This window comes from Caretta caretta, chromosome 17, assembly GCF_965140235.1.
Source record: "Caretta caretta isolate rCarCar2 chromosome 17, rCarCar1.hap1, whole genome shotgun sequence".
Classification (NCBI taxonomy): domain Eukaryota; kingdom Metazoa; phylum Chordata; order Testudines; family Cheloniidae; genus Caretta; species Caretta caretta.
In genome coordinates this window covers 3,913,488-4,201,845 of record NC_134222.1, presented here as the reverse complement: position 1 = coordinate 4,201,845, position 288,358 = coordinate 3,913,488, and the positions used below count along the sequence as shown (strand labels likewise).

The following is a 288,358-nucleotide window of genomic DNA, read 5'->3' as shown; positions in this document are numbered from 1 at the left end:
TCAAGGAGAGGACTGGCAGCGCCTGGAGCGCAAGGCAGTGGAAATGCTGCTCATCCCTCTCTGCAGGAGTGGAGTGAGGAGCCTGGCTGGCTGGAGACACAGATCCTGAGTTCTCCAGAGCACAGGCAGGATCCTCCACCTCCTCCCCATCCCCGCTCCTCCTTTTATAACCAGTTTTCGTTAATCCAGTTAAATGTTTCCAAATCGCTGGGATTTCCTACTCGGGAATTCAATTTGCAGGGCTCTGCTCCATGGGGGCTATTTTTAATTTTTATAACCTCTTCCAGCTTCCCCCACCTCCCCCCCCCGCCTCTCTCTGAGGTGGAGCTTTATCAGATGGAGGGAATAAAGAGCTTGTGTGGTTCATCAGCCTGCAGAAGAAATAAACCAGATGGCGGAGGTGGCTGGGGATGCAGGGGGCATGGGCAGAGCAGTCAGCATGGGCAGGGTGCATGAGGCCCAGACACCATGCGGACTGCAGCTTTCCCCCTTCGAACTCCTGCTGAGGGGTGCTGGGGAAGAGCACATCTGGCTGCTTGTTACACTCCAGGGAACCAACAAAGGGAGATGCTCGCAGCCTTAGCCATCCCCAGCCACTTTTCCCTAGGGGCCGCTTTCACTGGAGGAATCTGTGTGGGAGAACGGGTGGGCTAGTGATTGGCACACAGGACAGGGAGCCAGGAACACCTGGGTGCTAATCCCAGCTCTAACTACAACTGTCTGTGCAGCTCTGGGTAAGCCACTCCCAGCTCCCCGCGCTCTCCCCCGTGGGAGATGGAGGTAGCACAGCCTCGCCTCCCAGGAACGAGGCTGGGGTAACATTTGCACAGTGCTTTGAAAACGTAAAGCAAAGGCGACTGAAACTTACCCAAGCCTTTTATCCATCGCTCTCAAAGCTCTTCAGAAAGGAGAGCTAGCATCACTATCCCCATTATACAGCAGGGGAAACAGAGACATGAGAGCGCCGTGTAGAGCCCAAGGTCCCATCACAGGTTGGTGGCAGAACTGGGACTAGAACTTGGGTCTCCTGGCTCCCAGCCTGGTGCCCAATTCACTGGCTGCTTTTCAGCCTCACTCTGTACACACTTACTCTGCCATCACCAAGGCAAGGGGCAGGCCTCTCCCCACGGGCAAAGCAAGGAGGCTGGCCAGCCAGAAGGTCACTTACATGTGGAGTGGTTCCCAACACAGCCATGTGATCCATTTGGAGTGTCCGGCGAGCACCCTGCCAATCTGATTCCCTGTGTCTGGGTCCCAGAGAAATATCTGTGCAACAGAGCAAGCAAGGCAGCTAGATCACAGATACCACCCAACGTGCATCCCAGGGAGAGTCAAGCTCGATTTGGAAATGGCAGGTTTGCCCTTCCAGTCCGGATACTCCAGGCCAAGAATGGACCTCGGCACAGGCAGAGGGATGAAGAGTGGATTCCTTTCCTAACCTCTGCAGCCACCAGGTGACGCCCTGAGGCAGGAGATTTTGTTCACCCCCATCTTAGCCCACACTGCTGCAAAACCATCAGCCATCAAATTATCCAGCTCTTTTCGTAAACCCGCTCCAGCTGTCGACACCCGGTGCCAGCGGGTTACTGAACGCTTGCTGAGTGCTGGGAGAGCCAGAACATGCTAAATGGTGGTTATTATCGGACTCTGTGGGTGGGACACATGCTGGCTTTTTGTTGGGTTTTTCTTGCCCTCTGAATAATGCTCCTCCAAGGAGCTGAGGCATTAATCATGTGCTCAGTGAGAACCCAGGGGAGGCCAGGAACTGGAGCAGAACAGCTAACAGGGTTAGTTTAAACCCGAACTGCCTCCCGAGTGGCACTTTACTGCAGATGCTTGTCAACTAGTTAACAAAGAGTTAACAGTATAAATGGGCCATCTCCAGGCTGCCAGCAGGCCAGGCAGCTCTCAGGCTCCTCTGGTCTCATGCCTCTAAACAGATCCCAGGGGAAGTCCATCCCCCTCTTCTTAGCGTGGTTCAATCCCAGCTGACTCAGAACAGAGGCAAACGAAGGAGGCTGTTGTTTTGGTGACTGGGTTAGGAGTCATTGTTAGCAGCGCTCCAGCAGTGCCTACAGGTCCCTGCTGAGTCGGGAGCCTCATTGCGCTAGGTGCTGTATAAACACACAGCAAGAGACCTGAGAGGGAAAGGAAAGATTATCATCCTCATTTTACAGAAGGGAAACTGAGGCCTGGCGAGATGAAAGGACTTGCCCAAGATCACACAGGGAGGCTGCAGGAGAGCTGGGAACAGAACTCTCAGTCCCAGGCCCACTTCTCAACCACACCACCATCCCGCACGGCCGCTCAGAAAGGCTACCCACAGTCAGGCCCAGCTTGCTACACTGAGGAGAGAAGCCCCTCTGGGAGGGTGCCCGGCAGGCCCTGTGCCCTGAAGGAGCAGTTTCCAGCAGGGACAGCTCAGCCTGGGGTTCTGAAATAACAAAACCTCTCAGTGGTGGCAACATCATCTAGACCCAAATTCAAAAGGCACAAGCATGTCCCAGTGCCGCTCCCCAAGCGAAGAGCTACCTCCCTGAGGCCCGTTCCCAGCAAGCAAGCAGCCTCCCAAACGAGGAGCCAACCCTTTAAGGTACAGCACAGGCTGCCCTGTGCTTCTGCCGGGATACAAGCCCCAGATCTAGCCACGGGGTCACCAACGCAGCAAGAGCGGCACGGGACTACGTCAGGTCCGTGGGGAGTGGCCTTGCTTCAATGCCGCTCACCCAGCTCCCGGGCTCGGAGACAGGAAGAAGCTGAGCCAGTGACAGACACAGAAAACAAGCCCTGGGGAGCGTTAAGCAGGGAGTTGGCTCTGACACCCTGGCGGGTGCAGGAGAGAATTCAATGCCACTGCTGCTTGCAGGTTTAAACACACGCCCCCACCTTGGAGACCGATGGCATTAGCCTGCAGCAGAGCCCGGCTCAGCATGGCCTAGTGCGTAGGGCACCAGCCTGGGATTCTGGAGACCTGGGTTCTACCCCCAGCTCTGCCGGTGACCTCGAGCAAACCACCAGTCTCTGGGCCTGTTTCCCTTCCCCTTCCTTTGTCCTGCCTACTTTGGGGCAGGTCTGTCTGGGTCTCTCCAGCCTCTAGGGCAGTGAGGCCCTGATCGCAGCCGGGGCCTTTAGGCACTGCTGTCGTTCATAACAAAACCACCACCAGAATCCACAGCAGGACCTAGGTTGAATCAGCAGCTGCACTGGCGAGGGGGTGATACCAGCAAGGCACCCGCCATCAGGCTCCAGAGACATTCACTGCTCTGCAGGTGCCAGCCAAAGGCACGGTGTCTGCAGCCGGTACTCCCCCCCAACTAGACCAAGGGAATGTCCAGGAGCTGGTTTCCCAACCATGCAGCATTGAGAGCTGCCTGCAGGGGGCAGCACAGGACACAATGTACCAGCCAACCCAGCCTGCTCAAAGGATCTTTGGTGTCAATGAACCCAGCAGCCTGCAGATCTCCTGGCCGGGGATGTGCCTCCGAGCCCCGTGGGAATGCCTGGGAGAGTAGCTAAAGTGCAGGTGTGTTCCATAGGCCTAGACGCGACGACTATCCCAGGAGCAACCCCGCATCAATCATAACCCAGCCATGCCCAATTTCCCTCGAGGCTGCAGGGATTCTTGCTCTCCACTTCAATGCCCGGGTTTGAACAAAGCCCCAACCGCGTTACTCCTTCCACGGCTGTCAGAGGAGGAGCAGACCCATCGCCTGGGAGGCCAGTGCTGGCCCAGTCTGGTTTCAGTCCATCGATGGGGGGCGAGGGCTCCCCCAGAGAGGAAGAGGGCTCTCCACGAGATGTCACCAAGGCAGATTTCCCCCACACCCCAGGTCTGGCCCAACACAGAGGAATCCGGCCCCTCGCTGAGCCGAAGCCGACAAGTACCTGACTGTTTTTGCACCCTGAGGCGAGCTTCCTGCCATCGGGAGACCAGGCGATGCTGAGGACCCAGTGCCTGTGACCTGCCGACGGGAGAGAGTGCAGGGGTGAGGAGAGCCCCCCATCCTGGAGCTGTCCCTGTCCTCAAGGGGCAGCTGTGGTCCAGAGGAAGGGGGGGGGAGAAGGACCAGGACTCCCCTGCACTTGTCCCAGCCAGTCTGACTCCCTGCGCTTTGCTGGCCCACAGTGAGCAGATGCTCTTCTTGTTGAGCCGTGGCCCGGGCACTCGCAGAGCACCTCCAGGGAGGCCTTTCCAAAGGGCAGGGAACAGCCAGGCCCAGGAATCGAGGCCCGGAGACACTCGAGGCAGCTTGCACGCATCCATGGTGCTCACTCTGCGATGTGCTCCTCACACCGAGCTGGCACCAGGCCCCAAGCTTTGGAACGCGATCACACGGCACACATGGGGGAACCGAGAGGGGGAGGCAAGTCACTGCAATGAGCCCAGCTCAGTGGCTTTCCCCCAAAGGGGGTGGGAGGCAGTGGCTGGGGCGACCCGGTGAACTCATCAGCGTTACAACAGAGCCATCAATAGTCTCTGGTGCAGGAGCGACTCAGGGAACCCAGGGGCCACACTCTGCAGACCAGAGAGGCTATTGGGAGGGGTGGGCACAGACTCAGAACACCCCATGCATTCCCCCCTCACCCGCTGCACCCACCTTTGGCAGTGAAGTGTGGCGTCTCCGTGCTGAGGTCCCAGAAGCGCACAGTGGTATCACCGGAGCCGCTTGCCAGGTACCTGAGATGGTGAGGAACAGGCTGTCTGGGCTCAGGGCGGCAGGCGGTGCCGATGCTCCTTCCCGGTCCGTTCTCCCCACCCCACTACCTAGCCTGTCTCCCCATTACCAGGGCGTTATAAACTTCGGCAGCCCTGGTCCCCAGCCAGCCCAGCCATTCGGCGCTGCCCTGCCTCCCCACCCAGAATCCCCAGCACTCCTGCTGCCCCCCCTTACTTTCCGGTGGGGCTGAAGGCTACGGAGATGACAGCCTCAGTGTGCCCCTCCAAAGAGCTGGTGCATCGCGTCACCGCCCGCACTTTGAACACGGCCTGGGGCTGGTAGATGATGTCAAGGACTCTCTCCGTCTCCACCACCTGCCCCGCCAGGGTATTCTCCAGCGACGTGACGATTTCAGCATCGTGGACGTAGAAGGCCAAGGGCAGCGGCTCCTCCTGTATGAAAAGAGGCAGAAGCACTAACTTGGGGCAGATTTAGGCAGGACTGGCTCATACAGCCCTCCTGTTCCCTGTCCCCCCCACCCCGCCATAGGAAAACAGTTTGGGATCCCGTGTGCTTCCCGTTACCCCTTCCCAGGGCAGCAGCAAGCTGGGGAAGATGTACTTGCTCAGAATTGAGGCAGTGGTTGACAGATCTGCCCTGGGGCAGATGGGAAAGACCCCGCCTCAGTCCCTCTCTGTGCCAATCCCTGAGCATCCAGGGAGTCCTGGGGTCAGAGTCCCGGGCAGAGCAGGCGCAGGCAGTGCTATGAATGGCGTCTATACAGGAGGACCAGAGCCGTGGGCGTGGCAGCAGAAATCCCATTGCTCATCTCTCACTTTCCCACAACTGTCTGATGCGGCAGTCCTGGCCACCCGGTCTGGATTCCTGCTGGGTTAGCACCCCTGGAGCCTTGCCGGTCTGGATCCTGCTGGGTTAGCACCCCTGGAGCCTTGGCCCAACAGGAGTGGTTCCCAACACACTCAGCATCCCAACACACTCAGCACTGCCAAGAGAAGCCCCATCCCTCCGTGCAGTCCCACTCCCCAGATGGGGCTGGGACGAAGCCTGTGGATACCCGCAGTTTGCTGCCCCCCCCTTATAGCAGTGGGGGGGGCACAGGCTCCTTGGGAAGTACCTTCTGGAGCAGCGCGTTGCAGACCAGCTGCAGCTTCTCGGGCGTGATATCGATGGGCACGTCAAAGGGGGACCCCAGGATCTCGCCAGCCTCATCTTTGAACAGGATCAGCAGCCTCTCCACGTCCCCTTGCATCGTGGCAACCTGCAAGCACATTCCTGCATCGGGGGTGAGCCCCACACCAGGCGCAGCGCGACTATAAATCAAACCCACCGCTGCCAAAGGGAGCTTTGATAGAGATTGGCACCAGCAAAACCCACACACTGCTGAGTATACCACAGCCAGAGAGCTCCCTATGACCAGACGCTCTGCATCTCTACAGGGACTGTCATCAGAGGATCTCTAGATGCTTTCCTGCCATTAGCCCTCACACCTCCCCCCCCTCCACCCCGCCCATTGTCCCCATTTTACAGGTTGGGAAATAGACACAAAAGGCCTGGCGGAGACAGGTACAGAACCCGGGAAGCCTGACACCCAGCCCCACCATCTACCTGTTAACCCGAGATACACTGTTAGCCTGCCCAATTCCACTCAGTGCAGTGCTCCAGAGTCCAGACCTTTCCTCCAAGGGCACCATGTCAGCACCCGCAACCATCCCCATGCATTACTGGGACACGCTGGCTTGGGCTCCTTTGCCCGAGTAACCCCAAAGCTCAGATCATTCGGCCAACGCTTCCCATCTGCAGCACAACCCCCTCCCGCCACAAACTCTTTCCCTGGGGCTGGGGAGGGAGGTTCCAAAAAGCTCAGGGCCTGATTCACTCCCGCAGCTCCTTGCTACCTGCCCAGGTAAATCTCCCAGCCCAGACTGGACACCACCTGCTGCAGCGGGGTCTCTCCTACGCTCAGCCGCCCCTTCCTGGCAGCTGGGGGGAGGGGGGTTTAAACACCACCCCACGGTCCGGCTTTACAGTGGGAGGGACGCCCTCCTTCAATCCCAGAAGCAGCTAGGACTCCCCCAAGTAAGGAAGGGATGGGGCAGGGCTCCCCCTTTGGGCTGCTCTGGGTTCGTTTGCAGCCACAGGGCTCTCCCGGGGGGCCAGCAAGCAGCTCTTGCTGGAAGGGTTTTGGTTAGGGACACCTCCTCTGCCCCCTCCCCAAGCCCCAGCAAATCCCCACTCACCTGGGCAGCCCCAGCCATGTGTTTACTGCAGCCCTGCCCACGTGGAGAGGAAATGGTGAGCTCATCTCTGTGCGCCGGGGCTGCCGCTCGGCCGGGAAGCTCTGCTTCCACCTGCTGGAGAAGAGAGGCTATAGCAACCGATCCTTGGACAAAGGGAATTGCAGCTGTGATGTAGACACACATCTGGGTCAAGCTGACATAGGACAAAAAAAAATTCCCGGGGCAGATTTCTGCACAAACAACGTGCGGGTGAGGGAGAGAGAAAATAACCAGCCTTAAAAACCGAGCATCTGGTGGCAAGGTGTCAGGAAAAAGAGAGAATAGAGAAAAGAATGGGAGTATTTTAGTTATTCCACTCGACTGTAAAAGAAAGACACACCAAATGAGGGCACAGGAATCTATCTGGGTTCTGGCAGTGGGGAAACATCAAATGTTTTTCAGCTTCATGAGTAGTAACTAGTGTGTTTAAAAGGATCCAGTCATGTTAACAGGCATTAAACCACTCCACAAATGGCCTCACCTATGTTCCCAAGATCACCTTAGCTTATTCACATGTGTTTGGGTAAAAATGCAATGTACTTTTCTACAGTGACCCTGCTTCTTTGTATTTTGCACCTCTTAGCTGGACAGGGAAAAAGAGGTGACTCAGTTTCACTTCATTCTACAGCTGTCATGTTTAGACCATCTGCAATGGCTGGGTTACAAACCTTGTCAAAGACTAGGTCACCGTAAACATACAGACCAAAACCTATTTCTTTTGGTAATTTAATGGAAACCTCTCTCTCTCAGACTCTGCCTCCTAGGGTTTGTAGATCTTAGCCGTGGCTTTTATGAAACCTATTCTGGGGCCTAGCTCAATTTGGCAGCATCCCTCTGAAAGAGCAGGAGCCTTTAGGTCTCAAATCAGAGATTTATTGTAGTCATGTAGTCTGACCTCCTGCAGAACGCAGGCCAGAGAGCCTGCCCCGAAATTTCTGCATCAAGTCCATAATTTCTGAGAGAGCTAAAGCATCTTTTAGAAAGACCTGCAGTCATGACCCCAGAACGTCCCTCATCCTTCAACAAGTTCCATGCAGGCAGAACCTGATTCCCATGGAGCTCGTTACAGGATCAGGGCCTTAGACGGTACATACCACCCTCTTCCATTACGCACCATACTGATGGTAATCACTTGTTACTCCTCAGCAAAGACTCAGCAGAGAGCTGCAGAAAATATTGGTACAATCTGATATTCTAGTTCCAGAGCATTTTGACAGATTAAAAAAAGAGGAACCATCTAAATAGTTTGGGAGGAAGCAAAGAGTCTGCTTTGATAAATTAATACCTAGTGCTTCTGTAGCATTTTTCATGTTGATCTCAAAGCACTTCACAAAGGAGATCAGTATCATTCCCTCCTGGCTCACAACAAAGATCAGATCCTTTGTCAAACTCAGAAAAATCCAAATTATTGTCAGACCTTCCCACAGCTATTTCCATCCTCATCCCTGGCCTTTCTTTTCATTGACTTTGTCACTAAGATACTGGTAACATTTTCAAAAGCACTTAAGTGACTTAGGAACCTAAGGCTCATTTTCAAATGTGACATAGCACTTTAAGGCAATGGGATTTAGGCTCCTAAGTGCCCAAATCGCAGGCAAGTTTGCAAATTGTAACCACTCAAGATTTCACACTTAATTTCCTCCCCCCTATTTCAGAATTGTAGGACTTCCGACAGTGAAGGGACCGGGCATAATATGAGGGTGCTGGGAGGGCTTCCCCTACACATCTCACCAGTGCCCCTCAAGCCTGACCTGTGGCACCTTGCTATTCCAATCCCGGGCTCCCCACTATACACAGTCCTGCAGCCCCCACCCCCTTGTTATTTCCAGATCTGGCTCCTTCCCTGCTTAATCATTTCCAAGTTTTGCAAAGCAGAGACCAGACCACCACCTGACTTATTTTCACTTCTGAAGGAACAGAACTTAAAGAGGCAAAAGCCAAATACATGAACACATTCTACTAACCACCTAAGGATGCTAATTACTGTTATTTAGGCACCACAGCTACCCTCAGAAGAACGGGTTAGAACTTGCTTGGATTTCCATCCCTCTTTCCCGACATCTTCCAATTAGCCCACGTGTTGCATGATACACCACTTTCGGCTGCGTCATGGTCCCTTTTTGATTCTTCTACGTGGCAAGGAGGTGGATTTCCCTAGTGTTTCATATTGTGAGGGCACCTGCTTGCAAGAAGTTGCCAGGTGTGTAAAACTGTTCAGTGATAGCTATCTAGATACTTAAATGGCCCCTACTATCACAGTATTGGAGCACCTCACAATTTTTACTGTACCTATCCTCATCCTACCTCTGTGAGGTAGGGAAATGCTATTATTCCCATTATACAGACAGGACCTGAGAGACTAAGTGACTTTCCCAAGGTCAAACAAGATGTCTGTGGCAGAGCAGGAACTGAAGACAGATCTCCCACAGGCCAGTCTCGTGCTCTAACCAGTAGGCCATCCTTCTCCTACGCGTCCCCTTGAGAACATGGGTTCAATAATGCCTTGATGTAAAGCTTGATTTTAGGCTGTGTTTATCCCCAACTATTAGGCTTGTGTCAAAAGCATCAGCATTTATGGAAAAGGCAAACAGCATTCCAGCTGGAAAGAAGTCATTGGCTCCCACCATGCACCACCCAGACTGCTGCTGTCTCTGCATAGCTAGCTTTGCAACTCTCTGCTTATATGATAGGATCTGAAGAAGCGTCCTCCTGGAGTGTCTCCCCACCCAGACAACACTAGAGCAAGGTACCTGGCTGATACACCTTTCTTCAGTGTAGGCTACAAGTTCTGCGGCAGCTTCATTTAATTTTTTTTTAATTGAGGTTCTAAAAAGAATTAAATATGACAACGAACAATGCAATCTGAACCAGAGCCCTGCCATTATTTATTCTGATTTAAACATCCCATTAATTTTGTATCATGCCCACAGTACCAGTTTTCAATAGGCAGCAGATTTGTGCCTACATAACAGTGGGGAAGGGGAACCTAGGGCTTCCAGCAGCCAGGGAGGCAGTTTGAGATTGTAGGATAAGCTGGTGCTAAAATGGACAGAGAAATAGTTTTCAGAGTAGCAACCACGTTAGTCTGTATCCACAAAAAGAAAAGGAGGACTTGTGGCACCTTAGAGACTAACAAATGTATCTGAGCATAAGCTTTCGTGAGCTACAGCTCACTTCATCGGATTTAGATAAAGTGAGCTTTTTAGAGAAATAGTTGACAGCTAAACTAGCATTGTTCCATTTGAGAAACACCCCATTATAACAGAGAGGAGTTCACAGTTCTCAGACACTGCAGCAGTTTACAATTTCTCCACAGTGATAAGCATTTCTGCACAGCACAGGTGCTGACGCACATTTCTACAGCAAGGAACAGACAGGGCTCTGGCATCTATAGTGCCCGGTCCACTGAGGGCTCCAAAGCAGCAGCAGGGTTCAATTTAACAATGTAGGATCCACTTTACAGCGGAAAGGTAGTGCTTTCAAAGATGCCTCTCTACCACAGGCATACTTGCTATGAATGAATGCATGCTAGTTAGGTAGATGCCCACCCAACAGGAGAGAGAGAGAGAGAACGAACAGAAGGGGAATAACAGAGTGAGCTTTGCCATTAAATCCCATTGAGAAAAGGGGCCTCCTTATCACCCCTGAAATTCAGGTGCAGAGGAAGGCAACATTTCAAGAGTTTAGGACACGTGCCTGCGTTCTGCATTTTGTCTCCTTTGGTTTTGCGTTATGCCACAAGAAGGCAGTAGCCATCTCCCACGTCCAACACGTGGCGGAGGAGTGCACAGTTAGAAGACTGGAGGGTGAACTGCAACACCTTGCTACTCTCCATGATGTAACAGTTTGATGGCTGGAAAAAAACCCCAAGAAACTAGATATTGACTTGTGATGCAAACAAAAGAAGATTTTGGGGAGCATTAGTCAGAGTAAGAGGCTACACAAGCCAGCACCCAGGAAGAAAAATTACTCAGTTTAATTTGTTTCATCATAGTTTAGAGGTGGCATTTTCTAAAAGTGCGTAACAAAGACAAGGTTCAATATCATATTTTCTAGAGCATCTCCTCGTATCTTATCTTCATTACAGACCCTGATTAAATGAGCAGCCAAACTGATCCGTAGGGAGATTTAATGGACCTGCAGTTCATTGACATTCACCATAAAGAACGAAACGGGCTGGGTGCCGATAACTTTCCCTTCCAGCACAGCCCAAGTGGAATACACCCACAGGAATAGAGGCTCATATTGCAACTTTAGAAGTCAGTGGATAACAGAAGTTCTGAGTGCTTTATGGAGAGAAAAGAAAGGATTAATATATGTACACCCTGAATGAGGCAACAGCCACTATTGCTTCCCTAGTAGCTGAGAACAGCCTAATTCTTGAACAGTGCTTAATGTTTGCCAACTGCTGGAGCTAAGTAGCTTAGACAGGAACAGTCATATTACCTATAAGCATTAATTTGACAGACAGTCTAGACAATAGCACTGGACTAAGGGTTAACAGCCCACAGAGCTTTAGCTTTGCTCCTGAAGGCTGGTAGATAAGACTTGATGCCATTTCTGTGTGTAGGTCGGGGCCTTTGCTTCCACGCTATCCTTCCTTGATGTATTTACCTGAACCTGGTGAGTTTACATTTCCTCTGAAGCCGGTAAATGGCTAATACTGGGAGACAGCAGTTTGGATTCAGTGATAAGTCTTGGCTTTCCCAGCAGGAAGAGATTGGATTCTGAGGCAGTCAGACACAAAATACTGTGTTAGTGTCTGTCTTCCAATGCCCCACTGTGACTTTGAGGAAGCTTTTTCTCCTTCCCTGCCAACTTCCGTGATCCTGCAGTGGAGTCAAAATCCTGTGCTTGTGACAAGTTGCTATGATTTAAGTGCAGAAACCCTCAGAAGCTGGGCTGGGAAGGAAAACTTGTTTAAACAAATAACTCCAATGATAAAAACACAAGGCTCCTCACCACTAGTCTTCTACCATCTTAGAACTTGAGCAGAGTAAACTGGTCTTTATTCTGATATACTCTTGTAGACAGCCTAGATAGTCGTAAGTTTCTGAAAACTCAGCAACTAATTACTGCTGTGTGCCAAGTAAATATTCTTTGGCATGTTCCATTCACTTGCTGTAACAGTACATAGCTTCTGCAACCTCAGTTTAACTACAAATGTCACGTCATCAGGGACTTCCACTGAAACGTATCAGTAGGATGTGACATGCATTTACCACTAGATGCTTTACCACTAGAACGGTAAAGCTGTAACTGAGAGTCTGTGAAGTCATACATATGCGAAATCACAACAGACATGGGCATAAGGTGATCACAGACTTGCAGACAAATCTCAAATCACAAAAGCACAAAGGATCAATCGCCTGAGTTTTCTAAGTTGATGCATATGCATGTAGTACGGATTTGTCAGTGTTTGATAGTAGCTGTATTTTTTCTAGCAGTCATGGTTCTACAGAAGCCTTCTTGCTTCAGTCAGAAGCACTACATTACAAGAAGGTAAGAAGACACAGACACTTCATAAGCCTGAATTGTTAGGAGCTGTGCTCAATTTTCATATCGTATCCAGGACATTGCAAAGGTTGTTGGCTCCCCACCCTGTACCACTGCATGGATAGTGTGATGTTGAGTGCTATTCCGGGGCAGCTCTAGGGTGTCAGTTCCCCCAGAAAAATCTCACTGTTACAACTTAAGTTTTTCTACTCTTTCAAAAGCTTGTTTTCCAAACCAGTGATTCCCTCAGGAGCATCACAGGTACTTATTCTATGCTTTTCTAAATTGATACTTCATTTTCTTTTAAGAGACCAAGTTTATCATATTTAAAAACTTCATTTTGCTAAACTTCTATGCATAATTTCCACCAGGAAAAAATTTAAACTAGCCAATATATGGGCATTTCCATTAAGGACACTAAGTCTGGCCCACCATAACTAACCAGCCAAAGAGGCATTTCAGGATTTTTTCCCCCCCCATAAAAGCAAAGAGGAGACCCATGCATAAAAGATATGTAGGAAAAAATCAAATGCCATCAAAACAGAAAATTGACACAATTTTTAATATTTATATATTTTAAATCAAAACAATTAAATATAATATGTTTTAAGTCCATGAATACTTGGGCATGAGAGAAATAAGAGGTGGTACATAGTACCAAAAACCTTATACACAGCCTTTTTGCTTCTTCTTAGACAATACAGTGTGCCGCTATACAGTCAAATATTGCAACAGAATAATATTTGCTAGTCAATCAAGACTTTCTGAACATTGGAGATGATTGAGAATTTTTATAAAGTGATTTTTTGCACAGTCTTGAGAAAACAAAAGCAATCATAATAAAATAAACCCAAACCAGAAATGCTTCACAATAAAAAATACAGCGATAATATAACGGAGTGACAACTTGAGTGCTTCAGATGCTCTGCAGAATCCCCTCACTGGTCTGGTGACCAAGAGAGAAGTATGGTAGATGCTGTGGCTTTTTGTTTAAAACAAAGGCTATATAAGTTGCAAATGCTGAAAATAATGAAGGGGAAATAAAGGCAAAATGTCCTAAAACTGAACGATCTTTTTCCTTAAAAACAAACATCTGGGAATAGATATTGTCTCGGTCTGACGACAGCACATAATGGAAAATGGAAGCAACGCACAATGGCAGTTATTTTACACCTGCATGATAGAGAAGTAAGAAAATGGAACAGAGTCCACTGGGCACAGTCCGCTCAGCACAGTGCGCTGGACTCAGAGCCATGAATCAGAAATGGAGGGCTGCACAGGCGAGAGATTGGTTTGTAAATTTTCTGCATACTAGAAGCAAGGAATGCGTGTATGCAAGTGTTAACAGCTTGACTAAGGGCAGAAAGAGATACATTGTCCAGTCTTCACTCCTGGCCATTTTATGCTTCTTTCAAAATGAATGCTGTTATGATGGAAGTAAAATGTATTTATTTATCTTACAGTTGAATACTCATCTAGTTCAAGTAAGGAAAAATGTAACTGTTATAGCTCACTGCCAACGTATTCCTCATCTCAGGCTGACCTCTCCAATGGGTAAGGTCAGGGAAGTTGCCCTGTGGCCTTTATAGTTGCCTGATTAAAAATTGCAAGTACTAGTTGAACTAGAAACTACAACAAAGCCTTTCCCCTCCCCAGTGTGGCCCATGTCCCATTGCAGATATTGTGATTAACAGTCCTTCCGAGACGTGGTAAAGTATTTGTAAAGCAGATCACAGTTTTCCAATGACATGTTCATGAATCGCTTCTTCATCTCTTTAAAACCTTCATTATTGTGAATGCCACGTGCAGTAGAAAAAACACATTACTTTGTACTTTGTGGAGGAGATATAGGATTGCTCCTTTTCCTCCTCCCTGGTGGATGAGGGAGTATCAGCTGTCTGAAGTAACAGTGCTTTGTTTTCATTGGCTGTGTTAAAGAAGACTCCACCAAAAGGGAAAAAGTTCACTTATCTTCAAAAGCAGAAAACCAGATTTCTTGCTCTGGCATTTCTAAAATCATAGCTGGGAAAGGAAACACAGAATTAAAGTTCATTCTAGACAAGGTGGCTGAAAACTGTACAGATCAACCATCTAGTACAGGGACAGACAGTTGTGGTGTTGGCAAATGTTTGCACAAAGTTGGCTGGAAAGAGTTTTTGATGAGGGAGAAACTTCCAATACTGTAACTGTACTTGCTTAATTTGAGTTCCAACCGTCTGTAGCCACTGATTTTTAAAGGCTCTTGTTTTTAAAATGTTAGTGTGTTCCAGGTAACCTTTTCATCTACTCAGACTGGAATTAGATTGTTTACAGACAAATTTAAGTAGAGGGACTGTTGAATAAGTCACTCATATCACTGCCTCCAGAAACAAGAAGACAATCACAAATTAGAGGTATAAACCTATGTTTTGAGTAGATATTTAACTCCTTGGTGATGATGGTACAGAGATGCAGGTAGATTTTATAGGTTACCCTTGGCCTTCAGAAATTTTGACAACCAATACTAAGAGATTAGTGAAGAGGAATACAGCAAGCAATTATATTGTTTCATAATGAAACTGTTGCATTAAAGGTTGTTTCAGAACCTGGAATCTTGTGGGACTGCAGAAAACCAGAAATGCTATTTAAAAAATAATTAAACACTTAAACATAATTCTATATCAAAGCCAAATCTACCAGGCTTCCCTATTTCTTCATACCATAAATGTAGCACAGTGATAAAGTTGGTGTGACTAATAAGCAACAGCTTTCAAGCTTTTACATGTTTTATTGGTACATTAGGCAAGTATTTTAGCACTCATCAATTTGAAACAGCAAGTGTGAACTTAACTAAGGCATTCCAGTATCAATCACCCATCGTAACAAGACAACTTCTTTAATTAAGATTGTTTACCAAAGATCCCAAAGGAACAACAATGAACACGAGAGGACTTGTGTAATTGTGCAACTATGGACAGATGCTTTCTATCAAAGGTATCTATAAAGCACCTAATATCTTGGTGTCTCAGCCATGAAACTCTTCCACAAGCAAGCCAGTCATATAGTCTGAAAAGCTGATTTCATGTTCATGAACACTCTCAAGAAATCTTGCATAGCATACAGACACACATTCTAGTTATCAAATTCACTAGGAAAAGTGTGCAAAAGCTCCATTCTTCCCAAAGTTTGGCCTAGGTCAGACTGGAAAAGAATAAGATGGTTGAGGCTCCTGTATTTACCTTTGTAACTTTTTCCAAAGGCTGGTCATTTTGTGCCTGCTGCATAACATCATTGACTATCATCTTTGCTATCCTCCAAGCCATCTCTTCTTGGGCCTAAAACAAAGGAAACTGGTTTCTGAGTGTAAGTCGTTTGAAATTGTTAATTCTTAGAGTCACAGGTCCAAAAGCGCTCTTACTACAGTCACATTTTAAACCTTGTAAAACAGGAGTACTTCTAAACAGTGCTAATCTACCCATCTCAGTGACAGGCAGATTCTTAGATTTACTTTATGGGGAGCTGATCAGTCCTGAAGAGGGGACACTAGTCCTCAAGCTAGATGCAGTGGTCACTTTACAGCCTCACTATAGAACAATTATCACCACCTGTGCAAAAATGGAGGTTACCTACCTGTAGTTGGAGGCTCTTCAAGATGTGTGATTCCTATCTGTATTCCACACCTGGGTAGACATATGCCCCATGTGACCGAGTCTGGATTTTTTAAAAATATATTAATTTTTTTTTTAAACAAGCAGTATCCATTGGCCTGCACGTGCGCTGTAGCTCCCTGTGCTCTGAACCAATAGCGTAAAGGGTGGTGTGAGCTGGCACATCTCCAGTTCCTATTCTCACAGTCCAAACAATTGGCAGCAGAGGGGATGGAAAGTGGGTAGTGGAATACAGATCGGGACCACACATCTTGAAGAACCTCCAGGTACAGGTAAGGAACCTCCATTTCTTCCTCAAGTGATGGACCTTATGTTTATTCCACACATGGAAGATTAACAAGCAGCAGTCAGAGAGGAGGTGGGTGAGAGGACACCATAGAGATAGCTGACTGTAATACTGCAGTCCCCACAGTTGTATCCATAGTGGAAGAGTCAACCAGAGCGTAATGTCTTGTAAAGGTATGCAAAGAGATCCAAGTAGCTGCCCTACATCTCTCTATCAGGGTAGGTCTCTCAGAGATGCCGCAGAGGCTGCTTGCCCTCTGGTGGAAGAAGCCCTCACCCCCTCCAGAGGGGGAATGTGAGCTAGTTGGTAACAGAGTACTACAACCAGAGATCCATTTTGAAAGTCTCTGCACCAATATAGTTTGACCCCTTGATCTCTCTGCTATGGAAACAAATAGGCAAGTCTAATGTCCATTGTTTTTTGTAGACAAAAGGGCCTTAGATGTCTAGAGAATGCAGCCACCTTTATTCATCCAAGGCATGTGATTTAGGAAAAAATACTGGTAAGTTGATTACCTGACTCACATGAAACTTGGAAACTACTTTAGGGATGACTCTGGGGTGGGGCAGTAACAAGACCTCTTCTTTGTAAAAGGTAGCACATGGTGGGTCTGCCATGAGTGCACCCAGTTCATGGACTCTTTTGGCTGATGTTTTAGCTGTCAGAAAGGCCACCTTCATAGACAGATGGACCATAGAGCATGTAGCTACAGGCTCAACGGGATGTTTAGCGAGACGACAGAATAAAATTGAAGTCCCACTGTTGTGTGAACTTCACGAGTGGTGGAAAGGATTTGAGAAGTCCCTTCAGAAATCGAGTTGTGACAGGATGAGTGACGGTTATCCACTGGAAAATGGAAAGCACTGACTGCTGCTAAATGCACTCAAAGAGAACTGAGCACGAGACCCAAAGACTTAAGAGTAAGTAGATATTCAAGGATAGCAGGGATCCCGGCTGATTCTGGGGACAAGTGGTTTTGCTGAGCCCAAACAGAGAAATGCTTCCATTTTGCTGAATAATAGCTCCTCATAGAGTCATTTTTGCGGTGGTTAAAGATGGATTGCACCCTTCTGGAACATGAGCACTTTACTTCCAATGCCCATCCAAATACCAGGCTCTGAGTTGAAGACGCTGCACTTAGCAGAGATGTGAACCTCACACAGGCAATAGAGAGAGCAGTGAACACAGAAAAGGAGCGAGGGCAGAACAGTTTTTGAGCACCGGGACCCTGAGCTTAATCCCAGACTTCCCCACGAGGGTGGTGGGGGGAGACACATTATATAACTATACTATGCTAGACTACACTATAAATATTAAACACTTCTAAAAAACCTAACTATATACAATATATTTACAGCAATGACATAGTAGAAAGGAGCTGAGGACACTGAAGATTCTGACTCAGATCACGTAGCAGTAAGAAAGAACTGGAGAGGCGTTGACCTGCACCACCCTTTATGCCCTGAGTGTGGAGCATGAAAAGGGCTACGGCTTATGTGCAGGCCAACGGACACCACTTGGACAAAAAAAAATTCCAGACTCAAGTGAGTGATGTGCACAGAATACACCTGGGGACCATCACTTGAAAAATGAATGAATGCTGCTTGGTTATCTGGAAATCCCAACCCCTTTCTTTTGCAGTTTGTTCCCTTCAGAGACAATAAAAAATCCCTGACTACAAACCTGTAGTTACCAATTACATTAGTTAAGCCAACCAGCTGGCAATGCCAAAAATCGAACTGTTCTCTCAACTGCATGGAGGTCATTTATGTTTTCTGAACATTTTGGTACAGGACAGTTAATGAGCTAGACCGCTGGAGGAATGTCAGACAAAGAAAGTGGTCAGGACTGAGAACCAGAGAATATTCTTCATCCGTAATTGGAATGGTAAATCCAGATTTTTACACTCATAAAAAACGTTGCTTGAAAACAGGGCATACCTCGTCCGTGTTTCCTTGCACCCATTTCTTCATAGCTTGTGAAAACATGGACCCTTATTGTTGAGAAAAAAAGGAAAAAGCATTCAAGGCAAGTATTAGTAAACTCAGCCAAGTATCCTCGTTGCCCTACTCTGGAAAAGCCTATCTGCACATCCAGGCCAGGGACTGGGAGACACTGCTGCTAGTGCTGGGGAGAGCAGTGCAGATGCCATGGGGCACATGTGGAAGACAGATACTTAGGGGGAGGCCTGGCACAGAGTCAGGCCCATTCCTCTGCTACAGCTCTCTGGAAGCACACCGAGGAACAGGATGAGTGCAGATACAGTGGGGTGGGAAGCTGGCCGAGAGCTGAGAAAGCGAAGCCCTTTTTTTAAGTTCAAATGCATAAGAGGTTTTATCAGCTCAGCTCTTAGCTGCTTCCCACCCCCTGCCAGGCTCTGTCGATAGTTCAAATCCCAGAGCTTGCCCACAACACTCCTCCTGCTGCGAAGTCCTGCTGGAGCAGGAAAGCAGGGTCTGGCTGGGGAATGAGTGTGGGCTGAATGTACAGGACGGTCCCTCAAGCACCTCCCTCTGCTTGACAAACATATATGGAATGGCTCTGGAGACTGCAGAATCCTGCTCATCTTGGCTGTTGCAAGCAAGGAAGAGGGCAGCTGCTACTAAACGTTTACAGATGCAAAGGAGGAAGGAGAAAGCAAACCTTTTGATTTCTTTACGTCAGGTTCTGGTTCAGACTCTCTGATAAACTGTCCCAGGTCACTGACTCTTCCAAATGTCATCTTCCTGCAGCAAGAGGCAGTAGACAAAGCTATGCACGTTAACCAGGGACGCAATGTGAAAAACTGTCCAGTAGAAGCAGAGCAAAGGCTCTCTACAATGACTGAGAAGTGCTTGGGCCCAACAGTCAGGGCTACATTTTACCATTCCGATATTTCCCCTCTTTCATCTAAATCCCAAGTTTATTTTACGGAATCCATTTCTAGAAACTCAATAGAGGTACAAACCTCAAAATGATTAGATTGTACCACATTAAAGTCTGTGTCAGTAAGTGCCCCAATTGCTGCCATCAAAATGAATTATTAGGGAACAACTGATTTAAGTTAAAGGTGACCTGAAAATGAAAGAAAGTTGGCTTGTGCTTTTTATGATTAAGTTGCCCCATCTCCCAAAAGTATTTACTTCTTTACATTAGAAATTTAGATCCTGTCTAGCCTGTAAGACACAGACAACACAAAAAGGAACCAGGACAGTGAAAGTTAAGCAGTTGAGATTGGAAGGGGGTTTTAGTCAGATGTTTTAAACTTTCTCCTGACACATACATAATTTCCATGGCTAGTTAACATTTTGGAAAAAAGAAACCTTTGTAAAATATTTGACATTTCTGTCCCTTCAATTAACACAAGATCTAATGACATGCATTCCCTGAGATCTCCTAGAATCAGAGAGTCCTCTGGGAACACTCGGGATGACCAGAGTTTACATTCCTGATATTTCTAAGGTGGGGGGGGGCGGAAGGAGCAGAAAAAACTACGTTTCCAGGACACCTTCTTTCATGACCTCCTTATACCTCATAAAGTAGCAAAAAAGGGGCAAGTCCAATTTAAAAAGTGCTATCATTTTTTGTTATATCTGCAACGAGCAACTTCCTTACACTTGACCCCTTATTTTAAGGAATCCACATTTTTATGATATAAGCCATAGAAAAAGCATCTCTGTTTGAGAGATATGGGAAAAGAGGCAGAAAACAGAAGCTTCTCCAGTACTCTGATGACTATCATAATAGGAAGTGACTTAAGAGGCAGAAGAAAAGCACAATCCATTGGGATTATGGAGAGTAACAGTTTCTTCTCTATTTGGTGAGAGGAAGGAAGACAATCAAGGGTGCACATTGCTCTATTGAGATTTTCTGGGCTTGCTTCCTTCTAATCCAATACCTATCAGTGAGAGATCAGGAAATACTAAATTTATTTCTGGGGCAGGGGAAACATCTTGGAACCAACACAGTGCAGTTTAAAATCATTTTTAAAGTAAGGGCTTTTATTATTAATGTTCAAACTATCAACTGGTGGATTTTTTTTGGTCAGAGAGTCACAAACATGAAGACATTTCTATGTGCATCATACTATTTAAATAACCATTACTTTCAAGAAATAAAACAGAATAAACACACAGAGCGAAACTATCCTGTATGATATCAAGACTGAACCTGCCCTTGGGGGAGAGGCCGGGGAAGGTGGAATGATTCCATCAAGCTGGAGAGATTCAATATTCTAACCTGCTGAAAGTGTTGAGAGGCTCCTCACAGAATTACTATTTGGTGAGATTTACTTGAAAGGAAAAAATCAGGGCCTCTAATTCAGGGGTCTCAAGCCCAGCATATATGCCAGTACTGGCATTTCAGGCATTGGGGCTGACACTCATATTTCCCTCTCCCTGGGAGATATAAATATAAACCTCTTTCTCAAGGTTGACCACTACTGTTCAACTCCAAATTCAATAGTGCTCCCATGGTTGAGAAATTAGAAGTTTGAAGCAGACCAAATTCCACTGTGAGTTACAGCTTGCTTTATTCAAAAGGGAGGCAGGCAGACACAGTTACCTGAAGAGGAAGAATACTTTTCATCTAACTAATGCTGTAATAGTCTACTGGAATGAAACAAGAGTGCTACAGCTTGCATCTATCTGCACTGTTAATACAAAGGGACACAACAAGAATGAAACAAAGGTGAAGCACAGACATGAAAGAATGATAGACACTGAATAAACCTTACCCTGCATAAGTTCGTTGATATAGAGATTCTGGATCCAGACTTGCAGCATCTACAATTATTGCTTCATCAAAATTTTTCAGGATTTTAACATTAGCCTTTTTGACACTGGACTACAACAGAAATTCTAAATATTAGTGCCAAATGCAGAGAACTAATAGCCACTTAGCACACCAGGTCAAGTGATATTCTAGTTTTCTTGTACACTATAAAATAGTTCAAAGTTTCTAAGTAGGCCCAAAAATATTCTACAGCCTCCACCCCACAAAATATGAATTTCAGAGTAAGTGACATAGTTTTTAAACAGACAGTGATAAAGTACAGTTACATGAACAGAGCATAAAAAAGCAAAATGTGTAATACCCAAGTCAGAATATATCTATTTAAAAAGAGTGGCTGACTGAGTGGATTTGTGTGCACATGCATATATTTGTTTCTGAATTTAAAACAGGGAGCTCTCTCAAAAGCTGCAGCTATTAAAAAATTCCCCTAATTCCAGCCATCTACTTGGTAAATATGTGGATTAATCCTCAATGGAAATACATGGTTCCTATGACATGTAGTATGTTTTCCCATACACAGAACAAATCATGCATTTCCTAGGCTAGTTGCTTATTTCATCTTAAGGAAAACACAGAAACATGTGAGTGAGAGTGAGTGCACATATACAGTAACTCACTAACATGCTATATATAAATGGAAACATTAATGGTAGCTGCCTCATAGCAGGCTAGTGAGGCATGCAGGGAGACCCTGATATATGTAAAGTGGAAGCACACAACAGAGAATACTCTTTCAGTTGCATAACTATCTACACCATTAAACACAGTGTTCTATTTTTTTAACATATTCTGCCATTTATATTGCAAAATTCCTCGCAGTTTGTTCTACAATACTTAGTCCGGTTTCAGAGTAACAGCCGTGTTAGTCTGTATTCGCAAAAAGAACAGGAGGACTTGTGGCACCTTAGAGACTAACCAATTTATTTGAGCATAAGCTTTCGTGAGCTACAGCTCACTTCACTGGCTGCATGCAGTGGAAAGTGTAGAAGATCTTTTCAGCGGCACAGCTTTTCAAGATCTGGCAGGCTACCCTGGTGACTTTATGCCCCAACACCCGCGTTTATCAGACAAGGTGTTCAAACCATGTCAGTATCTGCTTGCAGTGGATGTTATTGCTATTACTTTGGTTCGGCTGAGAGGAAATTGTTTTGCAGGATTTCTGGAACTGTTCTGCCGTAAAGCCAAGCTCAATATCTGAAGTAAATTAAGTCTCTGGTAACTTGGAGCCCACTGCTATACGCTGCCCCTGTTCCATATCTGAATGTAATGTGAACTAAAATTTCATTTTCACTTGTGATAGACAATTCCAGGTTAAAAATGTGTTTGCCATTCGCCAAGAGAAAAGTTCCCCGATGTGCTTTGCTCTGTTGGCCACTTCTCAGGCTGGACCCACTTATAAATGCAACACACATGGCACAAGCTTGAGAAAACTGCATTCTAAGGGGGGAGAAATGGGTGAAGAACCAGAGAAGCCATTAATGAAGCACAGAAAAACCTGGAGTTGAGATAAAACAAGACTGTACTTTCACCAAGTCACTGAACAAAAGTAAATGTAATCTAATCTCTCATTTTTCAATGAAGTTAGAAAGCAATTGAGGGTCAAAGGAAGCCAGTTGCAGTCTCACTTCCAAATGGTTTACAGAAGAGTCAAACTAGTCTTATTTAGTGTTTTGTTAAAAAGCTCTCTGCCTGCCTCAGCAACAGATCTTTTAAGTCATTATTCACAATGTAGTCATCTTCAACTGCACCATATACAAATAGGAGCCCAAACTCAGATATCACCACCATGTAGCTCAGCTAATTACAAGCAGAGTTTGGCACAAGAGTTCTTTTCTAGAAGTCCAGAGAGACTCTCAATTTCTAACCAGTTAAACTGACTGGACATTGGGTGAATAAAGCACAACATAATCTGGTGGGTCCTTTCTGCTTTCATAGAAACCTAAATACTAGATATTCACTGTTATTTCTCTCTGTGCCAGTAGTGGTCTCTATTTTGTCCTGAAAAAGAAATGTTCTGCTCCTAGGTTAAATGTCTGGCTGTCATTTACTGGAACTAGATTGTTGTAAAGTACCATGCTACTGTAAATAAAACCTAAGAGCCATAACTTGCGTTGTTTATATTTTAACTACATAGCAATTTATTCACAGTTGTCAACACTAAAAAGTCAGCATTTTCCAGCAGATAAAACACATCATAGATACTGTTTTGTTTTTTTAAGGGAAGACCTACAGTATTTCAGATACCACTGTGTACTATTGCTGTCACTTCTAATGACAACCATTGTCTAATAATGCAAATTGTAATAGGAAGTCTTTATTGCACATTAATAGTTTAATTTCTTCAATAATTATTTTTTAACAAACCAAAGATGATGTACTTTCTGTACGTCTCACAGCAGTATTTGAACAGTATTATAGTAAGAGGCGCAACTTTGGTTAGGAATAGGAGCTATACTAAATATTGCAGTGTATTTTTCTATGTAAATTACTTTTATTGATGGATTTCAGACAGACAATAAGGTGGAATAAAGATTTCCTACTATAATATAGAATTTAGAAGGAAAGCTAAATGTGACTTAAATTACATGAAAAATGTTCCCTTAACCAAAGCTTCTTTACATGTAATTCTTCAAGTTTGGTGATGTCACTGTGGAATGACCACAACTGCTATTAGGATGGAAGTAAAACAAATTTTTTTTTTTTTTACCTGGGAGACAGAACCATCAGAGCCAGTTGTATGAGGCTCAGTGTCAGGAGAGCTACTGGGGCCTTGTACAGTCAGTGCAATATTTCCCCCTGCAAATTCATCTCCTCGTACTGAATGGATGAGATCATTCAAGTATTTGTAATAAAGGTTGCTGGACAAAAAGCCAGGTAAAAAAACCTAGGAAACAGAGGAATTGGTTTTGTTGATAAAAAGGCAGAAGATACAATCGGAATGAATGACTATTACAGCGGCACACACAGGACAGGAGAAGGGGTATCTGACCATATGCGGGAACTAAAGGCTCATCTACCCTTGGAGCTATTCCTGAACAAGAATGTCCATACATGGAATTATTCAGGAACAGGTATAGTGCTTTAAATTCACACCCTACTTTAATCTAAATTAATTTTCTAGTGTAGACATGCCCTATGTATCAATATTTAAACTCGTTTCAGTCTCTGAAGGGTTTAAGCACTTGCCTTGTGCTTTTTGCTCCTACTCTTGTTTCTCCCTATCCTTGTAGTCTGAAAATGTTTTCACTAAATTGTTCAAGAGTTTTTACCAGCTACAGAATGCAACCACTATCTTCATGACTCAGATACTTCAGTTAGTGGCCTATAGTTATATGGCAGTTACAGCACCCTCAAGAGAATTGCAAAGCAACTCCTAATGATCAGCTATCAGTATTTTTAACGAGTCTTTTTCTGCATAGATGTGGGCTGGGCAGAGAGGTAATGAGGGAGGAAGTGGGTTTCCGGAAGGAATCAAACAATTAGCTGAGGTTAGCAGATGACCTCAGAAGAAAGTTTGAGATTTCTTATTAGACTGCAGAATAGTCTCCATTTCACAAAAAAAATTAACAGAAATGTCTTTGCTTGGAAGATTTAAAAACAGACTGAACAAAGCACACTAGAAATTACCTAGGCAGCAAGAGGGTGAAAGATTAAGAACCGATAGAATTTCCGCCCCCATCTCTAATTTTATTATTGATCATCTTTTCTCTCTACTAGTTTCCAAGAATGTTTTCAAAAAGCTCTCATTTACCTTCTCCATGGTGGTCCAGGCCTGCCGTAACGGAGTAGTAAAACAGTTAGGGAGTGGACCTCCTTCCCTGCAGATATTGGATTCAATTTCTAATCGCACAAAGTCATCAAATCCAAGAGGATGTGTGGCTTGAAGGGAGAAGTACCTGCAGCATATGATAGTGGAAGAAAACCATACATAAGACAAGTTTCAAAATGTTCACAGGTGGGCAAAATAACTTTATCACTAGGTGGTCACTAGCCTCAAAACGAATGTACAAATGATATCCAAAGGTTAGGAAAAAAATCCCTGAACTGAGGAAATAAACATTTTTTATAAATATCTCCTCAAATGAGAGAAGCGTAAATGGAATAAAGTACATTATGTGACTGCTTATGGGCAGTGTTACACACACAATACTATGTTGTAAAGCAAGGAGGCAGCAAGCACTAAGAACCCAAAGCAGGTTCATTTTCTTTTAACTGCACTATTAAACAACTGATTTTAGGGAATTGAGATGAGCTGGTTAGTTTGAAATAGGTCAGGGACTGTTCCCTCTCACTGACACCAGTTCCTAACACAGCAATAAATGCATTCAATACAACTTGTGGCCCTGGGTACTCAAACTTCAGTTTTAGAACAAGCTTTCTGAGAAGCAGTTTAGGAAATCATTATTGTTTGAACATGATTAAAGTCAACCTGCAAGGGTTCGGGTGGCAGTTACATTATTGGTGCCCTTTCTTGTTTCTTTATGACAGCTAAAGGGAAGTCTGAACGGTTTTTTTCCCCAAAAAGTGGTAATTAAAAAAACAAAACAAAATGAACAACTTCTTAAATATCAGAAACAACAAGTGTTTTCTAACCCTGTTTTTCCTAGAGGACTCCTAGGAAGACTAGAGAACTAAAGTGGGAAGTTTTCTCAACCTTCTGTTGAAGGCATGAGAGTGCCTGAATATTGAAGAGTGAGTTTTGCTCTCAGTTGTACATCAGGAGTTTGAATTAAAACCTATTAAATTCAAAACCCAAAGTTGTAAACAGTGACAAACAAATCCTTCCCCTACCAACTGCCCAGGTCTTATGATGACACAAAGCCATTAGTTCTCCAGCCACCCATAGAGTCCTCCAACATAAATAGGCTAGACAACATTCAATATTTCTCATGTAAGAGCATGCAAGATGACTTTCAAAGCTTTTAGACTTCTTTGTACACAAGGAACTTAAAAAAGTCAATTTTCCACCCATTTACACTGGAAGTCACCTTTAATAAACATGCTGTTCAGCATGTGCCCCTCAGTCCCATATACCAAGCACACAGAAAGCCAAGAATGTAAGATGTTTACTGAATAAGAGAATATCGCTGTATTCAATGCCACATATGCAAGTACTAGATTCTTCAACCTGGAACTGTGGAGGCAAATAATTGTTAGAACAACTTACCTATCATATAAAATCATGGCATCATTCTGTGCCTCCTGCCCATCATACTGGCCCTTTTTGGCAGCAAGCTGAGACTGGAAGTTATCTGCTGCTAACCAGAACTGTAATATATTAACTGCATCTTCCTTTTCCATGTACTATAAGGGAAATTAAGAAATATGAAACATTCTTTAAAAGAAGAGAAAACAGATTTTAGCTAAGAAGTGGAAGGGGAACATAGACAGGCCTGGTCCCTTTTCAAATACACCCCCCGCCAAAACCTGAATCACATATCAATACACAAGAATTATCTGGGCAGATACCATATAGGTCTTCTGGACGCTCAGATGTATTGTTACACAAAGCAGGGATTAACAGTCTGTCTTCACTCACAAATACAGTAAAAAAAATCACTAACAATAAAGGCCAAAATTTCAGTGTCAGATGATGCTTGGATAATTACACGTACTTGTTCTGTATGAAAACACATAGGAACACAGAAAAATAATTTTCACATTGTGTGGACTTTATCTTAATGCAACATGAAACAGTGTGGGTGTTTGGGCTTCTTAATCTGCCATTTCAAGACATACGGGCCAGTGTAGTTTGCAACACTCTTAAGCCATGAAAACAGGTTTGCCTGCTGACAAGCCCAATTCCCCAAACTTAGAGAGCACTGCTACTGTGAAGAGGTTTCAGATTCAAAACATTCATCGTGTTCTGGTCTGAAGTCATGCTGGTGAAGCCAATGGAGTTACTCTGGATTTATACCAGCATGACCCAGGTCAGAATTTTGCCCAGTACGTCTTGTCAATGCTTCTTTTGGCAAGATTATAAAATAGCTAAAAGTCAAGGCAAGATTAAACAATTCTACCTGCCACCAGCTTACTCTGCAAGAGATTAAGTTGTTGTGCCCATCACTTTGCTACAAAAATTTCTGGTACTTCTTTAGGGTTTTTCAAGATTCTCAAAAAGATTTACAGATATTAAACCTCCTAGCAGCCCTGTAGGGGTAGGTAAATGAACTGTTACAATCATGGGACTGGAAGGGACCTCAAGAGGTCATCCAGTTCAGTCCCATGCACTCATGGCAGGACTGGACTGGACTATTATGTAGACCATTCCTGACAGGTATTTGTCTAACCTGCTCTTAAAAATCTCCAGTGATGGAGTTTCCATAACCTCCCTAGGCAATTTATTCCAGTGCTTAACAATGTCCTGCTACAGAGCAAAAAGAGTGCTATGAAGGAGTTCTAAACAGGAGACGAGATGTGTGAAAGCTCAGCCTAAAAGATAACACAGAAATTAGAACATTTGCAGTGATTCTACAGAGACAGGAAAAAAATAGTTTAATGCATTTGTTCCTAGCACTAGGTATATTTAATATTTTCAAGTTATATAAAGGGCTCCTAAAATAAAGCTGTTATGGCATATGTGGTTTTATTACACTACACTGAGGGGGTGAGAGAGAAACTTACCTCAGAAAAATAGAACAGTGCTGATTCACAGAAGAGTATATCAGCCAGGTAAACAGTCCCACTGGTCAGCACCTCAATCTGGTATTTACAGAAATGGTGACTTCGCAAAAATTCACTAAAGTGCCTGCACATGGACAAAACAATATTAAATATTATTAGCTATCAAGTGCCAACAGCAAACATGGCATTTTACAAATAAAACCGTCCCTACCCCAAGATTCTTAAAAATCTAGTCAGATAAAGGCAAAACAGATAAGAAACAATAGCGTGTGGTACGTCTGTATGAACTGAAAGTGGCGTAATTATCTAGCAGTAGCATTTATAAATGACTTCAGGGAAGCAATCATGATAACAGATTTGGAGTATAAGGAGGGGCTTTGGAGCATGAAGACAGACTGTTCCAAGTATAAGAGGTGGCACAGAGTGACTTAGCACAATTACTATTCACTTAACTATATAAATATGTTTACCCTTAGATCTATGAAACTGTTTTTGAAAAATAGCATAAGAGGAAAGAACACACAACGTGATAAAGCCAAACCATGGCATCAACTTACTCTTGTTCCATTGCATTAAACACTATTGACTGTGCAGTAACGAAACAGTTAGGATCCACCTGTCCATCCTCCCCACAAATCTTTGCTGTAAAAGAGACCAGACCAATTTTAATGGGGAGTTGGGTTTATTTAGCTAAAAGAAATCATTGGTGATAAGTCTAATGAAAAAAAATCAACAGTTCAAGCCAACTGGGATTAACAAGTTCTGACTGTTCAAAGAACTTTTTAAAAGTTTTATTTCAAATGTCTATAAAATGAGAAGGATATTCTCATGGTTAAGATATTGAACTGGGACTCAGGAGATCTGGGTTCTATTCCTAACTATGCCAAATATTCCTGTATTAACATAAGCAAGGTCTGTTTCTCCTCTGTGTTTCAGGAGAAAGGGATGTTTGAGCATTGGCCTGCTAAACCCAGGGTTGTGAGTTCAATCCTTGAGGGGGCCATTTAGGGATCTGGTGCAAGAATTGGGGATTGGTCCTGCTTTGAGCAGGCGGTTGGACTAGATGACCTCCTGAGGTCCCTTCCGACCCTGATATTCTATGATTCCCATCTGCATAATGTGGATTATAAAACTTTCATACTAGAAAGATGGTAAATCACTTAATGCAGTGGCTTTCAACCTTTCCAGACTACTGTACACTTTTCAGGAGTCTGATTTGTCTTGCATACCCCCAAGTTTCACCTCACTTAAAAACTACTTGTTTACAATATCAGTGGCACAGCACACAATACAAAAATACAAAAGTGTCACAGCACACTATTACTGAAAAATTGCTTACTTTCTTATTTTTACCATATAATTATAAAATAAATCAATTGGAATATAAATATTATACTTACATTTCTGTGTATAGTCTATAGAGCAGTATAAACAAGTCATTGTCTGTATGAAATTTTAGTTTTTACTGACTTTGCTAGGCTTTTTATGTAGCCTGTTGTAAAACTAGGCAAATATCTAGATGAGTTGATGTACCCCCGGGAAGACCTCTGCGTAACCCCGAAGGGTACACATACCCCTGGTTGAGAACCACTGCCTTAATGTATGTGAGGTGCTCAGATGCTACAGAAATAAGCACCATAGAAAAATTTAATAAATAGTTGGGGATTTCTGAAGTAATTAGGTGTATATTTTACGATCTATTTACTGCTGATGTTTTAAACTCATAAAAAGTGAAAACACAATTCTGTTGTCGTGAGAAACAAAGAGGAATCCATTCTGTTGCATACCAATGCAATTGCTTTTGGGAGATGCAATGGGTCAAGTCAATTTTATTAAATACAGCATGTTCTTACCCACTATGTCATTCCTCATTGCCTCTGTAATAGGTATTGGTTTAGCAGCATCTGGAGAAATATATTTGGTAAAAGTAATAACTGCATCCCGCTCTATACCTAAAAGAAGAAAACACAAGTTGAACTTAAGATCCATTGATGTATATCTGTAAGATGAATAAATGATATGCATTTCCACTTAGGAACAGGAAGCATCTACTCAGAAATGGCTCTCCTTTTCTCCAACCTTTTAACTTCCTATTCTATTCTCTGGACAGCAATTCCTATCATGACAGCCCTGTCTCTAGGCAGATTACAGCACACCCCAGGCTACCATAAGAACACCATGCACCAGCCAATAGGACTGAATAAGAGGGGTGCAGCTCTGCAATCCCTCACGTCCACCACATGGGTGGAATGTATTATCTCCCAGGCCCACCTCAGTAAAGCAAGAATCTTAAGACAGCTCTGGCCCTCTTCATAGTTGTGCAGAAAGCTGCCACGTTACAGTGGAATTCTGGTATTTTTTAAAGTGAGGTATCAGAAGTACTACGAAGTCCCCTGCACCTATTTTCTGTTATTCATCCATGCTGTTGTCCTAACTCCTACTGGCAGACACCATCCTTAAATACAGAAAATATGTTATAAGTACAACCCCCTGAAAGAATTAGCCAATGAAAAAATAAGTTGCACTACCAGGCTGTGCAACATCAGACATCTATCTTTAGCCTGGCATTATTAATACATGAACTGCATTTGCTTTTAGCCTCAAACACAAAGCTTGCTTAACGGGTTGTTTCTCTTACCTCCACTTTCAAGTAATCAAGTCCATAAATGTAACAGATGGAAACTAGAAACTATTTGAACACTACACAACCTAAATGTCACTTCTTAGTATAAAATTCCATTTAATTATATTTCATTAAGACACATTGTTGGAAAAATAATTTGTTTATGACAAACCCTTAATCGGTGTCACTTTACTTGTGGAAATTCAGTTATACATTCAGTTTCTTCAAATCAAATGAGTTCAGTAAACATACAAAACTTAATTTATGCTCTTTTGACAAACTTGTCTTTGGTAACTGGAAATTGTTAATACAGATGAATAAGGAAAGAAAGATCATTTTATGATTACTATTCTGAGTTGATACTATGCAGAGGGCTTACATTACAACTAGAAACTATTCTTCTCTTATACACAAGAACATCCAATCAGCAACAGAATTAAACATTTTTGTTCCAATCTGAATACAAATAAAATTGCCATTAGCTAATTTTAGTTTCCATTTAGCAAAAATGTCAAGAACCCCCCAAAATTTGAATGAACTCTGTAGCAAAGTCAATGACAATGTCTAGTATTTCAGGCATCTATGTCCCAAACCCTTTAGATTGCTTAAAAAAAAAAAAAAAAAAGAATCCCAGTTCCTGCAAACACTCCCCCCACACCCTTTTTTAAAAAATTGTTATAGCAACTAGAGGCCCCAAATAGAATTGGAGTTTCACTGTGCTAGATGCTGTACATGAGAACTGGTCCCAGCCCTAAAGAACTTACAATCAAAACACACAAGATAGACAAAGGTCAGAGGAAAAGGATGCAACACTCAAGCAAACAGCGTGTTGTGAAAGGGATGTTTCATTTTTGTTTTTGTTTAGACACACACACATAATTGGGCAGGTGCAGGGTGAGGAGAAATGCAAAAGGGGATTACAGGGCATGCCACTTATTAACATACTACCATAAATAATCAAATTACTGTCTGTGCTCCTGCTCATGGTAATAAGTACTACTCCCAGCAGCATGTGAAGGATTGAGCCCCAAATTAGATCAATTATGAGATGTTTGATCAAATAAATCCGAGAGCAAAAACATTTTCCGTACACATTCTTGAGAGGATTTGTAACTATATGTTATTTTACAAGATATAATATATACAGCTTCCAGGCAGAGGCAACTATCACCCTCCTTCCCGCATTGTCATTCAAGTTTTGCGACAATTTTTTAAAATAGAAAAGCCATTACAGAGATTGCCTTGATTTCACAAGATTACTCATGTAGGTACAGGTACAATGCCAGAGTATGTAATGGTTTTGATGTCTGTTTGACAGCACAATATTTAACATAAATCTTTCAAAAGATGACACAAAGGAGTTCAGCCTTAACATTGGCCTACACAGTATCTTGACAGTTCCTGCTTTCAGAATTCAATGCTTCCCTTTTTTTAATCCCTGCTGATACTGAGAATTTATATATATAAATGTAAATATAAAAACAATCTGAGCTAGGGCATCATTCTCAGCAGCAGTATGAGTCTGACTTTTATTTATTTTAAAGAAAGTTACATGGGATAAATCTAAGGTTAGAGCTCCATCATGGCTCTGTGGTCTAAGCAGGTCTGTTTGTTAGGGTATCAATGCGGAGACTCAGTTAATAGAACACAAGGCGGTTTTCATGTTTGCTTTGTTTGTCAAAGTGATTCTTTAGCTTCGTCCCCCAACCCCTGCCCATCCACCTTTCCAACCCACAACATTTTCTTTTCTCAATGAAGCAGAATATCTGTTTTGGTACATCGGTCTAATCTCATCGACTTCAGTGGTCTGATGGCAGTACACATCCCTGAACGTTCAGCAGAGGTAGTTTCCAAAGTAACCCATCTACCTTAGTTCACAAATATTTTATGCTGCTGCAAATGCCATTATTTTCTGTGGTACAGATACAATATTGTTAAAAAGAGAAAGCATGCATCACTGCTAGTTCTCTGATAGGGCAAAGTGTTTCAAAGCAACTGCCCTTTTTACCCAGGCCCAGGAATGATTTTGCCCATAACCTTTTAGGTGTTCCACTTCAGTGTCAATTGGTATTAATGAGAGAAAGGTGAGCACACTGAGGGGAGATTCCCAAACTGGATGCCTCCTATGTGACCAGAATTAACACATTAAACCTATCCCAATTGTAATAAGCCCATACCTTTTGTTTCTCTTTAGGGGAGTGTGTCCATTAAACTATCAATAGTTAGCATATAGTCTTTAACATGGAAATTGATAAGACCTATAGCAACTGCAAGTTTGTAAGAGTTTTCCTAGGATTTCAGGATAAGGGAAGCTTCCTGAGGTAGCTATTGTCAGAATCAGACATGAATCTAGCACAATTAGTCCTCTTAACGTGATGATTGTTCATCTCTCCATTTATGCCTTTCCTTGGGAATAGGATTGCTTCTGCAGGAAAATCCACCTACATTGTAAAAAATCTGATTGAATGGGTCTACTCTGAGAATCCTAAAATTTGATTAAGGATTATGTAGCACCATAACGCTGAGCTATTATACTAGCAATAAATTAGTCATTTTCTTTGAAAAAAGGTTTCAGATACATGTTAGTCAGGTGCACCCATACATTAGGAGTAAAATGTATTTTTAAAAAGGTTTTTATTTACCCTCCCATATTCCTCCACTTGCAGACAAGAGGCAGAGGAACCAGGCATGTAACAGAACCACTGATGCACTTACTTTTCATTAGTTTTCCTGACAAGTCCTTTAGTGCAGAAGAGGGGCTGTTTCTGTTTGATACTGTAAGCTTGGAAGAGTCTTGCTGTTCAGCTGGAACAGAATGGGTCCCTGCCTCAGACTTCCCAAGATGAAGTACCCTGGCATTATTGCTATCGTGGCTTGACAGCAAGTGGTTCTGAATGTTGCCAATTCTATCATTCAGGTTTGTTGGTACTGTCTTGGTCATGAGCAGATGGACTGTGCTGGAATCCTCCAACCTCTCGTCAAGCAATCCAGTTGGAGAAGATACTGTGGTTTCATGCTGTTTTACTGAGGGAAACACTGGCTCTGCCAATGAACTCTGTTTAACTGTGTTCAGGCTGTGTGCTCTTATGCGGGACCATGTTGTGGAGTGAAAGCTTTCAGCCTCTAACCAGAATTTAACCAAATGTTCCATTCTACGCAGTGCCATAAACTGGATAAAATAAGGGAGGGCAACACTGTCCCGCAGGACTTGCTCAAGGGTCTTTGAAAGGCTTGATCTGGTCTCTTGAGCCTGATAATTCAGACACGATCGGCCTAAAGAAAAAGCATCAGAGAGTTTACACAATATTCTACATGTTGGCATCTGATATACAATTACCAAAATGCAACCGGGGGGGGGGGGGAAGGGGGCGGAGGAGAAGAGGGGGTGGGATTCTGAAGTACCCCTACAAGTTTGGTGTAAAATGCATTTCCTACCCAACAAGTATTTGGAAAGTGGAAATGCCTACCATTTAAAAAAAAATATTATTTATATTTGATCAATCCAGTAAAGTTCTCATCCTACTGTCAAATAGACAGAAAAATTTGATTATTCAACCAATGTATCAAATACTTAGGCACAAAGAGGCCTTACGCAACTAATCCTTACAGGCATTTCCTAATGCATGCCTAGATCATGTGAGGTGGGAGTGCGTGAAAACCACCCTACGCACACAGACTTTGCTTACTCCACTTCTTGCTACCTCTGCTCTGTACTTTCACATACTAAATCCATGACAGTCATTATAACTGCTATCTTAACTTTCCTCAAACTCTGAATGCATTTTAAAAAACTCTGAAGGTAAGCCATAAGAATGCACTGATAACACTTTAGCAACATTGAACACTCAAGCCTTCCTCTGCTCACAAGCTGCGCCATCATCCGTGAGTGAAATCAATCCGTAACAGTCAGCGGATGGTACAGCGAGCAGTGCCAAAAGGGCTTTTGAACAGCATGTTTATTGAGCATTCCGACGTACAATGAGGAAGTTAAACATAAAAACCTCATTTTCTAGTAGTGTTTACTATTTCACATTCAAAAATGTCTAGCCTGCAAAATATTGGTAAATTGATTTGTTGGGTCACTCTAAATGGCATTTTGCCTGCTCTGTATAAACAGCTTGTGTGGTTCAGAAGGATCAACTATAAGAACTCTGCAAGATTTACATTACTTAGCTTGGGCTTGTTGAGATTAAAATAAACAAAATAAACTTTGATAATGGATGCCTTGTACCCTTTAGCAAACCTGGTTGTCATTTCTGACCCAGAGGATGAGGCAGCTGGAATGCACAAGGCACACACCTTTCCTTCTGCACTCTTTGGCAGGGATACAGAGCAGGAGGAACACAGCCTTGGTCTCCTGTTCGGACTTCTCTCTAGCATCCTTGTAGCCTGTTACCTAATCAGTTGGTGGGGGCTTCTGTCGTCATTCCAGGCAGGAGACACACTGCCTGGGTTTTTTAGGGTTTCTTTTTTTTAAATTCTCTCTTGCAGTAGCAGTTACATGAGGCACAACAAAAATGAGGGGGTCTCCAGAAGCTGGGGGCTAGTTCCTCATCAGCCTTCCCATCAGTTCTGATTCTGTCCCTTACAGTTACAGGCTAGTGACTACCAACGTTGAGGATCTATGGCCCTAGAGAATGGCAAATTCAAGCCTCTATGTAAGATACCACAATGAGTATAATTTAAGAACCTATGTATCTAAGCTTGTGGCTACTCTGGGGTTAGTCCAATGAAGTTTTCCAGTGCCTTAATAAAAAACAAACGGACACTGTCAGAGTAGCCTTAGAGGCCTAGTACAAAGGTACTGCCTGCAGCACAAATGGCCACAACGTACAGTATGAAGCAAAAAGACTCCTCATGAACTTCTTTTTTTTAAAGTATAATCTTCATTCACCATAGCCAACCCAAAAATCCATTTATAGAGAGCCCATTGGTGATGAAAAGAGCTCTAAACAGAAAACAAAATAAAGTGAGTGATCAGGAATCTAATATTTAGAGATGTACTAAGCCTACACATAAATTGACACATACCCATGGAGGAACCTGCAATGAAGGAACACAGAAGGGGCCCACAGTGGAACAGACCCATAGCCCATCTAGTGTGCTATCCTCTTTGACAGTGCCATCAACAGTGTTTTATAGGAAGGTGCAACACTTTCATAGTATACTTTACTGTAAATAACTATAGGGCAGGGCACATTTTGTTTTGATCCCAACTGGTAACAAGTATGCTTTATACTGAATGGATAGCCCATGTTATTTTGCTCTTTGCAGTATAACTAAGATACTATTCTTGTGTCTAATTTTTTTAACCTTACTAAGCTACTTGCCTCAATGCTACCTTGTCGTAGTGGTCAGCACATATAATATTCACAGGATATGAAAAGATATGGCTCACCTATATTAGAGAACAGCAAGGTCTTACCTAGGTCTCCAAAATGTGCAGCCTCCATGTGACTTGGCTGCTTCTTAAGAGCAGCTGTCCGACTGCTAGAAAAAGAGTCCATGTTGGCGGAGATGGCATTAATTGCCACATGGCTTGGTCCTGCAGCCTCCAGCAAGGCATGATTTCTAGTGCTTCTTTGAGGGGAATGTACTGGTATTGAAGCTGGAATCAAGACAACAATGATTAAAAGAAAAAACTTGCAACCTTTTCTACACAGTATGCCATGCTAAGTACCATGAGATGAGTTACAGTGTTAGCTCAACTGCATCCTTATTACAAAAACACTATTTGTAGTGATGTATGTCAGTCTCTGCTTAATTATCTGACCAGAGCAGGGGTACTAGAAATAAGTGGGTTCTCCATGCCAATGATGATATCACTTTAGCCCATTTATAGTGTTGCCCATTCTCCTTTATCACATTTGTTCAGCAAATAACAAGGACTCTATGTTTAAGTTTACACAAAGAACGTTAACCCCAAGAGTTTACCTGCCTCATGTATGAGAACTATCATAGCAGTCTTACACTTTTTCAATAAACTACAGAACAACATCAGCAGCTTCATTCTGGACAAATAGGTCAATTTCCACTTCTCTTTTGGAAACCTTTTAATGTGGTCAGAGAAAATTATCCAATGCTATGAAACCACCTGTGAACTTTAATAGGTACATTTACTCTTTCCAAAATTATTTTATCTTTGCTTGCCATTAGAGAAAACAAGGCTAGTAGAGTAAGCACTGATGAGCAGAGAAAATAATGAAAAGCTCACTGAAGCTGAGACTAAGTGCTAATACATAAATCTGTTGCAGCAGCATTAGGATAAGAATCATACTGGCTGCTTGAATTTGAAGAGAAATGAGACAGAGGCTAGTTTCCTCAGAGGAAAACATTTCTGTCATAACAATAAGAATCTTTTCTATTTCCTAAGTGAAAGCAGAGAAAACAGGAGGCAACATTATGCCAATATTCATTTTAGAAACTTCTGGGATATTAAGTTTGACTAGGATGCCAGGCAAAGAGATCCATCCCCACCCAGCCTTATTACACTATTACATAACAATGGATTTTACTGATGTGTCAAGGAAACTTGTTTCAATGGCTTTAATTCTTCACACCTCTTTCATATTTGCAATATCTAATGACACATACAGGCTGGGAATTAACACATTTAAATGCCCAGGCAACAGGCACCCTAGAATTAATGGTATGGTGAGCTGATCTCCTAACCTAAATATGACATCCTGCTTTGTTTTTATGGCCCTTTGCTGTTCATTAGATGTGACACTGTAGGTTAGATTTGATCTTGTTCACGTAATTATCAACTACCTGTTGAGGATTTGTGGTCTGTTTTCTGTACTTTTAATCTATGGCTGTATGGTTTTGTTTTGCTAAATTAGCTAATTAGAGAATACAATCAAATCTACAGCTCTGGGTAAATATAGTCTCCCTCTCCATTTGTTGAATGTACATGACTGAATAAACATGAACACAGGCCTGATTCTGGCAAGTAGTCACTGGAAATAATTTGTAAGATATGTGGAGGTTTTCCTTGAATTGAAATATTTGGTACTGAAATTCTGCTTGCTATTCTCCAAGAAGCCTTTGGTATGTATCGCAGACAGGAATGGGAAAACACATGTTCTTCCAAGCCTGTGGGAAGCAGCCAGTTGCTTGGCTGACCACAGCAATTGAAGATTACTTGCTGGAGGACACTGTGTAGAAAAAAAAAAAAAGAGACCCATCTGATAATGGTTTAACCTTTCTGATTTAGTTTTAAGGCTCCTAGCTTTACTATATACAGAATTTAAGTTTAATAAACTCTAAGGATGAAATACCTATTCTAAAACTTCTAGATAGTGTTAAATCTCTAACCTCATACGATGCAGATCACTGAAAAGTGCTCTGCCAAACAGGGAAGCTGCTCCCATTTTGCTCAACATCTGCAGTTCTTGTTCTGTAATAAACTAAATTGTATTTGAAGTTTTATATTACTTTACACAGTGGCCATGTCATAGCCTTTCCTTAGCAATCTGCTTGAACTAATAAGTAGTCATGACTAATAATCGCAGGGCATCCTGTTAACTTGGTTAGGATGACTTTGCTTCTTGTACTGCTTCAAAGATAAATCAATGTGCTCAAAGATGCTTGTACACTTTTCTTAAAGCCCAGACAACACTTTATAAAGTACTGAAATAAAGTTATATTTGAGGCACATAAAAACAGCTTAATTATTGCAGCAATACCAAAGGGAAGCTGAACTAAAAAGTGAACATGTATAAAATTGAAAACTACAAATTATATGTGTTGTTTTCCCTTGGCTTAACATGCTATATAGAGAGTTACCAACAAATCAAGGAAAATTTTCAACATTAAGTCATGTAACGACAACAAAATTTTTATACTATATAGTGTAGTATTAGGGTAGCTGCTCCTTCTGAACAAGATTTGGATCTCCACTCCACTGGTGTAAGTCTGAAGCCACTCCAGACTTAAATTGAGCTACTCCATATTTACATTAGTAAAAGCAAAATCAGAACCTGGCTTCCTGTTCTGTAAGTTAGGCAATGCAAAGTCACATTATCAAAATTGCAAAATAAATTACATACCAGAAAAAGCTCCCAAAAACCTCAGAAAGCAATCTACTGCAGATAAGGAATAATCACTATTTGCAAGGTGATCAGATATATAATTTTATGATAATTTTGAAATAAAACCCAAGAAAGAATGAATAACTTTCCATGCTTCCGGATCTGGTAAGATGACAGTTATCAGGAAAGATCAGTTTTCAATTTACTATAGGCCACCTGGAGACGGATAAACTATTTACTTTTTTTTAGTACAAGGTGTACTCCTCTTCAGTGATAACGAAATGAACAGCTGGTTACAAAAATATGGCAGTGTTGTGGATTTTATTGTCTTTCCATAGAGTTCAGTAAATCTTGAGCTTACTTTTAATTGCTTTTACATCTGTGGTCTTCTCTTGTTCTTTGCCTTTCACTGTAAAATATAAAGGAAGGAGTAAAAAGCTATTTCAGGTTTGTGATGGCATGGACTGTTCGTTGAAGGAGAATATAAAAATCTCAGACTCAGGACTTGGTGGGTAATGAAAGTAGCAAATAAGCATTTTTTTGTTTTAAAATGTATTTGCTATTTTCCAGTCTACACATACATCCAGTAGCTGGATGGGGATGTTAAGCTTTTTATACACAACCTAGTAGTTCATTTTTAAGGATTACATTTCACAAAAATTAAAACATTTGTATTAATACAAACATCCCATGAAGCTCATGTATTATGTAATTTAAACCAATTTAGGCAACCTACAAGATTGGTTATCTGATTTCTTATTTAAAATACATTCAAAATGTAAACTGTTTTCAAAACAAAATTGAAGGTGGAACTAGTTGCATTTTAAAACAAAATATTAGCAGATGTTCTCAGTGAACCACACACAACACACAACTTTGGGAAAATTGTATCCCCACAGTATTATCTGAATACCAGTAGTGTGCCCAGTGCTGTATAGACATAAATGAAGCTTGTCCTTGCCCCTGACTTTACACAGTAGTAGATGCTATAGAAATTTACAATTCCAACACAACCAATATTGCTCAAATATAAATAATACAATGGGTGACTGAATTTGAAGCACAACAGGATTAAAGGAAAAATGTGGACTTTTTAGGAAGAATCTGAAAGAAGAGAATGTAAGGAGCAGTATACAACAAAGCATAAAGACTGAACAACAACATGAAGATGACTGAAAAAATAATAAACTTAACAGTGATAATCAAAAAAGTACACTGGCACGTGTAAAAGGAAAGCCTAATCTCATAATACAGAAGTGTGGGGGAAAATAGGTTACTATTTTAGGATAATACCAATACAACCAAATAAATTGTTCTATGTAGCATTATGATAGGCGTTTGTGGCTGCAGCTTGATTCTTTGTCAAAGTAACACACATACATGTCTACCGATTTACCAATCCATTCACAGCAAAACTAAAAACTACCAGCAAAACTAAAACCAGCAAACATTTCCATTAGCGAAGAAAGCATGCAATATGCTCAATTACTGAGGGACAATCTACACTCATTACTGTATTTTCTTTCTACAACCAACTCTCTGTATAACTTTTCATGAGTGATGTACCTGAATATTCGGATTCACCTTAATTTGGGTTATTGCTGATTATGCATTATATGTATTTTATGACTTTAAAACAAACTTTGTACTTGTGGATAATGTAAGCACTATACCTAGATGTGCAGACACTTTTCTTAACCTGTATATTATATAATTTAACATTAGCTTTAATAAAATTTTTAAATATGGATTTTTGTTTGCTTCAGCAATGAATAGGTGCAGATTACTTTGGTCAATCTACACTTACCCTAGTGACTACATGAGATCACGACTCAAGTTTTAATTCATTACTGATTTTCAAGTTTGGCCAATACTGCATTAGGATCCAGAACTTCTAATGACCCTAAAGGACTTTTATTAGATCTAGTCCCTAAACTGTATATACTTAAATTAGTGTGTGAGTGGGACCCACTTGTCTAAAACTTCAAGGTTTTGAGAATTATTCCAACTCCTGCACTCCCTAACCTCAAAAAATATAAAGTTAGAAGATGTAACTTTCAATGACAAAAAGCAGTATGTACATGACTCTCAAAAACTATCATTACATATCCTGGAGAGCAAAAGAGCTTATTTATGGATGATTTATCTTTAGATTCATACAACTGGGACACAAACAACAACAGAAGCCTCGATACTGAACATTAGACAACAGAGAAGTTAAATATATATATATTTTTAAATGTCTAAGATCATTAGTAAATAGACTAAATAGCTCACAATTTCACAAGTATATCTGCACTTTTCTTGCTGTGTCATGTTATGTATCTTGCTGAACATTTGCAAACATAGAATCTTACAAGGGACCAGAGATAAAAAGGTAATTTAGCAAGCCAAAAGTCTTACATATTAACAAAGTGCACTGTGCTTGAGCAATGGCTTGCACCACAGAAGACAGCAAAAAAAAAAGGGCAATGTATCCACAGCTTATTTGCTCCAAGATGCATTTCTGCATTACATGTGTTCTTTCAACTGGCAGCTTTAAAGATCTTTAAGGGGGTGACCAGCTAAAAGTCAGTAAAAGCAAAAAGATGCTCCCTTCAAGTAGTGAGACGTGGGTATACTGGATAAAAGTCTTTTTAAAGATCTTCTCTAATTAGGGGCTTGAGAATTATCCCTCTCTGACCACTTACCCATTCGTAACTCTGGTAGTATCTGATCAACCAAGGTATCTACTTGAAATATTAGGAACATTGACAAGTGATTTAAACAAAGGAAACTGGTATACTACGTTAAGACACTTTAAATTAATTTGAACTAGAAAGAATTACAAATAGACTGGAAAAGCAAACAATTCTGAAGGGAGAGGTTAAACACAAGTCTGTACAAGACTAAGCAAGCAAAACTTACAAAGATACTTTCACACATCCTGCTTTAACTTTTAAAAAAAACCCACCAGAAGTGGGGAAAGTGCCTGAAATTTTTCGAATTAAAAGTTTACTTGTCATTATAGCCCACAAACACACAGTATGCATTTTAAGATTCCTTCTTTTAACATTTCTAAATCAGGAACTATAAAATGTTCATTGCATATCTACACGGGGACAAGGTGGGTGAGACTTTTATTGGATCAACTTCTGCTGGTGAGAGAGAAACTTTAGAGCAGCCGGAAATGAGAAGAAGCCAGCATCATGTGACAAACCAGCTTTCCAGGAGCCACAAGCTAGGGTGACCAGCTGTCCCAATTTTACAGGGACAATCCCAATTTTGGGGGCTTTTTCTTATATATATCTTTCTATTACCCCCCATCCCCTGTCCCGATTTTTTACACTTGCTGTTTGGTCACCTTACTACAAGCACTTTGTAGACCACTGTTTTGGAACCGTAGGCTAAATGCATTCACTGCACAGAAGATTTTAGGCCTGTCCTCAAAACAGCCTCTGACCAATTTACTAGACAGAAGGTGCTATTGAGCTTTGGCATGGCAGTAGCAACTTCCAGCATTCACAAGATCAAGCATTTTGCGCAACTGCAAAAAACACAAGTACTAATCACTTATGCTTTGTGCATGCATCTCATTCACAAACGTTGCATGCTGCACATGTTGCACAGTAGGAAAATTCACAAGCTCTCACACAAAAATAATCTCAACGTTAGTTGTGGTGGTAACAGTGTAAAACAGGTGCATGCAAGAATTCCATTCTTCAGTCCTAGAGGCCCTATTCAGCAAGGGACCCCATCAATTAAGAATGGCAAACTTCAGTCTCCCTTCTCACTGTTGAGGAACAAGAAACATTCCACAGAGGAACAATACCAGGAATATGATTGTTATTAGATTTCTGAACAGCAATCTTAACAACAGAATTATTTGGTGACTAAGGCTTTTTTGATCTCTTTAGCAAAGCAAAAGAGGTCAATCTACCAGCAGAGATGGAACCACTCATGACTGAAATGAAAGCCTCTCATTGCCAAAGGCAGAAAAACCTGCATTTTACACTATTGTAAGGACCCTGTGCATTTGCTAAAATATGTTAGAGCTCTGATGATTATATTTAAGCACCCACTTGGGGGGCATATCCTGCCACTGATGTATAGACAGAGCTCACCACTGCCTTTTAATTTTTAAGCTTAACCAAGAAACAAACAAACAGAAACCGGTGACTTGAGTTTATTTAGATGGAATGAATAATTTACCCCCCTCCCCAATATGGTGATTTTAAAAAAAAACAAATACTAGAAACTTAGTGCATCTTCACTTAAGATACCATCACCAATTTTAATTTGGCCCCTGCATCCATACGTGGGACAAGGGCATTGTCCTAGGCAGGGGGATCACTATCTGCAGAATACAAAAACCCAAGATGAAGAAAAGGAACTTGTATGCTGCTTCACTTACAGCACATGAAAGGTCAGTTTTCTCATCTATTCAAGTCATTTCTTCACATATTTACTTCCTGCAGTTTTCACTACTGCCCAAAAGAGTATTCAGTTTCTAAAAACACATTACTGTTAATTGAAGTGTATGGCAAATTTGTGAGAATTCAGAGACCTCACAGAGCACCTGATGTGAAGGTCAATCATGTCTCCTCCTCCCCATGCCCTGACATAACTCACAGATAGTATTAACTAAATAATCTAACATTTGGATATTTGCACATCCATCACCTGCAGCCTTATTACATATGTGACTTATTAGCACAGTTAAGATATATATGCTTTGATTGTGGTGGATGACAGGTTTGACAGCTGCTTTCTATCAAGCTGTGAACTTTGTATAGATGATTCCTATGTAATTGGTGTGGTTAGCTAGAAAAAAAGATTGGTTTAAATCTAGGTGGTACAATTTCTAGTATATATTAGCATTCTACCAAGTAATTTAAAATATGCTTTGGTATTTATGGTGAACATTTTAGGTTGTATGCTGTTTGGGGCAGGAACTGTCTCTCTGTGTTTGCAAAGTGCCTACAAAATAACTACTGTAGGGAGATATCTTAGTCGAAAAAATCTACATCTTTGGCTATAAAAAAATTATTTTTGTCAATTACAAAAAGACCCCTAAAGATCAATTTGGCAAAAAATTATGAAGTAACCAAAATATTTACGAGAGAGTTAAAAATGAAAGTGATATTGAAAACATGCTTGTAACTTCCAGTTCCATCTAAATAAATATTTAAGCACATAAGCTACCAGTGAAATCTTCTTTGGCCTCTATAGGCTGAAAAGATTACTTACAAATAGCTCATTCATCGACCACCGGCCCTGAAAATCTTCCAAGTACAATCTATACAAATTGTAACTACTAGAATCAAGTCTTTACATTGTAAAATGTGAGCACATTTTAAAAAATCTCTTACCCCAGATTTAAATATTTTAGAGAAGCATTTCAATCTCCAGTTACATAATTGTTCTGCACAATAGTCAATGCAGCATTCAGTCTGACACCCATTAGAATGGGAAGTATAAATGATGCAGATCCATGAATTGGCAACTCAGCATTTTACATTTATCCGTGAGGTTAGCACTTTCATTTTGGAATAGACTAATTCAAACCTTGATTAAGCAACTTGGGATTCTTGTTTTCCACTTTTTTTTAATGTAGACCCTCAATTTATACATGACTGTAGACATTAAATATTTAAGATGACTAGGTTTTACATAGATTATTGAACATTATTGTCCAGATGAAAATTGTCTGGGAAAATCAGCACATATCCCCTCTAGCTCAGTAATATTTAACATACGTAGTTTGTTACACTGCATCAGAATAGCATCATTCTCTTTTTCCCTATAACACTGTCAGTACTTGATCCATCAAGTCCAGTCTCAGCTACCTCTAGTGACAGCGATTACACAGTTTCCCTTGTCTTCCATTGTCTAATTGCTTTAGCTAAAGGCTGTTAATTGTTCTTCCATGCCAACTTCTCTATAAAGGTAAGTTGTTACTCTTTAACTAGTTATTACTTTACTACCTGTAATATGATATAGTTCAAATTGTCACCTTCTACTTAAGCGGTGACATGGGATCCTTCAGTATTCTAGGATCACTGTCAGCAACAAGCTGAACAAATTTACAAAGCAATAGATATAGGAATGACAATACATGCATATAGGCTATGTTTCAAGGAGTAAAATATCACTACAAGAATTTTGCTTTCACCCTGCTGCAGCCAATCTAGGTGGTATCACATCATGTGCTTGAAGCCAATTCTGAACAACAACAATAGCCATGTACATTAGGGGTAGTATGTCTGAGAGAATTTCCACGGGCAGCCTTCATTTTCAGAGGACTAAGAGTCAGGCTGAGGTGCAGCCTGCCATACAAGGTCTAAGAATTTTAATATATTTAGTGAGAAAAATCAGAGAAGGATGAGCAAATGTAAGCTGTCTTGTATCATTTTATATGTGCATCAGTTAACCATTCTTCTTACACCATGGCAGGACTGCTTATATTATTTCTAAGATATCCCTAATAGATGGGTGTGTAATTTGGCCTTGAATATTCTCACTAATGAGAATTTCCTAACCTTCTATAAGCTCCTTTGGCTACTGGTTCAGATGCCTAACAAATCTTATAGTTACTTTTTTTTCTTCTACTATTCAACCCTAAATTTCCCTAGCCCCTTGCCTTATGGCCCATCTTCATCAACTAAAGATGTAGTTTATTATTGCCCCATTTATAAGATCTCTCGATATTTATAGACAGTTATCTCCATCCTCAGTTTTCACCAAATACACCCAGTTCTCTTCATCTTTCCCAATTTAGTCCCTTACAAAAATACTATAGCAATTTGCTCCAACTATACTGATTTTGGACAGCATACTTTTGTTTTTAAATGAGGATGTTGGGGGTATTCAAAACGTTGTTGCTTTTCTCCAACGACTCCAATTTACACCTTCCCTAAAATGCAGTATCCAAAACTGAACGCAGCTCTTTCAGGCCTAACCAGTTCTCATGGGAGCAGACCAACAACCTTCCTTGTGTTATAGGTAAGGCTACATTTTTAGTCACAGGTATTTTTTAGTAAAAGACATGGACAGGTCACGGGCAGTAAACAAAAATTCACAGCCCATGACCTGTACTATATACCCCGACTAAATCTTGGGGGGCGGTCCGGGGGTGCCGTGGGTGCTCGGGGCTGTGCTGGGGGGAGACCCATGCTGGTGCGAGGGGGGGTTGGCAGGGCTGGCAGGCTCCTCAACTGGTTCCTTGCAGCTCCCTGGAAGTGACGACAAGTCCCTCCCCCAGCTCCTAGCTCCGCGCGCGGCCCCCACCCCAAGCGCTGGCTCCACAGCTCCCATTGGCCAGGAACCACAGCCAATGGGAGCTCTGGGGGCAGTACCTGCGGGCAGAAGCAGTATGCAGAGCTAGGAGCCGAGGGAGGAACATGTCATTGCTTCTGGGGGAGTCTCCCAAAGTAAGCACCACCCAGAGCCCTCACCCCCTCCCATGCCTGAACCCCCATCCCTGAGCCCCCTCCCACACCAAAACTCCTGTTGCTGCAGGGGGAGGGAGGGCAGGGGCCCGAGCCAGCCATACCAGCTGCTGAAGTCACGGAGGTCCCAGAAAGTCATGCAATCTGTGACTTCCGTGACAAACTCACAGCCTTAGTTATATATTTCTATTAATGCAACCTAGAAGAACTGGGTTTTGTTCGCAATAATGTTGCACTATCACATTTAGTTTCAGCCACTTCTGCTACAACCAATAATCTCAGATCCCTTGAGTCATAGTACTATCAAAACCAGTATCCCTCTATTTTACATTTGACTATTCCTTCCTATAAGAATCTCTCTGCATTTGTCTTTGCTGGATTTCACTTTGTTTCCATACTAGCTTATCAAGACAGAGTACCTGTTCCACAATTACCTTTATTGTCTACTCTGGGGAAGGTTATTTCATACAAGAGCCTACATAAAAATAACTGCATACAAAAATACTTCAGTGTACAGAATTGAAGAACATTTTGTATTGACCATTAGTTCATAGCTGGATCTGTATTAGGATTTCGCGCTGCTGCCCATTACTATGGCATATGAGCACCTTCCACGTAATAATGCTGTTGTCATAAAAAGTCTGTAGTGGACTTCATGGCATCTCTGGAACTTCTCCCATGAAAAGTGGGGGTTTAAAACTGTTTTTCCAGGACTACTGCACTAATCCACACACATACGGGAATTAGTGCTGCTACTTTGGCCTTGAAATCTTATAACATGTAAAGTACTTCCAGTTGTAGGTGAAAAATATGAGCCTGGCCAATGAACACTGCTATCTAAACTTATAAAATCTTCTCACTCTCCCAGAACAAAAAATGCAGTTTGGATCCATTTCTCCGTAATAAGACACTTTACCAGAGACTCATATCAGCGACTTAATTGTTGTAGAAGCTCTTGAAGGAATCATAGTTTTACTATTTGAACTACAGTATTATCACACGTTGATAAGATTGATTTTTACACAGACTGCCAAACACACAGTAAAACACCTACATTACCCTCCAAATGTGGAAGTGATTTCCATTTTAAAAAAAAATCGCGTCTGTCAAAATTAGAGGTGTTATACAACATTAATTTTCTAATGATTCAGACCACTAATACCAACAGGATTATTTTATTTTCAAAGAACAAGTAGTAATTCTATACAAAATCAACTTGAAAAATGTCAAACATATTTGGCATTACAATCTTATATTTTAAGTTATATTGTTACCTTCCATCTATTAGCCATTTTCAGTTATTATCCTCATACCCTCATTTTCTGTGTCAGGTACTGGACACATTTACTGACTAATCAACCATAATTGAAAGAATAGTTAAACATGGAAGACTCTGCACATTGAAAAATAGCCTGTTATAGAAAGCTGTTAAACACCAGGAATTCTAGGAAGTACCTACTGAGCTCCCATAGGAGTTAAGAGTTCTTGGCAGCTTTCAGGATCAGCCTTTTGTCCCCAAACACTAATAGCATGCTGAAAATATTTTTCCCTAATCAAAATGTAAGCACCTCTGATTGTACATTTTGAACTGAAAGTAAAACAGACTTACTCCAGGTAAAAGTAAGGTTCTACTCTTTGTCTTAAAGGGATTCATCTTTTGTGAATTAAAATATTTAGAATAGCTCAAATGGTAAAACCCAGAATGCATGTCATTTATTTCAAGTAATGAAAATAATGGCTAGTTTGTCTCATTTTTCTTAGCACAGAAAGGCTTAGTTACATTTCTTGGGTGATGTAACTTCTCTAGAGACAGATTATGAACTGAGGAATTTAGCACCCATATGTAAAGCAAAAAACCAATTTACGTTTCAACTGACTGCTTTTAAACCAATTCAGAAACAAAATCTAAACCAGCAGTTTTCAAACTGTGGGTTGCGACCACAAAGTGGGTCGGGACCCTGTTTTAATGGGGTCGCCAGGGCTGGCTTAGACTTGCTGGGGCTTGGGGCCGAAGCCCAAGGGCTTCAGCGCCGGGCAGCAAGGGTTGAGGTTACACCCCGCCAGTCTTGGACTAAAGCCCTTGGCCTTCCACCTTGGCCCCCACACCCGGGGTGGTGGGGCTTGGGCTTTGGCCCTTCCACCCAGGGTGGTGGGGCTCAGGCTTGGATTCCCCCTCCTGGGGTCATGTAGTAATTTTTGTTGTCAGAAGGGGGTTACAGTGCAATGAAGTTTGAGAACCCCTGATCTAAACCATTAACTCAATGATTACCCGTACTCATTGCACGAAAAGAGGAATTAGGAAAATAGGATTCTTAAAATATTAATATCTTGAGTTATGTTACATAATTTCTGTATAATAAGTAATAAGCTCTTTGGGGTAAGGACTGTAGCATCTGTGCTTTTGTCCAGCATTTATCACAATGGGCGCTCATTGTGCTTGGGGCTGTAGGATACCATCACAATACAAGTAGCTAATACGCTATGATTTACTATACCATGCAAGTGTTATTTTAATTTGGTAAAATTTAACAAGATGGAGTGGGTTAATGCAAAATTTTATTTGTATTCGTCTACCTAACGAGGAAACAAGTATGCAACATGTAATAGTTATCTGTTTTACAGCTGTTACACCGGGCTTTCCTTAAGAAAATGCAAACTCTGACCTTGCTAGTTACAATTAATCTGAGAATCACCCCAGTGAATGAAGCGGCTAGCTGCATCACCAAAGTTTAAAACCAGGATCTATTTCAAAATATGCTTAAATTTCCTGAGGTCACATCAAGATCCTTGTTACAAAGCAAGGAGAAACTGCAGCAGACACCTCACTCTGAGATGCAGCAGCCAGGATAAAACAAAGGAGTTTAAACCCATCATAACACCCCAAACCATGCCTTTTTTTTTTTTATTTATTGTGGTGGCGTGGAAAGGGGTCAGGATTATTTACTGAAAGCAGATCTGACAGGTCCCACTCATTTGGAGCAAGATTCAGTCATTTCCGATTATTTTTTAAACTCCCTTGTTTGAGGATTGCTTGCACTGCATGCTTCTATAAAATGCTTAATAGTTTTGAAGTCTTCATCAAAGACATCATCATAGCTTGGACACCCCTAGAAACATGGAAGGGGAAGCACTTATTGACAGCAGAGAAGGGGAGAGAAAAAGGGTGTCCAGAGGGGAAAGAATATGCAGACCCCCTGGCAGGCTTGGCTCTATTGGGGGGGTGGGGGGGGAAGGGAAGTGCCTACAATCCCTTGTCCAAGGTCCTGCCTGCTCCTCTCCACCCCACATGGCAAAAAGGCCTGGGTCCCACACCTCAGCCTCTCTACGTGCCCCCAAGAAAGAGCAGTTCCCTCCCTATCACCTACAGCCGCCCACATCCCCAGGCCTCCTGCCCCCCATGTTCCCGCCCCCTCAGGCCTCCTGCCCCCCATTTCCCCTCCTCAGGCCTCCTGCCCTCCCCCCCCATGTTCCCTCCCCACCGCCATGCCAGTCCCTTCCCCTCCCCAGCCCTCCTACCCCCATGTTACGTTCCCTCCCCCTGGCCTCCCCCTTCCATATTCTCCCTCCTCGGGGCTGCGGCCCCCACACTCCCCGCGGCCCCGCCTTGCCCGCAGCCTCCAGCCCCATGGCCCGGCGGCCCCCTCACCTTTCCGCCTGAAGAAGGACATGGTGCCGGGGCGGGGCGGGGCGGGGAGAACAGCAGGCCGGGCTCCCTATGAATGAGACTCCTTCCTCCTCCTGCCGGCTCCTCTCCCTCCGCCTCTTCCTCCCACGGAGCAGCCAGCAGCCGCCATATTGTCAACAACTGCCACCGCCGAGCTCCCTCTTCCGGGGCGAACGGAGGAGAGGCGAGCGGAGCTCGTGAGGCATGACGGGAAACAGCGGCGCGGCAAGACTCGCGGCTTCTTGCCTTCCCCCAAGATGGCGGCCTCGGCGTCAGGCCGCCATGCTAAGTACGGGAAGGCCGCTGAGATAAGGGCAAAGGGACCCAGAGCCGGTAGCCATCTTGGATAATGGCAAAATGCCTGAGGCTAGGGCAGGCAGCCATTTTGGATAAGGGCAAGAAGCCCCAGACAGGGGGAAGTGGGGCTTCGTCCCCACGTTAAAGGTTGGGGGCGGGGAAGGAAAATGTCAGTTTCTCCTGTGGGGCTCACTCCGCCTTTATGATGTGGCATTTGCCTGGCTGTGGTGTGATGTCATCCGGCTTTGATGTAACAGCATCTTGCTGCATGAGGGCGCCACGATGTAATGTCCCATTGGGTCACAATGTCATCACGCTGAGATGTGATGTCATCACGCTGTATTATAACAGCATCACCTGCTCTCAAAACACCACTGACGCGGGCCATGGTGCCACGTCAACACAGCATCACGGCCACGTAGGGTTGCCAACTGTGGTTGGACACATTCCTGGAGGAATATGATATAATCTTTAATTAAAGATAAATCTTTATATCCTGGAGACTCCATGACAATCCTGGAGGGTTGGCAACTCTACTGCCATGTAACATCACACTGGATCAAATCCTTGTTCTTGCCACACACCATCACACAGAAGCAGTGTCACTGTGGCACTCCATACTGTGCTTCCATACTGTGTCAAAATGTTGTCAGAGCACAATGTGGCTTCATCGTTTTGTCTCAAAACGCCCACAGACTGGTGTTGTATAGCCAGCAAAAGTTCCCACCCTACTAGTCTTAGCCAGAACTTAGAGATACTTTGACTTGTGACATTAGGCCACACAGACTGTGTCAGTTAGTAAGTGTTCATCTGTCTCCAGATGTCTCAGTAAAGTACCCTCTTTGTATTCAGACAAGCAAATTTTATTTCTTCTCTACCACAAAGGACATTAGAGTTATGACACAACATTGCCATGATTATTTCTAAAGAGCTGTATAGGTACCATGTTGTTTACAAACAGTTAAGAAAACAGAATGAAATTCTCTGCCCTGAGACATATAGAAGCTAATTCTGACAACACAAGAGCATAAAAATCGCCATTCTGGATCAAATCAATTGCCCATCTAGCTCAACAGACTCTTTCTGACAGTGGCTTGTATCAGTTGCTTCAGAGGAAAGTGTAAAGCCCCCATAATGGGCAATTATGGAATAGCCTGCCTCTGGGTAAGATTCTGCCAAGCCCCAAATGTAAGTGTAATAGTATCTTCTGGTTTCAGTTGATGCGAATATCTGTCACCAAGATTGCTACGCCATCCTTGCAAAGCACTATCCTGCAAAGACATATGTACTTAGCTTAACACACTATGAGTAGTCCCATTTAGTCTAATGAGGCTATCTGCAGTGCAAAGAGTTAAGCACTATCTATGTGTTTGCAGGATTGGGGCCCAAGGTCTTACATCATAACAAACCTTGAGGGTCAGTAGTCACTGACTACAGTGGCTACTATTTCAGCTGGCTTATGACCTGAAGTAGAACATTTGTATTCAATGCAATATAAATATTGCAACACAAATAAAGTTTGCAGGCTCAAACGTCCATTTTGGACGTGGGAAAATCCTTAAGTAGAGGTTTGAAGGGTGAACCTTAGAAAAACACAAACATTTGTTTAATTGCATCATGCAGTCTCAGATATTATAAAAATCCTGTTTGAGATTTTTATAGTTAGTTCAAAAATCCTCAAATGAAAGGATATAATATGCTGTGGATGACAAGCACAATTAATGGGAAGTAGAATAATAATAAAATAATGATACTTTGTATTCCAAGAGTGCCCAGAAGAGTATAAGGCTCTTTACAAACATTAACAAATACAATCTCTTGTGATAGCTTGGTATTCTTATTGCAGTTCTACAGATGGGGAAACTGAGACACAGAGCAAGGAACTGGCTTCCTCAAGATCCCACAAGGTGAAAGTTTCCCCTGAATCAGACTTTATATAAAAAGCGCACTTCATAATTGTGATGCGTGCCAGAAAACCAATTCAGTGCTATGCATAACCCAGAGCAAGGAATAAACCACAGGCTCAGTCCCTTTAACGGCACACCTCATCATTAGAAACAAGCGAGGACAAGCATTAGCTATGAGCTTTCCAGTATACAGCTCTTGACCCTGATTTCCTTTTAAGGCCCTTTACAGTACAATGCACCTGTCCAGTTTTTTCCATGCTCATCCTGATTTAGTCAGGGAGAACCTGCACTTTGGAAGCCCAGCTTGTAGGACATTAAAAGCATCCAGAACTGTAAAACCATCATCATGTTGTAAAGATGCATGGGAGGAAGCTGTGATACTCTGTGATGTCATTGCATTATGATATGCCAATGCAGCATCATCACTGTGCAATGTAACTGTCCTGGTATCAAGATGATGCTGAAGTTTGTCCCATCAGAAAACTCTGTAAAAAATAAATAATAATAACAACAATAATATTAATAATATAATAAAATAATAATAAAGAATATTAATAATAAATAACCTACCCTGCTATAGAATATTTAATTGAAGAATCTCAACTTGCTTTACAAATATTAATTAGTTAAAACCTCCCAATCTGTGGATTACATAAGAGATTCATAAGCATCTCTTCACTCATCTTTGAAATGCAGCCATCTTTAGAGTACGAAGCAGCTCCTGATCAACACCCCTTAGCAACTAATTATTTCCCTTTAACATTGTAATTGTTAACGTGTTTTTTGGTGCGCTCTGATACGTTTTTGTGCTCAGAGGCTGATCCAAGAGGACCATTTTATAAATACCATATTAAATTAATTATCAATACACAATACAAGAGGCTAATAGTAGCCAAAATATGCAAATAGTGAGCAAATCCGGAAGAAAAACATGTCCCACAGTAAGAAACCCTAAAATCACAGCTCCTGGCAAACAAAGTACCTTCCATGAGCAAGTACTTGTCTTTTTAAACATGGCAATTATACAGAGAAAACTAACACAATCCTCCAGAGTGCTCCACACGGTCACAGCCCTGCGCTGTTTAACGTCCGATGGGCTTCATGTGTTTCAAAGGGTCTGCCTGTGCAGATCCAGCTACAGGATCGGGCTCTGGATTGTACTACACTTTGGGAGCAGTGACATGGGGTGAAATCTGAGCTCCACAGAAGTCAATGACAAACTCTTATTGACTTCAGTGGGGTCAGGATTTCACCCACTGTTTGTATTTTTCTATAAAGAATTATGCAGATTTATGACACTATGTGACAAATAAATACTGTCATAAAAATAATCATAATAAAGATTTAAAGCCAGCACTTTGGTCCTAATCCTGTCTCATTGTGCCTATCGGACTCCAGACAGCAAGGATTTTATTTTTTTTGTTATATACCATGAATACTTCCACACTGTGCCTATTTAAAAACAAGGGAAGTTTATGAGAGAGCATGTTCATCTCTTTGAATGTCCTTGATTTTATTTGTGTGGTTAAAGAACGGTGCTGGGAATCAAGATTCTTCGGATGAAATCTCATCCCAGTGAAGTCAATGGTAAAACTCCCATTGACTTCAGTGGAGTGAGGATTTCACCCAAGTTCTGTTGCTGACCTTGCCACAGACTCACTGACCTTTACTACACTCATGAAATGGGCCCATAATTCATCACAGGTGCAGCTCCATGGGAGGTGCCAGAAAACCAATTCAGTGCTATGCATAACCCAGAGCAAGGAATAAACCACAGGCTCAGTCCCTTTAATGGCACACCTCATCATTAGAAACAAGCGAGGACAAGCGTTAGCTATGAGCTTTCCAGTATACAGCTCTTGACCCTGATTTCCTTTTAAGGCCCTTTACAGTACAATGCACCTGTCCAGTTTTTTCCATGCTCATCCTGATTTAGTCAGGGAGAACCTGCACTTTGGAAGTTTTACCACCAGGTGGTCCAACAGGCTTAGCTATGGCTATTTACTTGGATCAAGGTGGTCCATTCCATGCAAAATGTGGATGGCTGAAATAAACAAGGTAACACTCTCAGGTATCTGCCAGGCTGCTAATGTGGTCTCTTGGGTGGATAAAGTTTGGGTATCACCCCGTGTCAGCAGGAAAGGGAACAGCAGCTCTTTCCTAAGGGACAGATCCAAAGGGATGACTCTCATTGACTTTGATGGGCTTTAGAGGAGGTCCTAAATGACTAATGAAATCCTGAGTGTATTTGGCCTGAATTGCATATCTATGATTGAAATTTCCCCTCCTCTTTTGCAAATTTGTAGAAGAGTAAAAGTTATACTCCACAGGAAATAAGTCAGCCTTGGGCCCTGAAGCTCTAACTTGGAAGCATAAAAGGTTTTGGTGCTTTTAGCAGAACATGACAGTTTAATTAACTGAGCAATCAGCTAAAATATGACTTCAGGACATACCCTGGCCAATATCACAGAGGCTGGGGGGAGATATCTCCTCATTATTCAAAGGAAAATAAAAATCTCTTTAGCTCTTAGTTGAGTGGTGAATTTGCCTCCTCTCCATATTTAGATAAATAAATAAACTTTAATTTTTAATAGGATCAAATGGGATGTAGTGTTTGGGCATAATTAATCATGTGGAACTAGAAATTATTAATCACTAGGCAGTTCATACTCAGATAATTAACCAAAGTGAGCTGCTCTGTCTAATTATTGTGTTCAGAAAAAAACAAAAATGAGTGAGTACCATTTGTAGATTTTTCTAGCATCAGTCTTGATTTCCAGGATGTTGCATAAGTCAGCCAATGAAACAGGAGCAGGTAAATTCTGATATACTGAAACACTGCATGGTACTGACTAGATCCTGCGGACCTTACTCATGAGAGTAATTTTGCTGATTTCAATAGGGTTACTCACATGAGTGAAGAGGAAGGACAATTGGGCCTAAATCAGCTCACACAGAAACACAAGGTTTTGCATGAATGATGTTGGTCTATGGGCCCCAGTCCTGCAATACGATCACCACTGAACTCATGTGGAACCCCATTCATTCAATGGGACTTCGTAAGGGTCTAACTGGATAGATCAGCTTGCAGGATCAGGGCTGTAGTATACAAAATGTATAAGGATCAAGATGGAAGGTACTTTTAAAGGGACACTATCAGTTTAAAAATCATATATTCCAAATATTTCCTTTATCTTTGTTAATAATATTGTAGACTATTAATTAAAACAGAAAGCATTAAAAAAACCCGTACATGTGTTTTGTCAGTCATGCTGCTTGCTTTATTTTTTGCATTTCACTCAGCTTGGGACAATGAAACTGGACTGAGCAGTACATTTTCTGTTTATAGTCGGTTTCATTTTCAAGCACCAGCACAATGCGTTGTATTTGCATTTCAGACACTGAAGAGAAATGTTTTTTAACACAAACTGTATTCATTGAGTTGAGAAAAACGATGCATGAAAATTTGAACAGCTAAGAATCTAGGAGTTAATGCTGAAAGAGGATACGTCAGAAAAATATAATATACTTCATTATATACAGCTGGAAAGCTGTGTGATTAACAAGAGAGACTGATACCGTTAGCATATGCGGTGTTTTCAGGTTGAAATCAAAGTGGGTTTGATTAGAATTCTTATTTACAGGAAAACAGGTGGCTACACACACACAAAATTAATTTAAAATGTCATATGTGGATGACCTCAGTCCTTTAGTATTAATGGGAGTGAGAGAGTTTCTACGGCCTGCTCAGCTATGCAGAGGTTTTCAAAGAAGGGAATTATTCCATATTCCAGCCAGGCAAAGATTAGCTGACTTGATAAAGAATGATGCCGAGCCGCAATTAAAACACTGGGACCTCTCATTGTCTTGATCCAGTGAGTGCAAGGCGCGACCAGAGGGGGAGTGATTCCAGAAGGAGGCCGGCTGGAAGGTCTGTGGTGCTGGGTTTTCCATTTCATTTGCAATGTCTGGGTGGGTGAAAAACTGCAGTACAGAGCAAAGTGGTGAAAAACACTCACCAGAGGGAGGCAGGAATCTGAGCAGCTGAATTCTGGGAACTGGGAGGTCTTGGATATAACTAGGGTGGCCAGACGTTCTGTTTTTAAAGGGACAGTCCTGTATTTAAGCCCTCCTACAGGTGTCCTGACTTTTTCTTAAAAATAGGCAAATTGTCCATATTTTCTGTCTCTCCCCCCCCACATCACTACTGCTGGGTCCTATTGCTGGCCTGATCCCTGCTCACCAGCCACCCACCCGCCAGCAGTAAGTAATGGGGTCCAGTGGCCGAGAACTGGTGTGCAAAGCTGGTGGTGAGATGAAGAAGCAGCGCACGGGGCCGGCCACTCCCCCTGCTGGTCCGTCAGCACAGCCTCCGCTGCGTGCCTGCTCTCGGTCAGCAGGGCCCCCCGTCCCATAGAATCATAGAATATCAGGGTTGGAAGGGACCCCAGAAGGTCATCTAGTCCAACCCCCTGCTCGAAGCAGGACCAATTCCCAGTTAAATCATCCCAGCCAGGGCTTTGTCAAGCCTGACCTTAAAAACCTCTAAGGAAGGAGATTCTACCACCTCCCTAGGTAACGCATTCCAGTGTTTCACCACCCTCATAGTGAAAAAGTTTTTCCTAATATCCAATCTAAACCTTCCCCACTGCAACTTGAGACCATTACTCCTCGTTCTGTCATCTGCTACCATTGAGAACAGTCTAGAGCCATCCTCTTTGGAACTCCCTTTCAGGTAGTTGAAAGCAGCTATCAAATCCCCTCTCATTCTTCTCTTCTGCAGACTAAACAATCCCAGCTCCCTCAGCCTCTCCTCATAAGTCATGTGTTCTAGACCCCTAATCATTTTTGTTGCCCTTCGCTGGACTCTCTCCAATTTATCCACATCCTTCTTGTAGTGTGGGGCCCAAAACTGGACACAGTACTCCAGATGAGGCCTCACCAATGTCGAATAGAGGGGAACGATCACGTCCCTCGATCTGCTCGCTATGCCCCTACTTATACATCCCAAAATGCCATTGGCCTTCTTGGCAACAAGGGCACACTGCTGACTCATATCCAGCTTCTCGTCCACTGTCACCCCTAAGTCCTTTTCCACAGAACTGCTGCCTAGCCATTCGGCCCTTAGTCTGTAGCGGTGCATTGGATTCTTCCGTCCTAAGTGCAGGACCCTGCACTTATCCTTATTGAACCTCATCAGATTTCTTTTGGCCCAATCCTCCAATTTGTCTAGGTCCTTCTGTATCCTATCCCTCCCCTCCAGCGTATCTACCACTCCTCCCAGTTTAGTATCATCCGCAAATTTGCTGAGAGTGCAATCCACACCATCCTCCAGATCATTTATGAAGATATTGAACAAAACCGGCCCCAGGACCGACCCTTGGGGCACTCCACTTGATACCGGCTGCCAACTAGACATGGAGCCATTGATCACTACCCGTTGAGCCCGACAATCTAGCCAGCTTTCTACCCACCTTATAGTGCATTCATCCAGCCCATACTTCCTTAACTTGCTGACAAGAATACTGTGGGAGACCCGTTTCCGGCTGGCACTGACTGTGAGCTGTGGTGGTTGGTGAGTGTGGGCAGGCGGCAGGCAGCGGCCAGTTACATGTCGCCTCTGCTGCCCACCCATCGGCCTTTCATGTCCTTCCCCTTTCGCTGTCCTCTCCCGGCTTTGCCCCTTCCCCCCCTCCAGCCCCGCTGCTCCTCCATATCCCCCGTGGTGGCCGTGTCCCCCTCCCAGCGCTGTCTGGAGAACCAGCCCCTGGTCGGAGTGCTCAGCTCACCAACAGCCTGGCCAGCAGCCTCCTTCCTTCCCCCACTGCCTCTGGCTGGGCTGGTGCCCTGGGAAAGCCCAAGACCCTCTGGCCCGGGGTGCTGGCCAGGAGGAAGCACAGCGCTCGCACGGGGAAGCCTCTCCACCCCTCAGCTATGCTCTGGAGTGGCAGGGGCAGAGGGAAGCGATTTCTAGCCTTTCCACACCCCAAACCTACAGGCTCCACAACAGCCCCCCGAGCAGGGTCTTAGCACCCTCTTCACCGCTCAGCACAGGGTTGTTCCGTCCCCTCGATACCCTCCCCTGCTGAGCCACCTCTCTGGCCGGGTTCACTGAAGCCCCTGAAGTCAGGTTCCCTGGACCGGGGTGCACAATGCATCCTTAGGGCTTAACCCCTTCCTGCCCAAGTTGTAGCCACGGGACAGGAGGCAGCTGGGTTATGTCAGTGGCCAGCAGCAGCCTGGAGGTGTTAGCTGCCTTTTGACACTGTGAGGGCAGGAAGGGACAAGCTGCTTCCAGCCACACAGGAGTGGTGGGAGAAGAAATGAGCTCTGCAGAGACACAGGCCAAGTCATCCCTTTCCGCCCCCCCCGTGACTGGAAGCAGTTCCTGTCCCTTCCCTCCCGCACAGTGCCAAAAGGCTGCTGCTGGCCACATTCTGGTGTGAACCCTGGCAGATATTGGGAGCAGGGGAGATGTGACCCTGCATTCCCGCCCCCGTCCCCCCCCCAGCCCATGTTTCTTTAGGAAGATACAGAGCCAGGTGTCAGGAGAGGTGGGTCCGTCCCAGGGGCCCAGCCAGGCATGGAGGGCAGAGAGCACTGGGCAGGGAGGGTCAGGTCAGTTGGTCACCTCCCCTGTGTTCTGTCCCACTGTAAAGACACCCCTTGGGCAGTCTACTGGTAACACGAGACACTGCTTGCCCTTGAAATCTGTATTTATAAGATATCATCCATGATCTGTACCCCTCCCAGCTTCTGAGGACCCTTGCGTCAGAACCATAGTGCTGCTTCTAGGACTGTGCATTTTGGTGCCATAGGTACCTGATTAAAACCCCAAACAGGGACATTCCGTTTAAAGCCAATATCTTGGTGTCTGTGTTTATGTTTCTTTCAAAGACTTTTATTATGATGCAGGGAGAGTGTTAGAAACAATGCAAGACATGGTGTTCCCAGGGTATTTCCCCAATCCAGCATGCCAGGAGGAGAGGAGTTGTGTTATTTTGGCCCCATCCACGGATTCGTCAGGCAGTAAAAAAGCCCAGTGAAAAATATACAGACACATGCAAGAAAATCATAAATATTCTAAACTCAAACGTGGGACCCATATGTATTTCCAGATTTTGATTCAGATGCTCTGTCAGTGAGAGGGCTAATAATTTCTCTGTCACTCCACATCATGGGAATTGAACCTTCCTGAACGCCTATTTGAAGCTACCCAGGAAACCTCACTACAAACCACCAGAGGGTGCTAGTGACCTTAATTGAGAACTACCAAAACATCTTGCATCCCATGAAGTGAGCTGTAGCTCACGAAAGCTCATGCTCAAATAAATTTGTTAGTCACTAAGGTGCCACAAGTCCTCCTTTTCTTTTTGCAAAACATCTTTGAGCACCTTTGCAGTCTGGGACAGCCTTATGAAGCAGGGCACAGTAGTGATTGTGCATATGCATAGGAAAAACCTGCACGGAGAACCTCTGAGCAATCCTTGCTCCTTCTCCAAGGGCTTAAGTTAAGCAGACACTAACCTGTGAACCCACATAATTATATCCACACGCTGAGGGGGAAGGTCTTTGGACAAGGCATCCCTGCAAACTGAAGCCTCTGGGAAGTCTTTCTCCCTGAGCCAGTGATGGAAGTGAAAGTAATTTCCAAAAGCAGCTCTGACCTGAAACCTACCCCAGGGACACTGTTGCATAACAAGACATCAGTTGCTTGCCATGCTCCAGTTTACTTGCTCTTTCTAGCCCTCCTAGCTGGTTGACACTGCCTCCTGTGCCCTGATCAGAGCAGCCTGAGATGACTATTCAGATTCAAACAACCTGTGCCACTCGGGTAGGTGGCTAGTGGCTTTTGCCTGGTATAATTCCAACGGTGAAGGCCAAGTTTCTCCTGTAGTTCATGAAAAGCAATGCAACATGTAACAGAAATGAAGGGACTGGGCAGGAGTGGCCCGACAGTTTGACAGTAAAAGCTTGATCTATCCATGGATTTCAGAAGCATCATTAGGATTTTGAACGTTCTCTACAAAATGGTATATTCAAAATGACTCTGCAGAAGAGAAACGCGGGTGTGTCTGGCTTTTATTTTCCGAAAAATCAACATCCCCTGCAACCCAACCACTTTGTGATTTCTACCCTGCTTGCATTTTCAACTTTATGTAGAAAATTATCTGACATGAAGGAGGCAATTTTCACAGGCACAAAGGGAAGGTAAGTGACTATCTCCCAGTGATGTCCAATAGAAGCTGGGAGGGTGGGTGCCAATTTTCACAAGGGCCCAAGTGATTTAGGAGCATGAATCCAATTGAAATGTGATAGCATGTGTGCTTCTAAACCACTTGGGCTTTAAAAAAGAATTCCATTCTGTGTGGCTAATTGCCCTTTAAAAAGATGCCCTTAAATCGCTATGGCCCCAATCCTATAATTGAATCTGTGCAGCTGGACCCATGTGCTCTTGATGTCAATGGGATTCAGCATGGAAATAAGGGTTTGCCTGCTTGAATCCAACTGCAGCTTGGGGGCTTAAATGAAGCTACAAGTTCGCTGACGTGATATTTGACATTGCCCATCAATTCTGAGGCCAGGTGGCACAGCCTTTCAGCTTTTCTCTCAGGTGGAACATGGAGAGAAACACAAATGTTTATTTATCACTCTTTCCAGACACACATAAGTTTAGGTTGCCATGCAGTTAAAAAAACAACACTGGTAACTGAAGGCAGGTAAGAAATGTAATCAATCCTTTATATTTAAGTCATGATGATCCAGAGTCAGCTACTGACAGAACTTTTTGCTAAACAAGGAAGTGTAAGATCCATTGTTGGTAAGAGAAAGACAGGCCCAGTGTGGAATTGATATGTTTGTGCATCTGTTGTTATCACAGAGTTTTAATATTATTGTGGTAAAAACACTGCATGGCCTGAATGCTACACCTACGTTCATTAAGTGAGTGACATTAACAGTGTTCCATAGTTGTTAGGAAAACTCACTCACTTGTTTCAGAGTAGCAGCCGTGTTAGTCTGTATTCGCAAAAAGAAAAGGAGGACTTGTGGCACCTTAGAGACTAACAAGGCCAGTGGCAGGCCGGCCCCCCGATGGCCGCAAGGATTGGAACGGGCGGAGCAGTCAGCATCAGAGCCCGTGCTTACAACCCCACCAGAGTCCGGGGAGCCAGCACCAAGGGGCGCCATGGAGCCTGAACCTGCAGCAGCAGCTAAACCGGCGCAAGGGGCTCAACCAGAGCCTGAAATACCACCTAGTGCGCCAGCGGAGAGCAGTTCACAGTCAACGGAGACATCCCCGTCACCTGCATCGCTTCCAGGGGGACCAAGCGCAAGTCCACAACCCAACGAACTAATATCTCCAGCATCAAGGGAGCAGTTCCACGCAGAGCAGGAAGTGGATGAGAGTCTCAAGGGAGCTTGGATGGCGGCCCGGAGCAACCCACCACCTCTCAGCTCTTCTAATAGGTCCGGGTTTGTTGTAGAAGGAGGACTCTTACACAAGGAGACCTTTTCTGGTGGGCACAAGGAGGACTGCCATCCTCAGAGACAGTTGGTAGTTCCAACTAAGTAGAGGAAAAAGCTCTTGAGCTTAGCCCACCATCACCCTAGTGGCCATGCTGGGGTGAACAGGACCAAAGACCATTTGGGGAAGTCATTCCACTGGGAGGGAATCGGCAAGGACGTTTCTAACTATGTCTCGTATCGTGAGGTGTGGCAGAGGGTGGGAAGCCCAAGACCAGGGCACGGCCCCTCTTCAACCATTCCCCATCATTGAGGTTCCATTTCAGCATGTAGCTGTGAATATTCTGGGTCCTTGAAGAAGACACCCGGAGGAAAGCTGTACATACTGACTTTCATGGCCACAAGGCCAGGGCCGGTGCTGACTGTGGCCGCAAGGCCAGGGTCGCCACCTGAACCATCTGAGATGAAGGAGCCTGCCACAACCTTGGTTTAAGAGGCATGTGGCTTTCAGCTCCTCCAGCCAAGGCTTGTATACTAAGATTCAAAGGTCCAGGGTTCAATCCTGCCAGCTGACAACTAGGGCCTGTCCGAGATGTCAACGGGGACATCTTTGAAGCTCAGAATGTGCTTCAGCATGTTCTCTCCCAGAAGTACACCCCTAGGTGTTTACCTCTTCCAGGGACCATGTAGTAAGTGTAGCTCAGGGGTGGCCAACCTATGGCTCCGGAGCCACAGGCGGCTCTTCAGAAGTTAATATACGGCTCCTTGTACAGGCACCGACTCCGGGGCTGGAGCTACAGGCGCCAACTTGCCAATGTGCTGGGGGGTTCTCACTGCTCTGCTACAGGCCCTGCTCCCACTCCACCCCTTTCCGTGCCATTCCCTGAGCCTACCGTGACCTCGCTCTTCCCCTGTCCCCTCCACAGCTTCCTGCATGCCACAAAACAGCTGATCAGGAGATGCGGAGAGGGAGGTGCTGATCGGCTGGACTGCCGGTGGGTGAGAGGCGCTGGGAGCGGAGTGGGGGAGCTGATGTGGGGGGCTGCTGAGTATTACTGTGGCTCTTTGGCAATGTATATTGGTAAATTCTGGCTCCTTCTCAGCCTCCGGTTGGCCACCCTGTTGTAGATTCTAACACCCAGACACTCTGCACAGGATTCTAACACACTAGTGCTATTTACTTAATCACGTAGAAAATACACAGATTGGAAGAAAAATTGTAAACCCTACACGCAATTCCCTGTCTCAGTTTCCTCAACGCACCAAGCCCTTCCATGGGCCTGGATCAGGGTCACCTGGTGTCATCCAACATCCTTCTGTTGCAGTGCATCACTTATAGGCACCCAGACAGAGCCTTCTCCCCCCAGCTCCGGTAACCTGACCTTGGCCAGTTTATCCTCTTCCCCAAATGTCCTGTGGGTCTTCCCCTAGTGAGTTCTTTTAGAACCTTTGGTTTTTGTCACCTGTCTCTTTGTCGACCTTCAGTAACGTTCCACTCCTAACCCCCATTCTCCTTAACGCCACCTTGGCCAAACTGCTTCCCTACTTAGCGTAAGGATGTTTCCCATTGTCCTCAGCCTAGTGAGTACCTGCTGTAGGTCCTGTCCAACAGGATGGATACACACAGAAAGGGGTTTCTGTGTATGTATGTGGAAATTTCATAACGACAACAACTTCATAATATCAACTAGAATTCACAAGTCTTACAGACAGACACCCCCCTCCCCACCGCCCGACATGCACACAAACAAATCAAGCCATATGAATTAGGCTCGTGTACACTCACGTCAGCAATTCTATCCCTCAGTTTTCTGGCCAACTGGTGCCACCCCTCCAGAGCCTCCAAATCAGGCCTGTGTGCTCCTTGCCACCAACCACCAGAATGTATTAAACTTTCAGAATTAACAAGAACAATGCCTAAAAATTACTATCATTTTAAATGTTGGATTTAGGTAATAAACCTGCTGGTGGCATCAGATCTAGTGAGGATCCACCTCTCTCCCAAGTTTTGTGTCGGTGGATAGTAGTTCCGAAAATATTACTTGGCACTAAAAGGACAGGGGCAGGGAATCTAATGGGACCAGAGCTGAGGCAGATGCTGCAGATCTCTGTGTCTCGAGAGAGATCTTTTTGATCAGTGCAGAAACCGTAGAATCTGCTGAGTCTGGAGATGGAATGACAGCCACTTCCATGAGGAAGTTGACAGATGAACCCGCCCCTCCTTCCTCCTGCTGTAGTCACTGCACCTCAGCTGGAATGAAATGAAATTTGGTTGAAACACAAAGGGAAAAATAAATGTTTCCATTGTATTCATGTCAATACGTTACATGAAAATATCTTTCTACACCTCATCATCTTACAAATCTTATGCTCAGTTCACATATGTTAGAAATGTCACTAGGAAACTTCTCAAGCTGTGGTATAGGATGAGGACAGAGTGAATGCATTGCATAATCCGTCAAGCGTTATGGGGTGGTAGAAGTCACTGTGGGAAGAATCAGCAGAGAGGAGGGATTCCACTGCCTCCTTCTGTTTTAACCTCTGTAGTTGCAGCATCCAGAGCTGAAATGAAATAGGAAATAGTTGAAACACAGAGGGAAAAATATAATTTTCATTGAATTTATCTCAATAAATTAAATGAAAATATCTTTTCCACACAGAAGCTCGCAAGTCACTTAGTATGTTCATATTGTTTTTAAAAGTCTCTAGGAAGCTTCTCAACCCTTGGAATACTAGAAATAGTCCTCATGAGGACGGATTAATGAATAGCAACCATGATCATAATAGAAACACACGACATATGTAGAAGTCAGAATACTTTAGGGGTGGAGGGGAAGTATCATTATTTGATGACCAAAGTACTGGTGAGGTGCCGAAGGATTCCAAATATCTGTACTTTGTTGCATGGACTGCCAGTGATGTAGTGCATAACAGCACCTGATATGTGGGAGATTATGAAGAATCGCAAACCTCAATAACAGTAGAAACACAGAAAAATAAACCCATGTAATTGCACCTTCATTTCCAGCAAAGGACGGGAAGAGCCTGAAGCTGCTGCCATGGAAATCAATTTCTATTTGGCCATTGCCCCTGTAGAAGAAGGATCAGGCCCTGTATACGCAGTGTTATAAAATATCTGCTATCTCTGTTCAGTTGTATAATTGACCAGAATATTAATTCCTTTACTCCAAGCAAAAGATTTGTACGGTACCTTAGTTACTAAGCCTTCTAGTTGAGTTTGTCAATCAGAACAAAACATCTGGGTATTTCCACGCAAATGATCTCGCAGGCACACAGGCTATATGGCTTTCCTTTTGGGAAAGCATCTATCCCCTGAAAGTATGGTTTCACTCTCCAACTGGTGAGCTGGAGGTCCTCCCTTTCTGGGTTGTTTAGTTCCTTCTCCATCTGTGCTCTCAAACATGCCTCCAGCCGCTGAATTTGCTGGTTAAGTCTGTTACCTGAAATTGGGCCAGCTAGTAAGCTTAGGGAGGACTAATGACCCACCAGAGTCTGGCAGAAAGCAGTGCGTTTAATAGACTGATAGCTAAGCTGAAAAGAAGGGGGCTTGGGTCACACTCACACTTGCATACTCACGCTCCCAGGACAGGCACGTCACTGGAGATGTCAGGATCCTTCCAGGTAAGTGTCCCACAGTGCGGCGATGGACAGGGCGATGGAGGTCAGTCTTCCCGAGGCACGATGGAATGCAATGCGGCGAACCACTGGCCAGGCGCTCCGGGCGAAGGGCGTTCACGGGAGGTCCAAGCTTGCGAGTGCACTCCTGAGCACGTGGCCCCTTCCCCTTTTAAAAACCTGCTCCTCATGGCCTGCGACTAGAGATGACTTGGCCGCGTCTGGTTGGTTGGCCAGTGTCCATGCACTGGGTATGTGATTGCTGCATAATTAGTGTCCCAGACACCTTGTCTACCTGGGAGCTCTTCTGATCTTCCAGCTGTTCAACCAGCCTATTCATCCCACAAGCATTCCAGGAGGGAGGGGGAGGGGGAAAGCCATTTCACGGTATTCAAAGAGGGAGAGGAGACAAAACGGGGGGGCGGAAGTGTAACAGACCTTTGGAGCGTACAGGTTATGCAGAGCAAAGGCATACAGATCACAGCTGCTCCAACAAGACTTCACCCCTTGATCTATGATTATTACAGTAGTAGTTGTCATTGTAGGGCACAGGTGATCTGTGGCAAACAAACCAAACAGTCATAACCAGGCGAATATAACTAAAACCATTACAATTGACTAAACACTAGATATAATATAAACACGAATGCAAATCATCACAATTATAATAATTGGGACTACAATAAAGCCATCACCCTGACAATAATTGGGTACAATGACAAACAAAATGAGGCCCAAGTTTGATGCTGCAATAGCTGTCAAAGAATAAAAGTCAACCCTAACCCTTAAGTACACACAACAAATAAGATCTGTAGGAGTACCACAGTAAAGTGGATTTAACAATACAAGAACATGTAACTCACCATACCAATGTATCAAGCGCAAAACTTAACAACAAAATGATTATTAGAGAACCTAACAAAAAATAAACCTTCCATATCCGCGGGTTCCCCGGGCCTCCATCTCCTGATGGCCTGCTGCGCGTGGACTGGGAGACCCTGAGCAATCAGCCTCCGTTCCTCCGGAGGCAGAGCTATTCGAGCTGTGGTCGGGGGCACCTGCCCTCCTGCTGTGGCAGCCACACCCCGGCCACACAAACGTGCCAGGAGAACCATTCTCTCTATGGACCGGACGGGTTCTTCCCCAGGCGCAGCAGCTGCCGAGACCAGCAACGCGCGTGGCCCCACGGCAGGCGCCATCCCCGCCAACGTATCAAAGATGCTATTGTGTGCGGCATGACCGGCTTGCTGCCGAGCCGCCCCTGCTAAATCTCCTCCCAACCCGGACGTGGCTTTTAACACCCGTCTGGTCTCAGTGAGGTTCAGAGGGTCACCATATCCCGGGCTCACCAGCTGAACCCGGAGCATGAGGGGCCATCCCGGGTTTTTATTAACTCTATTGCTTGTGCGGGAGTCAACTCGGTCTCTGCCACAGTGTCTGGTATAGGGGCTGCCCCGCCCCCTGCGGGCGCAGGCCCATAGTTTCAGACCATCCTCCGGACGGCCTCAACACGGTGTCTGGGGTCCAGCCGTCCGGGGTCTGCATCCGGGGGATCCGGATCACACCAGATATCCCCATCCCAATCATCATATGGTCCCACACCCCTCTGGGCTTTCACCCAAACGGTGGCGACCCGGGCTGAATAAGCGCCCCCGGGCCCTGTTCTCCCGGGCAGACCCCTCCAGGACCAGATCCTTCAGGCAGGTTACTGCTGGGCTCAGAGCAGCATTCTCTCCATCCACCCGCTCCCGCTCCTCCTCTCCTGCCACCACCTGCACTGCGGCTCCAGAGAGGGAAGATGCCTGGGCGCTAGCAGTCAGAGCCTGCGCCTTCCACATGTCCCGTTCCTTCTCCAACTCATCCCATCAGTCCTTGAGTGAATCTATTTCCGTGGCAATCTGACTCTTTGCCGCCTGCCATTGCCAGCCTGCTTGCCACAGCAGCCAGGCGGCTGTACGATCCAGTCCCGCCTTATTGGGACCGTATATAAGTACATATTTATCCAACATGAGCTCTAGTTCAGGAATTGTACTCCCAGGTGGAACCGCCCCTGGCATCCAGGGGTCATGGGCTATGCTCCCCATTCTCCCATGACTTTCCAGGGGTGTTGGGCATCATTATTCCACACCAGGGTGAAATCCCAGGGGAAGATGTTGCGGGGTACTGAAAGCAAATAAACAAAACTGCAAACACAGTATGTGAATGAGAGCATGCTTTTGGTCGCTCTACTTGAAGCGTCACACCCCCAGCACCCATTGTTCCAGCCTGGCGCACGCTGATAGGGACCAGAATATACAGAGAGAGAGAGAGATCAACACTCAGAGATCATCCAGAGCTCTGAGATGATAATAGAGAGCCCCGGACTAAGCCAGCCCTGATTACAGAATGGGCCCCACCTGAGAGAAATGAGGTGATTCCAGGTTTAACTACTGAGTGGGCCCAGCTGAGGAAGGGCGGAAAGAGAATGCAGGGAGTCAAAAGGTGCCTGCAGGGTCTTGAGTGAGCAGATTGGGAGACCTAGAAGGGAAAGGTGAGGAAGGAAATAGCGCAGGGAAAACTGCACTATGGGTAGAGGATTTGACTTAGCTGTGCAATACAGGGCCCTGGGTGGTAGCCCAGAATGGAGGTTGGGACTGGATTCCTCTACCAGCCTCAAGGAAGTGGTGTGCCAGGGTAGGTGAGCCCAGCGAGGGGGCTGCAGGCTGAATGTGACCGCGCTGAAAAAGAGCTGTGGAGAGGGTGGAAGCTTTTTATTTCTGCTAAGAGAGTTTTGAACTTTAGTTTGGGTAGCTGACCCTGGAAGGAACGGGCTAAAGACTGTGCCCTGGCTGGAGGGATATGAGTTCTCTGAAAGAAACCAGCCCAGCCCCAGAGTGACTGTTGACAGGGGCTGCTCCCCCATAAGCACACTGCCATGCCTGGCCACGAGGAAGTGCAGAGTGGTGAGTAAACCCTGTTACAATGCTTTTTCTTTCATTACTTTCACTGCAGCATGTCTGAAACTACATTCATTCATTCATAAAACCAGGTACCCCAATAACTGGCTAATTGAGTTTCACATTCAGTCCAGTTGCTGCTTAAATCACTGAAACTTGCACTGCTTCAACACTGTAACTTCCGTTCACTGTTTGTCATTCCTTACACTTGTCCATCTTGTAACCCAAACTCCATTTTAACTTCTCCCAAACTCCATTTTAAAACGCTCACTTCATTTTTGCAAAACCCTGCTGTAATCTGATTAGTGTAGTTTAGATGTGTGAATGAGGTATGTATGGATGATGGAATCAACCTCCAGCCCCAGCCTGCCCTGATGAAATAAAGTGTAAACACCAACGGCTGAAGATGCAGACAACAATCCTGACAAAGGAAGAGGAGTCCACCCTCAAAAGAAAAAACCAAAAGTACAACTGAAGAAACATCAAAGCCAGGTCCCAGGCTGAAGTCATGTCTGCAATTAACGGGTGATCAATCATACCGAACCCAGAGGCAGCGTGACACAGCAAGACCTATAGACTCTGGATTCAAACTAAAGCCTACAAAAAGGATGGGTGAGACAGAAGACTTCGGAGGGAAACATTCTGCTGCCAACATGGAAGGGCATTGGTGCGCGCCCAACAGAGACCCAGCCCTTCCTTGTGCCCGGCTTTCCTGGCCAGTTAGCTGCCACAAGCTACGAACCCAAGCTACATTCAGGATTGGTAAGTATCTAGCAGCTGCAGAATATTTGTGTGTGTGTATTTATATACATAAGTATTTAGATATTCGTAATTGGTCTTAAATCAAATTGTGTTATTATAATAAACGTGACGTCTTGTCCCCTGAAACAAAACTGTGTAGTCGTATCTGTATAAGACTAGCCTCAGTTGCCCAGAAGCTGGGAATGGGCGACGAGGTGGATCACGTGCCAATTGCCTGTTCTCTTCATCCCCTCCGAAGCACCTGGCGTTGGCTACTGTCGGAAGAGGGAGTACTGGGCTAGATGGATCTTTGGTCTGACGCACTATGGCCATTCTTGTGTTGAATAAGTTTCACAAAGATGTGTACAGCTTTGCCAGCAGCCAGCCAGCCCCACTGGCCCCCCATGGCCGCAGGGCTGGCCGGCCCCCTACTGTCAGTAACAAGGAACTTCATCTACCAAAATACATAAAGCCTGACAGTTCGTTGAGGCCTGATCCTGCCAGCACTTTACATGCACGTGTAACATTACTTACAGGCGTAATGCCACGTAAGCTAATGTAATGTTACTCATGTGAGTAGTTCCATGTGGGGTTATAGGATCAGACACTTCAGACTGTCAATACACTATTAATATTATTTTAAAAAGCCCAAGTGTTTAGAAAATCTATTATCTGCCACCTACAAGGCACTACTTGGATAAAATCATCAATTATAATTGTGATGTACTTATATGTATAATGCCAAAGTTGTGCAACTAAAGGTTGAAGGTCGTGGCCCCAAATGTCAGGACCCAGTCCAATGAAGCCTTATGCAGCCTGGCACTAGTTTCCTTGATTCATGGGTGTAGTCAGGCTTGCAGGACAGGGCCCTCAATGTTACCCAGACACTGGATGTGCAAGACCCCTGTGTTCAGTACCACAAGTGATATGTGGAAACTGCACAAAGGCAAATTTAACAATAGCCTTTGTTATAGAACTGACCATAGCATTGCTTAGTCCACATCACTCAGACCTGCTATCCCATTTCCCCCACTGGCCCTCCGCACCTGCTAACCGCCCATCTTGCCATGACTTTTCCTTTAGCCAACCAGAGCTAAGTGCAGCTTCCTCCAAACACCACCAGAGTTACACTGAGTGCTAGGCACAGGGTGTCACTCCAATGCATGATGCCTTCTTCTTTCTTGGGCTAAGCACAATGCCGCCCTGGCATCCCCAGCCCCTGGCATCCCCAGCCCCTGCCCACTTGAGAAGCAAGTCAGCCCGCTAGGTGCAGAGCATGGGCAAAACACCCTGCAGCCTCGGGTAGTTCTCAACTCGCCTGTTTTTTGTTTAGAAAGCACATGGACACAAGAAGAGCCCTGTGAAGTGATCCCTGGGGGTCTGGCAAACCTGAGGTTAACTTCAGATCTGCTGTTTTCCACAAATTCCAGGCTAAATAAGGAAACAACAACATGGTACCTGAAAGCATCTAAGTCGCTTAATTAATTAAACCCTCTGCAATTATTGCTAATGAAGAACAGGGCAAAGCGGCAGAAGCCAGCAAGCCTTTTCCATGTAGCAGGGAATGCCATGGGATGGAGCACCAGGTAAGAAAAGCCGGGAATCACAAGGTCAAACCACAACACGATTGACTCTGACTTTATCCTTCCGCGGAAGGGACTGTAGCGTGGACCGTGGGATGGTGTTTTGGAGGAGATCTTTCAAAGACTGAGATTCTGTGATGACATTAAAGATCCCATGGCCCTTTCAATTAGAGAAGGGCTTTGCCCTTCCGTCCCTGGCCAAAATTTCACCTGCCCTGCCTAGCAGGCACATTGGTTGATATCCTCCACCCCAGAGGTGGGGATGCCTATATATCTAAAGGGTCTGATCCTACAAGCTGATGGTAGTGAGACCCCCATCAGAGAAAGGGGGAGTTAGGTGCACGCAGCAGACTTGCTTCATAGATGCTGGAGCGCTGCTCCACCCCCTGGCTTGAAGTGTTTTCCATCCTGTACAGGGTTTACAGCTTGGTTCAATGGCTCTCAGCACCCCCACTATACACATAGTTCCAGCGCCCCTGCTTGTTTGCAAAGTGCTTTGGGCTGGCACCTGCAGAGCCGTTGCTGCTAGAGGCGGATTGGCCTGCGGGTTCTGCAGAAGGGCAGGCAGGGAAATCAGAAAATGCACTGGCCCATGCCCTCCGCCATGGGATCCTCAGCAAGGCAAAGCTGTGACTGCCTGGGGCGCGGGGCAACGCAGGGGTTGGGGCATCCCGGCCAGAAGACGGTGTGCCTTGGGCTCGGGGCACAGCTGAGCCCGATGCATTTTAAAGGGGAAGAGGGCGCTGCGGGGCTGGCTGGGCGGGTGGCGGCCCCGGGGCGGGCGGGTGGGCTGCAGATGGGGCAGCCCAAGGCAAAGCGCAGCCCTGGCTCAGACGGTGCTGGCCAGTGGCTCTGCACCTCCCCCCCGCGGGCGCTCGGGTAGGGGGGGACCCCACAGTTCAAAGGTCGGGGCCCGTCCCTGGATCTGCGGCTTTCCCGTTAAGGAGGCAGCTGCGCTGCGAGGCCGGGCAGGGCTGCTGCGTTTTGCACGGGCCCCGGGTGTCTTTTTCCTGTCCCGGCGCGCTCCTGCCTCCCCAGCCTGGCACCGCGCCCGGGCAGGCCGGAGGCAGGGAAAGCCCCGTGGCATGGGCCAGGGAGGGAGCCAGCCGCCCCGTGACTAACCCCCCTCCCTCTGCAGCCCGCCCCACCCCGCGGCGGGGAGAGCCGGCGCTGCGCCCTTGCGCACGGGCGCATCCGCTCCCGGGAGCGCTGGGGGCGGCAGCCCGGGCGCTGGGAGCCGGGGGTGGCTCCGGCCCCCGCCCCCCAGCTCCTTCTCCCGCCGCCACGTGACGGGGCTGGGCCCGAGGAGACGCCCACCGCTGTGGGGGGGAGGAAGGGGCCCGGGACTGGGCCACCTGCCCGTGGCAGCAGCCGGCAGAGCAGCCTCGCTCCCTGCCGGCCGCCCGCCCCTCCCCGGAGTCCCGCGGCGCCCGCCGGGGCTGGATGTGCCGCGGGGGCCGGGCGCGGAGGCGGCCTCGGGTGTCACGAGCGGCTCCGGCCTCAGCAGCAGCTCCACGTGGGCGGCCCCGTCGCAGTCAGGATCCGAGCTGACAGCGGCGGGGGGGGGACGGGTCTGCACCGGGGCGGCCGCCGCCTCCTCCCATGGACCTGTCCGGGTGCCAGCCCTCGCCGCCGCTCGCATGCTGACGTGAGGCTGCCCGGGGGGGTGTCCTGAGCTCCCTTGCTGCTCCCCCCCGGCCCCAGCCCCGGCCCCCCCCGATGCATTCGCTGCTGGATCGCAAGAAGAAAGCAGGCGGCGGCGTGGATGCTGGGCTGGAGCGGCCGGCTGCAGGGTCCCGTCCCCCGCCTCAGAGGATGTTCAGCTGTGTGGGCTGCTTCTGGGGCCTCCTCTCCTCCTGCCTGGCGGCCGCCTGCACCCTCAGCTTCCTCTCGCCGGCCTGGGTCGTGAAGGAGCCTCGGCTCCAAGCCCACGGCGGGGCCAGCTTCGGCCTGCTGCGGCACTGCTCGGAGGCGCTGGGGCAGAGGTACAGCTGCTCCGCCTTCGGGGGCCTGGGCAGGTTCCGCGAGATCCCCTCCAGCGCCTGGCAGGTGAGGGGCTGCGGGAGCCGGGCGGGCGGCGCGGGTGGGGGGGGGGGGGGCGGCTGCTCTGCCTGACCCCCGGCAGGCGGCTCCCTGGGCGAAAACGGTGGCTTCGCTGCACCTTCCCTCCTCTCCCACGTTGGCTGTCTGATAGGAGCAGCCCTGCACCCTGGGGAGGGGATACGGCCCGGCCGGGCAGTGCAGCCGAGGGGCTTTAGGCGCAGCCCTGCACCCAGGGGAGGGGATACGGCCCGGCCGGGCAGTGCAGCAGAGGGGGTTTAGGCGCAGCCCTGCACCCTGGGGAGGGGATACGGCCCGGCCGGGCAGTGCAGCAGAGGGGCTTTAGGCGCAGCCCTGCACCCTGGGGAGGGGATGCAGCCCGGCCGGGCAGTGCAGCAGAGGGGGTTTAGGCGCAGCCCTGCACCCTGGGGAGGGGATACGGCCCTGCTGATGCACACAGGCGACCGAGGAGCTGAAGGCTGCAAAGGGTGGGCTGGGCTGTGGATCCAAAACTGATTTCAAACTCCGGAGGCTCTGAGCTCCCCGCAGGGAAGGGAAATCAGGAATGGCCCTGTGGGAGCCATGCTGGCGTTGGACGGGTGTAGGCACGGTCAGGATCGCCTCCGAGCCCCGTCAGCCCAGGGAGCGTTCCAGGGGCAGGATGAGCTCGCGCTGATCCTCAGGACCCAACGCACTGGAGCGCGGAGCCCATGAGCCGGGCTGCCCAAACCAGCCCAATCCAATTAGGGCGGCCGGAGGTTCCGGGATTAGCACCTGCTTGCCCAGAAGCATCTATTTTAGGAGCCGCTCGGGGGCACCGGACCTACATACAGAGCCGTGTGTGAGCAGGGTGATGGCCCCTGGGAGCTGTGGGGGGCCAGGCAGATTGCCGCACGCTCCCCAGAACGCTTTAATCTGGTTTCTTCCGAAAACTCGGGCAGTTATCTGGTTCGTGCCGCTTGCCCGGAGCGGAGCGAATGGAGGTGCACATCTCTTTGCAAGAACTTTAGGATTAAACTTCTGCATTCACCGGGGTGAACCCCCTGGTACCACCCCTGTATCAGTGGGTTTCACGTATAGACACTGCAGGCAAATGTGGACCTGCTAATGAGGGAGAAAATGGGGAAAGAAAGGGAACAGGTTTTGCATATTTGAAAGTTTGGTTCTTACCACGGTACCTGTGCAGGAGAGACCAGCACAGCACCCCTTGAATCCTTCCGAGATTTTCCAACTCGGGCTGTGTAAAACTGTCTTTTGCACGCGTCAACTTCAGTGGGAGCTGTCCCCCTCGCCACAGTCCGCGCAGTGGGAAATTAATGGCTCTCTGCTCATTCTGCCCTGGCTGGTGCTACCCCTTGCTGTTGCCAGACAAAAGTTACCTGGACTGATTCTTCTTTGTGTTACTGAGAGGTCTGCTGTCTTTGTGTGACAGGAGCTTTCTGCACTCGATACACCCTTTGAAACACACCCAAAATAAAGCAGCGTTTCAGCACCAAAGCGATGATTTATTCCCCTCCCCTTCATTCTTCATCTTGTTTCCTTTTCCTTTTATTCCCTGCTTGTAAGGGTGGAGGCTCTGACTATAATTTTCCTACAGGTTTCCAAACATATGAGCTTTGAACTGCGCAGCATTGCTCTGTCGCTGGAATCCCACCCAAGGGACGGATCCGGGGAAGGTCATGCCTTGTGCTTGACACAATGGGGCATTTAGTGGTTGAATTTCTCAGGCTGTCACGGAATCAAACTGTTATCACCTGCAGGAAGCAAGTTCCATAGGCTACTGTGTGTTTAGACGGTCAGTGGTCTCTAAGATTGTCATGAATAACAAGTACCCCAGTTGCATATTACACAGAGTGGAGCAGGCTAACCATAATGCTTCCTGTTCGGGCAGTAAAGGATTTTTAAAAAAAAATAATGAATCATTCAGTTTTTAAAACTTGACTTTTATACAACTGTTTACAATTTTGTCATTCAGATAAACACCTCCAGGTAATAACCTAACTTTAAAGATAAGAATGAAGCACAATAGTGATTCATTCTAACGAGATTCCACTACCCAGAGCTTCAGGGCTGTAATATCCTTTTAAGAAATACAGAAAAGAACTGAATACAAAGGCTCAGAGCTTCTTGAATGGATCTTCACTCCGAACAAACAATATTCAGGTATGAGGGGGAGACAGTGTACACAAGGTCTTAGTCACGTTCCAGTCTCCTTTATTAACCCCTCTGAAATATTTAATTAAGAACAGCATACAAAAAATGCAGTTTGCTTCAGTGGAATGGGAAGAAAACGCCCTCCTGACTGCTTCCAGCTATGACACAGATGCCTTTTGTACTGGTTGTACAAGCAGGTAGAAGGGAATTGAAGTCCCTGGGATCTTCACTGAGAAGCAGGGTTGCTTTGGCTTCCTTTACAATCCATTGTAGGAGTGGCCCCGGGCTTTATAAACTCACAAGAACTGGGAGAAGTACAGTGCTGCCAAACCCAAACATGAGTCAGGGTTTAACAAACTCATTGTTTGGCTTGAAATCAGGAGATTTCATTTTTTAAAATAACCAATGTGGGGTTGTTTTTATTTGCCTTCTGCTTTCTGAGCTTTCAGAATTCACTCAGGTCACGTTCTCAAGTTTTTCTCTAAACCTTGAGAGCTAGAAACTTTTCTTTTTGAATGAAGGCTGAGATTCCTATTTCCAGTTGACTCCAGGAACTGCAGCTTTAAAGAAAAAACACAAAATATCTTGAGAGTCTCAATAAAATTAATGAGCATTGGGCAGCCTGGCCAATGGGGGAAGGATAGTTCAGTGATTAGAGCACTGGCTTAAGCTGTGAGAGACCTGTGTTCCATTTCCTGCTCTGCCACAGACTTTCTTTGTGACCCTGGGCAAGTCACTTAGCCTCTCCGTGCCTTATTTGCACATTGGGGATAATAATTCTTCCTACCTCACAGGGGTGTTGTGAGGAGAAGTACATTAAAGGCTGTGATTTGCTTTGGGGTCTACTGATGAAAAGTATCATGTAAGAAATAAGCTTTATTAATCTGGTAATGGTTGGCTGTGAAGCACTGTGTTTTGCAAGCAAAGGGCCCTATTGGGAGTCAGTATTGCCGGGTCAGCCTAGTGGTTTGTATGGGGAAGAAACACTCGCTCTGCTGCTTACATGAACTGTTCATCCCACTTACCCAGATAGCTGTTACCCCATTTCAAATGTTTCCCCGTTCAAATGTGCTGATTTTGCAAAGGGGCGGAGGGAGCGTTCAGCTCTGCAAATGATCGTTAATGTGAGTTGTGTGTTTGCACTTGGGGGATTATGTTAATCATCCTACAAATGATGCTTTGAATCATGTCTAGAGGTTAATTACCATGCCTTTCTTCTCTTAAGAGGGCCTTTTTGCCTGCTTGGAATTGCTGGCTTTTTTGCCTTCTCTATAATTACTTTTGCAGCTTTGCAATATCCAGGATTCCTTTAGTTTAACTCTATCACCCCTTAAGAAGTATGGCCTTCCCAGCCTGCTCAGGGTCACTTGTGCAGCTCTAAGGCGCACATGTCCTAAGCGGAAGGAACAGGATGATTTCCTGGGCATGTACAGGATAGACACATAAGAAGGGGAAAAGTCTTGTGGGTGATAGACCTGCTTGGGTATGGCATGTTCCAAGCTTGCTACAAAACTGGAACTTGGAACACACAGACCCAAAGCATGGGTTCCTCAGAAAGGTGGCTGTTGTCTCTCTCTCCATCTCTGCCTTGACACGCAGATGGTTGTTGCTGGGATGATGCAGGCTGCAGACACAGGGTTCTCTTGCACTGGCAAGTCAGGAACACGTGACCTGCTGCAAAAGGCTGGTACATCTGTGCGACCAACACGCCATCAAAACTGAGACCCAGTCCCCTCATCAAAATTCTGGTGTTCGTCAAGTAAGGAAAGACGACAGCATGTTGTTGCCCAGATTTAAGGCTCCGCAGTCAATGAACCAGTTTACGAGCGGAATCCGTATTAGAGCTATTCTTGTAAATAAGGGTCACCCGTGTCAGGGTCTTGGTCAGTCAGTTCTGTACAGTAACTTGGTGACTCAGAGCCTTAAATCTGGGCAGCACTGTCAGCCTCTCAGAGTTAAGGAGACTTTCTCCAGCTCCTCAGGGACACAGGAAGTCAGTATGAGTTCGTGCTACTTATTTCGGGCTCTGAGGAAGGCAAAAGTAGTTCTGTATTCTGAGAGAGTTTGTTTATTTATATATATATATATATTTTTTTTCCAATGGAAACATCAGGCTGGCCTGTCTCTTATGTCAAGTGCTGCAGTTTGAAAGTGAAAGTGCTCTTTGATCTCAAACATCTATCTCCCCCCCACCCCCCACAATAGTCTCCAATTATTTTCAGGCTTTGCAAAGCATGTCATTCAAAACAACAAAATACTTGATCAGCCCCTGATATTCAGCCTGGAAACACATTGACCATTTGCCTCTGAAGAATCTACAAGAGGATGAACATTCTGTCAGCACAGAGCTCAAACTAGGGAATTCAGATTAGGAATGGAGGATTTGCCTGACCCAGTGACACCACTGGGCTGATCAAGTCTGAGATCTTGTCTCTAGCAGGATTCAATGCTCAGGCTTCAGAGAAAGTCAAAGCAAACCCCATAATGCACCTAGCTAGTTGATCAGATACCACAATGATGGGCATGGAATGAAAACCAGACAGACAGACAGCAATGGAGGGGAAGGTGGGGGGCAAAATCCCTCCGTGGATCCTTTTAGGGTTGACCAGGGGCTAATCAATTCTAGTTGTGTAGCTTCTCCAAGTTGTACCTCTGCCCCTTGACTCCCATTGGGATCTTAGCAGGTCACTTTGGGGCAGGGTTTTAAAGGTATAAAGTTGTAGATGGGTGCTCTGTGGGATTTTCAAAGCACCCAACTGCCTAACTACCATTGAAAATCCCAGTAGGTGCCCATACTTGGGTTGTCAGGGACAGGGACTGTCTTCTTGTTCTGGGTTTGTACAGCGCCTGGCACAACAGGGTCCTGGCCCATGACTGGGGCCCCAAGGTGTTAACGCAACACAAATAACAATAAGAACTTGACCCCCTGCACTTATGCAGTGTCCTGTTGACTCACGAGGCGCCCACACAGAGCAGCTTGCAGGATCGGTACTTGTTTGGCATTATCAACACACGAATCAGTTGAGTCCTCAATACAAGAACCCTCCCAAGAGAGCGGGTTCTTCCGGGCTGCTGCTGTCAGTTACTTTGATTCCTAATTATGCTTGTACAGCTTTGGCAGGAGACTGGAGGGGCGTGTCAGCATTTCTGAAACCAGTGTCTTCCTCTCTAGGCATATTACTTCGCTATGGATTTTATGCTGTTTGATTAGGCATCCGGAGTTCTGTGACTTATATTCACTGAATGGAAGATATCCTTGATAATGGGAACACAGAACTGCTGTATTGGATCTAGGTCCCAACTGAGCAAAGCACTTAAGCCTGTGCTGAGCTTGGAGGACCTGAGCAGCCCCAGTGAAGGCAACAGGGGGTCACCTGTCTCCAGTAGCAGCCAGTCCCGGATGACGGAAAGGACAGCGTAAAACCACCATCGTGGACCATTCTGCAACACCAGGCCTATGGGGCAATGTTTTTTCCTACAGCTAGGTACTGAGTGGTTGGTTTGTCCTGTTTAAACTTCTATCCTGCCTAATGCAACTGCTGATGATACTCTTATTATTCACTACACCTTTTGTTAATTGTATTTGACTCTTTGCCTCAGTAATATCTTGTGGCTGTGAGTGCCACAGATGGCTTATTTCTGTTCATCCATGCGGTTAGAGCTTAAGCAACATTGAAGGGTTGGGTCAAAAGCAAGGTGTTCATCTGGGTTACCCTTCCGGTCATTTCATTAATCAGCAAACAATAACTAAGGTTCAATTTGTGTCAAAGGTTGTGAAGAAAAGTTGGAAACATTAATCCGCTGTTTACTTCGTCAGTCTGTTCCAGTTAGAGCAACTCTGGCAGGAATTAGACCATACTCTGTTCAGGTTCTTGGACAACACCCACCGTCACCAAGGTATTGGAGCTCCTCCCAGTGGTGCATCAAGTGATATGACTCTCCTGAATGATGTGCGGTTCCTTCCCCATTTCTCTCAGCAAGGAGCAAAATTGTATACGGCTGTTGCTTTTGTTTTGTGATGTGCTCTTTATTTTATCCATGATGTCAAGGTTGGAGAAGTGGGCCTTCCGTTTGGATTGGACACTGTGGCATGCTATAGAAAACTTAACGGAGATAAAACTAACTGCAGAGAGGAAGCATGGGCTTGTGACTAAGACAATGGACTGGGAGTCCAGACCACCGCTTCAATGCCCAGCTTTGCCACAGATTCTGTATGTGACCTTGGGCAAGTCACAAACTCTGGGCCTCATTTCTCCAGAGTAAAATGGGACTAATAGCACCTCCCGGGGGCATGGTGGATGAATTGTTTGTGAGCTGGTTGGATGCTCGAGGGATGAGCCACAGAAACATCTAAGTGGCTAGAAACTTCAGATTGGCCCATGTCAGAATTATTTTTGATAACTTCAGTTCAATGTGGAATGGAAACCTCTGTTTCAATGTGAAGCTGAGAGGTCGAGCTCTGGCTACATCCATTGGTGGGCGATGCTTTTACTTTGGAAAAGGTGCACAGTGAATGGAGAATGTTCAACTTTCATAACAGAAGTCATCAGGGCAAAACAAACAAATGGTGAGTCATTAAAGATGACCCTTGAGAAACAGGTATCCTGAGTAGATTGGTCAAGATTTTGCGGATTAAGTGTTGCGTCACACATTCTGTGGCAACTCAGAGGAGAGGACAGTGTGAGATTTGCTGAACATCATGGATGACATTTCAGGGGCATGCAATTCCACGGTGTATACCTCTAGGCCTGTGGACTGAAGTGAGATGCTTGCAGGAGGCAAAGAAGGCAGTTGGCTGCAGTCACCTTCCATTCTGTCCCCTCTCTGATGAGCCTTTGTTCTAAGGAGCAAGACAGGAGCGTTTCTGTGAGCTGTGGTGAGTGCTCCATGCCTAGAATGATTAGCCGAGCTCTGCCACTAATACTCGGAAAGGACTCATCTCAAGCAAAGATAATCATAGCCTGCTGGTGAAAAGGTCTGAGCTGGTACCCAGTGACAGTGCACTGCATGCTGTCTAATTAAAATTTCATTAAGTCGCTTTGCGTCTCTTGAGGGAGGTCACAGGCCCACCATTGATGTGCTAATGTCTTCGTTTTCCCCTTTCTTTCTCTTCCACCATCATCCATCATCCTCTTAGATAAAACAGCACCATTAGTAACTGCTGTCCTTTGTCCCCAGACACTATGGGCCTGGAAAAAAAGCAGCTGTAACTGATCAGCTGTATTATCTGTCTCTTACTTATTCCCTAATAAAAATGCATTTTAAAAGCTTGAATTGGCTTTTGGCATTAACCTCTCTCTCATTTGTGCTGAATAACTTGATGAGCTCGAAAACAGGGGAGTTATTCCAGTGCAGGGATTGTACAAGGTGTAACTTTGTTTAGAGAGAAGTTTAACTCACTGCGTAAGCAGGTAGTCATCAAACCCGTCCGTCGCTCTGGAGTTGCTTGGGAAATGTAGCTTTCTGAGAGGAATCCCTCTCTTGATGCGCTGACTGTGCTGGGAGACTTGAAAATGCATGTGCCATTATGAATGTGTGAAATACCCCAGGGAACAGCATGGGCGTGAGGTACGGGCTTTGTAAGAACGGTCTCTGAAAGAATAGCATGTGCTTTACTCTGAAGCTGCTGCTCACCCAAGAGCAACAGGTTCCCCTGGCTCAACAGGGAGCTGGATTATTTTTTAAAGCCAAGGCTTTCAAAAGTGTCTAGCAATTTTGGGTGTCCAGAGTGAGACCCTTTAAATAGGCCTGATTTTCAGAGGGTCAGTGCAGGGCACTTTTGGAAAAATCGGGACTCTAAGAGGTCTCAAGTTTGGGCTTCCAAAAGTCATTAGTTACTTTTGAAAATCTCAGCCCAAGTCTATTGAAACGTGGACTAAGAGCTAATGGGGAGTGAGGGTTCAGGAAAACTTTGAGAGTATCTAAAAGATCCACCCTACCTGGAGCTAACAGTATGTATCAACCATGTTCAAGCCCTCCACGTGTCTATTGCCTTGTTCTGGCACAGTCACTGAGGAACGGGTGACTTGTGATCCTGGAGCAAACCTCACCTTTAATATGGTACCCACAGAGCACACCTGCAGGGCCTGATCCTGGGAGCAAATGACTCTACTGAGAGCTGTGGGTGGTTGGCATCTCTAGATTAGGCCCTTAACCCATCATAAAAGAAATCAGGAATGGAGCAGCCTTCTGATGACATTGCTCGTTACAGTGTGTGCGTCAGCCTCCAGCAGTAGTGCATGAGCAGGCACAGGATGAAATGGGGCCCCCCCCAAAGCACTGATCTTCTGGGGAGAAATGGATTTGCTTATGCTGAAACTCATGGCCAGGATTTTGTTCTCCAAAGATAGAGGGAAGAGTCAAGTCCAGGCTCTCTCCAGGGTCTTACCAAACTCCTCTCCCCACCCCCAACTGCTGCTGTTGCAGCATGTAAATATGAATCAGTCGTGTCCCTCTCTGGGGAACACGTCCTGATGGGGATGTGTAGGATTTTCCTTCATTAAAAGGGAATGATTTGACCAGTGTAGAGCAGCTCTTGCCAGTTGCCATGATGTTTGGATAATATCGGTCGCTTCCTGAGCGCTGATTGAAGGTGACGAGCACACAGTTGCTTTTCAGTTCAGGTGTTTGGGGGGCAGGGAGGGGGAAAAATAAAACAGGAAGAAGAAGAAACCTCCCAGATGACTCCAAAGGGAAGGAAATTGCCTCGGGAGTGTCAGAGGGTTTCCAGAGGGAAGGAGGAGGAGACAGGACAGTATGAGCTTCTCTTCCTCCATGTGACGCTAATGCTGGCCAGATGGCGGATGTTTGGTGCTGAAACTGGGGGCGGGGGAGATATAAATAAGCTGTTAGGTTTATCCACCCACCGCCATACACTCAGCATCTCCCTCCGCAACAAAAACATCTGGCAGGAGAAGGAAGCGTCTGGTATTGCAATAATCCCAGTCCAGATCCTGAATCTGACTGTATCACAGTGTCTGTAGCAGCTGAGCTGTTCTCCAGTAGGCTGCACGTAGCCCTTCCAGAGCGCCTTCTGCTGGATTCAGTTCTGTTTGCCTGGGTAGTGCCTGCCCATGCGCTCTTTTTTTCTATATGTCACCCCAAAATCTTCCCCGCGTTTGCTGGAGTATTATCTGTGCGGCGAGGCCGACCAAACCATGCAAGCTACAGAGGCTTTGCCTGATCACTATGAGGACCTGCCTCTAAGGGTGAGAAGGAGCTCAGTCACCACGGGCCTTTCTGCTCTTGGCCTCTGTGCCGGAGCTGCCAACCAATGGGGGTGATCAGTGCCGATTGCAGGGGTGGTTTTAGTGATACGCCAAGCAGCTGGGGGAGTGCAGGGACTTCAGAATCCTCAGATGGATTAGAATAAGCAGGCTAGAGGGAAAGGGCTCTGTATCCCCTCTTAAAGCCCCTGGTGCCATTACAGTGCAGTGGATCAGTGTACCAGCATTTCAGCGCACAATGGAATCCATTCACCGACTAGGATTTCCAAATCCAGTGCTGTCGTTTGCACTTTTATCTCTGGGCCGTAATTCACACAAATATTTGAGGAGGAGCAGATAACTAATTTTTAAAAGGACTTCTGGCCCCCTCCCCGCCTTCACTGTGGAGCAATCATGTGCACCACTGACATAGATACATTATATGCCTGTGTCCCCCTCCCGCATGTGAGGAGGAGGAAGAGGGGTTGAGGAGGGGAGAGATTGCTTGGGGCGGGGTGGGGCGGGGGGATTCTGCGGTAGAGATGGAGATAATGTGGGATGTTGTCCACTGCTTTGCAAAGCCAACCTGGCCTCATTAGCAAACAAAACCCTCAGCCAGGATCAATCCCCCAGGGAGCCATCAGCTGAGCTGACGTTGAATAATTAAACGGAGTTTTCCTTTTTACCAAAAGGAATATGTTACGTGGCCTGTTAAGTCAGGCAGCCGGGACAGTAACAAGAGGGGTTTGTATATCTTGGTATTGACAGCTCAGACGAGGAAAATCAGTCTGACTGTGACCGGCCGGGTGGGAGGATGGGTCCAGGTGCATTAGGGTTACCCAAGGGAGGAGGGAGTGTGGTGTGACATGGGTACATCAGAATTGTCCGGGTGGAAAGGGGGGTGCCGCATTTGGGTTACTCAGGCAGGGGGAGGCAGCTACAGGTGTATCAGGGTTGCCTAGATTGGGGATAGGGCAGCGATTCTCAAACTTCATTGCGCTGCGACCCCCTTCTGACAACAAAAATTACAACAAGAGGACAGGAGGGGGACCAAAGCCTGACCCCTGGGCCGGGGAGCTGGAGCCAAAGCCAAACCCCAAGAGCTTCAGCCCTGAGGAGAGGGGGGCTGTAACCTGAGCCCTGCCACCCAGGGCTGAAGCCCTGAGCCCCAGCAAGTCTAACACCAGTCCTGGCGACCCCATTAAAACGGGGTTGTGATCCCCTCTGGGGTCCTGACCCACACTGTGAGAACTGCTGGGATAGAGGAATGCAGCAGTGTCAGGGCTGGCTGAGCTGCCCCTTGGCCTTGCAAACGTACGGATTTGTAGAGGTGATGGTTAATCTTGTACATTTAGGTGACTGTTTCAAGAGTTGGATGTTGGGAGGAAATGAGTCCTACCCATGCCTTGAATGGACCTCGATACGCCATCTAGTCCAGTCCCCTGCACGGAGGCAAGACTAAGTATTATCTAGACCATCCCTACCACACCAGCGTGCCTCTATTCCCAACCTCGGCAACCGAAAGTAATTTGTTCCAGTGCTTAACTGCCCTGAGAAGTTAGAAGCTTTTCCTAATGTCTAACCTAAATCTCCCTTGAAATTTAAGCCCATGACTTCTTGTCCTGTCCTCCGTGGTAAAGGAGGACAATTTATCACTCTCCTCTTTATAATAATTGTATATGTACTTGAAGACTGTTACCACGTCCCCCCTCAATCTTCTTTTCTCTAGACTAAACAACCCCAATTTTTTCTGGGTTTTTCATGTTTTCTAGACTTTTTATCATTTTTATTGCTCTCCTCTGGACTTTCTCCAATTTGTCCACATCTTTCCTGAAGTGTGGTGCCCAGAACTGGACACACTACGTCAGCTGAAGCCGTGTCCGTGCTGAGCAGGGTGGAAGAATTACTTCCTGTATCTTGTTGACAACACTCTGCCAGTGCATCCCAGAATGTTTGCTTTTTTTTCGCAACAGTGTGACATGGTTGACTCTCATTTAGTCTGTGATACACTGTAGCCTCCTCCAGATCGTTTTCGGCAGTACTCCTTCCTAGCTGATTAGAAGCCCAGAGAGATTAAGTGATTTGCCCAGGATCACACAGGAAGTCTGTTGAATAGCTTGGAATTGAACCCAGGTGTCCTTAATCCTATTCCGGAGCCTTAACCACAAGATCCTGCTGCTGTGAGATCATGGCCCCTTGTTACTGGGGAGGCTGGGGATTCCACCTTGGCAGATATGCGGCCAGTGACGTCCGTGGCACCAGAGTACAGGAGGAAGTGCTACCAACTTTTGAGGTTGGTCACCCCACAAAGTAAAGCCTTTTTTGGATGCTGTGACTGTTTCCTTTCTATGCAAACCACGATGACAGTCACGGGCTGTGGAAGTGCTGCTTGTTACACTGATTTCCTTGGGAAGTCAAAGTATTTCCCCCCCCCCCCCAAAAAAAAAAAAAAAAAAAAGCTCACGAGAGGCTGCTCTCTGCACCTGGCCAGAACACAGGTTCTTGTTACGGCTGCATTTACAGCCTAGCCACATACCCACGGGTGGGGCTGTCCTGCGCTGGGGCTGTGAAAAGCCCATAGCACATTGCCCTCTGTCGCCCTACCGAGATGCACTGAGCTGATCGTTTCTCACCCTCTTTGCTTACAACAGTGCGGATACTTTTGCAGCAGAGAGGATTGATTTAAATCAGGAGACTCACGGTGGGTGAGGTCATATCTTTTACTGGACCAATTTCTAATCAAGGCGATTTCAATCACCAACTTGAAAGCCTTGATGTAAACCGTCAATTCTAATCAGCTTTTCCATTTGTACTTCAAGTATTTTCTAACGGAAGGTGCATCCTCATTGGTTGATATAACCATTGTTTCCACGGTGGGTGGAGTCAGAACTGTTCATAGTTTGAGAACTGAGCCAATCACAGCCCAAGTAAGGAGACGTTATAAAATAGGAGCTTCCCCTCCGCCCCCAGGTGGACTCAGTGGATGATCCTGATGAGACGTGCTGGTGGGTGTCTTCTGCAGTCAGAGACCGGGTCCCAACACCTGTGACGACTTTGCCAATCTCTTGCCCTCAGCAGTCCAGCCCCTCGGTCCCTCACAGGATCAAGCCCTTACTACAGTACATGGCCTATTGTGCCATATTTATAAAGCCTGACCTCAAAAGTTAGATGTTTTCCCCTGATTCTCTCTTTATATAGGAAAACAGCCTTTAACTCAAAGTTTTTGATAGAGGCTGATAGATTCAGCATATCTATTTTTTATTTAAATGTTCTAAGAGATTATAATAAGCTTAGGCCTTAACATATTTTGTATTAAATTCAGATTTCATTTTAAACAGGTTTATTTAAAGTTTTTCAAAAAGAAAAACGTATTATAATTTAAATAACAAAATAAAAAAATCCGATTATTTTGATACTGTCCAAAAAATCATCCATTTTTATCCACCCTGCTATGAAGCCTTTAATTTCAACATTCAATTAGCACCCGTTCAATGCCTGGCTGCTGGGAGTGATGATTATTTTTTCTCTGTCGGGTGCCTGGCAATGAGCCCAGCATCTAAAGCCACACTAACGAGATTGGCCTCAGCAGGACCCAGATGTTAACATCTGGATTCTTTCCCTGGCATCAGTTCTTGGCCTGGCCTCTTTGGCTGCTCGGTGTTTGCAGTGGGTGAAGGCTTCTCTTAGGGTTCATTTTTTCTGCACATTCATTTTTGACAACACAGGGTCTTGGTGAGGGATGGGAGACCAGAAGGAGGTTAAACAAGAAGCTCCTTTGCTCAGATTCATTCCCAAGGCTTAATCCGCATTTTTAGGGCTCAAAAGCATAGGGGTAGTTTTCAGAACAGTTCTTTGTTGTCATGCAGTTTCTGTCCTGACTTTTCCTGTTGCACATGCCAAAGGGGAGTCCTGCTTCCTCAGTCTACTTATGCAGTTGGGACAATGTCTGGGTAACATTTGGGTGCTGCACCTCCAAAACCTTTGAGAGACCCTCCTTTCCTCCCCCTTCCCCATCACTGATTCTGTTAGGCAGTGACTCGAGGTCCCAAATGATCTTCAAAACTGGACCCCGCAGTGTGTATTTCTCACCAGCGGATGTATGGCGGCTGGATAAAGAGACAGCTGGTTGTATTTACTGCCCCAGTACCCTGGTGAAGCGGGTGTATCAATCCACAGCTGTGTGGTCTCAGAGCAGAGCTCTGCATGCCCAGTGTCTCCCCTTTCAGGCCGCCTCCCTCTCCTACCACGACCCCTAACTTGCAGAGCTAATGGCTCAGCGTTTACTCGGCTGCTGTCCACTCCCAGCAGGCTTGTTCCACATGTAGAGATGAGGCTTTGCCTGTTCTCTCTGCTCCAAACAGGAATCTCTCTTTGCCAGCCCAGGGCTGCTCAGAACGCTGCTGCAAGGACCTCAACCGAAACCCTTGGGTCCCCCGTCAGCACTTCCTCCTATGGCTGATTTATTTTTTAATAAGGTTAGCGGTAGGCAAAGCCTTAGTAACATCGATTAAAAATCAACTCTAATTGATGGCACCAAGGCATGGCAGACAGATGATTAGAGGAACGTGGCTGGAAGCTTCCTGGGTTGTGTCCGTTTCTCCTGAGTCAGGGGAAATAAAGCCTTTTGTATGAAGACTCTAGCGCACCCCATAGACTCTGTCTCTATCCCCAAGGTTTGGGAGGCAGGGAATTGGGAAATGATGCAGCAGGGCCATAATTCACAGGGGGCCCATGGCCTTTCTGCAGTGGCGGGGGCGTCCTGACCATTGAGAACTTGGGGAAGGTTCACTAACCTCACTGCTAAGCATCCTAATGAATGAACTACTTTCTGCAGGGGAGCACAGCACAGAGGAGACAACGCAGCTTCAGCAAGCACCCATAAATCTCACAGCCAGATTGGGGTATAGTCCAGGGAGCATATACTTCTTCCTGGCTGCGAAAGTTCTCAGAGAACTCTTGGGATTCAACCTGGGGAGGATTTCGGAGTAAATGGCGGTCACATCATAAGTTTGTCACCTCTGCAGTACCATGATGTCAGAGACCTTGGGTGTCAAACCCCAGTCCACAGGGCTCTTAGGAGCCAGTCAGTTCCAGCCCACCACCTGGTGACCCATTAACAGGTGTCAGAGCGCTCTGTGTCTGCCCCTTCCTGGCTCCTAGGCAGCCTGCAGACATAATGCCACAGTGCACATGGCTGCTCATTGCTGGTCTAGAGGGCTGGGCTGCCCTTTCTCATGTTCCTGAGTTGGTGCCACCTTGATTATCATACACATTGTAAAGAGAGTGGTCACTTTGGATGGGCTATTACCAGCAGGAGAGTGAGTTTGTGTGTGTGGGGGGGGGGTGAGAAAACCTGGATTTGCACTCTCCAGCACTTAGGGCCCGATTCTGAGCACCTGCAATTCCCATCGACTTGACTGGGAATCTGACTGAGTAAGGACAAATTTGACCCATTAGCTTGTGTCTCTGGTTTTGATTAGGCTCAGACTTTGCGTCACCGGAATCTGTGCTTCCACTTGGCCAGGAGTCAGATGGCCGCACCTGCCCTGTATTGTTCGTAGAGCTGGCTGACAATTTTCCAACAGAACATTTTCTCCATTGGAAATGCCATTTTGTTGTGGGGGGGAACAATGGAAAAGGTGTTTTGCTACGGCTGAAACATTCTGTTTCGATATTTTCAGAACAGAACGTTTCAGGGTTTGTTTCAGACATTCCTTTTCTAATTTTTTTTTTACAAGTGTCAAAATCGAAATGAAACATTTTGGTCCAGAATCAAATTTTTTTGTGTGGAAATTTTGTTTTGTTGGAAACCTAGACATTCTTTGTTTTCTCTCTGATTCAGAATGAAACAAGTTTTGAAATCACAGAATTTCCCGCAAAATGGAAATGCCAGTTCCTGAACAGCTCTACTCGTTACAGTTCATACACGTGAGCCTCATCTCTGTGTCTTCTTTGGTAGCTGCACGGAGATAAGGTTCTGCTACAATCAGCCAGCTCACCTGATGGCTGCAAGGGCAGGACCGCTGGGGGCTACATCCTAAAGCAGCTGTCGGTCACATTTTGGAGACACTTCAAAGCTAGTTGAATCTCAAGGAGAAAGAAGGGTCCTAGCCTGCGTATCTTTCGGGGGGGGGGGGAGGGGGTAACAGCTGTTTGACTTGGAGGTGCCTGACAAAAGGAAAAGTGTAACCCTGTCCCACTCCTGCACAAAAAATAGCAATGATTTTTTGTGAAAAATTAAACAAATTTTGAAATAATTTTTGTTCTGCTGGTTTTTAAAAGAAACAATTTTTTATGGAAAATTTCAGTTTTAAAATTGTTTTGGGTTTTTTTTCGGGGTGTGTGTGTGTGTGTGTGTGTTCTTCCCTTCTCTGGTTTTCCATGTTGACATGGGAAAGGGAGGAGAATAAAAAACAAAGAAAAAGAAGCAACCCTGAACATTTTGTTTCCAAGTTGATTTAAAAGAAAAGAAAAATTTTGCAAAAAGTGAGAATTTTTTTCACAAAAATTTTGTTTTTGTGAAATATTTTTGTCCATCTCTGCTTTGCAGTGTCCATCTGACCATCTGTCCTCAGACTAGACCTAGGCTCTGCAGATGTCTTCTGGCTCAGTAGAGGGTCAGAGAAAAGATAGCCACTCTGGAAATACTAGTATCTCTGTGACCTTCACTCTTTTTTTATTTATTACCCCCTGGCTTTATTTTGTAATGAATTAATTTTTGCGTGCTCCGATTACCCCCTGGCTTGCTGGGATTCTGATTAGTTTACTGACAGTGACACGGTGTCAACTCCAACCTCTATCAATACCAGTATCCTGTCAAGTGTGATTACATCATAGGGAAGTAGCGCATTTCTCTTACTAAAAAGAGAACACCAAACCAGTAGTGAAGGGTCTGGTTCAGCCAGTACACAGAGAGGAAATGTACTGAATGGGGGAGTGGTGAGGGGGAAGATTTGCACTGGGTGGAAACTACAAGGCCATGTTTTTAAAGGAAGCCTCTGACGTTTGTATCTGTAACCCTTCTGCCAGGCGAAGCCAGCAGCAATCAGGGCCGGGTTCAATATCTAGGGGTTTCTTTCCATCAATACAGAACCATCTCGAGGTCCCCACCCCGTAACCTGGGACAATTACACACCAGCCCTGGGCACCTCTGAGAGGCAATACTTCCCCTCTCGCAAGCACAGAATCTGAAAAGAAACTTAATAAAAGGAGGGAAGTAACTCGGCGTTAATTTGGGAAAACACCACAAACAGGGTTCATAAACGTAAACCCTAAGCCAAAGACCCACCCCTAAGTAAGTTGGGCAGTGTCCTTTTCCCCTCAGGTTCTTAAGTCCAGCAACCCAAAAGTCCCTTGAGCATGCCCATCCCTTCTGTGCACCCCATTCACAGCTGCTGTCCTTGGTCAGTGCAGACCCAGAGTTCAGAGCTGCATCTGCAGAATTCACCTCCCACCCTGGGTGGAGGGGGGGTGTCAAGAGGCACCTTGCTCGCTCCGCTGCTGGAGCACTCACTTGTCGCCCCTCTCTCTGGGGCTCTGCTCCGGCCCTCTCCCCCAGCAGCCCTGCTGGCCACACCTCTCCAGCAGCCGCCCTGCTGGCCGCATGCTGCACCTCTCCGTCTCACCAGCCACTCGTTCGCCAGCTGTCTTCTGCTACCACCGGCCTCTCTGCTGTGACCTCTGCACATCAGGCTCTTAGTAATTTCCAGCTCTTTGCAGACTGGGTAGAAACAGAGCCCCATCTCAAGTGATCTCAGCTCTCGGTGATTTTTAGCTCTTAGCAGAAACACGGTCCCACCACAACTGATTTTTATCTCTGATTGAGCATTTAAAAGAACAAAGAGGCTCCTAATGAAGCCCATTTAGCTCTTTCTTTAAACAGTGGGGAAGAACAGGTTAAACCAGTCCAGGAAGGACCCTTGGTGATGGTGTGCAGTCTCCTAGATGGGACACCTGTCCCCAGTTCTCTTACTGTCACAGGGCTTTGGCATTCGAGCTTCTGGCTTAACAAGGTCCTTTCAGCTGAAGGTGACCCCCCTCATTTGGGACAGGTTAAGCACAGTCCTGCTTCCCTGTATTCCTACAATAATTACAACAATTTGATAACAGCATTTCACTCCCTCCTATATTCAGTACTAAAGTGATTTGTACCCAACACCAGCGAAAATTGATTACTTTGGCACCATTCTATGTGCTGAATATCTAAGCAGAGCAGGAGCAAACTGTATTTACATAAACACACTCAAAGTCTCTCCCCCTCCCAGTGAGCTGTCAGGGAAGCATTCATTCAGACCCTATTTACATATCAACAGATTTTTGCTTGTATAAAACCCTGCATTTGAATGTGCAGATTGAGTACATATACACCCAGGTTCCCGACTTGCATGTGCAAATGTGGGGGTGTGGATTTGCACATGGAAAAGTTTCCACACACAAAAACTTCAGGTACAAATCTAGAGCTTGAGCTGAAGCGCCTCTGAAAACTTGGCATTACGTTTTAGCTCTGCATGGAGCACATCATATAGCCCAAGTGAGGGATATTTTAATATGAAAATCTGGCCAGAGACTATTTCAACCTTTATTTTTCTGTGGCAAGGAAACAATCAGGAAGTTTTCCCAGTTTGTTCTGGCAAGTCATCTATTGTCAGGTCCCAATCCTGTGAGCTCCTAAGCAGGTGTGTAACTGTGTGTCTTCATTGGGACTACTTGTGAGTGTAAAGTTATGCATGTGCTTAATTGTTTGCAGGATTGGGGTCATGCTCTGTGATTGGCATTGCAGGAGGTACTGTGGCCTAGTGGGCAGAGCACGGGGTGTGGCTTGTTTCCTATCCCACACAGCCATGTAATTATGCAATTGCAAAGTATTATTAATAAGAGTAAATAGGACAGTGGTAATACTAGCTGGGAGATTTGTGTGCCCTGATTCCGGTGTTCCAGAATAGCCTGAAATTGAAGCCCTTTCCACAGTGAAAATTCCAGTAAATGCCATTATAGGATGATTCCACTGGTGCCTGGCTTCTACTGGAGGATCAGTAAGCAGACCAATGGACCTGGTGCTTTGCTCCAAAATCTACTTGCCGGTTGGAATCTGAAGGAACCAATTTACAGCTATGCTTTCCAGCCAGCACCTTTGCTGCCCCCGTGAATTCAGAGGAGTTTAAATCATAATAAAGTTTTGGGTTCTTTTTATTTACCTTCTGGTTTTGGAGCCACATATTTTAGCTTTTCTGTGCTATCACAAGGTTTGGAAACTAATTAAAAAAGATACTTGAGAACCGTATATAATCACATGACTCCAGGAGCTGGAGATTTAAGGAAACACCAAATATAGCGAGAGCGTGGGTGACCTGGGGCAAGTCATTTCACTTCTCTTTGTCTCTGTTGGGCCGGTGGAGCTTGTCAGCCATGGCAGGCAGATCACCTAGGAGAAGAAAAACACTTTCAAAACAGGAACATCAGGCCCGGCCAGCCAGTTTGTAAAAGTTGTGCTGATCACACATGCTGTATGGGTCTGTACTGCTGACCGCGGCTAATGGGACAAGGCAAAGGTGAGGCAAGCAAGCAGTCCAGCTAGATATCATGATAAATTCGTGAGAGCTGGCACTGCTGACTCGGAGATTAGTGCTCTGATTATTACAGTTCTCATTTTCTCTGGAGTCCCTTCATTTCAGGCCATTGAGAGAACTGAGTTTGTTGTCAGGCTTCAGTATGGGGGGCTGGGGAATATCCTATCATGTCTGCTTCAGTCAGACCCCGAGAAAGCAACAAACAAAGCAAAAAGCCAAAGGTCTCCTGGAAGGGAAGGGCTGGGTTTGTGTCCGTCGATCGTTTCCTCCAATTAACTATGGAACAGAGAGCTGCCATGAAAATACCTTCCCCCTAGGGTAAAGTCTGGGTTAGAACTCCCGAGCTGGTACTTGCATTCTCTGGAGTTGCTGGCAAAAAATGAAGGAGGCCTGTGTTGGAGTTGTGTGTCGTGACTTAAATTCAGCATTTAAACTTCAGTGGTCCTCTACCGGATAGCCCCACCCTACCTGCTGGTTCGACTAGTTAATGCACCTGTTGATTCCTGCGTTCACTCTGCCAATGTTGTGAGCCTAGAGCATCCACTTCTCCCTCAAACACCCCCACGCTCTCCCTTGCTGTATCCCTTGACATGGGAAAACAATTCCCCATCAACGCTGGGAAAGCTGCCACCTTTCCAAGCCCTCCTTCAAACCTTCCTCTGCAGTACAAGCCACCCCGCTTGGCACTGGTTGGGCAAGCTGGTGTACCAGGACTTCTGCTAAATACTGTTCATTTTATTGTCCCATCATCCTCCCGCCCTGTTTGTCCATATTGTCCACCTAATGTGCTGTACTCGGCATTTGTGAGGCTTCCGCGTTGTTTAAGAAAAATGGGAACAACTTGGGAGAGGGTCCAGAAGACAGCATCAAAAATGATAAAAGGTTTAAAAAACCTGACTTGTGAGAAAAGGTTGAAAGAACTGGGCATGTTTAGACATGAGAAAAGAAGATTATGGGGGGACCTGATAACAGTCTTCCAATTCGGTAAAGGCTATTATACAGAGGGCAGTGATCAATTGTTCTCCAGAGGGAAGCATTTTCCTGAGTAGCTTCACAGTTTCTACAGTGGGCATTCTCTCTGCAAGATTGGGGTGTGAAAGACCAAGCATTGATTTATTTCCAAGTAGCCAGACACCTTTCCAATTGCTTGGACCTAATTTATCTGTCTTCTTTCCTTTCTCTCTCTTCTTTCCTTTCTCTCTCTCCTCTTTTGCACTTCGATAACCCAGCCGTGGGCGCTGTATGTCATTGGACAGGTTAATGGATTTCTTTTTTAAATTTAGGAATATTAAGTATTTTTCCCCTGGGATGAATATTTTATAAATAATTTTTAATTTTTGGGGGGAGTATTTTAGCTGAAGTGGAGTCTGCAGCAGATTTATTGTTTAATGACTGGAGTTGCTGCAGCCTGCATGTCAGACCCCAAAGGTAATCAAATAATTGATATAGGATTGTTGTTAATCAGAATTTATTATGCTACATAAAAGCATATTTACAGCTCCACAGAGGGACTATTAATTTGTTTGGGGATAAACAATCTCCCTGGGAGCGGGCACCGAAAATACGACCTGTTTTTATGTCTTTTAACAGTGGCAGACAAATAACTCAAATAGCTTCTGAGCGCAGGATTTCAGAGATCAATAGTGAGCTGGAGCGGGGAAGGGCTGCTCTCAGGAGCGTCTCTGCCGCTCTCACCTGCTGTGTAATAAACAAGGAGGAGGTGAAGATGGTGGCACAGCCCTCTCCCTTAGCATGGCAGAGAAAGAGACATGGTTGCGTTGGAGGATTCATGGTTCTGCTTTCGAAGGGAGTGTCTGTATAAAAACGGGATAGTGTTTGGCCTTCATCTGCAGCTGCCCTGATACTATGATGAGGGGTCCATTTAAATCTTTGCAATGACTGAACAGTGCGGCTGGGGATGGCATAGTTAAACTGCAGGAGAAAAGGCCAGTGGAGAGGTCACTGGACTGGGAATTGGGGCACCTGCTTTCTGTCCCCAACTGTACCACTGACCTGCTGTGTGACCTTGGTCTAATCATTTCTCTGTGTGCATCTGTTTTCCTGCCCATCCTTTGTCTGCCTTGTTCATTTAGGCTGTCAGCTGTTTTGGGGCAGGGAATCTCTCCAGTGATACGTACAGTGCCTTGTGCAGTGGCGGGGCACTGCCATTCCTCTGCTTCGAGGCACCATTTTAATGCAAATTTTTTTAAATAAGGAAAAATTGATAGAGAGGGGTGTCAAAAGGACCCTCAGGATTCCAGACAGGACCCATCAAAGTGATTGGTGGTGCCCTGTATTTTGTTTGTTTGTTTGTTTAGATGCCTATCTTTAGGGCACCTAGCGCTGAAGATTTTGGCCAGCATGTTCCAAAGAGCCACTCAGAGTCAGAAAGGCGACTCTGCCTGTGACCTTGTGAGGTCCCCTGTTTGTTCTTCTCTGTTGAGCCTGTTTCAAATTGTCTCCATTGATAGAAGTCTGGAGACTATTTTTCAAGCTGCCTCTCTGCCCCTGACTTCCCCTGTCCTGCAGCTGGAGCCTCGCTGACTCTCAGAATGATGCAGGAGGCAGAACAGAAGCCAGCTCAGTGCTCCTGCAGGGCTATTGAAAGCAAACAAATCTGTTTGTGTCAGTAAAATGAGCTGATGTGACAGGAATACATGCTGGGAGCAGATCTGTTGGGTCGCCAGGTGCCATTTCTACATAGTCATTTTTCTGATGGTAGCTGTACTTTATCATGTGATTAATGGCCCTTTTCCTGAAATTCACTGAGCTGGATTTTCACAAACAGCCTTGATGGATCACGTTTGTTTTTCTTTGTCTATTTTTGGTACCAGCCCTTCAACTGTATCCTGCTTCCTGAATCCTTTCCTTTGGTGCTGAGGATGATACAGCCACAAACAGAGAGAGACAGGCCAAATCTCCCCAGAACGAAGGAGATGATTTCTAGCCAATAGTATTTAATATCTTTCCTTTTTTATTTTTTCCCCTTACACTTTCTGATTTTTCTCTGAAAGCGGTTTGTTCGTCTCGTGGTGCAGTTCTGGTATAGGGCGTGAGAGGTCCTGGGTTGAAATCCTGGACTAGTCCACGCAAAGGCCGGGAATATAATGGAACTTTATCTTTACAATAAGAATGTCAGCGTTATGATAGTTAACGCTAACATATTCTGGAAGGGATATTAAACCTTGTGCTTCAGGGCTTAAGACAATCTCTAATGATCAGAGACCAGGGTGAGTTCCAGTGCGGGCGACAGATTATCTCACATCTGCTGATGTGGGGTTCTTTTCTTGCATGGCCACTGTTAGATCCAGGATACTGGACTAGATGGATTTGATCCAGTATGGCAGATCCTATGTTCCTAAACTGCCCCTTCAAATCAAAGCCATTGGTGAATCTATGCAGGGAATTAACTTCTTATTCTCCTGATCAGGTCTGTTGTACAATACACAGGGTAGTAATTTATTCATTTGTTTTATGCATGGGGCTGTTTCCCCTCCCCACCCTAGTCTAAGTTCCATCCAAGATGCTCAGTGAAAGTTTGAATACATGGAAACAAACCAGAAGAGTGGAAAATCCAGGACCCTGCATGGGGATTCTCCCACTGGGTGACTGGGACAGAAGGCTGCTTTTTGGACTCACTACCTTGCAGTCCTGTTACAACTAGTTAGTATTCATATTGCTCTTTCCATCTTCCTTGCACGTTGTGGGTAGTAGCCAGTCCTTGCAACATGCCAGTGAGGAGGGAAGAGTGATCTCCTTCACAGAGGGCAATGCTGACACCCGGAGGGAGGAAGAGACTTGCCCAAGACTGGAGAATCAGTGTTAGTACTAGAATTAGTTCCTGGGTCGCAGCCCTGCCCCTTGGTGCTGCTTCTGTCTCATGGCAAGATGACTTTTTTTCACTTTTGTTTCCATAAGCATAGAGGTATATAAAGACTTGGTGCATTCATGCAGGTCCGGCGTGTTTGTGTGCATGGCTGTGCATACAGAGTTTTGTGTGTGCATCTCCATATAGGTATCAAGGGGTTGGATTTTTTTGCCTGGGATGCTGAAGGACATTCTAGTGTCTCTGCTGATGAACTGCCTACCAGAATGTCTTTAGATGAGTAACAAGTGCATAAAGCAGCTCCTGCAAGAACTTTGGATCTCCTTCTCCTCCTCCCTTGGGCCAAGGTGCTGAGCCCAGCTCATTCATCCCCGGTCAAGGCTGCTTACAGAAGGCAAGGAGTAAAGTGTCAGCGAGGTAGCTTGTTCTTTCAGTCCCTCACAGGTTCAACTCAGCAAGGGGGCAGTGAGTGGTTTGCTATCATGTGACAGGCTGCATTCTGAAGCTCCAAGCCCAAAATTCTCCAGTTCTCTCACCAAGTCCCTAAACAGAGGAATGCAGAAAGGCACATGACACTAAATATCCAGTGCCTTGTTGCACGAACCCTTGGCTTTCTTACACGTTCAGGAGCTGCTTTGCTTGCTTCTGTCGTGATCTTTGCTCTGAGCCATCAGTCAGGCCAAGCTGGAATTCAACTGCCAGAACCAGATTTCCATGTCATGGGAACCTCCTATCCTGAGGGGAACTGGGGCTCAGCTCTGGGGCGATGCCAAGATGAAAGCACAGGGGGAAAGTGCTCACGCTTCTTCTGCTTTGCATGGCTGACACCGGGCCACAGTGTGTTGTGCAGACTGCACGCACCATTACTCCCCCCAGATGCTGAGAAGGCTAAATTGCACATTTATGCAGGTTCTAATACCTCTGGCTTCATTGGGCTGCAGCCTATTCATCTTTCTGAAATGAAGCAATATCCCCCCATTGCGGTAAAGTAGATATCTATCACCAGGCTAATACAATCATTGTGTCTAAAGCCTATACATCTTGCTGCCCCAGCCTGTCATCTCCACTCAGCATTTAATAACTACCATGTGATGAATATGTCCCTTTTGAGGGCTAACTATTATTAAGCGATGGTTGAGAACTTGATGATAGACTGCAACAGTTTGGGCTCTCTTTGGATGCAAAGCATCTCCAGGGGTTTGTGCAGCTGCAAGAAAGGTGACCTGTGCAAGCCACAAGGGTTTGTTCTCAGAGTTCTTACACATACACCAGGTGTGTGATGGGCAGTACCATGCTCATGGTGGTCTGCTCTGCCAGCTCTCTGCGTGTGGAACGCCTGTTGATTTCGGTTGTAGCTTTAGTTATAGCATCATGCTTTCAAAGAGCAGCTTGGTAACCTTGGAGAAGCTATGTATATAGAAGCAATTCAGCTTCTTTCCTGCTGGGTCTTTTCCTCTTCTCCTTTCAGGGTTTTGCATGCTAACGGGATCTGCGTTGTGAAGGCGTTCTGCTCTTATTGCTTTCTCTGCACCTGAGGCCATAACGCTCCGTCTGTGGCATCGCAATATGGCTGAAGTGGACCTGGTGATGATGTCACAAACAAGAGAATGAGGCCTTCTTGTGCAGGAAATGAACAGCAGGAGTTGATTAATTCTGAAAGAGATCCTGTTTGCATGCAAAGATCCTTCACCATGAAGGGTGAGGAATACAGGAAATGTATACTGGTCAGGCAGAGTTGTTTCCTCATAGAGGAGTAAACCTACCTATACACTGCATTGGGGGGTATCTTCAGGGAAACAAAACTCCGCAGTGTCACTGCACTGACTTTCCTGGAATTAAACCACAGGAATGGCTTTGGCCCAACACATTTGTCAAAGGTTTCTTGTTCATAAGGTGTTGGATGCTCACTGGGTCTGATCCTACCACTCTTCTTCACGTGACTCGACTGTGGTCCTGTGGAGACCTGTGTCAACAGATGCTGATCTCTAAGTGTTTTTCATTTACTGCAGTCAGAAGGGTTTTCTTGAGGCAGAATGTGTGACCCTCTGGTTGGTCTGTAGGTTTCTGCTTGCGTAGCTGTGAGTCTAGGGATGACGGTGAGGTATTAAGGTGGGCCTGCTGTTCTATCATTGAGAACAGTTGAAGATTACAAGCGTCCAGTTTTTGAAGCAACATCCCAGTCAAGAGCTCCCCAAGTCCCACCCTTGGATTCTAAAATTGGCATAAAAAAGGCACTTATGTGCTGAAGGGCGAATATAAGCACCCCAAAGGTTTTGCCATCCGATTGAAGTGTCCTTACTTCCCAGCTGGACTCCCCCATCAGCATGGTGCTGAACTAGAAGCCCACAACTAGGGGTAGTGCAGAGGCTGGGTTGGAGACCTGTGGTGCTGGAGTTGACGATGCCGATTGGGCAGGAAGGAATCTGCACGTGTCAGGGAGCGCTGCTTATCGGTGAGTCAGAGCGGGGGCTGCTGTGCGGCACGAGGAGATTATGATAAGGCTCAGATCAAAAAGAAATGCAAATGATTTTCTGTGAAGCTGCTGACTTTAATGCCAGGGAAGTGACTAGCCAATGGGTTAGCAATCTGACTGCACTTTAGAGGGTAAAGGCATTTGTGTATTTAATCTCAGACTGGAAAGGAGTCAGGTTGGAAGCAAACTTCATGGATGACCTCCACACACCCAAGAGCTGCCCTGCATACAGCTGTACCCCTTGATGGCCATCCCTTGTTCTCAGCCACGTCTCCTTGCTCCCAAACCCTGTGTCTGATCTGTGTGCTCTCAAAGATGGCCCAGAAGAGACTAATGTTTCAACAGGCAGATTCTGGCCCTCAGACAATGATGCGCCATGTTACTCCTCTATGGCTTGCTCCATGCCATTAACTAGATGGAGGCAACTCCCAGGTGAGACCACTTCAGCAAGGCTCCTACTGATTTGGCTACTTCCACCTCAGTGTAGCATTCAACCAAGGGAGGCCTCTCCCAGCTCTGCACATGCAGCTGCTGGGAATGCTCTCTTCACCCCATGGACAAGGGTCCTTCTCTGATTCCTGGCTACTGCAACATGTCGGATGCACGCAACCCCACCATTATGATCTTGCAGTCACATTTATTGTTGACAGCCTCTTTATTCCTCATTCCCTTCTGATACCTGGGAAGGTGCCTTTCCATCTATTTAATTATGCTTTCGCAATACTGCTTTCCACACAGATCAGAGTGAATTTCGTCGCCTAATTTACACCAAATAAACCCCCGAGCGAGGTGGTGGCTTACCTTCTCTTCAATACATAATTAATCAAGTGGACAGAGGTGCCGGGCAGACACGTTATTAATAGCTGGCACGCACGTGTCCCAGCATTTCCAATGATCATTTCATTTCTGATCTGCCATGTTGATGTATTATTTACTGGCAAGAAGTGAGAAAATTATTCTTTTTTCCCCAAAGCGCTACTATTCCACTGCAGCGCTCCCTGAGGGAGCCATAGTTCCATTTAATTGGGGCCCTGCCTGGCTGACTTCTCAAGCATGGCAGCGGGTGCACACTCGCAACCAGTTGTTGCTTAGCCTTTTAACTAATGAAATGAGCCAGTTTCCATGTAATGCTGCCGATACCCACCTTTCCTCTGCTTTAACAGCTTAATTGTTTGGCTGTAGCAGCGTTGGCTTGAGATCTCTTTATCCTGTATGTAACGAGCTTTCTTTAATAGCTGCCATAGAGAGGGTGTGTGGGGGGAGAGGTTCTGCAATTTTGCATGCTGTTCCCCAGTATACTGCCTGGATATTGCCTGCCACGTAGACAGCATTATGGATCTATTGTGTATTTTTTGTCATGAATATACATGACCTTTCCAGGCAAGTATTAACAAATCTTATATATAGTCTGTATTTGGTACCCTTTGAAAGACCCATTTTGGTTAGGTGATCCATTTATTTCTGTGTAGTTTGTTTTGATTCCAAAAACGGTAACTGTGCATTATAAAATCTACTTGATATGGGAAAAAGAACTTTGCCTTCCTATCACAGCAGAAACCAGGGTGGATGTCTGGCTTAATGTGAAAGATACTCCAAGTTCTTTATCCTTGCAATTCTTCCAGAACAAGATATTGTTTAAGGTACTACTGAATTCCTGCATGTTTGTTAAAGCTAGATTGGTAGCCCTCAGCGAATGTTAGAGATGCAAACAGCCACATGCCAAACTTTTACACACACTATACCTGTCAAAAATGCATGTGTTCTGGAACACCATATTCAGTGCGCTCTTAAAGATTGTAAGTGTTGCTAACTTTCCTTCTCCAAGCTTGTCTACGGTATTACCATTAAAAAATGGATTGCAGTAACTTCTTTAGTGTCCAGAAGAGTTATTCTGAGAAAATGGAAATCTTGCAATTCCTCCCTCATACGCAGACTGGCTTAGTGAGCTCTCTACTATGACAATAATGGAAAAAATGACTGTCTCATAGGAACGCTTGGAAAAAATCTGATGATGTCTGGTTACACATGAAACGATTGCACACTTCTCAGTTTAGTATATATTAGTCCCTGATACTCAGAGGTTATGTTCTCACTGATTAATCTATTTAGTCACTTTAATTATTGATGCCCTGTATGACTTCTACGCTGGGTTTTTTGTTTGTTTTTGTTGGGTTTTCCCCCCAGGTTTTTACAAATAAATAATACTGAATGTTGTTATCTATATGGTATTTCCATCTTGTGCATGTATTCATAGCGGTTGTGTTTTATTATGTGTTTATATTTTATATAAAAATTATAAAAGTAAAGTTAAAAAAATCAAATCTACGTGATCCCGATTTAAGGCTGTCTGTCACTTTTTTCCATAGAAAAGGATTTCCCCATCTTTTATTTTTCCACGCTAATAACGTTGGGAGATCCGTTCTTTTCCAGAAATGAGCTCTCCCACATCTGGTTGCTATTGGTAATGGTGTTTGCAGTGGGTCCTTGCCCAAGCCAGAATTCTCCTTTGGACTGTAATCCAACAGAATCACTGCGGGAGCTCAATGTAGTTGTCTTGAAAGTTCTATTTATTATTTCCCTCCAGAATACTATGATCTTAAGGCGTTCCCCCTGGATACAGTCCTCTCCAGCATTTGACTCCCCTTCTCATGTATTTTATTATGAGCCCAATTTGCCTCTAATGCTCTCAGTGCTGGGCCAGTTGCTGTCACGCTGTTTTATTACTGCTTGATTCCCTGCACATCTTCCAACTGGTGGGAGGAAGACTCTTGTCCCTGATGGAGAACAATGGCGCACGGACAGTTTGTGGCAGGGGTATGGCCCTTAGCAATAGTCCTGGCCAGGGAAGCAACTCATGCAGATGCAATAGGGATCAGCTCTGATATATAAACTCTTTTGCTGATAATCCACTGTCCTCCAGTTGTTAAATAGGAATGATGCTGCGGGGGGAGGTTGCCACATCTCTCTTTCCCTGTGGGATTTTTTAAGACATTGGTTTGGCCTAATAACAAACGACAATTCACCAGCGAGATGATGAGGCTCCTTCCAGGTGCAAGCTTGAAAGGCAGGCGGCATCAAACTGACCACGAGGCCTGGATGCTTTAATCCTATCATGTCGTTGCGTGTGCATTAATTATTGAAGAACTCTGCAAGCCGATCATTCGGTGGCCTCCTGTCTCCTTTGTTGTTTCCTTTACTCCGAGGGCACGAGCCACAACAGAATAGACTCTTACTTACAGACAAAAAGAAAATACCTCCCTGCTGGACCTACCATAGGTTGCTATCCCGCATCAATAGCAGTTGGGTGCACTGCTGGTGGAATACTGCAGCACTTTCAGAGAAGGAGATGCCCAAAGCTCTGTGGGAAGAACACCTGGAAATCCTCTTCGAGAAGTGACACAGCATCCTGGGAATGGGGGAATTGTTCTCCCCCGAACATGTGACTCCTGTCTCTCGGAAATGAGGAGCAGCAAATCACTGCACCTCAAGGCACTTGAGCTGTATCGTTGAGAGTCTCCACGCTCCCTCTAGACTCTTCTGCTGGCCAAGAGTGGCAGCTTGGTGAGCTGGGCTGGGCAGGAGTGTGGCCAGACTACAGAAGAGGGAGGCAGGACTCCTGGGTTCTCTACGCCTGATCTGACACTGACTTGCTAGGGGACCTGGGACAAGCCACTTATCTCTGTTCCTACACAATTATCTCCTCCCTAGGGGTGTTCTGAATGTTTCTAAAGCTCTTTTCACCCCTCAGGGAGAGCAGCTGATCGTGGGTGTGTGTGTGTATATACAGGGAAGTAGGCCAGACCTGAACCCGACCTGACTTTCCTCTGGGAGGGCTATCCTGCTGAACAGGGAGCCAACAGCAAAAGGATGCCCTTCCTCCTCCTGGAAAGCAACAAAGCTGCTTTCCCTCCTCACCAGTGTCCTAGTCTGGGCCAGTGCTGACATGCCTTTCTGTGGTGTCATCCTGCCTGAGCTGCCCGCATGGCTTCACTCCTGCCCTTGACCCTGTGGAGAGATTCAGGGGGTCCTAGGTCCATGTCTGGGAGCCATTGGGAACAGGGAGGTTCTGTTGGCCCAGGAGTGAGTGGCAGCCATTTCTCCCCCACCGCCTAGTGTGCGGCCAAGAGTCATGTCATGCAAGGACATTGTTAATTATTTGTATTGCGATAGCACCTAGGACCAGGATGCCGTTGTGCTAGGCACTGTCCAATCGCATAACAAAGGCATGTCTGAAGATATGTGCCATCTCCCCAAAGAAATGTGAAGTCCACTGGCCTCTTCTTACTCAATATAACGATTATCCTACCTAGCTCTTGCATAGCACTTAGTATAAAACCCAATCCAAAGCCATTATGTAATTATCTCTACTGGCTCATTGATAAACTGGTCCCATTTGCACTTCCCCTTCTGGAAACGTGGCCAAACCCACTGCCCCCCCAAGCCAACCTCTCACACCTCAGCCTTTTAGCTCTGAGTAAGAACTTGAGTGGCTCATGGATCATTTCCAGAAGAAACAGTGAGATTGTAGGGGATTTGTACTAACATAATTAAGAGGAAGCCTAGATCATTAAAACTAATGTGCCTGACATAAGTGAGGAGAAAGAAGTGCTTCGCAGAGACCTCTTTGTGCAGTGAAATATTCATCAGTCTAAATATTTAATTGGGGAAGCCGTAGCTGCCAGTGGTAGGCCCGATGCTAACAAATCCAGATCTTCATCCCAATTCTGAGGCAAGAAGATGAATGGGTGGGATGTGTGGGGGGGTGTTTTTACATCATTGGATGAAAACTGCAAAGCAAAATGCCCAGCAGAACCTGCTTCAAAGAAGAAATTAAAGAAGTTATTTCTGAAACAATCGCTGTGACTCCTTAGCTTCAAGTCAACCTGCTTTGATTATTGTTCGCCTTGCAGTAGTGCCTAGGGGCTGCAGCTGAAATCAGGGCCCCATTGTGCTAGGTGCTGTGCAAACTCATAGGGACCATCCCTGCTCCAGGCAGACAAAGGGTTGGAGGGGAAACTGAGGCATAGAGTAGGGATGGGATTTGCCCAATCTCACAAAACAGATCAGGAAAAGAGCTGGGACAAGACCCCAGGTCTTGTGCCTCCCCAGGCCACTGCTGTAGCCAGGTGACCACGCTGCAGCCCTGCATCAACCTCTGCTGAGCTGTGGATTTTCACCAAACCAGCAAATTTTCTGCCTGCAGCACCGACCGGCAGACAAAGGCAGATTGACTCAGTGAGAAGCAGGATTAAGCCCTTTGGAAGAGTCCAGCTTTCCCTTATACAGACCTGTGGGTGGTCATCTGCAGTGAAGTTACTGGAGACTTTGGGGAGGGGGCAATTGGCTTGAGAGGTGGAAGATCTGTGAAAAGCCATCTCCTGAGCAGAAAGAAAAAGCTCCCGGCAGCAGCCGCAGGAGCAGCCCAGAGAGCAGTTGTCGGACTGCTCCTGCTGGATTGTGATGCCTTTTTCCAGCACTTGGCTGGGGGTGTGTGGGATGCACGCATAAGCCTAGATGCATGCGGTCTGCGTTTGCCGCCCCAGTCAGTCCGATTGGGGGCAGGAAGTGTGCAGGAGCAGATAATGCCTCATCGTTAGTGGATGCTTCCTGACCTGGATTCTTTTCTGCCTTGAGGATCACTCGTCTCTTTGGATCTGAGCAGCTCAAAAGACAACAGAGCGAAGCAGCTATCCTTGCTCAAGTGATTCATATGTTTGTCTCGTGTATTTGGGTCATGGGTACCATTCCCTGGGATGCAGAAGGGACACGAGGCTGCCCAAATCACTGTCTGAACTCCCAGTGACTGAACCAGCACATCATCAGTAGTGAGTGTCATCGCGTGGGTGTGGAGTGCAATGCAGGGGGCTGGTAACCAATCCCCCCATAATTTTTTCCCTTTGAGCAGGACTACAGGTCTGAGTGACATGGTGCCACCTCTGATTAACGGCAGGGCTACCCCCAGATTCACTGCCCCCAGAGGGAAAGTCTGTGGCATTACCTTGGCTGGAATCTGGGCGGGATTTTGTGGCTAAAACTCTGATTCTGCCAACCAGCATTATTCCACGGCTTGGGTTTGACGTGTTCTTTTAATGACAGCAGCCGCCCCCACACCAGTCCCGCCCTGCTTAGCTGAGCTCTGCTGGGATTCTCCCCTTTCCTGCTTTCAAATGGTGCCCGAAGACCTTTCTTCCGTTCCATGTTAGCTGTCGGACAGCCCCTGCCAGAGACCTGCCCTGCAGGCTCTTGTCGGCTCTAGGCTTTACATAGCGTATTAATAATCTATTGCCATGGTAGCATTTGGATAGCTTGTGTGGAGCCCCCAACTATAAATACCAGCAGGATTATTACCTGGCGGGGGGTGGGGGAGGCGGGAAACGACACCCTTCCCATGCGTGCATTTAAGAAGCTGCTTTGCTGCATCTCTGCTCTCCCAGCTTGTCTCCTGCTAACATCACCCTGGGCTGCCCAAGGTCAGGCCTCCCAGATCTCAAACACAGCTTCCCTGGGGCTTGGGGCGAGCTATAAATACTGCCAGCGGCAGGGCATGTTTATGCCGAGCAGCTCACACCCAGCCGGGCACTGGGGACTGCTTGTCTGTAGACAGGCTCAGCAGGAGTGGGTGGTTGTAGCATAGTGTCTGTTGAGGCCCACAACCCTAGGCCGCAGGGGCCCAGCAGTGGCTCCTGGTAGCTCACAGACAGACAAGCTAATGTGCCCAACCGGTTGTCCGCTTGGTTGGTTCTGCAGCTGACCTTCTCAGTGGGTGTTTGAGGCTATGAGGGAAAGCAGCAGCTGGGGGAGAAATGCCCATCGGTGGGAGAAGCGAGTGAGCATTTGGCTCAAGAGTTGAGCTGCCCTCATGGAGACAGCATCGGTGAGCTAGCATCACTCAGGTTCCATTGCTCACCCAGGGCAAGTGGTGATAAATGAGCTTCTGAGGCTAAAATCAGCCCCCTGGCAGAGTGGCCTCTGCACGGATCCCTCTCTTGCACCGCTGGCTCACCCTGCCCAGGTGGGCTCACCCCCCGGGATAGAGGGATTGGCCTTAGACAGCTCTTGTTCCCCCACCGCACAAATTTTCTCACCTGCCCGGTTAACTTTCCCACATCTGACTGGCGACGCACTGGGGCCTCCAGGGCTGCACCCGCTACGTTTTAGGGATAGGGTGGAGTCCTGAAATATTAGCAATGACCCACCGGCCCAGAGAGGGGTCCAGATCTGCAGAAAGAAAAGGCCCAGCAGAGACGCTAGTCAACACTGGCTGGGTTTAGTCAGTGATGGAGCTAGAGAGAGCCTTGGTGCCTGTGTCCCCTTTACGTTCTCTGCAATCCAGTCCTGTCTCTTCTCCACCATGAAGGGCTCCAGGGCCCACAATGAGCCTAGGCCTAAGCCTGATCCTGGCCACCAGATGAGGGTGTCGGCCTGGCCCTGGACGCTGCCCATACCACTGACTGAAAGGCAAAGGGCAGTGTCCGAGGAGGGGAATGCTGGAACGCTAATCAAGGGCTATAGGAAAACAGGAGTACTTCCGCTTGGCCTAGGGACGCTCTCTGGGCTCTGTGACCTCCCTCAAAGGCCCCAGAAGGACTGCAAGAGCTGCCAAGGACCCCCCCTGCCAAAGCTCCAACACCGGTGCTGATTTCTGCAGACGGGGCTTTCCTTCCTGAGTGCCAACAGACTTTCCGAGCTGCCTGCCTGGGGTAATTTCTACTTAGAATAACCTTTGCCACTGAAGTGCTTTTAAAGGGACTCAAAGCTGCCAGCTATCGAGACGTTATTGGTGCCTCTCCGCTTGTGCCGCCTGCCTGTGGGATTATCCTGCTCTTTGTTGTACTGTTCAGGCTGGAGACGAAAGGTGCCCGGCTGCAGAGTGACGTGATGGGGATGCATGCCTCATCTTTGTCGGGCTCCATCAGGCTTCTGCGCTCATCTCAGCCACATGCGTGGCCACCCCTCTGCCACATTTGTAGCTGGGCTGCAGCCCCGACCTCAGATCCAGTCTGGGTCAGGCGGCATCTCCCACTGTAAGTCCAGGAGACAGCAGGCTCTACCTTCTTGGCATCAACCCGTGGCTTTAACTGTAACAGAGAGCGACAATGCAGTGGGAGAACTCCATGTGGCCTGCACTTACGGGAATGATGCAGGGGAAGAGTCCCTCTCCTTTCCCCTCCCTTTCCAGACACCTGTCTGTTCGTCTTGCTCCCTGTTTGCACCAGGAGGAAAAGTTTTCACTGTCCTGTCTCAGACCCTTGCGCAAATCCTCTGCTGCAGTTTAGGGCTCTCCGTTGATTTGCAAACATGACATGGGAGACTAGATTCATGAGAGGAAGGAGAAGATCTGTAGGCATCAGAGGTGGGGATGGAAATCTGGCTTCTTAGTAGGTCGGGTTTGGTTCTCTCTTCAGTTTAGCCTCTAGTTCTCAACCAGCCCCTCATCCCCAGTGCACGCTTGTTGTGACACACAGTGGTGTTTCCCTGCTTATTCGATCTCAGCTGAATGTTTGCAGCAGCAGCAGGGCTGGTGGCAACAGCAGGAAGAGGGCAGAAACAGTGAACCAGGGGCAAACGCAGAGTGTCCTAAGGAAAAGTGGGAGCTACATGGTTCTTCCCTTCTGTTCTAAAACTCTCCCCATTATTTGTGTGTTCTTCACAATCAATATTATTCCTCCCCTCCCCCCACAAGTAATTACATCAATGCCCGTGATCAACCCTACACGAACACACCGCTGTTCCAACGCAACCCTACAATAACAAACCAGTAAGTGCAGCTCAATGCCCAGGAATGAATTTATGAGAGTAACCCACTGCCTGCGGCCCAGCGTACGTGAGGAGCCCCACGTTAACAAATCAGCATTCCCAGCCCAAGGTGTATAAGCGAACCTGCCATCACAAAACAACAGCAAAGCAGTGTGCATGCGTGATCAAAGGAGGCATACTCTGGTAGGGAAACATCCCACGTGTGAGCTTCAAAAGGCTTATATTGTAAAAGCGCAGTGAGGCTACAGAATCCTTCCATGATTTCTGACAGATACCCTGACAAGTGCATGTTTTACAGCGAGCCCTGGTAAAACGATGGCACCCCAGTGGCAACATTTCAAGTGTCCCTTAAAGCAGGAGCTTATCTAGTGTTAAATTATCATGGAATGAACACCTATGGAAATATCGCTCACGTGACATGGGCATGAATAGCAAATAAATTCTTTGTGGCTGGCTGGCGGCCTTGCCATGAATCCTAAATGAATTCTGTAATAATGGAACACTTGGCCTATGCCGTCCCTGCCAAGCCGTACTGGGACGGCAAACGCAGATTATGGTTTAAGGATTTTATAATCTAATCTTTTCTTCTGTGTTGTGTCCACCTTGCTTATTTAAATGGTAAATTCTCTGGGACTGGCTTACCATGTGTACATAGAACACTCCCTCTTTCTGTACGTGAAACACTTCTCTAGTGACTGCTTCTTAAAATAAAAAAGAGAAGGGAAGAAGCCGAGTGGAAAATGGAAAGCAACAGTATAGTTTCGGTCTAGTGCAGTGTCTGTGAATGGCAATTTCCTCTTGGAAGCTGACCCCGGAGTGAAGTGAGCAAAACAGCCCTGCCAGCAGTGCAGCAGCTGTGTAATTGCAGATGGGGAAAGCACTATTATGGTGTGCAAATCATCCTATGCCACTGCATGTTTGAACAAAGCAGAGGGTATATTATGTTTTATAAATCCTTCAGGACCTAGGCTTATTATCGAGGTGGTGCTACGCCCATGAACAAAGGAACGCAAGCGATGGGGAATGAAAGGCAGCCCGCGTCAGTCACTTTCAGAAGGTGGGGGTAGAAAGGAATCCAAAGTGGATTGGAGAGAGGCAAATAGAAATGATCTGGTGCAGGGAGGTGTTAACCCATGGACTTGAACTTCAAAGGGAAAATCGGATCGCTCTCTGGCGTGGATTGCAAAGGGATGAGGAGAGCAGTGGGTTGCTGCCGTAGCTTTTTTTGCTCCTTTGCAAGAGCAGAACTTTCCCCCTGAATCTTTAGAGCAGGGGGGGCCAACCTGGGCCTCCGGAGGCTCATGCGGCTCTTCAGAAGTTACTGTGCGGCTCCTTGTACAGGCACCGACCCTGGGGCTGGAGCTACAGGCGCCAACTTTCCAGTGTGCCGGGGGGTGCTCACGGCTCAACCCCTGGCTCTGCCACAGGCCCTGCCCCCACTCCACCCCTTTCCGTGCCCTCCCCTGAGCCTGCCATGCCCTTGCTCCTCCCCCCTCCCTCCCAGAGCCTCCTGCATGCCACAAAACAGCTGATGGGGAGGGAGGGGGAGGCGCTGATCAGCAGGGCTGCCGGTGGGTGGGAGGCGCTGGGAGTGGGGCGTGGGGAGCTGAAGGGGGGCTGCTGACGTATTACTGTGGCTCTTTGGCACTGTACATTGGTAAATTCTGGCTCCTTCTCAGGCTCAGTTTGGCCACCCCTGCTTTAGAGCTTTGACTGTCTCCCCACTGCCCATTTAGCTGAACCTGACCCTAACATGTGTCCTTTGGCAGAAGAGGAGAAGGTCCATTTCTGCTCTCCTACATTTTGTTACTATCATGTTGCTGCAATTGATTGCTATCCCAGCAGGGCGGAACCTGTTCTTGGTACATTTGGCTTAAATAACAAGCGAACGTGCAATCTCAGTTGCAAATATCGTGATAGCTACAAGGCAGGGACAGACTTGTCAAGTCAGATCTGTACTGCCTGGGTCATTGTTCCTGGAGGGCAGGGGAATTTTTACTAGGCTTTTTGGACAGCACCACAAGATTTCGTGAACAAGTCCAATTGCTGTTTTCTCTGCATTTGCTTGATCGTGAGTTCTGCATCTTAACATGCACTTAACAGACTATTTAGTTCTGGATCCTGATTTATAACCTCTTTGGCGGTGGGGTTGGGGGGGGGAATAAAAGGAAGGGTTTTATTGGTTTTGTTTCTATGGTAACCATGGTTGCTCAGAAGCTGGAACAGGAAAAGAAAATTGTGCATTTTTAACCAGAAGTGTCACTGGGGCAAACGGCACACACAATGACTCAGAGTTGATGTTATACACTGGATGCACCAGCAGCCCCATCCGCACTGCCAGGGTAACAGTCTATGCCACCCAGCCCTGCCATCCTTATTTCTGGACCACCTCTCATTACGAAGACCATCGCTCACATCAGATCCTCTGCTACATCCAGGGTTGCACCTAGCTTGGAAAATTTAGGACCACCGGGATGGCCCTATCACTGGTACCGACAGGGGGAGTGCTCGAGGAGCCAAGACTTGGATGCTTTCAGCACAGCTCAGAGTAGGAGCAAAGGGACATGGTGGGGAAAAAGCCAAGTCCAGTGGACACTGCAGTCTCCATGTCTCTATCAAAGGTAGAGCTGCGATGTCAGTGAATTATTGGACCTATGTTTGCAGTCAATGTTCGTTACAGGAAAGAACCAGCCTTGGGAATGCTCCCTGGCTAGCGAGAGCTGTATACACCTCACAGAAATTAAGCCCACACTTTCTTAAGCACTGGCCTGTGCTCACAATCTCTCTCTTTGTTATTGTGGGTCTCGGTTCCTGTTTGCGTCTGTCAGTGCCCTGTGGAGGCTGAGCTGTGACAACAGCTGCCATGTTCAAGGTGTGTCAGCTTTCCCAGTATAACCCTGCTAGGGTGACCAGATGTCCCAATTTTATAGGGACAGTACCGATTTTTGGGTCTTTTCTTATATAGGCTCCTATTACCCCCCACCCCCTGTCCCGATTTTTCCCATTTGCTGTCTGGTCATCCTAAACCCTGCTGTTTGCCTGTTTTGTCTCTGTTCAAGCAGGCTCAGGACCCATGCAAAATCAGATCTTGCTTTTGGTCTTCAGTGGCATTTGCATCCCCATTTCCAGCGCCCTTGGGGCATAAAATGGCCCTGTCACTTCTCTTGTCTGCCATGCGTGGGAACAGCTGCTTCTTGTCTGGAGGGAGCACGTCACATATTTGTTTTTTGTTACATGCTGGGTTCAAACTCCTGAGCTAAAATTATTGCTCTGTTCTTACCCTGGGGTGGATTTCAGGAACTCATCTGGAATACACACACATGCCTTGGCTTCTGGTACCCAGTGGTGCTGAGCAATCACAGGCACCAACTGATGAGAGGCTTGCAGTGTGGCTCCTTGCCCATGCAGCTGTGATTTATTCCCCCCATTTCCCCCTGATGGCCACAGGATGCAGTGACATTTTCTCTTCTCAGTTTGCCTATGTTCTGGCCAAGTGAGAGCTGCATTTCTGCCTGCCACCTGTACCCTCACCTGTCCAGACTGAGCCACCCTCCAGCTTAACAACAACTCTCCGCTCTGTGGAGCTGAAAGCGCTTTACAGAGGGGAGAGAATATCACTGGTTGGGATTGTCACTAAGGGCCTAAGAGAGTTAGGCTCCTGAAATCCCCAGCCACTATTGTACAAATGAGGAAACTGAGGCACCAAGGAGGGGTGTGTCTTGCCCAGGCTGGTCAATGTCAGAGCCAGGTCTCCAGCTTGCTCCGGTCACGGGGGCACTGTTGTCACTTAGGGTATGTCTTGATTGCAATAAAAGATTTGCAGTGCAGAGTCTCAGAGCCCAGGTCAGTTGACCTGGGTTGCAGGGCTAAAAATAGCAGTATAGACATTTGCGTCCAGGGCACAGCCTGGGCTCTGAAACCTGGTTCTGGGGGAGGGTCTCAGGCTTCAGCCTGAGTAGAAATGGCTAGAGTTATTTTTAGCCCTGCAGCTCGAGCGCCACCAGCCCGAGTCAATTGACCTGGGCTCTGAAACCCAGTGCTGCAGGTTTTCCTTTGCAGTGTAGACATACCCTTAATCTTACTTGGCCACCTCTTGGAGGGCAGTTTGAGGTCACTGCTTTGATCCTCTTTGGACTGAGCGATGCCCAATGATGGTGCCTCAGGCAGTGCTGGTGATGTGGCCGGGTGAGGAGTGTCTCCCCTGGATCCCAGGAGCTCTCAGTTCTGGTCTGGTGGGATCACAGACAGGCCATAGAGGAACAAAGGAGAGATCCCCTGGCCCTGGCCCAGGCCGGCTGTCTTCTGAAGTTGTTCCTGATCCCATCCTAGATGGCTGTGTCCCAGTGCTATCTGTTTGGACCACGAATTAGCTGGGGTTTTATTTTTAGATGCTGTTCCAACTTGCACCCTCAGGGTGCAATGTTAAATGGCAAGGCTGTCATCTGGCAGAGGACAGTGCGAACCTGTGAAGATGCGAGCGGCATACCCACCTGCTCTGCCCTGAGAGCAGCTAGGAGGGTGGCGAGTTGTGATTGGCTAAGAATTGTGCACAGCCTATTATGGTTGTTATGCTATCTCCCACCCTGCCCTCTTGTTTCTCATCCACCTGCCATGTCTTGTCGTTTAGGCTGTAAGTTCTTTAGGGTGTGCTGGGTACAGCAGGAGTAGTCAATTATTTTTTGTAAGGTCCAAATTTCTTGGTCAAGTTCCAGACTCCAGAAAAAATAATAATAAAAAAAATAATAATAATAAGTAAATAAAAAGATTTTGGGGTCCGTTCAAAAGTGTCTGGCAGTCCAAGTTTGGCCTGCGGTCCACCTATTGACTACCCCGGGATACAGTATGAAAATTACAAGCTATCACTGTAAGTATGAGGGGTTTCCTGGACTTGCTTCCTGGCTGGGGGGTGTTGTAGGGAAGCATCCAATCTGGGTCTTTCAGCAAAGAGCCAGCCTAGGGTAAGTGGGGAGTTGTACCGCTCTGCCTTAGGGAGCAGCCTGCTTTGTCTCTCTGTTGTGGGTTCTCATCTGTTAAGGTTCTGGATTTTAAGAAATAAAGTCATGTTACCTTTCAAACTTCCAGCAAAAGTATTTTATGTTTTTTCTAACTTCTCTGTTTGTGTGCCATAAACATACATCATTTACTATATGTCTGGGCAGCCCCTAGTGCAATGGGTCCCTCGCCTGGCTGGCCTGCAGATGCTACCATAATCTAAATGTTTAATAATAACTGCACTGCTTGAGTTCCGATTTGATCATAATAAATAACTAGAGACACTTTCAGAACAGAGAGAGAGAGAGAGAGAGACTTATGAAAGCTGGCCAGAGGTGGGAGGGGGATGCACCACGGCCCAGGTGTCGGGGAGGGGACAGGGACGGCTGTGCTAGGGGAGGCAATGCCGCCCATGTTCCAGAGTTATAACGGACTAGCGTTTCTTTAGGTGAATGCTGCAATGGAATTAGCCTAGTAGCAGGTCCCACTTCACAGCAGTAGGGTATCTTCTGAGAAGTACGTATTAATGAGAGAGCTTTCAGGCCTGGATGCGATAACTAGATACATTTTATCTATCAGTGGAGGCGCTGAAATGCATCGGACGCATCTCATGGCACTTGTGTTCGTTACATAATCCCGTCATGCATGTAATACATTTGCTATTATCACTATAGCCTAATACTGATAACCCAGGAGACTCAGTGACAGGTGGACCATGGGCTAAAGATTTAACAGTGAACTTAAGCACCATAACATGAAAGGGAAGGGATGGGGGAAGCCTAGTATGACAGTGCTCCGTTTCTAATTTCAGGGCAGAATAAATGTTAAAAGCTCTGTTGGGAGACCAGAGACATGATGTCAGATTAAAAGAAAATCCGTTCTATTAGTCAGCACTCCGGCTACTAATTCGGTGAAAAAATATTTGGAGGGCAGTTAAGATTCCAAAGGTACAGCTGGGCATTGTGAGTCTTGCAGGGCGGGACATGAGGCCCCCCCAGGCATCAGACCCCACCACCTCTCATAGGAAAGGCAGTGTTAAGTAATGGCTTCTCCTGCAATAGTCTAGAACATGCCGTTTACCCAGGGCAGTTTATGCATGTGAAACAGTAGGACAATTGGACGGGCAGTGGTAAGTGATGCCACCACTACCCAAAATCAGCTTGATTTCTGAGCTGAGCAAGTGGGCAGGTGGATGAACAGCGCTCAGCTCAGGGGCTGCCTGTTTTCATGCTCGCTGTCCCGTTAACACCTGTGTGTGTATGTCCTTTCAGACGAGTGCAGTGCTGTGCTCTGGAGGCTGTGCCCTCTTGGCCATCAGCTGTCTGCTGGCGATCATCGCTATATTCCTGCCCAGCGGGCTCTGTGAGAGACGAGTGTGCACCCTGGCTGGCTACATGCAGACAGCAGCGGGTAAGTGACCTGGACCCCACCCTCAATGTTTTCTCTTATGCCCTCTGTGGTTAAAATGGCGTTCTTACTTTCCAGTACAATTCACCGCACAGGAACTCTGGCTAAAGCTGTCACTGTCCTCAGTGGGGCAGTGAATGCTCAGTGCCTCGGAAAATGAGGCCACTTATTTAGGTGCCTAAATACAGATTTTGATGTCTTGCTTTGGGCACCCAAATCTGTAGATTTTGGCTACGGGTCTTGCGACACCAAATTGGACCATCAGCTCTGGCATCCTCCACCTAGTAGCGGATAATGCTTCAAAGGAAGCCAACGTGCCAGTCACCTAGCATACATGGAAATGCGAATACATGTGAAAATAACATTAAGGCCCAAGCTGCAATGCAGAAGCTCTTCAGGACGGCAGGTCTTGCTTACAAAAATGTTTGTCAAGAGTCGTCTTAACCAGACCTTTTTCTAATGCTGGTTTCTTAGTAGAAATTATTTGTATCACCAGGAAATTTGCTGCTCCCTTCTGTTAATAGTTTTTATTCTGTCCAGCCAGTTAGGAACGTCTCAACTCACAGGTTTCCTTTTATTCTTATTCTTATTATTTATTCTCTACCCAACTTTTGCTGTAGCTTTCCTTAGAACAACAGAGAGATCATGCTATAATTGTGGACAGTCTGATAGCCCAGGTGAGATCCATTTCATAAAAAGGGGCCTAAACAAAGCTTGGAAAACACTTGACCACTGTGAGACATGATGAGATCTGCCAGATGTTCTGGCAAGTTGTGCTCCATATTCAACTCTAATGAAGGGATGGAGTTACATTATGGTACTGTCCCACTGAACTCAGGTATGCCTCTGCTTCTTCAGATATATTGGCATCTGAATTTGAAGCAGTTGTTGAGCTTCTTGGCTTGGTTTAGTTTGTGTGTGAATGCACCGGTGGGCCGGATTCTGCCTTCTGTGCTCGTGCAGTCACTGTAACAGAGGGCAGAATGGCCAAATTTCTGGTCGAGATAAAACTAGCTCACTGGGCTCAATTGTATTTTCCCCTGTACATGGCAGGAGCTAACTCTTCACTCTTCTTGTTAGGGCATGTCTGTTGCTTCTCCCTCACTCTGCTATAATAATAATAAGTGACGATAATTTGCACTTGCATGGCATCTTTCATCTGAGTATCTAACAGCAATTTGCAAACACTAATTAATTCCCACAGCAGCCCTGTGAGGTAAGTAAATATTAGCCAGTAGGCGACGCTTTGCTTTAGATATTGTATCTTTTATGTGAATTACCATATTGATTCTTGTAATAGGAATTACAATTTAATTAAAATAAAACATTATCCATTGGGCAGGAGAGAGGAGAACAATGTCTTTATTAGTATTATTTGTGTTGCAATAACGACTAGCAGCCCCATCACGGACCAGGACCGCATTGTGCTCGGCGTTGTACCAACAGAACAAAAAGACCCTAACCCAGTAAACTGGACAAAGCTGGATTGAACAATGATCGCCAACAGATGGGAGACTCCTGGCTCCCAGTTCTGTGTGCCATCCATTCTCTTATGTACAAATGACAGCTCTCACTGTGGCTTTGCATATTTTTGTTTGATAAAATTCCATACACAGAATTTAAGTGAACTCAAAAAAGTGTACGTATGCGCACACACACTTCATGTATGGTGTGAAGCAGGATTCTGAGCTAGTAGTTGAATGAAGAACTGCTGATTCACAAGGACCTACGCACAGTCAAACCCATCATTCTTCATGCCTGACACCCCCTTGGTGATGTAACTAACTAGCCAAAGACTCATAGCATTAATTGCTCCGCACAAAACAAGGGAACACAGGTTCACTTTGCTAACAGTGTCAGAATTGAAAAATACTGTAAGCAACTTCTGACATTTAGTAGGGCTTAAAAATATTGCCTCTTGAGACCTAAACCCTGTTTATAATGGGTGTCCAGATTTCATTCTCGTTCTTACCATCACTGCTATTAAAAGTTTTTGCATGTAACTGCATCTCTGGAGACTTGTGATGTCTCTGTTCCTTGTACCCAAGCTATCCTGAAACAGACTAGTTTTATGCCCACCCTGCCTTGTGTCGCCCCCATTCCCCACCCCACTTATACTACCCCAGCATGCCTGGGCAGAATAGCCCCACTTTATCTTCGTGGTTATTTGTGTTTAATTCTTTGTACCCCATTAACATCCTTCCAAAGGGTTTTAAAAACCTCTACAAGAAAGAAAGAAAGAGTTTAGTCTTGTAGCTCCTAATTTGTTGGTCAGAATAAAAAAATCCATTCCCCAAGAAGCTGATGACATTCCTGATGTATTTTTGTTCAGCTCCAGGGGTCTTCTCCTGGAAGCTGCCCCTAGGATGGGGCTTGAAAGAAGGTACCCCAGACAGATGCCGTCGAGGGAATGGCAGGTGATGAATTCAGAGATTTCGGGAAGGGCACTGAAAATAAATGCCACATCCTGACAGAAAACACCCAGAGCCAAACTTTAGTTACCTGCCAGGGAAACACGCACTGCCATACACCTGTCTGTGTGTGCAGAACCCCTTGAGGCTCTGCAGGGGCCGGCACAGTGGCCTCACTGTCATATTTGAACCACCTAGGCCCCTCCCTAGGAGATAAATCGCAGTTTAGCCAGTTTACTCAGTTCGGTCTCTTATGTGAAACCAAGGGGGGGGAAGTGTTGTAAGGCCTGTGTTCCTGTTGTGAGCAGAGAGGCGTGCCCTCGTTCAAACCCCGCACACCGTTGTTTAATGCATTACGGGCTGTCTCTTGCACCTTTGCAGTCAGCAGCCGAGCATCCCCTGCCCCTCAAGGACTGGGTCCAACGTGCTCCTGGGCAGAGACTGGGACCAGGAATCTCTTTCTCTAGCTATAAATCTCTCTTGCAGCCTGTGCCACTCACACCAACACCTACTGTTCTCAGGGAGTGCCTGACAGCTGTTGCCCGGCAGGGTTTATAGCTGAATGGAGAGTGCTATAGCGTACCTTTTAGAAACCCATCAGGGTGGGCGTCCTCAGGGGCGTACAGAGAAAACCTATCGCATCTCCCCAGTCATGGATGTACTGAGGTACCAGCAAGTCCCATAGAGGCAGATAGAGATTGCAAACCCCAGGCTTTGAAAGACAAGTGGCTGGCGGAGGTGGAGGTGTGTGTGTAGGGAATCGCTCCCTGAATGCTCAAGTGTTTGCCCGAAAACATCCTGATTCAAGACCATTGCTGTCAGGACTTTAGCAGAAATAGATGGTGTTGGTTCTGACCGTGATCCTGAGTTAAAGCAGGACAAACCCACTGGTGTGTCTGTGCCATAGAATAAACACACTTCCCCGAAGATCTCCTCTTGCCCCAGAAACCCATCAGAATTTCCACGTGATACGCCTCATCATCTGACCTGCAGAATTCAATCAGCTTTTTCGTGTTGCGAGGGAAAATCCTGTTACATGGTACCCTCACTGCAGTGCTAAATATGAACTACTCCTGTGGGATCTGATCTGAAAGCAGATGGACAGACCCGTTTCTCCCATCCCACTGCACTGAGGCTGTTATTAAAGATGACTCTTCATGCTCGGCCGAAGGGATAATGAAAACGAAGAAGGAAGCTGCTCGCCTGTCAGAATCTCTCTGGTTCCTGCCCCCAAATGGCTCGCTATTATATCTGTGTGTGCAGAGGCCAGGTTTCTCATGCAGCCTGCCCTTGCCCTCTGCTGCTGAACCTCCTAGTTGTTGGGGACAGCAAATAGAATCTGTATCTGCCTGTATCTGTAACTTTCACTCCATGCGTCTGAAGAAGTTGGGTTTTGTACCCATGAAAGCTTATGCCCAAATAAATCTTTAGTTTTTAAGGTGCCACTGGACTCCTCATCTCGTTGTTTTTGTAGATGAGCCCAGTGATCCATGGCAGTGCAATGTGCAGCTGAGCAGGGCGCCTGAGTTAAGGTCCTGAGCATGTTACAAGCTTCCTGGGCTCAGGGAGTGAGTGCTCAGCCCTTTAGGAAAACATCTCAGAATTGCCTGTCCCATATTTCCTCATTTGCCTCTTCTGCCGCATGACGCAGCATCGATAGAGACCAGAAGGGGCTCTGCCCAGACCTCCCTGGCGGAGGCCATGTCCCTGTGGCACACGGCCTTCACCCATAGTGGAGGTGCTGGGTAAATAAAGAAGTGAACATAGGGTCATCCCTGAAGAAGTCCTCCTGCCTTTTGGGCTGAAAACCTGCAGAGGGCCAAGTCTCACGCAGAGGGAAAGAGGAGGTTTTCTTGTTGGGCGGCTAGGCTAACTGGCCTCAGGATTAGAGCTTTGTGTACCATTTTCAGTGGCTCAGGAGATGGGAGGAGGGAGAGTCCAGACTTCTTGTTGTGCAGCCTTTTCCTGAGCCTTCATCAGAGACTATGAAGGCACCACCAGGGGCAAGTGCTCCAGGAAAAAAACAAGGGAAGCCAGTGCTCAGAACCACTGCTCCATCCTCTAGCTCTGGGGCAGTGGTAACCTTCAGATCATCACACTTCAAAACGCACGCATCCAGCTCTGCAGCCTGCTCGGCTCTCGCTCCCACCTAGCAGCTCTGGCCCAGGAACGGGTTTGGAGAAGCACATGGTTCGGGTGGTGAATTTCCCATGCCGTGTACTCCAGTCTTGGTTAGCGTTCTCTTCTCTCCAGGCCCGGCAGCACTTTCCGCAGGGGGGCAAAAGCAAAGGAATGGAATAAATGCATCGACGAGTGCTCAGAGGGAACATGCAGCAGAACCAGTTCACAGGGTCAGTAACCAACCCAAGCCTGAAATCACAAGGCCCTGGAGTCAAAGAAGATTCCAGCCCCACTGCCGCTTCATGGCTTTGCTTCGTCCCTGGTGAAAAGCCTTGACCATCTGGAGATGGTTGGGGAGGAGAGAATCACTCGCTGAAAGTGTTATGGAGCCCAACCAAACAGCTGAGTCCAGTCTGAAGTCAGGATTCAGTATGGAGCAATGGCCTGGAAAGGCCCTTTCAGTCCTAGAGGTGGTGCCGCAGCATGCTGAGCTGCCCCGGAAGGAATCATACACCTTCAGAAACAGCCATGTTGCCCATCCCACTACAGAGACCCCAGAGGGTGACACAGCAGGAAGACAGCTGAGTTTGTCTTTGCAGCATTTTCTACCAATACCTGTTCAACATAGACGTTGCAAAGGGGCCAGCCTTGCTTCGTCCTGGGTTGAGATCAGGCATATTAGTGTGACTGCAAAGGAGGGAGATTATCCTGGAGAACATGTGGTCTAGTAGGTAGCAAAGAAGGCTGAGGACACTGGGCACATCACTTCCCCCACTCGCTGCCTCAGCTTCCCCCTTCTCTGAGAGGAACGATGTTCCAGATTAAATCCCCAGCTCTGCCACGAATGTTCTGCACAACACTGGGCCAGTCACTTAGTCGCTCTGTGCCTTAGTCCCCCATTTGTAAAGTGTGCACCACAGCACTTCCCTTGCTCACCGGGGTGTTGTGGATACAGGGCTGGATTTAGGGGCAGGTGACCCAGACGGCTACCTGGGGTACCGGGCTTGGAGTTAGTGACAAAAGGGAAAATAGAATGTTTGAAGTAAAATGTTTCAGGTATTCTGTATGCGCTTTCATTTTTCACTAACCTCCTAGAATGTTCTGGATCTTTATACAATCTTGTGGAACCTTCCAGGTTGTCTGAGATCTACGTTTTCCTTGAACCCTCTAGAACGTTGTCAGCCAGGCCCTCATGGAATAAAAGGGGCCGGGCATAGCCAGTCGGTCAGTGAGATACAAGAACAAAGTGAAGTGAGAGCCCACCTGTGATATTGTTAACCTTGTTTTATTGTGTAATTGTGAAAGTGTACTTGTGACAGGGATAAATCATGTAGACAAATTGTGCATCACAGTCGTGAAATGGGCTTCAAATACAATACAAAAAATAAGGTATTCAAAAATTTAACAGTTGGAGGGAGGGGTGCCAAAGACGTTCCTCGGCTGGGGCACCATTTGGTCTAGGGCTGGCCCTGTGGGGATAAACACATTACAGATGTGAGATGAAATGCATCCTAGAATACTCAAGGACCTGACTGAGGAGATATATGAGCCATTAGCGATTATCTTTGAGAAGTCATGGAAGACGGGAGAGATGCCAGAGGACTGGAAAAAGGCAAATATAGTGCCCATCTATAAAAAGGGAAATAAGGACAATTACAGACCAGTCAGCTTAACTTCTGCACCCGGAAAGATAATGGAGCAAATAATTAAGCAATCAATTTGCAAACATCCAGAAGATAATAACGTGATAAGTAACAGTCAGCAAGGATTTGTCAAAAACAAATTGCGTCAAACCAACCTGATAGCTTTCTTTGACAGGCTAACAAGCCTTGTGGATGAGGGGAAGTGGTGACGTGGTATATCTTGATTTTAGTAAAGCTTTTAATACTGTCTTGCATGACCTCATAAACAAACTAGGGAAATGCAGCCTAGGTGGAGCTACTATATGGTGGGTGCAAAACTGGTTGGAAAACCATTCCCAGAGAGTAGTTATCAGTGGTTCACAGTAAAGCTGGGAGGGCATAACGAGTGGGGTCCTGCAGGGATTAGTTCTGGGTCCAGTTCTGTTCAATATCTTCATCAATGATTTAGATAATGGCATAGAGAGTACACTTATGAAGTATGAGGACCATACCAATCTGGGAGGGGTTGCAAGTGCTTTGGAGGATAGGATTATAATTAAAAATGATCTGGACAAACTGGAGAAATGGTGTGAAGTAAAGAGGATGAAATTCAGTAAGGACAAATGCAAAGTACTCCACTTAGGAAGGGACAATCAGTTGCACACATACAAAATGGAAACGACTGCCTAGGAAGGAGTACTGCAGAAAGGGATCTGTGGGTCTTAGTGGACCACAAGCTAAATATGAGTCAACAGTGTAACACTGTTGCAGAAAAAGCGAACATCATTCCGGGATGTATCAGCAGGAGTATTGTAAGCAAGACATGAGAAGTAATTCTTCTGCTCCACTCCATGCTGATTAGGCCTCAACTGGAGTATCGTGTTCAGTTCTGGGCTTCACATTTCAGGAAGGATGTGGACAAATTGGAGGAAGTCCAGAGAAGAGCAACAGAAATGATTAAAGGCCTAGAAAACATGACCTATGAGGCAAGATTGAAAAAATTTGGTTTGTTTAGTCTGGAGAAGAGAAGACTAAGGGGGGACATGATAACAGTTTTCAAGTACGTAAAAGGTTGTTACAAGGAGGAGGGAGAAGAATTGTTCTTCTTAACCTCTGAGGATAGGACAAGAAGCAATGGGCTTAAATTGCAGCAAGGGAGGTTTAGGACATTAGGAAAAACTTTCTAACTGTCAGGGTGGTTAAACATGAATAAATTGCCTAGGGAGGTTGTGGAATCTCCATGATGGGAGATTTTTAAGAGCAGGTTAGACAAACACCTGTCAGGGGTGGTCTAGATAATACTTAGTCCTGCCATGAGTGCAGGGGACTGGACTAGATGACCTCTTGACGTCCCTTCCTGTCCTGATTCTATGATTCTATGTTCAGACACTACAGTAATGCAGTTCTGATAGGTACTCTAGCTTGCTAGCTTTCCAAAAAGGGGACAGAGATACGTCCCCTCCTTTGTAAAGCACTTGGAAATCTGTGGGTGAAAAGTGCAATATAAGATTTTAATATTATTAATTACTTGTTGAGCAAAGAGTGCACAGTGTTGCACAGAACCTAGAAACAGACTCTCCCACAGGAATGTCCTCTTCTTTGCATTCAGGACTAAGCCAGTGAAGCTGCTTTATGGACTCATTTTAACCCTGCAGGTAATGGATTTGCTAATAAAGCATGACTTTCTCATGCTAGGTTGCTAGGGCAGCCGATGAAATTCACACCCTTCTGGGATGTTAAATCATTAATCCATAGAATGTCATTAGTTACAGGTCAGGAGGAGATATCAGCCTGCTATCATCCTGGCTCCCTCTCTATTTAAAAAATGACAGTGTGCATTGAATTTCCCCCAGCACGAAATGTGTAAGATAAAAAGAACATTAGGGCTGTTAATGAAGGAATTCTACAAGCGTCCGTTCAGCAAAAGAGAGGCTGATATATGGATGCGGGAATAGCTCGGCCGGCCAATTCATTATCACCCAGCAGCATTAATGTGCTGGGGATCTTCCAGCCTTCTGGGTATTAACTTGTACAATATATAAAATTCTAGGTGAAATTTTCTCTCTCTCTCTCTCTCACATACACCCACACAGAGCCCATTCCCCTGTGCACAGCCTGCTTACTCTGGATTTGTGTGGAGGGAAATGGGGGGGTGTGGCATCCAACATAACCCCTGCCAATTTGCAATCAGTGCATGTGCAGCTCTGGGTCTCCTCTGCAACTGCTGTGCGCTCCTCACATGGGCAATGGAATCCAGATAATCACAGACCCTGTAGCCATGTCTTCTCCTCCTCCCCAATCCCATCATGGTGGATTATGTGGACCCGGTTGCAGAGCCTAGATCCACCATGCATACGGGATGAAAAATCTCACTGCCTGCCCGCTCAACTTCACCCCCCATCCTGGGCAGCAGACTCAACTCTACTTGATAAAGACCTTTGCCTGCGGGGATTTTCACCCACTGGAGTGTAGAATCATAGACTGTAGGGCTGGAAGGTACCTCAAGAGGTCATCAAGTCCAGCCCCCCACGCTGAGGCAGAAACAAGTAAACCTAGACCATCCCTGGCAGGTGTTTGTCCAACCTGTAATTAAAAACCACCACCGACAGGGATTCCACAGCCTCCCTCAGCAGCTTGTACCAGAGCTAGACCACCCTGACAGTTAGAAAGTTTTTCCTAATGTCTAACCTAACTCTCCCTTGCTGCAGACTGAGCCTGTGACTTATTGTCCTGTCTTAAGTGGACATGGATTACAGTCAATCACCGTCCTCTCTCTCCTTTTTGTGACCCTGTTCTCCATCCACTCACACACTTTGTCTGTCTTGTCTATTTATACCTCAAGCTCTTTGAGGCAAGATCTATCTCTTACTATGTGTATGGACCGTGTCTAGCGCAATGGGCCCCGAACCAAGTACTACTGTCATACAAATAATTTCAAAAATCCACATCAGGCAATGTGGGGAGGAGGGAGCAACCAACAGATCCATGTAACTCTGGCTGCAACAGCCCCATCACTACCTCCAAATCTCCCTCTGCAATGCAGCGAGTCCCTGCAGAACACAGCTCCATAATGTCATGCAACACGTCAGTGGCAAAGCTGGGAACACAACCCAGGTTGCCTGGCTCCTCAGGCCAGTGCCCGAGCCACTAGCCCACACAGTTAACACCCCCTGCGCGCGGGGCTTTGCATTTGGTGCTGATGCAGTTTGCGTTGAGGCCAGCACAGGTGCTAGGGACAGACAAAAATGTGTGGGAATGAGGCAAAGTCCCTGGAAAGGCAAGCGGCTGGGACAGTTAAATAAAAATGAGGACCTCTGAGTGTTTTACTGATATTGAGCAGGCTGGCCATAAACCATAGCCTCTATGCAGTATTGACAAACGAAAATGTACTAGGTACATTTGGTCAAGCTAATGGGCTGCTGAAGCCCTCACTGGGCCTCAGTAAGTGCTGTATATTGTGCCTTTTAATATCATTTCCCTATGGATTAATTCTTATTCAAACTGAGGTGGCCCTGAGTCAACAGAAGTAAGTCGTGCAGTTTATTGTGATTCAGACACGATGCATCGCTCTGTTTTGTCATTTCTTTCCCCATTCCTCTCCCCTCCCTCCAAGTGGGAATCTTTGTTTGAAATTAATCTTTCCCCAGCAGGAGGGTGAGCAGCAAGGAGAGAACCTCCCTCAGAAAATAATTACGTTTGTTGCATGGCACCAGGGTGTTTCTTTAAGGTAGAATAATTGTGGCTGTACTGTGTAGAATAAATTGTATGTAGGCCATGAAACAATGATCTCTTGAGTCTCTGCCCAGGAAAGTTCTGTCCTTGCTATGGACAAGTGTAGGACTGATTCTGTCACTGGTAGAGCCAAGAGTGCTCACTATAAAACTTCATTAGAGATCCTAGGAAATACAGTGCGTACAGAGGAAGGATGGTTTTGTGGTTAGTGCACTGGGCTGACAGTCAGGAGATATGGATTCAAATTCTGGCTCTGCCCTAGACTCACTGTGTGACTTGGGTCAAGTCACTTACTCCCTTTGTGTCTCCTCAGTTCCACATCTGTAAAGTGGAGGTACTAATACTTCCTTTCTCTGTTTTGATTGTAAGCTCTTTGGGGTAGGGATGATATTTTACTCTATGTATGTACAAAACCTAGCGCCATGGGGTTCTGATCTCAGTTGGGGCCTTCAGGCGCTACCATAATATAAATAAATAATGCGGCCACATTTGTTGCTATAGCACCAGCTAACTGTTCCCAAACCTTCAACGAGCTTTCAGTTTTTTAGCCACTCACAAGTGGAAACTATGGATGAATTGAAGTCAATAGCAAAATTCTCCCTGAGTTCAAGGGGCCCGAGATTTTACCCTGTGTGTGTGGTTTCCCCTAACAGATAAATAACATTTGTAAAAAACTGTATACCCATAATGTGTGTACATGTATATTTGCATCTATATGTATATAGACATATTCTCTCATGCATCACATACCAAATACAGTTCATTCCATCTATCTATACTTTATTTGGTATATGATACATTAGTGAGAGCTCAAGCATTGTAAATGCACAAGAGTAACAAGCTGTTAAAGCCACATTTGAACTTGCCTCTGAAGTACCAGTTTAAATTGATTTGCTTCAGATACCTCACTCCAGCTTTCCCCGAGACCCAGGAGGAGCAGTACAGGGGGTGGGGACTGAGGGCTAGTGAAGTGTGAGGAGGGGAATTAATAGATTTTTTTTCTTGCGTTTCTCTGCTGTTTTATCATAGAATCATAGAATATCAGGGTTGGAAGGGACCCCAGAAGGTCATCTAGTCCAACCCCCTGCTCAAAGCAGGACCAATTCCCAGTTAAATCATCCCAGCCAGGGCTTTGTCAAGCCTGACCTTAAAAACCTCTAAGGAAGGAGATTCTACCACCTCCCAAGGTAACGCATTCCAGTGTTTCACCACCCTCTTAGTGAAAAAGTTTTTCCTAATATCCAATCTAAACCTCCCCCACTGCAACTTGAGACCATTACTCCTCGTTCTGTCATCTGCTACCATTGAGAACAGTCTAGAGCCATCCTCTTTGGAACCCCCTTTCAGGTAGTTGAAAGCAGCTATCAAATCCCCCCTCATTCTTCTCTTCTGCAGGCTAAACAATCCCAGCTCCCTCAGCCTCTCCTCATAACTCATGTGTTCCAGTCCCCTAATCATTTTTGTTGCCCTTCGCTGGACTCTCTCCAATTTATCCACATCCTTCTTGAAGTGTGGGGCCCAAAACTGGACACAGTACTCCAGATGAGGCCTCACCAATGTCGAATAGAGGGGAACGATCACGTCCCTCGATCTGCTCGCTATGCCCCTACTTATACATCCCAAAATGCCATTGGCCTTCTTGGCAACAAGGGCACACTGCTGACTCATATCCAGCTTCTCGTCCACTGTCACCCCTAGGTCCTTTTCCGCAGAACTGCTGCCTAGCCATTCGGTCCCTAGTCTGTAGCTGTGCATTGGGTTCTTCCGTCCTAAGTGCAGGACCCTGCACTTATCCTTATTGAACCTCATCAGATTTCTTTTGGCCCAATCCTCCAATTTGTCTAGGTCTTTCTGTATCCTATCCCTCCCCTCCAGTGTATCTACCACTCCTCCCAGTTTAGTATCATCCGCAAATTTGCTGAGAGTGCAATCCACACCATCCTCCAGATCATTTATGAAGATATTGAACAAAACCGGCCCCAGGACCGACCCTTGGGGTACTCCACTTGATACCGGCTGCCAACTAGATATGGAGCCATTTATCACTACCCGTTGAGCCCGACAATCTAGCCAGCTTTCTACCCACCTTGTAGTGCATTCATCCAGCCCAAACTTCCTTAACTTGCTGACAAGAATACTGTGGGAGACCGTGTCAAAAGCTTTGCTAAAGTCAAGAAACAATACATCCACTGCTTTCCCTTCATCCACAGAACCAGTAATCTCATCATAAAAGGCGATTAGATTAGTCAGGCATGACCTTCCCTTGGTGAATCCATGCTGGCTGTTCCTGATCACTTTCCTCTCATGCAAGTGCTTCAGGATTGATTCTTTGAGGACCTGCTCCATGATTTTTCCAGGGACTGAAGTGAGGCTGACTGGCCTGTAGTTCCCAGGATCCTCCTTCTTCCCTTTTTTAAAGATTGGCACTACATTAGCCTTTTTCCAGTCATCCGGGACTTCCCCGGTTTGCCACGAGTTTTCAATGTTCTTGAATAGAGGTGTGTGTTAATTCCGCTCACTTTTAGGTGGCTATGTTAGTTGGTAGTAGCTGTGGTGCTGTGCAGACCTATGTTGTTAAATAATAAATACAATAATCATAGGTTAGAATTTCATATTCATCATCTTTGTGGCTGTGATTATTACCTCTCTGGGATTCCCTGGTGGAAGGGAGCAGATCAGCAAACACATTATTTCTTCTCATCAGAATATAAACAAGAACAAATATTGAATCAGCCTTTGTCCCAACCCCACTGGCTCCCTTCTAATACAGATTTGACATGTATCCTCGTTAGTTGGGTGGCTTTCTGGGCTTTATCCTTTTCTCCTCTGTTATCAGTAGCAGCTTCTAACCCCTTGCAAAATCAGTCTGGACTTGGCTTTTTAAAGACAAGGGTGGCATGTTCCCACTTCCGCTATTTTTGTCCGTGTAAGGGGAATTGGAGAATCCTTAGCTTCCAGGTTTAGAGCTCCTGAACCCTGCTTTACAAAGGGGCTGGGCTACTTTAGTGGACACTAAGACGGGTGCCTCCCACGTGCAGTGATATTGTCTGAAAGGTGGAAATGTGATAAACATTACTGGCTCCATCAATAAATTAACTTTCTCCCCCTTGATTTGTGTTAAACTCTCCTTTCCCACTGCCTAACCTGACCTTTGTCTCTTGAAATTAAAACTCGGTTCCTATTTTCCCTCATCCCCATCCTCCTGCCCCACTTTGCAGAGCTAAGGGAATTTAGCAGAGCTCTGCAGACAGGAGCAAAACGAATACAGTGTAATAAAAAGATGGATCCAGCCCTCTAACTTCAAGATAAAGGGCCAGGCATAGACAACCAGGGGCAATGAAAGATGCTTTCACGTATCTGAGCAGGAGGGCCAGCAAAAGTAATGAGACGATATCTGTACCAAGCTCAATCGTTTCAGCCCTTTCAGCTATAGCTGATCAAATAGGCACATGGGGCTTTGAATTTCATTCACATAAATTCAGACATGGAGCCCAAATTGAACCAGGTGATGCAGGTTTGGGGCCTGTTTCTGAGAGCAGCACCACTGAGAGCTGGGAGGAGGGGAGGTGCTCAGCATCTTGCAAGGGATCAGGCCCTCGTGTTTGGCTCTTGGCTGCTATTTTTAAGCAGCTGAACCCTGCAGCCCCTCCCTCATCACGCCCCCCCCCCCATTCCATAAGGAAAGAGTATGTAAACTTTGTGCAGATAAAGCAAAATGTGAATTGCAAGGCGAGCGGGTCTGGCAAGGCTATAGTGCTCTGGGGATTGCTTCCAAGAGAGAACATGATTTAAAGCTGGGGTGAGGGGACGAGGCAGAAAGGGGTGGACGGAAGGGCAGCTATAGAATGACTGCCCTTCGCAAGCACCGCTGCTGCTAGTTACTGGAGACATGAGACGCACATTGTCTCCAGCCACCATTGTTGTCCTCAACATCAACATCAGAGGGGGAAGGGCTGCATTTGTGTAATTTTCATCCCACCAAGTCTGGGTGCTCTCTCAGAGTGCAGCTCTTGCCAGAAGCTTGGTAGCTGTTAAAATGGCACCCTGGCCTGGGACATGTTTTTGCCTCAGACTCCATCTTGAGTTTTCTCAGTTTACCCAGACAAAAAAGTTTCTGTCCCCTCCCTGTTTGCTCTGGGATCTGACCACCAAGCTGGGTTCCTTCTGGCTTGTGCATCATCACCAGCCAGAAAGATTCTGCAGGCCAGATTCTGCCCTCATTTATACTTGTGTCTTCAGTGGGTTTACACAGGTGGAACCGAGGGCAGAATTTAGCCCTGCAATTGCACCTTAGTTCACACTCTCTGTTGATGATGTGTGAGCCAGGAGAGAATGCAACTCACTTCCCATGGCATGGTGAGCTCTGCAGGGCTCATGGCAGTGCGAGGAAGTGCGAATAGATTTCTGTCACTAGAGTCAGCAGGTGTGACTGTGAATGCAGCCTGGTGCTAATCTGCTGAGTAAGGATGAGGTTACAGCCACATGGTCGTTGCCAGGGAGGAACAGCACTCTGGCTCAGGTGTCCAAACGGGGGCCAGCTTCTGATCATTGTAACAAACCTGTTCCAAAAAACTCCACTGGACAGAACAGGTTGTAAAGGGAGGGAGAGGACCCGTAATGCAGCTGTGTGTCCTGTAACCATTTCCTGCTTCTGATTTCACCCTTTCCTTGAGTTCCCAGAAGCTTGAGTCAACTGTCCTGGTCCAGTGCCCCCACATACAGCAGCTTTAGCACTGACCTCCAAGAGCAGGGAGCGAAGGAGTGATTCACTATTTGCATTCCAGATGCTGAGTATTCATGGCCACATCAGAGACTTGAAAGAGGGAGAAAGGCAGAGGGAGGGGTGGAGCCTGCCCAAACAAACCCAAACCTGACATGTTGGCAGAGGTCTCCACTGAGGGTCATTGGGAATGCAAAAGAAGCTGGGGCTTTTTGACACACTATCTCATGGGCTGATGAACACGGTGCGGTGTGACATTTAATTTCACATGGCCCCAAGGAATAGAGAAGGGCAAAGGGATCACCAAGACTGTTCAGACAGGAAACTTGCCCTGATCAAAATCACACTTGCCTTAGTAGCTGTTGATGCAGGAATACAAGAGAGACTGTTACCCTGATCCCCTGGAACTTACTGGGGCCAGAGAAAGGGGCACAGGTCTATCTTTTCCTAAAGTGATCAGCTGGAGATGCTTTAGGGGGGCGAGGATGCTTAGCACTTACTGAAAACTGGTCCCTTTTGAAAAACTAGCCCATAATATCTGCATACCCCAGAGTAAAAGGAGCAAATTCAGCTCTGGCATAAGCAGATACAATTCCCCTGGATGTCAATTCAAGTAGTTCCATGGCCAAATTTGGCTCATGCTATCTAAATCCTCCAGCAACCACAAATTGCATCAGTGGCAACAAAACGTGTTCGCCTTCTCTGAGACAGGAAAAATCATTCTGCCTGCCAAGAGGCATGATTCTTCCTCTTGCTTTGATCTTCTTTCCTCAGCCCCGTTTATGGAGATAAGAGGCCAGTATACTTCGAGCTTCTTTGATTGAGAATTTGTTTCCCCTTGTCCTTTTAAAAATGATACTTAACAAAGAACATAGATGAGGAAAAAGTCCTTTGCCATATGGCTCTATAACATTCCCAAGGAGAAATGTTGGTTAAAGGACATTAAGTCTGAACAGAGCCATGCTCAGCTGTGTATTGCCTGTGCCAGTCTCTCTGTAAGAACAGCTGCCATTCAGATTCTGTCTGTCAGGTGCTGGGCTGGAGAACAAGGGCATAATGTTTATAGACCAACATTAAAATTAATCTTTGAGAAGCTATTGCACAGCGTTTCAAGTGATTGCCGCAGGAAAGGCAGCTAAAAGGAGCACACGGGATTTATCTGTCTGGATAACAGACAACAGACTCACCGATCACCCTCTGATCCCTGAGCACTCACCCTAACCCTAACCTCACAAGAGACCCCCTTTCCCTGTTCTGAACCCCACAACCTAAATAGCATCCAGCAACTGCCATATTAGGGAACAAGACCAAAGCCAGGTATAGTTACAAATTAACAGATTTTTCAATTGACATAATTCCCCCCTCCCCTTGCAGGTAAATATAATGCTGGTGAAAGGTGCTAGCCTGACTGTGCCTAAAATGGACACAGTTTATCTCCAGGACAGGTACCGTTACTCCCCTCTGCATTGTTCCTCTCTCATGTGACTCAGCATGTAATTGCACTTGGTATTCTTGCTGATTCATGGTAGCCCAAAGTGAAAACCCAAAGCCAGGGAGAGATTGTATGCTGCCCTATGAACTCTCCTCCACCAGATGGTGTCCCCATGGCAGGTCATCTTAACCCGTCTTCGTCTAGTGTATGGTGAGGCTCCGGTATCAGAACAGGACTGGCCATACCCTGCAGAGAACATACACACCATGTTGTAAGATAGACAATCAATGCAACATTGTAATACTTTGCACGGCTATAGTGCCCTTCATCCTGGGATCTCTGCAAACTTTATAGATACTGTAAACCTGATGAATTAAACCTCACAACTCTCCTGAGAGGTAGGGAAGTATTGTTATCCCCCTTTTGTTGATGGATAAAATCAAACAGATAATCTCGAAAGAGATGCCAGGAGTCCTAACTCACAGTCTTACTCCCCTTTCCAGTTGATACTGTGTTTCAACTAGCAAAGAATAATGACATCACTCAGTAGGATTCCAAGGAAATGGCCTATTAGCATCACAAATGCTCTTGATTGGTCTGTGTGACACATTGTAACATTCGACATGTCCCGCGCTTGCATTTGTAAATACAACCTGGCTGAAAAATGCCTTTGATTATTATTTTTATAGGAATCAATGATAGTAGCAAAGTTAAACTTTGTATTGATCACACTAATTGTGTCCACTCTCCAGCTGGAGGGCATCTGAGCATGCAGTCTAGAAGTTTTCTGAGATCCGAAATGGCCTGAGCTGCATGAGAACTCAGCTAGTGGGTGGAATCTGAGACAGCATCCAGAGGCTGAACAAACACAGTGAAGAAAGGCAGCTTTCCAAGCATCTGGGACGCTCAGGACTAAGGAAAGGATTAAGGGTCTGGAATTGGATTAAACTGCTGGCAACTGCAATTTGGCCCCAAAGTAGATTTTGTATGTTGCTTAAGAAATTGCATGAAGCCTTGTAGGTAGACAAGGGGGTCCAGAATGTGCAATGGGATGGAGCGAGCGGGGGAAGCTATCTGTCCAGCAGCAGGTAAAACTGAGCCATATAGTGCATGTGAAATTGCAGAAGCGACAATTGCTTCACTGGCCCAACACAGAGTTTTTAAAATAAATTCTGTTCAATATCCTATAGAAGGCTAGGAAATAGTTTCCTGAATACACTGTTTTGTTTCTCTTACAGTTTCTCTGGCAGTGAAAGTTCTTAAAGTGATTTCGCCCATTTCATATCTGCAGATAACATTTGTAAAGTTGAGGTTTGATTTTCATTTAAGTCATGGGAGAATCCTCCACACATTCTTCTTCTAGTTACCCGTGGGCTGCTGGAGGAACTGCTGTGCATTTCTTGGCAGGGATCAAAGACCTGCACGCAGCCTCTCTTTGTGTACGTAAACTCTCATTTGATCTTCTTTTGTTTTCCCGTTTGCTGTAGATTACTTGGACACAAGCCAGGCGTGGCTTTGCACTGGCTCTTTTGCAAACCCCATAACAAGTGAGGTGAGCATTGTGAGTTCATCTGCAAACATAGCACAAAAAGAGGCATGTTTGTGTAAAATAGCTCTGCTCCAGAGCCTCAGCGGTTCCTCCTGGGGGCTGCAAGGGGCTTGCTTTCATCAGTGGGGCTCATGCGTGTGCAGGCAGGACTGGAAGAAAGAAGAACGGCTTTGGCAAATGGGAAGACTTGGAAGCGGTAGGCCACACTAAAGCAAAAAACCAGGCCAAGGATCTCAAAGAGCTAACTCTTCCTGAGACGGCTCCACAATACATGGGGGCCATCCCGGAAGCGTCTGAGTTGAGACAGACAGCTGATAAAATGTAGATCTGCCCCACACTGCCGGAGCCCCAGTGGTGTAAACAAAGAGGGGGCTGTGAAGGCTCCAGGGCTTCAGAAATTCCTCCCACTCTGTTGGTCCAAAATAACCCCTGACTCATGACACTCAGGGCATATGCAAAGACTCGTCTCTTTCCCGAGGTGTCTGGAAACAAGGGGTGGCAATTGTAAGGGTGGAGAATTATTTGAGAGGAAGGACTTCAGGGAAGTTCAGGAACCCTGTAGCCTGAAGGCAGGTAAGGAAGAGTATATGCATCCAGCATTGTCCTCTGGAGAGAGACAGAGTTTTGTTGGCTCTTTTTACCTCCATTTTGGAGGGCAATGTGCTGCAGATCGTGTGTTAGATCCAACGTCTATGGAAGCCAGTGAGAGTCAGATCAGGCCAATAAGCTGCATTTTCAAAGCACTTGAGTTATCTAAGGAAAAAAGAGCACCGGTACATCCAGCAGGAGTGGGTGGGGATGTAAGCCAGGGAATCCTTCCATGTTACTTTCGAAGGGCACAGTTATCCCTGGGACTCACCAGGTAAGGAGCCATGGAGAGAAAAGGTGTGGTGACCTACCCTGTAACGTAGCCACTCAGCACTGTGCATTTGCATTTACACTCACTCCCCTCAAAGTCGCTGTCCTAAGGTTGCCAGGGTAGGAGAGAAGACTGCACAATATGGCTGCTGCCTCCTTTGATCCAGGATGCTTCTTGAGATGCCCTGAAGCGAACAGCCCACCAAATGGCTTGTAATGGAGCTTCCTGCAGTGCCTGATGGCTCTCCACCCTCCATGGGGAGTTGATTATCCATGTCTGTGCTGCTGAGCTCAGCTCCTTTCCCTCCCAGCAAACCCACCTGCCTAGGTAAGCTAGCATAAAGCACTGAGGAGGCTGTTGCTGAATGAGAATGTTGGCTCGGGGAAAACATTTGAGGCATAGATGCTCTTTTCCCCTCTAGCAGATCTGACCCATGCTATGCAATTTGCAAGCAGATGTCTGCCAGGCATTCCTTCCATGGGCTGCCAGCCAAACCCAGACCCGCCATCCAGACCCTTGTCCCCTGCACTCTTCCTGTGGCACAGGGCTGCTGATGACACTGACCAATGCATTTTGTTGCTGAAGGCCAGGCCTGTCCCAGGAAGCAAAGCTCATTCCCTTTGACTTTGCAAGAAGGTTTCTGCCTAAGTCAGCGATGCGTTGCTTTAAGGAGGGCTCCGGGCGAGAGGCCCGGGGAAACACTCGCATTTTGTCATGGCCTGCACCTGCCCCAAGTGGCTCCATACCCACTGGGCCTCCCAATGGCAAGTCAAAGATCTTGCTGCACCCCAAGGATGGTTGGTCGCAGTCATTTATCACGCTGGAATACAAAGCCCTCCGCAGCATTGCACCCTCACCTGTGGTTAGTACATCTCCCTGCTGAGCCTCACGTCCAGGGTTGTAGTGGATGGAAAGACGAGGGAGCGCTGTCAGTTCCCGGTCATGGGGCAGGGGGAGCTGTGGGGCAGCCCTGCTCTCCCAATCCAGGAAGTGGATGGGAGAGCTTTTAGCAGAGAAGGGGAACTATGCATCACTTGCTCACGTCTGCTCAAGCACATGTATTTCTTCACGTTACTTATTCAGCCACCAAAATGAACTGAAAAGCCGTTTGTATGGTTAGCTTGGAGAAGGACAAGGGGGAGAAGGCAGTTTACAGATGCATCTGAATCCTCTCCCTGGAATTAAAAGGCCCCCAAAACTCCATTGAAAGGTCCCTTGTTGAAATCATTATGGGTAGCAGCTCAATGACTATTGAACCCACAGTAAGACAAAACAGATAGATTACAATGGAAAGAGGCAAAGGAGCCATCCAAAGGTGCATAGAAGAACTGTGTGTGCATCAGGTGATCATTTGGGGGAGTTAATAGGAAAAAAACCATTTGATTGTATGGGGAGAATAATGTAAAGGGATGGAAGAACAAGATGCTAAACCATGAAAATAGCAGGCTGCAGATCGCAGGTGCAAGAGGAGGGGATAGACGAGGAAAACAGAGGAATGATCACACCTGGCGAGGAAGGGAGCCAGCAGGAATTGGGATGGAAATGCTAGGGGTGAGAGGCAGATAGCAGCAGCTGAGGGTTAAGAGTGGAGGGGAAGGATACTGTAGGAACAGTCTTTTCTTTCATCTGGGGAGATGCTATTATGGCAGTAAACCATGTGTGTGGGATCTATGGTTATCCTCAGCAGGGGTCCCAAAATGCTCATCAGAAGGGGCATTGCAGAGGTCATGGAAGTGCCTGTGATGTGAGACGCAGTGGCAAGCAACAGCTTGGAACCTATCACAACTTGTATAATCTGCTGTCAGCTGTTGAATGGTTTCTGCTAGGCATGAGTCTGCCAGTTCCCTGCCCTCTAAGCAGCTGGTCATTTCCCACCAAGTAGGCAGTAAATCCTGTTACTGAAAATACATGAACATTAATTGGTGCCGTGGGAACCTGGATTCGGGCAGAGAGGAGGGATGGAGAAGGCACTTTGTTACATTCAGTCTGGGGAGGAATGAAGGTTTAATGGCTGCTGTTGCACTGCGACTCTGCGTTTCATTGGCATTGTGTTAGAGAACTGGTGTCTTAGGTTTGCCACTTGTCCTGTGTTGAGGGGGAGAGTTACAGTTCATTGTGACTTTTGCCTGCAGACAACTGTCCCTGGGTGAAGTTAAGCTAAGAAGCAATGACTTCCTAAACATTAGCCACCGCTATCTTGGTGTCACAAAATTCTCTTGCAAGTTCACAACTGGAAAGTCCCTGATAAAAAGGATCTTTTTCTTCCATGCGATTTTTACACACTCAAGATGGCTGCACCTCGCACGTTTCTGGGTCATAAAGGGTGGGGTAGGAGGCCTCCACTATCCTGCAGAGTGAGATATTAGTCTGTGTGGAGATCTAAAGACATAAGTCATGATCCTGTAGGCCAGCAGTAAGGAGCTGGTGCCTGTGACTCCAGAATTGTTGACAGAGGGCTGGTATTTCTCTGTTTTCTTTGGGAATGAAACTCTCTCTTTGGACAATCAGTTCTGTTATATCTAGCCAGTTCCTTGTCCCAAGGAATAACCTCACAAGCGCTAACTTCAACCTGTTTGTGCACAGCTCAGTAATTGTGGGGCCAAATTCTCTTCTTGGAGATTTGCTACCATTTAATTGGATGGAGCGTGCATTTGTTGGCCTGATGTAAAAAATGGCTCTTATTCCTTTCTCTTTACTGACCGTTCTGGACAAGGCCTCCATGCCTGAAACCTTTATGTTGGATTCTTGGCATCCCCTAGGTTCCTTACGAGTCTGTATTTTTCAGAATAATGAAATAGAAAGAAGGAAAGTCTCACAGACCTACGGAGCAGCTATTGTTGTATTCAGACCCAGCGGGCTGGAAAGGAAGGTGGCTTTTTAGGGAGCTTGGACCACTCAGTATTTGGGAACACTGGCATTCACTCTTTTACGTGTTATCTTCCCCATTCCCTCACAGTCATGCATTGGGGAATGCTAAAGGCCTGGCGTGTTGTACTGGAGATGTGTAATGAGAGGACTATTAAACTCAGCGCACTTCAAGGAAAGAAGACAGAGCCTTACATGGGACAAAATTCAACCCCTCTTTAGCATGCTGTTCCTGGACAAACCCCCTCCCACTTACCCTGCTGTGGCTAAAGGTGGCTGCTTTGTTGGCGTTTCGTTACTGGATGTGAGACCCCAATCATGATGCTCCTGTTAATCCTTTCCCCTGTTACCTGGGCATGCCTGAAAGATTGCTCTACATGAGAAGGTCACGCTATGGTCAGGTCTTTCCCACACAGGCTGTGGCTCAGATACGGCCCAGCCTGCAGGATCACTGATCCAGGCCCAGCCCCTTCGTAGGCCTGGCATTCAGGGAGTGGTTTCCTTTCATTTCACATAATGGCCTTTCTGATTCTGCCCGAAGAGGCTTCCTCTGCTTAAGAAGACATGCAGAGCTCTGAGGGTGAAGGATCCTTGACCCTTCCTGCATAGCTAAGAGTCTCTGTACTTCAAAAAAGTCGCTTTCCAGCAGCTCTGGGAGAGCATCAGAATATTCATAAGCGCTGCTGCAAAAAAGAAAAAAAATATGCAAACTCCTTGTATAACCTCATTTAAATCCCAGGTTTGGAAACTTTATTAAGGCTTGGCAGGGACGGTTTGGTACTCATAGGAGCAGCTTGCTGTTAAACCTGATGGCATTTCAGAGCCAAGGTTCATGTGAACAGTAGAGGCATCTCGGTGGGCATTACAGATGTCGACTCAGGTTGCATTCTGCCTGGCTAGTACAGCAGTTTAGAGAGAGGAAGGAGACAGTTGACTCTCTAAAGCAGCCTGCCTGTCTGTGATTATTGAACAAGACAGGCAGGGATTTGGGAGGCACACAGAGAGAGAATCTCTCATTTTTCGATAAGAATTTTTCTCTTAAACCCATTTGAGGCCTAAAGCTTTAAAAAACCCAGATTAAAAGTAGCCAGTGTCATTTGAAAGTGAGTGCCTAGGGTATTGCAAGGCGGGCGTGGGGAGGGATTGTAAGGTTAGTATTGGGCTCTGGATACTGCTGTCCACCTGACTTGGAAGAAGCGAAGTGTATCTTGGAGGGTCAGCATGGGGCTTGGTCTGCGCCCAGTCTATGTGGAGGATGTGGACTTTCACCTCCTCCCTTAGCTGGCTTGGCCCTTGATGAGAGAGACTAGCCTGTTCAGAGAGCTGCAGTCAGACTTTTTGAACCAGGCATGTAATTATAAAGGAAGCCCCCGGTATTTCACTCAGATCATTCTAAACACGAGCATTATCAGCTGCCTTGAATACACTGCCTGGCTCACCATGCCAAGTGGGCGAGCAGTGCTTGCTAACGAGCCCATCTTTCCTTGACCACTGAATTCCAGCATGGCTCCCTCGGAACCTGAGGATTAGCCTAGACAGCATTGCCTGAAGGAATGGGTGCTTGTCTCAGCGTGTTTCTGATCTCTTTCCATTTCACTCCTCTCCTTCTGATGCGGCTGGAGGGCACCTTGCTGCTTCTGACACCACCACCTGGGGGCTCTGTTGGTCCTTGGTGAAGTGTTCTCTGATATCTCTCCCCGTTGGCTTGTGTTTCCTTCTGAGAGTCAGTGGGCTGCAGGGCTTCGACAGGAGGTGACTTTGCTGTTGCTTTGGGGTGGAATTCCGCTATCTGCAAAGGGCCAACAGGAGCTCTCTGCAGAGGGGAGAAGAGACTAGTAAACAGCACGGTCCCTTCTCCCAGGTCATTCATTCCCCCCACTTTTTTTAGCCAGCCTTTCAGATCAGTACAGTCCTGTTCTCTCCAGATAGCACAGCCCCTGAATGGCAAGCAGTAAACACTTCAGTGCGCCTATCGATTTCTCTGACTAATATTGATCAGCTTGGTGACATATAGGTAACGTGTAATTAGTAACTGGGAAAAAACGTAATGAGAGGGTCCTAAGGCTGGGCTCCAAGATGTGCAGGAAGTCTAACCTCTTGTCAGCATCAGAAAGTTAATGACAAATAGGGGAGGGGCAGCTGACCTGTCCATAGATGGACCTGGCTTGGTAATGGTCGAACCCACTATTAAAGATAGTAGCTAATCCCTGGAAAAGGCCTTCTTGGGTCTCTGATCTCATGAGCAGCAGCTTTTACGGGGAGAATCCATGAGCTACAGATGTAAGAGGAGCAGGGGGCTACTTAATAGAATTTGAACCTATGGAAAAGGCATCCAGACTCTTGTATTTGAAAAAGAAATCTGAAGGAGCAGCATGTAGAGGAGATGCTTAAAATGATGGACTATGGAAAAGCTCCTCTGTATAAAAATGTACATCCATAGGTATTTAAAATACACACCTATAAAACTCGCCACCCATTGGGGCCGTAGGCAGCAGTATGTGTGGGCATTTCACCAGCAACGTTATTGCTATTTAACGTTTATGTTGCCGTGTCGCTCAGATACCCCTCTGGGCTAGGTGTTGTACAATCACATCAGAAGACACAGTCCTGGTCCAGAAGCACTTGCAGTTCTATCTGCTGAACTTCACCAAGCACTCTTTGTAAAAGGGGTAACAGAGCACAGTGCTGGCTATGCTGAACAAGGCAGGGGTAGGGAGATCTGACAAAGAGAGATTTTCTTTCACTGACAAAGCTGGGGGGCTCAGAAAAGGAAAGCATCAGTTTCTCTCCCTGAGTTTTATTCTGTGGCTTTGGTGTTGGGCTTTCAGGGCCTAATTCAGTGCTGGTATAAATTGGTACAGGGAGGGCATGCTGACAAATATTGGCTCCAAATGTCTTAACAGGCCTGTGGCATAAGCTGCTAGCTTGGGTCTCAAATAGACTGGGCACTTAGTCACGTTGCATCCTGAAGGATCGTTGGAGACATTCTAGTTGGAGACAGTAAATAATTGCCAATGGTGGAGGGAAGCAATCACTTCATGTTGACAGGAGTATCAGTAGTGATGCACACCACCCTGAGACACACCTGGATGGTCAGATATAAATGGATCAAATAGCTGTATACAAAAGTGGGGAAGGAAACTATTTGGGGTTTGATTGTTGAAGCTGAGTTTTGCTGATCTGAGCCTGTTCTTGAAAATGTTGAGTAAGAAGCCAGGTCTGCTTCAGAGAGGCCAGTTCAGACCCCTGTTAACAGATACACAGGAGCCCTGGCTGTGAAATTACCCCTCCCCAATATGACCACTGCAAGGGATTGGATTTGTAGGCCCAAGATTTCTGGTTAAATCACACCCTTCAAAATAAAATACAGAATGTGCCCTCCAGGATTCTAGGCTATTGAAGTAAATTGAAAGACTAGAGGGAGTTGCTCCAAGAATTTTGAGCGTACGCACACACACACACACACACAAACACACACAATTATAGTACATGGTAGGTTAGACTGTGGAGTAAAGCCCTGTAGTGGGGGTTACTCATTCTAATTATGAGGGGACTAGACTGTCTAGCTTCATAATCTTCTCACAAGGGTGCTGTGAAATGGGGTCAGTAGGGTGTGATGTGGAATAGACAGAATCTCCTCAGAGATCCAGTTGTGTCTGAGCCGTTGTCTGCACTAATTAAGGCATGGCTGCTCAGATATTAAGGCTACACAGAAGCGGTGTTTATAGTATGGGTTATTTAGCTGCTTATGGCCTTGATCCTATGGGTCTTTGCAGAGCTTGAGCACAGTGTGTGCTGAGGTGTGTGAGGGGCTCCGGTAACGTTAAGTGCCAGACAGAGAGCTCTGCATTAGGCCCTCCACACTAAGAAGTAATAAAACTCAACCACCCCGTGTCCTTGTTTCCCTACTCTAGGGTAAAAAAAAAAGGGGGGCAGAGTGTGAGTCTATCTGAGGAGACATAGGCGCAGGCATAAATCCTATCGTACAAATGAAATGCTCTGCCACACACGCCCTTTCCAGACATCACTCCTGCTACTAGGCTGGAGTAATGTGACAGCCCTGAAGCAGCAGCTCCTTAATGCAGGACCAGCACGGTGCCCCTGTGCTGGCTCAGGTCCCACCTGCTACCAGAATGGACATTTCTCCTCACTGCCTCAGACAACAGAGAACAGGAACCCTCCTGCTGTTGACACTAAGAGATTGTTTGTCAGGAAGCAAATGTTTCCTGGAATTTGGAAAAGTGTTTTTTTCCCTGGGGGTGGTGTGGTTGGCGGCGCTGTGTATCCTTCCAGGAGTTTATTTTATAAAAATAAAATAACTATTTTAAAAATAAACCCTTGTTTTTATCACACAGGCTCAGTCAGCTCCTCTCTTTCCTGAAGCAGCAGCTGCAGAGCATCCAACACAAACAGCGCCAGCATCTGGCTGTGGCCTTCTGGGGTTTCTCTGGGATTTGGGGCATTGTCCTGCTCTCTCACAGTTGTTTCCTGTCACAAGCTGGGAATGCTCTCCAGTCCCTTTCAGCCTGAATGCAGGGTGGGGAGTGGGGGCAGGGAGAGGGTCTCAGTCTGTCTGGAAACAAAATCCTCCTTAATCAAATGGAGACGCCTTGGTTTCCTCTGTGATTGTGTCTGGGTGACAGACGTTCCGCTTGCTTAGAGGTGCTGGGGCTCTGGCATGCTTTATAACAGCAGCTTTGTGTTCTTGTGGGTGAACTTCACCACTGTGCAGAGGGCCAGCACGGGGCTATGCTCTGTTTCAGTCCCACTTAAGCTCTTGAGACATGGATGTTGCCTAGGCTTTGGGTGAATTTCACCCGCTGTTGGCGGTGCAGTCTTGATACGAACAGGATTCTTTTGCAGTTGGTAGATTGTTCCACAAGGCACCCAAAGGGAAGAAGAGATTTAAAATAATGTCATAAAATATTTACTTAGCCCAAATGGCATGACATCGCTGCATTAGTCACTACATTGGTTAAATCACTGCGACTGTAGTTTATAATTACAGTGATAAAATTGTTTCCCGAAACATCCATAAACACCTGCTTTTAGAACTATGTGTTGGATAAACAAAATGAGAAGTGCCAGAAACTTAGTGAAGTCCACTAAGGATTTGGCTATTGCTATGCAAGGTGCTCAAATATGATGGTGATGGGCAGGAATATAAAACCCTAAGATACATTTAGTTAGATAGATAGCCCCCACTCTATATATCCCAAGGGTGGCTGTTCTTTCTTTCTTTCTCATCTTCCTATTATCAGATTAAGTATCACAAACGACATCTTCGCCGTTCAAACTCTTTGATTTAAAAGGTAACCATGGCAATAGCCAACCAGGCAGATGGAGGACTTTCATATATTACCATACTACGGACAATAATCTATTGGACAAGTGACCAAGTCATATTTATTTATTATTGACTGACACATGCTTTTACCTGCACAATGTCCTTTTCCTTTTATTTTAGGGGAATACTCCATTGTCCCTGAAATTTCCCCATTTTCGCTGCTTTAACTCCCCTCCTTGCTGGCTGAGCTGTCAAAAGCTGCTTTCTAGTTGTTGAGCAACCTTTCAGATTATTGCATTAAACGAAGTTTTAGCAGGGAAAATTAAAATGGGAGCCCACAGGATTAATGGGCATCAGAGCTGTCAGATTTGATATAAGCAGGGTGCCAGGTTGGGAGATGCTACTATGTCTTGTATCACTCTTAACACTAAGGAAGCTTGAAGGTCACTCTGCTGTTTAGACAGATGCAAGTGACCAGGCCACAAAACTGGGGACGAGGGCAGAGTCATTAGCACTGTGCCATAAAATGTTACTCTGTTCGGCTTTGAAATCTGGGGATGCAATTCACTGTGAGTGAAGTGCTCCGGGAGTTTTATTTGTTACCATGTCGAAGCTCAAGGGTTAAATTTAAATCTTCCAGCCTGTGCCCATGCTTTAAATCATGACTTTTTATACAAATGGATTGAAATACCAGACCCTTTAGCGTCCGCTGAGAGCTGTAGCCAGTGTTACTGCAGTTTAATAAGTAGTTCGGCATCTTCAGAGTCTGCAAATGTTTATGTGCCCACAGCGTGAGATCTGCTAATGGAAATATCAAATACCATTGCATGGGGATTTGGGTTTTCAAATATTTCAGGCCAGTGGTAAACTGGGGAAGTGGGAACAGATTAGATAACAATTTGACTCCTTTCCTCTGCCAGACCACCCAGAGGTGAGGTGGGAGCGCACCATCTCCAGGAGCAACCCATGCTCCTGTGACCATTCATGGGCTCAGCAGGGCCAGCAGTGTCATTCTGGGTGGTGATTTGCAAAAGGGGAGGAGTTGGGGGACCAAGGGGAAGAATAATGTGAGAGGTCGGGTGGCAACAATTGGAGTTTTGCTATTGATTTCAGCAGGAGCAGGACAGTGCTGCAATCAGGCCCTAATCCAATGAGGAACTTAAGCTTGTGCGTAACATTAAGCACATGAATATCCATTGACTGCAGCTGGCAGTCGTGTTACACACATGAATTCTTCAGGCAGCTCAGTCTTCTTGGAAGTTGTCATTCTTTACATGGACACACTGAGTGCCATGGGTTTGCGTATATATGTGTGAATGAGGGCTCTGGATAGCAGCCGTTGCATTGTCCCATTGCTGCATCCTGTCGGGCATGCTGACGCTGTGCTGTAGCCAGCAGAGACATCTCAAGATTTGATGGCTGGGTCAGCCATCCTGGGTTTGTGAGGTCACAGTGGGAGCCTAAGGAGCAGAGCTGGCCCACCAGTCAGTCAAGTAATTGTGATGGCTAATACAGGAGGCCGTCACAAAGATTGTGTGTGTGTGCATGTGTGTGTGAGAGAGAGAGACACACACACACACGCATGGGCAGATCTGTCAGGCATGATAGTACAAGGACCAAAGTATGATGTATGTTCACTTGATAAATATATTGATCAAAAAGGTAATTCAACTGGATTGTTGTTGACAAGATATTTTCAGAGCTAACAGCAAGTTGATGTGGGAGAGAGGCAGTGGGTGAACAGGTGATTTCTGAACGACAGTGCCACTTATTTCGTCCCCAGTAGTTAACAGGTTAGGGGGAAAGTCCCAATCTTTCTCTTGCCCTAACTCAAGCGGGAAAAGGAGCACACTGAAATAGCCAGCGGCCACTCTGAGGTTTAAAAAGCTGGGAGCTATTGCTCATAGTCGGTTTTTCACCATTAAGATGCTGGTTCCATTCCAACCCTTTCTTGTATTTCATATTTCAGTCTTACGATGGTGAAAAAAGCCATCAGATTCAGAGGCACCGTTTCTCCTGGTGTGCAGCCTTCTCCCATGATATCCTTAATTATATTAGCAACACTGAAAAACCACTTTTGGCATGTTATTATTCAGCCAGTGAACTCTCACTAATTTCTGACAAAACTAATAAATATCAGTGGGTGGAAGCTGGTTCACTCCAAATAATGTTAGTTTAAGGAGCTCAGGCCCCTGCTTTGGGCTCCATCGGATTGCAGTAGCAAGCATTGTCTCTTATTCATAAAAGGAGAGGCTAAAGAGAGATTTTATTCCCACAGGGATATTGTTACTTGAGCATCAAAAGTTCTTTGGCCCTGTCACATCACTTCTTGCACCCCCCCTCATCTTTAAAGTTAACCATGAAAGAGTAAACCCAATTGATATGACAAACTAATTTGCACCTGCTGTGAAGTCTCCTTTCACTCATGCTGTTTGATCTGATTTAAATCCCTTGACATCCGTGGAATTACCGCTGATTTACACCAGAGTACATGAGACCAGAATCAGGCTCAGTAAACACACATCTGTGGATGCCCTAGGCACATGCCCCTTTTAGCCCAGGTTGAGTTTCCACTTCTATCCTAATATCCCTTTTCCCGTTGCTTGTGTGTACCACAGAAAAATCCCTCTGGACATTAAATTGTTCATTGCTAGTGTGTTCAGTTTAGACTTTGTAGGGCACTCTTCTGATACTATCATTATTACCTACTTGTATTTCAGTAGCACCTAGAGTTGCCAGAGAGGATGAAGAAAGGGTGGGAGGAGAAAGAGAGGCACGGAGCTGTGCCTTTAACAAGGTCATGTAGCCCATCACTGGCTAATCCAGGAATAAAACCCAGATCTCCTGAGCCCAGTTCAGTGTCCTATTCCTGGTACGTAAATAGACCACAAACACCCTTTACTCTTTTCTCATAGACAGAATCCTAGGGTTTGTTTACGTGGTCTGCACTGGAGGGGTGTAAGTTTTAATGTGCACTAGTGTGTCGCGCATTAACTGGCCCGTGTGGGCCCAGCTGGTGTGCACTAGAAGTTCCCTAGTGCGCGTCATTGTAGTGTGTAGAACTTAAGCCCCTCTTGTGCAGACTAACATACCATGTAGACAAGCCCTGAGAGACACAAAAATACTACATGGTACTCTGTCCATTCCTTGGAGCCTGAAGCCTAATTATTCCTTATAGTATTAGGCTGTGCTGGAGATATATCCAGCCTCGTTTTAAATTAATCAGATGCTGTGACTTCCAGTGTGTCCCTTCGGAGACTATGTCTATCGCCTTTCTGTGTATTATTGTTTGTTTAAACAGAGGGACTCTATTGCACCCCAGTGACCCATTGTGTAAGTCCTTTTGCATGCTGGAGCCCAGGACTGGTGTTTCTCGAAGCACTGCCTCCTGTGGGTGACTCTGAAGACATTTTAAATCCCTGGTGCCTCGCATTGACGATGACTTTTCACCCATCTCTGCATTTGAAGGGACTTAATGAACTTGTGTGTTGAAAAGGACTGAATGACTTTCTGCAATGTGCTTTCCAACTGGGAGCAAAGGCTTCCACCGAGAGGATATTATAGAAGGATGAAAGTGAGCTTGTAAGATCCATGAACTGAAGTACTGTGGAAGTGAAGCTATAAACGTTTACTGGACTTTAGCCTTTCACTTGGGGAAGTTTTACTTCTGCTGAAACAGTAATTTCTCTAAGTTCACTTCAGCGAATCCATTAGAGTGACAGATTGTATTTGTTAGAGAACCATTCTGCAGTTTTATTTGTAAAACCTAAAATCATCAGCAAAGAGACAGCCCATTAAATTTAACAGCAAAAGGAAGAGGGGCTGGCAGCACTCCTAATGGACAGGCTGCCTGCCACAGGTTAAGTGTAGATTAGCCTTCAGTAGCATTTGAGCTCATTTCACACAAGGTGCACTCAAGAGTGTAAAATAGATGCTAAAGGATTAGGGGCTAGATCTTCAGCAGCTGTGAATTGGCCAAGCTCCGTGGGCTTCAGCAGAGTTACACTGATTTATACCAGCTAAGCATCTGGCCCTACACATCTCTCAGTCAGGGACATACTGGCATCAGAGGGCTGAATTTTTAAGGCAATGTGTGATCAAACTGTGCTTTGTGGAGAACTTGGCACAAGCTGCCTTGCTTTGATGGCATGCTACCGGAGGCTGCCTTCTTTTGGAGTTAGCATGAAAGATTCATATTTTACCCACAGCAAAGAAATGGTACAAGCTCTGACTTGAAAAGAACAGATGGAGGGGTTGGAAAAAATTAGCTAAAGCACCTTGTAAGAGTAAATTTGAGAATTAGGATTCATTTACGTTTGCCATTTTGAGGGTTTTGTTTCATAGGTTCAGTTTTCAAACCATAATTTAATACTTCTGTGGTTCTTGTTGTCATTCAGTGCTAAGATCTTCACGGAGTGATTTTGCCCCTCTGCATGATCAGACAGATACAGCCAGTAACACATTGCCTGGGCCAGTATTCCTCAGTATTTCTCAGTAACCTCACTTAGCTTATGAGCCAGTCAGGTTGTTTCGTTGGTTTCCATGAGAAGGAAAAGATATTTTCACTGGCACCCGTGACAGAAATGAAATACCCTTCCATTGATAGCATTGAAAGAAAGAGGTTTTATAGCATAGGGAATAATTGTTTCATTTTTAAAAAATATATATTCTATTCCCTTAAACTTTTTTCTTATTATTACAAGGCAGAAGAGCTTCTATTTCAACCACTGTCTTAGGGATTTGAATTTAAACTAGTTATTTCACTTGGATACATTAACATTCTATAAAAAAGTACATATTATAAAAACCAACAGGGCTGTCATGGTTAATAACACCAGCAAATCACCAGACTCCAGTGGACTCTAAACCGGATGCTCACAGTGGAAATGACAGGCAACCCTGGGATACCCCCATGGAGACCCAGCATGGCTGCAATACCTGTTTTTTTCAGAATGGAGAGGTAAATCTGAGATCCCCTCAGCTATGGACAGACCTGGAACATGATTCTGGGTTGGCGTGACAGTGGTGGTGTGGGTCCCTTCGTGCCTGCTACCTTCTGAGATTCCATGGTCTGGGCATTGTCTTCAACTACCTGAGACACCCTGAAAGAGGAATTATGTACTGCAGGAACGTGGGTGTGTTCTGAAGAACTTGTGCTCCCATGTCTTCTTTAGGAATACTGGGGGGAATGAAGCTCCAGTTTAGAAGGAATCTGGTTGTGTTTGCCTCAGGTTCTTTATTTGGTTTCTAAGTGATTGTTTCCCTCCCCTTCAGCTGCAAGACTCTACTTCTCTATTATTTTTTCAGTATACCAGGGGCCTTTATGTTGGCTATCAGGGGTTGTCATGCCCCATTTCTTTTCAAGTCGGCTACCTGTCATCTGGTTTTTTTGGGATAGAATAGTTTGGGTCACTGTTCAGACTTGACGGCCTTAACATTAGCCCGCCTTGCCAGTTGTCTAACTGGGGAAGCCCTTACATTTTTGGGTTCCTCCTGCTCTGTGTGTCGCTGACCGAGGGCTGCACGTAGCCCGTCAAGTGACAGGATGGAGAGCTATCGGATGTAGTATTGGCTGAACAGAGCTGCAGAGTGCCTATCGTGAGGGTCATGCTACAGGCACAGGCTAGTGGAGCAAGAAACAGGCCATTTCCACCCATCACAGCCTTTTACTGTGCAGTGCCTACTAGGCAATCCTGGAGCTGGACACAGGCACTGGGAGCAACCAATGGCAGTGGTAGGGTGGGTCTGCCATTCACTAGCAGGTGCTGTGGCATCACCTGACAGGATTGGGTTAGTCGTCAGCCATGCTCCTACAATGCCAGCTGAAATGGCCATGGCCCCATGCGCTTTTATCTAAAAGGGCTGTACAGAGGTGGACAAGCATTATTCAGGTATCTTATTACTGCATAAAGATAACTTTGAAATATAAAAGCCAGCACATTTCCTCCAGCTCTGCTAGCGTAAAGCACACCTTGTAAATAAGATTCAGAACAACTGAAGAAGGCAGCAGGTTGCATGCATTTTTAAGAGGGTATATTTCACCTCCAAACACCAACCTGTCTCTAACCTCTCATCACGCAGTCTGTGCTGTGAAGATTAATCTCATAGAAGGTGGGTGGATCAAACCATCGTCCTCCTTAAAATACTGATGTTTGTTGTTAAACCACCCAGTCCCACACCCCGCACCTTTGTAAAGATGCAGGGTACGTGTCTCCCCTTATCCTCCTGGTATTTTACTGCATGTTTATGTCTGCTTGAGCAGCTTGCTTTGTTTTTCCCCTGTCTTCCTAATGGTTTCGTTCACATTTGTATCTGCTGTTGCCAGGAAGCTGGATGCTCCCACTGTTGTAAATCTCTTGGGGCACCTGAATATCTTCTGAAGCTAAGTGGAATGTGGATCTTAACTGCATGTCATGCCTCCTGAAGCAATTCTGTAGAGTTTGTATCATAGTTATTGACTCATTCATCTGGGCTGAGTGCATACTGTGAACAGGAGAAAAACCTCCAGGCCCGTCTACCCCTAACAGAGTGCTCAGTATTGTCAAGTGCAGTTTTAGCTCTGAATGCACAAGAGAGGGAGGCATTCATTTTAGCTGGCTTTTCATAGAATCATAGAATCATAGAATATAAGGGTTGGAAGGGACCCCAGAAGGTCATCTAGTCCAACCCCCTGCTCAAAGCAGGACCAATTCCCAGTTAAATCATCCCAGCCAGGGCTTTGTCAAGCCTGACCTTAAAAACCTCTAAGGAAGGAGATTCTACCACCTCCCTAGGTAACGCATTCCAGTGTTTCACCACCCTCTTAGTGAAAAAGTTTTTCCTAATATCCAATCTAAACCTCCCCCACTGTAACTTGAGACCATTACTCCTCGTTCTGTCATCTGATACCATTGAGAACAGTCTAGAGCCATCCTCTTTGGAACCCCCTTTCAGGTAGTTGAAAACAGCTATCAAATCCCCCCTCATTCTTCTCTTCTGCAGGCTAAACAATCCCAGCTCCCTCAGCCTCTCCTCATAACTCATATGTTCCAGACCCCTAATCATTTTTGTTGCCCTTCGCTGGACTCTCTCCAATTTATCCACATCCTTCTTGAAGTGTGGGGCCCAAAACTGGACACAGTACTCCAGATGAGGCCTCACCAATGTCGAATAGAGGGGAACGATCACGTCCCTCGATCTGCTCGCTATGCCCCTACTTATACATCCCAAAATGCCATTGGCCTTCTTGGCAACAAGGGCACACTGCTGACTCATATCCAGCTTCTCGTCCACTGTCACCCCTAGGTCCTTTTCCGCAGAACTGCTGCCTAGCCATTCGGTCCCTAGTCTGTAGCTGTGCATTGGGTTCTTCCGTCCTAAGTGCAGGACCCTGCACTTATCCTTATTGAACCTCATCAGATTTCTTTTGGCCCAATCCTCCAATTTGTCTAGGTCCTTCTGTATCCTATCCCTCCCCTCCAGCTTATCTACCACTCCTCCCAGTTTAGTATCATCCACAAATTTGCTGAGAGTGCAATCCACACCATCCTCCAGATCATTTATGAAGATATTGAACAAAACCGGCCCCAGGACCGACCCTTGGGGCACACCACTTGATACCGGCTGCCAACTAGACATGGAGCCATTGATCACTACCCGTTGAGCCCGACAATCTAGCCAGCTTTCTACCCACCTTGTAGTGCATTCATCCAGCCCATACTTCCTTAACTTGCTGACAAGAATACTGTGGGAGACCGTGTCAAAAGCTTTGCTAAAGTCAAGAAACAATACATCCACTGCTTTCCCTTCATCCACAGAACCAGTAATCTCATCATAAAAGGCGATTAGATTAGTCAGGCATGACCTTCCCTTGGTGAATCCATGCTGGCTGTTCCTGATCACTTTCCTCTCATGTAAGTGCTTCAGGATTGATTCTTTGAGGACCTGCTCCATGATTTTTCCAGGGACTGAAGTGAGGCTGACTGGCCTGTAGTTCCCAGGATCCTCCTTCTTCCCTTTTTTAAAGATTGGCACTACATTAGCCTTTTTCCAGTCATCCGGGACTTCCCCGGTTCGCCACGAGTTTTCAAAGATAATGGCCAATGGCTCTGCAATCACAGCCGCCAGTTCCTTCAGCACTCTCGGATGCAACTCGTCCGGCCCCATGGACTTGTGCACGTCCAGCTTTTCTAAAAAGTCCCTAACCACCTCTATCTCCACAGAGGGCTGGCCATCTCTTCCCCATTTTGTGATGCCCAGCGTAGCAGTCTGGGAGCTGACCTTGTTAGTGAAAACAGAGGCAAAAAAAGCATTGAGTACATTAGCTTTTTCCACATCCTCTGTCACTAGTTTGCCTCCCTCATTCAGTAAGGGGCCCACACATTCCTTGGCTTTCTTCTTGTTGCCAACATACCTGAAGAAACCCTTCTTGTTACTCTTGACATCTCTGGCTAGCTGCAGCTCCAGGTGCGATTTGGCCCTCCTGATAACATTCCTACATGCCCGAGCAATATTTTTATACTCTTCCCTGGTCATATGTCCAACCTTCCACTTCTTGTAAGCTTCTTTTTTATGTTTAAGATCCGCTAAGATTTCACCATTAAGCCAAGCTGGTCGCCTGCCATATTTACTATTCTTTCGACTCATCGGGATGGTTTGTCCCTGTAACCTCAACAGGGATTCCTTGAAATACAGCCAGCTCTCCTGGACTCCTTTCCCCTTCAAGTTAGTCCCCCAGGGGATCCTGGCCATCCGTTCCCTGAGGGAGTCGAAGTCTGCTTTCCTGAAGTCCAGGGTCCGTATCGTGCTGCTTACCTTTCTTCCCTGTGTCAGGATCCTGAACTCAACCAACTCATGGTCACTGCCCCCCAGATTCCCATCCACTTTTGCTTCCCCCACTAATTCTACCCGGTTTGTGAGCAGCAGGTCAAGAAAAGCGCCCCCCCTAGTTGGCTCCTCGAGCACTTGCGCCAGGAAATTGTCCCCTACGCTTTCCAAAAACTTCCTGGATTGTCTATGCACCGCTGTATTGCTCTCCCAGCAGATATCAGGAAAATTAAAGTCACCCATGAGAATCAGGGCATGCGATCCAGTAGCTTCCGTGAGCTGCCGGAAGAAAGCCTCATCTACCTCATCCCCCTGGTCCGGTGGTCTATAGCAGACTCCCACCACTACATCACTCTTGTTGCACACACTTCTAAACTTAATCCAGAGACACTCAGGTTTTTCTGCAGTTTCGTACCGGAGCTCTGAGCAGTCATACTGCTCCCTTACATACAGTGCTACTCCCCCACCTTTTCTGCCCTGCCTGTCCTTCCTGAACAGTTTATAACCATCCATGACAGTACTCCAGTCATGTGAGTTATCCCACCAAGTCTCTGTTATTCCAATCACATCATAATTCCTTGACATCACCAGGACCTCCAGTTCTCCCTGCTTGTTTCCAAGGCTTTGTGCATTCGTATATAAGCACTTGAGATAACCTGCTGATCGCCCCTCATTCTCAGTATGAGGCAGGAGCCCTCCCCTCACAGACATTCCTGCCTGTGCTTCCTCCCGGTATCCCGCTTTCCCACTTACCTCAGGGCTTTGGTCTCCTTCCCCTGGTGAACCTAGTTTAAAGCCCTCCTCACTAGGTTAGCCAGCCTGCTCGCGAAGATGCTCTTCCCTCTCTTCGTTAAGTGGAGCCCGTCTCTGCCTAGCACTCCTTCTTGGAACACCATCCCATGGTCGAAGAATCCAAAGCCTTCTCTCCGACACCACCTGCGTAGCCATTCGTTGACTTCCACGATTCGACGCTCCCTACCTAGGCCTTTTCCTTCCACGGGGAGGATGGATGAGAACACCACTTGCACCTCCAACTCCTTTATCCTTCTTCCTAGAGCCACATAGTCCGCAGTGATCCGCTCAAGGTCATTCTTGGCAGTATCATTGGTGCCCACGTGGAGAAGCAGGAAGGGGTAGCGATCCGAGGGCTTGATGAGTCTCGGCAGTCTCTCCGTCACATCGCGAATCTTAGCCCCCGGCAAGCAGCAGACTTCTCGGTTTTCCCGGTCAGGGCGGCAGATAGATGACTCAGTCCCCCGGAGGAGCGAGTCCCCGACCACCACCACCCGCCTTCTCCTCTTGGGAGTGGTGGTCGTGGAACTCCCAACCTCAGGACAGCGCATCTCATGCCTTCCAACCAGCGGAGTCTCCTTCTGCTTTCTCGCCCCAGACATATCATCTGGTCCGCTCTCCGCAACGATACCTGTGGAGAGAACATGAAAGCGGTTAGTTACCTGTGTCTGTGTTACTGGAACCCGGACATTCCGCTTACCTCTTCTGGAGGTCACATGTTGCCAAGCTTCTTCACTGGCCTCTTGGCTCCTCTGTGCAACCTGCTCTGTATCTGTAGAGCTTTGTGCCCCTAGAAGCCTATCCTGAGTTTTGTCCAGAAAATCCTCAGTTTCCCGTATGCAACGCAGGGTCGTTATCTGTTGCTCCAGACCTTCAATCTTCTCTTGCAATATGGAGACCAGCTTGCACTTTGTACAGACAAAGTCGCTTCTGTCCTTTTGTTACTGCCCCTCCTCTCTCTGGTGCTCTCTCACCAACATGGGTGTTTGGGAGGAGGTGGTGTGATTCTTTAGCCTGTTGGTGAGTCTGTTGCCCATCAGATGTTAGCTGGAGATTTTCAGATGGGGGATGGTGTCTCGCCTTCATGTCAGATGTAAGTATTTACGAGCCTGGTGTGATCTCTGATGGTCTTATAACAGGTATCTGAATGCGGTATAATTAGGAAATGTCAGTTGATTAAGCTGGGCATGTTGTGACAAGTGCCGCACACTTCCAACCTGCCAACAACAGCAAACTGCCAACCGGACACTAATGCAGATTTCAGATTTGGGTGACACAGTGAGCCCAAAACATCTCTAAATCTGTTATCTTGAGATTAGGTGAAGCACCAGCTCTCTGTGGGTTCCCCTGGAAAGTCACTACCAGGATTGTCTGCTGTACTCTGTGGCAGAGGAAGCGTATTAGACTGGCCTTGGAGGAAGAGGTGGTAAATCTGGGCCGCAGCTGCTCTCTGACTTTTGTGTTACCAATTGCCTAGCCAGAGCTGCCTCCGGACTAGGACAGGGACCCATCTGTGACTCAGTCATTGCTTCCCCCTGGCTCCAGATGGAAAGTAAACTGCTCCAGCCCGGTAACTGGCATGGATTACTATGCGCTCTGTGCCGACTCAGCTGTGCTGGCTAGCACGTTTCGTAGATTATAAATCCAGAAGGTACTACTGTGATCACCTAATCTAACCCCTGCAGAACACAGGCCACAGAACGTCTCTGAATTAATTCCTGTTTGAACTAGAGCAGATCTTTTAGAGAAACATCCCACCTTGGTTTAAAAATTGCCAGTGATGGAGAATCCACCACAATGCTTGGCAAATGTTTCCAGTGGTTAATTACCTTCACAGATAACAATTGGTGCCTTATCTCCAGTCTGAATTTGTTTAGCTTCAATTTCCAGCAATTGGATCATGTTAGACCTTTCTCTGCTAGATTAAATAACCCATTATCAAATTTTTGTTCCCCATGTAGGTACTGATAGACTGTGATCAAATCACCCCTTAATCTTCTCTTTCTTAAAATAAGCAGATGGAGCTCCTGGAGGAACTCAGTGCTGCAGGTGTGTGGAGTCAAGGCTCTGCCCATTCCCCACCCACCAGTGTGGAAATGGGAGTAGTGGGCCTGTGCCAACTGTTGTCTCCTTTGTTCACAGACTGGCAATACTGGTAGCCCATGCAGGGGAGTATAGGGAGCACCCTACTCTCCCTTGCTCTCTCACACAGGCATGGAACAAGGCTCACAACTGAGCTCTTGGGCTGTTCCTGGTGCATTGATCACAGTTACAAATGCTTCATTCCACCTTGTCATCTGAATCTGCCCTGAGAACTTCATGCAGTTATGAGAGAGGAAGAGATCTTTTAAGAGAAGACGTCTACCCTGCACCAAATGTGAATACAGATGAAGACACAGTGAAGGTCTTGTCAAAGGTAAGGGAATAAATCTGTTTAAAAGAATGAACATCCAGCCTGGCAAGAGGCAAAGAACTGCTGCTGAAGAATTGACCTGTAAAAGGACAGTCCTGATAGAAGAATGCTTGTTCGTACCAAAGCATAGTTCACAGAAAAGCAGATGCTTCTTCAGTGGATAAACCTTTCCAAAGAACAGCGTTTTGCTCCAGCGAGAGTACCTGTTCAGCAGGTGTTAATCTTTCGGTGTCTTGTATGCTTTCATTGTCTGCTGTGTCCCCAGAACTGAAGATGAGGCATCTCCGCTGGCTTTTCCTGGTGAACTAATCTGTTCTGACCTTTTTGAGACACAGAATTCAGCAGTCAAACGACTCGTATTTCCTATAGCTGTTGGTGTAAATAGCATTTGACTTCCTGTTTACACAGTGAATGCCTTACTGTATCCATTTACTGGATCTGAGGGGTACCACCCTTCTCTTTGAACTGAACAAGCCAGTGGCCATTCTGCAGGCATTGCTCTTGAAGAGGCGCAGAGGATTATCGAGCAGAGCATATACCTAAAAACCCACTATGGGCTGGATCCTCCACTGGTGTCAATTAGCATAGCTCTACTGATGTCTGTGATTTACATATTTATGTAACATTTGATGATTTCTGTGCTGATCTGTACCAGGTTCTGACCCTGTCTTTTCAATTTCCTCAAATCTCCCCCTCCTCCCCCTTCCCCTTCCCCCCACCACTTTACTGTATTCCACTAGTCTTTGCCTCCAAAGCTGAAAGTAAAAGTCTGAAGTTTGGATCCATGTAGTTATTTTGCTGGGAGGTGACTGACTGTCCTGGTTGTAGCCAGAGCCTTTTGCTACAAGCCACATTACCAGTGTCTTGAATATTTAGCAAAATACTGTACTTTGTCATTTCTGCTGCTGTATTTTTGCAGTGGCTTTGTATGGCCAAAGGATGACGTTTACCTCTGTGCAGAGAAGCCAGCACAAGGCTTATACCCCCACTTAGGTCCCACTAAAGTCCCTTTAGCATGCATTTCACCTGGAGTGACATTTAGACACCATCTGATTGGTATTATAAATGTGTAAAGGGGGCGTTCTTGGCTTTCTTCACCCACATTTCCCTGTGCCCAGGAAGAAATCATTCTGGGATCCTAGCCTGGTTTGTTAATTTTGGGAAAGTTTGTTGTACTGTGTATGGCTAAATAGGTATTTACATTCAGTGCTTATACAAACTGACAATTTCACCTTTAAAATAAAATATCAGAAAGTATGTTCTTGTCTAATATGTCACAGGTTGCACATTACACAACTCTGTGTACTCAGTAAACATGATTATAGCAGCTACCTACATCTCGGAAGGTGGCCAGAAAGGCTAGAGACATTTAAAAGAAAAAAGAGAGAGAAAGCTTAGATTCTGCAGAAAATGTTGCAATGTCCAGAAAACATCTTTGTTACTTGCATGAGGGCTTTCAACCTGAGGCTGAGAATCTGCAGGATAAAGCATCTTAGTCTTTGTATTTCAGGGATATTGGGTCTTTAGGAAGATGAGAAAAGGGCCTTCCATGATCTCCATTTCAGTTTCCAATTTGCTGTTGTATAATCCCGCAAAGATTTATGCATGTGCTTAATTTTGCACCCGTGGACTAAAATTAAGCACGCTCAGAACTCATGGCCAGATCGGTACCTCAGTGATTTCCAGTGGATCTGGGAGGCTAAGCTCTGGAAATAGAGAGGAATTCACTACTGTCGGTGGATGAGGATATGTTAACTTGTGTTCTTCTCATCTGCGTGACCTTGGCTGCGCCATTGCACTGAATGTGGAGGCCAATAAAATGAACAACCCCTGTTGCCTTCTGGTAGGGGTATAAAAATATAATTACTTCAAGAGTGACTTATGATTCAATGAAACAGGAACCTTCTCTTTTTTGATTGAATTATGCAACGGTATTCCTAGAAGACTGGAAGCAGATGGCTAGCTCTGGTCAGGCATTTAATAGCCTGAATTACGGCTGTGCAGAGGGGAAGGTGGATGAGTTTGAATTGAGCTTGACTGGAACGCATTATTCTTGCCCTTCTGGTTGCCTTGTGCCATGACACAATGACACATTCATGTGGAAGAAAGAGGCTGGGGGATGGAGCGAGATGTTTTGCAGAAACAAATCCATGAGGCATGTCTGCTGTGGAGACCGGCTGTGATACAGACTGTGATTGTTCTGAGAGGGGCTTTTGCAGCCAGGCCGCACAGCTGAATGTTGAGTGAGAAGCAAAGTGCTGTGCAGGAGGGCATGTTATAAAACCAATGCAGACATCCCAGTGCTGTTTGTGAGATGGGGCACTGTTCACGCTAGGCTTGTTGCTGTTCTGCAGAAACATTCATGAGGAAAACTGGGGAAAGAAAAAAGAAAAGGAGTACTTGTGGCACCTTAGAGACTAACCAATTTATTTGAGCATGAGCTTTCGTGAGCTACAGCTCACTTCATCAGATGTTTACCGTGGAAACTGCAGCAGACTTTATATACACACAAAGAATATGAAACAATACCTCCTCCCACCCCACTGTCCTGCTGGTAATAGCTTATCTAAAGTGATCAACAGGTGGGCCATTTCCAGCACAAATCCAGGTTTTCTCACCCTCCACCCCCCACACAAATTCACTCTCCTGCTGGTGCTAGCCCATCCAAAGTGACAACTCTTTACATAATCAAGTCGGGCTATTTCCTGCATAGATCAAGGTTTTCTCACATCCCCCCCACCCCCATACACACACAAACTCACTCTCCTGCTGGTAATAGCTCATCTAAACTGACCACTCTCCAAGTTTAAATCCAAGTTAAACCAGAACATCTGGGGGGGGGGGTAGGAAAAAACAAGAAGAAACACTGTCATGCAGAAAGAACTCTGCAAAGCCATGGAACTCACCGGATAAAAGAAAAAATAAAATCATCAGCAACATACCAAATGCACACAAGTATAAGACATGTCTTCTGCACATATGGTTTGCCTCTTTTGATTGCTGGGTTCATGTGACTTAGTTAAAATTAGCACGGGTTGCATATGTTTTCATGAAAGCATGTGTGAACTCCCACATCCGAAAACACATTTGCTGCACTCTTAGGGGAGCTACCGGTGAACAGTGAGTGAGCAAGTGCCAAACCCACCACTAGGGTTTGGAAGGGTATGTTTAGTTCAGAGCATTAGTCTTCAAAGAAGCCAGCCAGAAATCACTGGTTCTATAACTCACTCTTTCCAGGGAATTGCAGTCCCAAAGACGAAATGCAAAGCAACCTCTGCTAAATAAAAATGTCTCTTTTGCGTTTCTCATCTCACCAGCCCATGGCCCCTTTGTCAAGCTAACACACGGGAATATCTGCTCTGTGCTCCTGGACTCATAGCAGGACAATAAGACACAGTGCTGAGTTGAGAGTTTTCTTAGGCATTTTTATTCTCCTTTCCCATCATAGGAATCTCTCGGTCAGTACGTCCAGGAACAATTGCCATTCTTTCTCAAGGCAAGGGGGGGGTGTCGGTTTCTTATGGGAACATTAAAAGGAGCAGCAGAAGTAGGGATTTTCTGATCATGACTTGTGAGTTGAGTTTAGTAGCTTGAGAGGGAGAGCAGGAATCTGTGACCATTCTGCGCCCTTGCGAAAGGGCGTCAGTGCTGTATCTCCTGGTAAATTCTCTGACCTGCGTAAAAAGCTCTCACCTTGTGTTTGGAATGGTTTTTCATCGTTGTTATGTTCCAGTCTCTCTTGGGCAAGGTCCCCATCACTGTCTGAAGCAGTAAGAAGTTTCCTCCAGGGCCCTACTATTTAAAAAAAAAACCCAAATAGCGATTTTGCTGCCGGTGAAAAGTTCTGAACTAACGGGACTTCAGACGGGGGACTAGCGCCCATGCCAGCTCCCTGTGCATCGCACCCCAATGAGCCTGACTCCAGCATGGGAGAGGACAGTTCACTCTGTATGTCCTTTCGCTGCTTTGCCAGTGCTGAGGTGGCTAGGAAGGCTGCCAATTGTAGACATGGCTTTGCGTTGTGCACATTTCTCATTCCCTGCCTGTCTGTTTTTCTAAGTGGTATCTGAGCGCAAACAAAATGTTAAGAGTGAACAATCAGCCAGAGAGTATTCTCCCATCCCTTTGAGATGCACTGAGAGGTCGTAAGTCTTTTCTTCTGCGGCTGCTTCTTCCTTTACTTGCCACCTTCAGAGAAGTTACGGTGGGAAAGCTCCTGCAAAAAGATGGGTTGTGATTTTTGTTCGGAGCGTGGTAGGGTCTGTGATTGTTACAGCATCTGGCAGAGAGGCGTTCCAGCTGCTGATGAGGCCAGAACCCCTGAACTTGCAAGTTTCACCCAGGACATTGTCAACAGCAGAGTCCCATAGGTCCATATCCCATTCCTTGAACAATCTAGTCCTCCACAGTGAGAATGACTAATCTGCACTCTGCTGTGGTTAATGTGCACCTTCCTCCTGACCCGAGAGCGCTCAGATGGTAGGAACTGTCCAATACCAGAGGAGCAGGAGGTAAAGGCAGCACTTAGAGCTGTTTGACTCCAGTTCTCCACCTGGATGCAGCGTTGGGTTCTCCAGCTGCAGTCTCTTTAGCGCTAACCCCATTCTCTTTCCTGTGGACCTAGTGCTCACGTGGCGTCTGGGAAGCGTGCTATGAGCCTGCAGTGTCACTCCATTACCTGTGTTTGAGAGGGCGTAGGGAGAGGCCCTGAACTCCTAACAATGACGTCAAATCACCTTCTCCTCTAACCATGACAAAACCATCACCTGTTTGGCTTTGTTAGTGAGCTAAGTAGCCATGTGCTTGATCTAAATGGGGCAGTAGGTTTCTTTGTTTAAAACAGCAACACGCAACTCAGCCTCCTGAGTCAAACTATTCGGTGTCAAACCCTCCACTTCCCCCAAGCCCAGCAATCTGGCGAACAGGGAATGGGGCAGTGAGAAGAGAACAGACGAAGACAGATGTTTCCATGACCTTGTCTTGAATGAACAGCATCCGTGCCATTTCTCCCTGGCTGCCCACTCCTCCCTCCTGCCTCCCCAGTGGATCTATCCATCTTGAGTGTGCCAATAAAATCAAGCAGAGCATTGGCATTGTGTCAAGGTATCAGCCATGGATGTGGGTTCCATACATTAAACAGCCATACAGCCTGCATTTTATGAAGCCAGCTACTCATCGCATCACTGGGTTTATGGTGATTATCGAATCAGCCACTCATAACTAGGGGATGGGGAAATTGTTACCAGTGGCTTTTATGATCTGCCCTAAATCAAGGGCTCTTTTTTCATTTTCATTTTTTAATTTTAATTTGGGGTGGGGGTGCCACTCCTTTTTTTTTCTTTTTTTAACTGCATAGTAACTTATCGGTCATCTTGAATGTTACTCTTATTTCTGCATTGTGCCTATTACATTGTCTTAAAAAAACAAGAAAGTGTTCTTCTGGAGCTCTGAAGTATGGAGATTCATTTTCAGCTGCCGTGGTCTCTTTGCCATGGGTGGGATGATGTATGAACAGGAATAGTAAATAACTGTTTACAGCAAGCAAAGTCATGGAACAGCCCACTTTAATTTCTGCTCTCCACTGGAGACCATCTTTGCTGATGGTCGAAATTAATTAAGCAGGAAGGAGGAGAGTCAGGAGGCAGCGCGAATCCAGTTCTGACATTGAAATATTAATGGAGAGATAATCAAGAGAGAGTATGTGTGAATATCTAATCAGCTTACAGTTTACATGTTTACTGATGCAGTGAGCTTTTGGGCACAGTCATTTAGGGCAGTCAGTTAGGAGCGGAGGTGGGTGTGACTGCTGGCTGACTTCTCAGTCTGGAAATAAATAATGCAGGCGAGTGTAGTGGGGCGAGGCATGTTTCCCCCGTGCATTTTGATGTTTCTTATGTCATCTCTGTGAGAACATATTGCTCAGGCTCGGTGTGTCTGGCTTTAACCTGAGACAGGAGTTCTTCCCTGGCCAAGATCACAGAACCCTACTGTCCCACAGCTTTGTTTTCACAGCAAGGCAGCTCAGGGGCGTGGTGGCAATTACATTCCTGGTCCTGCAAGGTGCTGCGCATCCTCTGTTCCCACTGATGTCAGTAAGGATTGAGCGCTCAGCTTCTCATAGGGATTGACCCTAAGAATCTAATCCTCTGTACAGAAACAAATATTCAAACGGCTCAACCCCCTAACTCAAAACCTAATATCTGTGGGTTCAGGAATGGCTCCTAATAGACAGGGGTGTGTTGCCATATCCTGCCAAACAGTGAATGGCTTGACTGTGCTATGCCTGCATGTATGTCAGATCTCCATACCATTTTGCAGGGGAGCACAAGGCAACATACATCTTGCATGAATGGCACATGTTGTAGTCATATGGTTCCCCAGCACATGCTCCAGCCCTGTGGGATGTGGGGTATAAACAGCTTTATGGGTCCATTCGCAGAAGTGGAAAGAAAATGATGAGAAATGATTCCGTGACAAAACTGGACTGAATTTAATGAAAATCCCAAAAGTAAATGTCACTATTGGCACCAGAAACAGTCAAATACCATTTCTCACATGAATGTCAGTGTAATAAGGACTCAGGCCTTGGAGATTTTTATTGCTGTATTTCTGAAAATAGTTTTTTCCTCTAACACAACGGAAATTGGATTTTGCAGAGCTGCGAGGGATTTGTGTGCAGCAGATAGTGGTATGGAATGATAAAGCAAAAACCTGTTTACAGACCTGTTCATAACGAACGGTAGCATTGCACAGGTTACCAAGGAGTGGCCTGGCTTTTCAAACGTTTTCTCGGGCTCTGTAGCCTAATCCCTGTGGAAATATCTGTTGTTACTACTTAAAAGGGAGAATCCTGAACTCGCCGCTTGAATGCATAACAAATGTGAAAAGAACTTTGTGTAAAGCAAACATACAGGGTCAGTAACTTAGACATTAAATTACATATGGAGTTTGGAAATAGGATAGCGTATATACCCTTTCACATGCAAGCCAATGGCTCAGACACAGTCCCAAGTGAGTCTGAAAATGGTCGCTAACTAAGTGAAGTCTGCTGGTAGTTGGTGGCCTGAATCCACTGCTGAGTGGGCAGGTGGACACACATCCCACTTGACACCAATTGCCCCCATTGTTGGCAGCGAATGTATGCAGACTCCATCACCCTGTTGACCAATAGTTTCTCCAAGACAGGTGGGTGGCTGTTTACAGGCAAACTTGTACAACTAACTAGGGAGCCTTTGCCACAGCACCTTTCTCCAGCACTTGGCGAGAGAATGAAAAGCAAATGATTTGCCATCAGAGCCCAAGGTGGCGGTGTGTTACACAGAGAGCAGCTAGTGAGGTGGGATGCATTTCTAGAGGAGGTGGTGGAATATGGGAGCATAAGTATATTTAAGCAAGAACTGGATGGCTGCATGGACTCAAATACATTAATTTCTGTGAGGAGTAAGAGCATGACACCCGGCTGGGGGCAACAGAGAATACGTTTTCTGATTATGCTCCCTCCCCCACCCCCCAAGGTAGGCTAATATGGCAATGGGGTGGGGGGATCATAAGTCTTTTTTTCTGGCACAAAAAGCTTTTCAAAGCGTTGAGAGTTATTTTTCAAAAGTGGACAAGCTGTAAAGGTAAAGGTGGCAGAACTGTAATCCAGCTCTGGGCAAGTGGTGTATTTTGGTCCATGACCGTGTGATGCGCACTGGCTAGCTGTTGGCTTCCAGTTCTTGGTTTTGAGCTGTCAAAGCTCTACAGGGGACCTGCCTACTTGAGAAACAGCTCTCCCCGTGTGCCACATTGCTGTTGTTGCAGTCAGTGGAGGCATCTGAGCTGGAGTCTCCTTGCTAGAAAAGAGGGAGCTGTTAGCAGGGAGTTCTTCATGAAGAGCCCTCAACTTTGGAACCCACTCCCCTCCCTTGCTCTGATATCGCTCAAATCCATTGACCTAGTAGTGTATTTGTTAGGGTTTTCGGGGAGGACTGAGTGATTGGCTATCATGGGGCATGGCTTTTTGGCAGGGGAGAGGACATTTTGCTACTTTGAATTACTAACTGGTTAATCTAATTGGGGGGTGGGGGCGGCATTTTCATTGCATTTGTTGTGTCCTCCTTTTGTAAAATTAGCTCTTATAGTTGCTTATGAGGGAAAATCTGTTTAGGTCTCGTTTAGTAAATTTACTGGTGAGGAGACACCCAGCTTCATATCGTGCTTTTGTGGAAGGGGATTTAGTTAACTGGACAGTGAGAAAGTATTTTCTGACATTTAGTGGTTGGGGTGGGAGGAAGCTTGTGATGAGAGATCTCACAGCACTTTAAAAACCACAGCTTAAATTCTCTGAAGAAGACTGGAAAATTGGGTGGATGGTTCCTGAACAGGGTTGCAAGAATGCAAGGTGATGAAGGATGGGTAGTATTGATAAGTCACCTCCTTAGGCAAGGAGCACTGTCCATTTCTCCTCAGCTAGTTATCTCCCTAAGGTCTCCATTAGTCCACTTTAATCTTTCTGACTGAAAAGAAGTGTCTCCATCTCATCTAAAACACTCAGAAGACAGAAAGACATGGGTGAGGATAGCCAAACACATAACTAAGAGTGCCGTTCTATTCCCTGAGGTTGTATATTGACTGTAGACAGTAATATGAGCTTGTTTGTAAAATCCTGTGGTGAACACTGAAGCACAGGACAGTCTGGGATTTGGGTGAGTTAGTCCCACTGTTATTAACAGGAAATAGTAGGCACATGTACACTGCAGAAAGAACACACTCTTTACAGATGAGTCATTTTGCTTTAGCATGCATAGAAATGTTCCAGTGGAAAGGTTCTTTTTTGTACATGCTGCTTAATATTCTTTAAGATGCTCACGACATTTATTGGCAAGATGTATTTCTTGCAAATATCAAAAGTGAAGGATTTCAAAACATCTCATGAAAAAAATTAAGATCAGCCTGAGGGAGAATACAGGAGCAAACAAAAGATGAAATAATTTACTATCTACAAGGAAGGTACATGTATAATGACAAGTCATGCTCAGCTGTGGTCTGAAGGAAGATTGTTTACATGTGTGATGGGAAGCAGCCACAAGGCACTGGTTTTACAAGTTAGGGTGATTTACTCAATTTAAACAAGATTTTTCTTAATTAAAATAATCTTAAAATTAAAGGATTCCTTGATAATCTGACTGTCAGTAGTTCAGAATGCTGTAGTTAAGGCTGAGAACATAAGAATTGCTATATGGGTCAGACCAATGGTCCCCCTAGCCCACTATCCTGTCTTCCAACAGTGGCCAATGCCAAGTGCTTCAGAAGGATGAACAGAATAGGCAATCATTGAGTGATACATCCCCTGCTTTTGGCAGTCAGAGGCTTAGGGACACCCAGAGCATGGGGTTGCATCCCTGATCATCTTGGCTAACAGCCATTGATGGACCTGTCCTACGTGAATTTATCTAGTTATTTTTTTTACCCTATTATAGTGTTGGCCTTCACAACATCCCCTGGCGAGGAGTTCCACAGGTTGACTATGCATTGAGTGAAGAAATACTTCCTTTTGTTTGTTTTGAACCTGCTGCCTATTCACTTCATTGAGTGACTCCTGGTTCTTGTGCTGTGTGAAGGAGTACATGGCACTTGTTCGCCCAGTCATGATGTTTTAGACTTCAATCATATCCTCCCCCTTAGCGGTATCTTTTCCAAGCTGAAGAGTCCCAGACTTTTTGTTTGTAACTTATATACTAATGATGCCTGGCCAGGAACTTGTACTTCACAGTCAGGCATATCACAGAGCTAGCAGGTCTGCTTATTCCTTCTGCTTGTCTGCTTATTCCTCTTCATCCACAGTTACGGAACTGGAAGGTTGTTTTGTTTTGTCTGTTTGTTCTTGCCTTGTGGCTGCTTCCCGTCACACATGTAAACAGTCTTCCTTCAGACTACAGTTGAGTGTGACTTGTCGTTTTGCATCTATCTTCCTTTTGGGCAGAAAACCTTTACACTTAATGGTCATCACTAGGTCACTGTAACTCTCACTGGTATGAAACGAGACAAACCAGCTGACCAACTGAATGCACAGCTGAAGATTAAATTGACTTGGGGCCAATCCTGCGAGGGGCTGGGGGCTTCCTGCGAAGTGCTGAATGGTCTGAACTCTAAGGCTGAAGGTAAAGCCTGGCAGGGGGTCCAGCTCATGCAGAATGTGGCAGACCACCTCCTCAGCGGGACAGGCTGGTGTAAACACACCATCCCTGTCCCAGGTGCTAGAACTAGGGGTGCTGCTGCACCCCCTGACTTGAAGTGGGTTTCCATCATATACAGGGTTCACTGTTTGGTTCAATAGCTCTCAGTACCCCCACTATACAAATTTTTCCAGCACCCCTGCCTGCAATCTAGTCCCGAAACTGGTTCATAGTCCACTTCCATTACCTCTTCAGGGCTTTGGTTCTTAATTTCAGAGCCATCCAAAGTACTAGTCCAGTACCAGTCCACACATGGAACAGTTACAATACAATGTATAGGGAACACCTGTCAGTAGGAAAGGCAGAAGGTGTAGAAGATTATGAAAACCAGGTTTGGGAGCAAATGACTGAGCTTTGGGAACTGGGAGGCTAATGGAATGGGATGTAATTGTTTTATTGGCAAGTAGTTTAGGTAAAGAAATTTTGAGACTGGATTTTATGAGATGTAAGGAGTTTAACTAGGTGTAGAGAGGCAGACAAGTTGTTCCAGATGGTGGAGGAAGAATGAAAGAAAGATTTACTGTCCACTCTCTGGAAACAAGGACAGGGAGATGTCTGGTCCTTGAACAGTGTCAGAAATACACTGGAAAATGGCAAGAGATGAGATGTTAAGAGGAGAGGCAAATGTATAGAAGACATTCCAAATGAATGATTCAATCCTGGTCCCATATAAGTTAATGGCTAAATACCCATGACTCGAATGGAAACAGGAATGGACTGTTGCAGAGAGACTTTACACAGGATCCTCCAATGAACAGGAAGTTGAATGGAGATTTTGGAGGGTGGAGAGAAATTGGTTTTGTTTATAGATTCAGGAGAGGAGATGACTATGAAGTCCTGTTCAGTTACTGGAAAGGCTTTTAATTGTAATTCCAATGCCAATTAGTTCACCCGTCAGATTAAACTATGGTGGAACTGCAAAAAAACTACAAACCAAAATACCTTTGGCAGCTTCCAGTTCCGTGGATGTGGATGAAGAGGAATAAGCAAACAAGAGTTACTTGACAGCTCTGTGATATGCCTGAGTCTGAGGTACAAATTCCTGGCCAGGCCTCATTAGTAAATCACTTTTCCAAACACTCTCTTGGCATATACATTTTTTTCCCCCTTCCTGACGTTTTTGAAAAAAAAAATCTAAGAAGTTACAAATGACATGACTCTATGACATTTTAAATATTTAAAACAAGAGTAGAGTCTACATCCACGACCTTTAACAAATGTACAGTAATGTGAGAACAAATTTGCTTCGGAACAGCTGCTGTCTTGGTACAAACTGGCATGAAGATTAGGAAAGTAATTGGCTAGTTTTCAGATAATTACCATAATTATAGAGACACCATTTGGATCACATCTAACTGTGTTTCTGCTGCACGTTGAATAATTTTATAATTGGCAGCATTTAAATCGACAGTGAAGGTAAGGACTTTCCTGGAGTGTAAATCCTGAGCAGGTCAGAGATGGGAGGACATAAGAGAGTTTGAAGGGAGTGGGATTGGCTTTTATATATATGGCTGCATTCTAGGGAATTCACACCACATGTTCTCAGTAGTCTAGCGGGCTGGACAATTATCTGCTGATTGCACTGTCAGCCAAACGATCTGTGTTTGAGTTCGAAGCTCTGTTCATTGGTGATAAAGAAGCACCTCTTACTGGTCAGATTAATGTTTCCTGGACCCTATTGCTCTCAAGTTATACTCTCTGGCTGACCTAAGAGCCGTGCTGATAGGTTACAATGGGAGCAGTACCCAGCTCTTGGCCCTAATTCCAGGTAACAGAGACATGGGCCTATGGGTGGGCAGAAGAAAAAATGAAAGGAGAAAAATGGGGTAAATTCAAGACAATCTCCCCTGCGTCCAGCTCTGATTCCTGTTAAATGTGCAGCCTGTGTACCTAACCATCCTCCTTATGTAGGTATCCTTTTGGTGCTGAATAACACAGTGCAGCAGGTGATGGTTTAATGATGTTTTGGGCAAGGACCATATTATTGTTCTTTTCGTACAGTGCTTTGCAAAGTGGGTTCCCTGGTCCATGACGGGGACTCCTTTTGTTAGCCAAGAGCACTTCCTGGAGCTGGAACACTGATCCTTTGGGGCAGGCCTGACTCTGGTTAATAAGGTCTGCCAGGCTGCAAGAGAGACATGGTACGACATTTGCCTAAGCATGTCACGCCACACGGTACAAGAGATTTTATTACCTCCTGTGTCTCGTCCCACTTGCATCATGTGGACAATGCTAAGTGGAGAATTCTCTTAAGATTCCAGTCCTGAAGGCAGTTCATCCAGGGTCCCTGAGAGTAGAAGGGGTCAGAGGTAAGTTTAGGGCCCAGCTGAGGGATGTATTCAGAAAAGAATGCAGCTGGCAGAGGCAATTTGGGCATGTCTGCTGGAAGACTCTTAGCACTGAGGCAAAGCATTGCGTCACTGCCTCTGAGACGTTGTAGTTGTTAGAACAAGGATCTGGGACTCTCTGGGCTCCTTACTGCTGTATCCAACTTCCTGTGTGCCTTGCTTAGAACAAGCCACTTAAGGCATCTCTGTGCCTCAGTTTCTCTTCTGTAAAGTGGAGAAAATAACCCATACAGGCTTATAGTCAGACTTGATTAGCAGATGCCTGCAAAGTGCTTTGCCATCCCCAAGCACTTTATAATGTTTTACTTTGTGCATTAGGCTCCTCTTTGCTGTTTTCAGCAGATCCTTTCTCACGGGTCCAGCACAGGCACCTGCTGTGTAGGTTTGCAGAAAAAGAAAATCTGTTAAAGTGGGGGAAGAAATACCATGCAGAGCTGTATTAGGAGGGATGCTGGACACCACCTGATGAACTGGAGCTTCTCCTGCCCCATGGCTCATAGCTTCTGGGAGAGCTTTATTCCTGTGGTCAGCAAGGCCTCTTGTCAATCCCTTATTTTCTAGGATCTGTAGGGCTGGCTTGTGAGATTTGCCTGAGCAAAGCTGACTGCCCCAGGTTGAGCTCCTGGAAGGGTTTTCCCTCAGGAAGTCATAACCCCCACTTCCCAAGTAGCTGATTGCACAAGGCACTGGCTGTCTCCCCATGGGCTGGTGTGGAGTGGGCCAAACTCCCAGCCCTGCCTTCTCCCCTCCCGTCACATATCATTGAGTACAGAAATACCCTGCTGCTAGCTGCCCAAAGGGCTGAGGGTCCTTGTATACTGCCACGCCCCTGCGCACCTGCATGACAGCCCATCTCTCTCTAGTCCTGGGGGGTTTTAGTCTGTCCCGGTATTCCTAGAGAAATCAACACATACTCATTAGACACAGCACATACATGACACCTTCCATGTCCAAAGCTGAGTACAAACATTAACTAAGCAATGATCTGCAGAGAATAATCAGAAGCCACTGGGAGATTCTTCACGAGGTCATTCTGACCATAGCCAAGCGTCTCTGTGTGTTGCTGGGTTGTATGTTCTCTCTGCCCTCGCACTCTGCCTACATTTGCGTTGGAAAAGCAGACGGCAAAATCTCTGCCTATCAGACCTGATTTTTGTTTTCAGCGTAGCTGCTCTGCGATACATCAGGGAACGACTGTTACTTAGACGAACTTTCTGCTGGCTGCTGTGTGGGGAATTGGAAATGTAGCAACCAAAGCATTTGTGCAGCTTTAGTTGTTTTTTTTTGTTTTTTTTTTAAGCATGTTAACTGCTTGGCAGGGCTGGAGCTTCCCCTGCTGACTGCCCAGACATTTTTCACAGCTGTCAGGTAATCCCTGCTGTGGGTACCATGGAGCTAAAACTAGCATGGCCTCCTCTGCTAGGCGACTGGCTAGTCCTCCAGTTTACCTTGTGGCACTTCCACAGAACGGGGCGAGCGCTGGATTCCCCCTCCGCAGGCTGGCAAGGAGCTGGGCGCTCCAGTGACTGATGATCTCAGAGCCCGAGGAGGTGGCTCAGTTCACTTTGTTCCCCTGAATCCTGGGCAGCTGATGCGGCTGTTGTATGTTTAGTGCGGCATCAGGCGGCGCTTGTACACACACGACACTGTCAGGCACAGCTCCAAGGCGCACACGGTTTGTCCCTTTGGGGACGAGGAGAGGTTTAGGAAGCAAGGCGGAAAATGGCAGCTCAGAAACTACACTGAGCCCCCTTTGCTGGCGCTTTAACGTTTAATCCCATCTGGCTCGTGTGCTGGAAGGACAGGAGGGGGTTAAACTCGCAGTCTGGTGCCTAGACTCACCTTGGGGTGGGTTTTTTTTTTTTTTTTTCATGGAAAAAGCATGTTACAAGAACGAAGATAATGGCTGCAACGGGCTTGGGTGCGGGCTGCTGCACAGACCCAGAGCTTCTTTCCCATTGCCCTGTAAACACTACATGAGCAGTGTCCACCAGCGTGTGCGATGAGCCGCGCGAGAAGCTCTGAACTTCGCTGACCTGCCCCGCTGTGAGGTCACTAGTGAAAGCAGCCGCACACAGCCCCGTGCTGCATTCCAGGGCGCGCCTGGGTCGCCGCTCCTGCTTCACTTAGAATCACAGAATCATAGAATATCAGGGTTGGAAGGGACCCCTGAAGGTCATCTAGTCCAACCCCCTGCTCGAAGCAGGACCAATTCCCAGTTAAATCATCCCAGCCAGGGCTTTGTCAAGCCTGACCTTAAAAACCTCTAAGGAAGGAGATTCTACCACCTCCCTAGGTAACGCATTCCAGTGTTTCACCACCCTCTTAGTGAAAAAGTTTTTCCTAATATCCAATCTAAACCTCCCCCACTGCAACTTGAGACCATTACTCCTCGTTCTGTCATCTGCTACCATTGAGAACAGTCTAGAGCCATCCTCTTTGGAACCCCCTTTCAGGTAGTTGAAAGCAGCTATCAAATCCTCCCTCATTCTTCTCTTCTGCAGACTAAACAATCCCAGCTCCCTCAGCCTCTCCTCATAAGTCATGTGTTCCAGACCCCTAATCATTTTTGTTGCCCTTCGCTGGACTCTCTCCAATTTATCCACATCCTTCTTGTAGTGTGGGGCCCAAAACTGGACACAGTACTCCAGATGAGGCCTCACCAATGTCGAATAGAGGGGAACGATCACGTCCCTCGATCTGCTCGCTATGCCCCTACTTATACATCCCAAAATGCCATTGGCCTTCTTGGCACCAAGGGCACACTGCTGACTCATATCCAGCTTCTCGTCCACTGTCACCCCTAGGTCCTTTTCCGCAGAACTGCTGCCTAGCCATTCGGTCCCTAGTCTGTAGCTGTGCATTGGGTTCTTCCATTCTAAGTGCAGGACCCTGCACTTATCCTTATTGAACCTCATCAGATTTCTTTTGGCCCAATCCTCCAATTTGTCTAGGTCCTTCTGTATCCTATCCCTCCCCTCCAGCGTATCTACCACTCCTCCCAGTTTAGTATCATCCGCAAATTTGCTGAGAGTGCAATCCACACCATCCTCCAGATCATTTATGAAGATATTGAACAAAACCGGCCACAGGACCGACCCTTGGGGCACTCCACTTGATACCGGCTGCCAACTAGACATGGAGCCATTGATCACTACCCGTTGAGCCCGACAATCTAGCCAGCTTTCTACCCACCTTATAGTGCATTCATCCAGCCCATACTTCCTTAACTTGCTGACAAGAATACTGTGGGAGACCGTGTCAAAAGCTTTGCTAAAGTCAAGAAACAATACATCCACTGCTTTCCCTTCATCCACAGAACCAGTAATCTCATCATAAAAGGCAATTAGATTAGTCAGGCATGACCTTCCCTTGGTGAATCCATGCTGGCTGTTCCTGATCACTTTCCTCTCATGCAAGTACTTCACCTTTTACAGAAGCCTGAAAGCTTCAGTGGCTGAGTCCCTCCCCACACTACCTTTTGGAGCCGTGACCAGGGGAGGTCATGGAGGAATGGGCGCCTCATGCCTTTCCTCAGGCTTCTGCTTCATGCGGATTTGAGAAGTCCCACCGAGCAAGGCACTGAGTGGCGGTGTGCTAATTCTCCCAGCAGCCTGGCCAGCTGTAACTGCATCATGAATCAGCGATGGTGCTTTTCTCTGTAACAGAGGCTTAAGAGCTCTCTTCAAGCCCGTTTGATTTGGGGGTGCCTGAAAAATCCAAGCAGAAGGGGGAGGGGGAGGAAATCGGGTTGAAAAATGGAGATCTTGTTGAAAAATGCCACACCAGATCTCGAATATCTGTGCGGGGTTTGGGAGAGGGTGGTTTGTGGGGAGAACCGGAGGTATTTTACAGTTGCCTTATGCAGTGGTAAGTTGTTTGCTTTATTCCAGGGATGGGGTTGTATTTGTTCTGCCTCCCTGCCTTGCCTTGATAGAATTCATGCCAGTCACAGATAACGATGTGTACCAAGGAAACTTCATTGCGGTGGGAGAGGAGGGAGGGAGCTGAGTTGCAGGATGCCTGTTTCCTAGCTATAGCTTCCTCCCCAACTTTGATTTATGGCCATAAAGAGGCCATGTGTATGGAGGTGGTATAAATCTCATCCAAAACAGCGGGAAGGAGGAAATTTACACTCACTCACTATGCAAAGTTCAGCTTCCTAGCATATGGAATGCAGCCTTCCAGTCCATTGCTGAGGCACTGAGTCGCTCAGTAAGGAGGCAGAGATCCTTACTGTAATTTCAAAGGGTCTGTGTGCTGGGGGACTCTCCTTTTCTGAGGAGGCTTTTCCTGATCTTCAGCCTAAATTTTCATTTTATTAATTTCATCATGTTCCTATTTATACTCCATTGTACCACCCTAAATAATTACTTTTCAGTGATCACATCCTTCAAATACTCATCATGGTCTCCTTTAATTGTCTCTTAACAGCTGCAAGCTCTTTACATCTTTCTTTTTCAATCAATCCTCCTCAGACCCCTAATCATTTCTGTTCCTCCCCTCTGAACTCCTTCCAATTTGCCTACATCTTTCTGCTCTTGTCTGAGTGTCCTAAGCATCCATTTGGCTCACAATCAATGCTCTGGTGTTAAATACTTGAGAGCTGATATGAGAGAGAGAGAAAGACACCAAGACAATAGAAAGCAATTGGGGAGATTACAGACATAGCAGGTTGTTCTTACTAGGTATGGAAATGGACATATTGTCACAAGGAGCTGGTTTAGACTAAGAAGCTTTCAAATAACAGATTTCAGAGTAGCAGCCATGTTGTGTTCGTCTGTATCCGCAAAAAGAAAAGGAGTACTTGTGGCACCTTAGAGACTAACCAATTTATTTGAGCATAAGCTTTCATGAGCTACAGCTCACTTCATCAGATGCATGCAGTGGAAAATACAGTAGGGCAATTTTATATACACAGAGAACATGAAACAATGGGTGTAACCATACACACTGTAATGAGAGTGATCAGGTAAGGTGAGCTATTACCAGCAGGAGAGAAAAAAACCCTTTTGTAGTGATAATCAAGGTGGGCCATTTCCAGCAGTTGACAAGAAGGTGTGAGGAACAGTGTGTGTGTGTGGGGGGGGGGGGGAATAAACATGGGGAAATAGTTTTACTTTGTGTAATGACACATCCACTCCCAGTCTTTATTCAAGCCTAATTTAACGGTGTCCAGTTTGCAAATTAATTCCAATTCAGCAGTCTCTTGTTGGAGTCTGTTTTTGAAGTTTTTTTGTTGTAATATTGTGACTTTTAGGTCTGTAATCGAGTGACCAGAGAGAAGTGTTCTTTAACTGGTTTTTGAATGTTATAATTCTTGATGTCTGATTTGTGTCCATTTATTCTTTTAGGTAGAGACTGTCCGGTTTGGCCAATGTACATGGCAGAGGGGCACTGCTGGCACATGATGGCAAAAATCACATTGGTAGATGTGCAGGTGAACGAGCCTCTGATAGTGTGGCTGATATGATTAGGCCCTATGATGGTGTCCCCTGAATAGATATGTGGACAGAGTTGGCAACGGGCTTTGTTGCAAGGATAGGTTCCTGGATTAGTGGTTCTGTTGTGTGGTGTGTGGTTGCTGGTGAGTATGTGATTCAGGTTGGGGGGCGGTCTGTAAGCAAGGACTGGCCTGTCTCCCAAGATCTGTGAGAGTGATGGGTCGTCCTTCAGGATAGGTTGTAGATCCTTGATGATGCGCTGGAGAGGTTTTAGTTGGGGGCTGAAGGTGACCTCTAGTGGCGTTCTGTTATTTTCTTTGTTGGGTCTGTCCTGTAGTAGGTAACTTCTGGGTACTCTTCTGGCTCTGTCAATCTGTTTCTTCACTTCAGCAGGTGCGTACTGCTGAATTGAAATTAAATTTGCAAACTGGACACCATTAAATTAGGCTTGAATAAAGACTGGGAGTGGATGCGTCATTACACAAAATAAAACTATTTCCCCATGTTTATTCTCCTCCCCCCCCCAACTGTTCCTCACACCTTCTTGTCAACTGCTGGAAATGGCCCACCTTGATTATCACTACAAAAGGGCTTTTTTCTCTCCTGCTGGTAATAGCTCACCTTACCTGATCACTCTCATTACAGTGTGTATGGTTACACCCATTGTTTCATGTTCTCTGTGTATATAAAATTGCCCTACTGTATTTTCCACTGCATGCATCTGATGAAGTGAGCTGTAGCTCATGAAAGCTTATGCTCAAATAAATTTGTTAGTCTCTAAGGTGCCACAAGTACTCCTTTTCAAATAACAGAGTGTAAGGAAAGACAAAATACTACCTTATTGTTTTTTCCAGAATTCAGTTTCAATTGAAAATCTGTCAATGTTTTCATTTGTTAAGAACAGAATGGATAAAAAAAAAAACAAAAAACCCAGACCAAGAAGGAAGGAGAAACAGAGGTGGATGCAAAGTATTAATCAAAAGCAGAAATCTTAGTCAGGTTTTCAAGTCAGCCTGAAAACCTATGATCCTTCAAGGACTGAAGACTATAAATAGCATTTTGAAGCAATGGAGGAAGTAAAAAATTAATTACAGTTCTGAGATCCAATCCCAGTTCTCCCACAAGCAGCATTTATTAAGATCTCACTGAGGCAGGAAAGATTGAACAAGGGACATATGGGACCATGAGGTGGAAAAAAAGAATTAATCAGTTTGTCCCAGAAGACTAGAGAAATCAGATTATATGAAACTGAACGTTAAAATGAAAGGAGGTAGAAAGCAAGGAGATCTGAGAACCTGGAACCACCCGAATGTTAAATTCAGTCCACATTCAGGTTGGTAAGACCCTTTGCTTAGTCTCACACACCAAGAACTTGCATTGCTACCAAAGAAGTCCATAATGTGAAAGTTTCTCCTGCTGTCTTTAGTTCTGTAAATGTTACAGGTAGGCCCATTGCCTCATTCAGCCCTTCTTCATTTACACTGTGTGGTTTTCTTCTATGTTTTGTGGATTGCTGAAGGAATACAGAGCATTTTCACCGCTGGCTCACTGCTCCAAAACTTGTTTTGTGTCAGTAGTGACCAAACATCATTACCCTCTGAGAGTTCTTAGCGGATAGGTGTCCACAGACCACAACCATACACTGTCACAATCGGTCATAACAGCAGAGAGGCCAGCGATTTTAAAAGAGAGCAAAGACTCAATATCCTCTCAGTCCTAGACTTGGTCCTTGGAGGTTAGGACTGCAACACGTTGGCAGGGCTAAAACAACAAGGAGTCCTTGTGGCACCTTAGTGACTACAAATTTATTTGGGGATAAGCTTTCATGGGTTAGAACCCACTTAGCCTACAAAAGCTTATGCCCAAATAAATTTGTTAGTCTCTAAGGGGCCACAAGGACTCCTCCTTGTTTTTGCTGATACAGACTAACACGGCTACGCCTCTGAAACCTGTTGGCAGGGCTGTGTAAGGAAGCTTACCCATGCTGTTCCTACACTGTACATAAGGGGAAAACTCCTGTCACCAATGTTATCAATCCCGCACATTTCAGAAGCAATAAAATTCAGTTATTTCTGTTCTGAAGTGTAAAATCTTGTCCTCTCTCTTTTGTCTTGGTTCTTTTCTTCCTCGCTCCAACCTGACCCCGTGGTAAAGGTCACTAGGCTTCCTACAAGCTAATGAGCTGTGACAAATGCTGTTGATGGTGACCAAGGACTGAGTTTAACAAATACTAGTCATAGGATTTGGGCCCGTTTGTTTCTTGCGAGTATCTGTATCATAATTGGGCCTTATTCTGCTCTTACTGAAGTCAGTGGCAGAAACTACCACTATTGACTTGAAGAGGAACAGGATTAAGCTCTTTGTTATCCTGTTTCTCCCTCTAACAAACCCTGAAATAAATCATATAGGAAAATGCATCCATATAATTAAAGGAAGCAGCTGAACAGTGGTGCATAATTTGTTATTCTTAACAATTTTAACTCCAGAAAACAGGTTCAACCAGAAAATAATCATTATTTCTCAGTGTCTCGGGAAGATGTTGGCTTGAGCAAATCCTTACTGAAATACAAAGTAAAAATCCCACCCTTCCAGCTCCAAACATGCATTCAGAAGACTGAAATGATGTTTGGATGCTTTCTCAACAAAATCATGTTCAGGGGAAAGACGCTATTCAGGCCAAATCCTGGCCTTATTGAATTCATCTTCTTAATGGAAGGCCATTTGTAATACAACTCTGTGGCTGTTTACTTAATAAACTCACAGCTGACTGCAAAGCAGAAGGCAGATTATTAGCAGGTGGCGAAAGGAGAGAGGAGGATGTATTAACAGGCCAGGTAGGGTGGTAGCCTGGCTCTGTAGAGTTATAACAGCTTTGCAATAGGATGTGTTGTAACGAAAAGCAGTCAGAAAAGTGGGATAATCTGCAGACTCCGCAAAACTGTTTCATAGCAAAAAGTATAAAATACCACTGGGTCTGGTGATAGGGCAGGACTATAGTATATCAAACTGATGTAAAGTCTGTGTGTGTGTCTGTATTGGAAATTATTATCCTAGTCCATTCAAACCAGACATCAAGCATTTGTTCCAAGTCTTGTGGAGATCCAAGCCAAAACTCACCCCACTGTCGAGTCAATTTGCTATTAGTATGCAAAAGGCATTATCCTGTCTTGAATAAATCCGAATTAACTCCTTCTAATCCAGTTAGACATAAGGCAGGGAATTGTCCCCTGCTTTTACTTCATCTCTGTGTCTTTATATATATTTATGACAAAATCAATACAAGATGTTCTGTAATTAAAAGTCCTTCATATTTTGTACACGTACACACAGACACACACACAGGTATAGAACCGTGTTTAGCCACATGTTTGTTGGCTTCAGAATGGATGATTCTGTCAGCAAGTGCTTCTTCCCCTTTTCAGGGAGTTTTAAAGTGTTTTTACAATGCTGCCTGCCCTGATTTACTTCTTTCCAGAAATTATTAACAGCTTTGCAGATCAGTTCACACAACAGTACAAATATATCTAAAATCTGGCTGGTGCTATTACACTTGATTTTTGGAAGTACAAAGCACACAAAACTCTCCCAGAAGACAATGAGACATGCAGGTGCTCAGCATCTCTGAAAATCAGACTCAAAGCCCTTAAAAAACTAGTAGATATGGGAGGCACACTTTAGTGACTATTCAATTCTCACCAGAGCTTTTAAAACAAAACAGACATTTTTTAGACACCAGAAACACTTTATGCCCAAAATTCTGTGGACGTTTTAGCATGACATTACCTTTTCCAGTGTTGATAATCTAATCAGAATTTCTTGGTAACACTTTGGAACTTAGAGGCTTGTCCAGTAGCTCGGGCACCAGTCTTGGATTGGGAGCGAGACCCAGGTTTATTTACCTTATCTGCCACAAACTTTCTGTGTGACCTTGGGCAACTCACTTAATCTCTCTGTGCCACACTTCCCTACTTCATAGAGTTGTTATGAGAATAAAAGACTGTGAAGCATGCAGGTGCTGTGGTAACATGGGAGCCATATATATGCCTAAAAGTTATAGATAGATGGTCTCAGTAAATATGTCAGAAATTCATTAGGCACACAGGCAAACTGCAAAGAAAATTAATATCCATCAGTTTTAAACTCCTTAAACGTGTAATCACCAAATCTGAGTCTGGGGAAAGACTACCATTTACTGCCGGACTTGGGGATAGGATTCATGCAAGCCTGTACTGTAAATCTCACACATTTCACAGAACACACACAGTTTTTGTGGAGAACCATGGACACACCTGAACTGACCTCAGTCTGTAATCTCCAGACAGATCACTGCTATCTTGCCATTTTATTATTTTGTGGTATATCTTTAAGTGAAATTAACTTGTGCATTTATTCAGCACCCGCATGGAACAGTCTGTGATATTACTATAGTGCCATCAGTGGGTGGAAGTGGGAAGGGAAAGAATGCTTCAACATAGCAGTGAAATTCTTGTGGGAGACAATTTTACTTTCTTTTTCCAGTGGAATCAACTGAGTTCATCATGGAGAGGAACTTCATGAACAACAGTCTGGTTTCTCTCCTCTCCACCTTTGGTGGTCATCTTTAAGAGAGAAAAAAAGAGATCATGTTCATCATACTTGTAGCTGAAGGCAGGAAAATTGCTTCCAGGAGACTGGTTGTCTATTTATCTTGCCCTGGTTCTTAAACCACCACTGTGGTGGTATCCAAGTCTCTTATAAATTTATTAAAGTGTACATGTGAAGATTTCTGTTTCTCTTTTCTTTCTCTCTCTCCTTCCCCACTCTGTAGGCATTTTTAAAATGTGTACCCAAGGGAAGCTGAGTATAAATTGTCAAATCATAGAAATTAAAGATGGACAATACCTATTAAGCCATCTATCCCATCCCCACCCACTGCAGTTTTATATCCTTCACCATATTTTTCAGTAAAGTAATTTGTCCCGTCCAGTTTTAAATGCCTCAAGTGACGGGACCTCTTCTGCTTTTCTTGTACTGAGGATGCAGATTTGGGGCAGAAATACTAAGGCAGTAACATCACCTTTTGTTCCCGTGAAAAGCCTAATTTCATGAGTGTTCAACTCCACAGATTTTTTTAAAATTCATGAATAAGTAACATTCTGTTTTGACCCTGTGAACTGTGTTTACCCCCCAGAAATGGCGCTATTTTCAATGGGTTGTGGTGAAATGAGAAAAAAGTGTATGTCAGTGTTGAGCCCATCCTGTTAGAGAGACAGCCTTCCTTAAATTTGCAAGAAATGTGAGGCAGTAAAGGTTTTCCTTCAAAGGACACCCTCCCCCATCTCTGTGTTTTGTTTTCAAAAATTAAAACTACTTCAGGTAATAAATCATCTTGTGTTGATAATGCTTTGGGTATTTCAAGCAAGAAAGATAACTAGCAGGAGCATTCAATTAAGAAAATGAGTCTGACTTTTCCAGGGGACGTGGAGTGACTTTAGCAAATTGGAATATCATGCAAGATCACTAACTCTTCTCATGGATGCAAAGTAACAAAGGGAACCCAAACATAATTTTGTAATATTTAATTAATTGTTTTGTAGATAATAGTTAATGAAAATTGCTGCTTGAGAGTGAAGGTGCTTGAGAGATGCCTTAATGGATGAAATGCACTTCTACAATCCGCTATGACACACAGCTAATGCTCTTAAGCAACTAAATATATTAAATTTCACCTTGAGTGCTACCCTCTGGGTATAGCAAACCTCACCCCCTGTTTCTAATAATCTTAGTGAGACAAAACTTGCCTTGTATTTAAGGTAAATGAATTGCCAATTTGGGGTTTCAAGGAAGGCTTCAAAAACAAAGCAGATTTTGCACAGGTCACTTTTCATTATGTGCATGCATATATATATGGGACCAGTCAAAGAGCAAAAACTCTGTCTGGGCCACAGGAGCGCATTCCCCTTCTGAAAATGTTGATGAAAATCATTGTCATGTGAGTGCATAGATGAAAGAGCAAGTTGTTTGCATTTTCTATTATGTTAGACTTGGAGGTAGAACCTGAACCCAGCGGGTGGGGAAATCCTACATGGATTGCAAATAGTATTGCACATCCATGCATGAAGGCATGATTTTGTAGCTCTGGCTTTCAGTCCGGTGCAATTTGTCTCTGGGTTAGGGGGAGTGATTGCAAAGTTTCCATATTCCTTTTGCATTGAAAAAACCATCATGGAACATTATCATGATTTGCATTTAGTAGCGAGCCATTGTGGGGATAAACTACGTTTTTAGTGATATCGTTTGTCCACAAATCTGCCAGCTGAGTGAACCTCTCCACTGTCCTCCACATGCACACACATGCACACACAATAAGGAATATAACCAGAGTAAACAGACTGTACCCAGAGTAGCACTTCCCACATGAGCTTATTATTTTCCTGTCAGTGTTGCCAGCCAGTTCACACATGTTCATTCTGAGACAGTGCTTTGCATGAACCTATGCTTTGGACGTCTCTCTTCCATGCGAGATCTTCACCAGCTGTGCCTAGAAATTAATTGATTTTTCTTAAAGCACTTTTAAATGAATGTAGTGCTGCTGAAGGGTGCCAGATTAACAACTCTAGAGACTGAAGCTTCTGCACATTGCTCTGCCAACGTACCTCAAAGCTCACCTGGAGGGGTCTCTGGGAATGAGAGCATTATTTAACCTCCAACCTCAATTCTTGGTCGCTCTACTGAGAGTGCCAACAAGTGAGCCAGGTCGTTTTTTTGCTAGGGTCACCTGTTCACGCAGAACTAGACTGAGATCCCTACGTATTTGACACGGGTCACCAAATAACCATTAGATGGTAACAACTTCCTGTCACTCGCAAACTGGCATTTTCAAACCTAGAGGTAAAAGGCTCCCTAGCTTGTTTTTATGTCCCTGGAATATGGCATCAGATTTAAAATTAAATCAAGAGACCCACTGCCCACAACACTTCTGCAGTTTCAGAAGACTTTTTTTTTAACAATTAGATTAAAGGTAGCTCAGCTTGTTTTTTAATGAGAGGCTAAGTGCTGCTTTTGCATGTTGTGAACGCAAGGCTTCTTTGGTCTGTAGCAAGTCCAAATAAGTCGCCAAGCTAATTTTCTTGCAATTCCCTCTGGATGCTTGAACATTAATTAGGACTGTGAAGATAGAGTAATCAAGTTAAGCCAGCCAATAGACCCAGGATCCCTTTTTAAAAAAAGTGAATCTACATGTAAACAAGTACTTCCATTCAATCTATCACAGTGCTCTAAAGTTATTACAGATGCCATGTCAAAAAATGGGGTTTTAATGATAGATTGAGATCTTTCATGGAAACAGTCTTTAATGGACTGTAATTTCCAGTTATAAACAGTGTACAGTAGCCAAATTCTGCTTTCACTGACATGTGGAATCCAATTAAAGTCTTTGGGGCTATACACTATAACTGTCAGTAACATTCAGCCCTGGATTTTTCAACTGGTTCTAACACAAGTTTTCCTGTAATATACTGTACATATATAAGGTCTTCAGCAGGTAAATTATGTTATACACGGAAGGGATTGGTTTGCTTGTCAAGCTTTGGGTTCTCTGCAAAGACATAATTGTAGAGCCCAGCATAGAATAAGAGATGAAAGACCACACAGCATGTCTTCTTCCTAACTAAATTACAATTTTAGGATTTTCTAATCACTTTCCATAAAAGAAGGCATATCCAACAGGATAAATTATTCTCAGCCTGGTTAAGATATCACAAACAGATTGGTGTAATTGCTCATAAGTGGCTACATTTTGTCAAGCCTTTTTGAAACCACTCATTTGGGGATTGGGCACAGCCTAAATACTGAGTCAGGGTAGGCCATGCTGTATCTTTCAGTGAAATGGGCTCAAAGTGAATCTTCATCTAAATGCCAAAGGCTTGAAGAAAACAGACAAATAGGAATGGCTCCTGAAGAGCCATTAAGAGGAAGACTTTGGCTTTATCTTTGTCTGCCTGCTTTCTTGTAGAGTTCCTCTTTGGTTTTTGGATTGTGTGTCTGCATCTGTGCCTGTGGCATAGTTTATTAGAATGTGAAAGACTTTTCAGAACCTTATTTAAGGAACATGCAGTAAAATAGATTTTATCTCAGATCCAATTAACAGCTGAGTTACAGTACTCTAGTGAAATAAAGGGCAGTGAGTCTCCAAGACTCTATTTACATGATGTATTAGAAAATGGCTGTCTACAAGAGCGGGTGGCAGCAGTTATGTTTAATTCATAAGGACTCAATGGGGGGAGGGCTCAGATATCAAGCTGTTGGAGATTTTGATTCTCCAGCACAACACTAAAGCTGTTCTCATACAACGGAGACATTAAAAGCCTCATACCACTAACAGATCTAGCTGTTCGCAGAACTAAATGGCATGCCAGACACAGCATGCCAACTGGGCTTGGCAAAACAGCTGATAGGAAATGCCATTCATTTACGCTGCATGGTCTCAGGTTTATTCAAAGGGAAATGCTGACACTTAGAGTTCCAGGGGGAAAAGAAGAAGAATTCCCCAGTTTTTATGAGCGTACTACGGCTGACAAGCAACATGTGTAGTTGAGAGGTTTTGAAGCAAACATGAAGATGATATAAAGATGAGAGAATAATGTATTTGAAACTTCAAATTTTAAGCATTTTGCAGGCCAGCAAAGGACATTCAGCAGACAGTCTTGGATAAGGTCCACCATGTGATGTTTGTATGTTTATAAAAGAAGCATTGGAGGATTTTCAATGACAGACTAAATCTACGCAGCCCTTCTATCAGACCAGTTAAAAAGACTTTTCCCCTTAGGCGCTACATTGTATTGTTCCTAACAAAGATGTTTGACAGTAGTGAAAATGGGCAGGGAGGGGAGAATACAGAGCAGGTGTAATTTGTCTTGCACTTCCCTCAGTGTTCATGCAAAGTAGCTGCTGTACTAGTCTTTCATAGTGATGTGTGATGGTCAGACTGAATGCCAGATGCCATTCAATATTTTTGGAAGAAGCTGTTGTAAAATGTCAAGAAAAGACAACCACAAATAATAAGCTATTTGCGTGTAGCCAATATAAATAAAAATATGTTTTGCTTCTTGTTGAATTACACTAGTGCTGCTTTGAGCTTCCCTGCAGAGAAGAGGATCCAAATGCTCTGTGATTTCACTGTTGCTCAAACTGGCTTCACGTGTATTCAGTTGGTCAGAGAGGGAGGGTTTGGAGAGATAGCAACACTAACTAGCTAAAAAAAAAAGATGTATTTCTACTAGAGTGGCATCTGATTTAGCAAATTCACTCCTCATGTTCCAGCCAAATTCCATTATTGGGAAATAAGACCGTTTTGAGCCATAATTTGAGTCTAAGAGCTTCTAAAAGCTTTTTTCTAGTGGGTGGTATCTCTCCAAATTTCTGCTGGAGGTCTAAGGATCTCCTCAGAGGTTGGCTTTTTACTGGCCTGAATGAGATCTCACACTGTAAGAAAGTTACACCAATATAAAACTAGTGTATGTAGGATCATATGCACAACCTTGAGACTCCATGCCACATCTAGCTTCTCAGCTCCTCACTGCTGTCCCTTAGTTAATAAACTGGGATCTCTTATAGGGTGACCAGATGTCCTGATTTTATAGGGACAGTCCTGATTTTTGGGTCTTTTTCTTATATAGGCTTCTATTACCCCCCACCCCGTTCCGAGTTTTTTCACATTTGCTGTCTGGTCACCCCAATCTCTTATGAAATTCAAGAAACTCCTTCAAACCGTCCCGAGAACTTCATTATATGTAGATACCATTTTCTTTTAAAATATCGTGCCTAAAACTCGAATACAAGTACAGTTTGTAGTGTTAGAGCCACAGGTAAGAAACTTATAAATCATACATTTAGTTTTCAAGTGCTTATAAGACAGTAAGGAATAATGACAGGTTGTGCTTGTTAGGTAAGGTTTCAACCATTCTAGGTTTTGATAACTTCACTTGTGTGTCTTGTTATCTAAAACAGGAAGACGCAAAATATTGCCAAGCTCTGGTCGTCTCAAAAGACAGTTAACATACTTAATTATCGTCGGCATTTGAAGTGTGAGATAACAAGACAACTGTATGTTATGGTGAGTTGTAGGCCGATGTACTTTCTGTCAAAGTTACTGTGATTTTTCATGTCCCAATTTAAGATGCACATGGGAAATGACAGAAAACACATTTTTAATGATGGGCATGAAAAATGTTACATAAATGTGTCAGTAGTTAAGTATCTGTGATATAAATCTTCGGTAACATCTTTCCCACCTCCATTATAAACACCTCCCATGTCTGAGATACTAAAATTCCATGACTCAGAACTTACGTACTCTTTAACAAGGGTTTTGTGGCTACTGTAATAGTGCCTTGGGAACCATGTGATTACAGCCTTGATAGACTGAATTAGCACATGCTTTCCTTTTCTTAGTCTGGATGGGTGAATTTGGCATAGCAAAGGGTGGCAGTCATTTATTACCTGAAAATTAAGCTTCAATGACTTAGATCCAGCTTGTACTGGCAAACCACCCAGTTTGCCTTAGGCTCCTTCTTAATGAATATCTCCACATACGTACAGTGGCACAACTCCCTTGACTTCAAAGATGAGTGTAACTATGAGCAGAATAAAAGGTGTCACTTACATTCCTACTAACCCAGGTGTTAGGGCACTTTATAGATACTGTGTGGACAGGAAAAACCCAGCATTAGAACCATTAAAAAACAAACAAACCCACCACCACCCATTTTCTAAATTCCAGAAGCATGGGATGGAAAACAATTTTTTAAAAGTATTTTTAATGCCATTTCCTCCTCTTCAGGGACCCTTTCAATGGTGTTCATGCCTGGTTTTGTGGGAGCCGTGTTTGTAATTTTCAAACACAATTCCCCTGCATGGAGTGGAGAAGAGGGCTTAGCTGCAGGGTGAGCGGTGGACTGTTCTTGCAAATCCAAAGCACAGAGAAATTTACATACCCTGCTAAGGCAAAGTAATCATTCAACAAGGAAACATTATTGGCAAAATGGTTCTCTTGGCTTCATTTCAAGAGCTTGTTTCAGAGGCAGGAGCCCATTTGATCATATTACTTCAAAAATAGCTCAGTAATCAATTCAACCCCAGGTCCTAGGAAAGCTAGTGCAACATTTAATGTTTTAATTTTATCAAATTATTCAGAGTCTGACAGCTGAGTGATGACTCTGACAAAAGGTTATTATTATCATTGTTATTATTTATTATTTCTAAGTGCCCAAGAACGTGTCGGGTGCATCCAAGAGAAAAAGTAAAGACACAATGCCTGTCACAGAGACTGTACAGTTTAGGTTTAGGCATGACAAGATCAAAAAATTCCTTGCAATCTTGGCCATAAAAATGTGATCTCTTAATTTTAGGAAGCATTTGGTGTTTGGGGAAACTAAAGTGGCATTAGCAAGGATCAAAAACCTAACAAATTGATTATCTCTGATGCTGTTTTATAACTTACTAGTAATCTTTTATTCCATTTGTATTTGGATAAGATTATTCAGTTTATTTCTGTATATTTCAGAGCTGGAAGGAGCCAACAATATTTTAAAGAGGCAACAACCCAGCCCGTCCTTTTAAAATTGAAGATTTCACATAAAACTATCCACCCAATCCTGAGTTTGATTGGTTGAACAGTGTGCTGGTGATCTCTGTGCTGGCTGTGGGGACCAGTCCTCCCTGGGCTGGCGAATGGCAGCGGAGCTGCTCAGTAGCTCCTGTGGCTGGTGTTCTTCCCTTGTGCAGGGGAGAATGATGGGTGAACCATGCCTACTCCACTCCCGTCCTTGGTCCTGGAGATCCCCTATAGAAGAGACATCGGCTATGGAGCCCCGAGTGGGTTCCCAAATCCTGATCTCCCTTTGTGCAATGGAACTGCACCAGTTACCTAGGTCAGGGCCCTCCAGGGCAGCATGGTAGAGTTTCCTGCCCACTTTACAAGAGTAAATGAGCAGGCAAGGGTCAAGGCAGTGAGAATCAGACGCAGAATTACTAACTTTCCCCAATATTTTATTTCTCCAACCTTTTTGTTCAGTGGATCAGACCCTCCCTTCCTAGTTTCTCAGCCACTCACTATTTGCCTCTCAAAATGTCTCATGCTGTGGATTAGCAGGAAGAGTTCTGATGACCACAGTTTGAGAACATCTACTATGTACCATCCAAGAGCTAACTGCACTGTAGCATGGCTAGGTTGCCAAAGAATTCTGCTCTCCCCCTCCTTTTTCCAAAGGCTAGATACCCAGCCACATTTTGATTGAAAAAACACTGTTAAAATGAAAATATTTCTGCATAAAATATTGATATCCTATATACAGGTACCTTGTAAATATGTAATAAGTATAATCTTGCCTTTTGGCAGTTTCTTAGGATCCTGCAGTTGTTTTCTCAATCAAGCTAACCCCCTAACAAACTCATTTTTTAAAAACTGTATCAGCTGTTAGGATGCAGATGGTCACATTTGCATCAAACACCTTTTAAATTATCATTCAAATTAAATTAAATTGAAAATGCAACGAGCTGTTCCTGTAGAACTAGGCACACAAAGGCAAGTTAATTAAGGTCACATTTTTAACCCATGAAGAGTATTTAAAACTGTAGCATGTCTAGTAGTGGGCCATTAGAGTAACATTGCTTAATAAATTAAAATAAATCGCTCCTGAAAGCCTTATACAGGCTATATTCTCCCTCCTCCCCCCTCCCTCCCCCGCGCACACTCCCAAGTAATATTGTTCTCTGCAATTTAAACTGTAAGAAGGTGTGATTTTTTTTTCTTAGAGTGCAGGCTCATGTGACGGGGGAGTCCTGTGAGGAACCTTTATTACAAAGCCTTATCGTTTGCGTGAACTGTGCTGTTGTCACTAGTGTACAAAAATACAAGCATGTAAAGTTACATATAACTGAGTAGGGAGGCAATTTTTCAAAGGGGGGAGCGATAGCTCTGTGAACATGCATTCTGCGTATCACTGAAACAATTTCACATCTGAAAAGTCACCTATACTTGTAATTACATGATTTACATGCACAAAACTGTGTGTATTTTGCATGCGCAGTATGTGTGCATTTTTGCAAGTGCACCTTCTTCACCATCTGTTGAAAAATTGTCCTTTAAGGTTTTCTTTTGGGGACATCCATCATCCTCACAGGACCCAGCTGTCACAAACAATCAGTGATGAATTAACCTTACCTGTTTCCCTTGGCTGAGAAGAAAAATATTGCCCACTCTACTTGAAAGCAGAAAATAACAACCTTGTCTTCATTTCCCGCAAGCTGGCTAGTGTCCCAGCATCCCATTCAGCCAAGAGACAAAATCTGAAGTATATGCAGGAATGCATTGGACACTGTGTTCAAATGATCAGAGAGCCATCCAGGGGCAAGAAGAAACGAGGGCTTCTTAGGTTTTAACCAGTGAAGGTACAATATCCTTTTCAGAAGAACAGCTGACTTTGTCCCAGGAGCATGAGTCTCTCTTCCATGGCATGAAAGCCTTGCAGGTGGAAGGGTGTGCTCTTCAGATTCCTTTTGGCTAAGGAATCTTTGCGTGAGGGGTTGTTTCTTCTTTTTCTGGATTCCCTATTACAGGGTGTTGGTGTGGAAGTCCCTTAAATCCATTAAAAGTCTATTATGTCTAAAGGACTATGGTTCATTTTCTTTCTTTGTCTAAGGAGTTGAGCAGACAATCACGTCAACTGTTGCATACCATTCTTCGATGGATGAAGAGTGCAATACCTTATATGCAATATAGCATGTACTTATCTGAAAGGGGAGAGAGAATAAAAAACAAATTGAATATACCTAGTTTACTAGGCCAATATCTTTGAAATATGTCACACAGAAATGAAAGAAGAAAAGGAGTACTTGTAGCACCTTAGAGACTAACCAATTTATTTGAGCATAAGCTTTCATGAGCTACAGCTCACTTCATCGGATGCATAAAGTGGAAAATGCAGTGAGGATGTTTTATAAACACAGACCATGAAAAAATGAAATGAAAGAGTTGACATGTGAAGGTCAAGTAGACTGATTCAATATGTAATTTGCCATTTTACATCAGAACTATTTCCCATCTGAAACATCTGCTGTTTGTCTGCTTGGGAACTATAAATTCCTCTCTAATAACTGAATCCATCAACACTGTGTGCATTATGACTGGATATATTTAATGATAAGGTAACAAAATTAACCTGACATTGAAAAGCAAAAATCCAACTTTACAAATATCATTCCAATCTAATGGGTGGAAATATTCCATATATTTTGTGCATGAAGGCAGAGCTGATGGCTATAAGTTTTATTTTTGACTGACACTCTAAATGAGTACCATTGTTTTTCAGTCAAAAAAGTGAAAGTGGTTTTCTTTTAAGTTTCATATTTCTCAAGTTCTCAGATTTATTGCAGTGCCAGAAATCTGCTGAGTGTAATGGGCAATCATTTTCATAAGGTTGTCAAGATGAAGGTGAGAAAGCCAAGCTGACATCCTTACTCGAAGCATAGTGGTAACATTAAATTATAACGTCTTGATGTAGCATTATTACATCATGACATATGGTCATGACAGAATGATGATCCGTCAACTTACAGAAATTCTGGGCAACCTCATTAATTAACTGACGAGTGTGCCTATTACATTGTGGAGGTCACACACCGTGTGAGGGACTTGACTGAATTGTTGTTGGCCAAAATATAAAAACCATTTTGGTTTGGTTAACTTGACTTTTAAATGTACATTCTGGGGAAGGAAACTTCATTATATGACAGCACAGATGTATTTAAACAACACAATCTTTAAAAGGGATGACACCAAACCTGATTAAAATGCAGGTTTCACAGTGTATATTTCATCAAGTCTGACAACTAACAATCCATTTTAAATGTTTCCCTTGATGGCTGGATGTTTATTTGGATGCAGTGAATGTAGGTTTGGTGAATGACAATTTCAAACAGGTCAAGAGACGAGATGGACACAGAGCCCTGGAAATTCAAGCTTTTATTATCTGGTCTCCATGGGGTTTCCTTTCCCACATGGAAAAATGTGTGGTAATACCATAGCAACCACAAAGGAACAAATATGTCTTTGCTGTTTAAAGCTTACTAGACTGGTTTTTGTAAAAGGACACTTTTCCAGAACTGTTATTTTGCTTGGAGTAATTTGAACAATGAAAATGTGAAGGCGCAGAAAAGGAATAGCGATCAGCAGCTTTCCGGCCTTTCCTCTTCAGTGATTTTTTTCGACTGGGCAGGGGGAATATTATAAATGCAGGAACCAGCTCAAAACTCTCAATATTAATTTTAAAGCACTCCCATCCCCAGCCTTGTGGCAAACCTGTAATGGAAACATTAAGGAAACACACCATAAAACTGCACTTCTATATATGGAATCACAGCTGTCTAGAATTATTTGTATTTCTCTGCTAGTTTATTCCCACTGAGAAAACATAGTGCCTATTTTATGACACCCAGGAGCTTTGTTTAAGGATTCAGGGGCTAAACGACTGGTGATGTGATACATAAATAGAGATTCACACAACTGGAAGAGGCCCCACACAGTGAGTGCTGTAGTTTAAAGTTCACCAGCTCTCCTGAAAGAATAGTTACTTGCATGAGGATCTGAAATTCACTTACATCCATTATTGGGTTAGGCCATCATGCTATATATGCACCAGCAAAGGAAGACATAAACTGGTCGCCTTTCTAGGGGGGTTGATCTTTTAGTTAATAATAATATCTAGCACTAACACAGTGCTTTTAGTCTTTGAAGACTTTTGCAAACATTAAGCAACATGATTTATGAAAACTGGGTTGTAGTCAAGACAGGTAAATGCATGGTTAGGAGTGGACATTGGGAAGCGTATTTATGAGCCTCCAGCATCCTTTTGAATTCTCCTCCTGTCATTTGCAGCAAAATGGGCACTTGTGGGTTTATACAAGGCATGTTACAGAAAAGAAATATAAGTCTGCTGCCTTTTAAAAGCAAAAATGGACATCTGAGGAATAAAACAGTAGCTGAGATTTCTTTGTGGGTGATTGAGAGGAAAATGAAAGATATTTCCTGCTGTAATGCAGTGATTAGTGCTTTAAAGGAATAATAAATGTGCAGTTTTTAAATTAAAATATGATTATGTAATATAGAGGGGTGGGAGGAGCTGTTGACTTGATAATGGCAAATGACCTGATTGCTAGTGAACAACAATGATTATGCATTGTTAATAAGGAGCACCAGCTTGACAGATAGCTCTGACTTGACCTGTAATATTTGGCATCAAACCTCATGCCTATGCATCCGGCTCTGTACCTTCTATCTTTATTACCCACTGCATTTTCTTTTCTGAGAGAAGTATGATTTCTACTAATCCTCCCCACTGCAACCTCATGCTCTGTCTTTAAATGAAGGCCCCATATTTTTAATAGTGTCATCGTGTACCCTTATCACCCTCCTCTCCATAAGTGATAGCATGAAATCTGACTTCTCTATTAACCTGTGCTGAATTAGAATCTTTGTTATCAAATTGGTTGACGTGAGATTTTAGAATCTTGTGCCTTAAGGCTCGGGAAGCATGAGGGTTTGGAGGGTTTGTGACTCCTGCAAGAATCTCTTTTCTGTGTGTCAATTTGTTGTGGAATTCAAAAATAAAAACCTGTTCTTCCTGCTCCATTTAGATAATTTCAGAGGGAAACAATTCATCAGAGTTCAGTGTAGGTAATATCCTTTTGCAGTAAAAGGGAAACAGAGATGGGGAAATCATTTATGTAGTCTGAAAAATAGTAGAGCTCTAGAGCTGTGGCAAGCAGGAAGGCACAGGTTGTTTGGGTCTGTCTACAAGATAGAAGCTAGACAATACAGAAGTTAATTAAAAAGATTATTTAAACATAGCTTGCTAGGATGTTATATTATACTTAGCCAATTGAGCGTGAAGGTGCATTAAAGGTATATTTGTGTCTTTTGCATGTTTTCCAGAAAATGGCCTGAGAAAAGGTCCTTTTTCCACTTAAATAATCTCTTGCTTGAAAACCCCACCTTCCAAGTGGGATCCTCATCAAAGGACTAAAACAGAGAGAGAGACTGGAAGTAGATAGCCAATAAAAACAGGAGTTTCCACCTCAACAAGGCAACATGGTTTATTTATTGTAGAAAAATCTCAAAAAAATTTCATGAGCTGTAGTTGGAAAAAGACAGACTCTCCCCAGAGCTGTGTCATGGTGGTGAGTTCCTCAGTTCAAACAATGCACCCTCCTCATAATGCTGCCTATGTGAGCATTCTGAGCATTGTCAAGAGATACTGGAGTAAAAATACTGAGAATACAGTTTAATCGATTTTGTAATTGAGTAATTAGGTGCTATTGATAAAGGGCCTGATTCTGACCTCACACTAGAGTTACACTTACGGAATGCCATTGACTTCAGTTACTCCCAATTTACACTATGTAAGAAAAATCAGAATCAGGCCCAAAGTATGCTAGCAATGAGGAAGTTGTGAACTTTTCTGTACCTATTCAAATACTTGCATGCCCTGTATACTGTAGTACATTCCCCTGTGATGCACACGAAATTCTCTACTTTAGGAATGCTGAACATGTAGGCGTTCTGATGCTATGGTGACGACTGTAGTACAAGAACCTAAATCAACTAGAAGAGACAAGAATTGTGGTAAAATCCTGCTTTGAGTTGTGGAGGTGTGGTTGGGGCAGACTGAAAAAGGCAGAGGGAACATCTTGTTTCTTCCCATCCCAGTGCACCTCTGAAACTACTGAACAGGATTCCAGTCTAGTACTCTCTTTGAGAAGCGAATGACTTGGCTAGCACTGCTCCATGGACCAAAGGGAGTGAGGGCTGTCTGTCTGGGGACTTGTTTAGGCACCCAGCTTTGATGCTGCAATTTAATAATGGGAATGATACATTGCTCCTTTCTGTAAGCTGCTTTGTGAAGTACATGACTCAGGATCTGTGAGAAAGTCTTCTGAACCCTCTATGTATCAAGCTTTATGTTGGCCTCCCCTACTCCCTCTGTATATCTTTGGTGAGGTAGGGTAGAATTTTGCTCGGAAGGCATAAAACCTTCAGTCTCCTTGCTCTCTAAGTAGGCAAATGTATGTTTTCTAATTAACATCCTCAGTTTAAGATCATAGAAAAATATATTTAAAAAAATAATATAGAAGGAGATTAGATACTGATACCTCAAGGAAAAGATTTAGAGGACAGCTAGAATATGTCTAATATGCCATTTGTTTTCTTTGCTGTGATTTGTGCTTTGCTGGGAAGGTCAATGACAGCAAATCCTATTTTGATTAATAAAATCATGTTGAAGAGTCCACCATATAATTACTCTTTGTATGAAAAGGCAGACATGGCCAGGTTTAAATTTTGCATAGGGCTGGGTTACTCTCCTTTACTTCATCTTGTCACCAGGGATCTGTAATGCAAATATTTTTCTTGTTCAAACAGTCCCATCTAGTTATAGCTCTTTGTGAAGCGGCAGGCTTCGTTACTAATATTTATGGGATAGTGATGTACATAGTAGGGCAGTGCCAAACAGTTTATAAATCCCTGCCCTGGATGGCTTACAGTCTAAGGCCCAAGCAAAAACAAATGCTGTAAGATGAAACAGAGCGGGATGTGGCCATTAGAGCTTGATTACTTCACAAAAGAGGTGAGAATTTAATAGGTTCATGATGGAGAAGATGGAAGGAATTTGATATACCAGTAGGCCAATTTAAAACTCTATTTTTAGAGACAAACAGTAGTGTAGAAAAAGGCACTGAGCTGACTATACAAAGGAGACATATGAGGAAGTAAGAGTGATAGAGACAAAAAAATTATGTCAGAAGGCGGAGACAGAGTTATGGAGAGCTCTGAAGCTGACTGGATATTAGAAAAGGCTTTTTGACATTCAGGTTGAAGGTTGTTTCATAGATTTTCAGCATGGATGCTGTTTGGAAAAATTAGTTTTGTCCTCCAGATGGTTAGGGCTAAATAATTATATATCCCCGTGGAACAGTATATTATTAGTGGAGTAAGATTCCTGCCCACTCTGAAACTTTGAAAAAATATATCCCTGTCTTTAATTGGTAGCTCAGTACACACTGAGACTTCATTGTCTGCTGCTAAATTACACATTGGTAGCATGTGCTTTTTATAAATATATTCCTCCTTTGCTGAAAATTTATTTGAAAGGTATCCTTCTGGTCTATCTAGCATTTGAACTCCCCTTATTAGAATCTGTTTAAATTTACATTACTTCAGCACTGTCTCGAATGTTTGCATAGTATTTCAAAGCAATTTACAGTAAAAATGCATTAAGGTATGCAATGATACTATAAATAAGAGGCTCTTTAAGGAAAGTCCTTGATACATTTTGTTCTAATGACAGTAGGCCTCATTAAACAGCTGTATATACTGCACAGATTGGTAAAGTACTGAAATGCTCACATGCCTGCATTTTATAACGGCTCTGAATGTGACCCCTAGGAGAATTCTGGTGACTTAAAAATGCAGGCCTTATATTGAGGTAGCAAAGGAAGTGAAAATATGTTCTGAGTCTCTCTCCTCTGTTCTTTTCCCACTGCACTTGGGTGTAGTCTGGGAGCTGACCAGGGTGCTGTCTCAGTTCACTTCAGCTCAGTTCATTGTTATTCAGCTCATAAGGATCTGTTGCATTGTGCATGATGACATTGTCACGTGTGTGACAGTTACACATAAGGCTGTTTCTCACCATTGACAAGGGCCTGGTGGCAGTGTGCGAAGTGCTTATTAATGCCAGGCTTTTAAAAAAATTATTATATTGTCAATCAGGACGTGACAGTACATAATTGGCTGAAAAGGGCTTTAGCTTTAAGAACACTGAATGCTGGGTGAATGATAAGGATTTGCTCATGACTGCAGCCCTCATTGTTTGGGTGTCATTCAAACCAAGTTTGTGCATAAGGAACATAGATTCCCATGTTGTTCTTAAAGGGGAAAAAGACACGTTGTGGGCAAAATAACATGTAGTTAATGTTGACTTTTGTATGAAGATAAAGGGCTATCAGCAGCAAAAGCTTTTTCAAGAGAAATTTTGATTGCACACACACACACACACTCTCAAAGCAAATACAAATAAACAGAGGAACTAATAAGGAAAGAAGGAGTCAGCAAGGACACTAGAAGCATCCTTCTTTTGACTTAGCAGTTGCACCATAAATAATTTTTTACTTTCCAGTGCTTATCTAGCTCCTTTTTGCAAATGATATACACCAGCTGCTCTTGCTATTGCCCTTGGAACACTGTCCCTTTTAACTACTTTCAGTAAAAAGAGATTCAACTCAATTCCAGTGTGAACTGCCCTTCCTTAGCTTAAATTCATGCCCTCTTATTGTACCTAAAAGCAACTAAAATAGCCTTGTTGCCAGAGTCCCTCTGTTCCCTTTAGAATTTTGTGTATCTCAGTGCCCTAGGACTTAGTGTTTATTAGGATCCTCTGTGAGAATTATCAGGTGTTTACTTTGCCCATGTCATGACCAGGGCTTGGGTGGTCAGATCTAATTGTTGGAGAAGTGGCAGTTACAAACAAGGAACAGCACTGATGGTCAGAGCTGGAATCAGGAACAAGAGTCAGAGCCAAAAGTCAGGAGTCCAAGAGCAAGCCACGAGACTAGTCCCCCAATATAATTAGCAGGGGTGTTCACCTTTTTGCATAGATATCTCTGGAACTCCTCATGTGCTTAAATAGGGCAGCTGGGCCACCCAGAGGCCATGAAAAAAGCTGTCATTCTGGGCCTTCCAACGTGGTACTTCCAGTTGTGTTTATCTCCATATGGTGTATATGACAGTGCACACAGTCCTATCACAGGTAGCAGCATGGAGGAGTCGGCCATCCCACAGACTGGGGTTCTATTCCCCACAGAACCTCAGCCCATGGTTATCATGGGGAAACATGGTGTATTTTACTTCTTCATGCTTTTGTCTCTAACTTCATTACTTCTGTAAAATGAATTGAATAATTCATTTAGTTATCAATACTATTAGGCAGACCAAGTCATTCTGAATTACATTGCTTTCCTCTGTTGTATTTAACACTCGCTTCACTGTTTAGTGCTCTCAGCAAGTTCCTCCACCTTGCTGAATGTTCTTTGGCTTTGGGTCAGTGATGTGTAAAGTAAATGCTTATTACTTACTGCTTACTACTCCACTAGACATCCCCGCCATACAAAATGCTTTCATTCACAAATGTACTCAAAGCCAAATTCTGCATTGCCTGATAAACCATGCACAGCTGTTGACTTTGGTGGAGTCCTACAGGGTGCAAATCAATGATGAATTTGGACCCTGTCTTAATACCAAGCAACTCTCCCAACACTATACCTTATCGATTGGTCAATTTCTGTTGGCTCTGTATCCACATCTTTCCTAAAGTCTGGGTAAATTATGTTACTTTTCCCCTTGAGTGTTGTTAAGCCTTCAGAAAATCTCGGCTTGTATTAGGATCATGGTCTTGGTTTTATACAATTATTTATATACAGTGCCCATCACAATCACACCATCATATTTCTAAAGAACACACAAGTTAAATCAACAAGCATCCACAACGGTTAATCAAATCACTGCTATAGAAACCCAGCCCTTTGTTGGTGAGACACAGCTCTCCTTCCTGAATGCTAAAGGACTGAAAGCCTACCAACAGATGCATATGTTCTAAATGCTGTCAGACTCTGGCTCTTGTGAGTTCTATAGATGAGAATGCTGTATGAAGAATGCCAAACTACTGGTCACAATTTCTGACAAAGGCCTCCCAGCTGATCACATCTACTCTGAGTGGAAACAGTTGGAGAGGCAACAGGGGGAAGATGCTAAGATTCTTTTGCGCTTGTTGAGTCATACTGCTGTTAGACACTTGAGCCCTACTTAGATAGGGGAATATTTTTTCTGATTCATGCCAGTAGGTGGATTCTGTTTACTATAACCAGGAAATAAGATAGGTTGGCACACATAACAAGGGGCTGGGACAGAGGAGGTCATACAAGGAAAACCCTAAAACCAGCCAAGCGTGAGGAGAAAGCTTTGACTATGGCTTGGTTTGTTGCTGTAAATAAATAATAAAGAACAATGCCAGGAAGGGGGTGAATTTGGATTATGTACTTTGCTCAGAGCAGGATGGGAATTCAACCTGTTTGCAGGCAGCTTTTACATATACAGGTTCCCATACTACACAAGATTTTATTGCTCAAAAACATCCTCCACAGATATCTTGCGTGAACCCATGCTGTTTGTGTTTAATTAATTTATAACTTTTTAGGTGTCCCTCCTACTCTGTCCCTGAACGCAATCACAGTATTTGTTAGGAAGAAAGTTGTAGTTACCTAGGGACAGACAGACAATTTTGAAATACTGTTTGTGTAAGCAATCAAGGAACTGAGCATAGAGGGGTGCCTATAAAACATGTATTGATATTAGAGTAATTATTAAACAAAACCAAAAGTAGTGGCTCAAACAAACTTGGCTCCAAATAATGCTGCTAAAAGTTCAAACTATTCATTACATAGAAACTAAACAAAAAGATACAGGTCATTCCTTGAATGGCATGACAGTCATATAGGATTTTAACCATGAGCTTGTAATTTGCCTATAGAAATTCTGAGTTACGAATTTGTTCGTGAACCATTTCACAATGGCTAAGATTTTGATCCTCAATGGGTCATTGGTTACAGTTATGTCACTTTGTGAAATATTGTTCCTTTAGCATTTCACAAAGTATATACAGAAATACCAGACTTTCAGTCTGCTGAATTAAAGCTGTAAATTTGAGCTGTCAAAGCCAAAAGCTGTTGAACCAGGCAGCCATGTACCTTTATGGCATTTTCTTATTAAAAGTACTGCGCTGCAGTTGCTCAAACAGACCATTAAATCAAACAGTAGAGAGAAGCTGGGACAGAAATACCCAAGCTTCCCATCTTGTCATGGGCACTGGCAAAATACTTGCAATTAACCTGTGTGGCCTCATACCCGAAAAAGCGAAACGTATTTCTTTCACACAATAACTTTTAGCCATCATTTTGTAACTAGTTAGAGGCATGGTCACCTTAACCAGTTAGAGATTATCCATTTTGGTCCCCAAAGCAGCTTCTCTGCCATCACAACATGTTTATGTGACCACATCTACTATCTTGCCGTACCACATTTGTGTCAGCACATTTGGGGAAAATTTGGGCAGCTATCCCATAGTGCTTCAGTAGAGGATAGAGTGCCTTAAGGATATACACAGAGAGTGGCACTGATGTACCCTGAGATGTCCAGAGAACTAGAAGAAAGGATGACTGGCCACACCAGTAAATCAAATATAGTTAAGGGTGCCCTATTGACACTGAAGAAAACAGTACGCTGAACTGGTTCCACGAAGAGAATCCATTTGTCATGCTAGGCCTCTGGCAGGGGCAAAAGACTGTTGGCCAAGCACAGTTACTAATGGAGTTTGGCCATGTTGTGTACGGACACGAACCATGTTTAGCACCAACCATGCATAAACTTGGTTAGAGCTGTAGTGTGAACATGTCCCTATTAATGTCAGGGAGGATGTATGCAATAGGAACAATTTACTAGGCTTTTGTTATTAATCACTCTCCTCATTCACTCTGTACAGTCAATCAAATTTAATTCAGTCTCTGGATTTGGTAATTACATATTCTTGTTTTTATGCAGCGCTAATAGACCACCTAACACTTTGTGTAAATTAGATAATGTTTTCCCCTGTGAAGCTGGCATTTTGCCTGTAAAATGGTGGCAGGTGGAAAATATTCCTTATGAAAGAACATATGACAAGCCACTGATGTACAGCAAGTACTTATGGGTTTTTTGAAGGATGCAGTTAAAGAAGCACATTCCTTCATGGAATTATGTAGGAGCACAATGTTAGCTATATATTTCATTGGTAGCTTGAAATGCCATCAAGTTACTGACAAGTAAGCAAATACTTCTGAGGAAATAGAAGATGTTAAGTAAAGTAGGGATATAGTGTCAGATTTTTAAAGGTGCCTAAGTTACTTAGGAGCAGCCAACATTAGGTGGACATTTCTAAAGAATGAATATAGATCAATGTTCATACATTAAAAATCAAGCTTGTAAAACCAAGTTTTTCTGACCAACTACACAAAAAATAAAGAATTATTCAGGAAAAAGTAAAATATATCTACTTTGCCACTGTAGTTCCAAAAGTACATGCTATTATTGAAAGGGTATCTGTTCATCACATTGCAAGGGTATTCTTAAATGGTTCTATATAGATATCAGAGGTGAAATTCTGGCTGCAGTGAATGACTTCAATAGAGACAAGATATCATAGTTCTTCAACTTCATTTTTTTCTGCAAGGCTTGTTTCCTAATGTGTGGGATTAAACATTTTTAGGGGAAGCTTATTTCTGAGCATATTTTCTACAATACATTAATTAGGTTGGTAGCCAAAATAACTATATACCAAGGACAATCTTCTGATTAATATTTAACAATTTGCTTATATTTTTGCCCTTCTCTCTGTTCCCCCAGTTCCATCTGGGAATTTTGGGGTGTCCATGAGAGATGCAGTGTGAGCACACACACCTCTTCCTTCGCCAGTTGTTCCTGAAGTTCCTCCACCTCCAACCAGTGCATGAATTAGAGGGGCATAATTAGTTAAGCCTTGGACACCCATTGCTGCTGGTGCCATAAATATGAAAAAAGAAAGCAGAGAAAACATTGGAAGATATCATGACTTTCCCCACACTTAGAGTGCTGTTCCCAGCCATCATGTTGTATAAGAGCCTGAAGTAAGCCTTAAAGTTGCATCTCTCATACAGCAGTTTCATTAGAGAGTCATTAGACATGCATTTTCATATTTTTTCAAGTGCAAGTATTTTACTGAACTTACCTACCCCAGTGACCTGGAATTCATTTATTTTACAAAGATTTTCCCTGACTAAGCTTTCAAACACATGGGGGAAAATTAGCAAGGGAAAGAGCAAACTGGAAAATTAACACTACGGAAATACACATACAGCAGGGATAGCTCAGTGGTTTGAGCATTGGCCTGCTAAACTCAGGGTTGTGAGTTCAATTGTTGAGGGGGCCATTTAGGGATCTGGGGCAAAAATTGGGAATTAGTCCTGCTTCAAGCAGGGGGTTGGACTAGATGACCTCCTGAGGTCCCTTCCAACCCTATGATTCAATGACTCTCAATGAACAGTATTTATTAGAAAGTGTGTGGCAAAACATGGTGACTTCCAGGGAGGAAAAGCTGTGCCAAAACATTGAGTTAATATCAAAAATATGGTGAAATATGAGAGAGATTATATTCAGTACATACCCTCTTAGATAGAAGAGGAATCAATATTTCACTGGTGCTATAAAATCTAGGCAAGATTTGAGAGCACCTGATGTATATATCATTTAAACTTATTAACCACCTCTTGGTTCCATCACACTATAATCATAGATTCATAGATTCCAAGGGCAGAAGGGACAATTGTTATCATTTAGGCTGACCTCCTGTATAACACAGACCATAGAACTTCCCCAAAATGATTCTTAGAGCACAGGTTTTAGAAAAACATCCAATCTTGATTTAAAAATTGTCAGTGATGGAGAATCCACCATGATCCTTGGTAAATTATTACAATAGTTAATTACCCTCACTTTTAAAAATTTACTTCTTATTTCCAGTCTGAATTTGTCTAGCTTCAACTTCCAGCCACTGGATCATGTTATACCTTTCTCTGCTAGATTGAAGAGCCTATTATTAAATATTTCTTCTCCACGTAGATACTTATAGACTGTTATTAAGTCACCCCTTAGCCTTCTCTGTTAAGCTAAATACACTGATCTCTTTGGGTATGTCTACACTGCTATAGAACACTTGTGGCTGGTTCATGTCAGCTCACTTGGGCTCATGAGGCTTGGGCTGCAGGGCTATAAAATCACAGTGTAGAGCTCAGGTTGGAGCCCGGGTTCTGGGACTCTCTCCAGCACAGAGTCCCAGAGCCCAGGCTCCAGTATTAGCCTGAAAGCCTATATGGTAATTTATAGCCCCACAGCCTGAGTCAGCTGACACAGGCCAGCCACAGGTTCTTTACTGCAGTGTAAACATGCCCTTTGAGTCTATCATTATAAGGAATCTTTTCTAACCCTTTAATCTTCTCTGAACCCTCTCCAATTTATCAACATCCTTCACAAATTGTGGGCACCAGAACTGGACACAATATTCCACCAGCAGTCACACCAGTGCCAAATACAGAGGTAAAATAACCTCTCTGCTCCTACTTGAGATTCCCCTGTTTATGCAGCCCGGGATTGCATTAGCTCTTTTGGCCACTGCATTGTACTGGGATCTCATATCCACTACGACCCCCAAATCTTTTTTTTAGAGTCCCTGCTTCCCAGGATATAGTTCCCCCAGGTCCTGTAAGTATGGCCTACGTTCTTTTTCCCTAGCTGTGTACATTTACATTTAGCCACATTCAAACGTGTAGTGTTTGCATGCAGATGTAACAGAGCAGGTCTAACAGCCTGCTACCCCACTTCTCAGGGTGCTGCATTTTTTTTGGTGGGTCATACTCAGTCTAAGATGTGGCATTCTGTCTTATCTCGATCATTACCTGTGCCTGTTCAGCATGCTTTTTTCTTCATCTCAGGGTAACTGGCTTTATGGCAGATTATTCCTCTTTATATGTTAGGACAAGGTCTAATAAAGAATTCTCACCTGTTGACTGCAACACTTTTTACGTTAGGAATGTGTCACTCGAATTGAAATCCCTCATGATTACGCAGTTTTTCTTCTTACACTTTATAGATAGGTGCATAAGGAGGCAGTCATCCTGTTCCCAAGTGTATTTTAGTGGTCTGTAAAAGACACCAACTAATACCCCATCTTGTGCTTTATCTGTTAGGACATTGATTCATAAGCACACAAGATCATTTTCTTCTGACGTATCAGTGACTTGGAAATAGGGAATTCCATTTTAGATATAGAGTGCCACTCCCCTTTCTCTTTTGCCTACCCAATCCTTCCTAAATAGGTTATAACCATTGATTTTAAAATTCCAAACGTGCAAATTGTCTCACCATGTTTCAGTAAAGCCAACTAGATCGAATTTATCCTCCTAAATGAGCAATTACAATTCCTCTTATTTATTACTCAGGCTCCTAGCATTGGTATATAGGCAAGTCAAGAATTTCTTCTCTTCATGTCCTTTGTTTCCTTGCTTAATTTTGTCCTCAACATCTCAATTTTGTGCTAATAGAGTGATCATTTCATCACCCTTTTTGCCCTAGTTTATAACCCCTTGCTGACTATTCTGTCCAGCCAACAAAGCTTTGTTTTTTATGTTGCATGGTAGACCAAAATATGCAGCAGGGATTTGTTAGATTTTAAACATTTTGTGGTGAGGACTGTCTTTTACTATGTATTTTTACAGTAGTCTAGCACACTGGAGCCCTGACCTGTGTCAGGGCCTCTAGGCTCTACTATAATACAAAGAATAACAACAAGAACCCCTGCACTATGAGGTAGGAATTCTTGAATTATGTGGCACTTCCCCTACAAACCTTCAACCTCTTACTGTATTCTCCTTAGTCCAAGGCAGTTTCACAGGCATAACGTCCCTTGTGTTATTCATTTGCTATCAAGTTGAATTTATTCTATATAGAACATAAGAATGGCCATACTGGCTCAGACCAATGGTTCATCTAGCCCAGTATCCTGTTTTCCTACAGTGGCCATTGCCAGGTGCATCAGAGGGAGTGAACAGAACAGGGTAATATATTGAGTGATCCATCACCTGTCATCCAGTCTCAGCTTCTAGCAATCAGAGGTTTAGGGACACCCAGAACATAGGGTTACATCCCTAACTATCTTGGCTAGTAGCCATTTATAAACTTATCCTCCATGAACTTGTCTAACTCTTTTTTGAAGCCAGTTATACTTTTGGCCTTCACAACATCACCTGGCAATGAGTTCCACAGGTTGACTGTGCCTTAGGTGAAGAAGTACCTCCTTATGTTTGTTTTAAATCTGTTGCCTATTAATTTCATTGGGTGACCCCTAGTTCATGCGTTAAGTGAAGAGTTAAATAACACTTCCTTATTCACTTTCTCCTCACCGGTCATGATTTTATAGACCTTAATCATATCCCCCTTTAGTTGTCTCTTTTCCAAGATGAATAGTCCCAGTTTTTTTAATCTCTCCTCATATGGAAGCTGTTCTATACCCCTAATAATTTTTGTTGCCCTTCTCTGTACTTTTTCCAATTCTAATATATATATATATTCTGAGATGGGATAAACAGAACAGCACACAGTATTCAAGATGTGGGCCTGCCATGGATTTATACAATGGCAATTATGATATTTACCATCTTATTATTTATCATTTTCCAAATAGTTCCTAACATTCCGTTCGCTTTTTTGACTGCTACTGCACATTCAGGAGATGTTTTCAGAGAATGATCCACGATGATGCCAAGATCTCGTTCTTGGGTGAGAACAGCTAATTTAGACCCCATCATTTGGTATGTATAGTTGGGATTATGCTTTCCTTTCCTGTGCATTACTTTGCATTTATCAACATCGAATTTTATTTGCCATTTTGTTGCCCAGTCACCCAGTTTTGTGAGATCCCTTTGTATCTCTTCACAGTATGCTTTGGACTAAACTATCTTGAGTAATTTTGTATTGTCTGCAAACTTAGCCATCTCACTCTTCACCCCCTTTTCCAGATCATTTATGAATATGTTGAACAGCACTGGTCCCTGTACAGATCCTTGGGGAACGCAGCTATTTTCTTCTCTCCATTGTGAGGACTGACCATTTATTCCTACCTTTTGTTTCCTATATTTTAGCCAGCTCCTGATCCATGAGAGGACCTTCCCTCTTATCCCATGACTACTTACTTTGCTTAAGAGTCTTTTTTAAGGGACTTTAGCAAGGCAGGGCACACTCCAGCACAGCATCTCCTGCTGGTCTGTCCGGGAATTAGCTCATCCAGCTCAGGAGTGCCCTCCCTCAGGAGTGCCCTCAGGGCCAGTGTCTCACCCTCCATTACTTGCTCTGTTGTCTCCACCACCTCTGGCCCCATGTCCCACTCAGACCCAGTGCCCCTTACTTTGGGGGGCTGCCCCACAGCAGTGTCCCCACACTCTGGGTCTCCCCTCCCAGGGGAACCCCAACCTCCTATACCCACCTTGCCTCCATGGCTACTGCCAGTCATCATTTAGCTCTGCAGTCTGAAATGGCCACTCATCACTGGCAAGGGTTGGACCTGCTGCCTTTCTAGCCCCAGCTGCCTCCTTGCAGCCCTAATACTTCCCCTGGCCTTTAGGGAGACCTCAGCCTGGGGACTCACCAGGCCAGAGCTCCTCAGCTCTACCTCCCCTTCCCCAGCCCTGCTCTGTCTCAGGTACCCTGCTTACTCTCCCAGGTAGCCTGGTCCTCTCTGCTCCCCCCAGCAAGAGTCTCTCTTTCTTACTCGCTCAGCCTGCCCTTTTATCTGGGCCAGCTGTGCCCTAATTGGGTGCAGCCACACCAGTGGCTGACTACCCAAACAGCCTCCCTTGGCTGCTTTTAACTGCTCTCTGACTGAAGCGGGGTGACTGCCCCGCTACAGGGATTATGTCAAAAGCTTTCTGAAAGTCCTAGTACACTGTATCCATTGGATTGCCCTTGTCCACATGTTTGTTGATACCATCAAAGAATTCTAATAAATTTCCCTTTACAAAAGCCATGTTGGCTCTTCCCCAGCATATTGAGCTCATCTCTGTGTCTGATAATTCTGTTCTTTACTATAGTTTTCAACCAATTTGCCTGGTTACTTACCATCCTGTAATTGCCAGGATCACCTCTTGAATACAATACAATTATCGTGAAATCAGAATACTGATTTCATTTAACTGATATATGACAGTCACATTGTACCACTCTTCTAAGACATAACTCTCCTTAGATAGGGCCTTGAGAGACAAAAGCTATTAAAAGCATTAAAGCAAGGAAAGCATTCATTAACATTAATCATTTTAGTTTTTCACCTCCTCCTTAAGTGGCAGATGTGAAATATGCCATTTTTGGACTTTTCATATAAGATCCAAAAGAAAAGCAGGTGCCATATGTCCTGTCTTCTATGTTGGGACTTTCTATTTGAGTCAGAGATTTGCTTATGTATTTTAAAGAGGGGAATGTGCTAAACAATTTGAAACTCTTGACTCCAATGGGGCTTTGCGTGCAGACTGGGGTTCCTGATTAGTTCACAGTAATGGCAAATTAGTATTGCTTGATTAATCAGTTTTCACTAGGGCATTGCTCTTTCTGCAAACATTTTACCTTCATTAATAAGCTTAATGCACTGAACTGGTTTCAGGGTATTGGGAAATGGTAAGTAAATTGTGCAAAATGTACTATGTTTATCTGACAAATTTCTTTGTATCTCTTCCACTAATAGTGTAATCCAATATCTTCAGGTGATGAATGATGTAATTAAGTTAATTCTTCTGTGCTGCCCAATAAATCTGTTATTAACTCAGATGTCTTCTAAATGTAGACTGATGTAGGTGTTGGTTTTTTTATTTTTGTCATCACTGAAGGAGCATTAAACCATTGCATGCCTTGCTCATCAACATCAAAATATCATCAAAACGCTATTTACTGGGCGGGACATCTTTCGGTGTTGTGTCAAGAGACTAAGGAAATCTTTCAGTTGTTGCTTTGAGGTAAAGAAGCTAGATTCTGACTTTTATTAATGACGTTATGCTGAGTTGCAGTAGCCAAACAGAGGTTCACTTAGCCATTCTGCACACACAGGGCAGGTTCTGGGGTAACAGATTTGGTGTTGCTCCTTACAGCTGGTCCAAAACAGAAGCAGTGTATTCTACCCACAGCAGTGTATTCTAGGTAACAGCAAGCATATGGGGTGGGGAATAGCACATTTGCAGGGGGCATGTTAGTTAGTCCCCCCCATCTAGCAATTAGTGGAGCATTGGATCACCATTCTGGCTGCCTCCTGAGCAGGTGCACTGTAGAAGGGACTTGCTGTTCCCTTTTCTTGCCCACACTCAGCACACCTCCAAAAGATGAAGCAACATCAAGTCTTAGTACTTTTAAAGCTGTGTTCTGCATCATAACCAAAAGGGAGTTAAAAAGAAGGACTTGGATACTCGAGCAGAATATTAGGTAATGATCTAGGTTATAGTTCTTAAATATTCCATACTTCAATTACATAGTATCTTCATAGAGTAATTACATGTAATAGAACCAAAAGTAAGTGCTGTGTGATCCACACTGTAGTTTAGGAGGCAGAAGTAACCATGTTGGGGGAGGGATAGCTTAGTGGTTTGAGCATTGGCCTGCTAAACCCAGGGTTGTGAGTTCAATCCTTGAGGGGGCCATTTTGGGATCTGGGCCAAAATTGGGGATTGTTCCTGCTTTGAGCAGGGGGTTGGACTAGATGACCTCCTGAGGTCCCTTCCAACTGTGATATTCTATGTATTTACCTAGTAATTATATGGCATTTCCCATATAACTAAGTATCTTGCTATTACAGGATTCTTTTCATGTAATTAAATGGTCAGCAATAACTGATAGGATACTTCCTCATTCTGGTAACTTAATGGTCTAATTCTGAGGATATCTGGGTCTATTGCTTCAAAATGAGATATGTTATTTGCTCTCTTAGTCAATAGTAAAAAGTCTCTCCTCCCTTCTAGCCACATATCTGACCATTAGTTCTCTTTGACTTCTGCCTTCTGATCCAACTGAGGCCAGAGGGTGTCATGGAGCATCCAACTGCTTCATTCCTGAAAGCATCTTTTTGCTTTTCCTTATTCAGTGGTTGCTAACATGGATGACTGTGAAACCAGTGCCCTAAGCCAAGAGCTATACCCTACCATGAATCAGACAAGAAAGCATGTGTTGCCTTCTGACCACATCCCCTCTAGAGTCAAAATGTGTGAACTTTGCAATAGTCATGAGCTCTGTTAGTGCAGGTGCAAGAATAGTGCAATCTGGGCCAATTTGAAAGGAAATGGGAAATAGTAATCAATCATTTCAAAATAAATGACATGGACTTACTCCTCCCACTATTGCTAAGATTTATATATGTATAGAAAACAAAAAGAAATCATTAGGAATAGGTAATAAATATTACAAGAAGCTAACATCCCATGTCATTTTCCCAATTATCCTTTAGTCATTGTTTAGGCTAGCTATATATATATATATATATATATATATATACATACATACACACACATGTATAGCTAGCCTAAACAATGACTAAAGGAGAATTAATATATATATTAAACTATTCTAGTCTTTCTTTGTAATTCAAAACATGCAGCCTCCTAGCAACTTTTATTACTCTTCTCTAAACGCCTTCAAATTTTCAATAGCTTTCTGGCAATGAGGGTACCAGAACTAAACACAATGTTCCTGGTACAGTTGTGCCAAAGCTGTATAAGACCATGACTATTAACTCCCTATTCTGTGGTGGAATGCTTCTAGATATGCAGCCATGCCACACTGCAAACTCATGTCTACTTTGCTGCTTCAATATTCCCCCTAGCTCTCTTTTGGAATAACTGCATTGAAACTTGGTGGGAGGGGAAAACCAAGGGAACAGCAGCATTAAGGTAGGTTCTGTGACTGCATGCCCTACATAGAGGGCATGTGGTGGGTCGGCTAATAGGAAGGCTGCTGCAGTAGCCATGCTGCAGCCGGGCAGAAAAGCTTGGGAAGCTGTGTGGAAGCCCTAGGCCTTCATAGGTGTCCTGAGATCTATGTAATATCTCAGGCCATCTGCTGGTGTAGGGAGCTGAAACACCTGCCAATACACAGGAGGCAAATCTACACACTGATAAGAAGGAACTGCCATGAAGTTCATTCCTGCAGTTTCCTTCTCCTTACATTTTTATCAGATAAAGTAGAGCCTGGCCCTTTCATATTGTCTCATAATGGGCATATTTTATTTCTCTGTTTTAAAATTAATTATAATACAAGGCTTTAAAAATAAATAAATAAAACAAATCTGCTTGGATCTCAACAGAATGTATAGACTTCAAAATGATAGATAAATACAATTTTAAGGGGACTGATTTTTTTTACTATCCAAGATATGAGCTTAGAAATCGGTCTAACCTTCCTGACCTCTAAATCTTATAGGGCTCTGCACTTCTTGCACTGCTTCACATGTTAGCAATGTCATCAACTCCCCCAGGAGAAACTCAAAACTCATAATTCAGGAATCAGCAGAAAAAAAGTGGGACAGATTTTCAAATCATAGAATCATAGAATCATAGAATATAAGGGTTGGAAGGGACCCCAGAAGGTCATCTAGTCCAACCCCCTGCTCGAAGCAGGACCAATTCCCAGTTAAATCATCCCAGCCAGGGCTTTGTCAAGCCTGACCTTAAAAACCTCTAAGGAAGGAGATTCTACCACCTCCCTAGGTAAATACTATATTTAAAAAGGTATTTATTGAAAATTTAAGCCTGCACACATTTTCTCCATGATTTGGAGTCTTAAATGTGTTTTTCAAAATCCATTTATAGTTCAAATAAGCATTTCAGTTCACCTTCAAGAAAGAAAGTCTATAGAAAACAAATAAATTTCAGTGTCAGAAGATCCATAACAGCGCTATTCCCTGTATTAATAAAACAAAGGAAATAATACAGATGTCCTTAAGAGCAACTGGTTCTTGCAGAGATAAGATGGTGATTAATTGAAAATTTGTTCTTGCCAGAGGTGGCTATCAAGTGAAAATAAATAAATGGTATGGCTCCACTCTTGTAGTCTACCTGCAATAAATATTACTATTCTGGTAATAGGAAACAGTATAATGCAGGCCATTTGAAGGTTAAGAGGCCAAAAACATCCTTGCCCTTGAGGTTATTCTGTTGATGATGTCCTTTGCTATTGTGCCATGAAAAATAAAAGTCCTGGCAACTCACTTAATTTGATTCCAGAATCATTTGCAAAAGATAACATTCTTTGTTATAGAGTTACTGCACCATGTCAAAATTAGCAGGAAAGCCTAATCTCAGAAAATGGAATAGCTTTTCTGAAGCTGGATTTTAAAACTGATGGAGTGTTGTGTGTCTGAGAATGAAACCAGTAAAGGATGTTAGGTGTCCCTCTGAGAGCAATGTGACAATATCTATCTGCAGGAAATGGTATTTGCGTTTCAGCAGGTGGCACGTTTTCCTGCGAGTCCATACTGAACCAATGCCCCACCAGAATGCATGTGGCCCCGAGTCCTGCTGGAGAGTGCTGTTCTTTGGATGAAACATAAAACCAATGTCCAAATTACTTTGGTCTTTACAGGTTTTAGGGCAAAATTGTTAAATCTGATTTTCTAGTTAAATTCCAGCTTGGGGATTAACGTTCTACCTACCTAAAATTATTCCTGTAATTTCAGCTGGAGACCATTTTTTTCTTTACATCCTATTCTAAACTGTTGAGTGATATTACTGTGTACGATAAAAAAAATTGCAGTATTTCATCCCAGAGCTGCGTACACCATTTAAGTGGTGGGTGAAATATTGCCAGTATTCTGGAGAGGTAACTGCCTACGCATAGGTAATGTTGCAAACACCTTTCATTGTAAAGACTGATATGAGCCCTCCAGTCGTACCCCACATAACTTGGACTTGAAAGTTGGCAGTTGTTCTCCGAAGGCAAAGGAAAATTAAAATCAACAAACTATTTTTGAGTTACAAATCAATAAAAATAGTATTCTGATTTAATTTTTTTACTTTTGCCTGTTTCCTTTTCTCCCAGTAGCTCAAGAATGGCTTGCTATTACTGCTATAAACTTTCCATATATAAAAATCTCCTTGAAAACTCATTTGCCAATACTTGAGGAAAATAGATGATAATTAAGCAAAACTGTTAATTATGTATGTTGTTGATAGTCTGGGGTCAAACTCTGCACCCAGTGATTTCATCTGCACCCTTCTGTGTGCTGGGGAAATTATGGGAAACAGATCAGCTCCAACAAACTGGGCTGTCATTACTGTTTGATAGCTGTTTGGTGACTTTACAGTATGCAAAATGTATTGGTGCTTTCAGTTTAATGTCTAGTGTACATATGGCCATATCACTAAAACCTATCACTATTGGAACTAATTGACAGCCTGGTTAGCTATTTCAACAGAGCTGCTAAAGACTGAATGCATAATGGAAACTAAATATCCTTCTACATGTAGCTTCTTTTGGTCAGGGTTGAGGCACGTTGGAGAGGCAATGTAGAGGCAAATTACACCATTGCTTCCTGTACCTGAATCTGTCCTGTAGATAGGGAACTTTAGTCTCCAAAGCAGTTAATCTACACCCTTCATCAGCACTAAGTCCACATAAAAATGAGGTAAAGTGTAACCTTCTCTGTGTAGCTTTTTTGTTTAATATTTTCATGGACTTAGCTTCATGGAAGAGATGGTTTTCAAATTTGTCTGTACTGCAGATCTATATATATAAAAACACACAAAGTTATGCCCTTATCCTTAAAGTTTAATTATGGGTTCTATATTTCACAGTAAAAATATATTAGCTAAGTTAGTCCATCAAGAGATATAAATGATGATCATTTGTAAGCTACACCACTTGAAGAACTGTATCACAGTGTAATGAAAGTATTGAAGGGATATATTAACCTGGTGAAGTAACTCATTAAATCCTTCAAATGTATTAATAAAGAGGAAAGGGATGACCCTTTTAGAATGATTGAAGAGAGGAACTCATCTCAGAACCCATCTTTTTATTCTCTTTTACTATGCACTGAAGTCATAATCCTGTGTTTATAACTTGGTGAGTTGTGACACAAATGACTAAAAAAACCCATGATTTTATTTCAGAACAACTGCAGCTAGACCAGGAGGATGGGAAGAATAATATCTTTTAAAACACAAATAATATGGCAAATTGCAACAATGGCAAGAACAATTATGAACAGTGAACTGTCTAGTTACTGGTCTCACCCTATTCCCATAGAATTTGACCCTATGTTTAAATAAGATACATTCTTGGTCTGGAAACCATAATATAAAATTAAGATGAGGAACATGGAGAACGAGGGGGTCACAATTTTCTGGAAGACATTAGTTCAGATTCTTGGTTTAGGTAAAAAGTGTGTTTTGTGATGTCATCCTGATTTGTGCACTTCAGAAAATAACCATATAAATCAGCACAATTCAGTTGATTGGCAACCCCTGATCAACAAAAGACTTACGTCTGGAATAGCAAGGAGTGGAGTAGGAATCAAATGCATTGACTGAGGTATGGTGGGCTCCTGGACTGGACTAGCAAGCTATTGTGCAGGTCAGTATTCAAATGCATTGACAGGGCTGTGAAAGCTCCAGGATTAGAGTGTTACCAACCAGGATTCAGGTGCATTGCCAGAAGCCTGCATAGTTCTTTTTTGCAATGTGCTTGGTTTAAGCCCTTGCTAAGCACTAAATGAACTTACAAAAAAAAAAAAGGGGGGGGGGGGAGAGCAAGGTTTTCTTAATTTGCAGAATAGCAGTGTTAGAAGTCTTCCATATATTCAGATAATATTGTTAGAGTTTTAGAGGAACATAATCCCTACATCTGTAACTGACTTCAGTAGCATGCAGTCCACCATCTGGGTTAGACTTTGTACCACCTGGGCCGTAAAAAGAAGGAACAGACAATTATTTCCAACATTACTTGCAGAGTTGCTGATTTATGATGTGTCAGAATCAGAAGCGTGAAATGAGGGTTGATACAGAACTGGTTTTTTATGATCAGGTGACAGTTTGTGTACTTCTCCAGAATGATGACATTTACAGGACTTGGACGTTTGATAAATAGAAACCTCTGACTTTGACCCTGTCAAAGAGTTTTTATTAGTAGATATGAAAACATGCAATTTGTTTCTCCTTAGTAATTCCTGTGATCTGGGGAAAAATGAATCTAGTCGCTTTAAGACTTAAGGTAGTTAGGAGTAGGTTGTATGATACCTTTTTGGTTTAGGCATATATTTTTTTTAATATCATTCCAAGTAAAATGTATTGTGTCAGGGAGTCTAATCACCTTCATCCATTTATGTAAAATACATGCCTTAGAAAGACATAATGAATAAAGTATCCCTGAGGTTTGGCAATTGTTGGGATTTGAAACACTCCTGTAACAAAGTGAGACATAGGCATCATTCTTGGGCATTAAGCTTCCCTTATACTATTGACTCACTGTCAGATAATGTGTGTTTCCGGGATATAAGACAGACAAAAAATATGGAATGTGCAAAGTCAAAATCCACAGTACTATTATTTTACAATAAGGTTAGCTCTGATGTAAGGGTGACTACCAGCTTAATTATAAATCTATTTTCATGGATGTCTGCTCTGTTTAATTTGTGAGTCTCAGGAGACATTAAATATCTTGATTTAAACAGACCTTGTTAGAGAAGAAATGCGTCACATCAAAGCATAGCAGAGTTTACTTCCATGTTCTGTGACCTTTGGATCCCAAGTTCTGTCCCAAATATCTACTTAGGAACTTCCATTTGACAACTAGAGTAAGATCCAGATATCAGAATTTTTGGGCAAGGTGTGAAATACTGTAAATTGAGCAGAATTTGCATATACTATGTTAGTTGGCTCCTTTGGAGTAATACTGTACTACAATTTAAATAGTCTACTGCTTCACTCAGATCCAACTGCATAAGCAGTACTTCTTTTTTTTTATTCTTACCCAGAGGGCCATCTCCTTTGTTGAAAGTGCTGGAATACATACATCAAGAAGAACATACTACTGTGAGTTCAGTATGATTTTATCTATAGCCATTTGGATTGGAGCTTGGAATCTAAAGGAAATAAAGTCAGAGTTTGTCGTACCCAGCGTTCTTGAAAATCAACAAACAGAATGGAATTTTCAAAATTACCTAACTGGTTCAGGAATTCAAGTCCCATTGAAAGTCATTGAGACGTGTGCTCCTAAATAATTTAAACTCACTAGAAAATCCCACCTACAAACAATAAAGCCCACTTCAAACCTCATAATAGTAATTTTATACCAGTATATTTACCTCTAATTATATTTACATACACTAAGATGGAATTGTTTTAGAGTGAAAAAGCAAATATTACCCAATATCATATTGATAACCAAGGCTGTTGTGATCTAAAGTCAGATCTGTACACATGTTTTCTTTTACAGGGGTTTTTATCTAGTTTTCCCAAACAGAAGCTTTTCTTAGTAGTAGTTAGTTAACTTACAGTTGATCACTACTCAAATGGTTAGAATTTTTATGGTTCTATAGTGTAATCAGTTTAGAAAACTGACATGGCACAATCTGACATTAAGTAAGTATCCCAAAAAATGCAATCAGGGTATTCCTGTAATAATTTTTTCCACAAAGTATATTGTGCAGTGTCAATAAAGAAAAGGGAAAATTGAATAAATTTGGCTCATAATAGTAAACAATGGAAGAAATTTATTGGATTATAACATTAAATCCCATTCAACATAATGATGATATAGTTTCCTGATAGGATATGTATCAGACAGTAAACTGAAACCACACTTGTTCTTAGCCAAAAGACCAAGAAGAAGAAATATAAATTTCATTTTCAGGCATTGACTCTCTCCCACATTCTGAGCTGGAAAAACCTGATGGATATAGAAGCTCTTAACTAGCTGGAGTTAAGTAAACTAAGATTGGGATAAATTTCAAAAGATGCATAAGAATTTAGAATCTTTATTTTCAAATTGTATAAATGGGAACTGAGTAGCTAACCAATATGCATTGGTGTGAAAATGTACTTTATTTATATGTAAGTAAAATATTACAAATAGAATGTGTATTTCTTAATTCCACATTCTAATTTTAATCAAAATGACAAAACAACAGATCTGAGAACACAAACACCCACACACAGTCTGTACATAGAGTATTATATACTACTTATAGATTCATAGATATTTAGGTCAGAAGGGACCATTATGATCATCTAGTCTGATCTCCTGCACAACGCAGGCCACAGAATTTCACCCACCACTCCTGCAAAAAACCTCACACCTATATCTGTGCTATTGAAGTCCTCAAATCGTAGTTTAAAGACTTCAAGGAGCAGAGAATCCTCCAGCAAGTGACCCGTGCCCCATGCTACAGAGGAAGGCGAAAAACCTCCAGGGCCTCTTCTTAAAGGAAGCACGCACAAACAAAAATGTCCCATTATTATAATGGAACGTATTCATTATCAATTTACTGTTTGGAAGGCAATATACTGTATATTGTTTATAATAATATGTTCTAAAAGGTAAAATAGAAAATAATACCAAAAAAAAGTTGTAAAGGTTAAAACAAATTGGAGTGCCCCTAATTTACTAGAGTTCTGTAACTCTCTGAATCGCCCAAAGATTCAGTATGGTGATTCAGTTTGCAATTCCAAGACAAATTCGCTTTTGTATATCCCTTTATAGTCTGTGAAATAGGCTGTCTGCCTTGTAACCTTGTTGATGATAAAATGCACTCACTCAGAGTAGACCACACAATGCTAGATCATTTCACTCTTTTGAGCGTATGACATGCAACTCAATAACTATATGATTAGATCTATAGATAACCAGATTATACTTATAAATCTTCTGTATTGTTACCTACTCAGTTTGCTAAAATAGTGTAATTTTGTCATTTGTTTTCATGTAGTGAAATGTAACCTCAGAGGTTACTGGGAATTCACTGGGTTTTGTAGCCTTTCCTAAAGTTTTAGCTAACAGAGCAGCTGCTCAGCCCAGTTAGTTTCATGTTACCTGTTTGAGAGGATTTGGTTTCCAATACAGTTATATTAATACTCTATCAACTTCCATTTGAACTGTGGACCAGCTTCTGCCATCCTTACTCATATTAAGTAATATTTTACTCCACAAAAAGTTCCATTGAAATCTGTGGGACTATGCGCAGAGTAAGGGCCTGTCTATATGAGAAAGATGCATTAGTACAACTTTAATCAGCTTTTAAACAGATATAGTTAAATTGGTGCAAAGAGCTCCTATTTCATTATATGAGTGGCTTATTTTGATTTAGTTAAACCTGTTCCTGATCCACTTCAGCTAAACCAAAGTAAGATGAAATACTGGAATAAGATTGTCCGCACAACCTTTTGTACAAATTTAACTTATATCAGCTTCAATTCACACCTTAAAAATACTGGTGCAACTTTCTCATGTTGGCAAGCCCTATACAACTCAACATGAGTAAGGCAGAATCTGGCTCTCAGGGGGTCTGAAAAGGTTTCAGTAAATAATAAAAATTAGATATTAAGCAAACATTTAAGTAAAATCTTTGTTGGAAAGTTTAGTTTGACCAATGCAGGGATTCTAGAAAAGTAATGACAGTACTTTCTATTCGGTAGTTAATTTGCTGTCAGCATTTCCATTATAAAGTGTTGGTTTTGAGTGGTTTATAACACATGTTTTTAAAGGGTAAATAAATGTATTTGCGTACTGTATTATAAATGAAAATAAATGAATTAAATGAACCCTGAGGTGTAACTTAATACAACATCTCAGCCTGCTTTTTTCTTTTACCAAATTTGCTTTAAATTGGTTTGGTTATGTATAAGTAATAGAAATGTAAAAGAAAGAAGGAGAAAGAGAATGAGAAGAAACCAAAAGCAACTCACTAGCCTGTTTCAGAGTAGCAGCCGTGTTAGTCTGTATTCGCAAAAAGAAAAGGAGTACTTGTGGCACCTTAGAGACTAACCAATTTATTTGAGCATAAGCTTTCATGAGCTACAGCTCACTTCATCGGATGCATTCACTAGTCTGCATGTGTTACATGTTCCCCTCTGTGCCCAGTCCAGAGCAAGTGAGTTTGTTACAGCTCCCAGCTCATGCTTTTAGCTCTAGAAGTCCCTGGTACCAGCAGATGTTTATTTAATTCCATGTGGCTTGGTTTTGCAGAATTAAATTTAACATTGGACCAAGACTTTCCTATTCAAATTTAAGACAGCCAAAATATTAAAGCATAAAGGAGGAGAATGAACATCTTCAATATTTTCTGTTATGTATTCGGTAAAATAGCGATGTGCAACTTTGTGTTTCTTGGATTGATCTTTACGTTAAAACGATATGCTTCTAAATATGGGCAGATTGTCTGGCCAGGAGTATGGTTGTAGATGGTTCCTTCTCCACGGACATCCACTTCCTAGTTATGTGGAGACAGGCTGGGTTTGCCCCTTGTCTCACAATGACTGTCCCCCACTTGAACCTACCAAGTCCTAAAATGGGGCTGGGAAGAGGATGGGCCAAGGCCTTCCAAGTTCATAGATCCATAGGTGTTGTGGCCAGAAGGGACCAATATGACTGTCTAGTCTAACCTCCCGCATAGCACAGGCTGAAGAACCTCACCCAATAATGTCTGCATCAAGCCCGTAATTTCTGTTTGAACTACAGTGTGTCTTTTAGAATGATACGCAGTCTTGATTTAAATACTTCAAGTGATCGAGAATCCAGTGCCTCCCAACGCAGGAAGTTGCACTGATCCTTCTGCAACCCCCTTTTTATTGGGGAAACTACCCTTCAAGTGGGCCTCCAGGGTTTAGTAGCTACCAGAGCCATGGCGAAGGGCTATAGATTCTCAGGCTAAACCACTGGTTATTCCACTGGGGGGGTGGGCAAATGTGTGATTGAGGGTGCAATTCAGGGGAGGATGAGGGCAGAAAATTCTTCACTCCAAGTGAAAAGATCCAAGGAAAATTCTGTACCTTCCCTGGGGCAATTCTGCTAGAGGGATAGATTTGGGCATTGGCAATCAGTGGATAGCCCACACTTTCTTTAGAGCTGTTATATTTTATAGCCCATTGAACACCTACATATTTTTAAATAAGATCAATAAATATTTACTTATAGAATGATTAATGATTTATCAGATCAATGCTCCAACTTTAAAAAAAGACCCTAAGCAGTAATAGAGTGTAATGTTTCTTAAGATCAAAATACATATTTTAAAATGTATAGGTACATGTGAGCCAAACAAGACTCCACTGTTTGAACGTTATGACTACTCTGACTCGTAATTCAGTAGTATGCAGCTGTTACTGAGAAACCTTGTATTACTTGATGCAGCTTTCACTTATGGGAGCTAAGTGAAATGGGGATGGGGGGGGACCGGTTGCAATTGCCTATTTTCATAACTGAATATACTTTTTCTCTAACCATCTGAGGACTACTGCTTGACTAGTTCTTATACTGCTCTACTGTCACTCTAGACTCCTTTCATGCTCAGTGCAGCATTGAGACATTTTTATCTGATTTTGAGTCATTCAAGCCTTTCAGACAAACGTACCATAAATACAGATTTATGTTATATATTTTTCTCTCCTTCTTCCTTTTAACCCTGTTATAATGAAGCACAAACATTGGGTTAAACCAGCATTAAGGGATATTTCTGTCACTCTGTTCGTGCATTGAAGCTCCAACCCAGCAAAGTACTTAAGCACATAAGAAATTCCATTGAACTCAATATAACTACTCAGGTGCTTAAAGTTAAACACATGGTCAAGTGATTTGCTGGATTAGGATGTTAGTTTCTCCATTGTAATACGCTGCAAACAGGTAAACATTAAATATTTTGGGTTATATCCTGCACTCTTTTTGGAGGCAAAATTCCCATTGAGATAAAAAGTAGATAGCATCAATCACTATATCTCCTGCGGTAACTAAGCTTGTGAGCTTTAGTCGGACCCTCAACATTTATTTTAACAGAGATTTTGGAAACATTATATAAAAAACCTAACAAAGGAAATGTGCTAACAATGAGTGTTAACAAGCTAGATAGCTTTCTTTGTAATCACATTTGTATTATAGCTGCTAAATGCTACCTTGTGAGTAACAGTATCTGGTTGAGCTGGAAAAGAAATTGGCATAATCTTCAGTTTATTTGGCAACAACCCAAGATTGGTACAAATTCTCAGAATTACTACATGCTTAACTGAAATTAAGCCTATGAAATAATTCTTTACAAAAAAAAAAAGAGAGAGAGAATAGCTAAATTGTAATATGATAAAACTGGCTATATCATTTTTACTAGTTCCAGCTCTTCATTCAGCAACAAAAGATAGTTACATTTTGATACCACATATGTAGGTGTTATTGTCTCCATTCCCTGCTCTTGAGTCAACTTCCCTTTGATGAAATAATTGGTGGGGCGGCTTACAAGAGCTTGTATTATGGGTACCTGACCTGCACCTGCTTGTAGCTCTGTGCAGAACAACTGCCTCCAATACTGATCCTTGATTTTCACAGCCCTCAAAAGTTTATTTTCCATGATATCGTGGAATTTTGTTTTTGTTTTGTTTGTTTCGTTTTTAAAATTTCACTTTCTGGTTTTGTTCATTTTTGATTGAAATGTTGTCTGGTAATTTTCAGTTCCTTTCAGGCTGTTTCTGTCAAAAAAAGGTATATAAAAAAAGGTACTTATTCCTTTCTGTAGGAGCCAGAGGAAGTCAACAATTTGCTTATAGCAGTACAGGGCACAGAAATTCAATCTTGTTTCTGTTATTACCACTGGCACCTGAGCGTATTTCTTCTTCTAATCATAACAGTTCTATTTAGTTCTTATTTAGCACTTTTCATCTGTAGATCTCAAAGCATTGGAGATTGAGTATCATTATCCCCATTTTACACAAGGAAAAACTGAGTCAGAGAAATAGGTGACTTCCCAAAAGTCACACAGCAGGTCAGTGGAAGAGACAGGAATAGAACCTGTCTACTGACACACAATCCAACGTCCTATTCATTGGGCCATACTGCTGTAGGAGGAGATGGAGGGGGAGAACATTTCCATAAGTTTCTCTTTGTGGAGTTTAATTCCTCTGGAAATGGAGGGAAGGGGTTCCCCCATGGAAGAAGCTATGAGGTCCACTTATACAACCTGTAGGATCCCAGGGATCAGTGGACAGCCAGTGTCATGTACAAAGAGAGGCAATGCCTCTGCACTGGATTTCGGATTCCTGGTGACCTCCCCTCACCCTTGGCTCTGTAGCACCAATGATTGGATCTATAGTTATTAGTATAAGTTATCTTTGTCAGGATGGTGGCAGAAGAAATAGTAAACCTTAACAAGTGGAAATTTTTTAACTGTGTAAGAGAGAATATGCACTGTTTGATTTTAGAAAAGACAATCAGTTTCTCATAAAATAGTAATTTTTAAACTGTTTGAAAAAAGATTTAGAGTTTACATTGAAAGTAGATATTGTATATGTATTCTGTGAGAAAGGATTCCAAAGAATGAATCACTTTTTAAATGGATATCTTCTGTGTGTGTACACACACAGAGAAGGGGCCAATTTTTAAATGGATATCTTCTGTGTGTGTGTGTGTATGTATATATTTAAAAATGGACATCTTCTGTGTGTGTATGTACATATATATGTATACACATACACACACACACACACACACACACACGGAGATGATGTCCATTTTTAAATATACACATACACACAGAAGATATCCATTTAAAAATTGGCCCCTTCTTTGTGTGTGTGTATATATTGTGACAAAGTTCTGTCCTTGCCTCCATGAGGCCCGCGTTTCCTGGCAGATTTCGTTAGCCTCAGAGGCTCACTGTGACCCTCCACGTAACCCTTCTCTCTCTAGAGACAAGGGTCACAGTCTACTGAGCCATTTTCATCATAAGCCAGCAAGGGAGGTGAGGAGAAGTTATCTTTCCTTGCACAGTCTCTGTTGTCTCCCAGTCTCAGTGATTAATCAGGGGGCAAAGGTGGGGGGGAGCCCAGGCCCACCCTCTACTCCGGGCTCCAGCCCAGGGACCCTAATAGTATCAGCTATGGTAGCTGACCTTTTAGAAACATAACATGTACAATTCCCTGGGCTACTTCCCCCACAGCAGCCCTCACTTCCTCAAGCTCCACTTCACCCTTACCTCAGGGTCTCCTTCCTTGTGCCTGATATGGTGTGTACTACTCAGCCTCTCCAACAACACAACTTCCTCCCACAGCTCCTGACATGCACACCCACCTGACTAACTGGGAGGCTTTTAACTAGTTTCAGCCAGCCCCTGATTGGCTTCAGGTGTCCCAATCAACCTAGCCTTCTCCCTGCCTTCTGGAAAGTTCTAAATTGGCCCCAGGTGTCTTAATTGACCTGGAGCAGCTGCCATTTCACTTATCCTGGTACCAGGGATTTGTTTAGCCTGGAGCTAATATATCTATCTCCCACTACTTTTCCATAGCCATCTGGCCTTGCTCCGTCACTATATATATATATATATATATAAAAATCTGTATACTCTGTCATTTTATCAAAGCTTGCTATTTAGTTCTGCAAGACAATTCATTTTCAAGAGTTTAAATTTTGCATGCTCTTAATGGCAAATATATAATAAAGATGTTATAGCAGATCGTTTAGAAATATCCATTTGCTTGTGAGGGTACAAGACACAGGAGTTTTTTATTTTGCATATTACCCTTTTTTTTTTTTTAAATCAGACGAGGAAAAGTGTAAGTACAAAGGAAACCTACCCTGATCAAATCCACTGGTTTGCTAATCACCTGAATTTTCACTCTCACGTCTTACATGTTAACTTTTCAGTAAATGTTAATTATTTACAAGGTAGCAATGCATTAGATGTAATCCTTCATGGGATTCCTCTGGAAAAGTTTTAAAAGACCTGTTGTATTGAGAAGAGATATCAGGTAAACAAGGAAAACAAAGATAATGCAGAGGGCTGGAAGAATGGACATGTATGGTCAACAGAGGTGCCTCATCTGGATTCCCCTTGTTAATAAGGTAGGGGGATACTGACTGCATTCTCTCTGAGGCCTCTGAGACTGGGACTCTGGAATTTGTTTTCCCCCATCCCTGAAAGAAATGCCCTGAATTTGGTGACCTTCCAAGTATGTTACAAAAGACATTTGCTTGATAGGGTTTTTGGAGACTGCAAAATATATGCTTCCCAGAACAATGAAGAGGTAAAGGGGTAGAAACAAGATTTGGGGAGGGGGGTAGTTGGCTGGCTAGCTGGCTAAATTCCTGTTTGAATGATTATTTTAATGCTGCTGGGATTTTTGTTGTACTGCTAATAACATGTTAGGGTGCCTAATGCCTTGTATAGGTGTCTATTATTTACATCTAAATAAATAAAAATATATAAAAAGTTTAAGGGAAGTTAGAGTGACTCAAGAGCTCTGTAGAAATTTGAGAGCAAATAAGTTATTTGAAGTTGACTAAGAGTGTATTATGAGAGTTAATGACCTTAAGAACAAAAATAGATTAGATATGAGGGAAAACTTAATGATGAGAGCAATTAAAAATACAACAGCCTGCTTAGTTAGATTAGACACTGTAAATAAAAATGTTCCAAAAAGAGATTAGCTAAAACACTTGGGGAATAGTGAAGGTGATAATCTGTAATAGCAGTATGAAAATGGATTTCCAGGCCTACTGTAAGAATCCCTTCCAGCACCAATTTTGATGAGTGTATGAGTCTCCCTACAATCTTCCAACTAATCCAACTTAGTCACAATTTAGTATAATATACTCCTATAGTAGGCAAATTAAAATTCTAGGACAAACTAATCTCTTTACAGTAGGCACTTTCAGGAAAATGATTCATGAATTCGGAATATTTTATTCTTAGCTTTCAGTGTTTTGTTTGTAACAAGTAAATCGCTATAATTTGAAATCAATAAAAGACTGATAACACCATAAAGTGCTGTTTGCAAAGTATTGAAGTTGAGTTACATTTATTTTGTTTTATTTGTATATTCATATGCGAAATGGAATTAAACTGAATGCGATTATTCAGGGTCAGTCTTTTACCATATACTTCTTGCTGTTACCTTTCACAAAAACCCTGGGCCAGATTGACTCCTTTGATTTTGGAGCTCCAAAGTAAATCCGCTTGGAGTGCCACAAGCTGTTCACAACCCTCTGTTCTTCAGGGGTCTTTACTCAGGGCTGCCTCCTAAAAATAGGGGGGCCTCTCCCAACGCAGCTTTGACCAGAGAGGTTCCAGTAGAGTCCTGAGTTGATTTTAACGTTGTCTTTCCCACTACTGAATTACTAAGGGGTTCAATTCCCCCTTGGTTGCAGCTTCTTTCATGTCCTATTGAGGTGAATCCAGCTTCAAAAGTTAAAAACTAAAATGGGACATTATTTTTTCAAGTGTTTTTGGTTTTTTATCATGCAGAACAGAGCACAAGTAGCTGTGCTCCACCTCTTTGGTAAATCTTTGTTTAATTTAGTAGATACGTATTCTTAAACTGATACATCCAAACCATAGCAGAGAATAAATAAAGCCCTGCATTTTATAGGACATCTTTGTATTCCCGAGAAATGTGTTTTTGCATGTTGACTTTGTGCTGTGCTAAATTATTGGAACCATCAAAAGGAATGTGTGTATAGTCAGTGTACCAGTATGTTCAACAGTCTCCCTGGGGAATTTATGAACTGATAATCTCTGCTTCCATCTTCCAGAATTTAGAGATTAGATAGTCACTATCCAAACTGACAACAGGCATCTGATATGAAATAAAATCCTCCACCTGTGCTTGTAGATCTTGACAACAATGGGTTCCCCTCTCTAATTCTTTTCAGAGTTTAAACTTAATTAAAGCTGCTTTATAACTATTTTATTATAAAATATTCAAAGGGTTTAAGTGTGGTTTGTCTCAGGCTTTTACTATTTTTATTTTTGAAGTGCACATTCATGAACTTTGTAAAACACACACACACAGGCACACACACAGAGACACACACAAATAATGACTCCAAGTGGCTTACAGTTCAACTCATTTAACTCCAATGCACTGCACAGCGATTCATATGCAAGAAGATGTGGATATAGCATTGGCAGAGAGATCGCACAACAAAGCTTCATGGGTGAAAAAGGTGGAATTTAAATAGAGATAGGCCCAATCCATGAAGTTTGGTTCTAGAACTGGCATAAAATTTGGGAGAAGATCCAGTTTTCCTTTTTTTCCTGCTTCTAGTTTTAAGTAAAAATTCAAAGGAGGCAAGTGAGTGCATAGGAAGTGGATAGAGTTGGCATTAAACAAAAGTCGGAAGCCAAGAGTGAGAGGAGATTAAAAAAGCAATTAGAGAGCACATGAAGAGTAAAGAGTGGGAAGAGATGTAAGCACGGTCAGTGTTCTGTAGTCTTGAAGGTGAGGATAAGTTAGTGGAGGAGGAAGAAGATTATGTCAGAGCAGTAGGTCAGTAAAATAATCCAAGAAGTAGCTTTTTGAATAGCATAAGAAGGGAGATAGGCCCGAGAAGAAAAAGTTGCAATAGTTTAGGAGAGATATGACTGAAGTATTGATAATGGTTAAAAAAAAGAGGTTATACCTGGGAAATTGACTTTGTAAAAAAATCACACTCTGGGGGTCCACTGTTAATTGCCACTCAGTCACTTCATATCAAATGAGCCAAATTTACATGTAAAATTATTCTAAATATCAGCACTACAAAGTCAAGCTGGGATTTGAAGGGAAAGTTGTATTCTTGCTGGCTTGTGCATTATAGTTTCTGCAATCATAACTCAGTGACAAATTCTGTTGATTACACATGAGCCAGAAAAGGATGCAGCCTGTTCTCTCTTAGGACTCTTGACTATTCAGGGAAAGTAGTGAGAATTTAAGATTTGATTCTGCTCCAGTTTACACCTAAGACTCCTATTAACTTTAATAGGACCAGGTCCTTGGTCTTATTTTTGCACAATTTGATTAAGTCTCTGGAAAAGATTAATTTCTTCATTGGTGGCTTATAAACTAACAAGAACCATTTAAAGGAAAATGGGGGGGAGGGGGGAAGAGGAAGCAAGAAGCTAAACCCTGACATGAAATACTTTTATTAACTATGGTTATTTCCTTTATAGTTGTTATATAGCACTATAGACAAATCTAAGCTTAACTAAGGTTTCTCTCTCCCCTCGTCATGATGGATAAGGCTGTTCGTATATCCAAAGACGGTGCTAGCCCACTGGGGGCCTAAAGCAGGAATATTTTTGCCCCACCCCCAACATATACTAAAAAAGCAAATAGGGGGCCCCTTTGAACTGCCTAGGCTTATGCCTAGCACCGGCACTGCACTTATCTCATCCTACACTTAGAAGACTTGGACAGCCTTGTAGAAAGAAGTGGAAGGTAGGACTGGCTACCCATGGCTTTGCTGGGGATAGTGCCTTAGGAGAATTGTAGACGAGTGCCCTCTAGATATTGTATAGAGCATTGCAGCTCAGGCAGCGGTTTTACATCTGTTTAAAGTGAAATAAAAAATGTGAAATTATATAATTATTTTTTAAAAGAAAAAATAATTTATTATTATTTCTTTGGGATTTCCAGTATTATATATTTCATTTCAGTTGTTTTGGATGAGTATAACCTAGGAAGTCACAGTCAAAGTCTGCTGCAGTTTCCACGGTATGCATCCGATGAAGTGAGCTGTAGCTCACGAAAGCTCATGCTCAAATAAATTGGTTAGTCTCTAAGGTGCCACAAGTACTCCTTTTCTTTTTGCGAATACAGACTAACACGGCTGTTACTCTGAAAACAGTCTACATGGTATCTTCTGAAACAAACTAAGTCAACAGGATTTCCATAACTTCTTAACTAAGGATCTAAATGCAATGGAAGAACCAGTGCACTGTACTTTATTAGCTTTATTTAGAATATACCTTGAAATGACAGAAAATGGTGCTATTTCTCCTAAGAGAGAAAAATACAGCAACAGTAATTTAAAACTTTTTGTACAAAATGTACTGAATTCCATAAGTAGAAGTGCCTTCCTCTCTGGTATTATAATGCTTATTACAAAAAAAAAAAACCCCTGAAGTTATGTTAATGCTTCAATTTGAAACCTCTGAACCCAGAAATTTGCTTTAAATTAAGAAAGAAGCCCTTTCTGGTTTCTTGTATGCCAAATGTCAGCCAAGAACCAATTTTTATGGCCAATTTTTAAATCCTTTAAAAGAGGGTTGCAGAGTGGAGAGTATCAGTATGGTTGAGGCATATGATACAAGTAAACTAAGGAGGGGACAGGGGGGAGAAACTGTAATTGTTTGGGAAAGTGGAAGGTTAGAAAGCAGAAATAAAATGTGACCTTCTCCTGCTGAACTGGTGTACATAGACATAGCTATAAGCAATAAGAACCCAAGTGAGGAATTCTTAACGGTAACAAAGATCATGTGTCAAAAGGATATTACAACAAAATAATGAATGTTTTTAATGAGAACTCTATATCTGATGAGAGATCCATTCAAATACTAATAAAAACCAAATGATCAGTCAAAACCATGTTAAGTAAAAACAAATAGTTTCTTTTCATATTAAGAAAAGGAGTACTTGTGGCACCTTCGAGACTAACAAATTTATTCTGTGCGCTGCACTTTAAGGAGTAGGACCTAAAGTATATTTTCTGTCTAATTTCCTGATGGTCTTGTATGTGATACACTTGAGGGGGGGATACACTTGAGATAATAACAACATACTGACTGCTGAATTCTGACACATTTTAAATTGATGTTTGTTGTTTTAAAACCATGCAGAGGGATAAATGTTTTATGAAGAAGCTAACTGGACCCCCACTGTTTCTTTGTGTATTCTCCCAGCTAACTGCACTGCTGATAGACAGCGCTATTAAGTAGTCATTAGCACCATGTCTGAAAGCTTGGCTTCTGCAGATAACAACAGACCATTCAGTATTTTAAGCCTTTGTAAGAAGGAGCACACAGTGTGGTTCATATAACTGAGTATAATGAGGTCATTCTATGACAAGCCTGAGAATACAGAGCCATGGGCAACTTATTAGTCTATTTGATATTAGAACAGATTCAAGTCTAACATTCCAGTTATTTTTCCTCCCCTGCCAAAAGCTTCTGCCATTAACTGAGACTACAAAACAACATCACTGAATGGTAGATTGAAATATTGATATCACTGTATTGTAAAGTCTTCAAAATACTTCTGCTTGACTCTGTAGATAAGGAAATATATATGGACAGATATTTAAAGTGTAGCATTTGTCTGTTTTTGAAAAGCTAACAATGTGACAGAAAAATAGGAAATATTAATGTAGCCAGTAGTGTTCAAAGCAGTACTAAAATGGTTAAAGAAAAAAAAGAAAAGTTGCATAATTTTGGATGACAGTTTTTACTGTTTTGTTTCTGATTTCTGTAAAATTTGAGGAAGTGGCTATTTTTACATTGACAATATGCACAAAGTGAAATTTAAACTTTACAGCTACCTTTTGCTCAGAACTATTCCATTTTCACTCAGAAATGGGCCTACTTTTCTTGGGAAAGAAGCACTGTTTTTGAATGAAAATTTTGTGGTATGTGCTGAGTTTTTCAGCAAAATAGGCCCATTTCAAGTTTGTTCATGAAACATGAAAAACTTCACCTTTTGATTTTGAATATTTTGCATATCCAGTTATCATCATAAACCGGACAATTCTGATAAAATATATTATGCTGTTTGTTAGTTGCAGTACACAACAGTATTAATAAGTAGCTATCACAATACATGTGGATTCCAGGTTAACATAAATTAATATATTTCTCTATTTTAATACCTTAGAACTTAGCTAAAAGTTAGCATTTTTAAGTATGCTAACTGTATGAAAACTGACCATTCTGGTAATGATGTTTCTTCAAGGTGGTTTCTGCAAATTATAATTTGTAGGATATGTTGTCCTCAAGGCACTGCAGCACTTTAGAAAAGTTTGAAAACAGTACTCGTTGGGTGTTGTATGAGTGTAATCTCATGACACTCAACTTTCAGGACTGAGGATATTCAATTGACTTATGATCCCATTTGCTTCAGTTCCTTTTCTTCCATTGTGGAAGCTCAGTGCCCTTAGCTAGATGTGTATGTGTGTGTGTAAATGGAATTTAGTTTATCTTAAATGTTAGTTTTCATATTTTAGCAATTTACTATGCTTGTAGTAGTTATTAAGACTTTGCTGCACGTGATGCAGTCTAATTTCTTTGCAGTATGGCTTCAGCTTGGGAAAAGCTCCTATGGTGGATCTGGTCTCTCAGAGGCCTGGGTTCAAGAAGCATACATAGTCTCTCTCCATCTGCCTGGAGTCTGATGCACACACTCAAAACCGTATCCGCACAGGGATGGAGCCTAACTGGAGCTTGGTGTGGCGCTTTCACACCCTGAGCCTGGAAAGACTTGCAGCTCTGGCTTCAGCTCTTCCTTCCTGAGAGTCCCCGAAATCTAATTCAGAACTGCCTAAGGCAAAGAGTCTGGGTTTTGTGCAGGGCCCAACCCCCTGCTCAAAGCAGGTCCAATCCTCAACTAAATCATCCCAGCCAGGGCTTTGTCAAGCCTGACCTTAAAAATTTCTAAGGAAGGAGATTCCAGCACCTCCCTAGGTAACGCATTCCAGTGCTTCACCACCCTTCTAGTGAAAAAGATTTTCCTAATATCCATTCTAAACCTCCCCCACTGCAACTTGAATTTCTACCTTTCTTTTTTCTGTTGTAATTTATAATGTGTTGTCTATTGAACGGAATGGATTCAATGGCCCCAGCTACTCTAGAAGTAAACTGTCTTAGCTAAAATACCCTAGAGCAGGGGTCGGAAACATTTAAAAGTGGTGTGCCGAGTCTTCATTTATTCACTTTAATTTAAGGTTTTGCGTGCCAATAATACATTTTAACATTTTTTAGAAGGTCTCTCTCTATAAGTCTATATATTATATAACTAAACTATTGGCGTATGTAAACAAGGTTTTCAAAATGTTTAAGAAGCTTCATTTAAAATTAAATTAAAATGCTGATTTTACACCGCCAGCCCACTCAGCCCACTGCCGGCCTGGGGTTCCGTTCACCTAGGCCAGCAGCAGGTTGAGCGGGGCCTGCGGCCGGGACCCTGGCTGGCAAGGGGCTGGCAGCCAGAACCCCAGACCGGCAGCGGGCTGAGCAGCGCCAGCGGCCGAGACCCCAGACCAGCAGTGAGCTGAGCAGCTCAGCCCACTGCTGGTCTGGGGTTCCGTCCGCCGGCTCCTGCCAGCCAGGGTCCCGGCTGCCAGCCCCGCTCAGCCTGCTGCCAGTCTGGGGTCCCAGCCTTGTCCACATAGAGTAGGTACCTACTTTCTGCCTGCACGCTGGGGGAAAAGGCGGGTGGAGGGGGAAGCTTGCCTGCCCTGCAAGGAGAGAACGGTGGGCGGGGGCGGAGAAGAGTGGGCTGGGCTAGACAGGATTTTTAATTGCACACTGCTGTCCCCGGCAGACAGCAGCGTACCATTAAAAATTGGCACGCGTGCCATAGGTTGCCGACCCCGCCTTAGAGTACGGGTGAATCAGACCTCTTGAATTCAAATAGCCTACAAACTTTCTAAAGAATTCTTGGGAAGCAAAATAAACTAATATGAGAGGTATTTGCATAAATCTTTCTTAGAGTGAGCCTCTCAGAATTTACAGCTGAAGTAACCCATATATTAGTATGGTATATTAGTCTTAAATGGCACAGTACAATTACAATTGCTTGTAACAGTCATGGAACTGTTTAAAATGTTTATTTCACCATTTTAATTGTTCTTTCAATATTTACAAGTTTTGAATAATCTATCAGTTCACACTTAGCTGTGGTTAATTCTGATTTCCACTTATTATAGAAACTTAAACTGATAACATTCCACGGTGAATTCAAACCAAACATTGGGTAGTACATCATAGACATCTTCTAAACTTCTGGGGTTTTGTTTGTTTGTTGTTTGCTTACTTTGTTTTTCAGGGAGTGGGGAAAAGGGAGGGGATCTGTCTTATAATATCATTTTGATTTACAAGATAATACAATTTTAAAATACAATAAAATAGATTTTTTTTTTTAGATCCAACTATTCATTATTCATTGTGATGCATCGAGGGTAGAAGAAAAAAGAAAAAAATATTGATTTATAAGTGGCACTTGTACTTTCCAATAAATGGTTATACACAATGGATGAGTTGGACTTTCCAAACCACCTTGGTGTGACCCAATTTTGCTCCTTTTTACGTCAATGGGAGCAAAGTTAGGCCAGTCCTGGGTGCTTTTTGAAAACCTACCAGTGTATTTTTAGAGTATTTTTCTGCCTATTAATACCATGATTTACAGTTTGGACAATCAAATTACACATAACCAAATATGGAAAAGCAGTTTTGTATATTAACAAATTACATACCCATGACCTTAAAATATGAAAAATATTCATTATATATTGCAGAAGTTAGTCCTTGACTTCTATTAATAGCTAACTGGCAATGACTTTTTTCTTTAGGTAATATAGATTCTGTTTACACCATCTGCTGAATAATGCAGTATAGATAACAGTTCATCAGACATTGCAATGACATTTGTTTATCTGTGTAATTGTAATCTTTTTTTACACATTAATGTTAGAAGAGCAATAATTGTTGATCACAGATGCTGTGATTTGTAACTAAAATGCACTTTTTCCTTATAGTCATATTAGTCTAACACATAACTCAAGAAGAGTATGGCAGAATCTTTTTTATTTTTGAAAAATGTGAAAAGACAAAGCATTAGGAAAAATACATCAAAAGGTGAAAACAACTCTGAAGCCAAATACTATTCATCATGTGTCATGCAAGTTTAGGGCTCAGTTCACCACTTTCCATTTAGTGCCCCCAGTGGTGCAAGTGAGATTTTAACTCTTACTGATATGGTACCACCCCCCACCCCATACTGCCCCCCCTCACAAAAAATGTTCTGTGACAAGCCCTGCGCAGATACAAATTTATACCTGTGGATGCGGATATCCGCGGACAGATATCGGTATCCACTGAACCCCAGGGCTCTCCTGAGAACCGCAGAAACAAAAGGAACTGAATATGAGGCCACCGCTCCTCAGGGGCCAGCGCCCTGCACTGGGAGGTCCTCTGGAGTGGCTGTACCACCACCAACCCTATCCCTAGCCCTTCCACATAGCTGCCTCTCCTGTCTGGGATCTGTACAGCCCCGCTAGAGGACAGGGCTGGAGGCGGGGCTAAAGGCAGTACAGCCGTGCCAGAGGAACTGCTGGCACGGGGCGTTGGCTCCTGGGAGTGGTGGCCCCATGTTCTGCTCCTTTTGCTGCTACATTTCCCGGGAGAGCCCAGGGGTTCAGCGGATGCCGATTTCTATCTGCGGATATCCGCATCCACAGGTATAAATTTGTATCCGCACAGGGCTCTACAATTCATTCTTGAAAATGTGTCTTTCTGGTACAGCGTACCGGCAATAAATGTCTTAATGATTCGGCGTACTGACCATACCGGCTTACTTGCACCACTGAGTGCCCCTGAGATATTTGAAAATATGTACATCTTTGCACACATTCACCATGTAATTATATATCATTCCTAGTGTTCTCAATATGATTCCTCCCTACAACTACAGAGGTCTAGTTTATTAAAAATTTCTCTTTTTTTTCCTAGTATTCATCATGGCGTCTGGACTTTTGGTTTATCCTTTTGGTCTCAGCTCTGCTACAGTGAAGAAATTCTGTGAGAATTCAAGCATATACTATGCAGGAGACTGCCAGATTGGATGGGGGTACATGTTGGCAATTGTTGGAGTCATGTTATCTGTCTTTTTACCATTCTTTGCAAAGTATGCACCAAAAGAGCACATATCTCCAACTCCAATACCTACTATTTTATAGTATTTTATTAGTATTTAACAGCAAAACATTCCTGTCAATCAATGGGCAGAAAGTATTATAGCACTTCCTTTTAGCTGTATGGCTAAAAAAAAAAAAAAAAAAGGAGAGCGAGAGAGGGAGATAGAGGGTCAGAATCACAAAGACCAAAAGTGCACTGATAGTCTTCCGTAAGCATGAGAAGCTAACACTCTGGAATTGAAATAAGACTAATTAGCAGCCTTTACGCTGCTCTAAACTTATAATGGCTTAATGCCTTAGTCAAAAAATCTGTTTATCCTCAAAACATCTGTCTACCTCCCAAACAATTTATTTTATGTCTCAAAACAGTAAATCTGTTAAAAGCCTCAGTTCTCTTTTATATGTTATTAAATGTCAGAAGTTTTATGAACCCAATAATTTTAAATCTGATAATGATATTTTGTTATAGTGATTATGAGTGGGGGGAAAAGCCTGCTAGAAACCAGAGCCTAAAATGAAGCTTATCTATGAAAAAAGATGTATGCAACAAAAAGTGCTTTTGTTTGTTTGTTTTTAATCAATGCATGTTAGGAGTGTGCCTGAATACTGTAGTTTGTAGGCACATGTTTTAATACTGGTCTAACAATTGGAAAGTATAGCCTCCATAGTGATTGCTATACATTTTAGCTAACTTTTTGCTAAAGAGATCTAACCTTTTCAAAAGGCCCAATACTAAAATAGCTTAAAAAGGAGAAAAATATATTAAGAGGAAGAGTGCATTTGTTTTACCGTAGTTCTTAGATTATTATTTTGCATGGAATTGCATACAATTATTTCTAGTTTAGGGGTTTTTATAAGCCTGTAAGGTAAAAAATTCATTTACAAAACATACGCGTCCGATGGCAAAGGTACCTGTGCGCATTTCATCATGATGCAAGGCAGAAAGGGCCAGAGTATGGTGGCCTTACTCATGCTGACTAGAATCTTGCTCCATGTGAATGTGATTTCTTGTGGAGTAAAATACTACTCAGTGTGAGTATGTGGCAGACTCTGACTCAATATCATCCAATGTAATGTTGACTAGAAAAATGTCACGTCTGATGGATATTTTTTGTGTGAAATTTATGAAGTCTAGTTCCAGGAATGGCATTTTTGGTTTCATTACCACCAAGGATTCAAACAAATGCACCACATGCCTTAAAAAAAAGAATGATTGGGTTCTAATATTACTCCATTGCCATATTTCTCCTTTAAAATTACAGTAAAATTCCCATCCAGTATCTAGGTCATGAGGATGTTATTTATTTTTAATATTTACTAGTACGGAACTGAACCTCTTAGATTATATTTTAATACTGAACCTTACTTTTCTGCTTTTTATTTCGTCCTGTGAACCAACTGATCAAATCTATCATCTTTGTTAGTAGTATGCAGTGTTGTTGTAGCCATTTGGTCCCAGGGTATTAGAGACAAGGTGGGTGAGGTAATACCTTTTATTAACCCACCTTCTGTTGGTAAGAAAGACAACCTTTCAAGATTACACAGAGCTTTGAAAGAAGAGCTGAAGAAGAGCTCTATGTAAGCTCAAAAAACTGGTCTAACAAAAGATATTACCTCACACAGCTCGTCTCTCTCTTTTTTGGTTATTTACGGAAGCCAGAGTAATGGTTATTCCTGAATTTCTTGTTTTCTGAAAAATGTGTGTGAAGGGACAGATAGAGAAATGTTGAGGAAATATAAGAAAATGAGAACTGATAGAACAATCACTTTACTTTATTCCAATATTTATCAAAGAAATACAATCTCTTGTTTACATTGTGAAGCCTTCTAAACTCAAATTAATTAAGCATTACATTATTTTCTAAAGTAGCTGATTGTTACATCATCATGAGATCCAAAGGGCAAATTATGCACATACATTTATAATATAATTCAATTACATTATTAATGTTTAAAAATGCATATTTCAAAGCTGAATAAAGCAAATAGAGAGAGCTCTATGGTTTTTGTTATAGAGAACTAAGGAATGAAATCTTCTAAATATTTAACAAAAATGAGACTGAAGGAATTTCCTCTGCCCTCCTAAAGTAGGCAGAATAGACTTCAGTCTTCTCTGTATGTAGCATGTAGCATTTTTAGTAGTGTCTTATGCTCTTCTTTTCATAAATTGCTGGAATAGATTGGAAAGCTTCATATAAGATTCAGAAGGTAAAAAGTGAGAAAATAAACACATAAAAAAACCATAACCACAAAGTAAAGAGAGATGCAGGCTTTTCTTTCCTAACCAACCTGTGCCTTTACAATAGAACAATTATACAAGACAGGATCAATATATAAAAAAATTCTCATCAACCACTGAAAATGTTATACAATGTGTAAAAATTGTATTCTGTGGGTTTTTCTCTGTTTTGTGTGATGTTTACGATTGTTCACTTGATGTTTCACTAGAAAAAGTGATTTGTTAGTGTAAATTAGAAAACATTTTTGCAAAGATTTTATTGCTTACCAAAAGTAAAATAATTTTAGATTTCTATTAATACCCATAATATATCTAGTAGACACAGAGGGCCCAATCCTGTCACCACTTATAAAAATATCTTTATTTGTGCAGAATTGTGCCCATCAGTAATCCCATTGAAATCAGTAGGATTACACATGTGAATAAAATGACTTACATGTGAAAATGTTTGCAGGATTGGATGCATAGTCTGAAATTCCTTTATAACTTTCACCTACTTTCGCAGTAGGGGTCTTAAAATTTTCAATATTGCTATACCAAACTACATATTGAAAATTTATTTTCGGTGTTTTGAACAATCAAGTTAAAAACTCAAGTTTTTTTTTTCCACAGTATCCTCTACTTTCTAAGAAAGAGTGAAACTGATGCTTCCATATTGAACGTCCTTTAAATAATTTTAAACATTGAAAGGAAATAACGTAGACTTAATAGAGACTGGTGACATCTAAAATGAGGTAGACAGAATTGCCATGTAAAAGGTCCTTGTTCAGAGCCAATTTATAACTCTGGGTAGAGATCATACTGTAACTGACTCAAACCAGAGTAAGCAAAGCATATACGCAGAAGCTCCTCTGGAACTTAAATAGGGGGAATTACTACGAATACATTTGCTAACACTGATAAATCACTTTTTTAACGAGGATTGTCTGTGAGTTATATTGTGTATAATAGTTTCCTTGTTAAAAAAACCAGAAAATTTACTGGATCAGGTTCAAGTTTTATTCTAAATATATAATTTTTTAAGTGTAACTAAAAGCTGTATTTTCCATTACTGTGTTTCTGCGTTGACTAGCTGCCTCCTTTTTAGAATATTAACTGTTTTCTGTATTTGACTTGTTGAATAAAATATTTCAATTATTTTCAATGTGAAATTTACAATTGCCAACACTGTGTAATAAAATAATTCACATTGTTCACTATTTTCCTGACTTTGCTTTTGTTTTACAGTTGCAGTCAGAAATGATGCACAGCAGTAACTTTAAGGGAAGAGACTGAGGGGATAAGGAAATGGCCACAATAGGAATAATCTATATAGGTGTCTGTGTATAGGAACATAGGCATGCAAACATATAGTTTGTGATCCCTGGCCTGTACAAATAATGATCCAGTTGGTAGTAGGCTGCTATCCTGAGACTTGGGAGAAGCAGGTTCTCCCACCTCTTACATGGCTTTGGGCAATTCACTTACTGTTGCTGTGTGCCTCAGTTCCCATCTGTAAAATAGGGATAATAGTACTTCCCAACTTTGCATGGATGTTGAGGATACATTGAAGATTGAGGCAATTGGATACTTCAGTAATGGGGACCAGATAAATACCTAAGATAGGCACTGCCAAGCTGTTCTGGGATGAAGCCTGTTACGTTAGCCTGTAGAACTTCTACAGGGGTTTTGGGAGAGCCAAAAAGGGAGGCAACTTCTGCAGCCCAGTTTCAATGCTGGCTGCAACTTTTATGACAGATGCCTATTTTGAAGACTTAAGTAATACTACAGTAGTGCACAGGCTGTGCGCTGACTTTCTGCTCAGAGGTGATTTTTCATCGAGTGTTCAGAGCCAGTCAGAATATGGATCTACATATAATATATGTTTATCAGCCATGAAAATCAATTTTTAAAAAACACTTATTCTTAAAATGAATTATTTCAAAATATTGACCATATATAAGTACAAAATAATTTCTTGGAACAAACGTACTGAAAAGCAACAATAAACTCACTTAGAATTGATTATCTGATTTTTCTAAGCCATTTAGGTTAATGATGGAATTAGTGCCTTATTTTGCTCCAGTTACTTACACTTGCACTGACTGACCATATAATTCTCAGTAAATTTCTGAAATGAGGCTAGACTGCCTCCTCTCATGGAGAAACCAACAGGCAAGGCCCAAGCGGATGAAAATGGTATGAGGATCCAGTGGATAATTTGGGTGAACAGGTTCCCCTCCGAGTGGGCAGTGGATTCAGCCCTATACTCTCAGACATTTTGAGATCCTTTACAAGCTAAGACCATCTATGGAGAAGCCCTATACTTCTGCACTCTCTCCTGCTCCCCGTAATTCTCCCCTACTCTTTTCCCCTTAAAGGGTTAAGACTAAATTTTTAACTCTTCAGTGGATTGTCTGTGGGGTTGGTGGAAGGGGGATGGACATCTCCCAGTTCAGCCTTCTATGGGCCTTACAACTGTACCCTCAATGTTAGACAAAAGGGGTGGGAAACTGTGCTATGAATGGGATGCTCCCTCCACTTTCCATGATAACACTGCGAAATCCATTCATTGTTTACATTCAGGGCACATGAGTTTAGCTAAAAGTTGAGCGTCTGTATAAATTCATGTATTTGTCACCAAAATGTAATACAGGCAGTCCTCGACTTTATGACATTCAAGTTACGAAGAACTGCACTTACGACGCTTCTACATGGACACCCTGATTTGACTTATGACTATAGGTTTTGAGTTTACGACGCTCAGTCTCACAGTGGAGTAGATTGAGGTTCCGAGTTCCAATTTACAATGCAATTGTAAGGAACCAGTTGTGTCGTAAGTCTGAGGACTGCCTGTATTTTGATCATATTCCTTCAGTAAAATCTATCAAACCACACAACAAAAAATCTAGCACAGTGAACAAAGAAATATAATGGTAGAAACAAACCAGAACAATTTTATTTTAATTTTTACATAACACATACTATAATTGTGCTTTCAAGTATTTAATAAAAGAATACTTTTAATATGAGCTTTTGTAAATACTCAAGATGTGCAGCCTTTATGCTAATTGATCAACAGGAGTGTGATCTCATCTTTAAATTACTGCTTAAATAAACATTACTTTAAACTTCATTCATTGTTTTCACACATTCTCTCATCTCGACATCTGAAGTTTTAACAAATTCTTGGAAAGTTCTTTGTTCTACAACAGTTGCAGATCTTACAGATACACACTTGAAGATGTTTCTTTTTGTGTCATAGTTTCCCATGCACCTGTGGACTCTACCTCTAATTAGTCTTGGAAGCTCCCGATCCTATTTCAAAAGTATAATAATCAAAAGGTTAAAATTAATTCCCTTTTCTGACATGAACTAAGCTCTTCAAAATGTCTGAAGAATAATAGTGTTAGTTGGGGATTCCTGGAGGCTAGGTAATGTTTGCGGCCTACATCAGCTCTACAGTCCCTTGCAGGTTTTGACCACTCTCTGGCAGCATGGCTGCACAGGAGCTACACCCCAAGAACTTCTTCTTTTGTCAATTGCTGTCCCTACAACTCTTAGGAAAAGTGGTTCCATTACAAGAAGGGAGCTGCGGAAAATAATATGTTCTGAGGGAAGCTGCAGTGCCACAAAGTTAGATGAGAAGATGTCTTAGCAGTGAACAGAAAGGGGAGATACTGGGTTCTCACTGACAAAAGGCTCACAATAACTTTGGCCCAAGTCTATCCTGAGGTACGCACAAATTATCATAAAAAAAATCAACAAACTGAGGTAAGAGAAAACTTCCTGTTATATGTTCTTTGTGAGAAGAATTGAACTTTGGCCAAATTATATAAATAAAACTCCTCTGGGTACAAAGAGGATTTTCCTACATCTGCAGCTAGCCATAGATCAGGGGTTCTCAAACTGGGGGTCATGACCCCTTAGGAAATCACAAGGTTATTACATGGGGGGTCGTGAGCTGTCAGCCTCCACCCCCAAACCCCACTTCACCTCAAGCATTTATAATAGTGTTAAATATAAAAATAAGTGTTTTAATTTATAAAGGGGGTCACACTCAGAGGCTTGCTGTGTGAAAGGGGTCACCCATATAAAACTTTGAGAACCACTGCCACAGATAATAGGCAATTATGTAAGCCCAGAACTGCATGGCCCTTTTATAGCCTCATTTCTGAATGGTCAGTGCTATGAAGGCATGTTCATGCCATCCAGACAGGTACACCTTTTCTAGAGGGCTGCAAAAGCTCAGTAGCACCAAGGGGTTGGTGTGTGTAAACTACAAATAAAAATATGCAGAGCACACCTTGAAAAAGAATTAACTTTGCCCCATAACTTCTCTGCTATATAGATGTTTCCCTCCAAAATCCCAATCCAGTTTTCCACAAGCTAAACAAACTCTTCTCAAATTTAATTTGATCCGAGAAAGCCCCAAGACACTTGTACAAACATTTCTCAACAAGTTTTGGCAAAACAGGGATTTGGGCTTGCCTGAAATGCAACTATATTTACTGCCGCAGACCCAAGAAGCAGTTTGTTCACTTTGTATGGAAAGTGAACAATACAGCTTTTAACTTTCTTTTATACATTAGAAGTTAGTGTTAACAGAATACATGTTATTAGCCTCCTAACTGCACCACATATAGTGTATTCTGTATAAACACAGAAAATACTTACAATTTCATAAAATACACATGGCAGACTCTCCTTTCCATCTCTCAAGACAAAACTTTTTGCTCCATATGCTCCAGGCGTGACTGCAGAATCAAGTGTGCCTAAACAGGTTTCAGAGGAACAGCCGTGTTAGTCTGTATTCGCAAAAAGAAAAGGAGTACTTGTGGCACCTTAGAGACTAACCAATTTATTTGAGCATGAGCTTTCGTGAGCTACAGCTCACTTCATCACTTCATCTGATGAAGTGAGCTGTAGCTCACGAAAGCTCATGCTCAAATAAATTGGTTAGTCTCTAAGGTGCCACAAGTACTCCTTTTCTTTGTGCCTAAACAATATGTCAAGAAGTAAACCAGGATGTAAACAGGAGAGCACTATTAAAGCCTGTGATCTACAAATATTAAGTGACATTAATATTCAATAGACAAAAATACTAAGCAATATACTGATGTCAGTCTTCTAACTAGCACAGTTTCCACTGACATCAGTGGGAATTCTACTGCAAATTAAGGGCTATATATGGCACACTAATAGTAAATTCACATATTTTGTCTCTGTGAAGTAGGTGAAAAACTGTACTTTTCGTAAGCATGATTATAAACTGATTAGCTCCCTAGGTACTGGTGCACGAGACAACCAGTTTTCTTAAAGCTGTACTTACTCATATATGCAAATCACTTCTAAACTATTAAAATTTGTAACCAACATTTCCAATGTAAAAGAGTCCATGAATTCATGTTACATTTGGTATTCCCAGCCACCCCAACTCTTAAAACAATTGGGCATCTCTAGCTTCCTTTGTCAAATTCTGTTTTTAGGTAACGTCAATAAAAGTCAAAAGTGAAATAGGTTGTAAAAATAATTCATATTCAGAAGAACTCCAGGTTTGGACTGATTCCCAGGTTAATGCTATTAAAAAGTTATTGCAGAACTCTGGTACCCTTTTTAGCTGGATTTTTCAATGCAAATTTTCTTTCTGTTTCTTAGTTTCAATAATGTCTCAAGCTTTAATTATTTTAATTCTTTTAAAAATGTAATAATCCTGAAAAATAGAAAGAAAGCCTGCTACTACACTCTTAACTGATGTTGTGATGGCTTTTTATACAGTGTGGATTAGTCTCTCGGGTATATGAAGAATTTAGGTTGTGCTCATCCTTTTATCAAAGAATTCAGATTTTATAGACAAAGTTCCAGGCTTCACCACTAAAATTCTGCCCCAGTTTTCTAAGTACAGACAGGTTTTAGATAGTGGGCACAGTTAATCAAATCAGCCACAGAAAGATGTAAAGAGGACTTTTTTGTGTCAGCTAAACCGGTTGTGGCTGGAGGGAAATTCATCCCTTTGGGATCATGTAGTGTTTTCACCTCTGCTGTGTGTAAAGGTTCCTTCAAATGAGGGAGACAGTTTTAATTTGTATTACATCCCATAACTCATGGCGATCGGGGGAGGTCCCGGACGACTGGAAAAACGCTAAAGTAGTGCCCATCTTTAAAAAAGGGAAGGAGGAGGATCCGGGGAACTACAGGCCAGTCAGCCTCACCTCAGTCCCCGGAAAAATCATGGAGCAGGTCCTCAAGGAATCAATTCTGAAGCACTTAGAGGAGAGGAAAGTGATCAGGAACAGTCAGCATGGATTCGCCAAGGGCAAGCCATGCCTGACTAATCTAATTGCCTTCTATGACAAGATAACTGGCTCTGTGGATGAGGGGAAAGCAGTGGACGTGTTGTTCCTTGACTTTAGCAAAGCTTTTGACACAGTCTCCCACAGTATTCTTGCCAGTAAGTTAAAGAAGTATGGGCTGGATGAATGGACTATAAGGTGGATAGAAAGCTGGCTAGATTGTCGGGCTCGACGGGTAGTGATCAATGGCTCCATGTCTAGTTGGCAGCCGATATCAAGTGGAGTGCCCCAAGGGTCAGTCCTGGGGCCAGTTTTGTTCAATATCTTCATTAATGATCTGGAGGATGGCGTGGATTGCACCCTCAGCAAGTTTGCAGATGACACTAAACTGGGAGGAGAGGTAGATACGTTGGAGGGTAGGGATAGGATACAGAGGGCCCTAGACAAATTAGAGGATTGGGCCAAAAGAAATTTGATGAGGTTCAACAAGGACAAGTGCAGAGTCCTGCACTTAGGACGGAAGAATCCCATGCACCGCTACAGACTAGGGACTGAATGGCTAGGCAGCAGTTCTGTAGAAAAGGACCTAGGAGTCACAGTGGATGAGAAGCTGGATATAAGTCAACAGTGAGCCCTTGTTGCCAAGAAGGCCAATGGCATTTTGGGATGTATAAGTAGGGGCATTGCCAGCAGATCGAGGGACATGACCGTTCCCCTCTATTCGACATTGGTGAGGCCTCATCTGGAGTACTGTGTCCAGTTTTGGGCCCTACACTACAAGAAGGATGTGGAAAAATTGGAAAACGTCCAGCGGAGGGCAACAAAAATGATTAGGGGTCTGGAACACATGAGTTATGAGGAGAGGCTGAGGGAACTGGGATTGTTTAGTCTGCGAAAGAGAAGAATGAGGGGGGATTTGATAGCTGCTTTCAATTACCTGAAAAGGAGTTCCAAAGAGGATGGATCTAGACTGTTCTCAGTGGTAGCAGATGACGGAACAAGGACTAATGGCCTCAAGTTGCAGTGGGGGAGGTTTAGGTTGGATATTAGGAAAAACTTTTTACTAGGAGGGTGGTGAAACACTGGAATGCGTTACCTAGGGAGGTGGTGGAATCTCCTTCCTTAGAAGTTTTTAAGGTCAGGCTTGACAAAGCCCTGGCTGGGATGATTTAGTTGGGGATTGGTCCTGCTTTGAGCAGGGTGTTGGACTAGATGACCTCCTGAAGTCCCTTCCAACCCTGATATTCTATGATTCAATGAGAACTCTACCAAAAGGAACTTCTTTAGAGAGCTATATCAGCAGACTCTCTAGTCACCATGGCCATCTCCCTTTTTCAGCCAGCTCACTTTTGGTGATGTGCTGTCCTCTATACCTTTACCTTTCTACCCACCTGTAAGTGGAGTTGTGGCTGCTTTGCACAGTGCTACAAAATCCTGAATAGAGTTTTCATCCCTTGGAAACTCCACACCTATTTTTATCAGCCTAAACCCCAGATTAAATTAGCACAATTCATTTTATACTGCCCTTGAACCTTGGCTAGAAAATATTATAACAGAAATCAAGACAATAGTAGAAATATTAAGATGGGGAAAGTTTAAATATTGTAGGGTGATACTTTTCATTTTGCCATGCTCATATTTTGGTCACCTTTGATATATAGACAATTGTCCAGATATGAAATTAATTGGAGGCTCATGTCAATATTAAAAGGAAAATGGGTCAAATATTAATCAACATTTGAGAACTGGTACTTTAAATATTTTGACTATTGTCACTCTACAGTAAAAACTGCATTGTCTTTGTGGGACTGACCCACCAATATTCTTAACTATAGCATAAACTACTATACATACCTAACACTTCAAATAATAGTGCAGTTTTATAAGTATACTGGCTCCAATGCTTCATACTTTCAATGACTGCACTTATAATTCGGAGAGAATTGTCTTTTTCTTTAACTTTTAATTGATATGCTGGAACTTTCTTTCAGAGAAAGATGAGAACTCAGGTTAAATAGAGACCTTTACAGTCTTTAAAGTCAGATAGATAGTTACACATTGTTCTTATGTTAATTATCCAGTATTTAAAATAAACACATTATTTAATTTATTTAGATTAATAAAGCATCAATAAACCACTTCCAGTATAACTTGTTTTATGAAATCACAAAAGTCACACAACAGACTACTGTTTCTGTTCAAATAAATAAGCACCCCTATTCAAAACAATGGTCACACAATCCTCCTTCATACCCACACCTATACAAAAGGCATTTAATAAAATGAAGATTTTATTTAGGAATTGGACTTTCTAACGTGTCTAAATGACTTCAGAACACAAGTCCCAAAATCCGCACTAATTGGAGAGAACAAGTAGGACTTGACAAAATCCCATGGATATGCACCAGACCACTGATTTGAGTCCAGTCAAGTAGAAAACAGTTGCTGGCAAGACAAAGAAATAATATAAACATGCTTGATACACACAAATTTGTGCTGCCTATTTCATACTGAGTAGCAGATAGAAACAAAGTCATGACTAGCAGTTGTCTAAAGCATACACAAATAAATCTAATAAATAATGAACAGCTATTCTGTTTCTGGTTTATACTGTACTATCATGTAAGTCAACATTGACCAAATAGATAATTATCATTCATTTGTGAATGCTGAGCATGGCGTGGGGGTACAGAGAAAAAGAAAGTTATATCTTTAGGTAGGATGATGTTTTATGTTTTATGTTAAAAACATAAGCAATGGAAACATTGCTTAGTCTAAATTTGTGCTATTTTTGATAGGGAAATTGCATTTAGGAAAAATAAAAAATAAATGCAAGAGTGAGGGATGCACCAAAAGTAAATAGAGGTTTAAAGAACAGAAGAATAGATTAAAATCAGTCAGAATTTTTATTTCTATTAACAAACTGCATTAACAAGAGCTATGAAGTGTGCCAACAGATTTGAAAAAGGTTTTGTAAATGCATAAGAAGAGTAAACTAGAGTACAATACTCATAAAGAGATATATTTGTTCTCCTTACAGAAAAAAACTTCAACTACAGAAACTAGGAGACAAAGCCAGCTTTTCTAAAAGCAGAGCAACTCTTTACCATTCAACAAACAGCTGAAGAATAAGAACTACTATTTACCACTATATTCCATTCCTCACAACATATGACTTGAAGAAGCATAATTTTATTTCACTAGTAAAAATTATTTCAATAAATTACATTTAAGTGAGGGCATGTCTTCCTTTAACACAATTCAAAAATGTTGCTGCCAACATTTCAACAAAATTTCCTGGGACAATTCTAAGAAAAGACCAGGACTCTGAGCAGGAGGCTGACCAGGGTGTGTGTGTGATCATAGGGCGTAGTGGTAATTGTGAATGTTTGGAAATTTTAGGTTATTTTAATATGAAAATCTTAATTCTAAGGCCTCCCAAAGTTGAATTCATGGATGCCTCCCAAAGCTAGAATTCATGGTGGCTTCATCTTCCCTCAAACAACTTTTCCTCCCCCAACAGGCATCTGTCCCCTTATTATTTTCTTGGGAAATGTCCTGAGGCCTGTAATTTCTTCCCCTTCCTACTCCCCAAAATTTTACCTGAATCATTTTGTCTTCTGGAACATGATCAAATTGTTTTTCATTAACTTTATTTTGTTTAAATGTATATGATGGACTATGATCCTGTAGGCTTCTTGATGTGGTGCTGGATATAACTGGCCATTGTGCTTTGGATGAATATATTTGTCCTGTTACAGTTGTCTCAATATACTGTGATGCCTTATGATGGTCAGGTAGTTTGTGCTGCTCAACAGTTCTCAGACTATTTGAGATATTCTCAAACTTTCGAATGATTCCACTATCAGATATCATATTGGTTCTGTTACTTGGTGACATATGCTCATTTCTGTTCCAGACTTTAGCATTGGTATTCTTTTCTTCTGCTCTGCAGAAGAAACCATTATATATGGTTCAATATCACAGTACTGAAATATTGACCTGCATATTCTGAAATATTGACCTGCATATTCAAAATGTATATAAGTGCATTCCATAGATTATTCTGTGACCTTTTTAAAAAAACACTCTGTATTTCTTTAAGCCCTGATAAAGTACTTAAACAAGTGCTTAACTTCATCCTTATTCAGGATAGTGATTAAGCATGTGGTTAATTTTACACGTGCTTAACTTCAATGGGTTTTAAACATGTGCTTAACTGGTGTCTTGAACAGGGATGCTTTCCTGAATCAGGGTCTTAAAATGATTTTCTCAAATTAAATACACTGTAAATGCAACTTCTCCAAATTATAGAAAAGAATTCTTTGTGAACCCTCATCCCAGGGTCACTACTTAAAAATTCCTCCTACAATTGGCTGTAAGGCTGGCCTTATGATTTCAGGACCTTACACGTCATAAAGAAAGCCAATTAACTGCTTCCACCTCCAGTCCTGCCACTGGAGGTGAAGTTAGGGAGGTCTTGTCAGAAAGATACTTTCTCTCCCACTGATCTTGCAGCTGGAAATAGAAAGAGATAACTATTCTGCAGATAGGAATGTTTCCATGGGGTGTGTGGCCTCTGAAAGAGCATAGCCCCAAGCAACCACTTGCCTGGATTGTAGTAAGGCTCAATACTGACTTTCCAGTTAAGAGAAAAGGAGTACTTGTGGCACCTTAGAGACTAACAAATTTGAACAGTCTCTAAGGTGCCACAAGTACTCCTTTTCTTTTTACGAATACGGACTAACACGGCTGCTACTCTGTTTCCAGTTAAGATTCAAGTTTGCTTAAACTTTTTTCCGTATAAATAATGGGCAATAATTGCCCTCATTCACAACCACATCTCCCAATTTAGTCAGTAGGAGTTTGTCACATAAGACTATATCAGAGCACCAAATGTTAAGCAGAATTCAGCATGGTTAAATAGTTCTGCTTGAAAATTCTTGGCATGATATGACCTATGGCATGGAGGCAGAAACAGACCCTTCCATGTGTGGAGTATATGTTTTGAGATTTTAAGAACAAATTGTGTTTATTTGTACCATTTATCAATTTAAATGGGAAGGTGCATTAAAGAATCCAGATTTTGCAACTGAAGATTATTTTTTGAAATCACATCTGAAATTAGAAGAAACAAATTGGACTCTGGAATTCTTCCTAATTATTCAAGTTCTACTGGCTCTCTATCACCTTTCATTTCTAAGCACTTATTTATGTAGTTCCTGATTCAGCAAATAAACAATGTTTTGCTGAATTGGAACCATTGAAATAAAAATGCAAATTTGGTTTGAAAGTATACAAAATTTGCAGTATACATACCTGATAATCATGCCCAAAGAGGCTAATATACCATTAGAAATAAATTATTAGTTAAAAGATAAATTAGATAAGCAACATTACCAGCTCAGAGTTGTCTGATAGGCAAATTTTCATTGATTATTAGAGTGCTGCCTATGTAAAGACTGCAGGATTAGGCTTTTACACCTGATCCAAAGTACACTACAGTCAAAGGAAAAATTGTCATTGATTTCAGTGGATGTTGGCTCAGAACTAGAATATAGGTTGGGAAGAATGGCAATTATCTGAGACTCAGAAAGTTTCTTTTGAATGTTATAAGAACATGAAAAAATAAGAAATATCAGATTTACTTTCACATGAGAATAAGTATTTTTCTGTTTAATGATAATAAGAAATTCTAAATGTTACCAACCTCAAAATATTCAGGTTCTTTCCAGTATTTGATATATTCGGCTTTGATGTGCTTTGTTTCAACAGGGAAGGAGCCATAGAAGGTTCTATTTGGCTTTCAAAGAAACATTTTAAATGTTAGAATGACAGAGTAGCAGCCTGATTATAGGTTAAACATGTGAATTGTATTTTATGAAATAATTAAATGAGTAAGTCGCTAAAAGAAAACTAGAAGGCAAAAAAGTTTGGTTTTACATACCCACTGTTTGTTGTTTTCTGTAGTTGAGCCAGCTCTGGCTTTGCAACTTCCCACCCTAATTCTTAAAAGACAAAGGATGACATATGGGTAAAAATTGAAAATACGTGTATGTACTAAATATACTTAGGCCCTCTCCTGCAAAGACTTATGTGTGTGCTTTATGCACATAAAAAACCAAATGCCACCCACACCCACCTGCCTCAACAGGTGGGGGAACTTCATGAGCTGGTGGGGAAAGGGACAGTCCCAGCAGTGAGGGAGGGAGATACTTGCAGAAGGACACCAGGCACCTTCTGCTGTGCCCATGCCCTACTGGAGTCTTTGGTACCCCTTGTCCAGTTGGAGGGGAGGGACACTGACTGGCTCACATCCCCCAGCTCCAGGGATATAACAGGGAGGATGGGCCATGTGAAGTCTCTTTTGGCTCCATTCCAGTAGCCCCACCCTACCCACCGTGAACTAAGAAGGGGAATCAAGCCTTACAGATGCTGCAGGTCTCACCGATTGCCCATTTGGGGTCAGGAAGGAATTTTTTCTCTTATAAGGATCAATTGCCAGAGGCACAGAGAGCTTTTTAGCCTTCCTTGTAGTACCTCCAAGCCACAATAGATTAGGCAGAAATGCATTTAGTACCTAACAGAGATACTTGGTGGAGTTGCTAATTCAACACAACTTGCAGCTGGTTTCCAGTGCCATTAAAAGGATAAAATAAGGGTTCCCAGAGGTAAAAGACATGGGATTTTGCTAATGGGCATTGGGCTTATGGGATAGGGTCAGATGTTGTGGCTCATGTGGGTGGAGGTCCCCTCCCTTCTTCACTCTCTGTTCCCTTGATGGAGGGGTGGGATTGGCTGGACTCAGCAAGATGAGTCGTGGGGGGGGGGGGAAGTTGACCGAGGAAAGATGACAGAACAAGGAGCACTGGTCTCAAGTTGCAGTGGGCGTGGTATAGGTTGGATATTAGGAAACACTATTTCACTAGGAGGGTGGTGAAGCACTGGAATGGGTTACCTGGGGAGGTGGTGGAGGCCATCCTTAGAGGCTTTTAAGGCCTGGCTTGACAAAGCCTTGGCTGGGATGATTTAGTTGGTGTTGGTCCTGCTTTGAGCAGGGGATTAGACTAGACGACCCTCTGAGGTCTCTTCCAACCCTAATATTCTATGATTCTATGAAAGCATGCCCCAAGTTATGAGTTATTTGATAGGAGCCTGTAACTCCCACACTGGAACCACTTAAAATGCCTGGTACATGAGAATAGGGTGATGGGTGGGTAGCACGCCTCTCCTGTGTTTAAGTTAAATAAAAAGTTTCACCCTGCTACTTAAAATCCATCCATGTGTCTGTCTTCATTTCACTTCTGTGTCCAGATATTAAACAACTTTTTTCAAAGTGAGTTTTAATTAATGCTTTTTTCTAACTGATGCTTAAGCTACCAGTTTTATAACTGTCTGTAGTAAGCACAAAAAAAAATTTATTTTAAGCAGTGATTGTAGGGATAACAATGATGACAATAAATAATCCTGGGAGAATTCTATGTCAGAGCCTTTTAAAAACACAGTATTGAGGATAGATTATTTCTCTTTTACAAGACTACAATAGCACAGTATAAATGTTCCATCCTGTAACATGGACCTTGAATTTCTGTTGAAACCACCCAAAACCAAAAGGTCACCATTTCAAGAGGCATTTAAATGCCAACATGCTACTTCATTCTCTAAAACAGAAAAAAGTCAACTTCCCTGCAAGCACACATTAAAATGGCTTAATTATACAGAGGAGAAAGAAACTTACTGCAGGACAGAAAAGAGTAGAACATATTTTTCTCTCACAAAATGAATTTTTCTACAGAAAACTTAAAGTATGCTTGTGAGCTCTAGATAAAGATGACTTAAAACTTTTACAAAATGTTATTATAAAATTAAAATTAAAACTGCCTTAAATGCTGTTTTTTTAAAAAAAATCTTATTTTACCAGTTGTTCTAGCAGAAAAGTCATAACTATGAGTCACAGTGCTCGTACTTGGCTCATTTTTAAGTGGATTTGAAGTGAGCGGCTGTCTGGTTCTTTTTTTCTGATTGAACAGTGGTACAGGTAGAAAACCTAAATATAAATTAAAATAACTGTATCAGATACTGTTGGAATGCCATAAAATCCTTCTGGCTAAGGGATACACAATCTACATTTTCCATTCATAAAATGGGTAAATGATAATTACTTAATTAACATTTCTATCCATTTTTATTATCTTTATTATTTATTTTATATCACCTGAAAGTGTGGTACTTCGTAATGAAGGCAAGGCCCTTGCACTGAAGAGTTTACAATCTAAAACCCCAGTCCTGCAAACACTTGCACATGTGCTAAACTCTTCACTCTGTGAATGGTTTCACTGAGTTCAACATTACCACTATGACCTCAACTCTCCAATAAGGTACAGATTTAGTGGAACTCTATTTGAGCACTGGGGTCTGGCTTAGTAGGAAGTGTTTGCAGAATTGGGTAAATACATTGATAAAATGATTTTCAAATTGTACAGTAATAAAAAGTGATTGATACCTGCTGTGCTACGAGATGAACTGTCACTTAAATTTCTCTTCATTTCTTTCACAATATCCAAATATGCAATAATTTATTCACTATTCCAAATTCCCCATGTGAAAGTTATATTTCAATTAAATCTGCCTGTAGAAAAAAAACTCTAATTCACATTATAAATATAACTAAAGTACACGCAGCTTTTCATCAGCTTCACTTCATTATTTGTGTAACAGTTTATGTATATCAATTTAGGCGCATTCTTAACTTTATTTATGTGAGTAGTCTCACAGATTTCTGTGGTACCATTAATGTGCATAAAATTATACCACATGAGTAAGACTTTTCAGGATCAGGGCCCCAATTATTACATTTTTGAAGTAAAAAAAATATTTTGCATAGTTACATCTATTTTTGTCCAGGTTTATTTTTGATAAATTTAAACATTCTAAAAAATCTTCACCTTTCAATTGAAAACAAATCATTATAATTTTCAATTCAAAGGGTAATTTTGTATAAGTCCCTGAAAATAGGGAATTAAAAGGAAAGTGATGACTTAACCATAACTTTAACATTGTTATAAAGTGTGGTGCTATAATAAACCCTGAAAAGTTAATTATCAAAATGGAATGCCTTGTGGTTATGAATAAGAACTGAAGGTTTAACTATTTTATGAAAAATAGTGTCACTGCACCCATTGCACACGATGTGAAAATGAAAGAGATAAATTTGCTGTTCTAAAGAATACTGTATAGGCCCAAAACCTTTTAAACACTTTCCTTTTGCAACAGGTATTTGATATGACCAGAATCCATCATTATAAACAGGAGATTCTGTGGGAAGAATGAACAGAAATTAACTTTTAAAGTACATTCACATTTGATATAAATGAATTTTTGTTTGCCATGCTTCCTTTCTGAGTAATCCACGACGGTATTATAAGTAAAAACAGTGAATTAGAATGCACATATGGTATTTTATTTCTAGACCACACAGTTTGAGTTTCTATTCTATCTTTATCATTTCACTTTAAATGTTTAAAATGGCTTTAATCGCATCTGACCCAGTGTCACATATTTGTGCACATAAAATCACTATAACAGAATAATTAAATTTTGCTCATTTCTAGATGTGATAGTTACATGAGTCTTGTAAAACTTTTGTAAAATGATATCTAATTGTGGTATTATATAAACAGTGTTGCCAACTTTCTTCATTTTATTGTGAGTCTTAAGATACTGGGTGTTTTTATTGAAGCTTAACCTACTGGAATCAAGAGAATGCATGAGAATCATAGCTCTCATTAAATAAATAAATAAATAAATAAAAGTAAGTTTCTATCCCGGGATGCAGAGAAAAGCTTGAAAAAGTGAAGCAAGTTCTGTATACCTTAAAGCCTCAGAAATCTAAAGAAAAATAAAAAGAACCCAAAATTTATTATTTTTAATCTTATTATTTTTAACTAATGTCACTTTGAGGGTCCTGACTCAACATTTTTTAATGTTTGAATTTACTGTTGCCATATCTGAGGTATAAAAAAAAGAGGACTTCCATAAAACTGAACAACCCATAAAACTGGACAGCTGGCAGTGTTTACTGAGTACCCTTACAGATTTCCCAGGACAGCTACCTCAAAAAAGTCATGATCCTGGGAAAACCTGGGCAGGTAGCAATGTTAGGTGGAGTTGGCTGTATTGTACAGGGCTGATCCAGCAAAAATTATTCTTGTGTGTTTGCACAATGGAGCCCTAAATGATTACCAAAATTAATAATAATAGTAGTAAAAAGCCACAAATACATTAATTACTTGTCCTGATTCTTAGCATATAAAATGCTGAAAATACTCATATACATGCTTAACTATGATCTGGGTAATGTCTTGCATGTTTGTAGGATCAGAGCTCAACTACCTAATCCATAAAATAGACAGACTTATATATATGTATATATATATATAGCTAATTTATAACCTAATATATGTCATGCACATCAATGACAGATGCACATGCATAAATTAGGGCTGAATTTGGCCCTGAGATCTGTAATAGTTTGTATTTCAAACACATTTTGGTGGTTCCATAACCCATCAATGAAAATAAATGTGTGAGATTTGTAAAATGAAACAAAATAAAAAGCATACAATCCTGTAATTTAATTGTATGGCCTCAGATCTTGTTGTGCTGTGTGTGATTTTACAGTGACTTTTAGTTAAAAACGTGTCCACTGCTAACGACTGAGGGGCAAGCCCGTGACAGGACAAGGAGCGGAGGAGAAACTGGGGTAAAACCCTTCCCAGGGCTTAGGAAAGCGGGAAAACCCAGCTCCAGGATCAGGGTTTAAGCAGCTGGGCTGAAACGCTGCCCAGAGCTAATGGACGAGTCTGAGGGAAGGCTGATAACAAGCCCGCCAAAAATCAACGGCTGGAAGAAGCGGTTACTTCAGCGCGAGGCGGGGGAAAGGCGGGAAAGCGCAGACTAGCGCTCCTCCATTCCGCCGTGTTCGCTCCTTCTCTCCACAGCTGGGGACTGGGGGAAGACTCTGAGAGGATGAATGTGTGTGTGGAGGGTGCGGGGCTGTGTAAGGCACAGATGACAGGGGGCACACAGCCCCGTGGGGAGAGCACAAGCTAAGCAGGGAGATTGGTTGCACAAAAAGAATAAAGTAATTTCCCTTTGGATTGTATTGCATCGCTGCTTGCCCAGGATAGCGCCTAGGGGGCGCCAGAACTCCAACAGAAACATGCAATAAATCCTCCTGAACACTGATATTATATACACTTATCTCCAGCCTGTGACAGACTTTCCCCTCAACAATCAGCTCTGGGCTGGGTTTCACCCTTTGTCCTCTGAGTGGCTTTTTCTTCAGCCATTAGCTGTGGGCAGGCTTTTACCTCTGCAAGAAAAAACATTGTGAAAATAAATAAAGTACCTGGGAACCTCACAATTAAAACAATCACACCCAGCTAAAATAATGTAGATGTGTGTGTTTTTTAGAACTGCCCTTAGCCTAAGCTCTGGGTGCTTTGGAAGATAGTCTGACAAATAGTATTTCATACAAAACTTTAAAAGATGTATAGTGCACTTAATGGGGCTACCAATTAAATATAAACAAAGGATTCATTTATTTGGGGCTGAAAAGGTCCAGGTGCCCCAGTTATCTGGATAGGAGAAACATGCCCAGTCTTTACAGTTACAGATATTATTAGTCTTATCATCTTCATTGTAATCAATTTATTTAAGTGTAGGAGACCACTGCCTACTGCAGTAATTACTAGTTCACACAGGGGATCCTAGCTAAAGTAGCAGGGTTCTGCCCATTGCTTCTAGTCTGGCATGAGTTGTGTGCATTGCAGAGGAGTCACTCTGGTCCCCTAGGGATGGAGCCCTTATTGTTTAAGTGGAGCAACACTCTTTTCCTGTCTTTAAAGTAGTGCTGATAGGGGTGGATCTAAGCACTATGATGCCTTAAGCAAGTTGGCAAATATCCACTCCTACCAGGCTGCACTGACCTATACAAGTAGTTACTGAACATTTTGCTGCGTCTAGTATTTTGCTTTCAGGCGCAACTGTCTGTTACAGTGGTAGATGCAGCCCTATGTTAATATTCTTTGGAGGCAGTCAAGTTCAGCTTTCAGTCTTTAGGGCAGCCAGTCACTCCAACACAGAGCATTGTGCGGGAAAATACACAGAGGAACCTCTATACAATTATTTAGACTAAATAGCTTTATTATCATTAGTAATAACTTTTCAAAGTCCTCCCAACCCTGCTCTTAAGGCTTTTGTACTGCTGCACAAATAAAAAAGCAATAATTACAGAACACAAAAACAAAACAAAACAACCCTAAAATGATATTAAAGAAGACAAAATAAGTGCCTGAATAATTTTCCAGGGATACCAAATATAGATGTTGGTGCACAACACAGTAATAAGGGATTACATTGTTGTCAGCATCTTAACTCAGAAGAATGAAAACTCTTTAAATGTTTTTTTTTCATTTATGACCACAAATCCACTAGAGTTAGTACTGGGAAACCAGGAGTTAAAAATTCTTTGGACGTTAACTTGCTTTAAGGGTATAAAAGAAGCTTCCTTGGCTTTAGTCCTAAACTCATGTTTGAAAATGCACTGTATCTTTTCTATTAAAGCTCTTCTTAGGAGACAAACTTCTTGCATGTTAAATGAGGTAAGTGTATAAATAATTGCTGTGTTTCACTCAACCTCTTGCAAGGAATTATAAACATTATTATACATTCAAAAATAAAAGAGAAACTGTGTTTACTAGCACTGTGTATTTGCATTTTACAGTTTACTTTCAAAGTGCTGCACTGTTTAAATTCTTTAAACAAGTTTCAAAGTGTGAGTCATTTGTTCAGTCACTGTGTAAGTAATAGCTTTGGAACCATGACCAAAAGCAATGGGGTCAAAGGATGGTACAAAACAGTCTTTTTGTGTAAAATATAACCATTCTAGTTTGTTTAATAAATTATTTACCACAGTTATCTTTCGTTAAACTATGTGACAAGTTACTAAAGTGAAGAAATAATACCATTAGGTGTCTGAATAAACACAGTCTATCCAGATTAGTTCACTACAAGGCTCAGTAAATCAGTATGCATAGGCTGAAATTTAAAGTGTAAGTTTTATTATGTGAGTACACTGCCAGTAGATTTAGTCAAGATGTATGAATCCTGTGTTCAGCTTTTCTTATATCTATAACATATCAAATCTTGCTTATAAAACCTCTCTCACATAGCAGTGAAATCTTTTCTGGATGATTGAAATATAAATCCTATATAAATTCTAACAGAGAGAAAGCAAATCTTGACAACAATTATATTTTATACGCTTGAAATGTAGAGTTCATTTGTATCTCTGTGGTGTGCAGTGAGTCATTACAGAGTTGTAATTACAATTAGTACAGATTACTCTTGCCTATAAAAAAGCTGTTTTTTCCTGCTGAGACCTTTTTTTCTACAAGTTATACTACTATATGGTAAAAGCCTTTAGGAAAGGATGTGTGAAATGTTCACAGTAGGGTGTGTTCAGGCTAGTCTAGACTTGTAGAAGACCTCATATAACGGCTTGGGATTGCAGGATAGTGCTGGCCATAAAACATTGCCAGGATGTCCTTTGTGAATGGTAGTTATGGTGTACGTACTGGGATTATGGAACAATTCTGAAGTTGGAAAAAGGCAGGTTCTTGACCTCTGAAGATTTTGAGAGGCAAGTACAACTATTTGATCTTATGTTGGCTACATCTATCTCTTTTTTGAATCATTAGAATCATAGAAGTTAGAAATTTAAAACACCGGTTAGATAATCTGCACTGGCACAGAGGTCCATGCTAACAGATCCCATTGCAACATTGGGGCCAAGAATATTACACTTTGATGTGAATATATTGAATTTTAATTTTTAATTAAGCCTCCTGCAGTCACTGTTCATTAGCTAAGTATGATAAAACTGTCATATTATATATATATATTATATATAATTACATACACATACACAAACAATAAACACACTTCAAGAAAACCAGCTGTACTTTGATACCCGCACTTCTTTGGTAGTTGACAGTAATGAGCTTTCAGCATTATGTCTCTCACAATACCTAAGATGTGAAATCATAACTTCATATTTTGTTGTGTATTTTTGCTCACTTTAAACCGTTTCTCTATTGCATATTGTACTGGCTATGTAATATAAAACACACATGAAGTGATGCACAAATATACCTGATACATTTAATCTGAAGTGCTAGCATTCTGTGGATTTTCAGTGTAGAATGTGAACATTATTTTAAAGTACAAATTAAAAATTATACTGTTTTTCATTAGTATAGTATTTGATTATACACTGTATAACATTACAGACTGAGTACAGGAGTTAGTGATTGAACTATATGACTGTATCTTTAGCTGATTTATACATATTATGATCCAAATATGGTACAAAGAAGGGCAGGTCTTGGGAAGGAGGAGTGTCAGGTTAGCAACACCCATGTATTGCAACAGAAAACTGGTAAGACTTGTTAGAGAAATGTTAATACACTTCAGTTAACATCTGGTCTAGACAGATAAAAAGTCAAACATTTTCTATCCTTTCTTAGGAACAAATGTTTTACTTTGCTGTTATTTTCTTTTTTGATTGCAGCAATCATTAAAACAGCTTAATAGAATGACTTCCTGTTATGTCGTTCATGAGGCTCCTGTACGAAGAGTTGCTATCTTTGGAGGGACTCATGGCAATGAGTTATCAGGGGTATTTTTGGTCAAGCATTGGGAAGAGAATGGAGCTGAGATTCAAAGAACAGGGCTGGAAGTGAGACCATTTATTACTAACCCAAGAGCTGTGAAGAAATGTACTAGATATATTGACTGTGACCTGAACCGAGTTTTTGATCCTGATAATCTTGGGTAAGAATAACTATGTGCTTGTGTATTTTTAGTTTTCTATCTTAAATGTTATCAGGAGCTTCTTTTATTATTTTATTGGTAAAATTTTTACATGAACACCACTAATCTTTTGACAGTGCAACCGCATGATAACGTTCACTGACCTTTAACCCAGAAAGACCAAATAGAATGTACTTAGTTGATTCACTGTTTAAATAGGGCTAGTACAACAAGAGACAAATTGTCATAGGAAGTTAGACTATATTTAAAATCAATAAAGAATTTGCTGTATTCATGTAAAGTTAAAGTATTGCTATTACTCTGAGTGACAGTGTCATTTCTCACAGGTCCTGAAATAAACCCCTTGGGCAATTTAACTTTCAGACCGTTGTTAATGCCACTGTACTGGTAGCCACATAGCTTTGTGTTTTAACAACTGGCTATTTAAATATAGATAAATATGATATCAAGCGTCTCTGAGAAAGAACACACATGTTATATAAATAGAGAGTATTTTAAATTTCAGTCACATATAGTGTAGAATGAAATGTGAAAACAGTCAAGTTTGAAATATGCATAGTATGGCAAAATTATACAGACAAAATTGTCAATAAATTAAGCGATCACACTGTATTTCTTGATTTACATAATGTAAAACAAAGTGTAACTATTCTGATTTAAGAGTTTTTTAAGTGATTTTACAATGATAAATGACATTTTTAATGGAACTTTGTGTTAGCTCTGTGTTTAAGATGTTAACAGTTGAAATGGACTTTGGTAGGTGAACCAAGCATTTTTAAGAATGATATATCTACACACTCAACAGATAATTATGCAACACAAAGGTCCTGATGGGAAAGGTGGATACGAGCAAAGACCATTTATATCATACATGCTGTATAAAATATTTGTCTTTACAATGCATCTATGCATTTTCATTTGGCATTTTATCTAAGAGAGAATTATTTTATTGGTTGTGCCACTTATAAGGTAAATACTTGGCAAGAGACAAAGGTCTGCACCAACTTTTTAACTGTTTATGCATACATATACTTATGCATTTAGAATAACTGCTTTGTCTTCCTGTTTATTATTTCACCTGCTTTGAAACTGGAATGGTTTAATAAATGTACTGTCAGGTTATCTAATTTAAAGTATTTCTTCTAAAATATTTTTTGTATAACTTTACTAATATTTCTCAGTAAATCCCAACAGATTACTCAAGCCTAGAGCATTAGTAAGTACATTTAGAAGACTATTATACTTTTTTTTTCTGATGTGGAGACATACAGTTATCAATGGCTTTACAAAAATAGAGTGTGATATTCCAGCCCCATTGGAGGCAATGACATAGCTCTCATTGACTTCAGTAGGGCAAGATTTTACCCAGAGTACTTACATCTTTCCCTTATCCCAAGAAGTTCTCAATTTCAATTAAATGAAAGCACAAAGATATAAAATTATAGACTATGACATCATATCAGATGCCATTTTACAATGAAATTAATAAAGTACAGTACATTCAACTATAAAATCTCACAACTGTAAACTATATTAAAAAGAACAGTTTGATTTAGTCTTAAAGACATTGAGATGGAATTTACTAAAATCTTGAGGGAAAGAATTTGAGATGGAATCCATAAGTATCATCTGCTTTGTGGAGCAGGAGGACCCAAACCAAAGGATCTTAAGAATCTGGTCACAATATGAAAAGTAAGAAGTAGATCAAAAAGGAAACAATCCATGAAAGACATTATAGATCAAGACCCAGGTCTAAGGGCATGAACTAACTCCTGAAAGACTTCTGTGTTCAACAGATGTTGGATTAGGCCCTAGAAATGACTTTACATGGTGCATAAATCTTGTGCTGCCTTTCTGTACAGAGGGAGCATTTCAACCATTTTGAACTGGGAGCGAATGCAAAGAAGTAAAGCAGAAGTAATGTAAAATACCATTTTAGATTAGGTGAGAAATCTTGCAAAATACTGATAGAGGCAGTGGCAAGACATATTGCCTACTAGTATTAATACTTGTTGAGTTCCAGCACAACCTTTATAGGTCAAACAGTTTGATAGGGTAGTTGTATATGGCATATCAATTCTAATCAGTTATGGAAAAATCAAATGAAAAAGATACTCTAATTTTTGTTGACAGCAAAGCTATAGAATTGGTTAATTAATTTCTTTGTACTAATATTAACAGCAGGAAAATGATAGAAGATATTCCATATGAAGTGAGAAGGGCTCAGGAAATCAATCATGTATTTGGTCCAAAAGATAGTGATGATGCCTATGACCTTATTTTTGACCTTCACAACACAACTTCTAACATGGGTGGCACTCTTATTCTTGAAAACTCCAGGAATAACTTTACAATCCAGATGTTTCATTATATTAAGGTAAAAACTAATTTTTAATAAAGTATAAGAATACATGTAGATTTGTATTTGAAACATATTATTGTATATCAACTTTGTGCCTTTATTTAAATACATTTATGCTGTTTTGTTTTAATTTGCTAAAATGTTTGGTAAAGAATATTAAAACTAATTATAGAATGGGACATTTACTATCACAAAGAATTATTAAATTGGGTCCAATACTGGTTAGTACTGATTCCAACCTGTCATGATCACAATTGATATAGACAGAACTAGTAAATAAATTAATCTGTTAATAAGACAAATGTGGGGCCAGTAGCAAAAAACACACACAGCAAAATTAATAAAAACATAAAGATCGTTGGGTCTGCTTTTAAACTAGTCTGTCATAAAGCTGGGAAAAAATGTAGGCTGAATGCAAAATTTTGTAAGACATTAGTTATTTAAAATGCAGACTTGAAAAATTTATGGAATAAGGCTATGACAAAAGAAACCCTGATATACATTGGCTGCACTACTAATAAGTGCTAGAAATGTTTAATCTTGTTGGTATTGCAAGTGATACACGTTTAGGGTGGGATTTTCAAAAGTGCTCCGTGTTGGCCTGTTATCTTACTGAAGTGAATGGTAAGCCTCCTATTGTCTTTAATGGGAGCAAAGTTAGGTCAATATGGTACATTTTGAAACCCTCCCCCCCTTAATTCATATACTGCAAAATATTTCATATACTTTGACATATGATATTTAGTCTTCATTGTGTCCCATCCATCTGTTTATATACTGTTCAAAGATGTGGTCACTTTATGTGTAAGAGTATATGAGGATTGGCATACTGCTAATCAAAATGTAGAAATGATAGGCAGTAATCTAAAAAGGAATGGATAGGAAGGCTTTCTGCCAAGACATATAAAAGAACTGGGATAACTCACTGCATGTGTCTCATAAGAGAATCTAACCCTAGCTAGAAGGAAAATATTTGAAATCTGCCCTAAAGCAAATTGATTCTGGGTAAATTAACACTGGAACTGTGTTCATTTATATTAGTGTGCAGCAAAGTTCAGTGGAGCATGCCTGACATGAGCTAAGAGAAAGCAGACCAACAAATATAGCTTTGTATGTTTTCTAAAGATGTCCTACTTATTTTAGGACCATGAAATAAAAGCAACATATTGAAGACATTGTGTAAATCACTTCAGCATCAGTAGTCTTTTGTAGCACAAAATTTTTAATATTTGAATAACAAAGACTTTTTTTTGACAAATCTTCACAGAATGCTTTGGCCCCAGAATGCTGTCCCGTTTTCCTGATTGAACATCCTAATTTGAAATATGCAACAACTCGATCTATAGCAAAACACCCTGTTGGTAAATATGAATGTTGAGACCACTTTCCAATCCCCAGAAATTATTAAAATAGATGCCTGTCTCCAGATATTTTTCTTTCTAAGTTGTTTCTTTACGTTAAACAAATTGCTATGATGAGCTTCATCTGCCTGCTTCGTAATCGTATGGGCTTGATTTGGTAAATAAATTATCCATTCTGCATCCTAAAGTGTCCCCCTTTTTTTTTACACTCAATCAATCCACTTTTTGTAAGAATACTATTTTATTGGAGATATTTATAATATTTTAGGATAGAAAGTAAATTATGTTGTTTGATTATCAGCAGTACTGATGTTGAACTCAGAAGAGGTATTTATTTCTCATAAATAAAACTAGGATGCAATGTTGGTTGTTAACCAGAAAAGGGATGGTGGGATAAAGGAAAGAGAAATTGTGTCTGAACTGAAGTGGCTAACCTGTTCATTTATACTGCAATAGACAGGATAACGTTAGAGAAATATTGCATTATTTTGCCTCCAATGTTAATTAAACTGGTAATTCTAAAACAGTAAGCACAGACACACACACAGGCATGTATATTTTTAGTGTGCATTTTAAACATATGACATACAATATGTCTATCAATATCTCCCTCATTTGTACACAGGTGTGGAAGTTGGGCCTCAGCCCCAAGGAGTTCTTAGAGCTGATATTTTGGACAAAATGAGAAAGATTATCAAACATGGCCTTGATTTTGTGCACATTTTTAATGAAGGTATTGTAAATCATGCAAGCATGAACACTCCTATTCTAGGCTAGTAACTCATTGCAAAAGAGTAGATTTTTTTAAATAAATGAAGCTACAGCATTTTGCAATGAAACAAATGGAACTCATATTTTGTATTATTATTGTAGCATTAATAGTAAGTTCATTCATAAAGTCTTTAATAAATTATTTACAATTTATTTTACTCATACTGAATTACAGCATAATGAATAATTATATAAGAATGTTGGAACTGAGAATTGGACTTAAGCCTTAAGAACTTCTGTTATTAATGACTTTTGCCCTTTTTTATTGAATCTTGAGAATCTAGAACTATGGTGAAACTTGATCCTACAAGATACGTCATAGCTATAAAGTGATAGTTCACAACTTATTGTCTAGTAAGTGTACGCTGAGAGTGCTATATAAATAAGGAATATTTATAATGAGAAGCTTATTCATTTCCATTTCTTACGTATACCTTTACCTCAAATTATTGTATGTGAGTCAATAAACTTTTGTTATGCACCTATACAAAGTCAAATACACAGTTGTTATAAATTAAAATATTTTTGTACTGGGAAAGTTTTTGCTTGACTGCTGATGGTCAGTTTATTCTTGAAGCAGTGACATAGCTATACATCATTGCCATCTAAGAATTCCCCATTATTGTGTCAGAAAACAAGAATTGCATGCATTTTCATCAATATAATTCCCTAACTATTAAATAATGCTGTCAGATTTTATGAATTCCTCATCTACAAAACAAATTTATTATTGTGTATGCAGTGATTGAGATCCCTGATTTCAACAATACTGTTCAAATTTAGATCCAGATTTTTATGCAACGTTAAGCAATTGGGTCGTCTTTCAGCAACCTGGCCTTCATGGGCTAGGAAATCTGGAGCTACACATATTCATGTTACTTGAGTTAATTACTAACTGATAAACTATGAACAGATACAAATTAATGACTTCAGCCATTCTAAATAAAATAGTAAATTATGTGTACTATTTAACTGGGAATTTGCTGACATGACATTTAAAAATATATTTATCCTTTCTAGGAAAGGAATTTCCACCATGTACAATTGAAATTTACAAAATAATGGAAAAAGTAGATTATCCCAGGAATAAAAATGGTGAAATTACTGCTGTTATTCACCCTAGCCTGCAGGTAAAATCTATCATTCTTCATTTACAACATTTTTATAGGTATTCCCTTTGATTTTTGGTTTACGGTATAGTATATGGTATATCATCAAACAAGATATTTACAATTATGTCAAACCCACCAATGGTTTGTTTTAGAACCATTCATATAAGTTTTATAGCTAATGGTTTACAGTATTTCAGTAATTGATTTGGGAAGTTCTAAACTCAGTTTTGAACAAAAACTAAAAGAAAGTATGGTATACTTTCATTTTCAACAGGTACTTCAAATTTTGGGAGCCAAACCTTTGAGAAACCTTGGTCCTGATTTTCAGAGTTGCTGAGCATTCATAGTTCCCATTTATTTCAAGTGCTCAGCACTTTTAAAAATCAGGCCCAAGATGCCTAAGGTCAGGCATCCCAAATCAGTGGTGCTTTGAAAGTTTTGGCCATAAACTGTACAGAGTAGTATAACTATGCATAATAAACTTAAGACTCTTATATGAAAGTTGTAAAAAAATATGAAAGTGAAGATATAATCTATTTTCTAACATAATCTATAATCTAATTTCCTATAAGGATCAAGACTGGCAGCCACTGAACAATGGGGATCCTATATTTTTAACTATTGATGGAGAGACCATTAATTATGAAGGGGATTCTACAGTATACCCAACATTTGTGAATGAGGCTGCATATTATGAAAAGAAACAAGCTTTTGTAAAAACAGTCAAAGTAAAACTTACTGCAAAAGGTATCAGATCCTCTTTGTTTTAGAACTAGGACATTTGTAAAAGATTATGAAACTTTTTTAGACATAGGGCCAAATTCATTGCTGATTTCTACTCCATGTAATCCAGGTGAAGTCAGTGGGGATTTATGGAGCATAAGTCAATGCAGAAATTAACCCTTAATTTAAAATGGTGTATTAATTAATTTTGCTAAGCACTTTGAAGATGAGAAGCACTTTTGAAATGCAAAGTATTATTTTTAGCCACGTTCAATAGTTTATTGCAGATATTAAAAATAAATATTGCTAGTTTATATAGCTAATTATTTAATGCATTCTGCAAAATTGTGTCTATATAATATGCCAAATTATTGATCAGTGTGTTATAAACTTTTATCTAAAGATTTTCCTACATTCAAATTTTAAATCTTTCCCAAATGTTATTCAGAATATTGCGACCTGAAGTCTATATTACTGAAAAAACACACACTGTGTTAGGAAATGTTTTCAATTTGAGTAAGAAAGTTACTCTGAATAAAATAAAATGGAAACCAGGTATACTTAAAGTATTATCTAGTTAATGTTAAAGACAAATAAATCAAAAATTGATTTTGTTGAGTTAGTGGCGTATGTTTAAATTAATGTTATGTGCCCAGGAATTTACTGGTACAATATTATACTTCATGGTCAATATTTGTGGAAAGTGTAAGAATTTTGATGAAAATTTGATAAAATTTCAGCAGCAATGAAAATATAAAGCTTTCTGTAATTGCAAAGTTTTTCAGTTACATCTACATGTTGTCTGGCTATGCCAAAAGAAGGACAGGAGACATTTGACATTTGTTTAATCAGGCCGCAACTTTATTATTAGATGTCTGGGACTACCTGGCAGATAACAGTGTACAGTGCAGGTAACCCCATGTTTATTCCATAATTACCCTGGGGGCTTTTACCAGCTCCCCCTCTTTTTCCATCCATGCCCCTCTAGCAAATCCATTGCCGGGACCTTACCATACCTGGGGTGAGGGGTTTCCATCAGCTCCCCCTCTTTTTCCCTCCCGGTCCCTCCAACAAATCCATTGCCGGGACTTTACCATCCACCTCCGCCTCCTAGGAGGGTTAAGGTTGGCTATAAGAATGGGGGGTTGGCTCCCTGACATACCAGTCATAGAACTCCCCAACCTTCAATGAACACCTCTTTTTAAGTCCTTTTCCAAGCCGTTTATCTGGTCACTGTATACCTTTCCTGTGGAGTACCTGCACTGGGCATCTGCCACAAGGAGGCACCAGCAATTAGCTTGGCTGCCTCCTCCCCACACCTAGTCGGGTTCAAATTTGGCCACCTCCCTGTTCACATACCTCCTTGCCTTGTCCTCCTTGGGGGGGCTCATAGCTCCCCACCAGACCCTGCACTGAAGCATGTCTGACCAAATCATGTTAACTCCTGGAAAAAGTTCAAGGATCAGCCTCCAAGTCCCTCCTTGCTCTGAGCACTAGTTCCACCCCTTTAAGCATTCCCAATCGTTTTCCCCAAAATGCACCACATTATATCTGGGGGCTGCTGATGGGCCTGCACAGCATATAGCATCGGTATTAGTTGATCCCATAACTTGCCCCTTCTTGCATGCCAAGAATATCGCCTCATCACCAAAGCCCAGCTGCGAACCCTCAGGCAACCCTGGACATGTGCCTATGGGCACAAAAGACAATACTATGCCCACAGATCCATACCACTGTCTGCATGGCTGGTCCTCCAATATCTCTAATTAGATTACGACAGATTAATGCTGATTTACCACCTCAGGCCTTACATACGTTCGGTACACATCCAAATGCCAATGCCCGATTGCCTCTGCTCCTATACCTAGCTGTGCTGCTGCCGTTGCCGCCCCGATTCTGAATGAGTGAGAACCAAATTCAAGGGCTGGCAGCCCCAACCTCATCAGCCCCCGTCTCAATATGGTAACAAATCGATATGCTGTGAGGGGACTCCCATCACCGTGCATAAAAAGGGGGCCTTTCCCCTCTGGCCATATATCCCTGTAGGCCTTCAAAGCCCGAACTGGGCAGACCCCAGGCTCACCACCCTGCTGGGGAATCACAGATTCACCCCGGCCAACTTGATCTGTCTTTGACCGTCGCAAGTGTAATATCATTGAATGCTCCTGCCATTGTATATCCCGCAGTTGCAAAGCCCTTCCTGTTGAGTCCCTACCGGACCCAAATACTAGCTCACTGATTCTGAAAGCACCAAAAACTGCTGTCAAGAATGCAGCCCTGAACAAGGCCGCCTCCTGTCCATTATGACATACATTGCCGAGGATCTGCACGAGATCCCTAAGTATGTAAGCCACGATGGGACGACGGGAATCCACCCTGGGGCCACTGGTATGTGACCACCCAGCCAAAAACCTTCCAACTAAAAAAACCACTGCAAAGATCAGGATAACCATTTAGCCTACTAACAAATGTAATGGCAGAAAGGCGATTCGTGATTGTGGAGGACGCCAGTTGATGGTTTGCCAGTGACAGCATGTACCGCAGTACCTGTTCCTCTGTGATGGGCCATATCGCTGACTGGCCTTCCTAATCCTGAAATTGCATGAAATCATTAAAACTTCTCTCACAGCCTTTCCACGTGCATGGAGCAACTGATCTCCGCACCACACTGACAATCATTCTACGCCAAGGTTCCATAACACTAGTGGCATCTGCCTGGGTTCCTGGCTGGCTCCTGGTGCCAACTCCAGAAATCTGTGGACCTGAAAATGAGACAAGGCATGTGCTATGTCACCGTCAACCCCAGACAGGTTATGAAGCAGTGTAATTCCCTGGAGCCTTTCTGGGGGCCAAGCCTCAGGGCAAAACACATAAAGGGGATAAGAACCCCCATTAAATCCAGCCCACAAATTTGACCCAACAGCCTTGCTGGGGTAGTCCCACCGGAGCCCATAGCTCATTCCATTGCTGCTTGAAACTAGTCTTGGGGGAAACCCACAAGTTGTCCAGGAGCAACTGGCTGGATGGCCCTGCCCCTATATCTCAAATTCATTCTTGTGGAATTATTGACTTAACATCATGGCCAAACCCCACCCTTGACTTTAATTATTATTATTTTATATAAAGGGGATAAGAACAGGGTTTAAAAGAGAACTGGATAAATTCATGGCGGTTAAGTCCATTAATGGCTATTAGCCAGGATGGGTAAGAAATGGTGTCCCTAGCCTCTGTTTGTCAGAGGGTGGAGATGGATGGCAGGAGAGAGCTCACTAGATCATTATCTGTTAGGTTCACTCCCTCTGGGGCACCTGGTATTGGTCATTGTTGGTAGACAGGATACTGGGCTGGATGGACCTTTGGTCTGACCCAGTATGGCCATTCTTATGTTCTTATGTTAAGAACCCCCATTAAAAAACCCAGCACATAAATTTGACCCATTTGCTTTGCTGGGGTAGTCCCACAGTATGCCTTAGCCCATTCCAATGCTTGAAGCTGGCCCCTTGCACTGGTCTGCCTTCTGTCACCCACACCCTGTTCAAACAGGGCCTACCTGCAGGTGCCATTTGTTCTACCCTGCGTCCTATACCTCCCCTCACCAACGTGGCAGGAATGTGCCGTATGAGCCCCAAAACATGTTTTGCATGCATGCCTGAACACACAGATGCTGCAAAAGCCACTGCTATAAAGAAATGTATGCCCGTGAATGTATTGCATGCCTGCCCAGTGCTGTAACAGCGACTGCTGTGATTAGATGTATGCCATTGAATGTATTGCATGCCCGTCCAATTATATTTATATATATCTAACAAGGCCAGGCTTCTCTCTGGGCAAGCTTCAGCCGTAACACAAGCATAGCTAAAGAATTCAGCCTTGGCAAGACACCTCTCCCATGGCTGTCCCCGTGTTTGAGGAACTTACAGTTAGCCTGTATCAGCTGTGCAATACCCTGCATCTGCTTATGGGAGAGGTGGGGGTCAACTGAGAGTTTCTGGCTGGCCCAAGTGATACCACATCATGTTTTTTTTGTTTTTAGGGGGATAAAGCCTCAAGAACCACTAGTGCCCACAATCCCCAACTTTGCCACATCATTTTGGTATGGGATCCTTATTTAACTCACCCTTGCCCTCAGTGTCTGCCCCATCTCCTGCAATCACCTGAGTGGAATGTCCTAGATCTGGGCGAACCATTACACCTTTGTACGGCCTGCAAAGCTGTGGAAACAACCTCAGACGCAATAACCCTGATTACTTGTATCAAATCCCAGCTGACTGTCCCAGCTGACTGTCCCACGATCAAACGCAGCCAGCTCACTTGCTTGGGTTTTTATGTTATTCTACGCTTGATAACTTGCTAACCAAAAATATCTTCCTAAATCTTTACAACTCCAACCACTGTTTGAATTAAAAAAAAAAAATTATAGCTGGGTGTTTTATACCTTCTCTTCCATACCTTACTGCTGCTGAATTAAAAAAGGAAAGGGGCTATTGAAAAAAGTGAGAGTTGGTGAGTTTGAGGGATGTATATTATCATTTTTTTCTGTTCTGAGTGCTGGCTATAATACAGTAAATAGAAGAAAAGGAGTACTTGTGGCACCTTAGAGACTAACAAATTTATTTGAGCATAAGCTTTCGTGAGCTACAACTCTCATGAAAGCTTATGCTCAAATAAATTTGTTAGTCCCTAAGGTGCCACAAGTACTCCTTTTCTTTTTGCGGATACAGACTAACACGGCTGCTACTCTGAAACAGTAAATAGAAAGATTGATGATTTAGAATGTTTTAATTTAAAATATATTGTATTTCTCACTAGATTTAATCCCTCATAAATTAACATTAATTTATGTGGTAAGGCCATTATACAATACCCATATGCATCAGCAGCTATACCCCATGTCATTATTTAGATAGCCAAAAAAAATTATTGAATGGGCCAGAAAACTATTGCACCTTCCTTTTCTTTTTAGAAGTGATGTATTTCTTCTCCAGCACTCCCAACCAATATTCTTTATCCTTGCTTTGTGTTTCAATTGCAATATTAAGGCAATAATAAATACAGGAGAAAAATACATGTTATTAAATTATCTGCTTTATTTCTTTAATTTTAAATAAATATTACTGCATATCAAAAGTATAGAATTTGACTTTCTCTACCTATTATTCATTATGATCAAGGTCCTTGCAATCCTACTGCATAGAAACCATCTGTCACTGTGTGGTCTAGCTAGGCTCTTTGGCCACAATGGCATAAGTGTATCCTGATTGGAAAACTACTAGAAGCAACCACACAGGATGACTAGAGTAAGGTTCTGTGCATGTGCTGTGCCTTCTCAGTTCTATATATGAAGAGGAGCGTTCTCCCAGGTAACTGACAGGCATAGGTGAATTAACCAAAAGGCAAACATGTGGCCCTACTGCAATATTCTTGGCTGACAATTTCCAAAAAAGCTATTAGCACTTAAGAAATATTCCTGTAAGACTCTGATTTCTTACTCACATGTGCTACTAGGCCAAACAGGGTTCAGTCATCAGATTGATACCACCCAGGAATCTCCTCCAATAAAAGTAAGCTTTGTTTTCTAAGGGTATGTCTACACTACGGAATAAGGTCGAATTTATAGAAGTCAGTTTTTTAGAAATCGGTTTTATAAATTCGAGTGTGTGTGTCCCCACAGAAAATGCTCTAAGTGCATTAAGTGCATTAACTCGGCGGAGCGCTTCCACAGTACCGAGGCAAGCGTCGACTTCCGGAGCGTTGCACTGTGGGTAGCTATCCCACAGTTCCCGCAGTCTCCGCTGCCCATTGGAATTCTGGGTTGAGATCCCAATGCCTGATGGGGCTAAAACATTGTCGCGGGTGGTTCTGGGTACATATCGTCAGCCCCCCGTTCCCTCCCTCCCCCCGTGAAAGCAAGGGCAGACAATCATTTTGCGCCTTTTTTCCTGAGTTACCTGTGCAGACGCCATACCACAGCAAGCATGGAGCCCGCTCAGGTAACCGTCACCCTATGTCTCCTGGGTGCTGGCAGACGCAGTACGGCTTTGCTGCAGAGTAGCAGCAACCCATTGCCTTCTGGCAGCAGACGGTGCAATACGATTGGTAGTCGTCCTCGTCGTGTCCGAGGTGCTCCTGGCCGCGTCGGCTGGGAGCGCCTGGGCAGACATGGTCGCAGGGACTAAATTTGGAGTGACTTGACCAGGTCATTCTCTTTAGTCCTGCAGTCAGTCCTATTGAACCGTCTTATGGTGAGCGGGCAGGCGATACGGACTGCTAGCAGTCGTACTGTACCATCTTCTGCCAGGCAGGCAAGAGATGAGGATTGCTAGCAGTCGTATTGCACCATCTTCTGCCAGGCAGGCAAGAGATGGGGATGGCTAGCAGTCGTACTGTACCATCTTCTGCCGAGCAGCCATGAGATGTGGATGGCATGCAGTCCTTCTGCACTGTCTGCTGCCAGCCAAAGATGTAAAAGATAGATGGAGTGGGTCAAAACAAGAAATAGACCAGATTTGTTTTGTACTCATTTGCCTCCTCCCCTGTCTAGGGGACTCATTCCTCTAGGTCACACTGCAGTCACTCACAGAGAAGGTGCAGCGAGGTAAATCTAGCCATGTATCAATCAGAGGCCAGGCTAACCTCCTTGTTCCAATAACAACGATAACTTAGGTGCACCATTTCTTATTGGAACCCTCCGTGCAGTCCTGCCTGAAATACTCCTTGATGTACAGGCACCCCCTTTGTTGATTTTAGCTCCCTGAAGCCAACCCTGTAAGCCGTGTCGTCAGTCGCCCCTCCCTCCGTCAGAGCAACGGCAGACAATCGTTCCGCGCCTTTTTTCTGTGCGGACGCCATACCACGGCAAGCATGGAGCCCGCTCAGCTCACTTTGGCAATTAGGATCACATTAACCACCACACACATTATTCAGCAGTATATGCAGCACCAGAACATGGCAACGCGATACCGGGCGAGGAGGCGACGTCAGCGCGGTCCCGTGAGTGATCAGGACATGGACACAGATTTCTCTGAAAGCATGGGCCCTGACAATGCATGCATCATGGTGCTAATGGGGCAGGTTCATGCTGTGGAACGCCGATTCTGGGCTCGGGAAACAAGCACAGACTGGTGGGACCGCATAGTGTTGCAGGTCTGGGACGATTCCCAGTGGCTACGAAACTTTCGCATGCGTAAGGGCACTTTCATGGAACTTTGTGACTTGCTTTCCCCTGCCCTGAAGCGCATGAATACCAAGATGAGAGCAGCCCTCACAGTTGAGAAGCGAGTGGCGATAGCCCTGTGGAAGCTTGCAACGCCAGACAGCTACCGGTCAGTTGGGAATCAATTTGGAGTGGGCAAATCTACTGTGGGGGCTGCTGTGATGCAAGTAGCCCACGCAATCAAAGATCTGCTGATATCAAGGGTAGTGACCCTGGGAAATGTGCAGGTCATAGTGGATGGCTTTGCTGCAATGGGATTCCCTAACTGTGGTGGGGCTATAGACGGAACCCATATCCCTATCTTGGCACCGGAGCACCAAGCCGCCGAGTACATAAACCGCAAGGGGTACTTTTCGATAGTGCTGCAAGCTCTGGTGGATCACAAGGGACGTTTCACCAACATCAACGTGGGATGGCCGGGAAAGGTGCATGATGCTCGCATCTTCAGGAACTCTGGTCTGTTTCAAAAGCTGCAGGAAGGGACTTTATTCCCAGACCAGAAAATAACTGTTGGGGATGTTGAAATGCCTATATGTATCCTTGGGGACCCAGCCTACCCCTTAATGCCATGGCTCATGAAGCCATACACAGGCAGCCTGGACAGTGGTCAGGAGCTGTTCAACTACAGGCTGAGCAAGTGCAGAATGGTGGTAGAATGTGCATTTGGACGTTTAAAGGCGTGCTGGCGCAGTTTACTGACTCGCTTAGACCTCAGCGAAACCAATATTCCCACTGTTATTACTGCTTGCTGTGCGCTCCACAATATCTGTGAGAGTAAGGGGGAGACGTTTATGGCGGGGTGGGAGGTTGAGGCAAATCGCCTGGCTGCTGGTTACGCGCAGCCAGACACCAGGGCGGTTAGAAGAGCACAGGAGGGCGCGGTACGCATCAGAGAAGCTTTGAAAAACAGTTTCATGACTGGCCAGGCTACGGTGTGAAAGTTCTGTTTGTTTCTCCTTGATGAACCCCCCCGCCCCTTGGTTCACTCTACTTCCCTGTAAGCTAACCACCCTCCCCTCCTCCCTTCGATCACCGCTTGCAGAGCCAATAAAGTCATTGTTGCTTCACATTCATGCATTCGTTATTCATTCATCACACAAATAGGGGGATGACTACCAAGGTATCCCAGGAGGGGTGGTGGAGGAGGGAAGGAAAATGCCACACAGCACTTTAAGCACAGCACTTTAAAAGTTTACAACTTTAAAATTTATTGAATGACAGCCTTCTTTTTTTTGGGCAATCCTCTGTGGTGGAGTGGCTGGTTGGCCGGAGGCCCCCCCACCGCGTTCTTGGGCGTCTGGGTGTGGAGGCTATGGAACTTGGGGAGGAGGGCGGTTGGTTACAGAGGGGCTGCAGTGGCAGTCTGTGCTCCAGCTGCCTTTGCTGCAGCTCAACCATACACTGGAGCATACTGGTTTGGTCCTGCAGCAGCCTCAGCATTGAATCCTGCCTCCTCTCATCACGCTGCCGCCACATTTGAGCTTCAGCCCTGTCTTCAGCCCGCCACTTACTCTCTTCAGCCCTCCACCTCTCCTCCCGGTCATTTTGTGCTTTCCTGCACTCTGACATTATTTGCCTCCACGCATTCGTCTGTGCTCTGTCAGTGTGGGAGGACAGCATGAGCTCGGAGAACATTTCATCGCGAGTGCGTTTTTTTTTCTTTCTAAGCTTCACTAGCCTCTGGGAAGGAGAAGATCCTGTGATCATTGAAACACATGCAGCTGGTGGAGAAAAAAAAAGGGACAGCGGTATTTAAAAAGACACATTTTATAAAACAGTCGCTACACTCTTTCAGGGTAAACCTTGCTGTTAACATTACATACATAGCACATGTGCTTTCTTTACAAGGTCGCATTTTGCCTCCTCCCACCGCGTGAACGGATTTTGGTTGAATGCCAGCAAACATACACTGCAATGCTTTGTTCTACAGTGATTCCCGAGTACGTGTTACTGGCCTGGAGTGGTAAAGTGTCCTACCATGAAGGACGAAATAAGGCTGCCCTCCCCAGAAACCTTTTGCAAAGGCAGAACCGCAAATGCCAGGGCAAAGTAATCCTTTCACATGCTTGCTTTTAAACCATGTATAGCATTTTAAAAGGTACACTCACCAGAGGTCCCTTCTCCGCCTGCTGAGTCCAGGAGGCAGCCTTGGGTGGGTTCGGGGGGTACTGGCTCCAGGTCTAGGGTGAGAAACAGTTCCTGGCTGTCGGGAAAACCGGTTTCTCCGCTTGCTTGCTGTGAGCTATCTACAACCTCCTCATCATCATCTTCTTCGTCCCCAAAACCTACTTCCGTATTGCCTCCATCTCCATTGAAGGAGTCAAACAACACGGCTGGGGTAGTGGTGGCTGAACCCCCTAAAATGGCATGCAGCTCATCATAGAAGCGGCATGTTTGGGGCTCTGACCCAGAGCGGCTGTTCGCCTCTCTGGTTTTCTGGTAGGCTTGCCTCAGCTCCTTCAGTTTCACGCGGCACTGCTTCGGGTCCCTGTTATGGCCTCTGTCCTTCATGCCCTGGGAGATTTTCAGAAAGGTTTTGGCATTTCGAAAACTGGAACGGAGTTCTGATAGCACGGATTCCTCTCCCCAAACAGCGATCAGATCCCGTACCTCCCGTTCGGTCCATGCTGGAGCTCTTTTGCGATTCTGGGACTCCATCATGGTCACCTGTGCTGATGAGCTCTGCATGGTCACCTGCAGCTTGCCACGCTGGCCAAACAGGAAATGAGATTCAAAAGTTCGCGGTTCTTTTCCTGTCTACCTGGCCAGTGCATCTGAGTTGAGAGCGCTGTCCAGAGCGGTCAGAATGGAGCACTCTGGGATAGCTCCCGGAGGCCAATACCATCGAATTGTGTCCACAGTACCCCAAATTCGAGCCGGCAACGTCGATTTAAGCGCTAATCCACTTGTCAGGGGTGGAGTAAGGAAATCGATTTTAAGAGCCCTTTAAGTCGAAATAAAGGGCTTCATTGTGTGGACGGGTGCAGGTTTAAATCGATTTAACGCTGCTAAATTCGACCTAAAGTCCTAGTGTAGACCAGGGCTAAGATTTCAACTCTGTGGAGTCTGTTTAAATTCTGCTTGACATCTGTGCATAGTAAGAGACAGAGGATACAGGATCTATAGAAAGCTAATTAGTGACAACCACATTTACCATCCCAACTAGTTCTGCACCCTGCTCCCTCCTTTATGTCCTTTTGCCTTAAGATATTAGTCTTGTGGATCAGCTGACCCACTGTGGAGATAATTGATGCAATTGTAAGGATCTAATGCATCTCTTTCTACCACACAAACACAGACCAAGATTTGGCTGTACCTTTTCTGAATAGTCTCCTCAAAATAGATATTTTCATAATTAAATATATTAGATCAGAATCCATGAAGATTAAGGCACATTCTACAGGAATACATTAACAAATATTGAACATACATAGAGCAAAAATATTTCTTTTTATACACACACACGTACATAAAATAAAAAAATATATATAATTCCAAATTACATGTCTTGAGGACTGATCAAATAAAAAGTGCTACAGAAAGTGCAACATACAATACTTTGAATACAGAAAAGCTTAACAGTTCACAATTACAGTGCATTCAACTGATTTTTTAAAAAATAATTTCTTCACAGATAAATATTTACTGCTAATCTCCCCAAAGTAGCAGGGATTGGGTATTAATTTAAACCCAAGAACAACACTCATGAGGTAACAAGTATTCTGTTTAAGCTGTAAAACATGACAAGAGGTGGATTTTCAAGTGGCAATAGTAAAAGGCCAAAGACCCAGTAATTAAATCAACCCAAACAATAATCCCTCTTAAATGAATTAATTGTAGTGACCTATTGCTCTTATGAAAGGGAATGTATACATACAAATGAGGAAAAAGAACTAGACATACAAAATTACCCTGAGCATTATAGACCAGAAAACAGATCCTGCAAGGTCAGTGAAAGTTGAAGGAGTTCATCTTTTCACAGAAGGCTCACCACACTGTGTAGAATAAGGTCCAGGATAATAACACTGGTAGCCAAAATGAAAACATCACTATATCCAGAACTTTCAAAATTACATACTTCATATTGTGGTTCTACTTCAAAGCTGAAATGTCTTTTTTCATATTTTCAAAAACTTAACTATTCTCAGTACACAAAATGATTTCTCATGGATTAGAGATATCAGTATAGAAAATACCGTACCGGACATCAAAGAGATTGGAAGAATTTCTCCAAAAGGAAAAAATATTGTATATTACATTTGTTTGATTTGTTTAACCAATAGAAAGTAAAGAACTCTGTTTAAACACCATCACACAAACTTTGACACCAGGGGTTTTGTTCAAAAGGCTTAGTCCTGCCTTGAGTGCAGGGGACTGGACTAGATGAACTCTCGAGGTCCCTTCCAGTTCTATGATTCTAAAACAGAGCTAAATGCAATAGTCCCCTTTTCCTTTGGCTTCTTTCTATTGATATGTGGGTTGAAGTCATTGGATCATCAAAGAAAGTTTGTTCTCGGACTGCTTGCAGCTGTCCAGTATATAAATGTAGGATTTCAATATCCACTGTTCATTCTCTTAACCTTCTTAAACAACCAAATATCAAGTACCATGTAACTAAACAGTGGTTTCTAGCAAATAGTCCATTTCATCAAATGTATTCAGGGTGTTTTTGCTATTACTTCTTGATGTATCTTGAATTCTGTTGTAACCTAAAAAAAAAAATTTTAAAAACTTTCTATTTACATTATTTTTTGCAATAATTTAATTTTGCATATATTCTTTTTACTTTTTAAAATGGAATATTGTATTTGTTAAAACACATTCATTTATTTAATCAATAAATTGTAGATTAGTACCATAACTTGTATGAAACTGATTTATCTCTGTCCGTTTGGCCATTATTGAGATTTTTTCCCCACCTAGTAATTATAAATATTTCTAACCTTCATGTACTCACATAGCGAAGACTGGGGCCAATTGGCTAGAAGGTTAGCCAACAGTACTGAATCGAGGAATTTCCATACTGAAACAGACCACTGGTCCAACTAATCTGGTATACTGCATTTGCTGTTTGTCTTTACCTGTTGCAAAATGTTCTAACCTCCTATGAAAATGTATTTAAAGTGGCTGCAGAGTACATAGCAGGTTATTTAAAATAGTTTGTTTTTTTCCTTTGTAACATACACCTGTCCTGCTAATCAAATCTTTGCAAGAGGCCTAGAGCAAGATTTTCAAAGGTATTTTAGGTACCTAAATTAATTTCAATGGGAGTAAGGTACCTAATTTACTTAGGGTTTTTTGGTAAATCCTACTAGGTACCTATCTACATTTTTAGGCACCTAAATAACTTTGAAAATCTGGCACCTACATATTTATGACCTTAATCCTGAAACTTGTTATGAATATGTGGATCCCTGAACCCCATGGAGCCTGCCCAAAACAAATTGTAGGATCAGGGTCTAAATTTCTATTTATAAAGCTGAACTGGAAGCATATTAAGTTTCCTACCTATTAGCTTTTAAGTCAACTTAAATTTGAAAGAAGGCAGCTTCCCATAAATCTGTGAGGAGCAGGGAACCAGGCCTGGTGGAACTTTTTATTTTCCTTTGAAATTCACCTGCCCAAAATATTGATGTCAATACATCTTGTTTACTAAATTCATGTTTATTTATCTGGTATATATTTCTAATCTCAGTATTGTTAGAATTTAGATTTTAGCAACATTCAAGTTTAAAGATGTAAAATATATATTTAATCCCTAAAAAGAACAAAAAAAATCTTTAATACACTAGTATATTAATATAAAGATATTTTTAAGTTAACAGTACCTGTTGGCCCTGGATCTTCATTAATAAATGAAACATGTGTTTTCCATTCAGTCCATTTCACTTCATTAATCCTGTTTATATTGTATATAAATTGTGTTATTAGCATGAATTATCTCCAGTTTCATAGCTACACTTCCTCTTTTGTTTTTTAATTATTTCTTGGAATTGCCACGGTAACTCATCAATACACATTTTACCAGTATGGAAAGTATCTATGTATTTTGCAGCATTATGCATTGTATTTAGCTGAGAACGTTGCTCATTGAGCTACTTTATATTTTCATTCATTGCAAGCATACGTTTGGAACTCACATTTCAGATGTGAATATGTGTAATAAAATATTCTGGTACTATTTTGTAGTATGTTAATCATGTTAAAGAACAATCTATTGTAAATATAAATAGTTTTAAATTAACATTTATAAGAGATTACAACCAATTAACATTCACAGCAAATAGAGATTTAGTAAGCGTGTATTAAAATCAAGTATATATATGAGGAAATTCCCCTTTTTGCCTACAAAAAGATGAATCTTGTATTTATAAAACTATATATTCCCATCTTTTACTAGCAATTGTTCACTGCAGAATATCCCAAACTGGATTTTTGCACATAGTCACCAATTCTGATTCTGCTTACAAAAATCGACACAAAAGAAGCAGAAATATTATTTTATAGATTTAAACGAAAAATATTTTACAGTGGCTGTTCTGAACAGACAACCCTGACAGTGCATTCAGAGCAGACTCACCAAACAGTGCTTGAGTGTAGTATTACCTTAAACATACTCTTGTGTCATTTTCAGCCACTTTACACAGTTCTCCCAGCTGGAATCTTTTCTTCAGATATTTTGGTAACATTTTTTCAAATTCCAAAATGGTCCTGGCTCTCTAGTAATAATAAATAGTTAGTAACAGTATTGGAGTGTTCTTAACCACATTCAAAATTAATATTTTCTGCTTCATATTAGCTATTTCACATTTTAAAATTATTTTAATTTTCAGAGTATGTTCCATTATTATATATTGTGCATCCACCAACAAATTTTATATTGAATACTGACATCAACAGTAGTAAATATAATTTAATACTGAGTACAAATGGTGTACTCGTACCATTGGTCGGTACAAGCAGTAAGTCTAGAATTTCCCCAGTTACCCTCAGCTCGGGGAGCTACACCCAGATGGGAGTCAGGAATCCCTAGTCTGGAACCTGTACTAGAATTTAAAATCCTCATGCAACTGTCTGGAACAGCAGCGCCTCCCTCAGGGAATGAGGATCCAGACAGTCTACATAGGGCACTGAAGAACATGCACACCCCTATCCCGGCAGTGCGAATTTTGCAACTCTTAGGTTGGTACTATCTCCATCTCCAGTAGTAGCAGGACCAGAAGGAGAGGAAGCAACTTACCACTAGACCCTTTCAACCCTTCCAACAGTGGGACTGGGGGAGAAACAACTCAAGTCCTGTCTTTCTCCCTTTTGGTAACTAGGGACTTTGAAAATTATATGGATGGCTTTGAATTAGAGTTTAAGTTAATGCAGTATACATGAAATCAAAGTAAATCTATATATTCTGTAGGTCCTAAAATAAAGGTGGGAGGGGACATTACCGGAACAAAGCCCAAAATGGCTGGCACATCAAGAGCGAAAATCATGAGTTGCATGGGAGTGTATGGCATTAAAATCTGAACCATAAAACTACTATTAAACTTTTGTTCATAGTGGCTTATGCCAAATTACAAGATCAAATATTTCACACAGTTACACTAGTGTAAATGTTGAGTACTCTAATGGTTTTTGTCCAACTTGTCCATATAGTATCTATCACTGTGGTTTCTATTGAAGCGACGTGACTTCAATGGTGGTACTCCAAGTTTACATTGGTGTAGCTCAGAGGTGAATTTGGCCTACAGCATCTATAATTTATAAGTAAGAACAAGATTGTGTGGCTGGTGAGGTTCCTGTCAAATTAAACTTTAAATATCATCATCATGATCTGATATTTTCTGATTTCAGAGTGAAACTTTGTAAAAGCATCTGGGTCTTGACCAAGCCAAAGAATTAACTAAGGTCTATGGCAGGGGTAGTCAAAAGGCAGACCACAGGCCAAATTCAGAGCTCCTGACACTTTTGAATGGACCAGAAAATATTTGTTTTATTTATTATTATCATCATCATCATTATTATTATTTTCTCTGAAGTCTGAACCTTGACTATAGCTTGACAGAAAAATTTGGACCTTGTTAAAAAATAGTTGATTACCCCTGGTCTATGGTTTAATATTGCAAACAAACCTGGAGTCTCCAAATGTGTTCACTCTCTTTAGAAATATTTTCCACTGTTTCTCCCATTAATGCAATCAGCATGTTCAGAAGGAGAACAAAAGTCAATAATACATAAGTTATGAGAATAAGAAGAAACAGCACAGGATATTTTGAATTCTGTTGGATCTCCAGATCTCCCAGTCCTATGGTAAGTTTAAAAAGCTCCATCAGAACGGCGCCCAAACTGCTGTGGGTATAACATTTACTGTCATTGGGGCATGTATCAATCAATGCAGCAAGAGCTAAATAAGAAGCAAATGAAAAATCCATTTTAGTTATCATAATATTTTGCATTTATATAACATCTTTTATACCAAATAATAAAGTACAATATAAAGAGAGACAAATGCAGCAACTGTCCAGCAACACACAGCAACAGAAGATGACAGTTTTGCAAAGGAAGTTAAGAATACCATATTCAGTTGAAATTTATGGGCAGTTTAGCTAGACAGAATGTAATTATATACATAAGTATTTAGCCAGAACACTAGATTTAAACACTCTTACAAAAATTGTTATGGATTTTTTAATATCCACAACTAGCACTTGACATCAGCTTGAAAGAAGTAATGTTCTGACCATCATAATGTTGTTCTTATTCAAAATAGTGCAAAAAGCTTTTACTCACACAAGATATCAGTGCTTTTCTCCAGTAACAGTAATTATAAATTATACTTACCTACGCCAAACCCCAGCAAAAACACGATGTATACAACCAAAAATTTTAGCACATCCTGTAAGATCACCTAAAAGTTAAAATGTTATGATTAATACAATTTCAGAAAGTTCTCTTTTCAGTTACATGTTTTGCAGTGATGAAGATGTGCCAGAATCGATACGAGAGTGGTTAAATCTACTTATATTTTTAAAAGTGATCACATTAGAATCCGTTGAAGTGAGCTGTAGCTCACGAAGGCTTATGGTCAAATAAATTTGTTAGTCTCTAAGGTGCCACAAGTCCTCCTTTTCTATTAGCAAGTGGGACATTTTGAAAAGTTAGTTGGCCTGATTCTCCATGATTTGACCGGTTGTCTTATGCATTAATGTGTGTTAAACACATTTTTCATAGAGTTACATTCACCTCTTGATTAGAGTAAGCATTACACTGTCTGATTCAATTAAATATCATAACTCCATTAGCTGAAAAATACCATACGATTTAGAGATTTAAAAATAAAGTTGCATAATTTGAACAAATTAGCTAGTTATCACTATTCATTTTTTTAAATTACACAGTACATTCTGTTGAAATAAAACACATCTTAAAGAGAAGAAACTGGAAATTTCAGTGTGGATTACTTAATATATAAGCAACATCTAAACTGCAGAATGTACATGAGTTAGATAATACAGCTAGAGTAAATAGATAATATAACAAGAGTTAAAAATTATATACATGCCTTTTGGATCATGACACTATAAATTCCCATGGATTGGAAACCCCTGGTAAAGTACAGCATATTTGCCCATCCTAGTGCCATAGCCAAGACAAGACACACCAGGTGTTCTTTGTAGGAAAACAAGTACAAGAAGACAGAGAAGATCACAAGCACTGCTTGTATAAAACTGTTGAAAAAAAACCCATAAATATTGTAAATACTCTTAAACAACACAGAAATGTACAAAATATAGTGGAAAATATAATGCAGAACTTCCTTATTTCAAGTTTCACTTCCAATTTCACTTTCCACCTTGCATCCAAACTGTGCTTGTTGTGGCTGGGGAAAGCTATAAAGGTAGCTCTATATCACTTTTTATTTTCCTCAGTCCTGGGGCCAGCCTAGCCCCCAGCGTAATTTAGAGCAACTTTAGGACTGTTCTAAATTACGCCTTGTGCAATGTCCCCCAAATGATCATTCCAGAGTCAGGGATCACAGAAACGCAGCATCACTTTGACTTCACCCTCTTTCCCCAGTCATACCTCCTATGCCAGGAATAGGAAGGGGTAGTATAGGGCCAGCTATGCTGGCTCTAAGCCACTTAGGGATTCCTGTACACTGGGGGCATCCCTAGCAGCTGGCTAAGCCATTTCTTTGTTAACAGAGCAACACATAGAAGATGGAATGGGTAATCAAAATCTGGCTAACTGACTTGTTTCTTTATAAACAAAATAAAATTCTCTATTTTGCAGTGCTTACAAAGATAAAAATAGTTTGTATGTACCAATCCACAATATTGTTACTGGTCAGTGAATGCCAGAGATATACCTGGTGTCTTACAGTAAAACTGCGTATAAAATTATGTTCTTTCCTCTGACAACTGACAGTCTAAAATAACAAGTGAACAACGGTTAAAAGAAATCATTTTCTGTGAACCAAGGAAATGTAACTGACAGAGCGCATGTTATTTCAGAAACAACAATTTATATGCCAGACTTACAATGCAAAGTGGAACCATGCATCTGACAGAATTGACTGAAGATCTGAGGGTCTTAGCAGAAAGATGGCTACACTCTGTGTAGATAGATATATATAAACAGATTAAAAAAAGTAAAAATTAAAAGGTGAATAAAAATTCAAAACCAACTAGTCTACTAAAAACAGCTATAATATCTAGAATTTCATTCTTTCTATATTGTTTGTGCCTCTGAAATGCTTTTCCAGATTTTTTAAATGTGTCCTGATTTTCTGCTGCACTTAAAAGAGTTTAACAGTTAACTTTACTAATAGATGTTACTAATAAATAACTTTAAATGTCTTCCTGGAAAGTAAGTCAGATGTGCTTGTCCTTTCTGATATAGATCCTTATTCAATAATGTACTTAACACAGTACTTTAAGTGCATGAACAATCCTATTTACTTCATGACCTTAAAGTACATAGTTTAAGTATGTTGCGGAGTAAGAATTTAGCATGATCATCATATTTCAAATCCCATTTTGTTCTCAGTCTTTCAAAAAGGAAGGCCTCACATCAATTTCATATAATATCTTACAGTTATATTAGTATACATTTGGACCATCAAGAATGATTAACACATTTATGCACAATTAGCCATTAGCCTAGTAATTGTACGAGAGACATTATGAAACATATAAGTTATAAAACATATAACTTATAAAATGATCATCAAAATTGTCAGAATCTTTACAAATCCACAAAAGATCTTTATGCATACAATTATTTTATATTAATTCTGAAAGTGTCTCACCTCTTTTATGGCTAAAAATATTGCTGCTATCATAATAAGCACTTGTGCCAGCAACTGCAACCATCCCAAGTTATGAGTCAAAGCTAAGGGGTAGGGCGGTGCCTGGAAAAGAGGGTTAGAAATGAATTGTGGGAGTTTAAAGCTAGGTATTTGAAGGCACAATAAAGTAAAAGGTCCCAGACAGAGGACCCAGACCTTATAGCCCTCTGTGTGCAGAAATTCCATTGAATTCAAGCAAGTGCTCTCCATGGAGGACTTGCAGGATCAAACTCAAAATGAAGTCAGATTATTTAATATATATACTTATTCTTTCTCAATTATTAAAAAATATAACTTTTAAAACCACAGCCAGGTCCACACACTGTTATGCATAAACAGGTTTTTTTTTTTTTTTTTTAATAACTCAAATGAATTTCTCTTCTCTCCTCATTGTTTTGTTCCCCCTTCAAGTGATAAATCCCTGGAGGGAAATTCTGGCCCTACTGACGTCAATGGTAAAACTCTCATTCGCTTCAATGGGGCAATGATTTCATCCTAGAATCTCCAGTTCTATTTTTGATTCACCAAACATGTTAAATCTGAGTTAGGGAATGTTACTGCATTTTGAAAACAAAATTCTATGAGATTTTTAGTTGCTGCACATACCTCATCTCTTCGGGGTCTATAGTAGGAAACAAGCGTTAACATTATGTTGTATATGAAATAAAAACAACATGACATAAAGAACATGTGCCTTGCAAACTTTTTCCATTTCATTCTCAGTAGTGAATGCAGGGGCTCCAAAGTCAACATTTCATGGCGGTTCTGTAGAAAAAAAAACAAAGAGAAAGCCAAATTTGTGACTTGTTAGAAAACTGGAAGTAGGACAAATAAAAAAAATATCAACTATACGTATTTTAAACATTTCATTTTATGGTCTCTTCTTGTCAGTCTAGAAATACCACTTTGCTCAACGACCCGTGCGACACCTCCTCAGCTGGTGCGAATGCGTATAGTTCTACTGAATCCAGTGAAGCTACACCAGTTTACACCATGAAGATCTGCCTGAGATGATTATCTGCCAAATTAATTCGATCTTGTTCTCGGGAAAATGTGATTGTGTTAAAATCCAAGTGTTAACTTCCATACCAGTCTCCCAACAAAGTATGTTTATTTTTCAGGAATTGCCACTTTAATAATTTGAATTTTAGCAACATGCCAAATTCTGCTTTTAAATAGTGACAATTTCTTTATGCACTGCTTCTATGCATAAAACACCTATGCGTATAGTAAATTTACAAAAAGAAAAGGAGTACTTGTGGCACCTTAGAGACTAACCAATTTATTTGAGCATAAGCTTTTCATGAGCTACAGCTCACTTCATCGGATGATGAATACAGACTAACATGGCTACTACTCTGAAACCAGTAAATTTACAGTTTACTGCTTATTATAGTATCCTTGCCTCCCAATAATATTTTCTTTTAAATAAAGGATATATAGGATATCAATTGATTATCTTAGAGACAAAATGAGGTGTGCTGACCATTTAGATGTCCCAAGAAGAAAACTAAACTTAAACTACAGTACAACAAACTAATGCCCCAGATGCAGGCCAAACTACTTCTCTAGTTCTTCTTTGGGATCTGGACCCAGGTGCATTCCTAATGGGACTTTGCATGAGCACAAGGATTTATGCTAGTGGCTCCTGCTGAAAGACTGAGACCAAAAAGTTATATTTTTACTAGTTTTTCAAGTTCTCCAGGTAATTTATAGGTTAAAAAAGTAAGTGAACGTATTGCTGGAAAACATATTGACTTAAAAAAATGACAGGCAACTTACACCAATATTTGTGTTATAAACAATAATCTCCAGTAATGAGTTGTCTGCAGTCGTATCTAGTTCTGTCAGGTCATAAAGAGAAGACTGAACAGGACCATAAGCCCAATCTGTGAATTTTCTGGAAAGGCTTCTTTTTGGCTTGTCTTTTATTTCTCTACTGAGAATGTATTTCAGAATCTAAAACATTAACAGAATCACATGTAAGTAAATTAAGTCTTCTAAATGGAAGTGAGAATGTGTGCACACTTGCCAAAAATGTACTTTTTCCGAACACATTTGCCAAAATGGCACAATTAAATGTATTTTGTAATTCAATTAACCTTTTGGTAATTGAGGGGAGACATTACAGATGACCCATCCCTGGGAAATAAATACAGTTTTCTTTAATTGCCTTGAATTTTCTATTAGATCTGCAGTTTTTCCTAATGAAAGCATTCCATTGCATACTTTGGTATAACTTTTCTTTAACTGGTGACTTTCTAATTTATCCCTTGTTAATCATTAACCAGGTACTCCAAGCTTTTGCTTTCAGAGATCCAAATTCTACTTTTTGTTATAAATCAGACTAATTCCATTTATTACCCTACAGTTACACCTGTGTAAGAAAGAACATTATGTAATTAAGAAATATTAATGTGTGCTATCAACAGCCTTTGATAGTATTAAAACCAAAAGAATTTTAAAAAATTACTGTTCACCATTTATGCTATGTTATTTGTTTAATTTTTGTACTTCAGCTCAGACCATGCCAACAGACTATTTAGTTTCAGGTCATCATGTGCTAGTGCAGAACTCCGGTGGCTGAGTTGCAAATACTGCAGGAAAAAGTTTAAATTCAAACAAAACTGATTTTTAGTTTATTTATCATTAAAGTATTTCTATTAATGGAAGTGTCATGATATTATAAGGTGTGCTACGCCTCAGACTCTTTCAGAGTCTTTCTGGGAGTATACCCTTCTCAGTGATAGTCCCTGGGTCTCCACTCCACTTTGCTCAAGGGGGAACCCCCAATCTCAGAGTATCAGAGTTGTGGTCCGTGGCTTCAACACCTGTTTCTCACCATGTATGCTTCACTAGGTCCAAATGACCTTGGACTCCTGTTGGATAATTATCCTCTTAGGAAGATATGCAATCATCAAGGGTGCGTAAGATTGATTTTTAAATAGCATTTGTATTTTGCAGTAATACCCAATGAGCATTGAGGAAAACCTGTGAGAATCTGAGAGGCTGAAACAACAGAAATAATGGAGCAGTGGTTTACAGTAAATAATCTTACCCAACCAACTACCACTAATTTACAATACAAGATAATCACCATGGTGGACTGCAAATTTGTGTACCTCTGGTTTAAGTACATGTAGGCAACCTAGACTCTGTCCCTCTATTTAATTTCTTTCGTAGGATATTACAATAGAGCCTTACCTCTAATTTTCCACTTTTTGCAGCTAGTTGCAATGGAGTTAAACCATCTTTATTCTTCATTGTCTCTAAAGTTCTGCTCTTACTTTTCAATAGAATCATGTCATACATTCTGATTACAAAGTCATTTTGTGTTTTAAAATCCTCTGCTACAGTGACTAATGCATGCAGTATATTGTTTCCTCGGGAATCTTGTGAGGTAATATCAGTCCTCCTATTGTCCATCAACAGTTGAACTATATCTGGTTGATTAGTACATGCAGCTAATGCCAGTGGAGTTTCACCTAAGAAAATACAATGCACAATAACTATTAATTTTCAAATATTATGAGTATCAGAAATGTATTTGAATGATTTTGACATTTTTATGAGATTAAAACATGTTTACAAATTAAGGATAAGATTGATTACATTACATTATTTTACAAAGAAACAGTTTACATGAAATTGTTATTTGAGGAAAAGCTACAATTACACAATAATGCACTTTACTGACGATTTCAGTCTTTACAAACAATTGCCTTTCAACTATTTCTGAATATTTGTAATTCACTGTACTGTGGAAAATTGCTTTCTATTTACTATGTTGCTCTTTGTAATACAATTGCTACTGCATGTTACATTTCCCAATATTTGATATGTTATTTCAGCACTTACACTAAATGCCCAATTAACAAGATAAATATACACACTTTCTTGTCTTTATGTGATATGAATAGATTTATGGACAACAATATTTTAGCCTGCACTCTGTTTACCCACTAGTTGTACTTTGTGTAAGTAATTCATCAAATTCTCTCTTCTCTCAGGCAAGTATTCATTCTGGAAGTATGAAGAGTAATTAGTCCTCCAGGATTCTGAACTGCAGTGTTGCTGGAACGGAGGTTTCCCTGTGAGTTTGGATTGTTGGTTTGTTTGTTTTTCAGCTAGGTGGGGTTTTTTAGTTAGTTAGTGTGGCAATTGAAATGAATGGAAAGGATTCCCATTGACTTCAATGGACTTTTGGTCTAGTTTTGTATGTACAATAGATGTAATTTGGGTTATTATCGACCTATCTGCTTATGTTGCGTGCATCACAGTGGAATCTGAGCATCTTATGAGTAATATCAATCTTGCTTTTTTCCTTCTGAGCCTGTAGGAGAAATAACTTGATTAACTGGTAATTTGTGTATGGGTGAAAGAAACTGAGTGTTTTGGGTACAAGAAACTTATTGAGGTAAAGCAAAGGTTATGAAATTAGTTTTGCATTTAGTTCTGAAAATGATGAGGCCCATGGCCATTTTTAGATCTTGTGGGAGTTTGACAGACATGCCTTCTGCACTCCTGAACCTCCCCTATTGCCTGATAGTTTCATTGTTCTAGCATCCCAACCCAATTTTTCCATGGAGATCACATTTCACTTACCAAAATAAAATCCCTCATGCTTGTGTTTGGGGTTAAAGAACACACCCTGTGAATGGGCATTGACATCTGCTCCTTTTTCTATGAGGGTCTGAGCAATATCGTATTGTCTTCTTTCAATAGCAATATTTAGAGCTGTCTGGCCTGCAACAACATAGACACAAATCTTTAGAGTATAAAGTCCAGTTTTTGTATCTTGTACAGTGCTGAGCTCAATGATGATGCATAACAAATAGCAATAATAATTAATAGTAATAAACAATCATTTAATTGTCTTTAGAATGTTTCAAGAAAATATTAACTATATGTTGAGGCATTAAAATACATGCAAAAATATACTCTAAATGGCTACTGGATGGAAATACCTTTGTATGCTTCTTCTGTGTACTCTGCGTTGATAAGCCTTTCCAAAAAACTATTTTCTTCTCCAAAGGAGAGCAGCATTTTCACAATTTCATTTGTGTTCTGGTTGATGTTCAAAAGGGCTTTCATCAGACAGGTTTTACCAGTATCTGAATCTGTTAATTTTTTCATCAGATAATCTACAAAATTTGAATTTTATGATTGAATTACATTAGGTTTTATTATGTTTTAAGGGGAATAGGAAGAATTCCAACCTCATGTTATTGGGAAACACATGCATATAGACTATTCCCCAAACTATTCTACATCTATTCACGCTATTAATTTAACTTTATATTCCATATGTACTTAGTGAAAGGACATATGTATTCATGAACAAACAAACACTAAATGGATATATACATTACTGACATACTACAATTCTGCCAATACATAACAAACCCTGAAGTCCTTAGTCCTTATTCAGTCATAACTCTTATTGGCTGAGCTAGGTTGACTCTCAGCTTTGTGTTCATTCCTCAGGATCACATGCATCTCAGTTCAGCAAGAAGGGGGAAAAGAAGCTGGCTATATTTAATTAGCTTCTTTTGCAGCATTCAGTCAAATCCACCCTGAAAAGGTACAAATATTCATGCTGGTGTGCTGTGCCCTCAGAAATCACCTTCAAGGTTGCTTCAATTGTTTGCCAGTAGGTGGCTTATCGGGGGCCTGACCCGACTATTATATTAATGCTACCCATGATATTCACCAAACACCAGCTTGGGATGCAGAGCTTAGTTGCTCATGTATAAAACCATTACTCAATTCTCTTCCACACATATGGTACAAAATGAGGGACTGTGGATACTCTATACAGCTTACCTTGCACAGTCATGTTTCTACATGCATTTGACCTTTCCTTCATTTGCATAAGCAGACATTGTAATTCTTCTATATTCCCCTCAGATACTGCCCTAAACATATATTTCTTCAGCTTTTTTCGGGCATTGTTCCGATGACCTCCTTGCAACATGTTTGTACTGAATTAACAAAAACAAACAACCAAAAAATCATAATTCTTGGTTAAATTTAGCTAATACCAATGTGTTTAATTTCATTTCCATCATCTCTTGTTTATTTAGAAAAATAAATGTTATGTACCACAGGTTAACATGTCATCATTACAAAAGAATGTTTGTGTGTTCCTCCAAAAATAGTTACAAATAATTTATTTGGTGAGAAATGGCTATTAAAGCAATTTTTAACTTAATGTAGTATATAGTTAACCTTTTACAAGTGATTTTTTTTTATTCTCATGTAATGAGAATAAAATTCAGCCCTTTGCACTCAAAGCCAAAGTAATTTGGCTTTCTGGGGAGCGCTCAGAAGAGACAGAGTGGAATTCAAATCCTACAACAAAGGGGAGACTACAGGGCAGTGGTGCAGCCTCTCCACAACTGTTGTTCCAGCCTAGAAGGTAGAATGTAGGGGCTGTTGCCTCTTTGCAACCCCTCTGTAGAGGTGTTGGGCTACTGGATCCATGTAAGTGCAAATCCAATAGCCTCTTCCTGGCCCATCTTCATCAACCACCACAGTAATAAGTAAATTCAGAGTCCTCCCTACACCACCACTCCACTTGCACCCATCTTCACTGTACACAAAGTACTTGTTCTGCTGTTGAGATGGTGGAAGGAAATTTCATCAGTTTTCAGAATATTTGCTGAACGTTTTATTACAAAACTGATATGGCTTGATGATATTCTATATCAATGAGAAGAGACCTGTTTCCACCAGTATGCACTCCAGTGTGGCTGAGATTTGGATGAATCACTTGGTAGGTCCTTCTATTTTGCAGATTACGACAAATTTCTGTCACAGACTATTGGATTTATCTGAACACTGTTCCAAGATTGTCTAAGCATTCTCCAAGAATATAGTACCAAATTCAGTATATAAAATCCCTGAAGTCCTGCTTTTACTGATTAATCTTGTACCTAGTAATTAAAGTGAGAGGAAACTCATAGGATTTTCTTCATATCTAGTGCACAAAGTCTATTTTAAAATAATAATAACTTACATTTATATAGGGTCTTTCATCCCAAAGGATCCCAGAGCTCTTTACAAACTATATGTACAGGAATCACTTCACCCACCACTGAAATGCAGCTGCCTGTGGGGTGGAATGTGGCAGCTGTTTAACAGCGCACAACAACACTATACAACAATTTAGGATAGGAAGTAGTAAGGAATGCCATATCCATTTGCAAGTGCAGGGGGAATTTAAGTAAGCAGGATACATTAGTTAACCAAATTAGAATTTGGCCAACTCTGTGGCTAATATTTCTATGCTGCAAAAAGCAACATGGGATCTTTAGTGGCCAAAGTTAGGGTTTCAGGTTTAGACGGCACATCCAACAGAACAAAGGTTCCTAACACCACTCTGGAGGATCATTGCCACCTACTGAATCACCAACACAGCTCTTCCTTCAGCACTCTGGGGTATCCTTGGAGGTTTCCTGTTCCAGTGCTGACTAAGCCCATCACTACCAAATGAGGTTTTCCAAAAATCACCCCAGCAATTATATGTGGTTATTCTTTAGAAGTTAAATAATATGATGTTTTGTTTGTTCCACCCTCCCATACATCTCTCTCTCTCTCCTTCTGTCTCTTAGGATGGCTGAACTGAAGGGCAAATGCCACCTACCTACATCAACTGGGTGGGGGAAATTGATGGGGCTGATGGTGAAAGATGGACAGTCCCAGTAGCAAGGAAGGAAGGCACTTGCAAAGGGACAATAGGTAGCTCCTCTCATGGGAGAGTCTGGCACCCATTGGCCAGCTGGGGAAGAGGGGTGGTGATTGGACAGCATTCCCCAGCTCCCAGGATTTAGCCCAGTGCAGGGGCCATGTGAAGCCTCTTTCAGCTCCATTCCAGCACCCCACACTACCCACTTGAACTAGGAATGGGAATCCAGCCAGACAGATGCTGTGGGTCTAGCCAATCACCTGTTTAGGGGGTCAGGAAGGAATTTTTTTCTCCCATGGGCCAACTGGGACCAATTAAATGACTGATATAGGTGGGTACGGATATGGGCGGGTAGTATCCCTCCCTTGCGTTACAAGTTTAATAAAAGTTGTGGCCTGCTGCTTAAATCCGTGTGTGTGTGTGTGTCCTCATTTTGCTGCTTGTGACCACATCCATATCTTCCACCCAAATTAATAGTTTTCTATGTAGATAACATCTTAAAGTAGTTTGCTTTTAAGAAAGGATTCTACAATGAAAAGCGTTCAGTTACCAACAAATAGTAGTGGTATTTGAGCACTGTACTTGCTCACTGCTCAATGTGTATGGCATTTAGATGCAGCATTTTCTTCAGTGAACTAGGAATCAGCAATTTTATAGGCTCTAGCTTTCTCTGATCTCAGATATTTAAGATGAGGATGCATGATATACACTTTCTAAAGAATTTATTTATTGCTGATAAGGCTCAAATGTATAAATCAATATCCCCTGAAGTCTTATGGGCTCATTTTTAAATCACGACAAGAAAAAAAAAATCCGTAAATCTACTCTGTCATATACTTAATCCATAGAAAACACACTACAGAAATACATTATGTCTCCACTTACCAATAACTGTCTATGTTTGTGGCATACTCAGTAATATCATCCTGAAGAGATTGTGGGGAATCCATATCTTCCCCATTTACAGATGCACTGTAGAAAATACAGAAAAGGTTGAGTGCTTAAGTAGGAGGACATCTTGGCAAACTGCACTAAGACTCATTCGATAATGGGAGGCGATATCAACAAAAAAGCTGAAATTAATTTAATTTGACAATGTGCTTTTTAATACCATCATTTAACTCACTCTGTGTGTTTTAAAATATAGGCCAAAAATGAAAAGACTTTCAGGATTTTACCATGTTAACAAGTTTCATATTTGAAACCCTACTTTGTGCTTTTCTTTTTATTTCACTCAGGCTCCTAATGTTGTATTTGTCATTTCCACACTGTTTTTAATCACATCACTCTTGATACTACATTGTAAAGCCTACACTCTTCTTTTTTCCATGTGTTCATTATTAATTTGACATTTTCCACAAGACAAATATTGAAATGGCTACTCTACAAGGGTTGCATACACACGCACACTTGAACTGAAATACACAAAGATTTACTATACAGTATTCTGTGGCAGTCGCTCATTCAGTGTTTACTGCTGACTTTGGTGAAAGCTTTGCCTATAAGCAGTTCAAGACGGGGCTAAATATGTGTTTGTACAATAAAACAACAGCTGCAATGGAGTTTGTATTTAGTAAATACTGTACATCCTTTCCAGATTTTCTCAGTGTTGGGTCTGACTTAAAGGACCACTAGCAATTACTTTTTCATAGGCTGGGTTTCTTTTTAACTTGCTTTTGTAACATATTGAATGCTGATGAAACATCCCAGCCTAAAAATTCAGAAGACTGAAATCTGCTATTTATCTACAAAATGGATACACAGACAATAGTGTGAGGCTTCCCACACTACCCTACAAATGTTCCTCTGCCCTAGCCTAGAGGGACCACCCTTAAAATAAAGATGGTGCTTCACATTCTATTCCCATTCATTCTGATCACTCTGCAGAAAAAAACAAGGAATATAATTATGATGATTTATTTATTTATTTATTGTTGGTGATTTGGGCTCTAGTCCTCTGGGAACGAAAACAAGCTTGTCAACTAATTCCATATAAACAACCAAATAGTCATTGAAAAAACAATTGGTCATTATTAAGCTGGCTTTGATTCAATTTATATTTTGCCATCCAGCCTCTCCTTTCATAATTTTAAATTTGTCCCATTGACACCTAATAGAAATAACCACTGAAAATCTTGAAAATAGAATGGGTCTTTCTGCACTCATTTTTCTTATATATTTGTCATAAATAGCTTTTTTTCAATTTCCTGGGTACAGTCATGTCTCTCTTTTGTTTTAAACATTTTTGGCTATCACCAGTACAGATGATGGCAGAAAAGATCTAACAGGGATTTTTGTTTACTTGTGCTCCCTCTGCTGGTTCTGCGGCAAATCGGGTTACCATAGGGCCGACACAACCAAGTAAACAGTGGGGTTTTCCCCCTCTTAATTAGAAACAAGTTGCTAAAAAGAAAAATCATTCAGACTACAGGGGACTATATCAATTTTAAGACTGGCCAAATTTTGGGCCTAAACTATTTAGCTGTGGGCCTTTTAAAATAATGACAGAAGTGTGAAAATTCAGGATTAAGGCAGTCACTGCAGGGAAAATGCTAGCCCACTGAAGTCAATGGAAATTTTGCCCTTGAGGCAACCAAAATGAGAGGCCACTTTTGACATTTTAGCCTTGTCGTCTATGCAGAACTTTCAAGCAGTTGTTCAAACATAACCATGTTTGCAATGTGGTTAATGAATATACTGTATATTATACATACCATGGGCGAATATTTGAATCCATGGGTTTTGAAAATACAGGAGGAGATGTCTGTCTTGGAGATGAATTGCTTTCAAAGCCTTCAATTTCAAAGAAAAACTGTGAACTGTTGAATACATTGTGTTGAAAGTTTATTAGTGGAAAAGCATGTCAAAACGTAATATAAACATAACACAAAAACTGTGCACATGCCCAGCTCGGACCAGCTTTAGGTACAGGTGATATGCTGCATAGCATCACATCCGATGAGGTGCTGAAATAGTGTTTACCCTTTTTTGGTACTGGAAGATCCCCTACCAACACATGTGGCCAACCAAGCATTTTTAATCCTTTGTGTTGGCAGACAAGGCAAAAGATTCTGAGAGGTCTTTGGGAGACATGGCACCAAATCCGGACGTTATCAGAGGCACCACTGCAACCTAGAGACAACTTTTATCTGGGTTTTGTGCAGGTCACAAAATGTTACTGTAACTCCAAAGAATACACACGCATAAAATGCACACACTTGCACACTCTAATCTGTTCACTGAATCCTTTGCATTGTAGCCATCATCCTTCCATCCAAGAAAAACTGGGGAGGAATCCCGCCTCAACCCACTGACACTGATGAACACTTAATGAACCAGAATGGTTCAGAGAGCACATATTAAACAACACAAGGCCTTTCCACTATCTAGGACTAAAATGTGCTACCTCAGAATATAAACTATATTTAGCTAGTGCATTGCAGTTTATAGTCAGAGTGGAAAAAATAAATGAAATGCTGAACAACATAGCATAAGGGTTCATGAGGAACTCTGATGGCCAGCTTTCTAAAAGCATGGAGAATTGGTAGGGAGAAGTAAATGGTTAGTGTTGCTAGATGCCATTCAAACAGCTGTCACATTTTATCTATGATGGCTGAATTTTATTGGTGGGTGAAATGACTTCTATATGAGCTATAATTTATAAATTGGCTTTCAAAATTTCTAAAATGCTTTGAGAGTCACCTTGAAAAATATACTGGTTCACATAATGTGACATACTCAGTAGGGTACTAATTATTTCTCCTTTTTTCTAATTCCCCTCTCAAAATATTCCGATGCAGTTGAAGCAAGCACCCTAGTGTCAATTTACAAAATGCTGCTATGCTGCTGCTTAGCAACCTGTGGATGTATGTCAAAAATAGTGTGATGTAATATCATCCCTAGTTAACATAGTTTCCGTCTTTGGAGGAGGAAAGTGTTAATACACTGCATGTGGTATTTTAAACTTAAATGACCTTTTATCATTTTGTATGTGCATGCAAGCGTATTCCACAACACAAAGGTTAAAATACCCATTATATTTAACAGGAATGTGTATCTGAAGTTATACTGAGGATAAGTGTTGTTCATAGCACAGGAAGTACCTAGACTGAAACAGGGCCCTATTTTGCCATTACTTACACACCATGAACCAGATTCTCAGCTGGTGTAAATCATCATAACTCCACTGAAGTCTGAGCTTGGCACAGTGGCTGACAAAGGATGGAAGAAAGGTGGCTTTATGCCACTCTTCTGTGTCCCCTGTCCTGGGATGTCTTGGGATGGCCCTGACTGGCAACCAACTGTATATGGCCTCAATGAACCTTGAGGGCAGAAAGGAATGCCCAACTCACGTAGCACTATGGCCCTGTCCTTGATACAGTCCCTGCATTGGGTGGGAGGAGTGGGAACTCCTTCAAGGGCTGACTATGTTAGCTCAACACCAAGAGAGAACTGTCCTATGTTGGGGGAATTCCCCAGAGCAGAATTGCTGTCTTCACAGCTCCTTTATGTCAATATACCTGGCACAAACGAGCCACAAGGCAGTAATGAATTGGGTCACATGTATCTTGGAGGTTGGCATAACGTCATGCCTGAAGCCGTTCCTCCGTTCTCTGGGGAAAATGGATTCTCTGAGACATACCATGAGTAAAAAAATTAGTAACTGCCAACGAATACCTATGTCCTTACTGTCAGGAAGTGTGGGGGAGACAAGGCCCTGCACCCCCCACTTCCTGCGATTCACTGTGACTCTCAGCCAGCCAGTAAAACAGAAGGCTTTTTAGACGACAGGAACACAGTCCAAAACAGAGCTTGCAGGTACAGACAACAGGACCCTCTCAGTCAAGTCCATATTGGGGGGCAGGGAGCTTGGACCCTGGCCCCGGGTCTCCCTCTGTTTCCCCAGCCAGCTCCAAACTGAAAACCCCCTCCAGCAGTCTCTTCTAGCCACACCCCCGGCTCCTCCTCCAGCCTTTGTCCACTTTCCCAGGCAGCAGGTGTCACCTGGCCCCAGCCCCGTCCTGGGTTCAGGTTACGTGCTCAGGTATCATCCCTCAAGTGAAGTCACACCCTGATATCCTACCACCAATGCAGACAGTACCACTAAAACTCCCCCGCAACATCCCCAGGTCAACCCTCCCCACTCTGTCACACTTACATATTCAAACCACGCCACAGGAAACACTAGCCATGAAAGCAACCTAGTTATGCTCCAACATCATTGCAGCACTCCTCCCAGTCCACATGGAGATCTTCCTGTATTTAATGATGTGCCTTTAGTTAACGCATATCTCATTGAGTTAAAAAAGGTAGAAATAAATTGTACTTTTTACAATATATATTGCCAAAATAAAGTATAAGAGAATGAGACATGTTGCTTAGGTGAGAGTGAAATCACCTCCGAGCTTGCCAGTGATGGTATACCCAAGGACTGAAATGTTTAAAAGCATTAGACATATACCAGTACAGAAACATATAATTAAATGGAGTATGTTAATGTTTGTAATTAAAACTCATGTGATCTTTGTTTCTTATATAGCAGGAATGTTTGGTGCCACACCCTAGCTCCTAATGTAAGATGGGAGAGGTTAGTAATAAGCCTAAGGTTATTACTATGGATGCCAAAAGCCTGAATCTGGTAAATGAACTTAAGCAACTTATGATTAATGGCCACACATATTTGCCAGTCTTCTGCAAATTTGCTTCTATTTGAAACATTAGGTATATATAGTGACCAATTCAGACATCCTTCCTGTTGCCCACATTGCACTACAAACACTGATTCAAATTTAGGCTTATGCAGGACTACCCTTGTACTTTGGAGGGCCAATGATGCCAGACGAAGGGGACATGGAAAAAGAAAATCAACTGGTCTTATTTCCCCATCTGGATTTAATGATAGAGTGAGAAGTCAGGCCAGCCCATGAGTTTTCAGATTGTGACAGCTGCTTGCATCACTTCTGCTTAAGGTGATCACTCAGATCAATAACAAAATTATCATGGATGCTAAAGCAATATTAAATTATCTTGGGGCCTTTCTGATTGGGCTATATTTTGTGTTGTGCAGTCAACAAAATTAAAGGAATCAGTTGCAGGATCAAAGTTTATAAGCCAAATTAATCCCTATCTTGCAGTAACTTCAGTGACTTCGGTGGCATTATATGAAGGATGAATACAATCACTTGTATTGTATTTCTCCATTCATAATAGACAAAATCTTTAATCAGAATATTAATGAACTAGTATAAAATATGCATAAAAATAAATATGGGTGATATGGGTTATTAAGCATGAAAAATAGAGTGAATTGAACATTTTACAGAAAATCTCCATGTATGAAGGTTTTTCTGGGTATTTCTCACCATATGCTACACCCCTTACCACTCCCCATCTCCTTCCACTTTTGACTTCACACCTTCTTGTATCAATCCATATGTCCCTATACTTGAGAGAACCTCTCATTTCTTTTCTGCCAACACTGCTCTCTTCTTTAAATGCTTCCTTAAAACCCAGATTTTCCCTAAATGATCTCATTACAAACTCACTCTAAACCTTCCCATATTTGAACTGTTGATCTTTATGAGGCCCCGATCCTGCAAGCTCATACCTGTGGGCTGACTCCAGTGCCTGCAGAGAGCGAGCCTCATTGACATGAGGCATGAGCTTGCCAGATAGGGAGCCTGAGACTGTAAGCTCTTCAGAGCAAGCACTATGTCTTTGTCCACATGTCCTAAAGCACTGTATACATTTACATATAAATGCTTATTACTACTAATAGTATCATAAGTACATCAGTTACTTTTTCAGCATACACTACGTTCATCAGAACTCTCTCATTCATACATTCCATGTGTGCTGTTAGCAATTATTTCAATGTTAGTATCTGCTGTATGAAAGATAATAAAAGGTTTTACAAATAGCACCAATCTGCCATGTCTAATAAATTGTCTAAGGCTGGTCTTGTGAAAGTATTGTGTTCTACCTTTTCTTTGTGGGAGTGTTTTCAGTCGGCTTTTTCTCCTGGTGGTTTGTAGTGGGAGGACCTGATGTATTTGTTCTCTTGGCCATGAGTGGAATATTTTCTTTGTTATCTTTAATCATGTTTCTGTAATAGATAGATTCATAGTTATTTATCTTCATTTTAACACATCACATGATCAGATTGACTTTTTCTTCTCCTTATGTACACTAACACAGTTATTTATCTTCATTTTAACACATCACATGATCAGATTGACTATTTCTACTCCTTATGTACACTAACACAAATCTTAATTGTAATATTTTTCAAGGTTCTTCATTTGCAAAAGATGTACTATTTAATATATTGGGGATTGAGATTTATATATTGTGGTATCTTTGATTAAAATAGATTCCAACATGAGCAGCATCAAGGATGACATAGAATCATAGAATATTAGGGTTGGAAGGGACCTCAGGAGGTCATCTAGTTCAACCCCTTGCTCAAAGCAGGACCAATCCCCAACTAAATCATCCCAGCCAGGGCTTTGTCAAGGAAGGAGATTCCACCACCTCCCTAGGTAACCCATCCCATGACATGATACCACAAGTCCAGGAAAAGTTCAGAAACAGAACGCCACTAGTTGTCACCTTCAGCCCCCAACTAAAACCTCTCCAGCGCATCATCAGAATTC

The 288,358-nt window shown here is 42.9% G+C and overlaps 5 protein-coding genes across 12 annotated transcripts in view; 1 reads left to right on the top strand and 4 right to left on the bottom strand.

The window, feature by feature from the left end:
* Positions 1 to 7,024, bottom strand: part of NLE1 (notchless homolog 1) — a 13,283-nt gene extending 6,259 nt beyond the window's left edge. For 2 of the 4 annotated variants that reach the window (XM_075120860.1, XM_075120862.1), the window contains exons 1-6: positions 6,917 to 7,023; positions 5,794 to 5,937; positions 4,893 to 5,110; positions 4,599 to 4,678; positions 3,886 to 3,962; positions 1,169 to 1,266 (exon numbers count right to left, since the gene is read on the bottom strand). In XM_075120860.1, coding sequence (XP_074976961.1) covers positions 1,169 to 1,266; positions 3,886 to 3,962; positions 4,599 to 4,678; positions 4,893 to 5,110; positions 5,794 to 5,937; positions 6,917 to 6,934 — 635 coding nt within the window. In that variant the 5' untranslated portion in view covers positions 6,935 to 7,023. Of the gene's footprint in view, positions 1 to 1,168; positions 1,267 to 3,885; positions 3,963 to 4,598; positions 4,679 to 4,892; positions 5,111 to 5,793; positions 5,952 to 6,916 lie in introns of all 4 variants that reach the window. The other 2 variants (XM_075120863.1, XM_075120861.1) reach the window with 2 other exon arrangements.
* A 5,970-nt stretch (positions 7,025 to 12,994) lies between these two features.
* Positions 12,995 to 49,750, bottom strand: AKAP10 (A-kinase anchoring protein 10). Of its 2 annotated transcripts, none has more exons than XM_075120858.1 (15): positions 49,514 to 49,750; positions 38,799 to 38,846; positions 35,830 to 36,012; positions 33,120 to 33,677; positions 29,635 to 29,733; positions 28,339 to 28,423; positions 27,782 to 27,905; positions 26,325 to 26,461; positions 24,909 to 25,053; positions 23,865 to 24,041; positions 21,099 to 21,208; positions 19,028 to 19,110; positions 18,325 to 18,377; positions 15,670 to 15,765; positions 12,995 to 14,473 (listed from the first exon to the last, which is right to left on the bottom strand). In XM_075120858.1, exons 1-15 carry the CDS (start codon positions 49,533 to 49,535, stop codon positions 14,468 to 14,470), a joined length of 1,926 nt encoding a protein of 641 aa, XP_074976959.1. In that variant the 5' UTR covers positions 49,536 to 49,750; the 3' UTR covers positions 12,995 to 14,467. The 2 variants fall into 2 exon arrangements, with proteins under 2 accessions (XP_074976959.1, XP_074976960.1); XM_075120859.1 differs by lacking the exon at positions 49,514 to 49,750 and adding an exon at positions 37,176 to 37,561.
* Positions 49,751 to 112,384: 62,634 nt separating this feature from the next.
* Positions 112,385 to 255,214, top strand: ASPA (aspartoacylase). 4 transcript variants are annotated; one of them, XM_075120935.1, is made up of 7 exons: positions 112,385 to 112,519; positions 247,865 to 248,127; positions 250,309 to 250,504; positions 251,757 to 251,850; positions 252,476 to 252,583; positions 253,642 to 253,751; positions 254,306 to 255,214. In XM_075120935.1, exons 2-7 carry the CDS (start codon positions 247,889 to 247,891, stop codon positions 254,501 to 254,503), a joined length of 945 nt encoding a protein of 314 aa, XP_074977036.1. In that variant the 5' UTR covers positions 112,385 to 112,519; positions 247,865 to 247,888; the 3' UTR covers positions 254,504 to 255,214. The 4 variants fall into 4 exon arrangements, with proteins under 4 accessions (XP_074977036.1, XP_048679471.1, XP_074977037.1 ...); XM_048823514.2 differs by lacking the exon at positions 112,385 to 112,519 and adding an exon at positions 245,601 to 245,894; XM_075120936.1 differs by lacking the exon at positions 112,385 to 112,519 and adding an exon at positions 246,329 to 246,344.
* SPATA22 (spermatogenesis associated 22) lies at positions 230,063 to 241,775 on the bottom strand. The gene is made up of 8 exons (XM_048823527.1): positions 241,733 to 241,775; positions 241,148 to 241,276; positions 239,177 to 239,237; positions 238,940 to 239,032; positions 236,833 to 237,178; positions 235,084 to 235,213; positions 231,614 to 231,711; positions 230,063 to 230,254 (listed from the first exon to the last, which is right to left on the bottom strand). Exons 1-8 carry the CDS (start codon positions 241,773 to 241,775, stop codon positions 230,063 to 230,065), a joined length of 1,092 nt encoding a protein of 363 aa, XP_048679484.1.
* An 11,036-nt stretch (positions 255,215 to 266,250) lies between the features above and the next one.
* Positions 266,251 to 287,804, bottom strand: TRPV3 (transient receptor potential cation channel subfamily V member 3). Its single transcript, XM_048824451.2, has 17 exons — positions 287,686 to 287,804; positions 283,418 to 283,522; positions 281,589 to 281,675; positions 278,840 to 278,997; positions 277,981 to 278,157; positions 277,619 to 277,759; positions 276,218 to 276,498; positions 274,796 to 274,972; positions 273,620 to 273,778; positions 272,975 to 273,076; positions 272,205 to 272,278; positions 271,226 to 271,391; positions 270,505 to 270,571; positions 269,796 to 270,067; positions 268,276 to 268,388; positions 267,498 to 267,568; positions 266,251 to 266,378 (listed from the first exon to the last, which is right to left on the bottom strand). The coding sequence occupies exons 1-17, from the start codon at positions 287,802 to 287,804 to the stop codon at positions 266,284 to 266,286; spliced, it is 2,364 nt and encodes a 787-aa protein (XP_048680408.1). The 3' UTR covers positions 266,251 to 266,283.
* Between the last annotated feature and the right edge of the window lie 554 nt (positions 287,805 to 288,358).

Excerpts from the sequence above, each read along its gene's own strand:
- AKAP10 (XM_075120858.1), bottom strand. The coding sequence starts at position 49,535 with ATGTCCTTCTTCAGGCGGAAAG. Across the intron at positions 38,847-49,513 it reads GTCCTTCTTCAGGCGGAAAG|TGAAAGGCAAAGAACAAGAG; the intron begins GTGAGGGGGCCG and ends TATATTTTACAG. Across the intron at positions 21,209-23,864 it reads CTGATGGTTCTGTCTCCCAG|TCCAGTGTCAAAAAGGCTAA; the intron begins GTAAAAAAAAAA and ends TTTCTGTTGTAG.
- SPATA22 (XM_048823527.1), bottom strand. The coding sequence starts at position 241,775 with ATGAAGAGAAATTTAAGTGACAGTTCATCTCGTAGCACAGCAG. Across the intron at positions 237,179-238,939 it reads AAGAACCTGAATATTTTGAG|AGCAGAAGAAAAGAATACCA; the intron begins GTTGGTAACATT and ends TTTCTTCTGCAG. Across the intron at positions 231,712-235,083 it reads ACTATTATTTGAAGTGTTAG|GCACACTTGATTCTGCAGTC; the intron begins GTATGTATAGTA and ends AAACCTGTTTAG.
- ASPA (XM_048823514.2), top strand. The coding sequence starts at position 245,616 with ATGTTGGTGCACAACACAGTAATAAGGGATTACATTGTTGTCAGCATC. Across the intron at positions 248,128-250,308 it reads TTTGATCCTGATAATCTTGG|CAGGAAAATGATAGAAGATA; the intron begins GTAAGAATAACT and ends TAATATTAACAG. Across the intron at positions 250,505-251,756 it reads AGATGTTTCATTATATTAAG|AATGCTTTGGCCCCAGAATG; the intron begins GTAAAAACTAAT and ends AAATCTTCACAG.
- TRPV3 (XM_048824451.2), bottom strand. The coding sequence starts at position 287,804 with ATGATTAAAGATAACAAAGAAAATATTCCACTCATGGCCAAGAGAACA. Across the intron at positions 274,973-276,217 it reads CAAAAAGTGGAAAATTAGAG|ATTCTGAAATACATTCTCAG; the intron begins GTAAGGCTCTAT and ends TTAATGTTTTAG. Across the intron at positions 270,572-271,225 it reads ATAGTGTCATGATCCAAAAG|GTGATCTTACAGGATGTGCT; the intron begins GCATGTATATAA and ends TTTAACTTTTAG.